We start from the raw sequence: 208,284 nt of genomic DNA, 5'->3' as shown, positions 1-208,284 counted from the left end.
TTTATTGGTTATTTTGTCACAACAAGAAGAAAATTAACTACAAGGAGCCAAGCATGATGGGGCACACCCGTAATCCCAGCACTCAGGAATCCTTCCAGGATAGCCTGCACCACATAGTTAAATGCTGCTGCCGAAAAGAAAAGAAAAATAAAAAGGAAGGAGGGCCAGCAGATGGCCCAGCAGGTTAGTGCACTTGCAACCAAGCCCGACAACTTGAGTTCCATCTTTGGGCCCCAGGTGGTGTAAGGAGAGGTCCAGCTCCCATGAGTTGTCCTCTGACCTCCACATACATACGCATTCACACAAACAAGTAATGGGATAATTCTGAAAGAAAGGAGGGAAGGACAGAGGAAGAACATCTTTGTGCAAACACCATCCAGTAGGTTTATACAAGCCTAGACAGGCCAGCCTAGAGCACGCCGAGGCTGAACGGTGAGCCCATGGCTCCTGGGCTGCTACAGACAACTGTAGCACAGTGCCCTCTGCGTATCTAAGAGTAGAAAAGGTAGAGGGGGTCTTGCTTTACTCTTAATTTGTTTTACTGTGTTTGTTTGTCATGTGTGAGAGGTGCCCACACACCACGGCACATATATGGAGGTCAGAGGGCAGCTTTCAGGAGTTGGTCCTCTCTTTCCACCCTGTAGGTCGTGGGGATCGAACTCGGGGGGTCAGGCTTGGAGGCAAGCACCTCAACCCACTGAGCCCTCTCAACAGCCCCACTGTGAATCACTTAGCACCTACTCACCAAAGGCATTAGCCAATGCATGTAAGATGTGTTTGGGTTGAGGCGAGGGTGACAAAAAGGACTGAAGTGTGACTCTGAGGGAACATGAAGGCTCACCAACCTCGGAGTGTCTGTAGGCCTCGGGGTTTTGCTGGAAAAGCTTTGCTATCTGGTTCCCTGTAAAGCGCTGTGGGGAGAAAAAAGACCACAGATTCTTAGACACTCAGATCCTACACAGAACAATCTTAAAGCGAGGTTAGCATAGAATGACCTGGACATGGCATAGAACACCAATAGCTTTGAGAAACCCCCACATCTAGAAATGCTTGTTACCAGCTCAACATGGGAGACCGTGTATTTTGGCTTTGAGTCCTGAAAATGTTCTTGGTAATGAGCTCTTAGGTAGCTAGCAATCCCTATGCACCCACAGATAGGGCAGTAACCTCGGCTTACCGGGGGTGGGGGGCCTGGGGAGGTGTCTCACTCGTTAACTAGCTCTGTGACTAGTCCTTATTATAACTGTCCTTAAAATATATTTACTCGTGTAGTTAGTGTGTGTGTCTGAGTGTGTGTCTGTGCACCATGTGCAGGAACCTACAGAGATCAGGAGAGGGAATAAGATCGCCTTGGAGCCACAGGTAGCTATGAGCCATCATGTAGGGGCTGGGAACCGAACCCAGGTCCTCTGCAAGAGCAGCCTGTGCTGTTAACCACAGAGCCCCCTTCCCAGTTCCATGAGACCAGAAGCAGGGGCTCAGGTATTCTCCTTGTGGAAACCGTAGTCCTAGTTGTTCTAACTGGATTTTAAAATGTTTTGCCTTAGCTGGGTAGTGCACGCCTTTAATCCCAGCACTCTGGAGGCAGAGGGAGGCGGATCTCTGTGAGTTGAAGGCCAGCCTGGCCTACTGAGCAAAATCCAGGACAGGAAAAAAAAATTTTTTTGCCTTTATTTTTACTTTATTTATGAGGGAATTATATATGTGCCTTCCTCATGTAAATAAAATGTGTGTGTGTGTGTGTGTGTGTGTGTGTGTGTGTGTGTGTGTCCATGTAGATGCCTAAGGAGGCCAAAATGGGTGTCCAATACCCTGGAGCTGGGGTTACATGCAGGTGCTGGTCACCTGATGTCCTGGGAACTGAACCTCTGCAAGTGCAGTATGAACTCTGACCTGCTGAGCAATCTCTAGACCTCCATCCCCTGCTTAAGCCACAGTCACGTGACCCAAAATAGCCAATCACAACGAACTCTGGGACAGTGGCTAAGCCTTGGGGCCCCTTGATTTAAGTCTGCTGGACTCTATCTCCTTTCAGCTTCACTGCTATCATGAGGTTACAGACCACGAGTCTGAGGCAGCACACCCTCCCCCATGCAGTAGATCCAGTGAGGGATGCAGCCATGCCCATACCCCAGCCCTGGCCTGGGACCACACACAAGGGCCTCGCCATTGCCTGCTAAATGAGACAGGACAGCCTGGACCAGAACCCAGGGCCAACATGTTCCAAGCCGGCTTCAGGGAACGACACTAGCATCACTTCAGGTGATCCCTGCACACACACACACACACACACACACACACACACACACACACACACACACGCTGGCTGCCCACTACATCCTCCCAGAGTCTTACCCCCCATCGTGAGTGACATGCATGTTACCTACCTCATAGGCCCGGGACCCTGTGAGGCAGCTGAGAGCCCGGGCCCCACCCACAGCAGCCTCCAGCTGGCGGCACTGGGCTGTGGTACTGGAGTCCATCCATATGGGAGAGTCGCTGACGGAGAAGCAGTCCTGGAAAGAACAGCAGAGTTCAGGCTCTCCTTCTACCACTGACTACAGGCAACCCTGGCGCTGCAGTCACACGGGCCATCTTATCAGGAAGACCCCGTGGACAGGCCCTCTGCGGGACCAGTGAGGCCTCTCCAGAAAGCCTGAGGCCGGGTGACCTCTGTTAAAGACACCTGGGCACATCAGGCTACAGGAGACAAGGCAACAGGCAACAGCGGCACCACAGTGCAGGTCTGGAGCTTTGGAGACAGGAGGAAAGGGAAACTGGAGACCCCACCTCCCAGCATCACCAAGGGGCCACAGCCGTTCCATGAAGGAAGGGACTCATTAATGAGGGCGTCATCGGCACCCCTGGGCAACCCCAAGGGGGCTTCAGCCTGAGGGCTGAACAGACCACATTCCACCTTCTCACACTCATGACAATGCGGAGAGGCCTCAGACTGCAGGGTTCCCTGCACACGGGGTCCCTCTGCAGGGTCTGCAGAAGTTCATTAGATTCACAAGCATCTTCACCTGCAACTGCTGATGTAACGGGAGAGCTGGCGACAGGCCCGACAGTGCCAGGCTGGCTCCGGTCTTCCAGTACACGCTTCCATGTTGCTGTTGAGGGGAATTCAAGCACATGTTCATCCACCACGCCTGGAGTCACAGCCTCCTGCAGACGCAGAGCCAGACCTCAAGCCAAAAAAAAAAACAAAAAACCCAAAACAACAACAAAAACGTCTCCAAGACTCTACCACCTCTCTGTCACATAACTCAGTGCCTTTACGATGCGTGGTTTTCACTTTTGTAAAATGAGAAGGAACTCCTTCCTATCACTTCAAAACTCGTAAGGAGGGTTCTGGAACCATCAGTCTGTATTGTGTGTCTTTTGTCAAACTGTACTAATTTCTCAAATATCACCCACAGTAGTGCCTGAGGTTGTCTCACGCCATTTTTTCACTTAACAAACATATTGGGCAGCAAGATCATGCCAGACACGAGTTAATAGGTTATTACTGACCCTGATGTCCAGGACCATGAACGTGAGTGAGGGAAAGACACAAAAACGCAATTACAAAAGCCTCAGGCGATGCTCAGTTGTTAAAGTGCATTTCCTGCAAGCATGAGGCCCTGAGTTCCGTCCTGTATTTAAAAAATAACCTGTGGGGCAGGAGAGGTGACTCAGTGGTGGAGAGCATGGCTGCTCTTCTAGAGGGCCTAGCTTCAACTCCCAGCACCTACATGGTGGTTCCCAAACACCTGCAACTCCAATCCCAGAGGATCTGATATTCTCATCTGGCCTCTGCAGGCGCCAGGTGTGCATGTGGTACACAGACAGCCATGCCTGTAGACAAAACACTCATACACAGAAAATAAACAATAAATAAATAAACTTTAAAAAAAACTAGAGGGCTGGAAAGATGGCTAACAAAATAACAAAAATAATAATAATCAAAATAACAAAAATCTGGCATGGTGGTGTGTGCTTATAATCCAGCACTGGGGAGGTGGGGACAGACAGGTTCCTGGGGCTCACTGGCCAGTCAGTCAGCCTAGCCTACTTGTTAAGCTCTAGAACAGTGAGAGACCCTGTCTCAAAACATAAGGATGACACCCAAGGTTGTCCCCTGACCAGCCATATGTACAGACAGACATGGACATATGCACCCTCACACACACACCTGTGGAGCCGCAGTGATGAGAAAACAGAGAGACCAGCCGGGGGGTGTACAGACTGGGGCATGGACGAGATGGTAGGACAGAGCTCCAGGAAGAGGAAAAGCTGCAGAGAGCTGGGAACCTGCTGCCACGCCTGACGACCTGAGTTTGATCTCCAGCGTCCACATGGTAGAAGAACCAACTCCCAGAAGCTGTCTTGAGACCTCCACACACTTGCCCCCGCACAGTGTCACAAACACACACATACACAAAATATTTTTTTGTATTTTAAAAAAGAGTAGCTAAAGTTTAAGAGAGAGTATTATGTTCCAGGCACTGTCCTATGTATTTAACAGTCTCAGTGACCCTGCGTGAGATAGGGGTGTGGAGGCCCCAGGAGTCTGGGGGATGTGACTTGGGTCAGGCTTCTACGTGGCAGAGGGGGGCATGCCCAGAGCACCTCTTCTGGTTGGCAGCACTGCCACCAGCTCAGAATCACCAAGGGACCAGAGACCTTGAGGACCTCAGCACAGTGGCTGGCACACACTGGCTCAGTCAATACTCTGGACAGCAGGAATACTACAGCTTCCTACTGAAAATACTCTCAGGGCTGGAGAGGTGGCTCAGTGGTTAAGGGAGCTTGCACTCTCAAGGCTGGAGAGGTGGCTCAGTGGTTAAGGGAGCTTGCGGCTTTGGCAAAGGACCCAAGTTTGGTTCTCAACACCCACATCAGGGGGCTCACAACTGTCTGTAACTCCAGCTCCAGGGGAACCAACATCTTCTTCTGGCCTCCTAAGGGCACCTGCACTTACGTCTACACACACACACACACACACACACACACACACTCAAGTAAAAAGAAACACATAAAACTGCTCTCATTGTTAGTATCACTCCTTATTTTTCCTTCCAAGAACTAGAAAGCAATTTTAGTGCCACCAAACAGCCACGATAAATCCACATTTAATGTTCTCTCCGTCCCTTTATGGGACCTGTGCATAGTTCCCTATCAACGGTCTTACTTTACTATTGTTTATTCACTGAGTACTGAGGAGTCAACGCCAGGCCTCACGCATGCTAGGAAAGTGCTCTACAACTGAGTTATATCCTAGCCTTCTAATTTATTTTGAGACAGGGTCTCATTAACTTGCCCAGGCTAGCTTCAAACTCACCCTGTACAGCCCAGGTAGGCCTTGAACTTGCAATCCTCTTGCCTTAGCCTTGCAATTAGCTGGGATTACAGGCCTACACCACCAAGCCCACCTAAATGTCCTATTTATACAACGCCTTATCGTAGAAGCATCTCAGATCCTTTTGCAAGATCAGCCATACTGCCCCTAAGGTGAACGAGCTGGAGGTACTATCACTACCAAAGAAATGTGTACTCACTTTTGAGGCTAGCCTGGTCTACAGAGCCAAGTTCCAGGACAGTCAGGGCTACACAGAGAAACCCTGTCTGGAAAAATCTAAAAAGAAAAAGAAGAAGGGAGGGAGGGAGGAAAGAAGGAAGGAAAGAAAAAGAAAAGAAAGAAAGAAATGCGTACTCCACAGGATGCCATCAGCTCAGCACCCACCCATCGCGGAGACAGCCAAGTTCCCAGGGCAGATGGGCTGCTGTTGACAAACCTGGCCTGCCCCGGATAAGGCTAGAACTTGAGAGAAGTCAAAGCCAGAAGCCTTCATCTTCTCCAGGATCAGGTCCAGAGCCTGGGAAGAAGAACAGAATCCACCATGACCCAACAGAACCACTGAGTCCTCTATGAACCTAGCTTAGAAATGTCAAACGCGCCGCAGAGAGGAGGGTTATCAAGACAGGATCTGTAAGTGTCAGGACAGCTAATTAAAGAGGCTGGCCTCAGCCACATAAAAGGCTCAACTTGGCTAAACACATTTTTTTTGTTTGTTTGTTTTAAATATTCATTTTTTTTTTTTTTGCCAGACATGGTGGCTCATCCCTTTAATCCCAGCACTTAGGAGTAAGTGGATCTCTGTGAGTTTGAGGGCAGCCTGGTCTACAAAGCAAGCTCCAGGATCACCAGGGCTGTTACACAGAGATCCCTGTCTTGAAAAATCCAACAAAACAAAACAACATTTATTTGTATTGCTGTGTATGTGAGTGTGTGTGAGTGTGTGTATGTGAGTGTGTGTGTGTGAGTGTGTGTCCCATGGGTGCAGGAGCCTGAGGAGGCCAGAAGAGGTCACCTGATCCTCTGAAGCTGGAGTTGGATGACTGTGAACAATCTGGCATGGGTGCTGGAAACTAAGCTCAGGTCCTCTGGAAGAGCAGCAAACCCTCTTAACCACTGAGCCATCTCTCCAGTCCTATTTTTGTTTTTATGAGAGAGTAGTCCAGGCTGGCCCCCAACTCATTATGTAGCTAAGTGAGGGAGTCCTTGCAGGTATCCAGGAAGGGAAGCAAATTGCTCGAAAAGATAAGTATGAAAACCTGAGCTGGGCGGTGGTGGCGTATGCCTTTAATTCCAGTGCTTGGGAGGTGGAGGCAGGTGGATCTCCGAGTTCTAGGCCAGCCTGGTCTACAGAGTGACAGCCAGAGCTATAGAGAAACCCTGTTTCAAAAAACAAAAAAAAAAAAAAAAAGAAGAAGAAAGAAAAGGAAAACCTGGTGCAGATTGGCTTCATCAACCTGGATCAGACTATGGGGAGTCTAATAACAGGCAGCTTATTCCCAATATATTTAAGCCCAGTATAATTTGGAAAGAAGTTTCCTGGTACAGTACAACCCCTGGTGCACAAGGAAGCATAATTACATTGAGACTCAACTCAGGGCACAGGTCACTTCTTCCAAGAAGATGGGTTCTAGAGATAGGCTACCTGTGCTACCTTAATAGAGGTCATTGGCTGTTAGCCACTGCCTGTCCTAGTTGGAGGAGCTTGATATGGCCTGGCCCAACAGATAACACCAGGCTGTTAACCACTTCCAATGCTCAGCTTTCTGGATGGAAGAACAGGTTTTACATCTTCCCCATTGGAAAGACAATCCAGTGTGCTTAGCATTCCTGGTTTCTCTGGAGATCTGTGGACACAAGGACCTTCATGCTATGCTCCCAACAGCTAAGGTGACCTTGAACTCCTGATCTTTCTGCCTCCACCTCTGAAATGCTGGGATTCCAGATATGCACCACCGCACCTACTCTGCCTAAACAAATGTTGAATAAACGAAATCATAAACCATTAATCCTCAGGATTTCCGTCTCTACTTGGCATCCTCCAAGCACTAAGGGAGAACCAGAGCACACAGCTTAAAGTTTTGTTTTTCTTTTACTTGTATTTCTACTTCACCATCTGAACGACCCGAGTATGACAGAGAAGAGCAAGGCAGGCAGGTGTTGCCGTCAGAGGAGGGTGCCCGGTCCAGACTGTCTGTCCACAGGAGCCTGAGGCAGAAGGAGTGAGGCGAGCTGGTGGTGGTGCTGCCAAGTGCCGTTTAACACGCTCGTCCAGCCGGACTCTCTTCCCAGGAGTGGGTGGGACGGGTGGTGGTGTCAGGCAGAGTATGACCTCATGGTCACCTGCTAAGACCTCATGGCCAGATGGGCGGGGCCGCAGCTAAGTCGATCAAACACTTGCCCACCATATATAAAGCCCTGGGTTCCATCCCCAGTCACACACAACCAAGCATGGGGGCACATGATTATTATCTTAGCACTCAGGAGAAGGCTGGGGGACCAGAAGTTCAAGGTCACCCTCAGGTACACAGAGTTTGAGGCCAATCTGGAATACATGAAGACCTGTCTCAATATGTGTATATTTTATGGAAGATGACAGACAGACAGACAGATATATGAACATTTCACAGCAGGAATCTGAGACTCATCCCAGCTCATATCTTCTGATGGCAGAGAAATTCATTCCAGCTTTTGTCTAACCCTGGCATCCCCACTCCATGCTGAGATCATTCCTGGCCCTGACAACACGCTTGTCAAACCTCAGACAGGAGGGCAGGGACCGGCAAAGTTCGAAACAAGTCCAGCTCCAGAGGCTGCCACAGCTCAGCCACCTCTCTGGCTCCGAGGCAACCCGGGATCTCCTCCCACCTACCCGACACAGCCCTTCATGTCCGGGACCTCTTGGCCCTTGCCTCTGACTTCCCACTACCAACTTTGGTCTGGCGCAGTCTTCTGGAGTGCCTTTCAGCCAACCTGTCTGGGTGGAACCCATCCTTAACTCCACTCTTCCGGTGTTTGACCCATGATCGGGCAGACAAAACAGAACTCACTCTAGTTCAGTTTTTAAAAAGGAATAATGTAGGCGATGGTTCAACAGGAATGGGAGGCTGGAGAAGGACTTCTGGCAGATACACACAGTGCTGCCTTTGACTCTCAAGCTGAAGGACTTTGGTGCCACCAGCACATGAGGCAATCCAAGCCCTATCATGTCCATGTTGAACAAATCCTTGCACAGGTCACCAGATCTGGCCAGAGGCGGACCAGGGCGGATGGTCCAACGCAGGCGGGTTTAGCTTGGGGTTGATCTCAGCCTGACTAGTTGATTATAAGGCACTGTTCTGAGTGACCATGCCGTGGGGACAAACACTAAGACACCAGGGGCCATGCTTGGCCTGACATCAGGGACTGGGAAAGCCTGTCTCTATGTCCCTTTAGAAGTGGCATGGACTGGGAATACAGCTCAGTTGGTAGAAGCTCCAGGACTGCATATTGGGCATGACGCTACACACCTATAACCCCACTTAAGGGGTAAAGACAGGAGGATCAGAAGTTCAAGGTCATCCTTGGCCACATAGTGAGTTTGAGACCACACTGAGCTATAAGACCCTGCCTTTAAAAATAAATAAATCTTCAAAGACAGGGCCTGCCAACCTTTGTGGCTCTGGTACTTGGAAGTGCCCTGTGAGTCCTCACAGACAAGGACAGGCATCAGCTAAGGCCGGTCTGCCCCAGGAACCACTCAACTTACATTAACTCTGGTTAAAGGGTTAAACAGTCTCCAAATGCCCCATGAGCTTGCCACCTTGGGACCACCAGTGACAGGCCAGATACAGGAGAAGGAAGGGAGCCTCCCTATGCTTACCTGGACCCACATCAGGACTGGAGAGGTGACCGTCAGCCTGTCCTTGTGTACATGGACACCGCCCTGAGTTCTGCAGGGAGAACAGGTATGTGGAATGGAGCTCCAGGGCAGGCTGAGCTCTGAGGAGCTGCCCCATGGTGGTAAGAGACCTCCAGGAAGAGGACAATATCCCTGAGTGCCAAGCAGAAATTAGGTACTGACCAGGGGAAGATGTAAAGAAAAGACGTGGGATCTTTTTTCATATGAAACTGGATAGGTCATTTTTTTTTTCCAGTTTTCATTTTATCTATATGCATGTGTTGGCCTATATGTATGTCTGTGTACCAGATGTGTGCCTGGTGCCCTGGGAGGTCAGAATAGGCTATAAGATCTGCTAGAACTGGAGTCATAGATGGTTGTGAGCCACTGTGTGGGTGCTGGGAACTGAACTCAGGTCCTCTGGAAGAGCAGTTGGTGCTCTTAACTGCTGAGCCATCTCTCCAGCCCTGGGGAAGCATTTCCTAGAAGACGCCTCAGAAGAGAAAACCTTGCCTAGAAGGCAGGGTTGGGCCTCACGACTGAAAACTGGTGGTTGTTTTTTTTTCCCCTCAGAGTCTTACATCGTAGCTCAGGCTGCCCTGATGTGACCACTGGACTCTAGCCAGAAGCATGAGCTGATGGGAACTTTTTTGTTTTGTTTGTTTGTTTGTTTGTTTGTTTGTTTGTTTGTTTGTTTTTGAGATAGGGTTTCTCTGGCTAGAACTCATTCTGTAGACCGGGCTGGCCTGGAACTCACAGAGATCTACCTGCCTCTGTCTCCCGAGTGCTGGGATCAAAGGTGTGCACCACCACCTCCCGGCTTTGTGAACATTTCTTTATAACTTCAGTCTGTGGTACTCTTTCATTAGCAACAGAAGATAGCCAAGTACAACCATCAAACTTCAGCACAGTGCCTGGTAAAAAACAGATCTCAAATGTATGCGTGAATGGATGGATTGAATTAGGAAAGAATAGGGAAGAAATCACTCTCTGTATGGAAAGAGAAGATTCTCAGGGGCGGAGAGATAACTCAGAGGTTCGATTCCCAGCACCCTGTGGTGGTTCACAACCATCTGTAACTCCAGTTACAGGGGATCTGATGTTGTCTTTTGTCCTATGTGGGCCTCAGGCATGAATGTGGTACACATACATGCAAACACCCATAAATAATAATAATAATAATAATAATAATAATAATAATAATAATAATAATGGAAGGTGCTCAAGTTCTACATAGAGCACCTCTCTGGCAGCTGGGTTAACTTAAGTCAGAACAGTGTAGCTGATAAATGCAAATGGTTTAGGGAAGATCTCAAACCGCCCACCCGCTCACCCATGCACACGAGGTACATACCCAAATTCGGGAAGGTCTCTGTCAAAATGCACACTATCCTCGTAGAAGACCTTCAACTCTACATCAACAGCAACAATTTTAACCTGGAAGACATTTATGAAAATGGTATTTAGGGTTTTCTCAGCCTCTGCTTATGGCCCAAGGGACTTCCAACCTCAGTCATGGTTCACAGAGAGGGTAGCACTGTAACCACAGCAGCAGAAGTTTCATGGGGCACATGTTCAAAGATTTAGGGGAGAGAGAGAGAGAGAGAGAGAATGGGAAAGCCAGGTGAAACTCCCACTGTCTATAAGACTCTGCTCCCCAAAGAGTGGAGACCAGGATTCTATCCCTGACAAGGAGGCATGTCTCCAGGGGTTGTCCCCAGATCCATGACCACAGTCAAGCCATACATGACATCCCAGTGAAGCCATTCCAAGCTCAGGGAAGATGAGGACTCTCTGAGTCCTATGGGATGTTCCCCTCAGAGACCCGAAAAGTTCTGCCTCTCTTCATCCATCTGAGGAGAGGGGTTCCACAGCCACTGTGTGTATTCCTCAAGGATGCATATTGAACCCCTCCCTCCCTGGGATCCCATGCCTGCTTGGAAGCCAGGTTATAATTGCACTCAGCTTTCTGCTGGAAACACCAACCTCTGACCAGCAGTCCTGGAAGCCCGGACCCTGGCGGGCTGCTGCCAGCCAAGAGAGGTCACTGGGGTGAGGGGGGTGGGGGCAGTGGACGGGCAAAATCCGTTTACACACTAAGCCAGTTCACATTTAAAAACAAAAGGGGCCTGCCATGGTGGCGCCCTCCTTTAAACCCTGCACTCGGTAGGAAAAGGCAGGAGGATCTCTATGAGTTCAAGGCCAGCCTGGTCTACACAGTGAGTAGAGGCCAGCCAGAGCTACATAGTGAGGCCTTGTCTCAAAATATAAAATGAAATAATAAATAAAAATAAAAATAGTAAAGGCTGTGATCCGGATCTAGGTTTTGCAAGCGCGCACACCTCTGCCAGCCTGTGGGCTCTTCTGTTTTCGCTGGGTGTCCTGGGTCCCTGCCATCCGCAACCCTGACTCCGCGTGGACCCCTCGAGTCACTTCTCCCCGATGCACGTCCACGGTGTTCCGCGGGGAGGCACCCGCGGTTTCCGGGAGATTGTGTTTGGCTGGCAGGGCATCGCCAGGCTCCCCCTGGGCGCACCGCGACCCGCACGTACCTGCTGCGTGCTGAAGTCCCAGCCCAGGCAACAGCGGCGGCCCGCGTGCTCCGTCATGGCCCTGGAGGTTCCCGCTGCCGGTCTGTGAGTCCGTCGGTCCGTGTGTCCCGCGGCGGCGAGATTGTCGGCCAGATGGTCGCCGCGCTCCGACACCCGGAGACGCCAGGACCCGCCCCTCGCCACGCCCCGCAGGACTCTGGACTGGAGTCACGAGGCGGTCTACACTCTGGCGCCGCCTGCAGGAGGACGTTAGTGGGACTGCGTCTAGCTGGGGCACTTGATGGTCCCTAGCATTGCGGGTCCCCACCCTGCAGCGCAGCGGCTTCCCTCCACCCCTGCCTTAAGAAGGCTTGGCTTTCCTTGGAGACACGTGGGACACTGGTGGGAACTCTGGGGTGACCAGTTCTTGCAGGTCCCTCAGGTGGTTCTGGGCCAGGGAATCTTTTGGAATTTCCTCCTGGGTAGTGGAGTAGCTGTCCACCTCATAGTGGTGACTTAAAAGTCACAAAGAAATGGGTCCTGAGGTTGGAGAACCTGGGCTTTGACCGGCCTTGTCCGTACCTAGCACATCTCACCTCTGGATTTAAAATCAGTGTTCTTGGGTCTGTGAAATGGTTCAGAGAATTAAAGGCACTTGCCACCAAACATGAGTACCTTACAGAATCCACGTGATAGAAAGATCCTACACATCTTACAAGTTATCCTCTGACCTCCACACACACAGCATGGCACATGTGCCAACACACACACACACCATAAACAAACAAACAAACAAACATGTGCCAATAAATAAATAAATGGCAACATTTGAGAAAAATCAGAGGTTGCGATGCCCCCATGGATGACTCATTTATCTCGGCTGTCGGGTAATGTATTGGTGGTTTAATGCAGGCAAAGCCAGACAAGAACCCAAAACGTGTTCATAGAGCTGAAAGCACCTTCTTTTCCCGTGGGGACATCTTTCTAGAAATCCCCAGGACATCCACCTGCCTACAGCAGCTTGGAGCTCAGCCTGAACAAGAAGGCACTTAAACTAAGTCCCTGTCCTCCAGGACATTTACTGCCCGTTGGGGACACAGGCCCTCAGCAGTTTCCACTCAGGATGCCATGGTCAGACACTGGGACTGCTCAGAAGCAAGTGTGTGACCTGCTGAGCACACTTAGTCCTCAGAGTGGTTTGACCAACTCTGTAGCACGAAATCCTAATTGGTCTCGTTAATAAAAACCCAGAGTCAGATTCAGGGTGAAAGCTGAAAGTCCAGAGAAGCAGAGCAGCCAGCCACCAGACTTCTTACCAAATCCTCAGCCTGAAAGAGTGCCAGCTCCTGTCTCCTCCTGCCTTACATTCCTCTCACTTCCTGACTCCACCTCCCTAGTGCTGGGATTAAAGGTATGTGCCACCACTGCCTGGCCTCTATGGCTAACTAGTGGCTTAGCTCCATACCCTGATCTTCAGGCAAGCTTTATTTGTTAGATCACAAACAAGATATCACCACATAACTCCATTCTATCTTTTGTTTGTCTGGGGCTTGTATTTTATTTATACTAACTCCATTTGGAAGGAAGGAAGGAAAAGGGAAGGAAGGAAGGAAGGAAGGAAGGAAGGAAGGAAGGAAGGAAGGAAGGAAGGAAGGAAGGAAGAGAGGGAGGGAGAGAGGGAGGGAGGGAGGGAGAGAGGGAGGGAGGGAGGGAAAGAGGGAGGGAGGGAGGGAATGTTCCCCTAGTCATGGTTGCATATACCTGTAATCCCAGCACTTGGGAGGCCGAAACAAGAGGCTCTCAAGTTCAAGACCACTCTGGATAAATTATTGAAACCCTGTCTCAAAATAAAATTAAAAGAGGGCTGAAAAAGCCAGTTGTGGTGGCCATGCCTTCAACCCCAGCACTCAAAAGGCAGAGACAGGTGGAGCTCTAAATTCAAGGTCAGCCTGGTCTACAGAGAGAGTTCCAGGACAGCCAGGGCTACACAAGAAAGAGACCTTCTCAAAATAAAAGGTGGGGTGGGGGTGCTGAAAGCCAAGCTGGGTGTGTTGTTGCATCGCATTTAATTCCAGCACTAGGGAGGCTGGGCAGATGGAACTTTATGAGTTTGAGGCCAACCTGATCTACATAGCAAATTCCAGGTCAGCCAAGGCTACACCGAGAGACCACCCCCCACCCCAAAAAACAAAAAAATGAAAGAAAAGAAGAAAAGTAAGTGGGGACTGAAGGTAGAGACTTTGCCTGACCTGTGCCCTAGAGTCAACCTTTGTAACTACAAAACTCAAAATCTTAATTAAACTTGGGGTAGTAATTTACATCATAATCCAGTACTTGGAAGGGTGAGACAAGAGGACCATGAGTCTGTGGCCAGCCTGGGATACATAGCAAGATCTGGATCTGTCTCAGAAATAATAATCCTCTCTCTCTCTCTCTCTCTCTCTCTCTCTCTCTCTCTCTCTCTCTCTCTCTCCTCTTATTTTTTTGTCTGTTTTCACAGTCTTGCTCTATGTCCCAGGTTGGACATATAAAATGTCTGGGCTCAATGACCCTTCTGCCCAGCACCCTTGGGTTTACAACCCGCCTGCTGGATACTCCCCGGTGGCCGAGATTACAGGCCTGTGACACCAGGTCTGGTGTGACAAAATCTGTTTTATTGTATTTTAAGACAAGATCTCATGTGCCCCAGGTTAGCCTGGAATTCACTGTGTAGCTGAGACTGGCCTTGAATTCCTGATCCTCCTGCCTCACCTTCCCAAGCGCTGTAATTGCAGGTCTACGCCACCATACCACTTTGAAATTATGTTTTGTTGTTGTCCACAGGTCAGCAGATTACCTGGGGGTGAGCACATCTAAGCCTCGCTCAGCTGGGATGGCTCTGCTCCACATGACTCTTGCCCTCACCCTGAGCTCGGTATGCTGACGGTACACCTCTCTGAGAACACCAGAAAAGAGCTTGGGCAGCCATTTGAGAAGTATGTCCTGGGCTAGCCCAAAGTCAAGTGGTGGATGAGGCCAGGAAAAGGTATGGATGCACACTGGGGCTGGAGAGATGGTTAAGAGCATTGGCTGCTCTTCCAGAGGTCCCAAGTTCAATTCCCAGCAACCACATGGTAGCTCACAACCATGTGTAATGAGATCTGGTGCCCTCTTCTGGTGTGCATGCATACATGTAGGCAGAACACTGCATACATAATAAACAAATAAATCTTAAAAGAAACAAAACAAAAAGGCTCAGGCCTTTGCGTTCTGGAGGCAGAGATCTGGTGCCCTCTTCTGGTTTGCAGACATACATGTAGGCAGAACACTGCATACATAATAAACAAATAAATCTTAAAAGAAAAAAACAAAAAAGGCTCAGGCCTCCACAAGAGGCCACTACTACCAGGACTGCACAGTGAGATTCAGGCTCATAAATAAATAAATAAATAAATAAGGGAGGGAGGGAGGAAGGAAAGAAAGAAAAGAAAGAGAGAGAGAGAGAGAGAGAGAGAGAGAGAGAGAGAGAGAGAAAGAAAGAAAGAAAGAAAGAAAGAAAGAAAGAAAGAAAGAAAGAAAGAAAGAAAGAAAGAAAGAAAGAAAGAAAGAAAGAAAGCCAATGATGAAATCCACAAGAGGCCACTACCACCAGGACTACACAGTGAGACTCAGGCTCAGGGCAGATGGAGGTTGCTCAGAGAGAATTATGAAGAACGCATCAAACAACCCAGAAATCATGACGGGCAGAAGGCAGAAGCCATCAGAAGAGCCTTCCCGGAATGTGGGGCCTTTGGCAGTTACACACGCCACCAGGAGTGGTAGGTTGAACAGCAGAGAGATGGATCTTAAGAATTCAGCCAGAAAAGAATCCGTGAGACCCCAAGGACCGTACCGTGTGTCGTGGCCGATGTCATGGCCTAAACAGCAAGCACCTGTTTCTCTAAGGCTACAGTGCTGACTCCTGGTGAGGCTTTCTCAGCTTTGCAAATGGCCTCCTCTGTGTGCACGTCGCTAGAGAAAGGGGGCAACTCATGCTGTCGAGGGGTACAGGGAAGAAGACAGAACTCCACCCTGACACACACAGGAGCTTGAGGAGTTCCCCTAATTTTTTAGTTACCTCAGCTCAGGCCAAACTGAGATGCTTGGCTTCAACACAGAAGATAATTTCAGGACTAGCCGCACACCGCAGAAGGTTTCAGGGTTTTTTGTTTTTGCATTTATTATTTAGTGTGAGTGATGGTGTGTGTGTAGCAGTCAGAGAACAGTGTGCAGAAACAGGTTCTCTTCTTCTACCCTGAAGATTCTGGGCTCAATCTCAGGTCATAAGGCTTGCCAGCCAGAGCCCTTACCCACTGAGCCATCTCGATAGCTCAAGATATTTTAATGTAGACTCTAAGCACAAAAGAGAGAGATGGGCTGGAGAGATGGCTCCATGATTAAGAGCACGTACTGCTTTTGCAGAGGAGATGAGTCCAGTACCCACATCTATCTAGCCTGGGCTACAGAGTAGGTTCAAGATCAGCCTGAGAAATTTAGTGATCTCTGTCTGAAAATTGAAATGAGTGCTATGCGGGGTGGTGGTGGTGGTGGCGGCGGCGGCGGCGGCAGTGGCGGGCTGCGCACGCCTTTAATCCCAGCACTCGGGAGGCAGAGGCAGGCGTGTCTCTGAATTGGAGTCCAGCCTGGGCTACAGTAGAGTGAGTTTCAGGACAGCCAAGACTGTTAAACAGAGAAACCCTGTCTCGAAAAACACAAAAACAAACACAAAACGAGGGCTGGAGTGTAGATCAGCAGTAGAGTACTTGCCTATCAGGTGCAAGGCCACAGATTCATTCCTCGGTATTGTGAGACAAAAATCAATAACAAACCACCAGAAATTAGGGACTGAATTAGATGAGCCAATTATAATTCAGATTCAATCATTTATTTTATGTATCTGTAATTTTATATTTCTATGCAGAAGACTTCATTTTGGGGTATATTAGAACTTAAATCTATCTTCAGTGTATTGTGACTCAGAAGAAATAAAATTAGTCTTTGAATCAGTGGGAGGCTGTTATGAGAGAAGATAGTATTTTGACCAACTATCCTCAGCAGGGCAAGCATTGCATAAGTCCTGGTCCAAGTTGGAGGGGGTGTTGGACCTGCCTTCTGTTAAATGAGTAACTTGTGCAGCTGACACTAAGATTTTTAAAAAGCTGAGTTAGTGTTTACAGCTGGACAAACGCTCAATGGACTTTGATGTTTAAGCAAACAGAGCTCTGAAGGGAAAGGAGCCTAACATTCCCCAAACAAGGATGTGCCTGCTGTTTGTGTTTGGACTCTGTTTAAAACAAATTTGGTTTAGGAAAATTAAATGTTAATCTTCTTTCTGATTTTACGGTGTTTATCCCCTGGGGTATGCCTGCCTAGTTTCCTTTCACTCTGTGAGCATTCGAAGCTAGTACATCCACACACATGAAAGAAAAGTCTGGAAAGACATTCCCCTGTGTTATCCATGAAAATGATCTGTGAGAATGAGATTCAGAAACTGGTAGTTAGAGGTCACTTTCACATTGTCATTTTCTTTATATAGTTTATAATTTTTTAATTTCCGAACTGAAATGATACAGAAAAGGAAAACATTCAGAAAAAATAAAATAGCGCGTTCTCATCCACTGAGCTGTCTCTCCCATCCTACCCACATCCTTTGGAGGGACACAATGTCTCATGCACCAAACCATGCTGGCCTAGAATTATACAGACCTCAAACTCACAGTGATCTTCCTGCCTCAGCCTCCCCAGTGTTGAGATTATAATCTGGTTGACTGGAACTTTTAAAGTATCATTTGGTTTTTAAATTATTTAAAAATTATGTGTAGGTGCATCCATGCATGGGCAGAGTGCAGATGCCCTGGGATCCACAGAGGCTGGAGTTACAGGCAGTGGTGAGCCATCTGATATGAGTGAACTCAGGTCTTCTAAGTCATTCTCTTTATGAGACAGGATCTATTTTTCTTTTTTTCCTTTTTATTAAAAATATACTTTTTTTCTCACATAGTATTATCTTGATTATAGTGCTCCCTCCCTCTCTTCCTCCCAGTTCCTCCTCCCCTCCCCTCCCACCTGGATCTCTCATTAGAAAACAAACAGGCTGCTAAGGAATAATAAAAAAAAAAAATAATAAAATACAATAAGATAAAACAAAAATTAACACATCAGAACAGGACAAAACAAACAAACAGAAGGAAAAGAGCCAAGAAAAGGCACAAGAATCATATAGACACAGAGACCCACCCATTAGCACACTCAGGAATCCCATCTAAACACAAAACTAGGAGCCATAATATATATGCAAAGAGCCTGTAGGGTGAGAAATATATATATGTACATATGTGTGTGTGTTTACACACACACACACACACACACAACACACACACACACACACACACACACACACACACACACACGCACGCACACACGCACACACACACACATCTTTAAAGCTCTAACATGACATTATGAGACAAGGAACCTCCAAAGATGCTGTTGAGTTCATTTTCTGTTGGCTGTCTACTGCTGGGCATGCAGCCTATCCTTAAGAGTAGTTTGCTGGGCTGGCTGGTGGTGGCACACGCCTTTAAGCCCAGCACTCGGGAGGCAGAGGCAGGTGGATTTCTGAATTTGAACTCTACAGAGAGAGTTCCAGGACAGCCTGGGCTACGCAGAGAAACCTTGTCTAGAAAAAAAAAAAAAAAGTAGTTTGTTTCCCTAGTGAGACTCCCTTGGAGAAAACTAAATTTTCATTTGCAAGTGGTTATCAATTGAAGATACCTCCTGGGTTAGGGATGGGGCATGTGCCCAATTCTCCTTTCAGCTCTAGGACCCCACCTGGGAGGTCTGTGCAGGCACTGTGCATGTTGCCTCGGTCTGTGAGTTCATGTGAGTTCGAGCATATGGTGTCCTCTATCCCCAAAGACAGGGTTTCTTGTAGCTCACTCAGGCTTGCCCCAAACTCCTAGGTCATTGAAAACAACCCTCAGTGACCTCCTGACTCTCCAGCCTCCACCTCACTTTGCAAGTGCTGGGTTCACAGGCACGCACCACTCTGCTTGGCTGGGGAGGTGGCTCAGAGGTTAAGAGCACTGGCTGCTCTTCCCGAGTCCCGAGGTCAATTTCCAGCAACCACATGGTGGCTCACAACCATCTGCAATGAGATCTGGCACCCTCTTCTGGCCTGTAGGCAAACATGCAAAACATATATATACTCTTTCCTCTTAATAATGAGTGGTTTCAGCCAGGTGTGGAGGCACAAGCCCGTAATCCCAGCACTTGAGAGGAAAATGCAGGAGAATCTGCAGTTCAATGTCAGCTTTGGCCTATGTCTTACCCTGTTTGGTCCTCTGTTCTCAGTCTACTCATGTTCCACAGCCCAACTCCTCACAGCGGCCAGAGGCTCTGTGGAAGGAAAAACTGCTTGGATATCCTAGCAGGCCCCTCATGTCCTCAGGATAAAAGCACTCCGCTCGGCCCAGATCACTGACTCAGCCAGGAAGGACAGTCTCCTTACTCTCTGTCCCCTCAGCCCTCTCCTCAGGGAAGGCTGTCCTTGCTGCACAGAGCAGGCATGTGGGGACCAAATGCACCAGGTGGGGGCACTGCTGAGCTGTGTGCTGGGCAGCTGGGCCAATCCAGTTGGAGAGACTGCCCCGTGGAGGGATCAAACAGGAAACCCCCGGACCTGCGGTAGCCACACGTGGAAAAGCAGGAGACAGCTTCAGACGGAGCAGTCCATTTCAACAACCTGGGGTGACGCTGCGCCCCATCTACTGTCCTACAGAAGCTCCAGGCTTACCAGATCCTCCCAGAGTGGACATTTGCAGAGTGAGAGATGGTGTTCGCTCAGGGGTCTGCTCCTGGGGTGTGCCAGCCAAACCACTCAGGCAAAGTGGATTTCTCCTTGCCCCCCGCCCCGCCCCCTGGGGAGGAGGACAGTACCTGTTCCCAGGCCTGCCTTGCCCCAAGAGTGAGGGGCTGGAGGGTGGGAAGTCAACCACTCTCCCCTGAGGAGACTAAAGATGCAGCCTGTCTAGTATATTAAAGCTAGCCACTCGGGCAGATCCAGAGGATGGCCTGATGGGTGGGGACAGTGAGCTCCCCACTCACTGTCTGCCCCAGGCCTATGGAGCTCCAGGGCGAGCTTCATTGGCAGGAAGGTCACAGGTCAGTGTGGCGCTGAGTTAGTTGGAGTGCCTGGTTGGGGTACAGGTAGTGTTGAAGGACAGATCCAGGGAAATGCCAGAGACCAGAGGCAGAGACAGAGCACACTGGCAAGACCCTGCAGGTCTGGGCAGCAGCTGAAGCCAAGGGGAGGACCTTAACCATGGTGATGCCTGAGGGTGCCTTGGGGACTGCTGGGGTGCCTGAGACTGAAGAAACTCCCGTGTGGTCCAGCGCCTAAGGAGCCAAGGGCTAAGCCCGGAGCACCTGCTGTGGACCCCATCTTCCAGGCTGTTGGCCTCCTGATCTTGAGGATATGAAAGGGTTAACCATTCTAGGGAGGGGAGATGGACATTTTCTTCAGTGGTGTGACCAGCCACAAGCTGCCCATCCTCCTGTAAGGAAGCCCTGATAAAACTCTGGTTCATTAGGCTGGACTTGGGTTCAATCAACTTTGACCTGTGGTTGGCTGTCTGGAGGAGGGGATTTTTGTTCTGGTCTGTGTGGAAGTTCACATGACAGCCCCACGGGAGGGCGAAGCCAGAGGGTGACGTCAGATGGCTGACTGACCTGCCCACCTAGGATCAGAGCACTGAGCTCCACCAGAGCCGGACAGCAGGTGCCCTCTGACCCACTCCTCTGCAGAATCCCACCTGCTCCTCTGGCTTTGGTGGCAATGTCAACTCCCTGCCATCTGCCGTCCCTGGCTCTGCTCAGAAGCATCAGTCCTTAGGGTCCCAGGGACACGCAGCGTACAACTCCACCCTGTAAGGATGCTTCATCCCTGAGTCATAGGCTTGGGCTCCAGGAGTGGCTTTTGCGTCTGTGTTACTGTGGTAATGCTCCACCAGCTGGATGGACTTCAGAGCCCGCCTTGTGACCCAGCAGCACCCCTGGGAGCTCTACCTGACCAAGGGCAGTGGCAGCTGGAGCAACTGGACCATGTGGGTGGCGATGTAATGCCTTCTCACCTGCTCATTGCTCCTTGGAGGGACAGGACAAGGCACCTAAGAAGCCTGCTGGGTCCTGTCCATGCAGACAGGCTTCTCAAGATCGACAGTACCTGGCATTCCTGGAGTCCACCAGTCCTCCAGTCCCTGGCAGCCTTGCTCTGTGTTGCTGGCAAGACCACAGGTGACATCTGTGAGGCAGGACTGGTCTGAGGGGGACAACACATGGAGAACTGTGCCCATGAGTGTCCTTTTTTCTCGGTGCAGGACAAGGAAGCCAAGGCCTTGGAGTACCCAGGAGTTCTCCAGTCTTTAGAGGTGTTCTTTGTTGGCAGGTGACAGCTGCCCCTGGCTTCTGGGACACTGCCCCCAGGGCCTGGGCACCGACCGAGGTTTCCTAACCTCACTGTCTCCACTACCTATTCCCAGGAGCAGCGGGCTATCCAGAGTCCAGGTGTTGGAGGTCTGCTGGCTGCCGCTGTAGAGCGGAGGATCTTGGGATGAGATGCCTCCTTCCTATACATGGTGCCTTAGCATCTCTAAGGCATTCAGCCCCAGCCTTGGCCCCAGCTGAAGAATGAACATGGCCAAGACTGGAGAGCAGGACAGTGGCTGAGGGCTGGATGAGGGAGCCTCTGCCAGGGCAATGGTGTCAGCTGGGGTCCTGCAATAACAGGTCTCCAAAGCTGGCATACAGCTACATCACTAGGGGGACCATGGCTCTTAATCACTATGCAGATCACACAGAATGAGCCCTGGAGGAAATGACAGCCACCAAAATGAAACAACATACATTTATTACATCCATCCCACCGTCAGGGAGGCACCATCCCTCACAGGTCCACAATGACTTTGCAACCTGGGTGTCCCATGCTCACTTCAGCATAACTTGAGGCACTTGATGGGGCATCCCCACCTCTTTCTGCCACCAACGATCACATCTTCTAAATTAAAGTGCTGTGATACCCCCTCCAGTGCTGAGTGCCCCATGCAGGTGGCTTCTGCAGAGTCCGCCCCTCTCTGGCCACCACTGTCGGACTCTCTGGGCAGTGCCTGCAGCCAGGGTTTCAGTTCCCAGGATATTCAAAGACAGCAGCGGCTCCCATCCCCGTCCCGATGCACATGGACACCACTCCATAAGCCCTGGGGAAGAGAACCCGCATTGGCTGGCAGAGCTTGACCCCAGCCCATGCCCCCACCAGACACATGAGCAGAACAGATCTGTGGAACTGAGCCCTAGACAGACACACACCCAGACAGACACCGTCCATAGGTTATGCTGCCTTTTAAGCAAGCCATCGGGAAGACAAGTCTCACCACTCCACCCCTAGTTCAAAACGCCTGTGTGCTCACCTCCCCAAGACACCCCAGCTACCTGACACCCCGGCTCGAGCATCCCCACAACACTCCACAAGCAGCAGCCTTACCGTTTCCCACGGCGCTTCAGTTCATTGAGCAGCGTGACCACCTGCCTTGCCCCAGTGCAGCCCAGGGGATGGCCCAGGGCTATTGCACCCCCCAGGGGGTTCACCTTCTCTGCAGGAATCCCCAGCTTCTCCACACAGTAGAGGGCCTGGAAGGAGCCAGAGCAGTAGCTGAAGCCTCCATCTGCTCTGAACCACGGGCCCAATCGACCCCACCATGACACCCAGGCTCACCTGACTTGCAAAGGCCTCATTGATCTCAAAGATGTCTATGTCCTTCACAGTCAGCCCTGCAGGCAAGATACAGACCAGCGCTGACAGTCACAGGCAAGACTCTGGATTTCCCCTGGGTTCCACCCCCAGTGCGGCTCTAGTGGTCTATTGTGTGCCAGGTGAGGGGGTTCCAACGGCAGGTTAGGGAGGCCTTGGATATGGGGTGCTAGCCTGACCCACCTTCATTCCAGAGCACCCACAGGGTCAAACCCAGCCCACCCCAGTCCCAGATACGGGGAATGAGGGGTCCAGGATGAGAAGGAGCCACCTCACCTGCTTTCTGCAAAGCTGCAGGGATGGCATAGGCGGGACCGATGCCCATGACGTCAGGAGGGACACCGACCACGGCGTAGGACCGCAGGACCCCAAGGATGGGGAGGCCCAACTCTTCAGCCTTGGCCCTCCGGGCCAGCAGGACGGCGGCTGCTCCGTCACTCACCTGGCTGGAGTTTCCTAGGGGAGGAAGGGTGGACGAGGAGGCATCAGCGGAGGAGAGCCAGCCCTCCACCACCACTTTGCCAGGGGGCCTGGTCAGCTCCGGTTCTCAGAATCGAACAGGCCACCTCCATCAACCCTATTCCTGGCCCACGCTCACCAGCTGTGGTAGAGCCTCCATCCTTGAAGGCAGGCTTCAGCTTGGCCAGGCCCTCCATGGTGGTGCTGGGGCGGACACCCTCGTCCTGGGACACAGTGATGGTTTTCTTGTTGCCCTTGTCGTCAAGGACTGTGGTTGTCACAGGCACGATCTCAGCTCGGAAACAGCCCCTGCTCTGGGCTCTGGCTGCCCTGCCAGCACCATGGACAGTGAGACACAGGCCTGTGAGCGCTCCCTTCCTGCCTGTCCCTAGCTTTGGCCAACTCAAGAGAACATGTACTTTAGGCTTTGAAGTCTGGAAATATACTTGGCCCTTGGGTCGCTCTGGTTGGAAAGAATTTCTCAGGACCCTCACCCACCTTTTGGTAGAGACAGCATGCCTAAGGCCATGCAGGGCCTCTTCATCTGCCCCACAGCTCTAGAACATGTCTAATTCCTACCTCAAAGGGGAGGAGGGAGTTAACACTAAATTTGTGTGCATGCATGCACACATACCCATCCCGTAGCATGCATGTGGTGGTCAGAGGTCAGCTCTGGGGAGTCAGTTTCCTCCTTTCACCTTGTTAGAGGAAGTGTCTCATTTCTGTTACGCCGAGTTCAAGTAGCTGGACCACAAAACTCGAGCGGCTTTTCTTGTCTCTGCTAAGACCCCTGCTTGAGGAGGCCACCTGGCCCGGATACCAAGTATTTCTTTGCTGTCTCTTTGTACAGCTGGGCTGGTCAACCTAGCCTGCCCAGAGATCTAAGGCTTCGCATTTCTCCGATGGCAGCTCAGCTTTGCCTGAGGTCACCTCCCCACACTCAGGCCTATTCCACAATTTGGGAAGGCAGTGCCCTAGCACAATTCATCACGATGCCGGGCACTGAAAGCTCCCAGCTGGAGAGATACGAGCTTTGTCCCTTAGCAAAGCTCTACCTAAACTACCAGGTTGGCCCCGCGATCCACTCTCCAGCCCTATCAATATCCCATCCCTGCTGTACTCACTTCTGCTGGGAGGCCAGAGCGAAGGCATCCTGCTTCTGCCGTGAAATGCCAAACCGCTCAGCCACGTTCTCTGAGGTTATCCTAGACATGAACAGTAAAGCAGGAGGCTGTGGGTCTGCTGGCCTGAGAGCCAGGGCCATACTGAAGGCCTGTGCCTGCACTTCTGGGCATCCAGGTCAGAGACAGGGTTTCCAGGCCATGCTCCAGGGACTCCTGGCTCATCGTGGATGTTGAGCACCCATATCAACAGATGCTCCAAGATTCAAAGACACCTTAAAGGGTAGAGCAGCCTGAATGTGGGCCTACAAAAGGAACTGTCCCCTGGGTAAGTTGCCTCAGCCCATAAGACAAGGGCAGGAGGGATGCTGGGGGTAATATCTGGCCTCAGTTTCTCCTATGGCTTCCAGGCTACTCTTGGAAACAGCCAGGTCAGTCTGGAGTCCTCACATGGCCAGCCTCCCCGGAACCCCTTGCCCGTGGACACACACTGTGGAGAGCTCAGAGACATGGCTGCAGTACGAAAGCACTGGAGAAAGAGAACAGATTTCCCACACTGCATCTCACAGGCCCTCCCTGCATGTAAGGGAATCCAAGCTTCCCATGTTCTCAACTCTTGAGGCCTCCAAGGCTTTGGGCACTGCTACCACTGCTTTCCCTGAGACATAGCACCTCAGACAGGGTGACGCAGGATGAGCTACATTTGGAAACTTGTAGACTCAGAAAGGACTCGTGTGTGTGTGTGTGTGTGTGTGTGTGTGTGTGTGTGTGTGTGTGTGTGTGTGTGTGTTGAGTGGGAGGAGGTAGGTCTCAGGAAAGGAAGCCAAGTGCAGCCTCAATCCCATACCCAGTTCCTATGGAGCATGTGACACCCAGAGGAAGAAGACAGGACAGGCAGAACAGTGACGGAGCACACACATAAACACTCACAGAGCCTCCTGTGGACACTCACCCCATAGGAATCAGGCAGTCTCTGGCCTTCTCTTTCTCCATCAGGCGTGAAGAAATATTCCCAGGGTTCCCTCTCTCAGACAGGGACATGGACTCCACCCTAAGGAGGAGGAGTGATTTCAGCTGTAGTAGGAAGTCCTAGGGATGGCCAGCTGAATGGCAATTTCTGGCAGCCCTCGGGAAATGTGGTAAGCTGTCTAGGAAGCCTGAGAAAGGCAGATGGCCCTTGAGGCAGGTGGAAGTTATGGGGCAGCCGAGCCTTCTCTCTCTCAAGTCTAGTCACTGTATCAGACACACTCCCAGAGCCCAGACCCCACTGTCCAGTGCTGAGGCAGGGGATTGGCAGCATCCCCGGGGCAGCCTTCTGGTACCCACTCCTCAGCACAAGGCATATGCCCCGAGTTAGGCCAAGCTCTCCGTAACTTCAAAGTCAAAAGGAGATGGGAGAAATTCCTTCCAAACAAGCACAAGGTTAATGTCAATCAAAGGGACCTGACTGGAGTGGACAGGGAGGATGGACAGGGAGTAGGTGTAGAGGACTCAGAAAGGGTGTGGGGGGCAGGTAAAGGGTCAGGATGATAGCAGATGACCTTAACTGAGTGTTTTTTCTTCCTCTAACACTAGCTCGACCTCTTTTCAAGGAGGTCCTTTGCTCAGGGCCCCTCATGACACAGACCCCACGGTGCCGGATGTCCCTCTGCAACATTCCCAGAGCTGACGTACGCGTCCCCTTATAAAGATGAGGACAGTGAGGGCTGAGTGGTGAGGAACCCGCCCACAGCTGTCCAGCCTGGCCCACAGCTGTCCAGCCTGGCCCACAGCTGTCCAGCCTGGACCACAGCTGTCCAGCCTGGACCACAGCTGTCCAGCCTGGCCCCCGTGGAAGCCCTCAGCCAGGAGGCCGTGCCCAAGCTGCACTCTCAAAGGCTAGGGGACGGTCAGGATGTGATGTGGGCATGCTCCAGACTCGCCTGCTTTGTCGCCAATACTGGGGTCCTCGAACTGATTGGACTAGACTCCCCTGAGGAACTCATGGAGCCCCGGCCCTTCCCCCCAAGTCACCCATCTGTTGTCCTCATTACGACAAGCATGAAGAACAGCAACAGGCAGGCTGGCCGTGACCCTTGCCTAGCAGTCTCCGTGTGTGTGGACTATGGCTGTCACCCTACTGACACACAGGCTAGGACGACCCAGTGAAGGGCGGCTAAGACCTGACCACGGGCAGCAATGCCTCCTGACGAGGCACACTGCACAGAGGGTAAGAAAGGCTGCTGGCCCCGGACCCTGCCAAGGCCTCCCTTAGATGTCTTTCCAGCTTCAGACACCCCAAGTCCACACCCTAGGGCCTGCCCTCCCTCGGAGCCACTTCCAAGCTAATTTCTACAGGCAGAAGTAAAACTGTAGTCTAAGTGGTGACAGCGAACAGATACCCGACAATCTGTCCCTCAGAACACAGCTACCACTCAAACGCCAATGTGGTGAGAGGAGAAAGGACAGACCAGCAAACGGTGGTACAATAAAAGCTGTCCCTCGCTTTAGGCTGGCTTCCAACCTAAGGTCCTCTCGTCTGAGTCTTCTCAACAGCTGGGACGGACAGGCCTGAGCCACCATGCTCTGCTCTATGTGTCCTGGGTCTAGGGGACCAACACTGGTGTTCGGCTCTCGACAGGCACAGGGAACATAGAAGTGCCCTGGAAGGAATTCTCCAGTGGAGTACTTCCTCAGCATGCTTGTCCACATGTTCTACTCTGGCAGACTCCCAAGCTCCCTCAGAAACCAACTCCCTCTACTGCAGGTGCTAAGTTGGAACCATTCCTGAGCAGCCCAGAGCGTGGGCCACTCCTGGACACATTTCTGGGAGCCCAGTCTAGTCAGCTGCCATGGTGGGCAGGGAGAATTATGCCCCTTCAGAATTGAGGAGAGGAAAATTAGTTTGATCATTGCATTGGTTAAGAAGGTCCGGCAGGAAGACAATCTTACCCACAGGCCATGCCAATGTCATAAGACCCATTTCTGATGCCACCTGCAACAAAAGCACTTCATAACCATCCTTGGCCAGAGTGGGCCTGGCCTGGACCAGCACAGCCCGTTCCCTCCCTGCTCTCGAGGGACATTCCCCAAAGCCTCACAGAAGACCCAGGAGCACCCAAAAAGGCTTGGAGTGTGACAATGGGTGCTCCTCCACTCCTCTCTGCCTAAAGTCCCTAGGGTCAAGAACCAAGGTCAGAGCCAATGGTGGTGGCGCACCTTTAATCCCAGCACTCAGGCAGAGGCAGGTGGATCTCTGAGTTCCAGGACAGCCTGGTCTACAGAGCGAGTTCCAGGACAGCCAGGGCTACACAGAGAAACCCTGTCTCGAAAAAACCCCAAAACAAAACAAACAAAAAAGGAACCAAGGTCAGGGCATGCTCATGGGCACCCGGCAGTCACAACTCACCCGCGATGTTGGCCACTGCCTGCAGCCCCGATGAACACTGTCTGTTGACGGTAGACAAAGGCACAGTCTCCGGAATGTCACTGAAACAGAAGGGGAGGTGGCAGTCAGCCCTGGATGGGCCACAGCCTCCTAGAGGCTCCAGGGCCCCATTATGGCCCAGAGCAGTGTGTATAGACCAGAGGGATAACAGCTGGCCTTGTCCTCACCAGAGTAGATATATCTAAAGGAGGGGTCAACGACTGGGCAGACCAGGGTCGTTGACCCCTCCTTTATATATATCTACTACTGGGTAGCCACTTGCCACCAGGGTCCCCAAGCACATGCCCTGCTACTGTGGCAGGGGAAGCTTGTTTGGGCCACAGGCATTCTTCTTCAGCTTCTGAAGACTCGACAGAGAAAAGCAGACATCTTTTTTGCCCACACAAAGACTGGCCACCAGCCGAAGAGCTAGGTCTCACAGACAAGGCCTCCATTCATCTCCGCCACCTGGCCTCACCAGTACACACCTGTGTATCCTGTCTGCCTTCTCTGAGCATCTGCTCTTGCCCGGGTGAAGAGGGCGTCCGGCCTGTTTGTTCTTGTGTTCTTAGTGTGATACTGGGCTCAGCTCTGGGAGCTACCTGGGCTGTCCCTCCAGGTAGATGACCCATCTTGTCCAACACAAAGAAAGCCTCAGCCGGGCAGTGGTGGCGGCGCACGCCTTTAATCCCAGCACTCAGGAGGCAAAGCCAAGTGGATCTCTGTGAGTTTGAGGCCAGCCTGGTCTACAGAGTGAGATCCAGGACAGGAACCAAAACTACACAGAGAAACCCTATCTCAAATAAATAAATAAATAAATAAATAAATAAATAAATAAATAAATAAATAAATAAATAAAGCAAGCCTCATTTCTAGTGCCTCCTTAGACAAATTTAGGAAGTCCCTTGAGAATCTTGCTAATTCTGCTGTACAGTCAGGCTTGGAAACTCTGAGGCTGGGCTCTCAGTGACGGCTTTTCAGGCTTGATACACTCTTAGTGCCAAACTACCCATCCATCAAGCCCCTTCCTCCAAGTCACCAAGTTCTCATCCAACAAGTACTGAGCACAAGGTACTGTGTTAAGGAGACTAAGACACCAACAGTACTCTACCCCAGAGGATGCTCAACCAACATGCAGAAAATTAATCCACTGTCAGAGATGGAAGAACAGGGTCAGCTGGCAAAGCGGCAGCACAGGGGGGCACACAGCCACCCACTGGACAGGAAGGCCAGTCTTCTGACACTCGAGAGCCAGGGACTGGCTAGAGCAAGGAGAGTGGCGAGAGAGCACTCCATGGGGACAGACAGATGGACAGAGGCAGACAAGACAGACAGAGGAAAAGTCAAAGTGGGGAGGAAGCAGGGAAGAGATGAGAATGGAAAGTTACAATGGGGGGGACCTTCGACCCCAGGCTAAGTGTGACCCCCTCTTAGACCCTACAGATTTTTTTCCCTGTTCTGACACTGGCCAGTATTGCTATTATGTCTCATCTAACTGAGGGAGGGAGGTCTTCAATCTACACGTGGAAGTAATTGAACTACTGCTTTTCAAACTGGAAGATGACCAGGGCTCCGCTTGGCTCCTTCCTCCTGGCTTCCCCCCACCCCCACCCCTCCCCTCAAGCTTCTCATCATGGACTGAGCCTGGAGTTCTCGGGCAGCTGAAGGAAGCAGAAGCTAAGTCATGGACCAACATGACTGTATGATTATTTACCTGACATGAGAGGACAGGGTGCATGTGTCCAAAGGGTAAGCAACAAGCTGGCCTTAGAAAAAAATCAGGCCACCTTTGCTCCACTCCCAAAGCTCTGGGTGTTCTGGCTTTGGGCCAGGTAACACACCCTTCAAGGTAGGAGAAAAGTTGGGTCCAAGGATTCTGGTTGATTTGATACCGAGTGTCCAACCTGATAACCTGTCACCTACAGACTGGTCAATGGTGCTGGAGTCCCCACCAGAGGTTGAAGGATTACCTCAGAAATTGGGCGATGCGTGCCATGATGGCCCCAGCTCCGGGCTGAAGCACATTGCCTGTGGATAGAGACCTTGTTCAGTACCAAGCTTTGCACACTAACGTTCAGCTGTGACTCCCAAAGAGGAGATATTCCAGAGATTTCTCAGGATTTTCCCAGGCTCATTTGTAACTGCAGAAGTTCAGAGTCTGAGAAAAGAGAAGCCAGCTACCAACCTCCTGTCATCCACCAGCCCCGTGCTGGAGGGCCACCAGCCCGCCTGCCAAGGCGTGCGCCTCTAAATCAGCACAGCTGGGCCGGAGGCCTGCTTGCCTGGCAACAGGAGAGCCTCTAGGGTAAGAGGCGCACGGTGCAAAGCCTGAACGCTGAGGGAAGTAGGGCTGTGGGTGAGGGGAGAGAGTATGTAAGTGCTCGCCTGCCTCCTCAAGTGTCCTCCTCCAAGCCCTGTGCCACTGCGGGAGGAGGAACAGGCTGGCACCCCCCCCCCAGGGAAACCCTGTCCTACCCTGTGTTGTTCTAGTTCAGGGAAGAGCAGGGGTTAGGGCAGGGTGAACCCCGTCTACACCTGTAACCTAACCAGATGGTTCTGATAGACAGGATGACAGTGTAGGTGGAGAACCGTGGCCTCCCACCTCCTGGAGTCTCCAGGAACATCTGGGCTTTAGAGCAGTGGTTCTCAACCTTCCTAAGGCTGTGACCCTTTAACACAGTTGCTCATGCCGTGGTGACCCCCAACTATAAAATCATTTCCTTGCTACTTAATAACTGTAATTTTGCTATTGTTATGAATCGTAATGTAAATATCTGTGTTTTCCGATGGTCTTGAGACCACTGTGAAAAAGCCGTTTGACCCTCCGAAAGGTCATAACCCACAAGTTGAGAACCAATGCTGTGCCACATCCCTGCTTTCCACCTCCACTCCGCTGGCTGATGCGCCTAGGTGGAGCACAGGCCATCAAGGAATCATCCCACTGAAATCAGTGGACCCTGTCAAGTCTTGCTCTGTGAAACCCAAGTTCGCGGTGAGAAGGGGAGACCTTGGGAAGGAGAGGAGGGGAGGGAGGGCCCAGAGCAGGCCCGGCAGGTGAGCTCACCCACGGAGATGTCGCCCAGCTGCTCAGGCTTTAGTTTCACATCCTGGAGAACCGCGGTCATCACGGCAGACAGAAGCTCGTCCGGGGTGGTGTCCTGCAGGGCGAAGCGCAGCGGCGGTGAGCTCCACTCACCAGGGGACTGTGCGGTCACCTCACCCAGAGGGCAGGATCCCACCCGCACTGGCCGCCTTCTGCGCCCCTCGCCCGCCGGAGGGGCCTCACCTTGAAGCCGCCGCGGCCCCCGCGGCCGATGGGGGTGCGTCGTCCGTGCACCACCACCACGTCGGAGGCCGAGGCCTGCGGGAAGCCAGCGGAGCAGGGAGCGGCTTGCAGCGCGGAGCTGGATTCGGGCCGGCCGGCCAGGTGGCCCAGCACTACCTGCAGCCGATGCATCGTGAAGGCGGGTCCGGAGGATTTGCCTGGGCGCTGGGTGCAGAGATCTACGACTTAAAACAATCCCCTGGCGCAAGCACAGGACAGTCTCTGTCCCGAGAGGCCTAAAAGTTGATCACAACCCGGGTTGAAAAATATCGCGAGTGGGGGGTGGGGTTCCTAAGGGACCCGCCCACTCCTAGACACAACCAACTAGGTTAAGGGGCGTCTGCTCGAGGGCACGCCCCCAGATACCCACCCCTCTCCCCAGAGCCCCGCCCAAGGCTCGTTCCGAGACGATCTTTCCACTAAAAGCCCCGCCCTCCAATCCTACGGAGACCAATCAGAATGTGCACCCTTAAGCCTCGCCCAGAAACGCGGACTGGAAGCTTAAGTTTGCGCAACCTTTTGCAGACACACGGAAAGAGGCACCCCAAACTTTGCGTTTCCTAAGATGAACTCAGCCTCAAGGGAGCCCCTCCTCCAAAGTCTTGAGCTCAGCGCGCAGCAGCACGAAAGGCCGGAAGGCGGAGCCGGGCTCCCGGCTTCTTCCTTTACTGGGCAAGCTAGGAAAAACACTCCGGTCTCCCATCAAAATTTGCTCTGCTGGGTCCCAGGTCCCCAAACTCAGGACCGAGGACCTAGATAACGTTGCGGCGCCTAGTTCGGCCCAAACGGGGTTGGACTGTCACAGAAGCTCTCTCAGAAAAGAAAGCAATTTTTGTTTCCTGGTTGGTGTGGAAAACTGATTTTATAAATGTGCTGAATGACAGCCAGGTTCTAACTGTAGCGTGTGCCACACGTCTTAAGCCTGTTTTACGTCTGTTTGGGATGATGTCATTAGTGTCCACAATCTCCTAGGAATTCTACTAAGGCGGGGAGGGATGAAGACCCTGCGTCGGAGATTGACACCTAAGTAGATTAACTAAACGAATTAACGAAAACAAGTTTCCCTGGGTCTAGACTGTAAGTAAGGTGGTAGGTCCGCCTGTTTGTTTTTTGTTTTTTGTTTTTGTTTTTGTTTTTGTTTTTGCAGACCCCCAGAGGGTAGAACTGAGTTTGCCTCAGATACCAAAGGACAGGATGCCCTCAATGCCAACTTGCGGGTAGAGTTGTGGCCTTCCCCTTTAAAAGGCAGTCATTACTTGCGCCAGATGGCTGAGGGCAAATTGAGGCTTCACTTTGCCACTTCCGAAGCCACAGTCTGTCTTTTCCCTCCCCATTACCAGAATACAGGTTACTGTGCATAAGGGCTGTAACTCCTTCATGTCCAAAACAAAGCTGATTCACTTCACCATGCACCACTACCAGATCTCCCAGGACAGGTCAGTGGATCAAGACAGATGCCAGAGGCCTTTTTCTAGGTTCTCGAAACTTCAAGGGGAGACGAGCAAAGACGAGAAACATAAGTGGGGTGAAGTTCAGGCCCTGTGTTCAGGTGTACGTACAAACACTCCGAGGGTAGTGGCGGGACACCCCAGCTGCGCTCTGGTACTCGGGACTCCAGATTCTAGCAAAGGGCGGAGCTTCTCGGAAAAAGAGAGAAGGCGGGGCTGGCAGGAGCCCTAGGGGAAGTAGGAAGGAAGCTCGCCTGTCGAGCGGACCTCACGGAAGCTCAGGGTGGCTCGCCATGTCTGCCGAAGGCCCCCGAGTGGGATCCATGTCCCTGGACCCCTCCAAATCCTCCCTACCTTTGGCCGCGCTCAACATGAAGGTGCGGCGCCGTCTCTCGCTGTTTTTGAACGTGCAGACGCCGGTGGCAGCCGACTGGACCTTGCTGGCAGAGGAGATGGGCTTCGAGTACTTGGAGATCCGACAGCTGGAGATGCGCCCAGACCCCACCGGCAGTTTGTTGGATGCTTGGCAGGGGCGCTCTGGCGCGACGGTCGGCAAGCTGTTAGAGATGCTGGCCATGCTGGACCGTGAGGATATACTGCGGGACCTGTGGTCCAGCATCGGTGAGGACGCCTGCTTTCTGGCTTTGTGCCAATGGTCGTCGAGGAGGCTGGCCTTGGCATATCAATCTTGTTTCATTTTAATGGGGTGTGCTGGGAAGGGAGGGAGGGAGAGACGGTCGAATTTTCGATCAATATGCAGGACAGCATAGGGTTGGGGAGAGGGCTTAAAAACCCTGAGATAGGGAAAGGATGTGGAATGAGTCTAGGCAACCTTGAGTTGGACTAAGAATCAGGATGTGCTTCTCTGGGAGTATCTCAGTTGTGTCAGGAGCAACAGAACGGGTGAAGACTAAAGCCCCTTCTGGCATTCAACACAATGCCCCTGCCCACAGTTAGGTATACCATGCTAGGCGGGGGCCACCACCCTCACTGAACACTAACCCGGTTTCGGAGCCCTTCTGGCATTCAAGCCCCTGCTCCCACTACCCTGCTCCCTGCAAGATGCCCAATTTGGAGCCATTCTCAAGAGCCTTAGAAAGGGCATGCAGGATGGAGTGTGAGAGGCAGATGCCAGCCAGACTTTGGTGGCCTTCCAGGTGCCCACTCTGGGAGGGTCAGAAAGGGAGTGCCAGTTTGTCGGAGCTGTCCATGGCACCAGTGGCTAGAGAAGGCCCAGAGCCCAAGTAGGCCAATGGAACAGATACAGGGGCAGCTGGGGAGCCTTCTACACCCTGTCTCTTCTCCACAGTTGATGACTGCGAGAAATACATGGAGAGGCAGCAGATGCAGGAGTCTGAGAAGCCCTTACAGGTGGCCAGAGTGGAAAGCAGTGTCCCACAAACAAAGGAGCTGGAGGGCATCACCACTCTGGACGACCCCCTGGGTAAGGATAGGTGGGCCACAGCCCCAGGATGTGTGGTGTGCAGAGCATGAACATTGGAACACAGATGGATAGACCTGGGACCTTGAGCAAGTCACTCATTCTTTCTGAGTCTTGGTTTCCCCATCCAAGAAATGGGGATAATAGCAGTCCTGTCTCTGAGCACTTCTGAGACTGTAACGGCACTCCTCCAACACGGTTAACTCAGATTTCATCTGGGAGTTATCTTTTCTGGTGGGAAGGGCATATGTAAGACATCACTTCGGGATGGGTGCAGGCTCAGGTTCCCTTGATGGAAGACTCCAGGCTGGGCTCCTCCCAGCCCTCCTTCAGAAAGCTGACCATTACCCTTGTCCCCTGTCCTCAGGACAAACACCAGAACGGTTTGATGCCTTCATCTGCTACTGCCCCAGTGATATTGAGTTTGTGCAGGAGATGATCAGGCAGCTAGAACAGACAGACTATCGGCTGAAGCTGTGTGTGTCCGACCGTGATGTCCTGCCAGGCACCTGTGTCTGGTCCATTGCCAGTGAGCTCATTGAGAAAAGGTTGGTTAGTCATCCGAAGGGGCAGGTGGGCGAGTGCATAAAACTCAGCTCTGCACTGGGCAGCCCGGTACCGTGGGCCTCCCTGAGGCTCTCCTCTAGAGGTGAGCTGAAGGACATCACCCCAAAGCCTGCACTCTGCACTCTCCCTTAGGTGTCGCCGGATGGTGGTGGTTGTTTCTGACGATTACCTACAGAGCAGAGAGTGTGACTTCCAGACCAAGTTTGCTCTCAGCCTCTCCCCAGGTAAGCTTAGACCTGCTTTGGTTAGAGAGGGGAGGGGAGGGACAGCCTTAAGATTTCCAGACCAAGAATGGAGGACCAAAGCATGCCAGGTCTCTGAGGGGGTGTACCTGTGAGTTTCTTTATGCAGTGGATAAGTACCATGGATACCTAGCTGGTGGAGAGCTGGTGTTGTCCCTTGCTTTGGAGACTGGGTCTGGCCCACCATAGGGCAGGGGCCTGGTCCCAATACCACACCCGTTGGCTTCCAGGTGTCCAACAGAAGCGGCTGATTCCCATCAAATACAAGGCGATGAAGAAGGACTTCCCCAGTATCCTGCGATTCATCACTATCTGCGACTATACCAACCCATGCACCAAGTCCTGGTTCTGGACCCGCCTTGCCAAGGCTTTGTCCCTGCCCTGAAGATGGCCCTGGGAGCCCTAGGTCTGTCAGTCTGTCCTTGCTCTTTTGCTTGCCTCCTCTCACATTGTAGGAGGGAATTTGTGGTCCACTCATCCTTGGAGGTTCTAGCTCTACAGCAGCCAAAACCCATCTGGACACCGCCCCTGGAGTCCTGGATGGAACGAGTGACTGCAAGTGACTTTGTTACCTGCTGGGTTGTCAGCCAGTACAGCGAATACCAGGGACCAGCTGAGCTACAGCCGAGCCATCTTTGGCCTCAGTTTCTCCACCTGAGAAACAGGATATGGAGCTGAGGCAGGAACATGGCGAGGCATTGCTCTGGCTGAAGGAGAGCTGGCTATGGGACCGGAGCCTTGCCAGGATGACTGCTTCCCCTGTCTGCCTCTCATTCCTGTTCCTCCTTTCACAGGGCAATGGGGAGCTGAGCTGACTTTGACCTGATTCTCTGAAACTATCCTCTCTGCATCTTTGACCCCCTCAGCCTCAATCCCACGTTTGGTGGTCACTAGTCTGGGTAACTGGGACTGCTTTTCCCTTTTCCCTCCCATGTAGCCATGCCTGTGTAGTGTACACATCTTCACTTTGCTTGAAGTGGGATCCTGCCCTCTCCCGTGCCTACCATTTATAGTGGCCCCAGCAGGGCTCCCAGGACTGTCATCAGGGAACCTCCCTGGCTCACCAACACAGACTTTCTCCAGCTTTCTGCACTTGGATCACCTACTTTGTTAACAAGCAGCAAACATACAAAAACATCCTTTCTCCAGTACTTGGAGGTGTGTGGCCCCATGGAGTCCTATTCATTAGATAAATGTAAATGTTCACGTGCTCCTCACACAGACACTCCTTCCCACACACAGGCATCTGCATACCTGTGTTTACTTTGGGACAGCTCCTGAGAATGGCTGAGTAGAAGAGTTCTGCCATCAAGGGGACCTGGCCATCTCCCTGGATAAAAACAGGGTGCCCTTACTACAGGTAGTGGCACATGCCTATAATCCAGCATTTGTGAGGTAGAGGCAGGAGAATCAGGATTTCAGGGCTCTCCTTGGATACACACCAAGTTTAAGGCCAGGCTGGACTACCTGAGAGCCTATCACGTCTCCCACCCACCCATTCCCCCCTCCCCCGACAAAAAAAGAAGAAAAAGATGGGGGCAATGTTGATTTCTTCTCTCTCTTCTCTGATCACTGAAAGCAAAGTCTAGAAAGGCCCCAAACCTGAGAGCATGCGTGCCTTCAGCAAAATGAAGATGAAAAAGGAGAAGCCGCCTCTCACCACAACTCGGCAGGCTCAGCTGGTTCCTCCCCAGCAAGATGGTTTCCATATTCCTCCCAAGCTCTCTATCATGGAGGCAATGTCACGGTCTCTGGTCTCAGAGCTCAGGGCCACCCCAGGGTCTGAATCCAACAGAAAATGTGCCTTCCTTCAGTGTCTGGGGCAGGAATGGAGGCCCCTTTGCATGACCTCATGAAACACTTCTGTGGGCATTTTAAAGCAGTCTGGAGAAAGTATCTTCTGTGCCTGTTATATAGGTTTATGAGAACTTCAGTGAGATAGATGGGATAAAGGCTCATGTTTGTCATTTGTACTTCTGTAGTGGAAATTTATAATAAAAATATTCTGTTTGAGAAAGCATACTTGTGACTCTGTGTGTGTGTGTGTGTGTGTGTGTGTGTGTGTGTGTGTGTGTGTGTGTGAGGGTGTTTGGAAGTAGACAGCTAGGCCATGACTTTCTCATGTAAGAGAAGCTGCCCTGTAATGTGGTGTCCCCTCAGGCTTCCAGATGGCTAAGCTTCGGCCTCATAGGCTCAGGCTTCAGCAGGGACCAAGTGGAGACAAGGGTATCCATCAGCTCCAGAAAACTGCTTCCTCCACCAGCCTGAGCCTTTCCTAGGTTATACCATGTTCTAGGTCCTGGTCCTGCTGGTTGTATGTAGTGCCAGGGATTGAACTTAGGGTCCATGTTAAGCAAACTTTGTATCATCTAAACTGTCTCTCAGACCACTGTCTAGACCTTGATTATGGTGTTACACACATTCATGTATGTGATTGGATGGCTAAGTGCTATACACACAATACAGATGTTACATCTGAGGTCTTCAGATTGCCCTACAGTTATATCCCTTGGTGCACTGGGTTATATCCCATGGTGCACTGGGGAGACCTTGTGAAGAGTGTAAGAACTCCGATTATCTTTCCAACTTGCTGAAGATCTATAATTATCTCAGGATAGAAAGTCTTAGAACTAGTTGAGATGGAATGCCCCTAGTCTCGACTAGGAAACATGACGAGACTGTCAAAAAAAGGTTTTAAAAATTAACTTTTTTTTTCTTTTCCCTGAGGATCTGTTTTGTTTGTTCCTTAGGACCAGGCCAAGACAGAATACACAAGCTAGTCATGCTCTGTTGTAAAGGAAATTAGACCCCAGTAGAAGAATCAAGATGCAAATGCAGGAATACCAGAACCACTCAGAACCCAGATGGTAGAGCTCTGGACAGCGGGGATACTGGCTGGATCAAGGGCAGCATATCCCACATATCCTACAGAAGACAGAATTCTCAAAGGTGGTTGTGGGTGGGGGCGGACAGGGAAAACCCTAACATGGGAGAAGCAGTATGGGAAAGATCTCAGTGGATGCTGCAAATGAGAGGCACATGTAGGATGGAGAATGGGATGGTCAGATAAGACCTTTGGGGCTCAGCAGAGATGACTGGGGCCATGGATCTCAGTCTGGGGCAGGGCCCTAACTCAGGTCTGGGCGGGAAGGCGTGCTAGACTGAAGTATGGTAGGAGGAGCTGGGCAGTGACTACCTGTAAGGTGGATTAGGCAGGTGGAAAAGCAGGGTTGTAATGCCTGCTTCAGGAATCTGCTTGAAGAAAGATGAGAAAGGAAGTGGTGGTGAGCTGGCAAGGAGTGACTCTGGTCTCCACACTTCCTCTTTCCTCGGATCAAACCCCACTGGGCTCACTCTAGTATATTCTATGTCACAGCACATCTCAGTTTTGAGCAGCCACATTTCAAAGTGCTCAATTGACTTTTTGACTTTATTTTTTTTAGATTTTTATTGTATGTATGTAAGTGTTTTGTCTGCATGTATGTATGTGTACCACATGCATGCCTGATGTACACAGAGGCCAGAAGAGGACATTGAAACCCTTGGAACTGGAGTTATAAATGGTTATGAGCCACCATGTGGGTGCTGGGAACTGAACTTGGGTCCTTTCCAAGAGCAACAAGTGCTCTTAACCACTGGGCCAATTTTCCAGCCCAGAATCCCAGTACCTGGGAGTCCTTAAGTATATACCCAAGAGTGATAGAGCTGGGCAGGACTCTTCATATAAATTTCCACTGTGGCTGCACCAGTTTACATGCTCATTAGCAATAAATAAGGGTTCTCTTTCTTCACAGAAATTTTTGGTGTGTGTGTGTGTGTGTGTGTGTGTGTGTGTGTGTGTGTGTTTGCCTGCATGTATCTTTGTGTACCATATAATGCATTTCTCATGGAGGTGAGAAGAGGTCATCAGATTTTCTGGAAGTGGAGTTACAGGTGAACCACCATGTGGGTGTCTGAGTCCTCTGGAAGAGCAACCCACACTCTTAACTGCTGAGCTGTCTCTCCAGCCCCGATTCTTTTTATTCAGTGCAGAAATATGAAATGGTGCCGTCCGTACTCGGGGTAGGTCTTCCAACCTCTGTTAGACTTCTTTGGAAACTCCCTCACAGACATACCCAGAGGGTTTCTTCTAGGTGAGTCTTAAGTCCCACCAAAGTTGACTAAAGATTAACCACCACACCTGCTGAAGAGCAAGGCCCGGTGGGTTAGTTCTAGAGGGGGACCTGAGAAGTCTTAGGTCTTTGGACTTTATTTTAGTGTGTGATATATGTGTGATGGTGTGAATGAGAATGACGCCCACAGACTCATGTATTTGAATGCATGGTCCCCAGTTGGTGGAACTGTTTGGGAAGGGTTAACGCATGGGGCCTTGGTGGAGGAAGTGTGTCACTGGGGGGCAGACTTTGAGGTTTCAAAAGCCCATGCCATTCCCAGTCAGCTCTCTTTCTGCCTCAGGCTTGCAGATAAGGATGCAATCTCTCAGCTACTGCTCCAGCCCCATGTCCGCCTTCCCGCTGCCATGTTTGCTGCCATGAAGCAGTAAGCTTCTCGTGGATTCACGCTGTGAAACTGTAAGCCAGGCCCCAATAAACTCTTTCTCCTCCTTGCTTTGGTCATGGTGTTTCTTCACAGCAATAGAAAGGCTACTAAGACAGTCTGTGCCTGTTTGTGTGTTCATGTATGTACACATTTGTGCACAGGAGCATGTGCATGTGGAGGTCAGAGGTCAATGTCAGGTGTCTCCTTCAGTAGAACCTGGAGATTACCAATCTGGCTAGACTGGCTAGCAAGTCCCAGGATTTCTTTTCATCTTAAAAAAAAAAATGGCAGGGAATTGGAGAGGGATGGTTCAGCATTACCCATATGGTGGCTCACAACTATCTACAATTCCAGTTTCAGGGGATCTAATACTTATTTCTGGCCTGTGTGGATACTAGAAACACATGTAGTGCACAGAAATAGTATGCACCAAAACACTCACACACACACACACACACACACACAATAAAAAATAATTTTAAAATTATTTAAAAAAATAGAAAACCAGTGACTTCATATGTCTTTGCTTCCTGACTGTGGACATAATATTACCGGTTGCTGTTGAAATCTAACTTTAAGGCATGGTGGTCCGATAAAATACAGGAGGTTATTCAAATGTTTTTGTATCTGTTGAGATTTGCTTTGTTACTGAGCATGTGTCAATTTTTAAGAAGTTTCCATGGGTGCTGAGAAGAAGGCATATTCTTTTGTGTTAGGGTGAAATTTTCCGTAGATATCTATTAAGTCCATTTGAGTCATAACGTCCGTGTTGCTCCTCGCCAACCCATCCCCTTTCTATGTGAATCAAATAGGAGCCTCCATTTTTTTTAATTTTTTTTTTTTAAGCAGTTTATTTTCTTTCTTTTTTTTAAAGACAGGGTTTCTCTGTGTAGTTTTGGTGCCTGTCTTGGATCTCTCTCTGTAGATCAGGCTGGCCTCGAACTCACAGAGATACGCCTGCCTCTGCCTCCCAAGTGCCGGGACTAAAGGTGTGCACTCTGGACACCCTTTTTAAAAAGATCCTATTACCAGTGGCTTCCCTTTACTGTTACTCTTTCCCCGACACAGGACTGTACCTTTAAGGAATGGGCCCAACCAGCCCTTCCTTCTGGGGACATAGCTCAGTGGCAGAGCTTGATTGAACAGCATGCATGAGCTCCTCTGTTCACTCTCCAGTGTCAGTATGGGGCTGAACAGAGAGGGGATTTCCTTTTTCAGGTTGCCGTTTTCAGGAATTTTATCACAGCACTGAGAAAAAGCAGCAGTAGACTTCTCAGTGATGCAAGGTTGAGAAGCTCTGACCCATACATCAGAATCAACACTCTTCTTCAGGCTGTGTGCTAAAATTTCCCTCAATATTAGTTCCTGCCTTCTGAGGACATGACTCAGCCAAGTCACATCCCTAACCCGAGTCAGGCAAGCCTTTGGGGGATCCCAGTGTGCGGCGTGAAAAGGGCTGAGTTCTGGGGCCATGGTGGAGCATGGGCCTGTGAAACGGAAGCAAGCTGATGGCGGTGTGTGGGATCCTGCGGCAAGTCTTGCTGCTAGAGTTTTCAGACATACAAGCCAGCAGAGCTCTGCTTGTTTAAACTAGGCTGTGTGCAAACCATCTTGCATTTTCTCTGTATCTCTTCCCCAGTCATCCACCAGGCTCTGTGTCTCAAGATACCGACCTTGGAGGATTGCTTCAGACAGCTGCCCTGGTTTTCTGGTTTGCTGATGGCCAGCACCCACAGATTCAAAAGAGGAGAATGCAGGGGTATTCACATAGCCCGTGGCTCTCCTATCCAGGGGCTAGTGAGGCCTGGTCTTTACCTTCAGGTAGCCTTTCCTGCACCTGCCCTTCTACTTCTGCTGGTCTTCATCCCATGACCATTCGGGCATTCTCCAGAGTAGCTAGCTTGGAAAGACTACGCTAGTCCCTTGGCTTCCTTCATTCAGCCTGTGCCCCAGCCAACAGCTCCCTCGCCAAACTATTTTCAAGTTGTCCACTTGGACGGTTGTACCAGGCTGTTTCTTTTAGGCCACCAACCAGCTCCCAAATCATGACAGAGACTTATTAGTCATGAATGCTCGACCTAACTCTCATACTTAACCTGTTTTCTCTTCGTCTACATTTTGCTTCGGGGTTTTCTACCTTTCTTTCCTTCTGAATATCCATTGCTTCTCCATGACTGGCTGGCAGCTGCCTGGCTTCTGGCCCTGGGCATGTCTCTCTCTTTCTCTCTCATTCTCTTCTCCTTCTCTCAAGCCTAGATTTCTCCCCCTACTTAGTCTCTCTGCCTGCCAGCCCTGCCAGCCCTGCCATCCCTTGACTGCCTAGCTATTGGCCAGTCAGCTTTTTATTAGACCAGTCAGGTGTCTTAGGCAGGTAAGGTGAAACAGATGCAGCCATCTTTACATAATTAAACAAATGCAGCATAAACAAATGTAACCCACCTTCACACAGTTAAAATGATACTCCACAGCATAAACAAATGTAACCCACCTTCACACAGTTAAAATGATACTCCACAGCATAAACAAATGTAACCCACCTTCACACAGTTAAATAATACTCCACAGCTTAAACAAATGTAACCCACCTTCACACAGTTAAAGTAATACTCCACAACAGATGGTGTGGGTGTCATTTATTCTCATTGGTATCTGACTCAGTAATTGGTATTGGGAATGGCCTTAAGACGGGATTCCAGAATTGATGATATATGTTCCCCTGGGAAGCAACACCTGGCAATCCACAGCAAGCAGTGTCATCGAAGAAACAGAAGATCATGCTAGAGATACAGATGGTGGGCAAGTCACCCAGGATGGTGAGCCCAGTCCTGGGTGTCACCTGGTGCACTGATCCATCAAGTTGGACTGGCACCTCAAGCTTCCACTGTGCAATGGACATGTTATATGCTGAGCTTATTCAAAGGCGTGACGAACCCTTCTAACCCCAAATCCTGCTGCCTATGTCTCCACCTATGCCTTTAAAGGAACACACTTCATCAGTTAATGGAGGAAAAGAAAGCACAAGTTTCATTCAAACTGTCTAGTGCCCAAAATGACAGCGGTTGTACCTAGCCTACTATGGAGTGGCTTCAGAAGCTAATGGTGGAGGGGTGACTCCAATGGACAACATTGCTGTAGGTCTGTTGGAGGTCCAGACCTGACTTGACTCATGGGTAGTGATTAATGGGTATGTCAGCCAGCTGATCAGGACTTTGGAAAGGACAGACTTAAAGACTGACAACAAGGAGGGCAAGGGGAAAAGATCTGTAGATGGGTTGTTCATAGTGTCCTTGCAGAAATGCTCATCTGATGGCATTTCTCGTGGAAGACTCAGTCATCAGGAAAGTAAGATGGATGATGCTTCCTGGAGACATCAGTTGGCCTCATCCTCAGATGCACTAGTATTTGCTGATAGGTCTATTTTCAAAGAGGTCATAATGCCAGGGAAAGGGACTGTGGTGGCATCACACCATAGATTTCTCTCTGGTCAAAGAGGTAGACATTAAGTAGTCAGAAGCAATGGAAAAAGGGGGTTGGAGAAAAGACTCAGTGGTTTAGAGCACTTATTGTTCTTGAAGAGGATACAGGTTTGATTTCCAGCACTCACATGGTGACCCAACCATCCACGACTCCAGTTCCAGGGGATTTGATGCCCTCTTATGGCCTTCGTGGGCATCAGGCATGCACATGGTGCACACACATATATGCAGGCTCTAAGACAATTCATATAAAATAAGTCTTTAAAAAGAAAAGGAATGAGGCCGGGCGGTGGCGGCGGCGGCGCACGCCTTTAATCCCAGCACTCGGGAGGCAAAGGCAGGCAGATCTCTGTGAGTTCGAGGCCAGCCTGGGCTACAGAGTGAGTTCCAGGAAAGGTGCAAAGCTACACTGTCACTTTGGACATGTGTGCTCTGGACTCACCGAGATGGCAGTTTCTCACTGGGCTCCAGATTCCTAGCTTAAGGACATTCCTCTACAATCACAGTTCATGTAGTTAATCAAACACTCTGACCCTACCTGTGCCTCTGCAGGGTATTATGACAAACACAAAGCAGAAAACACACCTATGTGTGGTATGGTTGTTGGGAACAGGCAAAAGCATGTGTTCTAAGTACTGTCATTTGGACTCAGACTCTATTTTACCTGTAGGGTAAAGCAAAGTTCAAGTTCCCAGGCCCTGGGGGAGATGGGGACTTCCCAATAGCTGACCAACCTCCTCCCCTTAAACAATAGAAACTGTCCATTATGCATCTTTAGTTCTCTAAAACATATAGCTGTTCCTAATAACAGAAAGAACAAATAAATCTATTTGGATAGACTGAAAAGCTTACATTTAGTGTCGATTGACAAAGATGTAATGCATAGGGAAAGCCCCTAATCTTTAAATCTTGATTGGTGGAAAATGTAACTAACTTGGCACAGGTGTTTGTGAGTTTTGTGCTTAAATACTTGCTGACATGAACATCTGGGGATGCAGTCAGCTCCCGAGTCTATACCGTTGTCCTTGACTGGTCAGTTTCTGCCATGCTGCCCAGTGATAAGTCTTGCTTTGTGTGACCGCTTGTGTCTGCTTGGGTTGTTTTGGAGCCTCAGACCCACAATATGGTGATTTTCCCTTCTTGTAGGAAAGAATGACATTAAATTTCATGTGACATGTAATAAGGACTCCATGAAAGGGATAGATTCTAGCAGTCTGTAATTGGCCCTGATCCTGATAGGAAATTGAGAAAAATAGCTCATGATTGAGACATAAAATTGTGCTTTTAAAAATATATTCAGGCTGGGTAGTGGTGGTGTACGCCTTTAATCCCAGCACTCGGGAGGCAGAGGCAGGCAGATCTCTGTGAGTTCGAGGCCAGTCTAGGCTACAGAGTGAGTTCCAGGAAAGGCGCAAAGCTACACAGAGAAACCCTGTCTTGAAAAACCATAAAAAAAAAAAAGAATTAATAAAATAGAATTTGGTAGGTTGTAGGAAGGAAATGAGTAAGATGTTCTGGTAAGGAGTAATTTGGAAGAGTTAGGGTGGTTTTAGGGACAATGTTTTTATGAGATGAAGTTGTGGGAGATGAGCCCTGAAGTGAGTCTGAAGAGTCTAGGAAAGATGCTCCCACCACTCTGCTTCAGAGGGATGTGAAAATGTGAAGGCTCTGAGGAGAGAAAGAGCTGGATAAGGACCAGAAGGAAGTCTCCCGAGGAACTCAGAGACCGTTGCTTTTCGAGACAGGGTTTCTCTGTGTAGCCCTGGCTGTCCTGGAATTTGCTTTGTAGACCAGGCTGGCCTTGAACAGAGATCCATCTACCCCTGCCTCCTGAGTTCTGGGACAAAAGGTGTGTGCAACCATGCATGGCTGCATTTTGTTCAAGACAGATTGTCTTGAACTTGATCGTCCCTGCTCTACCTCCCCAGTTCAGGGATAAGAGGGCTGTGCCACCATGCCTAGGTTCCTCTGTTTGCTTGTTTATTTTGTGGTACTGGGAGTTGTAAGCATTCTTGTTCCACTACTGAAAGTCATCCCAATCCTGCTACTTTGTTTCTGCCTTCATTGAGAGTCCTTTAAGCTATTTTTATATGGCTGTAGTATATAGTACCTACTATCTTAATATTTTCACATTTTACTTCTGTGGTTTCCTTTACTTCCCCATTCTTTAAAATGCTGCTGTGGTATGTTGCTTAAAATATATGCACAAGAGTTTATCTTGGATGTAGACTATACAGTGGAGTTTGGGGGTTTTAGCAGAAGCATATTTTTTACTTTTCCAGGTCATATCAAACTATTTTCCAAAGATCTTCCATCAATTCATATTCCAATTTGCTGAGGATAAGAGTTTCTGTTGTCCTTCATTTTGGCCAGCATTTAGTAGTCTCTCATTTAAAACTGTTTATTTGGAGAAAGGTGAAATTCTATCTATCTATCTATCTATCTATCTATCTATCTATCTATCTATCTATCTATCTATCTATCTATCTCTATATGTATATAGATATAGATATTTAAAGTCAGTGTCTCATGTAGCCCAGGCTGTCCTGGAACTTGCTATATGCTGCTGTGATTAAAAAATAGACAGAAAGCAACTTGGGGAGGAGATGGTTTATTTGGCTTATAGAGTACAGTCTATTATGCAGGGAAGCCAAGGCAGGAACTCAAGACAGGAATCTCGGGGGCAGGAAGAGAAGCAGAGGCTATGGGAATGAAGCTACAGTGAGCATCGTCATGAAGGTTGTTTTATTATCTATCTATTGAAATGGTCTCATGTAGCCAGGGTTGAGCAGGAATTCACTTATATAGTGGAGGGTGGCCTTACACTCTTGCCCCCATTTCCAAGTTCTGGGATTACAAGAATCTGTCACCATGCCCAAGTTTGAAGTAGATTTTTATATTTATTTGTTTTCGAGCAGAATGAATATAGGTTAAGGAACAGTGAGGTGAATTTCTGAAAGTGGGAGTGGCCCCAAGGAGGAATAAGCTAAGTCGGCTTCAAGACGCGATGAATCTGTACCAGATTCTGTTTGAAATGTTGACACCCAGCCACCTGCACTCGACCAGGTAGTCCCCATTTTGTGCTCAATTAGCCTGAACTCATTAAGCTGATACTGTGCAAGCTTGGAAGAACCTGGCCCTCCTCTCTAGCTCAGAGCCCAGTTTGATGCTGAGACTCCACTTTGGGCATGGATTATTTCTCTCCTATAATCACCTTTACACCTACCTTGTACGCCCTAAGTGTCTGTCACTTTGGACTTGTGTGCTCTGGACTCACCGATGGCAGTTTCTCACTGGGCTCCAGATTCCTAGCTTAAGAACATTCCTCTACAATCACAGTTCATGTAGTTAATCAAACACTCTGACCCTACCTGTGCCTCTGCAGGGTATTATGACAAACACAAAGCAGAAAACACACCTATGTGTGGTATGGTTGTTGGGAACAGGCAAAAGCATGTGTTCTAAGTACTGTCATTTGGACTCAGACTCTATTTTACCTGTAGGGTAAAGCAAAGTTCAAGTTCCCAGGCCCTGGGGGAGATGGGGACTTCCCAATAGCTGACCAACCTCCTCCCCTTAAACAATAGAAACTGTCCATTATGCATCTTTAGTTCTCTAAAACATATAGCTGTTCCTAATAACAGAAAGAACAAATAAATCTATTTGGATAGACTGAAAAGCTTACATTTAGTGTCGATTGACAAAGATGTAATGCATAGGGAAAGCCCCTAATCTTTAAATCTTGATTGGTGGAAAATGTAACTAACTTGGCACAGGTGTTTGTGAGTTTTGTGCTTAAATACTTGCTGACATGAACATCTGGGGATGCAGTCAGCTCCCGAGTCTATACCGTTGTCCTTGACTGGTCAGTTTCTGCCATGCTGCCCAGTGATAAGTCTTGCTTTGTGTGACCGCTTGTGTCTGCTTGGGTTGTTTTGGAGCCTCAGACCCACAATATGGTGATTTTCCCTTCTTGTAGGAAAGAATGACATTAAATTTCATGTGACATGTAATAAGGACTCCATGAAAGGGATAGATTCTAGCAGTCTGTAATTGGCCCTGATCCTGATAGGAAATTGAAAAAAAAATAGCTCATGATTGAGACATAAAATTGTGTTTTTAAAAATATATTCAGGCTGGGTAGTGGTGGTGTACACCTTTAATCCCAGCACTCGGGAGGCAGAGGCAGGCAGATCTCTGTGAGTTCGAGGCCAGTCTAGGCTACAGAGTGAGTTCCAGGAAAGGCGCAAAGCTACACAGGGAAACCCTGTCTCGAAAAACCAAAAAAAAAAAAAAATTTTTTTCCAGAGGGGTGGGGCTATATAACAGGCTTTTTTGGACCACCCCCCTCCCAAATCATGACATGGAGACTTATTAAGTTTGAATGCTTGGCCTTAGTTTAGACTTGTTCCTAACTAGTACTTATTAAAATTTTTTACGTATGTGAGTGCTCTGTCTGCATGTGCAATTTCATGCCAGGAGAGGGCATCAATCCGACTAGACATGGTTGTGAGCCACCATGTGGTTGCTGGGAATTAAATTCAGGACCTCTGGAAGAGCAGCCAGTGCTTTTAACTGCTGAGCCATCTCTCCAGCCCCTTAACTAGTTCTTAAAACTTAAATTAACCCATATTTTTAAAGCTATGCTCTTTTATGTGGCTCAGTTACCTTTACCCTGTACTGCCCATCTTGCTTCCTGTTTGCCTGGCGACTCCCTCTTTCTTCTTCCCAGAGTGCTCTCTGCTCAGCAGTCCTGTCTATACCTCCTGCCTAGCTATTGGCCATTTAGTTTTTATTAAACCAATCACAGTGACACATCTTCACACAGTATAAAGGAATATTCCACAACAGGGTGTAGCTCAGTGGTTCAGCCCTTGCTTAGGATGTGTGAAGGCCTAGGTTCAATCTTTCATATGGCCAAGGAAGAAGGAAAAAAAAATTCAGGTTCCTCACAGCAGGTACCCACTAATTTCTAAACTTCAAAAGCAGTGTCTTTTATTTAAAAAGCCTATAAAACTTGAATTACTGTAACTACATAATTACCTGCTAATGATTACCCAAGACATCACTAGTCTTGAAATGTCTTTTCCTCTCTATCCTAAAGGTACTAATGGCAAAACTCAAATCAGGCAGCTGCTTGAGTGAGACGGCATGACTATGCTTTCACATCTGGTTTCTCAGTCCAGTGACACTGGGGGGAGAGGCTTTGCACACACTGGTCATAGTGTTTGGGCCTGAGAGTCGGCACATGAAGCACATCTGTGACTGTCTGTGTGCTCTCTCTGATCCTACAAGCATGCTCTGCCAGGCACTGAGCTGGGGAGGGGTACAGGAGGTAACACTGTAGGGACTAAGATGCTCCTGGTTAACAGCTCACCTTTCTTTTCACCTCCTCCCTATGCTCCTGTGGATTGGCCTTCGTGAATGCTAGGCTAGTGAGAACTCTCCCAATGAGCCACTTCCTTGTCTTTGCTCGCCCGCTCCCCCCCCCCCCCTCTCTCTCTGATCTTTGGCTGTCCTGGAACTCACTCTGTAGACCAGGCTGGCCTCTAAGTGCTGGGATTAAAGGCGTGCACCCCCACTACCTGGCTGTGTTCTGTAGTCTCTACGGCTGTACTCAGCAGAATTAAGCCCATCACCACACACTATCCCCTCCCCTTTTCTCAGCTCTTCCATTCTTGAGTGCCTCTCGAGGTCACCCCTAAATAAACTCAAATTCTGTCTCAGAGCCTGATTTGGGAGGAAGGGATCTAAAGTAACAGAGGCATGGTTTTGAGAACGTGGGAAAAACAAGGTTCTCCTCCCAAGGAAAATATGCCATAGTCTTGAGAAACCAGGGTGGGCTGTGGGGAATTTGTGATAGAAGGGTCAAGGTTCCAGATCATTCTACATTTCCTTCCTTCTCTTCCCCAAATTGAGGGCCATAAGCGTAAGTGGAGTAAAACCATAATTTGATTAATAGTCTCAGAAATACTTAAAACTACCTTATTTAAAGCACACTTTATATAGTTGGGCTAACTATTTGCTATCACAGTTCACCTTTCCTGTATTGTATTTTATGATTTATAATTGCTTATCTATTAATTTACTTAAGCTATCTACTGTTCACTACAAAAACTGCATACTCCACCAAAAAAGAAAGAAAAGGAAAAGGAACTAAGCACACTCTGGTCACCGTTAAGACAGTACTCACATGGAAGATAACTCTAGAGGCTGAAGTGTGGCCTTGTGGCCTCAAGTCCTCAATTCCTTGCTTCCTTCCTCATTAAAATCATGCTACTGTAACCTCTATCAGGCCACAGAGAGAAAGTCAGGGACCAGGGAAATAAAATGACCAGATCTATAGACTAATCCACTAAGGCGCATGTATGAGGAGGAAAACAAGAAAACATTAATGAATGTACAGTGAAGACAGCTAACAATAACTTAGACCCAGTATCTTGAAATTTCATCACGAGATTGGTAGTTAGTTCCTTTTCTTTGTGGAACGGGAAAAAGAAGAGGCAGCCCTGAATTAACTATCTTTAATTTCAAGGTGATGAAAAGAAAAATGTCAAGTCAGTCCTTGGTCCACACAGTCCAACAGTTTCAGATTGTTTTGGTTTACTGATCTTTCTATAGTTACAACCTTGAGAATCCTAACCCTCCCCACTTCCTCGTTTTATGTTTCTTTCACTCTCCTTCGAGTAAGAGTTATCACATGCAGTAAATGTGCCACCGGTAATGCCGGAAACCAATTCTACAGCCAGACCTTGAACTCTGTTGGGCTGGGGTATTCTGTCATCCCATTTTCTGTTTGCTGAAGTCACTTTAGTCCTGCACGGGCCACTCACTCTTCCTGTGACGTTCCGTAAGTCCTATCAGCCCGATGGTGTGCTCAGTGGGCCTCCTGGAGAGCTCGGCAGTGTTTCCCGCATTGAGAGGTGTTCGGCTGAGACCCCGTCGGCATCGCCTCTCTCCAGGTTTATGCTTTTATGGGTTTTTTTCCTCCCATTTTACCAAAAAGCGATCTTCTAAGGCGGAGAAAACTGAACTGTGAGGATGGCAAAAGACAGGGCCCTTGAAATGACCCCAAGGCGCGTGACAGAAACCTCCCTAGCAGTCAAGGCGGTGTCTGGGCCGAGTCAACTAACCAGGGTCCCCGAGGCAGGTGCCCATTGGCTCTTCAGCCACGGAGCTGAGAAAAGGCACAGCTCGCTCCCGCCCGGATCCTGGAGGCGGCGCTGAGAACTTCCGCCTTAGGAAGAAAAAAAAATGTCCTCACGGGCCGAGCTTCCGGTTCCACACCGGAGCCCGCAAGACCTTTTATCCTAGTTGGCTGCGGTCCGCGAGCCACACCCAGCCGCTCCCCGGGGCTTCTCCACACCCCGGGGAGCGGCTGCACGTTGCGACGGTGTGACGGTGACGCCGTGACGTCACGCAGAGGCCAGCGTCCCGAAAGGTCTCGGCTCCCCGGCGGAACGGCGAGTCAGGCGCCTGGGGGCGGGACTAACGTATGACTGATGTCCACTCCCACCAGTTGCCCTTCTCGTGCTTCCTCAAACCGACCAATAAGTGAGGAGCGAAGCCCGCAACGCTCTTCAGCCGCTACAGGAAGCTCCGCTCCCTCCGCTTGGCACGCCGCGGCCGCCATGCTTAGTGTGGCTCCTCGTGCTGAGGCAGTTTGCTCGCTCTTGGCTTTCAGACGCCCTCAGTGGACCCTTCCCGAGCACTTCCTCCCCCTGACCATCAACTTCCACTTCTCCGCCTCCTCCCTCGCTCGCCGCCGGCCCGGCCACACCTAAGATGGCGGCTGGAGGCAGCGGGGCGGGGCGGGGCTCCCCCGGCGCGGTGACGTCAGCGCGCAACGTGCCGGCAGGTGGAGGGAGAAGGGAAAGTTTGGCCCGTGCTCGGGGTTCGGGTGGAGGGCGGGACGGAGGGGCAGGGCCGGGGAGAAGCTGGTGTCGCGGTGCCGCGGAGGCCGAGGCCGGCTCGTGGGCCGGGCTAGGGACTGCGGGACGCGGAGCCGCGGGAGGCGAGGTCGGCCGCAGCCGCGCGTCCCCGCCGCGGGGCCGCGCTTGACCCGCGCGCCCCGGCGTCGTGCGCTCCAAGGCTGGGCCAGGCGGCTGGTGGGGGGCGGCGGCTGGGCGTGGGGAGGCGTGCGGCGAGTTGACCCGAGAGCTCGGTGCGTGGGGGAGCGCCGTGCCCGCCGCTGCAGCCGTCATGTCTGAGGACTCGAGCGCCCTGCCCTGGTCCATCAACAGGGACGACTACGAGCTGCAGGAGGTGATCGGTGAGAGCCGAGGGGCGACGCGCGGGGACTCGGTGGGCCCAAGCCTTGCAGGGCACTGGTGCGCGGCGTGCGCCCGGGGTGGGGCTCCCTCCGCAGGGAGAGGCGTACCTGGGACAGATGTGTCCTGTGCAGAAAGGCATGCGGATGGGTGGCAGGCCTGGTCGAGGCGGCACTGGGGGTCGTGGGATCGTGGGCTACAGGCACGTAGGTCCATTCCTGCACCCGCGCGACGACTGCTTCAAGTGTGGACGAAGTGCTGGTTTGCAGGGGTGCGGCTGAGGTACCCGGTGTTGAGCAGGACAGACCCCGCTCGGCTCTGTACAACTGACTTCTCTGGTCGAGGAGGCGGACGTTGACTAGGAAGAATGAAAACTGTAGCGGCTCTTGGGAGGTGTCAGGAAGGCAAGGAGCGAGATTAGTTATAATAAGGAATGATTTGGACGAGTCAGGTGATTTCAAGGAAGACTGTTTTTCTGAGGTGAAGACCTGTTTTAAGTTGAGCCCCGAAGTGAGTTGTGAGTTGAGGGAAGATCGCCCTCCTTCCCCCGTTGGGGAAGACTCTGAGGAGAGAGAAAGTGCTCGATGAGTTTTAGGACCAGAAAGAGGGCATACATGGATCTCGGGGACCTTGGAAGGATTTTGGAGTTTTAAGTGTCCTTGGAGGGTTCAACCAGGAACCATGGCGTGATCCCTAAGCCTGGGTACCGTGTGTTGAGTGTACCTGAATAGGATCTGAGAATACCAGTTAGCTGACACCAGACATGGATTTTCCTTCTCAGAGGTGCATAGTGCTGGAGGAGCTGTTTAGGGGCAGGGATTGGGGAGAGTCGGTGGCGCAGCAGGAGCGCAGTGGCCGTAGACATCAAAAGGGTTGGCTTCAACCTGAGACTCCTGAGTGTGGGAAGATTGTCTACACTGCCAGCATCCTGCCTTAAAAGTAATTTTACAAGAGACCGGCTTAAGATCCCATAACTTCCTTAAAGGTGCCAGGGTTTATTGCACTGCTTGTGTTTAAAAAAAAAAGGAACCCCAGCCTGGTGCAGGCCTTTAATCCCAGCACTCGGGAGGCAGAGGCAGGCGGATCTCTTGAGTTCGAGGCCAACCTGGTCTACAGAGTGAGTTCCAGGACAGGCACCAAAACTACACAGAGAAAACCTGTCTCGAAAAACAAAACAAAACAAAACAAAAATAAAATAAAAAGCAGCCCACTAGATTTCATTTTAGGGGGTGCTTGCTCGCAGTGGAGGATAGACTCCCTTGCTTACTTCCCACCTTCTGTTCAATCAGTCTCATTAGTTGGCCTGGAACTCACCATTTGGCTGACTGGTTAGTAGGAAGACTCCAGAGTCCTGTCTCTGCCTCCAGCACGGGATTACAAGCTCTACAGGATTACTGGGCCTGAAGCTTTACATGGGATCCACACTCAGCTTGTCAGGCAGTGCAGCCTGGCAGCAGATTTGCTGTGTAGCTGAGGCTGGTCTTGACCTCTTTGCCCTCCTGCCTCCGTTTCTCTAAATTTCATTTTTATACTTCATTGGCTTCCTGTTTTCCAGCAACATGGGCTAAGTTTTCTCTAAAAGACATCAGCTGGCCAGTAAGATGGCTCCGTGGGTAGAGGAGACTGCTGCCAAGCCTGGTCATTGGCACCCCTGACCCCTCATGGAAGTGTAACAGTGCATAAAGGATGTCTGGTCTTAGTCACTCCGTAGGTCTGTCCTTACATATAAATGTAACAGTGCATAAGGATGTCTGGTCTTAGTCACTCCGTAGGTCTGTCCTTGCTGTGTGTCGGCTCTTTAACGCGTACTGGTTAAACTAGCTACATCTCTCTTGTTTGGGACCTTAAATTTCATGTTGAAGGAAGGGTTTAAATGGGAGATTCCAGAATGATGTCAGAAAAATAAAAAGAGTCCCTAGTATTGTTCTGGAAGAATAACACTGCGTTTCTTTCTGGTCGGGTGTACATCCTTCCTAGTTCTCCACAGCCTAACAGTAGGAGTGGTTGGAGTCATTCTTGATGCTTCTGTTGTTCAGCTACAAACTTTGAGACTTGCAAGGGCTATGGAGATTTAGTGACATTAATTTTGTATAGTCAGAACTTTAGAACAGGATGTCTGAGTGGGCAGTAAGAAGGGAGTCTGTTAGTTTTCCAAGAGTGGATTCTCACTCTGGTCACAAAGTGATCTCAGGTTCATCAAAGGTTAAGAATACCAGTGTGATTTGGTCATCTCTGGGGAGACAGATGGCTTAGTGGTTAGGAGCCTTACTGCTCTCCAGAGGACCTGAGTTTGGGTCCTGCACCTGTATCAGGTGCTCACAGCTGCTGAAATAGAAACTCCAGGAGATCTGATGACCTCTTCTGGCCTCAGGCACCGGCATATACATGACATTTGAAAACACAGATACGAACATATACACATAGATAAAAAATTAAAATAAAGCTTAAAATAAACTGTATTAAGTATGATTTAATACCATGAATTTCAGTCATTTTATTTAGTGATTTCTTTTTTGGGGGTGAGTTTTCTAAGTTTCCTTTAAAACATCACATCATCCAGTTTAGACTATTCCCATCATCCCTGTGAGATTCCTTTGTACGTCCTGCTCCCAGTCCATGCAGCCACAAGTTTATTTTTGTCTATAGGTTTGTCTTTTATGGATCATATAATAATATAATAATGTGACCTTTGCTGCCTGGCTTCTGTCACACAGCACACTGTTTTTACTTTCCTAAAAATGTTGGTGCAGGTATAATTTACATCCCATGAAATAAACTTGGTTAAAGTGTCCAGTTAGTAATATTCTAGTGGATTTGCGGAGTTGTTCAGTCATCACCACAATCCGGTTTTAGAACATTTCTCTCATTCCAGAATGATGCCTCACGTCCATTCGCAGTACCTCCCCGTTCCACCCCAGCCCCAGGCAACCCAAACTTTCTTTTCTGTCTGGACATTTCATATGAGAGTAGTCATATAATGTGTATTCCTTGGTGTTTGCTGAGGTTCACCCATGTCCCATAGCACGAAGTAACGGTTATACGTAGTTCCTTTTTATCGGACACCAGTGATGGGCATTGGCTTGTTTCTGTCCCGTGGCTGTTCAGAATAAAGCCATTAGTATTCACATCCAGTCTTCTTGGAAAATGGTTTTTTTTTTTTGTACCACCAGCTCAGTAGAATCGCAAGGTCATAATAGTAACTTTCTGTCTGTAAACTGCCAAAATGGTTTGTCAGAGTACTCATACCATTTTACATTCTACTGGATTGTGTGAGAATTCCCATTTCTATACAACTTAGCAATTTGCAGTTGGTCTTTTTTGTATGTGTGAATGCATATGTGTGTTTAAGGGTGCGAGCCCAGGGCCTCTCACATGCTAAACATATGCTTGCTGCTGAACTACATGGCTAGTCCTGTCTCTTTGGTTATTGCCATTCTAGTAGATTTGCAGTGGTGTCTTACTGCATTTCTCCAAGGCCTAATGATGGTGAAGATCTTTTTATGTGCTTGCTTATTAGGCTTTCACACACATATCTTTAATTCTCTTACTTGGGTTGTGCTTTGGAACTTTTTTGAGAAAAGGCTCTCCTTGGGAGCCCAGGCTGGTCTTGGATTGATGGCAATTTTCTCTGTCTGTCTGTCTGCCTGCCTGCCTGCCTGCCTGCCTGCCTGCCTCTCTCCCTCCCTCCCTCCCTCCCTGCCTCCCTCCCTCCCTCCCTCCCTTCCTCCCTTTCTTTCTCTTTTTTCCTGAGATAGGATATCACCATGTAGCTCTAGGTGTCGTGGAACTCCCTGTGTAGACTAGGCTGGCCTCAAACTCAGAGATCTTCATGCGTCTGCTGGGATTAAAGATGTGCCACCACCTGGCTCTAAGAGAAATTTTGATTAAATTTTTTTATTAATTTATTTTAAGACATGGTCTAGCTATGTAGTTCTAGCTGGCTTGGGACTTGAAGTAATTCTGCTTCTGCCTCCTGAGGGCTGCGATTATAGGCTTGAGCCACCACACTTGGCTAAAAGTTTTACACCCAAGACATCTTTACCCAACATCATAGAGATTTTTTGTTATATTTTTGGTTTTTTTTCAAGACAGAGTTTCTCTGTGTAGCTTTGGATCCTGTCCTGGAACTCACTCTGTAGACCAGGCTGGCCCCAAACTCACAGAGATCCTCCTGCATCTGCTTCCCAAATGGTGGGGGCTTGCTATTTTCTTTAAGTATGGTTACATCTAACTCTGTGATACATTTTGAGGTTTTGTATTATGACAGATAAGGGAAACTACCTTGTTTTGTTTAAAGACATTGAGACAGAAGATGAGAGAGCAGCTTTTAGGAGTCTTCTCTCCCCTCTACCATGTTGGTTCTGGGGACTGGACTTAGGCTGTCAGGTTCCTTACCCTTTGGGCTGTTTTGTTTCATTGGCCCCTTGTTCTCCTTTATGGTAAAATAACAAAAAACTGCCTTGGGGACATGTTCACCATACAGGTTGGAAATCAAAAGACTTAAGGAATTTTATCATCTTAAATATGTTTTGGCAGGCTTTAACAATTTTCTATATGATTATTTGTAGGAGTTAGTACTCGCTCAGTTAATCATTCATTTTAGTAACTTTGAGCTCATCTCTAGTCTAGTCTTACATTAGAAATTTTCAGCATATTGTGGCTGGAGAGATGGCTCAGCAGTTCAGAGCACCTACTATTATTCCAGGCGACCTAGGTTCAATTCCCAGAACCCATGTTTCGTAGCTCACAACTGCCTGTAACTCCACCTACAGGGGATCTGATACCTTATTTTGGTCTCTGTGTGTGTGCACACAAATAAAAATAGAATGTTTAAAAAAAGAGTCTCAGCATGGTTATACTATATTTGATATGAGTGGAGAGAGTTTTAAAAATAAGAAATTTGGGATTAGACTGACTAATTTTGTCTTTACTACTTAATAAATTTACCATTGTGGACACATTCTGTGCAGTTGGGTTTTGTTCTGTTTTTTAATGTGTATTGGTGTTTTGTCTGCATGTATGTCTGTGTGAGGATGTCGGATCCCCTGGAACTGGAGTTACAGACAGTTGTGAGCTGCCTTGTGGGTGCTGGGAATTGAACCCAGGTCCTCTTGAAGAGAGAGCAGCCAGTGCTCCTAACCACTGAGCAATCTCTCCTGCCCCTGTCCCAGCTTGTATTAAGTTCTCCCTAAAGTAGTTGTTATTGTCTATTTTCTTTCCTTCTGTTTGTCTGTCTGTCTTTTCTTTTTCTTTTTTTTTTTTTTTAAAGATTTTTATTTATTATGTATGCAGTGTTCTGCCTGCAGGCCAGAAGAGGGCACCAGATCTCATTACAGATGGTTGGGAGCCACCATGTGGTTGCTGGGAATTGAACTCAGGACCTCTGGAAGAGCAGCCAGTGCTCTTAACCGCTGAGCCATCTCTCTAGCCCCTGTCTTTCTTTTTTTGTAACAGAGTCTCTACATAGCCTTGGCTATCCTGGAACTCACTGTGTAGACCAGGGTAGACTCAAACACAGAGATCCACCTGTGTCTGCCTTTCAGTCCTGTGTTAAAAGGCTTGCACCGCTATGCCTGGCACTTTGTCTTATATTTCTCAGATTCTGATTTTGTTATGAAACATGAAATTCTATGTGATTTAAAATCTTTAAAAAAAATTTGTGTGTGGGAGGGTTCTTGGTGGTCTGTGTACATCTGTGTGTATGGTTGTGTGCACCCCTTGTGTGGAGGCCAGAGGTGGACATGGGGTATCTTCTGTGGCTCCCCATTTTGTTATGTCTCTGCATCCCCACACTCCACCCTGTACGGGGGTTACAGACACATCCCCAGCGTTTACCCAGGGGCTAGTAACTGAACAACTCAGGTCTTCTTCACGTTTGCATCAGTCACTCTGCCCACGGGGCCATTTATCGAGGCCCGTGATTTGAATTTTGAATCTGTTTATAAGCTTATTGGAACATCTCTGCATGCCCCTTCTCCCTTTGAGGTCTCATTCAAGACTTGGTAGATGAGGCCTTGCCACTATGGTGTTGTTAACACTACATTATGGTGATAGGGACAAAAGCTAGCCTGGCAGAAACCACCTTGGCAAAGAAGGACTGTGCCACCTGGCTTTTATTGTCATCGAAAAGTCTCAGTAATGACCAGTTACTTCAGACTAAGTTTAAAAACTGGAAAACTTTAGACTAGTTTTGAGACTTGATTTCCAAATGTAGATTCTAAAGCACCCCTCCATAATTGTGAAAGACTAATGTTCTGTCTATAGTGCTGTGCTTTCTGTTTACTTAGGAGAGCAGGGTGACATTTTCAGTGAGGTCATCATGAGATCCTCAACTTCATAGGGTTAAACCAGAAGTTGCATTTGTCTGCACGTAACAGTAGTTGAATACAGTCCTTCCCCTCCTGTATAGGAAAGACTGAGGCGGCTAGCGTGCAGACGTTGTATCTGAGGTCCTTGGTTTCCATGCCATCACAACTTAGCCGTGACTCACTCATGAGGGCGTGGTGTTTATTCCCCCTCCAGCTTCATGCTCACATCTAGTCAGGAAGAATGGGGCAGAAAGACAGACATGGCAGCTGAGGTAGCACCCCTTCAAGGAGCTTTTCTGTCCTGGATGTCTTATCATTGACTTCTTCTATTTCATTGTTTTGAACTATGTAATTTGGTCATTGCAAGGGGGACTGGGGAATGAAGCTTTTTTTTTAACTGGGTAGTACATTATTACTTCAGTAAAATAGAGAAAGTTGTGAATAAAGCTACTGTTTTGTTTTTGTCAAAACTAGGTGAATCATACGCAAGATTCTCTTGATAAAGAATTAAATAGTTAATTACATTTTGAAAAAATTAGTTATTTTATGTGCATTGGTGTTTTGCCTGCATGTATGTCTATGTGAGGGTGTCACATCTTGGAGTTACAAACAGTTGTGAGCTGCCATGTCGGTGTTGGGAATTGAACCTGGGTCCTCTGGATGAGTAATCAGTGCTCTTAACTGCTGGGCCATCTGTCCAGTCCATAGTTAATTAAATTTAATTAAACAGTGAAAATTAAAATAGTTAAACAAGACATTACAAGTAAATAATTTAACCTGATGCATAGTGAGCAATTAATAAATGTTAGTGTTAATTTTAAGAGCTAATTACCTACCAGTTAAGAGCATAGTATTGAACACCATGTAGGTCCAGTCTCTTAAGTCCTGCTTTGCTTTGCACAAATTGGATATCCTAAGTGTTTATTTATTTTTTTATTAAAATTTTTTTTTTAAATTTTTTCATTTTTATTTATTTATTTTCTCTACTGTCAGCTTGATACAGTACAAATTCTTTTTTTTTTTTTTTTTTTTTAGATTTATTTATTTATTATGTATCCAGTATTCTGTCTGCATGTATCCCTGCAGGCCAGAAGAGGGAGCTAGATCTCATTACAGATGGTTGTGAGCCACCATGTGGGTGCTGGGAATTGAACTCAGGACCTTTGGAAGAACAGCCAGTGTTCTTAACCTCTGAGCCATCTCTCCAGCCCCTAAAATTTTTTTTATTGCTGAGCGGTGGTGGCGCACGCCTTTAATCCCAGCACTCAGGAGGCAGAGGCAGGCGGATCTTTGTGAGTTCGAGGCCAGCCTAGTCTACAGAGCGAGATCCAGGAAAGGTGCAAAGTTACACAGAGAAACTGTCTCAAAAAACCAAAAAGAAAAAAAGTTATTGTTATTATTTTATATGTATATAAAATAATATTAATATAATATAAATGTATATTATTTTATATGTATATGTATTTTGTGTGTATATCTGTGCACCATGTGTGTGCCTGGTGACCAAGGAGGCCATGAGAGTTTGTCAGATCTCTTGGAACTGGAGTTCTAGATGGTGTGTGCTCTTAACCACTGAGTCATCTCTCTAGTCTATAACCTGAGTCTTAACTTTGCTTACACTCTTTTATTTGCATTATTTTGTGAGACCAGTAATAGCTAACTGATGAGATTATTGTCATGATTAGATGAAAAAAAAGATATTTAAGAAATTGCTCAGCATACTAAGTTGTCAGTTAATGTCTGCATTCATGATAATGACAGTGAAGTGATGCCATAAAGACTGGGTTATTTTTGTGTTCTCTCTTAAGCAGGGACTTTTCCCAGAAGAATATTCTACTGTTTGATTAATTTCTTTAAGCATTTATTGCACACCTGTTATATACCAGGCACTGGTCTGGGTTCAGAGATAAAGCAGGAGAGCAAACTCAGACACCTTCCTCTCTGGAGTTAGTGACTCTGCTGTGGGGCAAAGCGGAAAGACTGTAGGTACTAGAAGTAGAAGCAGGGGTGCGATTTTAAATAGACTAGGGAAAGCTTCACCTGGGCGGCATTGGAGGAGAGACCTGAAGGAGGTGTGTGCTTATGACAGAGAGTTTGTTCCAGGAGGACGGAGCAGGACTCTGGAGTACAAGTGTAGGTAGGGGTGGCAAGAGCAGAGCCTGACAGTGTGAACTAACACACTGGGGAGAGGTTCAGAAGAGAGTGTGGTAGGGAGGAGGCGAGGCCTTGGCCGTCAGAATCAAGTCACTGTAGGAACTTAGCTTTGGCTTTTGTGTGTACATGTGTATGGGCACGCATGTAGAGGTCAGAGGACAGGTTGTGTAAATTAGTTCTCTTATTCCACTGTGGTGGTTTGAATGAAAATGGTCCCTATAAGCTCATGTATTTTAATACTTGATCCTAGTTAGTGGACCTGTTTGGGAAGGATTAGGTATGATGGCCTTGCTGGAGGACTTGTGTCACTGGGAATGGGCTTTGAGGTTCCCAGTTCTCTATCTTTGCCTCTTGGCTGTGGATCAAGATGTGAGCTCACAGCTGTTCTTCACTCTGACATTATGGACTCTATCTAACCCTTTGCAACCGCAAACCAAATAAATGCTGGTATGTATGTATGTATATATATATATATATATATATATATATATATTATTGTACAATACCATTCAGTTCTACATATCAGCCATGGGTTCCCCTATTCTCCCCCCTCCCACCCCCTCCCCTTACCCCCAGCCACCCCCCATTCCCACCTCCTCCAGAAATGCTGGTTTTGTTTTATAAGTTGCCTTGGTTGTGGTGTTTTATCACAGCAACAGAAAAGTAACTGAGAAATCCACTTTGTATGTTCTGGAAATTGAACTGAAGTTGTCAGACTTAGTGGCAAGGTACTCTACCCATTGAGCTGTCTTGTAAGCCTGACCTTGGCTTTGAGAAAGATCAAAAGTTATCTCAAGGTTCTGAACATTGGTTTAACTTGAACTGCCTTGCATTTTTAAACTTGGGCTGCTGTATGAAGTTTTTGTTGTTTGTTTGTTTGTGTGTGTGTGTGTGTGTGTGTGTGTGTGTGTGTGTGTGTGTGTGTGTGTGTTTAAAGACAGGGCTTCTCTGTGTAACAGCCCTGGCTGCCAGGCTGTCCTAGAACTCACTCTGTAGATCAGGGTGGCCTCGAACTCTCAGAGACCCTCATGCCCCTGCTTCCCAAATGGTGGGATTAAAGGCGTGCGTCATCACGGACGGCCCAATGGACCATATATCTCTTAATAGTGATAGCTGGACAAATTTTGTTAGAGAAATACATTTATTTCTCTTTCTTTGCATGCGTGTGTGTGTGTGTGTGTGTGTGTGTGTGTGTGTGTGCGTGTGCGTGTGTATGTGTGTGTGTTGGAGGTCAGAGAACAACTTTCAGGAGGTGCTTCTCTTGTTCTCTCATGTGATCCCTAGCGATTGAACTCAGGTGTGGTCAAAAGTACCTTTGCCCACTGCCCAGCTTCTATTTTTAAACTAATTTTTAAATTAGCACTTAAAGTGATGAGGTTTATTATGGCATTTTTCATACATAGAAAATTATACTTTATTCTTATTCATCATTTTCTACTTCTGTCTTACTTTTCTGTTGCTGTGACAAAAGACCATGACCAAGGTGACTTATAAAAGAAAGCATTTAAGCTTGGCGGTAGTGGCACATGCCTTTAATCCTAGCACTTGGGAGGCAGAGATAGGCAAATTTCTGTGAGTTTGAGACCATCCTGGTCTATAGAGCAAGTTCCAGGACAGCCAGGGCTACACAGAGAAACCCTGACTTGAAAAACACAAACAAACAAACAAACAAAAAAGGCATTTAATTTGGGGGCTCTCGGTTCCAGAGGATTAGAGTCCATAACCATCCTGGCAGGGAGTTTGGCAGCAGGCAGCAGGCATGGTGCTGAATCAGTAGCTGTGAGTTTACATCTTGAGATGACAACCACCAAACTGAGATGCTGTGGGTGTTGAAACCTAAAGCCCACACCCAGTGACACCTCCTCTAACAAGGCCACACCTCCTAACCCTTCCAAAACAGTTCCAGCAACTGGGCACCGAGTATTCAAATATGTGAATATGGGGCCGTTCTCATTACACCACCACTTACGCTCCTCAGCCTCATCTGCCCCTTCCTCTTTGCTGGTGCTGGTCCTCCTTTCATACATCTTCTCTGCTTTTGCAAGACTTCCACTGTCCTCTCCCCTTCCCTTCCTCACCGTGTGTCTTCAATTGATTTTTTTATTTTGAAAAGTTTTTTGAGACAGCTCGTCTTCGCTTTGTAAATTAATGTTTGATGTGTGATGTATATACTAACACTGAAGTTGCAGAAGTAAACCAGGGCAGATGGTGGAGGAGATAAGGATAAAAGTCTGGGCCGGAGGATGCACACAGGGAAATCTGTGAACAGTGACTAGTAAGGCAGTTGCTTCCATACTTGGAAAGCACTTGTGAGGGTGCTTCTTATCCGATGCCTGTGTGTTTACACTGGCTAGTTGTTTCAGCTGTTACACTAAGTAAGTAATGGCAGTCTTGCCCTGTGTCGTGCACTTATTTTGTTTATGCTAAGACAACACCGTGGTGAATCCTGTGAATAAACTTGTGGTTTAAAGGAACACTCATGCATTAAGGTTCTGCTTCAAAGAGACCTTTACAGTTTGTCTCTAATCCCCCTGTTGCTATGTTCTTGCAAAATATTAGAGACAAGTTAATAATTATGAATGGTTTTTGGATATCCTTTCCTATTATATTTGTTATTAATTGCTGTTTTCTATGTCGTAATTGTTTTTCTAACGAAGGAACATTGTCAGCTAGTCTGAATTAGTAGTATTGAATGTTTGTTTACTGTATTACCATAGTGCTTTGTGTTAGAACTTAGAGATGTTTGAACTTTTGTTTTGGGGAAATCCTATAAATATGGATTGTTAGAAGTGCTTGTTAGAAGAACTGAAGCTGCAGGTCTCTTACCATCAAATGGTAAAATTCCAGCCATTTGTCTTTGGCTGTTTATTGAATCATACCAGAGCTTAATTGATAAATTGTTTATAGAAACTTATTCATTGAATTAAACTTGGAGTGACAAAAACATTTTAAGGCCAGTGAAATGGATCAATGGGTAAAGGAGCTTGCTGCCAAGCCTGACAACTGTTGACACAAAACCCACAACCTCTCATCTTAAAGGGAATCAGAGAGTTTATTCTGGAGCCATTTTGAGTAACTGTTGCCTGGGAACACATATTTAGGTTACTCCAAAATCTATGTTTCAATGTGGAAGTACTTTCATGGTTTTACAGAAGAAAGTTGTAAATCAAGGCAAGTTTAAAACATCTTGGTAGGTATATCAGAGAGGCAGGTACAGAAGAAGATGGGGGGAGCTTTCCTATAGGCCCAGGACTGTTTGATCACATTCTTAACTTTTGGATTGGTGGATTGGTCTGCTAAATTAATAGATTACTCAAGTAATCTTGTCTCAAGATGTTAGTTCAGACTGAGGTAGGCAAAGAATTGGCTGTTCTAGAGGGCCAGAACTGCTCAGGATAAGGAAATTAGCTTCTGGGTCTGCAATATTCCAGTCTCTCTACAGTCCTGAAATACACACCACACACACACACACACACACACACACACACACACACACACAATGAATGTAATAAAAAGATAATTCTAGATCAACAGCTATAGCTGATGTATTTCGTTGTTAGTTCATTTTTAGCTAATAAACTCGTGTGTTAAGGAAATAAGAACTAAGTTAAAACCATTTTATTGTCTGTATAGTAGTCCCCTATCTATGCCTTTTATTTCTCAGGTTTAGTTACCTATTGTCACCTGAGATCTGAAATAAAAAAATTAATTATTCACTCACTGACTCTGTTTGTTTGTTTGTTTGTTTGTTTGTTTGAGACAGGGTTTCTCTCTGTAGCCCTGGCTGTCCTGGAACTCACTCTGTGGAACAGATTGGCCTCCAACTCACAGAGATCCACCTGCCTCTGCCTCCTGAGTGCTGTGATTGAGTGCCACCATGCCTGGCTGAGATCTGAAATTTTTTTTTTTTTATTTTTCGAGACAGGGTTTCTCTGTGTAGTTTTGCGCCTTTCCTGGGACTCACTTGGTAGCCCAGGCTGGCCTCGAACTCACAGAGATCCGCCTGGCTCTGCCTCCCAAGTGCTGGGATTAAAGGCGTGCACCACCACCACCCGGCGAGATCTGAAATTTTTTATTGGAAAATTCCAGAAATAACTCACGAGCTTCAAATTGTGCGCTCTTGTGAGTAGCACCGTGAGACTGGCTGCAGTCCTCACTGCAGGATGTGGTTGTCCAGGATGTCCATGCTGCCTTCTCTGTCAGCAGGCGTTCCTGACTACACCATTGGTATTATACTCCGCCTGTGTTAGCTAGCCCTTAGTGACGGTCCCCGTGCAAGAGATATTGGTGCTGGCAGTTCTCACAGACATGCCAGAGAGAAACCATAGAGGATTTCCCTGACAGCAGAACACACAGGCTGCATCTGCGGCATTTGTTTCTTGTTTTTATTTTATTTTTGCATTCGTGTGTGTGTGTGTGTGTGTGTGTGTGTGTGTGTGTGTGTGACAGGCTGACCTTGAATTCAAGATTCTTCTGCCTCTTAAAGGCTGTATTTAGAGGTAATAGTGTACCCACACAGCTCCAAGGTGAAAGGTCTTAATAATAAAAGAAAAAAAAAAAATCAGAGCTGAGCATGGTGACTCCTGTCTATAATCATATAGTATTGAAGAGGTAGAGGCAGGAGGATTAGGAGTTCATGTTCATCCTCTGTTACAGAGAGTTCAAAGCCAGCCTAGGCTGTAAGAAAGTGTCTCAAACAAAACAGCAGTAATAAAATCATAATGGTAATTGGGATTGCTAAGGTATATGGTGAGAATGGACATTGCATCTCTAAAATTGTAAATCAGGAAATTTTATATTGTTATAATTACTGTTTGAATTTGTTATTTTTTTGCATTTTATTGTGCCTAATTGAGATTAAACTTGACCATAATTATATGTAAGAGAAAAATATCATTGTAGGGTTCAGTATTATTCCCTGGTTGCAGACATCCTCTCAGATGTCCTATGAGTGGCATATGTAGACATAATGTTAATATAGTTCAGGGTAGCATTTCAGGTTTTGTTTATGGTTAATCAGTTTAAATTATACAGTGATAGATTAGAATACCACTCGAGAACACACTTGGAGAATTAACTTGATCACTAGGAGCACACAATATAGATGTGAGATTGTTTAATTAAACAAAGTGATGATATAAAAGAGTCATTGTGTCTTCTGTGACTTGAACATTTCTGGACAGTCAGCCTCCTTTAGTGACCTGTTCCCAAGCATCACACAGTGGTTTCTCTGATAGCAAGAGTGGGGAGTCTTCTGTATGGTTTTGTTCATAGAAGTGAGTGTAAATCACTGCACCTAACTTGTTGTACTCAATGGCCTCATAAAAGATGTTCAGCCTTTTAAAAAGCTAATTGCAGAGCACTCCAGTGGTAGTCTGTTGGGATAGTTTTATTTCATTTTATATTTTATTAGACAGATGCTTAGATAAACCACTAAAGAGAAGGTAACACAAAGGCATCTGATAATCTCTTCTTGTAAGTTAAACACACAAAAAAGCATCTGCAGTTTCTTCTGAGGAAGGTATGGAAATCAGGTGTGTCCTGTTGGCTTCAGGTAGTTGAAGAAAGCAGCTGAGTCTTCTGAGTTGTAAAGTAAGTCTTGTTTGTTGGAATGGGAGATCAGATGGAAACTAACATTTTGAGGAGATCGGCAGACTTTCCTAAGTGTCTGTGCCATTTTGTAATTCTACTAACAATGCAGGAGCATTACAATATTTTCTTCATATTTTCCTATTGACACCTTATATTTTATTTTCTGAGGTAGGATCATTTGATGTATCCCAGGCTATCCTTGAACTCATGGTTTTTCTATCTCAGCCTTCCTAGCAACTACTCTCAGCTCTTGTTTGTGTTGTGCTGAGGATTGAACCTAGGGCCATATTTATCCTAGACAGGCATTCTGCCAAAATGTGTCCGCAAATCTCCCCTCCCCCAAACCAGGGCCTTGTACTTGCTAGGCAAGTACTTTACCTACAAGTGATTTAATCCCTCCCTTTCTCCCTCCTCCCTCTTTCTCTCCCTCTCTCTTTTTCCTTTTGATTTAGCTATCTTATAGGTACTGACGTTGTATCTTACCGATTTTTGTCATTCTTTTCCTATACCTTAGCCCTTTACACAAGTGCCCTGTCACTGAGCTCTGAACTGTAGTCTTGGGCCTCCTATACTGTTGGGAAGGACTTCGTTTGTTTGTTTTTGAGGTTGGGTCTCATGTACCCCAGACTGGCTGTGAATTCTAGGGAATCTCCTGCCTGTGCCTCCCAAGTAGAATTCACATGTGTGAACCATCATGCTTGGCTTGTGAAGGAATTTTTAAATTGAGAACATACTTAGACACTATTTTATGCTGTATATTATATTTTAACTTTTATTCTTTAAATATTTGAATAGATAATGACTGATAAAAATGACAAAAGTTATAATCTGAGAGTAAAATAGTATGTCTGAGCCCAAGTTATTTTTGTTAGGTTATATACAACACACACTTAAGATAATCTTTAAAAAAAAGATACATTCTTTGTCATATTGTTTTTGTTCTCTCTCTCTCTCTCTCTGCAGAGTCTCACCATATAGCTCTGGAACTGGCTATGTAGATCAGGCTGGTCTAGAACCCACAGAGATCCACCTGCCTCTGCCTCCTGAATGCTGGGAGTAAAGGCTGTGTGTAAGACAAATTGCTGAATGGTCTTATTAATAAAAAACCCAGAGCCAGATATTGGTGTTAAAACTGAGAGATCAGAGGAATAGGACAAGCCATAGACAACCTCACCTCACCACAGCCCTCAGCCTCCAGAGAGACCTCCTTCCTTGTCTACCCACGCCTATATGCCTTTCTGTTCTGCCATCTCACTTCCGCTCTCCACCCAACTACACCACTTCCTGTCTGTCTGTACAGAGCTCCAGACTACTGTGGTTAATGCTGGGATTAAAGGCGTGTGTCACCACACCTGGCTCTTGTTTCCAATGTGGCCTTGAACTCAGAGATCTGGATGGATCTCTGCCTCCCGAATGCTAGGATTAAAGGCATGTGCTACCACTGCCCAACTTCTATGTTTAATATAGTGGCTGGCTTTTTCCTCTGATCCTTAGATAAGCTTTATTGGGGTACACAGATAAAATATCACATTTCCTCTTTTTTTGTCTCATAAAAAATTCTAACTAATATAAGAAGAACTATATACAATAAGTACAATAACTATATACAATATATACAGGCAATAAATACATCAACAGTGTCAAATCCATTTGCATTTGACAAATTCAGTGAAAATATTCCATTATCTATCTTTGGTGAGTCCAAAATGTACCTAATTCACTTTCTATCCTAACTTGTATTACTAACTGAAAACTATCTTTTGATGTCTTTCAAACATATACATTTTACATCTCTTAGTAAGTTTCTTTTCTGAATTTCTTAACAAGGAAAACTGTAACTATAACTAATCTTCAACTCCCTCAGAGACTCGAGAAGGAAGTAATATTACCTAGTCAAACAGGAAGTGCAAACAAGCGACTTCCAAAAATGTGAGTTATGACAAAAACAGCTGGCTGCCTGGACAGTCACTTGAGGTTTCTCTGCAATGTTGGGGCATCCATTCTTCGGCCTACAGGCTTAGCATATCTGATAGATTCATCTGTGAAGCAGGATTTTCTAAAGAGCTTTCCTACCTTGTCTTGGCAAGGATAGGCAGTCCTTTGTTTTGTGTCCTGCTTGTCCATTTTGGACAGCATACTGTCAGTAGTTGTTCCGAGGGCACTTTCTTGCCCAGCGACTAACTTTTGCCACAATGAAAGTAAACTCCATATTGAGTTTCTTCAGTGCCCATCATCTTTTCTGAAGTAGATTGGTGCTTCCAGGAGCAGACATGTCTCATAGTATTTAAAAACAAGAACAAAATCTATGTTATTAAAACATCTTAAACGCGGTGGTGGCGCACGCCTTTAATTCCAGCACTTGGGAGGCAGAGCCAGGCGGATCTCAGTGAGTTCGAGGCCAGCCTGGGCTACCAAGTGAGCTCCAGGAAAGGCGCAAAGCTACACAGAGAAACCCTGTCTCGAAAAACAAAAAACAAAACAAAACAAAAAAACAAAAAAACAAAACAAAAAAAAAATCTTAAATGCTATATTCTGTAGATCTCTGAGATGTTTGAAGATGACCTGTCTATCTAAAATATATTTCTGCTTGACCTTAAAAACATACCTAATATGACTACAAGTTTGATTGTAATGAGTACTACAATTCTTTATATACTAATTAATTGGTAATAATAACTTATAAGGATTAGCAAATTGCATTACATTATTAAATGAACTGTATAGGTACAATACCTTGTACAAGATTAGAAATATGTACAATATTTTCTAACAGAATCAATCTCCAATTTGTATCAACATAATTTGTATACAATATACAAAAATCCAATCTAATGTAAAATATTTAAAACTAGTAGTTACCTTCTAAAAGTCGATTCAATAATCTACCTTTTTATCTTATATCTATATCCTCTCCTTTTTTTCTTTTCAGAGTAGATTCAATAATCTACCCTTTAGTCTATCATTTCTATATCTTTTTTTTCCAGAGTAATTTCAATAATCTACCTCTTATCTATATCCTTTTTTTCCTTTTTCTTTTTTCCAAACAAGAACCTTTAATCTCTTTTGTTTGGCCCTTTTCCTAACCATTAGCAATGACAACTTGTAACCAACCAGTCTAAACAATGACAATTACCCATAACCCATTGAAAGAACAAAAACCACTCACTCCACCTCTTGGGAATGTGGGTGTCATGTTCTTAAAATTACTTCCTGCTGTCGGGGGGCAGGGGGCAAAGGAATCTTTAGGGGTCCTGAGAAAAAAAATTTTGGGTTAATTGTCAAGTTCCAGGAGAGGTAGTTGTATCATTTGTTGTCCAGTCTCTCTATAATGGGAAAGTTCAGGGCTTATCTCAAGTCCTCGCTTGAATAGTTTGTGAGGCTGGATCATCTCAACTAGCTATCTCAAAATTGTCCTAAGCAGTTTGTAGCCCAAAGCTGATCTTTGGGTGATGTTTGTCAGCTTAGTGGTATTATTATTTATTGTCCATGTGGAATCATCGTTGTGGGGCCCCATCATCCGTTTGGAGACTTCAAAGTTGTTCAGTGTGGTCATGGTTCTCTGCAGAAAACTGATAGAGACTCAAACTCGAAATCCTGTATAGGAAGCTAGATGAAGCCTTCCTTTTTTTTCTAGAATTAGTTAGTATCCTATATGACCATTAATATCATGACAAAAGTTTTTTATATATATATATATAAATCTTATAAATTTTGATATAAAATTCATACCTTAAGAAAAGTTTTAAAGAATCAAAATAGAACCAAGGAATTATGAGATTAGTGGCAATAGAATAGTCCCTTAGTTTTGGTTTTCTCTTGTGCCATATCAGATGACTCTTCTGACATGATACATGACATGATTTTGCATTTTTTTTTAACAAGCATGCTTGGGTTTAGAGAAGGAGAGAGCCATTCTCCAACTCCAAAGCCAGCTTTAATTTTTAATTGAACTGGGACTCCATAAAGACCATTTGTATTTAGTGTCTGGTTAGAAGAGCAGAAACAAACATTTAGGAAGACTTATGAAATTTTATATGTGATATACCAATAGGCCAATTTACTCTTTTTCTTGGGACATTTTTTCTGGATGATTTGTCCTTTTTCTTCAGGTGTCTCATTTGCCCAGTGTTCTTCAGATTCCTTAGCCTTCATTCTCCTGAAAGACAAAAACAAAAACCCTTTCCTAACCCTAACTTTGGGGAAGTTCCCTTTGGGCAAGTTATATCTGATTAAATGAAAAGCATTTGTTACTTGTATAAGTTAATTTAAATTGAATGGTCATGCTGGCTGATGAACTATCACCTCTTCTAATTAAGAGGTCTCTTGTTCAAATAGAACCCTTTATCAATTTTGATGATAACCATAGCTTTTCTTCTCCTGTAGAAACAAAAGCAAAACCTTGTCTCCAACGTAATATAGCTGTGCTACCATGTCAAGCTGTCCTGTTCTTATATTCATAGGTTGACTTGTAATTAAAAAACAATTAACAAAATTATCAGATTTCTTTGTCTACCACAGTTTGTTTTTGTTTTTTAAACACGTGGTGGTTTGCCAAAGGAAGTGGTACTGTTAGAAGGTGTCGCCTTATTGAAGAAAGTGTGTCACTGTGGGGGCAGGTTCAGACAGTTGGCTTCCTGTTGCTTGCAAGATGTAGCATTCTCAGCTCCACCACCACATCTGCCTGCAGGCCACCATGCTCATTGGTGAAATTATTATGGCCACTCCACGTAGTTAAAAGGAAGATTTATTTAGTGGGTAACTTACGAAAAGGAAAGGTAGGTAGTGGGGTCTGGGGAAGGTGTATCGAAGTCCAGCGGTGTTCTCTGGAGCTCTGTTCGGTCAACCTCCACCGTCCAGGGTCCAGGAACCGAGAGAGCTCGCTGGCCCATCCAGATCTCGGGTCTCGTCTCTCGGTGCCTCCCTTGGCCCGGCCTTGTAGGTGTGACAATTGTCGAAGCCTCAATGGGGGTTGGAATTTCCAGATCAAAGCTGGAATGGCTACCCACTACACATGTTCCCCTTTATGATGACAATGGCCTGAATCTCTGAAATTGTAAGTGAGCCACCCCAATTAAATGTTTTCTTTATAAGAGTTTTCGTGGTCATGCTGTCTCTTCAGAGCAATAAAAACCTAAGCTAAGACAACTCAGAAATCTAGAACTGATTTTTCCTTCCAGTAGACTAGAAAAGTTTCCTTCTTATAAAAACATATAAGTTGAAAAAAAGTAGTATACTTCCTCATTAAAGCCTATAGACAACAGTACTTGGGAGGCAGAGGCAGGTGAATTTCTGAGTTGGAGGCCAGCCTGATCTATAGGTCTACAGATTGAGTTCCAGGACAGCCAGGGCTACACAGAGAAACCCTGTGTAAGAGGTCAGCCTGCCTGTTTCCAGTACTGGAATTAAAGGCCTATGCCACCATGCCCACCTTGAGCTCTTCTTTCTTTCTATCTGCCTGCCTGCCTCTCTGTCTGTCTGTGTATCTATCTATTTTTGACAGGGTTTCTCTGTGTAGCCCTGACTGTCCTGGAACTAGCTCTGTAGGCCAGGCTGATCTGGAACTCATAGAGAGCTGCCTGCTTCTACTTCCTGAGTGCTGGGATTAAATGAACCAAAGGCTTGTACCACTGTGCCCAAGTTACTTTATTTTACTTTATTTTTTAAAGGCAGGCACTGAGTATGTAGTCTTGGCTAGCTTGGAGCTCTCTATGTATACCAAGCTGGCTTGGAACTCAAAGATCCCCCTGCTTCTGTTCTAAGTGCTGGGATTAAAGGTGTTGTAGGCAAAGTTTTCCCATCCCAGTAGCCTCTTCCAAATTACCACACTTAGGCTTATATTACTTATAAATGCTCAGTCAATAGCTCAGTCTTACAACTTAAATTAACCCATTTCTATTCATCTGCATTCTGCCACATGGGTTGTGGCTTTACCTGTCTTCCAGCATGTCCTGCTCCCTCTGAGGCAACTCCCCTGACTGCCCTCCATCCCATCATTCTCAGTTTGGCTTTCTCGCCTAACTTCCTGCCTGGCTACCAGCTTGTCAGCTTTTTATTAACCAATGAGAGTAATACATATTCACAGTATACAGAAGGATTATTCCACAGAATTTCCCCTTTTTTGTCTATTTAAAAAGGAAGATTTTAACTTTGTTATAGTAAGATTATATACAACAAAAACAGAATTAGAGTTACAATATCCAGTCCATTTTTATTTGACAAAATTAGAGAAAAATACTCCATTTTCTATCCTGTTTTGGTGAGTTTAAAGTTTCACATTTATTTATAGATATTTATATAATTATATAAATATATAATATATATTTATTTTATATAATTATAGAAATATATAAATATACATATAAATATATATTTATATAATTTATCTTTTACCATAACTAAAAAGAACTATAACTATGACTATCTAGTCTTCAACACTGTAAGAGACTCCAGAAGGGTGAAATGTTATCTAACGTCAGGGATGTCTCGATGCCTGGACAGTCACTCAAAGTTCCTCTGTAATGTTGAGGCATCCAACTCTGACCTACAGGCCTTGCATATCTGACAGACTTTCCTCTGAAGCAGGAGTTTTGAAGAACTGTCCTACCTTGTCTTGGCAAAATTCAGCAGTCACATTTTTTGTGTCCTAAGGGTCCAGTTTGGACAGTAACTGTCAGTAGTTGAGGCAAGGGCAGTTTTTTTTTTTCCCCCACATGGCTAGCTTTTGCCATAAAGAAAACAAACTCCATACGGAGTTTCTTCTATGCCCATTATCTTTGTTGAATGTTAGTACCACGAGGAGCAGACGTATCTCACTGTCATGAAAAGCCTTAGGTTATTAAGCCTTTTAAATGCCATGTTCTGTAGGTCTTTGAAGTGTTTGAAGATTACCTAACTATCTGAAATACATTTCTGTATCATCCAGCTAACATGACTATAAGTTTGATAGTTGTGGGTGACTATTAGCCTGTATTTCTTAATTATACATTACATTTTTAAATGAGTTGTATAAGCACATTTACCTTAAACAAGAGTAGAAATATACATATAGTATAACAAAATAAACTTTAAATTTGTATATAAAATATTTCAAGATTAATGTTGTCTTTTGGATTAAAGTGGTTTCAGTAACCTACCCTTTTCCCCCATCATATCTCCCTTTCTTCTTTTAGAAAGAGAGCTCTGAATTTAACTCTTTTGTTTATCCCCCCCCCCTTTTGGACTATGATCAATAACAATTTTTAACCAACTCCCCTTAAATGAAAACAAACATCTATAACCAATATTTTGAGAATGTGGACCTAGTTTTCTAGACTATGTCTTGTTGACTGAGGGCACTAGTAATCTTTGGGGGACCCTGAGAAAATCAGGATAATTGTTAAATCTTGGCTGTAGTATTCTCTGAAGCTGGATCATCTCAGTAATTAGCTTTAAAGCTGTTTTGCATGTTGGATCACCTGGGCCGTTTTTTATTGGTGTCTGCTCCCCTTGTTCTGAAAATACATAAACTTTTGAAGGTAACATACATATCTGTATTAATACAAATATAGATTGTGCATTGTACATAAGTCAACCAAAGATAATTTTTTTGTTTCATGTTTGAGCAGGTAAAATACATGTCATCTGTCCTGTAGTTATTTTTAGGTTTATTTCTTTATGTCTACAGAGAGGATTTTAGGGGGTCTTCCCCCATCAAACCTGATGTTCTTTAACCTGGAATGAATCCACAGCTTCTCATTTCCCGTGGAAATAAAAACTTTACCTCTCCCCCAATGTAATGTATCTCTTGACTTACATTTTGAAATCAAGTCATCTTTAAAATATATAGGTTGGTTCAATTTAGTAGCTTTTATAATCATTTGTTCATTAACGGTCAAAAAATCTAAAGACAGCACAATAACATAGGATCCAGATTCTGTGTATTTCCCATCTTTATGTGGTTTATATATTTTTTATTACTGTATTCCTTTTAAAGGACTTTATTTTAAACCTATATCTTTTAATCTAAGACTGTATATCTCCCAAGTCTATGCACATTTACAAACACACTGTGACTCGTTTAGAGGCTTTTTTTTTTTTTTTTTGTCTGAATCTGTCTTACTGTGTATCTCTGTCCTTTTTCTGATCGTATGAGCCTTTAAATTGGGAGATGGTTAGGTTGTCTGTACTGCAGCTGGCATGAAAGACTGCAGGAACCTGCCATGCAGCAGCTCAAGCCTGCAGCCAGCGGTCAAGGGATGTGTCTGTACCGTGAGCACAGCCCGCATGAAAGACACGAACTAGGAAGCTGCTCTTGGCTCTGTTTTTGTGTTTCTAGAATTCTCCCCTCCTTTTTTTTAAAGCGTTCTCAGGCTTTATGTGGATGTATGCCCATCACTTTGGAGTGCCATCAGTATGCAGAGTTTTCCTGCCCCAGTAGCTTCTTCCAAATTACCACACTGAGGCTTATATTACTTATAAATGCTCAGTCAATAGCTCGGGCTTATTATAACTAGCTCTTACAACTTAAATTAACCCATTTTTATTCATCTGCATTCTGCCACATGAGTTGTGGCTTTACTTTTCTTCCAGCATGTCCTGCTCCCTCTGAGGCTCCTGGCAACTCCCCTGACTCTGCTCTTCTTCCTATCATTCTCAGTTTGGCTTTCCTGCTTAACTTCCTGCCTGGCTACTGGCATGTTGGCTTTTTATTAACCAATGAGAGTAATGCATATTCACAGTGTACAGAAAGATTATTCCACAGCAAGGTATGGGTCACCATACCAGGGTCTGTGTTAGCTACTTGTTTCTTGTATTTACTTGTAGAATATATTTATCTTTTTATTTAGCATTTTTCTCAATGCTTTTTCCTGACGCCCTTCCCCACTTTAGATATTTAGGATTTCGTTTTGTTTCTGAGATGGGGTTTTACTTTATAACCTTGGCTAACCTTGAACTCCCTGAGGCTGGGTTGGCCTGGACCTCAATCATCTCCTGTCTTACCCTGATGTACACTTGAGGTTGTAGACCTGTAATGAAGTGATCCACTGAGATAGTTATTGACAACCATGCTGATTAAACCACTTAACATTTTGTCCATTAATGGCCAGACCAAGAGTGGGCTTGTGTCTCTAGAAAGTCTCTGGTGACCAAACTTGGGTACAGCATTTTTGTTTGTTTGTTTGTTTTTGTTTTTTGAGACAAGGTTTCTCCATGTAACATCCCTGGCTGTCCTGGAACTCACTTTGTAGACCAGACTGGCCTTCAACTCTTTGAGATCCACCTGCCTCTGCCTCCCAAGTGCTGGGATTAAAGGCGTGTGACACCAACTGCCCAGCTAGGGTACAGCATTATTAAAAGCAAAAACCACAAAGACTGTAATTTATATTTAAGTTAATTTAGGGTAAAATTAGCCTTGAAATGTTTATTCCTGGTAGAGAACAGTAATTATTTCAGCTATGCCATCACAATTTTTTTTTTTTTTTTAAACAGGGTTTCTCTGTGTAGTCTTGGTTGTCCTGGAACTAGCTTTGTAGATCAGGCTGGCCTTGAACTCACGCATAACAATTATTTTTTTACTTAATATCTTTTTTAGTTATTAGTTTACTTTAATTATTTTGGTTAATACATCTGGACTATGGTCAAGGCCATGGGACTCTCGGGTGTATTGCCAAGGTAGATGTGACTGTTGGGGGAAGAGTGTAGGGGCTGAGAACTATCTAAGCAAACACAGAATGGAGTGAGAACAGGAGGGGGTTAGCTTAGTCATTTCAGTATCAGGTACTTGCCTTACATTGTTGCATACTTCTCTTAGGTTTATTATTATTATTTTAGTTTTTGGAAGACTGAAGAAATGGTTCAGTGATTAAGAGCATTAGTGGTTCTTCTAGAGGTCATGGGTTTGATTCCTAGCACCCACATAGCAGCTCACAATCATCTGTAACTCTAGTTCCAAGGAATCCAGTATCTTCTTCTGGCCTCTGTGGGTACCAGATACACGCATGGTACACATGCTGGCAACACATCCACATACACAAATAAATAAAATTTAGAAGTTTCTTTGTGTGGTATGCGTGTGCATGTCCATGTGCAGCACACATGGGAAGGGCAGTTGTCTGTGTAGGGTGACTTCTTCAGTTGTTCTTCTTGTATTTGAGACCCAGTCACTTACTGAACCTGGGCCTCACTGATCCAACAAGACTAGCTGGCCAGTGGGTTCCAAGGACCCTGTCTCTTGTTTCCTCAGCGCTAGGACTCCTGGCATGTGCTGCCACGCCCAGCTTTGACAGGGTTCTGGGTCTCTGAGCTCAGGGCCTCACGCTTGTGTGGTAAGCACTTTATGGATGGAGCCGTCTCCCCAACCATTTTACAGGTTGATTCGGGCTCTTATTCAAGTTAAACTCCACTGAAAGTAAAGACTTGTTATAAGGGAGTCTAGGTAACTTGGCCCCAGAATAGTGGAAGCATTTTGGGTTTTGAGTCCAGCAGTTGACTGAGGACTGTTTTTATTACTGCAGCTACTGTACAATATACATAAAGCATTTTCCCTCTTAACTTGCCAACATTTTCTTGAAATTATTTTATATTTAAGACGAAGATGAGATACTAGAGAAGGAGGGGAGAGAATTTAATGGTCACTTTCCCTGTAGTGTTTAATGTTTTTCCATCTGGGAGCTTATACTGTACAAGAGAACATTTAGTGTATGATCATACAAGTGATTAAAACATTGGGGGTGTATTTCAGTGAAATATATAAAGGATGGAGAGCTGGTAGGGATAATTTGCCCTTCTGTGTTTTGGTAAAGATTCAAGTACTTTTGAACCTTAATAAGCTCAGCCTAGACCAAAAAATACTTGAGACACACATGTGTTTGAACAGTTTAAATAACCAAAACTTATGTAATGAGTAAATAAGTGAGTGATAGCAGTCTTTAATTGAGTCAATTAATTGAGCATTTCTTTGCCAGGCACATGGTTGGGAAATGGAAATTTATTCTCTTACTAGTAGTGGAGCTGTTGAGTGATTTTCAGTCCATTCAACGGTAGTTCTTGAAAATAAGTGCGTTTTGAGTCAGGCTTTGGAAGGAGGACATCGTGTGAGTTAATATATAGTAAGAAAGACGCATTACTTGTTGACAATGGTGCTTAATTACATTCAGGACATGAAGAATGAGTTAATATGTTCAGTTATCAAATACTTGGTGCAGTGTTGAGTAGGTGCTGTGATTTAGAGGTTGGAGGAGTGATTTGCAAATGCACATTTCATTCTTGGTGGAGGGAGGATTCCACCTAGATAAGATTTTAAAATAATCCATGTCAGGAAGGCAAGTGATGGGCCAGAGAGAGAGGAGAAGGAAAGGCTGGATGGGTGAGGAGAAGGTGAATGAGATTAAATTTGTTGCTTAACTTCCATAACCTTAAAGGGCTTGATAATGCCTTGAACCTTGTTTTTGGGAATGGGGGCAGGGAGGAAGGGGAAGCCAACCAACAAAAGCTTTTAGATAACCCATTCACTTTCTGCGTTGGGGCTGAGTTTTGGTTGTTTTTGAAGCATTGCTCCATGCTGTTTTCAAAATTCTTGGATTAGGAGGTGATTGTTGTAGTATTCTTTGTTTGTGTGTTTATTTTGTTTTGCTTTTTGAGACAGGGTTTCTTTGTGTAGCCCTGGCTGTCCTGGAACTTTCTTTGTAGACCTCAAGCTCACAGAGATCTGCCTGCTTCTTTCTACCTCCTGAGTGCTGGGATTAAAGATGTGTACCACCCCCACCCAGCTTATGGTTGCAGTATTTTGAAAAAAATAAGATAAAAGTGACTTCTTTTTTCTTTTTTAGATTTATTTATTATGTACACAGAAGAGGGCTCCAGATCTTATTACAGATGGTTGTGAGCCATCATGTGGGTGCTGGGAATTGAACTCAGGACCTCTGGAAGAGCAGTCGGTGCTCTTAACCTCTGAGCCATCTCTCCAGCCCTTTTTTTTTTTTTTGAGACAGGGTCTCTATGTAGTCCTGGCTGTCCCAGAATGGGCTCTGTAGACCAGGCTGGTCTCACAGAGATTTTCCTACCTCAGCCTCCTGTGTTCTGGGATTAAAGGTGTGTGCCACTACACTTGGCTAAAAGTTACCAGTTAAAATGTCTACTTGATTAAAAAAAATTTTTTAAAGATTTATTTATTTATTATGTATACAGCATATGTGACTGCAGGCCAGAAGAGGGCACCAGCTCTCATTACAGATGGCTGTGAGCCACCATGTGGTTGCTGGGAATTGAACTCATGACCTCTGGAAGAGCAGTCAGTGCTCTTAACCTCTGAGCCATCTCTCCAACCCCGATTAAAATTTTTTGCATTTAGTATATTTTGTAATCACCACTAAGAGAAAGAACAAACCTACCTTATGATGTAGTTACTTCCACTCCTCATTCTCAACTCCTGCCAACCACTATTGTCTCTGAATTTGCATGTTCTGAACATTTTCTATAAAGGAAATCTGACAATATGGGCCTTTGACGCTGGACTTCCCTCACTCAGCCTCTTCTTTAGTGTGTGTCAGTGGTCATTTCTTGACTCGTGGCTCATCACTCCAGCCTTCCCTTCTCTTACCTTGACTGAGGAACTGACGCCTCCCTCTTTCACTTCTGTAGGTCCTTTTCATTACATTGAACGCATCCAGATAATTCAGAACAATCTTCCCATCTTAAGCTTTTTACTTTCCTTTTTTATGTTTTTGGGACTGGTCTCATGTAGTGAGACCTGGGACTGACTCTGGAGCCCAGTGTGACCTTAGACTCTTACTTAGTCTTTTTCTTCTGCTCCTTGAGTGCTGGGGTTACAGTTGTGTACCACCATGTTTAGCTTTAGATTTTTTTTTTTTTTTTTTTTTTGGTTTTTCGAGACAGGGTTTCTCTGTGTAGCTTTGCGCCTTTCCTGGAACTCACTTGGTAGCCCAGGCTGGCCTCGAACTCACAGAGATCCGCCTGCCTCTGCCTCCCGAGTGCTGGGATTAAAGGCGTGCGCCACCACCGCCCGGCTTAGATTTTTAACTTGACAATATCTAACAAGTATTTTTATTTGATGTGTGGATGTTTCGCCTGCATGTATGTCTGTTCACAGTTGGTACCCATGGAGGCCAGAAGAGGGCTTTGGATCCCTTGGAACTGGAGTTAGAGTTGGTTGTGAGCCAATTACCAAATGTGTGCTGGAAACTCCAAGAGTAGCAAGTGCTTTTAACCAAGGAGCCATCTCTCCAGCTCTCAAGTGTAGATTTTGTTCTTTTTGCTACATCAGGTGATATGTTTGTAGGTTTTTGAGATAGAACGTATATGTCTTGGGGATGGGAGCATTATTTTATGTACTGTGTGTAGTATAGATTCTTCACTGTTAACTCCACTGCTCCCTAAGGCTTTTTCCTCAGAGTGTTTTCTTTGTTGTTTAGATAAGTTATTTAGCTTGTCTTTAAGTTCACAGATTTTATCCTGTGTGATCTGTACATCATTGAGTGCCCAGCAAATGCTTTTTCTCAGTCAGTATACATCTTATTTATATAATTCCATTTGGTACTTTAAAAATAACTTCTGGGTATACATTTCGTTGTCTTTTTTTCTTCACATTAAGAAAAAAGATGTTTTTGGTGAGCCAAACAAATCTTTGTAGATAAATTCGTAGTGTGACCAATTTAGCCACTGCTGTTAGTCTCCTTCAGACAAGTACCAGGACTGAAAGAAGCAGAACCTGGTGCTGAGAACAGACTGTGTTGGCAGAGCTTGTCTGTGCTCAGAAGTCACACGGCCTGTGCCCAGTCTCTAGCACAACCCTAACCCTGTGTGCGCACGCTTGTGTGAGTGTATGCACACGCACACTGTACCATAGTGCCGTGTAGAGGTCAGAGGACAGCCTCCAGGAGTCACTTCTCTCCATCATGTGAGTCCTGTGGTTGGAACTCAGGTTTTCAGGCTTGGCAGCAAGCATCTTTACCAGCTGAGCCTGCCTCCCATCCCAGTTTCTTCATTGAGAATGTATTTTATTTTTTGACATTCTCTTGTAACCCAGGATGATCTCCAACTTGTCATGTAGTCACACATGACTTTAAACTGACCCTCTTGCCTCTACTTCCTAAGTGCTGGGATTACAGGTATTCCATACGTCATTTTGATTGCATCCTAGACATTTGGGTTGTTATGTTGGTAGACCTTGTTCTTATTTTCCTCTTGTATTCCAGCAAGCAGTTGCTCTATTTATGTTTAGTGTATAGTTTTCTGTCCTACTTTTGGGAGTTGTAATTTAGCTTTGGTAATTTAGTTTTCAGGGGTCTTGTAATATTGCTCTGGCACCACTGTGCCAGGATCTGTCCAGGCCCTCTGTACTGCTAACGGCTGGTTGGCTTGGCATTGCCATAGATGTGGACAGGGTTAAACTGCCTGCCACCGTTGAAGGTGTGAAGTAGAGGACCGTGTTCATGCTGCTGCCGGAGTCATTTGGGCCAGTCCTGTCCTGGATGAGGACTGCGGAATACTTTGACTTTCTAGATCTGTGCTGAGCTGCCCTTTTCACAGATCTTTAGCCAGAGGGCAGGCTTTTCTAGTTTGTTGGCTTGTCTGTGCATCTATCTATCCTTATTTTCTTGGTGACTCTGAAGTGCAGACCTCCTTGTTGTCCAGCCTGAAACATGGGAGAGAAAAGGGAAATTCATTGAACTCACCACGGGTTTTCCTAGCTCCAGGGTCTCTAGCTGGTACCTCCTTTCTATACCTTCCAAAGCCCTTTTGTGATCATTTTTCAGTTGTTTTTATGGTATTTAGTTGTATTTGGAGAACAGGGAGTATGGACCTATGCTATCATTACTTTAGAACTGGAATCCTAACAATTTTCAATTTTCAATTTTTTTTTGTTTTTGTTTTTTTGGTTTTTCGAGACAGGGTTTCTCTGTGTAGCTTTGCGCCTTTCCTGGATCTTGCTCTGTAGACCAGGCTGGCCTCGAACTCACAAAGATCCTCCAGTCTCTGCCTCCCAAGTGCTGGGATTAAAGGCGTGCGCCACCACCGCCCGGCCAATTTTCAAATTTTTTTTACACTCTTATTTATTAGCTATAGACTTGAAATAGCTGAGGGTGGTTTTTGTTTTTTAATTCTCAATTACATTTTCATTATATTGTGTGCGTGTGTATGTGTGGAGGTCAGAGGACATCTTTTTGGAATCACTTCTTTCCTTCTACCATGCAGGCATTGGGTTTGAACTCAGGCTGTGAGGCTTGCTGTCAGGTGGGAACCTTTACCTGCTGAGCCATCCTGCTGGCCCTGAGGTTCTTAAGGTTGTGTTCGCTAGCTCTCTAGGGCATGTCTCCTCATCTGTTGTCCACTGCGGGCCAAGACAGGCTTAGTCTTCACTGTTTAAATGAAACTGTGGTGATTCAAAATGCCATGCTTTATATGTGTATTATTTATTTATGTATTTGTTTTCAGGGAGTGGAGCAACTGCTGTGGTCCAAGCAGCGTATTGTGCCCCCAAAAAGGAGAAAGTGGCAATCAAACGGATAAACCTTGAGAAGTGTCAGACTAGCATGGATGAACTCCTGGTATGCATAGCTCATATTTCTTTCTTTCTTTTCTTTTTTTTGTTATTTTTATTATTTATTTTTATGTGCATTGGTGTTTGGCCTACATGTATGTCTGTGTGAAGGTGTCAGATTCCCTGGAACTAAAGTTACAGACAATTGTGAGCTGCCATGTGGGTGCTGGGAATTGAACCCGGGTCCTCTGGAAGAGTAGCCAGTGCTCCCCCCCCCCCCCATTCCCTGTGTAGTTTTGGTGCCTGTCCTGAATCTCGCTCTATATACCAGACTGGCCTCGAACTCACAGAGATCTACCTGGCTCTGCCTCCCAAGTGCTGGGATTAAAGGTGTGTGCCACCACCACCCAGCAAGTAACCAGTGCTCTTAACCGCTGAGCCTTCTCTCCAGCCCCATAGTTCATATTTCTTAAGTGGAGAGACATGCTCTTGTAGTTTATGTTAAAGGATGTTTTTAGTTTCTTTTGAAAAGGTGACTTAACTTATTTTCATTAATAAATGATTATTATAAAATTTATAAAATCAAAGTAAGTTGAAAAAATTACAATCTTATTTCTGAGGTTAACATTTGATACGTACTTTTTTTAGACTGAATATTTAACTTGATTAGCATTTTTGTGATTTTTCCTCTCTCTTTGTGTATTTCTGTTTACATTGAATGGCTAGTTGTACCGCTCTGTGTTTGCTCATGTAGGTTTAGTAAATATATGTGTAGTATCCATTTGAATACTGAATATTATTGAATATGTGTTCTAGTTTTATATGGCTGCTGTTTGTTCTTATTGATACAGTGGTAGTTACTTATTTCTCATCTCTATAAGTAACACCATGAATTTGTGATTCCTGGGTCAAGACTCTTTTACAAGATACTGGCCTTAGAGAAACATCAGTTGTATTATGCATACTGATGGAAGATAAGAGACAGAATGGACCCTCTACCTCTTTTTTATTTATTTTAAAACTTTTTTTTTTTTTTTTTTTTTTTGAGACAGGGTCTCACTATGTAGTCCTGGCTGCCCTGAAACACTCTACATAGATCAGGCTGGCCTCAGACTCTCAGACTCAAAGCACCTGAGTGCTGAGATTAAAGACATACACCACCATGCTAGTTTTAAATTTATTTTTAGAGTTTATGTTGGTGTGTGTGTACAGTGTACGTGTTTGTGGGTTTGCTAGTGCATATGTAGGCCGGAGTTGAGTGTTGGGTGTCTTCCTCAATTGCTTTCTACTGTATTTTTTGAGGTGAGCCTGAGTTTGCGAATTTGAGTTGATTGGCTAGCTGTCAAGCCCCAGAGTCCTCCTGCCTCTGTCTTCTATTACTGGGATTACAGGCATGTGTTATGTCAGGCTTTTATGCGTGTTCTGAGGATCGGACTTAGCTAGGAATAGAAGTGATAGAAGATGGTCTATGGGAAAATAAAAAATAAAAAAAGCAACCTCACAGGGATTATTTTGTATTTTTGTTGTATTTTGGATTAGCAGTATAGTTTAAAAATATAGCCTTGTGTTGTAGGCTGTATAGTGAGTTACAGGACAGCTAAGGCTATGTAGAGAAACCTTGTCTCAAAATACATAAATTAATAATAAAAAAAAGCCATGTAGTAAGTGCTTAGCAAGGAAAATTAGACAGCTTTAAAAGTCATATCTTTATTTCCTTGTTTGGTTTTTGAGACAGGGTTTCTCTTTATATAGCTCTGGCTGTCCTGGAACTATATATGTAGTCCAGGCTGGCCTTGAATTTACAGAGATCCACCTGCCTGTACCTCCTCAGTACTGGGATTAAAGGCATATGCCACTATGCCTGGCTCATTTAATATATTTTTTAAAATTTTTGTTATTATTTTGCAGAGTTAGCAATCAAATCTAGAGTTGTATGTATGCTAGGTAAATGCTGCTCTACTGAGTTACATTCTCAGTTCATTTAAAGTTTTAATGTTTTAAATCCTGGTGAGAGTTTTGTTTGTTTGTTTGTTTTTTTTTTTTTACTTAAGGATGAAATATAATAGCCCCTTTAGGGGCCTTTCTAAATAATACAGTATTTGAGAGCTATAATCTACCATGTTAGATGTCTTGATATTTTTATTTTATAATGATTTTTTCCCTAAGATTATTTGTAGTGGAGCGGGAGAGTTTGCTCGATGGTTATGAGCACTCGTTGCTCTTGTAGACAACCCACCCTGCACCCACATGGCAACTTACAACCAGATTTAACTCCAACAACCTCCACTAACACCAAGCATGCACACGGTGCTCATACATACATGTAGGCAAAATATCCATATGCATTAATAAAATAAACCTAAAAAGTATTTTTTTTTAAAGGTATATAGAGCTAGTGATAGAAAAGTCAGGAATGGACTGTAAAGGCATTACTGCTAAGCCTGATGACCTGAGATTAATCCTTAGGACCCACAGGGTGAAAATAAACAACCAGCTCCCAAAAATTGTCCTCCAAGGTGTGTCTGCATGCATACCATGGCAGCATGCATAGATGTATGCATGCATGCACTCACACATTCTCTCTCTCACTCAGTAAGTAAATACAATAAAACGATGATGAGAAAAGGCAGGGGTTAGGACTGAGATTCCCTGCCTGTCTAGAAGTTTTCCCATTGCTCCCCACCCCCACCCCCTGTAGTTATGGTGACAGGGAGTAAACTGCTGAGGTGCATCTGCAAACCTCCACTGTCCAAGAGGAACTGAGTTGCTGGTGGTGTCTGTACTGAATATTGGGGCATAATCGCAGTGAAAGAGAACATGGGAGTCACAGCTGCTAATAGGCAGCTGCTTACTTAGTTCTTTCTTTTCTTTCCTGTTTCCTGTGTTTTCAGAGGTTAAGGAGCCTAAAAACCCCTGTTGGTGACTTTATGGCTTGCAAAATATGTAGAGCAAGGTCTTTTTTATAAATCAATTCGCATTTAAGTAGAAAAGATGAAAAAAATAACATTTAACGAGTACTTCATGTATCATTTTTAAAGAATTTAAAAAACTTTCTATACCAAAGATATAAAGCATGTACATGAATAAATGAAAAGCTGTATAAATCACTGTAGAATTTCTTTCATTCAACAAATGTTTGAGGTGTACATGTGCCAGGCACAATGATAAAGGCAAAGAATCTCTTAGCTTTCATTAAGCTTACAGCTGTGTGTGTGTGTGTGTGTGTGTGTGTGTGTGTGTGTGTGTGTGTGTGTGTGTGTTGGGGTGTGTGCAGAAAATAACTAGGCAAAAAGTTCAGGAGCTAGAGAGGTGGCTCACTGGTTCTGAGCATTTGCTGCCCTTCAGAGGACCTGAGTTAAGTTGTTAGGATCCAAGTCAGGTGGCTCACAACTGCCTGTAACTTTAACAGCTCCAAGTCATCCATTGCCCTCTTCTGACCTTCATGGGTGCACAGGTGCACACTTACCCCAAATAAGAATAATTAAGAAAATAGAGTAAGTTCTATTTTAAGCACATACGTGCACACACACTGGAGATTGAACTAAGGACCTAGCACATGCTAGGCAAGTACTCCATTACTAAGGTTATAGTTCCATGATGACTGGGAAAATAGGATTTAATAACTGCTTTTATGAGGTAGAGTTTTTATGTAGCCCAGAGTGGCCTTATAAACTAGGGTGGGAGGACTGATTCAGTGGTTAAGTGCTCTGGCTGCTCTTTCAGAGGACCCAGGTTCAACTCTTCCCTCGGCCCACATGGTGGCTCACAACCACTCACAACTCCACTTTCAGGGGGTCTGATACCCTCTTCTGACCTCCATAGGCACCAGGCATACATATGGTGTACAGACATACATTCAGGCAAAATACAAAATACACATAAAATAAAATCAATAAGTATAGATTTAAAAACCCTCGATGTAGCCGAATCTGTCCTTAGACTCTTTTATTCCTCTCGCCTTCCCTCCCAGGTGCTAGGATTGCGTGCATGTGCCATCCCATGTGGGAACCTGGTTCTAAGTCCTGGCCTTCATGTAGCCCTCAGTCTAGCAGAGCCAGACAAGTAAGCTCATATGTACTGTGTAGTGTTTACGTGCTGTCACGGGAGAAGGTGCACAAGGTGCTTGGAAAGTTAAGGGGCTCTTGGACTTCCAGTCTAAGGCCTCTCCCATCTGGAAAAATACAGTTGTTAAATACAGGAGGAGGAGCAGCAGCAGCCCCTGACGAACCTGGATGCTTTGGGAAAATATGACAAAAAAATACACTGAAATCGGATTGCTAAGTTAAGATGCTGTGGGAATATATGTGGTGCAGAGGGAACTGTAGGGTTCAAGGTCCAGAGATAGAAGCGTTAAGTTGTTTTGTGTGGCTACATCTTAGGAGTGGGGTCAGAAGGGACAGGGATAAGACCAGAGGGTCCCTGCTTTCACTCAGGGTCTCTCAAACCTTTGAATTGTCCCTTGTTAGTTTACATTTTATAAATCGAGATAGAGTCAGGCTTTGGCACAGGTCTCACTGCTCTGGTTTAGTTGATAACTTTGTACCATTTCAGGTCACTTCTCTCTGATGTGAGAATTGTTAATAATTTCACAAAAATTAGGTGAACTGATATTTTACTAAGACAAAACAACCCCCCACAGACAGACAGACAGACAAAAACATTTACCTTCTGTTTATTAGTAATTATTCTCTGTTGGCCAGATTTCCCAAGATAGTTATTCAAGGATACCTTGAAGTAAAACTGTGTGTCCCAATGGAGGCCTCCGAGGCACTATGCCAGGATGTGCTAAACAGTGCATGTTTTCTGTTTCAGAGATTACTAACACAGTGTCTAGGAGGAGTCCAGTTAGAGTCAGAGTTGACTGACGGAAACTACATGGTTTTCTGGTTGATTTCCCCCCCCCCCCCCTTTAATCTGTGTAGCCCTGACTGTCTGTCCTGGAACTTGCTCTGTAGACCAGGTTGTCCTGGAACTCACAGAGATCCGCCTGCCTCTGCCTCCTGAGTGCTGGGTTTACAGGCCTGGTTTAGTCTTTTTAGATGGGATCTTGCCTGTGTATCCTGATCTCAGCCTTCCTTCCTCTCAAGTGCCAGGATTAGAGGTATATGCAGCCTGGCCTGTAGCCATTCATGAAGAGATTAGTACCTTGGAAATCTCAGAGAAGACTGTAACATAGTCCTGGGATAACTAAATCTGGATTTGCTAATTTATAGGTGTTGCTTTAAGCTGGAATTTAATAAGTGACTATGTATTTTCTTCTTTGTAGAAAGAAATTCAAGCCATGAGTCAATGCCATCATCCTAATATTGTGTCCTACTACACGTCTTTTGTGGTAAAAGATGAGCTGTGGCTAGTCATGAAGCTGCTAAGTGGAGGTGAGTACATATATACTACAGTGGAATGCCAAGTTCTGTGGGTTAAAAATTTAATAAAAATTCCCCAGCACTCAGAGCAAAGGCAGGCAGATCTTTGAGTTCAAGGACAGCCTCGTGTACAGATCAAGTTCCAGGCTGGCCAGAGTTACACAGTGAGATCTTGTCTAAAAATAAATAAATAAAAAAATCTTCTTATCCTGATAGGGTTTTGTTGACATTTTACATTGGAGGATACTGAGAATGTAGTTGAAATAAAACATGCTAGTGTGTCGCTTCGGTAGGTTTCACACATTCTGTTTGACTGTTGTACCTCCAGCACCTCTCTTGATTGCAGTATAGCTTCCTTCCCCTTCCTTCCAGGACATCAGCTGATTGAAAAGTTTTGTCTGTTTATCTAGATTTATTAGATTCTTCCTTTTTGATGTGACGCCGAATCTGTATGTCTGTTTTTAGCATACTGAGCATTAGATTAAAAATTCAGCGTGATGGAATTTAGGCTAAATATTTTTAGGTCTATCACGTTGCACATTCCATATTGTATCACATCAGAAAGGTTTCCTATCTGAACATTCGTTTATTAGTAATGTTTGTTTTGTTTGTTTAAGATTGTGACAACCCAGGTCTCTCTATAAAAAGGATTTTCCCTTGTAGCTAGCAGGTAATCTGTGAGATGAAACTTTGCCACTATTATTCTAGGTCCCCACAGGTCTTATATTTTATATATTTTAGCATTTAGTCCTTGTTTAAATCAGCCAATCCATTAGAAGTTATTTTTTTATTATTGCATTGTTTCTTTTGTTTTTTGTTTATCGAGACGGGATTTCTCTGTGTAGCCCTGGTTGTCACCATTTCTTTTGTAAATATAAACGTGAGTGTGTGTGTGTGTGTATTTTAAGAGGAACCTTGCCTTATTAACTGGGGCTCTTTAATCTGCACTGTCGTTCCCATTAAAAAGGCAGAATAAAAAGATTGAGGGCAGGTGAGATGGCTCATGGCCTGCTTGGCTCTGGGAGCTGCAAAGGTGTGATGGAGGCCTGATCCACAAGGCTGTCTTCTGAGCACGTGTGCACTAGAGTGTTCATGCCTGCCCCAGTTACAAATAAACATTGAATGTATTGAAAGAAGTGGTTGTTGGCCTGGAGAGAGATGACTTAGTAGTTAAGAAAACTTGTTCTTGCAGAGGACTGATTTCCAGTTGCAGCACCCACATGGTGGCTTACAACTATCCATAACTCCATTCCCCAGGATCTGATGCTTTTGGACCTCTGGGGGTACCGGGTACACATGTGGTGGTGGTGCGCGCGCGCGCGTGCGTGTGTGTGATGGATTGTTGAGGTGAATATGTTGGCTCATGCCTGTAATCCCCCAGCACATGGGAGGCTGAGGCAGAAATATTTCAAGTTTGGGGTCAGCGTAGACTATATATAGCTGGTTCCTTGCAATTTTGAGTCTAGATTTTTTTTCCTGTGTGTGTGTGCACGCGCACGTGCTTGTGTGTTCATATGTGCATTCACCTGTGCCCGTGCACAGGCACATTTGTTTTTGTGTGTTTGTGTTCATTTGTGTGCAGTTGTGTGCTTGTGTAGGCAAGAAGACTAATTTTTATTCCTTAGGTGCCCCCCACCCTCCTTGGTTTGAGACAGGGTCTTTCACTGCCCAAGTGGTCTAAGCTGGCTGACCAGCAAACCCTATGGGCTGCCTCTCTTCACCTACCCAGTACTGGGATTATGAGGTCGAGTTACCACTTCCAGCCTTTTTTTCCCAAGTGGGTGCTGGGAATTGACTCAGGCCTGGTGCTTGGTGTTTACTGGCTGAGCTATTTCCCCAGCTGTATTCGGAGTTCCTCAGGCTCACGGTTGCGTTCTTTCTCCCCAGGTCTAGAGTCAGTTGATATCTCACTGGAGACTGGTGTTATAAAGCAGAACTTTGACACTTGAAGTGTCCAGTACCATGGCCTCAGTGATTTTAGAACTTGGAAATACTGTATGTTACAAGTAAATCATAATTTCACATTAGTATTTCCTGTTTGAACAAAATATAAATTTATAAAGCTATTTTAACATTATACTTGAATCTCTTCTCTTGCACAGAAAATTTTTTTTCTTGTAACATTACATGGACATTTGGCATGTGTAGATTGAACATTTTTTTGTTTTTGCTTTTCAAGACAGGGTTTCTCTGTGTGGACCTGCTTGTCCTGGAACTTGCTCTGTAGACCAGGCTGGCTTTGAACTCACAGAGATCCACTTACCTCTGCCTTCTGAGTGCTGGGATTAAAATTGTACACCACCACTGCTCAGCTTATTGAACATTTTTTTAATGGTTATCTGAAGACACTTGCTATAAATAGTGATACATCTTTTTTTTTTTTTAAACCCCTTTTTAGTAAAGCTTCAGTTTGAATGTGTTGCAAGTCTGGTAGGACTTGTGAGTGATGGAGCCTCTTGGTCTCCCCATTCTATGTTGCTTGGTTTCTGTGTGCATTTGTTTTTTGTAAGGGAGTTTGTTTTTTTTTCCATCTTACAGTGTATAGTTACAGAAGCAAGAATCCACATTTTTAGTTTTCAGTTTTGGTATAGTATTTCACTTCATACTTCCTTAGGGAGACATAGGCTTAGAATAAAATCCACCTTTCTCTTCAGCAATTGCTTGTCACTAGAAAAGCTTCAGCTCTGAACCTTTCTACGTGTTTGCTGAGAATGCCATCCTGCATTCCAGGATGAATGGATTGATGAGGTGACACAAGATCACAGAAGTGAAGCACCTGCCACTGTGCTTTCATGCAGAAGTGCACAGGAGAGCTTTTCATGTTTTGAAAAAAATTTCATGGTGAATGGGAATGTCTACTTAATTCTCTCATCCCTCCCTGTGCTCACCCACCCTTTCTGCAGCTTTTCTGCACATTGACTGTCTTGTTAAAGGACTCCTGTTTCTCTGTCCATGATCCTAATCATGGACAGGCAGGACATGAGAAAGGTGGTTTTTTTTTTTTTTTAACTTGCTCTTTTTCTCTCCTGGTCTCAGGTTTCCTGAGTCAGTTTTTGATTTTTCCCTCTTAGCACTAGGATACTTTAAAATATGTCCTAGTCATAATCCTCATGTAATTGTGTATATTTTTATAAGTCAGCATCTTAATATACCTATTTTTAAATTTTTTCTAAATTTATTTATTTTTATGTATATGAGTGCTCTATCTGCACGTATGCCTTTATGCCAGAAGAGGGCATCAGATCCCACTATAGGTGGTTGTGAGCCACCATGTGGTTGCTGGGAATTGAACTCAGGACCTCTGTAAGAACAGCCAGTGCTCTTAACCACTGAGCCATCTCTCCAGCCCCTAAATATCTGTTTTTAAATATTAAAAGTTTGTGTTTTTTAGAAAGGTGAAATCTAAATCTGCTGGGCTGTGGTGGTGCCTTTCATCCCAGTTCGAGGCCAGCCTGGTCTACAGAATGATTTCCAGGACAGGCTCCAGAACTACAGAGAACCCCTGTCTCGGGGGAAAAAAAAGGTGGTAGCAGTGCTGGAGAGATGGCTCAGCAGTTAAGAGAACTGGGTGTTCTTCTACAGGACCCGGGTACCAGAGGACCCAGGTTCAATTCCCAGCACCCACATGATTGCTAACAACCTCTGTAACTGCAGTTCCAGGAGATCTGATGTCCTTTCCTGGTTTCTATGGGCATTTACCTAGTATACAGACATACTTGCAGGCAAAACACCCATATATATATAAAATAAAAATGAGTAAAATAAAAAAGGTGAAATATTCCTTTTCCTATTATAGAATAAACCTTTAAACTAAATAGATATATTAAGCAATATTTAGAAAACAAAACAAATTAGAACTAAATCATCATATGTGTGTGTGTGTGTGTGTGTGTGTGTGTGTGTGTGTGTGTGTGTAAACATATGTATATTTACATTAAAAAATTTTATTCTGGGGTTGGAGAGATGGCTCAATGGTTAAGAGCACTGACTGCTCTTCCAGAGGTCCTGAGTTCAATTCCCAGTAACCACATGGTGGCTCACAACCTGTAATGAGATCTGGTGCCCTCTTATGGCCTGCAGGGATACATGCAGACAGAACACTATATACATAATAAGTCTTTTTTTTAAAAAAATTTTATTCTGATATTTTCAGCAATAAGAATAACACCTTACATTTTGAATTTACTTTTTTTTTTAATTTGTTTTGTGTTTTAGATAGAGTTTTTGTAGTCCTGGCTGTCTTGGAGCTCACGATGTAGACCTGGCTAGCCTTTAACTCACAGTAATTCTCTGACTCTGCGTCCCAAATGCTGGGTTTAAAGGTTGTGTGCTACCACATCTGGGAACTTTAATATTTTTGAGACAAAGTCTCACTATATAAAACCCTGGATGGCCTAGAACATTCTCTGTAGACCAGGTGTGGGATTAAAGGCATGTACCACCACTCTCAGTGAAACTGATGTTCTAAAACCACCATTTCTTGGACATTTTGTTAGAATAAGTTTAATTAATTAGACTGATTTTACAAGCATTTCATAGTACTTTCTTATAATATTTAGTTAATTATAAGAAATTAACCTTGGCAGTGAGCCAGGGAGTGGTGGTATATACCTTTTATCCCAGCAGAGGGAGGCAGAGTCAGGAGGATCTTTTTAGTTTGAGGTCAGCCTGGTCTACCCAGCAAGTTCCAGGACAGCCAGGGCTACACAGAGAAACCCTGTCTTGGGGAAAAAAACAAAAAACCAAACCTTGACAGTGAGTATTGGCAGTTACTACTATTTTCATAAATCTTGAGAAGTGCTTTCTGTCCAAATATCTGTTTCTGCAATTTGTTAGCACCATACTGCAGTGTAAGATCTTCAAAACCAGGTAGTTGGGGCCAGCAGGCTGCCCTCTGACCTCCGTCCACTTGTATGCACCATGTTCATCCATGTGCACACAGATAAGTAAAGAAAACGACTCTGAGTGATTAAGAAAAACCTGAGAGGAAGGAAAGCAAGTACTTCCATCATTAAAGGACTATGTGTAGAATTACAAAAATCTAATGTATTTTCTTAGATAGTAAGGTATTTTGTTATTTAGAAAAATTCTCATCTTTGTCAAATGCTAAGAGAGAAAAATTTGGATAATCTTTTGATTTAAGCAGGGCCCAGCAGAGTATCTAGTTAACAGTGATGAGCTTTGCATGTTTAATCAGTAGCAGTGAATTTTTAGCTTTTTTGACATCTATTGGCTTATAATGCAATACTGGACTAAACAAATTTTGGGCCCCCTGAAACCTCAGTGGCTCAGAGACATCTTAGTAGCGGCAGTAGTCGTTAAAGGTTGGGGACATAACTCAATGGAAGAATGCTTGTCTAGCATGGGCAAGGCCCTGCCTCAGTCCCCCATCCTATAAGAGAAAGAGAGAGAGTAATAGCTAACTTTTTTTTTTGTTTGTTTGTTTTTTTGGTTTTTTTTGTTTTTGTTTTTGTTTTTGTTTTTCAAGACAGGGTTTCCCTGTGTAGCTTTGCGCCTTTCCTGGAACTCACTTGGTAGCCCAGGCTGGCCTCGAACTCACAGAGATCCGCCTGCCTCTGCCTCCCGAGTGCTGGGATTAAAGGCGTGCGCCACCACCGCCCGGCATTAGCTAACTTTTTACATAAGTTTATTTTTTTTTTGGGTTTTTCGAGACAGGGTTTCTCTGTGTAGCTTTGCGCCTTTCATGGGACTCACTTGGTAGCCCAGGCTGGCCTCGAACTCACAGAGATCCGCCTGGCTCTGCCTCCCGAGTGCTGGGATTAAAGGCGTGCGCCACCACCGCCCGGCTATTTTTGTTTTTAAAAAGGATCTTTTCATAAAAGCAAATCGAGGAAAGTAATATGTAGATTAATTCATTTGGTTAAGTGACAGATTTTACAGGAATCTTAAATTAGCAGTTGCTTTATTCTTTGTTCATATTATTATTATTTTTTAAAATGGTTAAAAATTTTAATTTTTATTAGATGTATATTTATGTGTATGTGGTATATCGTGTGTATGCAGTACCCACAGAAGTCAGAAATGGGCATTGGATCACCTGGAACTGGAGTTTCAGACAGTTGTGAACCAGCATGTGGGTGCTGGGAACCGAAGCTAGGTTCTCTGCAAGAGCAACATGTGCTCTTAACTACTGAGCCATCTCTTGTCAATATTGTTTTGATAATTAGCAGTGATTTCCTTGGATGATTAGGGCTTTGTGTTGTATAATATTAGAGGGACCAGTCTTAATATTAGACATCCCAGGGGCTCAGGAGAGAGAACTACTAACGGCGAGGACTATTTTTGGGAAATAGAATCTCAGCACACGGAGCTCTATAGTCCACTTGCTTTAATTCCTCTGGCATAACATCCTTTATACACAGCTTCAGTTCTGTTCTCGTGCCTAGCTCCTATCTTGCCTGATTTCTCTCTGTTTATCTACTGCTCCCTCTTAAGTTCTATCTTAATTCTCTCGTCTTAATTCTGCCTCATCTAGGTCCTTTTCACCTTGTTCTTACCCAGCTAGGACTTTCCCATCTAACTCTTCCTCATCTTCCATCTCTTCCTCTAGTACTCCTTCTAGCCCTTCAATCTAGTTCTTCCCCACCTCAGTTTGTTCCTCTCAAGTTCTTACCCGTCTAGTTCTTCCATTCTCTTTTCTCTTCTCCGTCCTCCATTCTCCACGTCCTACCTAAATCTCCCTGGAATCCAGTTATATCAAGCCCCCTCCTGGAGCATGCTCACCAGGCTTCCTTTAACAATCCAAAATGGGAGTGGTAAAAGAGGAGGTCAACTGAGTGCTAATGACTGGTTAGTATATCACTGTTTGTCCTTGAAAGTGGCTAAGGGAGATAATCTGATTCCAGAGAAAGCATTTCCTGAGGCTGTTCTCCAAATACCTTGAATGTATATGTCCAGAGAATGATCAGTCCATGCTGTTAGCCCTTCTTAGGGAAAAGTCAATTGGGAAATCTATGAAGGCACACATGATTTTCATAACAGAATACAGCTGATATATAACAAGCCAAATAACACAAAAAACTCCTTGAAATTTGGCTTCCTCTGGGGGAATTCCCTGATCTCTCCAGGTAGTGACTTTGCCATAACCAGCTGAGTTCTTAGGATATATTCCTGCGGCCTGCAGCAGTGTTGCTATATTTGATTTTTTTACTCTGCTCTTTGGGGGCCTGCCACCCAGCTCCCAAATAAATACATGGAGACTTACTCTTACTATTTATGAATGCCTGGCCTTAGCTTGGCTTATTTCTAAAATTAAGCTTTTCTGAAATTATCCTGTCTACCTTTTGCCTCTGGGCTTTTACCTTTCTATATACCTTTCTTTACATCTTACTCTGTGGCTGGCTGGGTGGCTGTCCTCTGGCATCCTCCTCTACTTCTCCTTTTTCTCAATCCTTGTCTTCCTCCTCTAGATTTCTCCTATTTAATCTCTCTGCATGTCAGCCCCGCCTCTCCTTTTTCCTGCCTAGCTATTGACCAATCAGGTATTTGAGGCAGGTTAAGTAACATAGCTTTATAGAGTTAAACAAATGCAACATAAAAGAATGCAACATATCTTTGCATCATTAAACAGATATTACACAGCATAAACAAATGTAACACATCTTAAACTAATATTACACAACACATTGCTGTTTGATGTATATCATTCTGTGCTCAAGCTGTAATGGTACATAGATTATTTTAGGGAGTAGAAGAGCTATATTTTTAACTTTTTGCCTTGTTACAAAATTTGTAATAATCTCATTTTTCAGTATTTTATTTGCTTTATTCTAAAAAATTTGAGTTTTATTTATTTTTTTTTGTAAAATTTCTTTTTGAGATAGGTTTTCATATAGTTTAAGGCTGGCCTCTTCTAACTTGCTGTGTATTGAAGGTGATCTTGAACCCTATTAATTTAGTCTGAATGTATCTCCTGAATGCTTGGGTTGCAGAGACCACCGTACTTGGTTTATGCAATGCTAGGATCAAAGCCAGCCTCACACCTGCTAGACTCTGTCAGGTGAGCTGCACCCCACCTTCAGTGCCCAGGGTTTAATGACTTTAAATGTCTTTTGAAATGCGACTTCTTGGGCTCCTGGTTACATCAGGACAGTCTGTGGATTCTGTGGTCCTCTTTTTTTTTTTTTTTTTTTTTTCTTTGATTTTTTACTGGCTTGCATGTTAAAGTTCAAAAACTGTGTTTTCCCTATATAACATTTCTTGCAGATTGTGGTTAAGGACATAATACAGCACACACTCCTACAACTGTCCCCAAATCCCTACTTTTCTTGAGTTAATGGGGTTAATTGAGTTGTCCAGTGATGGTTGTTAGTCTCTTTTTGCTTACTGTGTTTTACCTTCACCTTTGTTTTAGTTGATATGAAAACTTCTGTGTAACCTTAATTGTTGTTTTTTCTTTTACTCAGCTGTTCATTAGACCATTGGGGGGTGGGGAGGGCTAGCCACCCAGCTCCCAAATAAATTCTTCCTTATAAATGTCTGGCCTTTGCTTGTCTTCGTGTCTGCCAGCTTTCCTTAACTTAAATTATCCCGTCTATCTTTTGCCTCTGGGCTTTTTCCGTTCTTCTTACTTCTGTAAATCTTACTCTTACTCTGTGGCTTGCTGTGTAGCTGGGTGACTGGCCCCTGGAATCCTCTTCCTTCTCTGGCTCCTAGATCTCCTCCCAGATTTCTCCTATATATTCTTTCTGCCTGCCAGCCCTGCCTATCCTTTCTCTGGCCTTGCTATTGGCTGTTCAGTTTTTTATTAGACCATCAGGTGTTTTAGACAGTCAAAGGAACACAGCTTCACAGAGTTAAACAAATGCAAGATAAACAAAAGTAACACACTTTAAAATAATATTCTACATTTTCCCCTTTTTGTCTAAATAAAAGAAAGGCTTTAACTTTAACGTAGTAAAACTACATACAACAAAACAATTGTCAAGTAGGAATTACATTTACAATATTCTGTCCATTTGTAGTTAGCATAGTCAAAGAAAATAATGCATTATCTATCCTATCTTAGTGAATCCAGAATTTTACACCTAACTTACTTTATATCATGACTAAGAAAAACTGCAACTATAACTATCTAGTTTTCAATTCCATCAAAGACAAAGAAGGATGTAATGTTATCTAACAACAGAGACATTTGGCTGCCTGGACAGTCACCCAAAGTTCTTCTGCAATGTTATAGCATCCATCTTCAGCCTACAGGTCCATAGTATCTGGCAGACTTTTCAGTGAAGCAGGAATTTTGGACTGTCCTGCCTTGTTTTGGCAAAGTTCAGTGGTCACTCTCCTGTTGGTTCTGCATGTCCAGTCTGCACAGCACATTGTCAGCAGTCAAAGACAAGAACAGTTTCTTTGCCCAGTGGCTAACTCTGCCACAATGAAAGCAAACTCCACAAGGAGTTTCTTCAGTGCCCATCATCTCTGAAGTATATTGGTGCTGCCGGGAGCAGATGTCTCTTTTGAAGACTGTCTATGTGTTTAAAATATATCTCTCTGTGTGTTATATGTAGCCATGGCTGTTGTAGAGCTCATGTAGACCAGGCTGACCCTGAACTCACAAATATCCGACTGCCTCTGCCTCCCAAGTGCTGGGATTAAAGGCGTGTGCCACCATACCTGGCACATGCATGTGTGTGTGTGTGTGTGTGTGTGTGTGTGTATTTATTTTGTACTAAGTTCTAGATAATAATATAATAGGACTTAATTGTTTTTGTTTAATTTTTCTTTTGTTTGGTTTTTTTGAGACAGGATATCATTGGCTAGGCTGAGCTGGAACTCAGTATATAGTGCATTTTGGCCTTGAACTTATAACAATTTTCCCTGAGCCCTTGAGTGCCAGAAATACAGCTTGAGCATAATTTTAAATAAATAAATTCTATTGATTTTAAATTCTATCAGGTTTTTCCCCATTTCTAGTCTTCTAAAATTTTAAAAATTCTTGAAGTTTTAAACATGTAATTTTACTTTCTCACTAAATAGTTCTTGTGGCCTGTTTCAGAAGAAAGAGGGCTCATTGATTCGGTCATTTGCTTTAGGGCTTTGTGTGTGACTGATGAACTCAACAGAACCGAACTTCTCTCTAGGCCTTCTGGATTGCAAGTGTATAAATCCCATTTATCAAAGAAGGGAAAGCTGCCCTGTAATGTGTTAGGAAGTATTGTGTGGAGTTTGGAACCTCCCTGGCTTCTTAACTCTAGAGAGAATAAAATGCCTGTCTCCTGCTGGAAGTCCTGAGTAGTAGTGGGCTGGTTCCCAGAGGGGAGAGTTAAGAGAATAGCCCTCGAAAGGAGTTCTCTTGTCTTCTTCAGTCTTTCTCCCCACTCCTCTCCTCTCCTCGTCAAGGTATTGGTGCTAGAACTCCAGTAGGGCTTTCTTTCTTTTTTCTTTAAAGGCTGGATCACACTGTGTTGCTCTGGCTGACCTGGAACTCAATGAATCACCTGTCTATTCTGCAGGCACTGAAGTTCAGATTTCTGTAGTGTGCTTTCTTTCCAAGAGTATCATTACTCTCTTCTGATCCTCCTGTGTTCTTTCCTTATTCAGGCTTCAGGTGTCTTCTTTAATCAGTTGCCACTGCTGGGCAGTGGAGTCATTTCTATGTATTTTTATGAGTCTGTCAACATTTTTTTGAGTGTAAGTAGTTTTGATTGTCAGTGTTCTGTGGTTTTAACTGATATGTAGAAGTTTGTTCCTCCTGCTCCTTTGTTTAGTAGGAGTAGCATCTTCTGTCCTGAGAGGAATTGGATTGATGAGACATTTGGGCATTACTTAAGGAAGAACTGAAATTGCTGTTATTCCCATGTTTGCCTTTGCCTTATTTGTTTTATTTATATATTTGTTATCCTAGAATTATAGCTTTTAAGCTGACTTGATTACTCTATTAGTCAGGGTTCTCTAGAGCAACAGAATTTATAGAATGAATCTCTTACTATATAGAAAGGAGATTTATTACAGTGGTTTACAGACTGTGGTCCAGGTAATCCAACAGTGGCTACCTGCAAACAGAAGGTCCTAGAAACCACAAAGCTGGATGTCTTAGATGGTGGACTTCAGTAGATTTAGAAGTAGCTCTTCCTACTTCAAATTAAGCAAAAATCCCTCACAGGTGTGCCCTCCATTTTGGGATTTTAGTTAATTCCAGATTAGTTGACAGCCAAAAATAGCCATCACAATTACAAATGTGATTTTTACTTTTCATGTTCATTGATTTGACTTGTATTTCTACAATTTAGTTATAAAATACTGTGCAATTTAGTCTGTGTTGAACACTGCTTTGGTTTGTGATATCTTTTTTTGTTGTTTTGTTTTTCGAGACAGGGTTTCTCTGTGTAGCTTTGGAGCCTATCCTGAAACTCACTTGGTAGCCCAGGCTGGCCTCTAACTCAAGAGATCTGCCTGTCTCTGCCTCCTGAGTGCTGGGATTAAAGGCATGTGCCACCACGTAGGCGGTTTGTGATATCTTATATTAGAGTGTTTTTGATTGATGTGTTTCACCCAGGGCTTCTTCAGAAATGACTAAAATCCTACATTAACCCTTCCAAGGTTAGAATATAGAATAGAGAGCTAATATTTGATACTTTTTCCTTTCTTTCTTACATAATTTGTGTAGATGTTCTAATGCGGTTTGATTCCAAACTAGAGCTGAATAATTGAATGAATTAAAATTTTTATTGGGCTGTGTTTCCTGTTTTCAGGTTCTGTTCTGGATATTATTAAGCATATTGTGGCAAAAGGGGAGCACAAAAGTGGAGTCCTAGATGAGCCGACCATTGCTACAATCCTGCGCGAAGTCCTAGAGGGATTGGAGTACCTGCACAAGAATGGGCAGATCCACAGGTTCGTGAAGGCTTTTGTATTACCAGCTTCAGTTTGTTTTTGCTGATTATAGTTTGAATTATACAACCCATAAATATTAAGAAAGTAATAAATTTTCAAAAAGGAAACAAAAAGTAAGCCTGGTAAATATGGGTATTCAGGAGGCAGAGGCAGGTGAATCTCTGAGTTTGCGGCCAGCCTGGTCTATAGAGTGAGTTTGGGGACAGCCAGGGTCGCATAGTAAGGCTCTGTCTCAAAGAACAAGCAAATGTGGTAAGTGTTTTAGTCCAATTGGAAAATGAAAAAAACAGAACAATTTGATTTTTGCCAAGAAGACAGTCACTGGTAATGTTTGAAAGATTGCTTTCTATTTTCTTTTCTGTTTCCTAAAGTACCTAAGAGAATGGTATTTATATAATTTTGTCTCTCATTTTTGGGGTGCTAGGGATTCTCAGGTTCTTGTGCATGCTAGGCAAGTATTCTACCACAGAGCTATATATTTCTAACCCTTAAAAATCAAAACAACAACATAAACACCAGCTTTTAAAAGTCTTGCTGACTTGCCCAGGCTGGCCTTTAACTCCTGATCCTTTTGCCTTACCCTTCCAAATACTGGGATTACAGGTATATGCCCCCATGTGCACACTGTCTATTGCTCTTCTCATTTTATTTTATATCTTAACTATTTTCTAAATCATTGCAAAGTTCTTCATTAAATACTACTTTTTAATTAGAGCTTTAAAGTTTTCCATTTTCTATAGTCAGCACAACCTGGACCCAGTGCAGCTACCTGAGGACTGATTGGTGGACACTGGATACGTTATGTGTGAGCCCTTTCCAGACTCCTTGTGGGGCCGCCCTCTGGTCCAGTGGAGTTGTTTTTGCCCAAGGAAATGAAGGGCTTTCCCCTGAAGCCGTCTTTTGCTGGTGTATAGGGAGCTGACACACAGGGGCTCTGTGGAGGGTGAGGGTTCTGTAGTAGCACATTGAGGGTTTGTATAAAAGATGCTCCTTGAAGTTTCCTCCTACTTCTCTATCATTTCTGTTTTCCCGAGAGCGAGCAAATAAAAAAATCAATCACAATTCTAATGGAATGTATGTGTGTATCTAAGTAAATGACTTTGTAATCATAAATGCCATCCGTTTCCTGATTCACGTCAGGCAATATCCAACCATCTTGAATTCAGATATCAGAGAAAAGCATCAGAAACAGTCAAAAAGATGTTTCATATTGTCAGATCCATTTGGGAGCAGTTGAGATTATTTGGGAAATTGAGTCTTTAAATTTAATTTATTCTTTGACAGTTCCGTACATGTATGCGATACTGCTTTGATAGTCTTCCTACCCCATTATCCTCTCCCCCTTTCACCCGACTGCTTCCCAACAAGCCCCGCTCCTGCTCCCATGTCAGTTTTGAGTGTGTGATTTCATTAGGCTGGTAGCTTGCTTGAGCATAGTTAGGGGATCATTCACTTCAGGGAGGGCAGTTACCAGTGGCTGTACTACTCAGGAATGTGACTCTCCCTCTCCCTGGAGTCATTAATTGCTTCTAGGCCATCAGGGAGGAGTGAGGCCTTATCAGCCCCTCTGCAATCATGCTGAAATATTGATTGGAGGGGCTTGTCCTGTGCAGATGGCCACTTCTGTTGTGAATTCATGGATACAGCAGCCATGTCTTGTCCAGAGTATAATGTCTGACAGCACTCTGGCTTTGGTAGTCCTTCTACCTCCTCTTCCTGACTCTTCCTGAGTCTTGGAGATGGCGATATGGACATTCCCTTTAGGGTTGAGGATGTACAGTCATTGATTCTCAGCATTTTGACCACTTAGGAGTTTCTGTATTAACAGTAATCCACTGCATCCAGGAGCCTCTCTGACCAAGACTCAGAGCAGCATTAATCTGTGGATATAAGTATAAATATTCATAAGGCAGTTTGATAGTATGTCCATTTAAGAAAGTAAGGTTCCTATTTAGGGCCTGTGACTGGACCATGGGCTGTTGACCAGGTTTATAGTACCAGACATGATTCCTCCTGTGGAGAGGATATCACATCCAGTCAGATAGCGGTTGCTTACTCCACAGCAGTCATGCCATTATTGTACCAGTTGACAGATCTTGCCTGCAAGGGTTCATAGCTGAGCAAGACTGTTGATTCCCCCCCCCTCCCCCGTGTTTTAGTTTGCTTTCTGTTGCTGTGACAAATACCATGACCAAAAGCAGCGTGTAGTGTGGTGGGGTTTATTTGACTTGCAGGCCAATGCAGGAACTTTAAGCAGTAGCCATGGGAGAATGCTGCTACTTGGTATGCTCAGCTGGCTTTCTTACACAGCCCAGGCCACATGCCTAAGGATGGCACTGCCCGCAGGTGACTGTTAGCAAGGAATAAAATCCTCACAGACAATTCTTGGACCGAGGTTCCTTTTTCAGGTGACTTTAGTTTGTGTCAGGTTGACACCCGAAGCTAACCGTGACACTCCCCAGCAGCCTGCATAAGTGTTGTGTCACCGTGAAAGCTATCCAAGAGGGAGGCGGCTTCCCCTCAGTTCCAGTTTGACTTCTTCATGCCCTGCAGCCACAGTGGATGGCATCGTCAACAAGAGGGTGTTTTAATAAATTGATTTTTTATTGTATGTGTATATGTGAGCATCTGCACATAGGTTTGTACACCGTGTGCTTGATGGTATATGAAGAGGGTGTCATAGTCCCTGGAACTGGAGTTCCAGGGACGTGTGGGCCACTTGATTGTGGGTGCTAGTTACTGAACTCGGGCCTTCCGCCGAGAGTAGAAGTAGATAGCTCTTAGCCCCCGAGACGCCTGTCAGCCCTTGGCCTTCATTGTTGATCATTGTTGAAACCAGTTGTGCGCACACAGAATTGTTGCCTCACAAGGTTTGTTCACTCGTTTGCTTTTTGACTGTAGTACTTGCAGTGCGTCTCATTCACTTGAGGCCCCGTGGTGCCAGTGCTAAGGCAGCGTCAGCTCTAAGCCCCCACGCCCTGCACACGGCCTTTTTCTCTTGCTGCTCTCAGCAGATCCCCCTTTGGGCTTGGGTTCTAACAGGTTTACTATATTGCTGTTGGATTTACACATTGTTTTTTGTGTGTGATTCCTTCCTTCCTTCCTTCCTTCCTTCCTTCCTTCCTTCCTTCCTTCCTTCCTTCCTTCCTCCCTCCCTCCCTCCCTCCCTCCCTCCCTCCCTCCCTCCCTCCCTCCCTCCCTCTCTCCCCTCCTTCCCTCCTTCCGTTTTGAATTTGTAGATTAATTTTTCCCTTTTCTGTTTCCTTTTGTTGGCTGTTATTTCATGTTTGTTGACATGTTTGCTTTCCTCTCAGATTTCTGAAGGCACTGCTGATTTTTCTTGTCTATCTGTCTTAAAATTTAAAGATTGTTCTGCCACCGTAAATCCGCTTCTAGTAGAATGAACCCTTCTAGTAGAACAGTCAGTGATCCTTGCACCCTTTCCCCCTTCCCCTCCCTTTGACCTTCACTTGCCTGTTCTCTTACACTCACCCTCACTGCCTTCTTCCCTTCCCCTCTCCAGTGTGTGGTCACTGTCTGCTTCTCTTGGCCTTGGCTTACATTCTTTTTATTTTGCAGTCTGATGAATGGGTAGAGGCCATACTCAAATAGCAGTAACCTCCAGGACCGTGGTGCTTCCTGTGGATGTTAGAATATATCTTTTCAGAAGCCTGGGGTGGTGGTGCAGGACAGCACTTTGTGACCAGGCTCTTGAAGTCTCCTTTGCTCTTTGGGTCCATCCTTTCAGTTGGCAGAGGCGTAGTACAGCAAAGGCCTAGGCTCTGTGTCGATTGAGCAAGCTGTCTCCAGTGTCTTTGTTTCTAGTTGGACTGCAGCCACAGGTGGTCGTCACTGTTTATCCTCTCCTGACGGCCAGCCCTCAGAAGGTGGCCTCTGTTAGTAGTGTCACTGTGTAGGGGCTGCCCACCACTTCTACTCAGATGAGTCTGAAGATCTCTGGCTAGAGATGGATCACTCAGCATGAGGTGGACCACACAAAAATAGTTCTCGTCTCAGAGGGGATAAACTGATTATTTTGGAGCTAACTGAAATATAAGTGCCCATGGCCCGGGAACACAGAATTAGGTTACCCCAAATTCCATGTTCCAAAGAGGTAGCAATTTCATAGACACAAAGAAGGTCATAAATCAAGACCCTTTTTGAATACATTGGTGGAAACATTAGGTAGGTGATTGCAGCTAAGGCAGAAACCTCTTCTCCAGTCCCCAATGCTGTCTGAAGAACTTTTAGGCTGTGGTTGGTGGGAGCTAATGCTCTGCTAAGTCAAAAGGCTCACCTGATAGTCACAAGAATGTTAGCTCAAGCAGAGGTGGATAGGGTGGGGCAGGCTAACAGGGGGGCTGAAGATAGCCCAGGATAAACTTGAGTTGCTTTGGACCTACAACATTCTGACCGCTCCACAGTCTTTGAAGTTGTAATCAGATAATCAGCCTTGTGGAAGGAAACTTGAGTACAAGGTGTAGCTTCTTTCTAGGAACATTCATCCATAGTGGTCTGTGTGCCCTAGTAGAACCGCCACAGACGGAACTGGATCTGAACACCTAGGGTCCCACTTTTCTATCTGGTATGATTCAGTTTTCCAAGCATGTTTCTGAGGTCAGTTTCCAGAGCACTGAAATGCTCATCAAATATGTGCAGCAGTGAGGGTGATTTTTAAGATTTTTCAAATAGACCTCCTCTTAGATTTTGTGTATTTCTTCAATTATTTTAGGATAATCATCCTAAAAACAGGAGCCCCACACTTCAAAGATATTCCTAGGAAAAAATCTCTGAGGGAGAGAATTTTCTCTTTCTCCCTCCCTCCCCCGTCCGTCCCCCCCCCCCCCCCCCCCCCGTTCTGAGAAATTTCACATGACTTTTTAATGAGTAGTAACTTTTTTTTTTTTTTTTTCTGATGCTGACATTGAACCTAGCATTCTGAGGCTGGTACAGGTCACCTGCTGTGACCAACCTGCTCTCAGGTCCCTTTCAGAGGAATGTGGCTGGAACAGCCCCATGTCCAGTCCTGCAGAACAGGGCATTCTAGAGTTCTGTGTGGGCAAGCTCCATGTGGACACTCTTGTTTCTTAATGTAGGCTTGAGCTTCTGGCCTATAGCATTTTTCTCTCTGAAGAACATCTTTTAAAAGTGTGTGTGTGTGTGTGTGTGTGTGTGTTCAGGCACATCTCTTTGGGGTCTGGGGACATCTAGGGTGTCACTCCTTGCCTACTAGCATGTTTTGGATGGGATTTTTTTTTATTCACTGCTGGCTTGTGAGCCTTCTAGGGTTTTCTGGAATACTTTTTTTTTTTTTTTTGGGGGGGGGGTTTCGAGACAGGGTTTCTCTGTGTAGCTTTGCACCTTTCCTGGGACTCACTTGGTAGCCCAGGCTGGCCTCGAACTCACAGAGATCCACCTGGCTCTGCCTCCCGAGTGCTGGGATTAAAGGCGTGCGCCACCACCGCCCGGCTGGAATACTTTTTAACATTTCTCGCAAGAGCTCTACTGACTACAGATTTTCTTAGATTTCTTTTTGAGAAAAATCTTTTTTCCTTCACTTTTGAAGCATAATCTCAACAGATAGAGATTAAATTCATTCAAAAAAATTTCTCTCTGCCTCGGTTTTCTGAGTCTGTTTGTCTTTCTGTGTCTTTCCCTGTGTCTTCCCAAATATACCTGTGTGCCCTAGAGTGTGCTAGGGGAAGGTGTCTGATTCAAGGCCTCTGTTACACTGACACATGCCCCTGCTTTCTATGTATAGCTTTCTGTATTATCTAGAATGATACATTTTTCACATGTGCTACAAATCATGGACTGTTAATTTTTTCTTTTATTTCTTTTTTTTTTAGACCATTATGTTTTTAAAAAATGTTTTAACAGTTATTTTTATTCATGTGTATGAGTGTCTGTCATGTGTATGTGACAGCCAGAAGGAGTATTGGTTCCCCTGGAACTGAAGTCACTGGTGCTGGGAAGATCAGTGAGTGCTCTTAATAGTTGAGCCATTTCTCCAGCCCTGACTCTCAGTTTTTAAGACATAGCAGAATCTCATGGGAAACTCTGGAAAGTATTGCTATCTGGGTCTACTGCCAGAAATTCATTTCATTGGTTTGGGATAAAGCCTGGGCACTGGGATTTCTAAAGGCTCCCCAGGTGATTCTGAGTCAGTGGTTCTCAACCTTCCTACTGCTGTGACCCTTTAATACAGTTCTTCATGTCATGGTGACCCTAACCATACAATTATTTTCAGTGGTACTTCATAACTGTAATTTTGCTACTGTTCCATAATGTAAATGTTATGTAAGGTGAATATTTGTGTTTTACGTTGGTCTTAGGGAGACTTTTGTGAAAGCTTGTTTGACACCCCCCCCCAAGCAGTTGTGACCCAGTGCTCTCAGAGCAGCCAGAAGTCATCGTCCTGAGTAGTGTAGAGTTCTGTAAGTAGTTCTGAAATACACCAGTTTTTAGTCAGTGTAGGAGAAGGTTGAATTGGGAAGCAGAGGTAGATGTTTTGTAGTTGGCTTTTCTCCTGTGTGTCCAGTACAGTTGTTACTGTAGGTCTCTATGTCAGGTTTCCTACCCTGTCTGCCTCACTAGACTTTTCAGGTCTTTTTTTTTTTTTTTTTTGGCATTGAGACAGGGTCTCAGTATGCAGCCCTGATTGGCCTGGAACTTGTTATATAGAGCAGGCTAGTCTTGAACTCACAGAGATCTACCTGCCTCTGCTTCCTGATGACTAAGATCAAAGATTTGCATCCCTGTGCTCAGGCTGACTGAAAGGGTTTTGTAACAAAAGAGTATCTTGGTGATCAGGGACAAGGAATGCCACAAAAATCACACCAGGCAAGAGATTTACCAGGGGAGGGGTGGGCACAAAATGGCTGCCTCTGAGTGGGGATGGAGAACAGAGACAGACCAGGTCATGATGGCGGGCTTTATTCATAAAGGGGTATGGAGCATGCACGTAGGGAAAATACAGACAGTGGCTATGGTGGAAACATATGGCATTGGCCATTAGTTATGACTGGACTGGGTTGTAAGCACTGGGTCACTGTTTCCAGAATGTGGTGGTTCTTAGTTGATGTCTTAGTTAGGGTCTCTATTGCTGTGATGAGACACCATGACCATGACAACTCTAATAAAGGAAAACATTTAACTGCGACTAGCTTACAGTTTCAGAGGTTTAGTCCATTATTATCAGGTGGAAAACATGGGGGCATGCAGGCAGACCTGGTGCTGGAGAAGGAGCTGAGAGTTCTGTATCTTGATCCACAGGCAGCAGAAGTGAAAGTGACACTAGGCCTAGCTTGAGCATCTGAGACCTCAAAGCCCACCCCACAGTAACACACTGCCCCAACAAGGCCACACCTCATCTGCAAGACACCTAATAGTCCACTCCCTATGGGTCAAGCATTCACATGCCTGAGTCTATGGCCTCATTCCTATTTAAACCACCGCAGCTGACTAACACTGACTTCAGAGATTCTGATTTGGGTGGACATGGTGCTTATTTAATCTTTTCTCTTAATATGCCCCAGTATTTTTCCCTGCAAAGAGATTAGCTTAACAGAAGTGCTACATGTCTTTAAGATGTCTATGCTATAGATATCATTCTGTATGTTGAGTGCTATGGATGTCTTTCTGAATGCTGTGAATGAATATATGTTGCTCTGATTGGTTGGTAAATAAAATACTGATTGGCCAGTAGCCAGACAAAAAGTACATGTGGACAAAGGAGAGAGGAGGATTCTGGGAACAGAAAGGCTAAGTCAGCCAGCCAGACACAGAGGAAACAATGTAAAGACAAAACTGAGAAAAGGTACCAAGCCACATAACTAAACATAAATAAGAAATACGGGTTAATTTAAATGTGAGAGCTAGTCAGTAGTTAGCCTAAGCTAATGGCTGAGCAGTTTTAACTAATATAAGCCTCTGTGTGTTTACTTGGGTCCAAGCCGCTGCAGGACCATGGAAGCCAAACAAGACCAGGAAAACTTGAGCTACATGTCTAATGTAGTGTACTTCTAGCCATGGTTGTGATTCATTGCTTCTATTAATCCCTTTTCAAGTTTCCCATAAACTTGTGTTCTTCACTGTGGAGAAAGCCAAGTGTGTCTATTGTATTGCTTTTAGTTTTAGGAGGAACTTGTAACTTTGGGTAACAATGGCATGTGAGAAATGGCAGTGAGCAGGGAAAAACAAATCCAGTATTCCTGCTATGCAAAAGTAAATAAGAGTGTCAGCCCCCAGGGCTGTGGGATTGCTAGGGATAGTTTGAGACAGAGTAATACAAGTTCTTTAGCCCAGTGGTGGCGCATACCTTTAGTGCCAGCACTCAGGAGGCAGAGGCAAACTGATCTCTGAGTTCCAGGCCACCTTAGTCTACAGAGTGAGTTCCAGGATGGCCAGGGCTACGCAGTTCTTGAAAAACAACAACAAACAAGGTCGTGTCCGTCCCCCCCCCCCCCCCCAGAACTGTATTGGTATCTGGATACCTGGTTGCAGATCTCTTCCTTGAGAAGTCCCTTGTCTTGTTGCATGTGAGAAGCCTGGTGTTTTAGAGTGCTCAGTGAGCACGGCATTGGTTTACTTTTAAACCTGAGACTTGTTCTGTGGAAATAGTCGCTTAACATCAGGCTCTGCTGGAAGGTGGATCAGTGCCTTGTGAAACACAGAAGCTTAATGGCGTTACCTAAATAGGTGATACCTGTATATGACTTCTGCATTCAAGCAGCTCAAAATGGTGGACAGAAAAAAATTAATCTTCTCAATTCCATTAGACTAAATTACGTTAACACTGTATATTTACCTTTGGTGTGGTATGATAAGAATGGCTTTTGTATGACTTGAGAAATGTCATATACATTCCATTAGAAGGGTATCATAGAGAACACTTGACCATTATCCCTCAAAACTGGCGAGGTCACCAAAAGCAAGGATAGTCAGAAATTGTCACTGTGGAGAGCCTAAGGAGACCTGGCAGCTAAATGAAATTTGCTTTTCTAGGTGGGCTCCTGAGCTAGAAAGGTCATTTGGTAAAAACTAAGGGAATCTGAATAGGCTCTGTGTATGGGAGGGGTGCAGTAAAGAAACCTTCATGACACTCTATGATTGGGGGCAGGTTATTGTTGGTAAGAGAGAGGACAGCCAGAGGCATCTGGAAGAATCTGGAGCAGAGAGAAAAAGAAACAGCCTGGACCTGGCCAGGGCTGTCTTCAAGAGTGACAGTCATGAGAGTAGCAGGGATCTGGAGCAGCCTGGGGGTGTGTGTGGTGGGGGGGGCTTGCCTTAGTGCAGAAGTCAGGGAGGTGAGAAGGGCCAGGAGGCTGGTGTGGGCCTTTGAGACATCCAACAAGTATGTGTGAAAAGGGACTGAGGGAGTCTGGAGGCCTGCATGGGCTTTGATATGCAACCACAGGTGTATGTCAGTGGAAAGTGACCCGAATCACAAGTTCCTGAGGAATGCTGGCTTTCATCTAGCCACCAGAAATCCTCGTCTAGTCCAGCTTGAGCTCATTTCTGGACATACACAGTGCCTGAGACCTAGCACTGTAGTCTTGAGCTAATGATGTCTTAATCTGGGCTCATTAATTTTAACAAAAGTACCACACTAAAGTAAGGTGTGTGGGAACTTCTGTATTTTCTTTTCAATTTTTTATGCAAAGCATTGAAAAACACCCCCGCCTTCAAATCCTAATGCTCTGGTTCAAAGAATATAACTTCTTGCCATTTTCTTATGATTCCTTTGAGAAGTATTTTATGCCAATATACACATATGTACACACACACACACACACACACACACACACACACACACACACACACACAATCTCTGATTCTGTTTTCTTCTCCCCTTGGTTTTTCTAAGACAGAGTTTCTCTGTGTAGCCCTGGTCTGTCCTGGCATTCACTCTGTAGACCAGGCTGGCCTCAAACTTGAAACCTGCCTCTGCTTCCTGAGTGCTGGGGTTAAAGGCATGTGCCACCACTGCCCAGCACTATTCTTTTTTTTAAGCAAAAAAGTTACATTATATGAAGCTTTTCTCTTCCTTCTTCAGAATATATTTAAAGCATACCTATAATTCCACATATTTGGGTTACTGAGGCAGCAGGATCATGAGATAAAGACTAGCTTGAGTTTTACAGTAAAGCTCTTCAAAACTAAACAGAGACAAGAAGGGCTGGAGAATCAGCTTAGTGGTCAAGAGCACTGGCTATTCTTGTAGAGGATATAGGCTCAGTTCCCAGCACCTACATGGAGGCTCACAACCATCTCTGACTTCAGTTCCATGGGTTCCAGTGCCCTCTTCCAACCTTCTTGAGTACCAGGCAAACACATGGTACACATGCATACATTCAGTCAAAACCCCCATACACATTTTATAAATAAATGAAGAAACAAGATTATATTTGGGTTATTTTCTATAAGCTTGTGTGTTCACTGGCATATACAAATAGATTCTTCACTGGTGACCTACTGTAGTTTTTTATTTTTTTATTTTATTTTTTACTCTTTGCTCTTTGGGGGCCCACCACCCAGCTCCCAAATAAATACACAGAGACTTATTCTTACTTATGAATGCCCGACATTTACTTGGCTTGTTTCTAGCCAGCTTTTCTTAAATTAACCTGTCTACCTTCTGTCTCTGGGCTTTTACCTTTCTCTATTCTATATATCTTTCTTTCCTTTTTACTCTGTGGCTGGCTGTGTGGCTGGGTGGTTGGCCCCTAATGTCCTCCTCTCCTCCTTTTTCTTGTTCCTTCTCTTCCCTTTTTCTCCTATTTATTCTCTCTGCCCACCAGCCCTGCCTATCCTTTTCTCCTGGCTCGCCATTGGCCGCTCAGCTCTTTATTAGACTAATCAGGTGTTTTAGACAAAGTAACACAGCTTCACAGAGTTAACAAATGCAACATAAAAGAATGCAACACATCTTTGCTTCATTAAACACATATTCCACAGCATAAACAAATGTAACACATCTTAAACTAATATTCCATAACAACCTACTGATGAATAATTAGGTCATTCCTATTCTTTGACTGCAGTATATTTAGTTTATAACTCTAACATCTGGAACAGAATGTAGGTGGTAGAAACTGGGGTTGGAGGCAACATTTGCTTAGTATTTTATTTTTAACCCCTCTTGCCATACCCTTCCTCATACTTGTGAGGAAAAAAAAAATACCAGGTAGGTAGTCCTCTGTTGCTGGGTGCTAATGGCTCTTTTGAGGGAGGGGGTGAGAATGTGTGGCATCAATGACACAGACACTGGGAGTCACATGAAAGGCAAAGAGCAGACTCACTTATTCAGTGATGAGGAAAGCCTTTTGTACCCTCCTCCCAGCACCCAGGCTGCGTCCAGATCTGGTGACATTGCATGCTTGCCCCTCATTGGCTAAGCACAATCAGGACCTCAGACAGCGCCTGTGGCTAGGCCCTCAGGCAGACTCCAGGTTGGTTCATAAGGAAGTATGTTATGTGCATGCTTTGGCAACTGATTTGAGCCTTATCTTCCTGCAGTCCTCTGTGTAGTTTATTGAATCTACTTGATGATTGGATGATTGATTACTGCAGATACAAGAGGTAGTGCATTATTATCATATCAGATACAGCTTATGGTGAAATGGGGAGACATAGAAGTACGGCCATCTAGTAAACTGCAAGTACTACAGGACAGGTAGGAAAGAGGGTGGAGGAAGTAGTGGTCGAATTGTGCTCTCCTTCATTGGGTTTGTGAAAAACTTTTCTTAGCAAAGGTAGTTAAGGTTCTTTTCTACCAAAGGTAGTTAGCCTGAAAGGATTCACATTTCCTGAACCATCTTTCCTTTTGCATCAATTAGCCAGTCAAGTTAGATTGTGAAGTGTAGCTCCCACCAGTGGGGGAGACATAGTCATCACTAATGTCAGGGATAAAAGATGGAAGCAATCTTGGCTGAATGTACTTGCTAGCCTGGTTTTGGTTTTGGCGCACTGTTTTTATAAAAAGAATTGCCATGCTGAGTTGCTTTCTCTTTCTTTGTGTGTTCCTTTGTGCAACATCAAAATTTTGTTTTACGGTTTTTGAGACAGGGTCTGGCTGTCCTGCAGTGCTCTATGTAGACCAGGATAGTCTCAAACCTACTGGCCATGTCCAGTCTGTTTCTTTTTCTCTCTGCTCCAGATTCTTCCAGATGCCTCTGGCTGTTCTCTCTCTTACCAACAATAACCTGCCCCCAATCATAGAGTGCCATGAAGGTTTCTTTACTGCACCCCTCCCATACACAGAGCCTATTCAGATTCCCTTAGTTTTTACCCAAACTATGACCAAAAAAAGTGTCATAGAATTTGGAAAATAAAAGACAGGGTTATGTAAAATCTACTACTGTCCAGAGTGCTAGGATTCAAGCTGTGTCCCACTATACTTGGCATTGTTTATTTTTTTTTAGATAACAAACATGTATCCCTGTTTTACTAGAATTGTTACATGTGGTTCACAGTGAAAAAAAATTCTAGTTCTGAGTAATTTTATTTTATTTTGTAAGTGTACAATAGTTTCTGTTTTCAGATATGTACTCATTAATCAGTTAGAAAGTAAGAACTGAGGGTTGAGGGACTTGGAGAGATTGATCCATTGTTTTTTAGCATGTAATTTGTATAGAAAAAAATTTTTATGTTTCAGCAATAAGAAAAGGTGAGGATAGATGAGAGTCACTTTCGTTGGTCATTATCATCCCAGTCAAGAATATTTAATGAGCTGGGCACTGGTGGCACATGCCTTTAATCCCAGCACTCGGGAGGCAGAGCCAGGCAGATCTCTGTGAGTTCGAGACCAGCCTGGTCTACAGAGTGAGTTCCAGGACAGACTCCAAAGCTACATAGAGAAACCCTGCTTCGGAAAAGAAAAAGAAAAAGAAAAAGAAAAAAAAGAAAAAAAAAAAAGGAATATTTAATGAGCTTAAGTTTTCTAGGTAGTATAAAAAGTTATGTTCCTTATTATAGTTTTCTTTTGAATGTTTGGATTATAATATATATAGCTAAAACTTTAAAAATTACTATTGACTTTAATACTCTAATATAAAACAAAATATTTAAATAGTGCTAATATTTTGTAAATAAACAGTTGCTTCTTTTTTTTTTTTTTTTTTTTTTTGGTTTTTCGAGACAGGGTTTCTCTGTGTAGCTTTGCGCCTTTTCCTGGAGCTCACTTGGTAGCCCAGGCTGGCCTCGAACTCACAGAGATCCGCCTGGCTCTGCCTCCCGAGTGCTGGGATTAAAGGCGTGCGCCACCAACGCCCGGCAACAGTTGCTTCTTAAATAGTGCCATTTTAAAGAACAAATGTTGATGGTATTTTTTTTCCTTGAAGAGATGTGAAAGCTGGAAACATTCTCCTAGGAGAAGATGGCTCTGTACAGATCGCAGGTAATGATTACCATGACTTACTTTCCTTTGGTTGGTGTGTGTGTGTATGTGATGCATGAATGCATGCAGGTATGTGGTTTCACATTTGTTGCTACTTTGCCTCTGAGACCTTTTGTGCCTGCATCCTGAGCACTCATAGAAGCAGCTACTCTGCCTGTCTAGCATTTGTATGGGTGCTAGTGATCCAGACTTAGGTCCTCATGCTAGTTTAATGTCTCTCTCATGGTTTTGATTATACTTGCCTAGTGGTTAGCTATGTTGAGCATCTTTTCATGTTGATATTGTCCATTTGCTTTTCTTAGGTGAAGTCCTTTGCCTTTTTTTTTTTAATGTGTTTTTTGTTGTTGCTGAATTGTAGAATTTTTTTCTTTTTTTGGTTTTTTGAGACAGGATTTCTCTGTGTAGTTTTGGTGTCTGTCTTGGATCATACTCTGTAGACCAGGCTGGCCTCAAACTCATAGAGATCCTCCTGGCTCTGCCTCCCGAGTGCTGGGATTAAAGTTATGCACCACCGCTGCTGCCCAGCAAATTGTAAAATTATTATTATTGTTGTTGTTGTTGTTATTATTATTATTATTATTATTATTATTATTATTATTATTGGAGACAAAATCTCTTTTGTAGCCTGTATTGGCTTCTGACTCTTTAGCCTTGGAATGTAGATTTTTTTTTTTTTTTTTTTTTTTTTTGTATATTCTGGATATTAACACTTATACAGTTGTGGTTTCAAGTTTTCAAGTATTTTCTCTGAATCTGTGGGTTCGTGGGTTTCAATCCAGGGCTCATTAGACCCTTTGATTTGGGTCCTAACCTCACCCTGAGGGAGGCAGAATAAGAGCACATCAGAGCAGGGAGCTGTTCGTGACTACCTGGAAGCCGAGAGCGGTAAGAAGGGGTCTTTGCAGAACATTGACCCATTTCCTCCTAGTGGGCTCAACCTTTACACCATCTCCCCAAGAGCTATCATATTCTGACTCTACAGGCATCATCCGTTGATTATAAGGAACTCTCAGAAGCTATCACTTCTCAAAGCCCAATAGTTGGCAATGAGTCCGAATTCAGGAGCCTGTGGGAGCTCCTTCCTCTTCAGACCATAACAAATGCTGTCTGTTCTGTTCCAGACTTCGGTGTTAGTGCTTTTTTAGCGACTGGTGGTGACATTACCAGAAACAAAGTGCGGAAGACGTTTGTTGGCACCCCGTGCTGGATGGCACCCGAAGTTATGGAGCAGGTACTGTGAGTTTCATCTTTTTGAAATGGTTCAGGATTTTGTTAGGAAACCTCAATAGTGTTTATATTTGTTCAGTATACAAGGTTGGCTGCATGAAATGTGTGTTTCCATTGATTGGTTAAGACCTTGGTCTAAGGAAAGATAGTATCCCAGTACAAAACAAACAAAAAAACAAAAAACCAAAAAACAGATCTTTACACAGGACCTCAGAAACTTAAGACTATACCAAAGATAATCAAGTAGTAAGAAAATAAAACAATGAAAACATCTCTTTTAATACAGACTAAATGACCTAGTCGTTTAGCTCATAGTTTTCTTGCTGGGGCTCTTTTCCATTTCGCACTGACCTCAGACCACTCACCGCAGTCTCTTGTCCTTTGTCTCATACTCCAGTGAACACTCGTCAACCCAGTGCTCATTTCTGAGTGCTCCTCTCTTCTCTTCCTCATGGTGCTTGAGATTATTCATGCTTCAGCCTAATTTCCTTCTTCAGTTTTCTCCTGCTCCCCAGGCGTTCCTCTGGCCTGTGGGCCATCTACTCCTTTGTGTTTTGTTTTGTTTTCCAAGACAGGCTTTCTTTGTGCAGCCCTGCTGTCCTGGAACTTGATTTGTGGACCAGTCTGTCCTCAACTCAGAGATCCTCCTGCTCGGATGATGTTGGCCACCAGGCCTGGCTCTGTCTACTCTTGAGTTTTCCAATAGGATGTGTAGAGTACACATGGTATCCAGGCACAGGCTGGAACTGGAGGATGTGAGGTTGAGGCCAGCCTGGGCTAGACCTGGACACTGTCTCAAAGAAAAGAAGACACTGTTTCCTAAGGTCATTTTCTGGGCTCTTTTCTTCTTTAGTGCATATATTCACTTGATGTTCTTTTTTTATTTTATTTTTTAGTTTTTTGAGACAGGGTTTCTCTGTGTAGTTTTGGTGCCTGTCTTGGATCTCACTCTGTAGACCAGGGTGGCCTTGAACTCACGGAGATCCTCCTGGCCCTGCCTCCCTAGTGTTGGGATTAAAGGCGTGCGCCACCATTGCCTGGCTTACTTGACCATTGCCTGGCTTACTTGATGTTCTTTTCAGTACTACCACCTGTAAAAGATTCCTCAATTATATGCAAATCAGCCTTATTTCTCAAGACTCCAGGTATCTTTCAACACCATATGGGCGTTTCCATGAGTGTCTTAGATGTATTATTACACAGGCTGTGGAAGGAGGGCACTCCAGGCCACACGAGGTCCTGAGAGGCTGTGCATAGGAACAGAATGAACAACACAGGCTGTGGAGAAAGGTAGGGTCAGGGGGGTAGGAATGAATATGAGAATTCATTTGTTTTCTGGGATAGAGGACGTTGCAGGGGTTTAGTCTACTTCTCAGTTAAGCAGGGGCTTCCCCTGGTCTGTTTGGTAGAGAAGCATGTTGAAATATTGTTCAGGCAGGGAGCTTGCCTTTGGATCATTAGAGGCCTCCCTGTTTTACCAGAAGGCAGGACAGCACACATATTGACGACTGAATTTAAGCCTTGATGGTGGCAGTATAAATGTGATAAATGTGATAGCTTGTTCATACCAACAACATGAAAAAAATCCACAGTCCCTTTATAACTTTTCTCACTTGTAGGAATAATGATAAAATACCTGGGTATGGTAGCATATTTTTTTAATCCCATCACTCTGGAGACTGAGGCAGGATGGAGAATTCCAGACCAGTCTGGCCTGCCTAATATGATCTTGTCTTAAAGCAAAAACAAAAACCCCAGAAGGAGAGAGACAGGAAAGAAAGGGAAAGAAAGGCAAAGAGGGGAAAGACAAGGAAGAAAAGAAAAAACAGAAGGTGTCCTGGAATTTGGAAAATAAAAGACAGGGCTATGTAAAGTCTTGGTTCCCATTTTGTCTTTTTTGTTTGTTTCTTTAATTTTGTTTTGTTTTGTAAATAGAGCACACCTTTTAATTATATCACACTTAATGATAGTTTCATATTTTTGTTTTATGACTATTTTTCTATATTTTCATGCAGAATTAATAAGCACTGCTAGTAATTGACTATAACATTCTTTTAAGTGATTATAATAGTTAACAGTTTACTGGTTTAAGGTTTATGAACACATTGTGGTAGTACACATTTATAATCCCAGTGCTTAGGCTGAGGCAGGAGAATCAAAAATTCAAGGCTAGCCTGGGCTGTACAGGGAGCCCTCTCAAAACGAAACCCCCCCTTCAAAAAAAAAACTGCCAAAGCTTATGAATACTTTAATTTTTCATGACATCCTAGAAACTTTTGTAAGTGTTTTGGTCTGGTTAAAGTAATTGTGCACATTTCTCTCTCTTTGCCCATCCCCCCAACTCCTTCAGGTTCGAGGTTATGATTTTAAAGCTGATATCTGGAGTTTTGGAATCACAGCGATTGAACTGGCCACAGGCGCAGCTCCTTATCATAAATATCCACCAATGAAGGTGAGGCTCATATTCCAGCTTAAGTCCCAGTTACTTTTCACAGCTTTTTTTTTTTTTTTTTAAATGTGCTTTGGTGGTTTGCCTGCATGTATGTCTTGTGTGAAGGCGTTAGGTCCCCTAGAACCGAAGTTACAGACAGTTGTGAGCCACCATGTAGGTTCTGGAAGTTGAACCCAGGCCCTCTAGAAGAGCAGCCAGTGCTCCTAACTGCCAGCCCATCTCTCCAGCCCCTTTTCCAAGCCTTTGACATTTGCCAGTCATACCCGTAGTTATTTATTTTCCTAGATTTTGTATGTGTGTTGTAGCAAAATATAATCTTTCCAATAAAATGACCAACTTAGCCATTTTTACTTGGTATTATATATGGATCAAACCCGGATAAACCATTCTTGGATGTATAGTCAAGTTACAGACATTCATGACATGTTTTCTTCACCATCTACAAACTTTTTTTCCTTGGGTTCAGAGCCTTTGAACTCTTTATGTAGTTCCTCATAGAATTCCGAGTGAACTGGTGGATTACAGCCATCTTGCTGTGCTGTGAACACAGAACTGCTGCCCCGGTCTCACTGTGGTTTGGTCTGTTACCCAACTGTGGTTTCTCTGCTCATCTGCCTCTTGTAGCCTCTGGTGACAGAATAGCTAAGACGGCCCAGGTTTCAGGGAGGCAGGAACAATGGGAACTAAATGTCTGAATGGGTGATTTCTGTATAGAAGTTTCTGGAAGAAAAGGGTCCACACTATATAAAGTCAAGGGAGGACAGGTCATGTACTGGGCAAGCTAATGGCCACACATATATTTCTTGTGCTGTGGCTTTGATGTTTTGTTTTTATAGTAGGTTGGAAGTAGAAGAATTAGAGCTGGGGATGTGAATAAAGGATTTTAACTAAAGGATATAATAGCAATGTTGACAGTGGGCACTTGTGGGAAGGTTGACTAATAATCCATCCATCTATAGCTCTTAACTAATGTCCAGTACACATGAAAACCTTGGGTTCTAAATAATCACTCTATTTCTTGTGGTGCTTGGTGTTGGGCTCAGGGTCTCACACATGCGAGACAAGTACGTGTATCCCCTGAGCTATCCCCAACCCTTAAAGTCCCTCCTGGACGTTAACGTGTATGTGTGCGTGTATATCTGCGTGTGAGCTTTTGGAGACCACAGGGTATTGTCAGTCAACTCTTCACCTTTTGAGACAGGGTTTCTCCCTGAAACTAGACTGACAGTATGGCTGGACTGGCTGGCCAGTAAACTGCAAGGAGCTCCTCCCGCTCCCCAGCTGGGATGACAGGCGTGGACCACCACACCCATGTTCTTATGTGAATTCTGAAGGTTAAATTCAGGTCCTTCTTCCTGCTTGTGGTACAGCAAGCCCTCTGCCGGCTGAGCCATCTCTCCAGCCCCGAGATGTCAACTTCTGGAATGTTGGGAAGCTTTAATCCATATTAAAAACCCCTTAGAAGTTTATACTGTATTGAAAATTCTTACAGGTTTTAATGCTGACACTCCAGAACGATCCTCCTTCTTTGGAAACCGGTGTTCAAGATAAAGAAATGCTGAAAAAATATGGAAAATCATTTAGAAAAATGATTTCACTGTGCCTTCAAAAGGATCCAGAAAAAAGGTAAACTATTAGATAAATGTGACGTGTCTCTTTTTGATACATAAACAATGTGGGAAACCCTAAATTTTACATGTGTATGTATATGTGGGATTATGTGTGTATTCTTAAAATGAATGAAATACAAACTTTGGAAACATAAAGGTTAATTTACAAGATTGGAAGGGACTGAGTTGATTTCTGTGTTCTTTTAAGTATATCGTATATCTTGATGGTTCAGATCTTGACTAATTTCTTAAAACTATGAAATTATGAGCCGGGTGGTGGTGGTGCACATGTTTAATCCCAGCACTTGGGAGGCAGAAACAAGTGGATCTCTATGAGTTCTAGGCCAGCCTGGCTACAGAGTGAGTTCTAGGACAGCCAAGGATACACAGAGAAACCAAAAAGCAAATTAACTATGAAATTATATATTGTGAATTCTGTATTAGTAAAATGCCATGTTAATGGGAAAGTTTTTCTTTTTCCTTTTTTTTTTTTTTTGAGACAGGGTTTCTCTGCGTAGCTTTGGAGCCTTTCCTGGAACTCGCTCTGTAAACCAAACTGGCCTCAAACTCACAGAGATCTGCCTGCCTTTGCCTCCCAAGTGCTGGGATTAAAGTTACGTGCCACCAGGGCCAGGAAGTTTTTCTTTTTCCAACTTGCACTTAAAATATAATTGCCATTTACAATTTAATAACAAAAGAACTTTAACATAACATATTTATATTTCATGCCAAATAATTGTACTTTCCATGTTGGAAAGATTTTAGTAATCACAATTTAAAATAGTTTCCTTGTCTGCTTTAGGCACAGTCAGTGGTAAGTAGCAGGCTCTTAACTAAGGGTATTTAGTGTGGTGTTGCTTTTGAACTGCATTTGTAGGTGAGATCGCTGAGTGGAGCCTTCTGTTTTAAGGTCACTCAGATCTCTAGTCTCAAAGGTAGAACTTGAATTTAAAGCTCATCATTTGTAACTTGGGGCTGCATCCCCACTGCATCTTAGTTTTTTTGTGTGTGTATACATCAGCTTCCCATATCCATCCCCCCACACATCTGCAGCTTCATCTACCTGTGGATCCAAGTGCTCTGGTCCAGTTATATCAGCACTCAGCATCACCCGCCTCTTCTTTGTCCTCATTCCCTGAGCAACGCAGTGTAACAGCTGTTGGCATAGAATTGGCAGGATGGCGCTGCTCTAGTTAAGCTGGAGGTGGTGTAAAGTGTGGGAGGATTCTGTAGGTTCTACACAGATACTGGTCCGTGTAAATACAAGGGATTGGGCATCAGAGTTCTGGTATTGGCAAAAGAATACAATTTTCTGGAAACAGTTCTCCTGGGATACCACAGGACGACTGTATATTCCACAAAGTTTCTTAGTACTAAAAGTTGTTTAATTTTGTTTTCTCTAAAGGTCGACAAAAATAAAAGACTTTGACATCCTTGATCATGTGTCTAGTATATGTAATGGGGCTTCAGAATTTACTGTTGGAAATATTAGAAAGGGTAAGAAAATCAGCAGAAAAGTTCATGTGTATGTTTTTAGAATTTTTTTCTATTTCTCAGCAGTGGCTAAAATTGATAGGAATACCTTTGTTTCTGCCAAGCTAGCCGACTGAAAGAACAAATTCCTTTGCTACAAATACCTAGAAGTAACAGCTAAAAATCCATCAAACTTAAAAGATTCTTAGGTGCCAGAAATAGTGAAGACTCCATAAATTACAGAGGAGTCCTGAGCTAATCCAGTGGCTCCTTGCAGTGGACACCCCTCACTCCAGTATCCTACTAGGTTGCCTTTCTGAACCCGGTGCTGTGACTTTGGGAATTAGGACCTGGGGTCCACCTGGAGGAGATTTTCAGCAGAGTTCCTGTATAGAGATAGGATCATCAGAAAACATTTTCCTCCTCTCTTTTTATAAACTGTTTGTTTGTAGTTTATACATACGAATGTTTGCCTCTGTGTATATATGTACATCACATACACACAAGAAGCCTCCTTCCCTTCCCAGTGAGATGATAAACAGAATAAAAACTGGTCATTGCCAAGAGGCACCAACATCTCTCCTCGTTGTTTTGACTTTATTTCTATGGGTTGAGTCTGAATTTGTACTCTCCACATTAAATGCATACACTGCACCTCCTAGGGTCTAAACATTGAAGCACTGTTGTCAGGCAGCTTCGTTTTGGGTGCAGGGGTCTCAGAAGTGCATGCAGAACACCAGCAAATCCAGGTCTCCGGCTCCTGGGAACAACAGTCCACTCAAGCTGCTGCCAGCCATTCAAGCTGCGGCACACTTGGTGACACTGCACCATGAACTAGAGTTGGCAGACACAACAGCTTCAGTTCTTCAGGAGTTTCATAATGCAGTGGTAGCTCAAAAGATTATAAATCTTTAAATTTATTAAAACCATAAATCAAAACCATAGGGAGTCTGATTATGACCAAAGAATCAAGCAAGACTTCTAGAATGGGAAGGTTCAGTTAAAATGTAAAACAATGGATTCCCCTTGTATGGGCTGGGCTGTAATTTGCTCCTGATTGAATAAGGTATGAAGAAAGATCCACCAGATGATCAAGGTCACAGCATAAAGAACCTCGGACAATGATGCAGTAAGAAAGGTCATTGCCCGTGAAGCCTTCTTCTCCCATTCCATAATTCCAGTTTATAATGAGAAAGTAGCAAAGTAGCAAAGAGCTCCAAGTTGAGAAATATGCTATAAATATCTGACTGGGATTTATCAGAAGTATCAAGCAAAGAAGAAATTGAAAAAGCTGGCTGGTTAGAAGAGATTGATTGGACATGGAGACTAGATGTGACAGGTATGCCGCAGGGCTTTGACAGAGAAGGGCACCATGGGAAACTGAAGAAATCTGTAGCTTCTAGTTAGAAAGATTGTCCTAGTGTTAATGCTTTAGTTATTTCTTGATAATTACAATTTGATCATGTCAAAGGCTAACTTCATGAAGCTAGAGAAGGATATGAAGGAATAGCACACCATCTTTTCAACTCTTCTGTAAGTCAAAACTGTTTCAAAATAGATATTTTTTTAATCTCTGGGAAGTATAGAAAATGCATTCCAATTTGAGAACTAGAATTAAATGTTATTTAAGATCAAACAACATAAAACTCAACCCTTAGTAAACCCATTAAACAGAAAAATGAAAGAAAACAAAACAACAACAACAAAAAACTCAACTGGTTAAGTCCCAAGCACTGTCATAAATATTTAAAGCACTTACACCATCTCATTTAATTTTCACAGTAATCTTACCAGGACAGTACTTTTCCTTTTTCTATTTTATAAACGAAGAAACAGAAATCAGAGGTTAACTAGCCTCGTGCAAAGTCACACCTGTAGTAAATGGGATGTTCAGTCTGTGTGTACACAGTCACACAATTGCGAGTATGCACATGTGTAGACTTACCAGGGAGAGACTGGTGAGATTGAGGCGAAGTAATATTAAATAACAGCCTGTCGTCCTAACGCTTGGGCAGGACGAGGAGGATAAGAAGTTAGCGGTCAGCCAAGGTTGAGGGCAGCATGGATACACGAGACTTAAAAAAACTCTACTCATGGGAAGACAGAACTGCAGGCTTTGTAGCTGGGAAGCCTTGACTGCTCACATTAGAGATTCCAGCTGGTGTCTCTTCTTCCTGCTGTGCCGCTGCCCCCAGTCACGAGAGTGAGGCCAGACCATAGTTAAGTAGTACTGAGGGAGAGTAACTCCAGTTCTCCAGCTAGTCAAGTTCTAGAGTTGGAGTGAACATGGAGTAAGGTTGTTTTGTTTTGTTTTGTAGTGACTGAGTTTTGTAGTCAGGTCCTTTCATCTCACTCTTCCACAGCTGTACTTTAGAAGAAGGAATAGACCTAGAAGAAAGAAATGGATACTAAGGTGCTATCCTGGGCACAGAAAGCGTTAAACATTGAAATCTTTACCAGATGAAGAATGCCACTGTTTAATTTCAGTTTCCATAGCGTTTGCCATTTGTTTCTAACCTGCATTAATCTTCTGAGGCATTGATTGGTTCTTACGCTTAAAATTTACTTTGGAACTACCTGGGAAGGTTTAAGAACTACTGATACCCCAGTCTCACTCCCAAATATTATTCTTTATTTGGTGAGATAAAGCCTAGTGTAGGGCCAGGTGGTGGTGGTGTATGCTTTTAATCTCAGCACTCGGGAGGCAAAGGCAGGTAGATCTCTGTGAGTTTAAGGCCAGCCTGGTCTACAAAGTGAGTTCCAGGACAGGCTCCAAAGCTACACAAAGAAACTCTGTCTTGAGAAAAAAAAAAAAAAAAAAAGCCTAGTGTAGTGATTTGAAAATACCTTCCAGATGTTCTAGTGCATAGCAGTGTTTAAGAGCCACTGTTGAGACTGAGGTGTGCAGAGGTAAAAGCTTACCAGACTTGTACAAGGTTCCGTACAAACTTCCATCCTCATCAGTGGGATAAAACAAGACAGAACCAACACTGTTCTTAGCACTGGGGTAGATAGCTCTGAGAAAAACATTGAATAGAATTACACAGTAATTATGTGGAGAGTAAATTCTTTATTCTTAGTGATCTTCTTTTAAAAGCTTGTAAAGTTGATAATGAAGAATTTACTCCAAACAAGACCTTGTATAACTGAATACAAATGAATTTGGGTTAAATTTGGAAAATATACTATAAATATTTTTTTCCCTTAAAGGGAAACTGAGCAATCTCTTCTTAGAATCTGTTGTTGCCTTAAATTGAAACCTGTTGGGCAGCTGTATAGCAAGAATCAAAATGTTTGATTTCTCTTTTCTAGTTTAAATGCATTTTTACACTTTGCTAACACTTTTAGGTAGTTATCATCTAACTCCCTGAAAATGATATTGCTAAGTAGCAAACATTGGAAGTCCCTAAGAATCGTCTTCTAGAAACAGTATTTTACTAATGAATTTTTCAAAGATTCTGCAGTTTGTCATTAGCAGATTTCTATCTGAAGTTTTGTTCTACTCAGCGTCCTATACCAAGTTTATCCTGCTTTTTGTTTTTAGCAGGGGAAAGGAAGTGAAATATGCTGAGGAGTGTTTAGTTTGCTGTTCAGGAAATAGTTTCTCATTTTTGAAGATGGAAATTCATTTCGTGCTTGAAAACTAAAAATTCTCCTTTCTGATTTTAGACCAACAGCAGCAGAGCTATTGAGGCACAAGTTTTTCCAGAAAGCAAAGGTGGGCATTCCAGCTTTTGAGTGTGTGCATTCATTTGACACTAGTTGTGTTCACAGTTTGTAAGCTGCATTTCTTAAGACGGTTACATTTGGAGAAATGGTGGTAGATAAAATAACTACTGAAGGTATTTATATATGCAATCTTTGGTAAGTAAGATAACTTGTTTTGGGGAGCTGGAGTGAGATGCTTTCCATATAAGCATGAAGACCTAAATTTGATCCCCAGAACCCATAAAGAAATCGAGGTGTAGAGACTTGGCTTATAATTCCCCTGGAATTGGTAAGTGGAGACAGACGGACCATAGAACTCTTTGGCTAGTAAGACTAGGCTAATTCATGACCCCAAGTCTCAATGGGAAATCTTATCTTAACACACATATGACATACATCTGCCTATACATGAACAGTTTTGTTTTTCTTATTGTAAAAGCAATCTGAACAATTGAGCTCTCTGAACTAATAAATACCCCATATCCCAACCATAAGGCATTAGTATGTTTGGAAATGCAGGGCCAACAAAGCACATACAGTAAAGGGAGCTTTTCATAGAAAATGATTCCTAGTACACGCTAAAGGTTTGTCTCCAGTTGAAAAATGATGGAAGTGCTGTATAAAAGCCTTCAGAGTGAAAAGATAAAACCTTTTCTCTTCTCTTCACAAAACAGTTTATCACATATTAATTGTGATTGACACTTCTGTGTCAGTGTTTGGTTCAATAAAAGGTTCTGATAACTGACTTTTATTTTTTAGAATAAAGAATTTCTTCAAGAAAAAATATTACAGAGAGCACCTACCATTTCTGAAAGATCTAAAAAGGTAAATGGGGGTATCATCAGGGTTTAATTCAGTTTTCTTAGGTTGCTTAGAATAGATTTGTGGGAGTTTTTTGTTGTTTGTTTTGCATTTTTAAAGTGGATGCTATTCTGTTGATAGAAATGTGGATTATTCATTTTCAGCCATTTTAAAACATTTTATAAACCCAGTCAGCAAATACCTGTCAGCTGTACGCTTAGGTGTTACTCTGCTGTCTCCTAGAATAACAAGGTGGGCTGGATGGCAGTTTGTGGTGAGTCATTTCTAACCCCTGCTAGTGACTGTTTCCAGCTGTCTAGAGATGGGGATTTTGCATAGCACTTATAGCTTGGGGTATAAGTCATATTACCTCCTAGCTTTAGACAGTGTTATAACAAAGCACTTTGCTTGGTGTGTGTTGTTTCTAAGAACTTTGGTCATAATTTGAACATAAAGAATACATTAAAGCCCAGTTTGGGCAAAATTGATGTTTGCCATTTCACCACAAAGAACCCCCCCACCCCATTTCATTACTCTTCTTCCCTTAAAGGAGACTTAGCACGTGTGAAGGGAATGTTGTCCCATGGATTTCTGTTGATGATGGACTAGAGGGAGAAGACCAGGGTCCTCTGTTCCATATGATATAGTAGAAGGCTTGTCTGGAAATTAGGGTCATTCTGGTATATGGTATAGTAGGCCTGCCTAGGAAGTTAGGACCATTCTGTACATTTCACTGTTTCTCCCCGTCTCAACATCTCTTAGTTGCTTGTCTAGGGTTGAGGCCTTGTGGGCTTTCCCTTGATGTGTTCATGTTGTCCTTCTCCACATCTAGTAATATCTTGGTGAGATTTCATGGTTGTAACTTCTCTGACATTTCTAGAAGACACAATCTCACAGGAAATTCTCTGCTTTTTTTTTGGGGGGGGGGGGGTGGTTCTTACAGTTTTTCTGTTTCCTCTTCCAAAATGTTGCTTTAGCCTTAGGTGCAGGGGTTGTGTTGTAGATGTATCAGTTGGGACTGGGCTCTGCAGCTTACATTTGAACTGGTTTTCTGTAATGCTCTCCATCTTTGCAAAGAGAAGTTTCCTTGACGGAGATGAAAGCTACACTTATTTATGGGTGTAAGAATAAATATTTAGAATGTAGTTAGGGATTGTAGTAAAAATGACAATTATAGGTTCTCCTCCAAGACCCATGACTTCATTAGCCTTGGGTTTCTAGTACCAGGCATAGTTTCCCTCTTGCTGAGCAGACCTTAAGACCAGTTAGACAGCTGCTGTTGACCTCCATGTACCCTTTGGGTTGTCGGGCCATGCTGCTGGTGGTGGTTGTTGTGCTTCATAGGTGTTATCGCTGGATAGGACTCTGGGTGTTTTCCCTCCTTTAGAAGCTGGCTTGGCACCTTCTGTACCATGAAAACTAGTACGTGGAGGTTTTTCAGGTCAGTTCTAGCTCAGGTTCTCTGGTTGGACCCTTTTCCTAACCATGTCATGAATCGAGTTTGAGGTAGAATTGAATTAAGTGGAAAATGTCTGGCTTTAGGGGCTGTGGAGATGGCTCAGTGGTCAAGAGTACTGTCTGCTCTTTCAAAAGATATAGTTTGATTCCTAGCACCCACATGATGGCTCATGACTGTCTGTAAATCCCAGTTCCAGAGGAATCCAAGACCTTCTTCTGGCCTCAGTGGGCACCAGGCATACAAGTGGTACACAGATATACATGTAGGCAAATGCTCATACACATTAAAAAAATAAAACTTGAAAAAATAGTTAGCGTTAATAAATGTACCATACCAGTACTGGAGGAAGTACACGAGACCAGAAATCATCTGATCCAGGAAGTATTCTTTGGCTCTGTTAAGGCTTCTTTAAGAAGATGGCAGAGGGGGAATCCTTACTGTTTCTGAATGTAGGGAGATTACTAAGAAGACAGTGTACCTTAAGGAAAGAGTAGGACACTGATTATAGTGAAATTTTCATCTTCCATTGTGAAAAAATCCATACATTGACAACTCCTAAAATAGATTAAAAAAAAAAGAAGGGGCAAGGGACAAAAAACACCCATTAGAGATGAGTATAAATTTGCAAAGGAGGCTAATATTAGGAAGAAGATATAAAACTTGTTTTTTTGAGTCAGGACCTCACATAGCACAGGCTGACCTCTTCGCTTACCATATTGCCAAAGGTGGCTTTGAATGCCTGGTCCACCTAAGCACTGAATATGCCCCTTACTGGTCCACAGTGCCCATTAAAGCCTCCTCAGTACCAAGCACTGACCCAGGTTCTTGCGTCCTAGAGCAGCGTCTGACTGCTGAGCTACATCCCTTGCTTAGTGTGTGAAGGTTAAGAGAGTGCTGGTTTTCCTGTCCAAACTTGCCTGGCTCCTGGCTCCTCTCGAATCTCTGCTCTGTGAATATAAGTTATAATTTTTGGATTAAAAAGTTGAAGCTGACCAGGCGATGGTCTTTAATCCCAGTACTTGCAGGCAGAGGCAGGTGGATCTCTGTGAGTTTGAGGCCAACTTGGTCTACAAAGCAAGTTCTAGGAAACCTCCTTTCTTCTCCTTTAAATGTCTTGGGACATTACATGTTGGATTTTCCCCCTGTGCCTTAACATAAAAAATATTATTGGGGTTAAGAGTAAAAGAGCGTTGTGGTAAAGTACTAACTAGATAGAGCAGATTGAGGGGTAGAGGGTGTGAATTTGTATGGCACACTTACCAGGATAATAATGATCTAGTTACTGTTTTATTTAGGTGGAAAAAGAATTGAGGTTCCTGTTCAGTGCATACAAGACACCATAATTCTCATGCCTTCCTTTTGCTCAGGTTCGGAGAGTACCGGGCTCCAGCGGCCGTCTCCATAAGACAGAGGATGGAGGCTGGGAGTGGAGTGATGATGAATTTGATGAGGAAAGTGAGGAAGGGAGAGCAGCCATCTCACAACTCAGGGTAAGTGGTAGTGAACTGGATAGACTCTTCAGCTAGAGTTGTCTGTGAGCTGGAAGAGAAAGAAGACGAGAACTACTGACGGTTTCCTGAGTACTTCTATGTAGCAAAGTAGACGGGCATGCTCTCTGAATGTGATGATATTTAGGACATATGAAAATGACCTGTGTTTAGAGGTGGAAATTGTCTTGATATGGAGAATAACTGGATTGTACTAATGGCTAGACACTGCAGAAGAATTGTGAACTAGAAGACCTTGTAACATACAACCATGTCCTGGAAGCATGTTACCCCTTACATGGAGAGGAACAGTGGAACAGTAGACTTCTTTAATTGGTGTATATTGGATATCTTAGGTTGCCGTGTTTGTGTGTGTGCCTTGGGGTCTTCCTTTTCCTTTGCTTCATCATTCTTACCCCAAATTATGTATGTCTATAGATAGATGCCAAGTATTTAAGGGTACTATACCCTTGCCTGCTCAGTACCCCCCTTTTTTGGTGAGTTTAATAATGGTCATGTTTATATCATTACCTAGTGGGATCTACTCTCATGGGAGTTCTTAGGACTCATTTTGTTACTTTTTTTCAGATGAGATTTCTCTGTAGGTCTGGCTGTCCTGGAGCTCTCTATAAAGAGAAGGCCTTGAACGCATAGAATTTCTCCTGCCTCTGCCTCCCAAATGCTGGGGTTAAAGGTGTGCACCACCATGCCCAGTCCCCTTAGGACTCTTGATGTTCATCATTGAATTTTTACTTACCTGGTAGATTTTTAAGTCTAATTCTTTGGTATAACTAAGTTTTTTAAGGCCTTGCCAATGAAAATTGGCAAATTATTTATTAAGCATCAAGCTTAGAAAAGTCCTGCAAAATGGTAGCTCTTTCCTTTCCGCTCCTTCCTTCTGTCTGTCCTCTCTCTCCCTCTCTCTCTCTCCCCCTCTTCTCTTTCTGCTCTCTCCTTCCGCCTGTCCCCCTCCCCCCTTCTCTCCCAATAAAGCTCTAAAAAGGTTAAAAAAAAGATACAATGGTAAACATTTATTTTGCTTAATTATGGATAGTTTCTGTGCTGTCCTTGAAGCTGACTGTGGTGGTGTGAATAGGCATGGTCCCCATACACTCATGTGTTTGAATGCATGGCCATAGAGAGCAACACTGTTAGGAAATGTGACACTGTGGAGGCAGCTTTGCGGTCTCATAGATGCTTCAGTCCTGCCCACTGGGACAGTTGCTTCTGCTCTCTGTGGATCAAGGTGTAGAATTCTCCGCTCCTTCTCCAGCACCATCTCTACCTGCATACCACTGTGAAGATAGTGGACTAAACCTTTAGAACTGTAATAGAAACCCTCACGGAGACATTTGCCCACCATTTCTTTCTCCGATCTGCTGTACATCCTGTGTGCAGTCTGTCTCATATCGAGCACTGCAATAATGTAGAAGTTTATTCCTTTGTTTTTCATGTCTCCACATCACTGTCTGTGTTGTTTGTTTCTTTTCTTATTTGTTAGTTTTTTTCATGTTGCTACTTAGTTTTTAAAATATAGATAGTATAGCCACAAGACACCATTTATAATGTCTCTTTGGTAACTCTGAGGTCCATGCCGGTTCTGTTTGCTTCAGTGTCTGTTCACACTGGCATTAGGAGGGCTTTCCTGCTTCATCATTAGGTGCTAGACAAGGTGAATTTTACTTACTGCTTACCAATAATTTTGTGATTTTGTAGTTAGAAAAATTTAGTGAGTTTGTAAGGTGATAGGTTTCATTGTGGTGCTTTCATATGTATAAACCGTTCTGTTTTGTTCTTGTCTTCCCCACTATTATCCTCCCGCATCCTCTTGGAAAAGTCTCTCTTCTGTCTTAGTGTTCCCCATTCCATTTCTCTTGATCTGCTTACTTGGCTTGGGTGCCATAGTGTGTATGTCACTTTTCTAGTTCTCTCTCCCTCTACTTCCCCTCCCCCTTTCAACCTAGATTCTTCATATAACAGAAAATGTGATTATATAATATTTGTCTGGGTCTTGCTTATTAACACCATCTGCAGTTTCATCCATTTCTTGAAAATGAAATGGTCCTGTGTCTTGGCTGTTGTAAGTATTGCAGCTTTAAACTTGGAAGCATACGTCTCTCTATGTACTCTGGCCTAAATGCCATCAGGCGTATACACAGGTGTGGTATATCTGGGATATATGGTAGGTTTAGTTTTAGTTTTATTATATTTATTTATTTTGAGAATTTTTAAAATTAATTTAAGAGTTAGTATACACAGTAGTGAGTTTCATTATGGCATTTCTGTTTACACTTTGTTCTTCTTGTTTTGATCACACTCTTGTCCTTCCATTCCCCTTCCTTGTTTCCAGCTCGTGTCCTGCTGCTTTCCTCCCTCCTTTGTTATATCCCCTGTTCAATTTTCATGTCACATACATTCCATTATTTTCTCCCCACTCCCCCTTAAGATATCTTCAACTCTTCTGATTCTCTTTCTGACTCACTGACCATGCAAACACAAATGAAAGTTGAAATCTAGGCACCACATAGGATGCATTGGTCTTTCTAGAGGTGTCTGGTTTCACAATGGTTTCCAGTTTCACTCATTTTCCTACAAAAGCTATGCTTTTTTTCTTCATGAATAAAATTCCATTGTATACTTACCACATTTATTTTATCCAATTTTCTGTTTAGTGGACATGTAGCTGGATAACACAGCTATAAGCATGGATGTGCAAGAACATCTAAAATGGAACTTTGAAAACATGTCAAATAACTAGCTGAAAGACTTACATTTGGCCTATGATCTATCTTAGGTATATAATACGTTTGATTATGTTTATTAACATAATCATTAACAAACATTAATCATGCGTTTATGATTAATGGAAGAAATTTGACTTTTGAGTATGACCTTTGCTACCTGAGAATTCACACAGTATGGTTTGCTTATAAAACTGATTTTGTTAAGTTTTCTTTTTGTTTTGCTCTGTGTATTCTCTTTTGTTTGAGACCAGTGCTAGGTGGGTGTGGGGGGGCTGTGTCTCAACTCTGTGGCCCTGGCTGGCCTGGAACTCAGTTTGTCGACTAGCCTGGCCTCGAACTCACAGAGATCCACCTGCCTCTGCCTCCTGAGTGCTGGGATTATATGCATGAGCCACCATGCCCGGCTGAAACTGTTAACTTACTGTAATACGGTAAGTATATTGATGTGTTCATTATGGACTACTTGAATAACAACTATATTAATATCACAGCTTTCTTTTTTCAGAAAAGTTAGATGAGCTAATCAGAATGGAATGTAATCAGTATGATTTGCAGTGTCTTGGAATTTGCTACTTGAAAATGACTACAAATAATCTTAAGTTTTGAGCTAACAAGTGTCTTTTCCTGTGTCTTTCAGTCTCCCCGAGTGAAAGACTCACTATCAAATTCTGAGGTGAGTAACCAGATTATCAAGTCTGTAGACATTGTCAAGTAGACATTTTATTTTGTATTTTGGCTTTAATGTTAAGTTCATTCAGGCAGTCAGTCTGTCTGTCTTTGTCTCTCTCTGTACTGCTGTGTGATTGAATGTTAATGAGGTATTATACCAGCCAGATCTGAAGTTGGCTTAAAGCTCAGACCATTCCTTGCTTGCTGAACTGTTTTTTAGGCTTGAGCTGCTTAAAGTGGAAAGTAGTTGTTTTGCCTTAATCTGTCTAGGAACTTGTCATCTTGTTGTCCTTGCATTTGATTTTTTTTTTTTTTTTTTTTTTTTTTTTGGTTTTTCGAGGCAGGGTTTCTCTGTGTAGCTTTGCGCCTTTCCTGGAACTCGCTTTGGAGACCAGGCTGGCCTCGAACTCACAGAGATCTGCCTGCCTCTGCCTCCCGAGTGCTGGGATTAAAGGCGTGCGCCACCACCGCCCGGCGATTTTTTTTTTTTTTTTTTTTTTTTTAAGGAAGTAAATCCTTTTTTTTTTTTTTTTTTTTTTTTTTTGGTACTTATTTGTACCAGTGGGATAGGCAATTCCGTCAAATAGCATCCTGTAAAGTGGACTTTTCTTATTTTTACTATCTGAGAGAAGTGATTTCATGGGTCTATTCTATTGTATAGTCTTCCTCCTGGTAGCACCTTCTATTTTGAGTATGGTATGTAATTTAAAAGCATATATTTGCTCTTAATTTGTGTACATAGTATGCAGATTACATGTACTACCAAGTACATGACTCAAGTTCATATTAACTACCAACAGGCTAGTGTCTGACAGTGCATGACAACTGCTGTCTCTTCCTGTCCCTCACTCTCTATGTCTGTCTAGGACATAGATGGAATTGCTCTTCTTCCCAGGCCTGAAATTATGTCCGTCCCTGTCCATTCTTTTGGCCAGTGAGAAGTTATAAGGGGGCTGAGGTTATGGCTTCGTTGGTAGAATGCTTCCCTAGCATACCTGAAGCCTTGGGTCCCATCCCCAGTACTACACAAAACTAGCTGTGGATGCACATGCCTTTAACCCCAGCACTTGGGAGGCAGAGGCGGGTGAGTCTCTGTGAGTTCGAGGCCACCCTGGTCTATAGAGCGAGTTCCAGGACATCTAGGACTGTTACACAGAGAAACTGTCACGAAAATAGCAAAAGACAAAACAAAACAAAACCAAAACAAACAAACAAAATAGTTCAAGATCATTCTTGGCCACTTAATGTATCTAAAGCTAGTCTGGAATACATGAGACCCTGCCCTTCACCCCACCCTCTTAAAAAGTTAGCAGAAGGAAGGGCCACTCTGTGATTCCTTATTTTTTAACCCCTGTCACTCTGAACTGCATTCCTGTGTGACAGTAATACCATGCTTAATAATTCCTGCTGCTAAGGTAGACTTGAACTGTGTAGAAGAAGCTCCTCGAGTGTGTTCACCTACTCTAAGTTTAGAACTATTGCTTCTGATTTAACTTACATTGATTAATTTCTTAAAAATTAAATGAGAAAGTATTTTACAGATTATCCAGAGTTTTTCTTTTTGATCTTTTCAGTCTCTTTCCCTAAAAGCATCTTCATGTGAGTTCTTACATACCCACGTTCTCATGCTATTTACATTGTTTTTGATGTAATAGTGATAGAGTTAATATAACATAGAATTCACAGTTAGAGTCATTTTCAGTTTGGTCACATTGAATACATTCATTCTTCAGTGTAACCATTGCTACATCTATCCCAAGAACTTTCCATGCTAAAACTCGATCCATTGAATTTTCTCTCACCTTTAGCTCCTGACAACTTCCTTTATGTTTTCTATCTCTATAAACTTGATTATTCTATATACTTCATATTAGTGGAGTCATAATATATGTTCTTTTCTCACTGACTTATTTTATCCAGCACAGTGTCCTTATGGTTCATCCATGTTGTAGCATCTCTCAGAATGTCTTCCTAATTTTTAAGACCACATATCTGATATTTCATTATGTATGTAGGCAGGGTATGTTTTCTTTGTCTACCTGCCAGACAACAGCTGAAGTGGAGTTGTAGACAGTGCTGCCCTGAACATGAGTGTCTGATAGCTGCTCTCGGTTCTCAGGGATTGCTGAACAGTGGTCACTCCCTTGTGTTTTCAACTTGTCTGGTTTGAGGCAAGGTACTACTTTGTAGTCTGAGTTGGCTTCAAACTCATAATCCTACTGCCTCAGCATCCTAAGTACTAGGATTACAAGTATGTGCCACTGTGCTTTGATGTTTAAAGTTTTTGAAGAATAGCTGTCTTGTTTCCTGTAGTGCCTATACCATTTTTCATCACTACCAACAGTGTACTGAGATTTCAGTTTTTCCATATTTACTTTCCCTGACCCCTGCTTTGTTTTGGTGACAGGACCTCATGTCTGGCTTCCAACTCACTAAGTAGCCGAGGCTGAACTAGATCCTGAACTTGTGCCTCCACCTCCTCAGGGATGGGGATTATAGGCTTGTACCACCATGCTTGGTTTTATGCAGTGATAGGAATCAACCTAGAACTTTGTGCCTATGAGGCTGGACTACAACTCCATCCCTTCCCATTTTGTTTCTTTGTTTTCTATATCCTTTTGGTCTTTATGGTAGTCATATGTACATATAATGTGGAAGCTGCTATTTTGAAATTCTACTAATAATTGCATGAGCTTACTCAATTAAAATTCAAGTTCTATTTTTCTGTCAAAATCTAAAAACAATGCTAGCTTTTTGCTATGCAATTAATGAATATAAAAGTTTCATTAGGTTTTATTTCTGGCCTCCTTATTTTGTTCTTTAATTCTAAATTTAATTTTAATTTCTATGTATGTATGTATGTATGTATGTATGTATGTATGTATGTATCTGTGTGTGTGTAGGAGCACATGCATGTGGGTGCTGACAGAAACCAGAAGATAGCATCAGATCCCTGGGGCTGGAGTTACAAGCAATTGTTATCTGTTCGATGTGGATGCTGAGAACTGAACTCTGGTCCCCTGCAAGAACAGCAAGCCCTCTTAAACACTGAGTCTTTTCTCCAGCCTATCTCCTTGATTTTACTTATGTACAATGTTAGAGAGGGAGTGTGTGTGTGTGCGCCTGTCTGTCTACCTGTTTATCAATTATTTTCTATCAAAAATAGGCCTCTGTTATTGTCCATTGACTTTTCTTTTAGTACTAAAATTGTCTGTTACATTGATATTTTTCCCAGTAGCTAATTTAAAATATTTGGCTTACTTTTATAATCAAGATCTGTTTTTCCTGAAGATTATCTAATTAAAATGTACTAAACATTTGTAGCGTACAAAGTGTAATGTCTGTTAGCTACCAAGCTTCCCATTCTCCTCTGCCCCTCATACAAACTCTCACTATGTAGCCTGTCTGGCTTTGTACTCCTGTCTGTCTTCCTGCCTAGGCCTCCTTCCTTTGATCTGTGTTGTGTATATTAGGTAAATATACAATAATAGGACTCCTTGAGGCTTTGTCGAACAGCCTGGGTGTTATTTGTCCCTTGTCCATCCTTCTACTTCTGTATTGCTCTTCCTTTTGCCCTCCCCAGGTGAAAGCCCCTCCCCATTACTTCCTTTCCTACCTGTTATCACCTCTTTCCTGCTTTTCCTCTCCCCATCCCCGCTCTGTGGTCTTTTCTTAGTTTCTCATGTTGTATACTTATATCTTAGGATTTGGAGCTAGGAACCCCAGACAAGAGAACAAGAAGCATTTGTTTTTCTGGGTCTGGTTTATTTACCTCAATATAATCTTTTTTAGGTCTCTCCATTTACCTGCAAAGTTCATGATTTCATTTTTCTTTACAGTTGAATAGTACCCTTTTGTGTATATGAACCACATTTTCCTTGTCCATTCATCTCTTGAAGGGCATTTAAATTGTTTTCATTTCCTGGCTATTGCGAAGAGAGTAGCCATGACCATTGCTGAGCAGGCGTCTGTGGAATAGGAGATCCAGTCCTTTGGCGTACCCCAGGAGTGGCATAGCTGTAGCATATGGTAGATTTGCTTGTAGTTTTCCTGCCAGCTCTTTTCCCATGACTTGGCCAGCATTTGTTGTCAGATGTTTTGATGATCTAAGTCATTCTGACTGGGATGAAGAAATCTCAAAGTTGTTTTAATTTGTGTTTCTCTGATTGCTTAGGATGGTGAACACATTTTGAGGTGTTTCTAGGCCATTTTTATTTCTTCTGTTGAGAATTCTCTGTTTAGACCCTTGACTACTACTTATTGGGTCATGTGTTTCCTTGATTCTTTGTTTTTTGAGTTCTTTGTATATTGTGGTTATTAATCCTCTGTCAGATATGTAGCTGACAGGTTCTCTCCCATTCTTTGGGCAGCTTCTTCACTTGGCTGATTATTTCCTTAGCTCTTCTGTAGTTTTATGAGGTCTTAGCTGTCAATTGTTGGCCTTGCCTCCTGGGCAAATGGAGTTTCGTTCAGAAAGTCCTTACTTATATCTTAGAGGGTACAGCCTGTATTTTCTTATAGAAATTTTAGTGTTCCCGGTTTCAAATTGAGGACTTTGATCCACTTCCATCTAATTTTTGTGTAAAGTATGATAGATGTGGGTCTAATTTCATTCTTCACATGGCAATCCAGTTTTCCCAGTACCATTTCTTAAAGATATTGTCTTTTCTTCCTTTTTTTTTTTTTTTCTTTTCTTCTCTCGGGTCACAGTTTGGGAAGCCATCATTCTCAGGTGTGATGGCTCCCTCTGGTTGGCCTCTTGTGAGGCTGTGAGTGCACCATGACCTGACAGGTTGGTTGCCTGACATGTGTGAGCACATGCAAAAGAGCCGGCATAGCTGGAAGAGAGTCTCGGCTGCCTGTTAGAGCAGCCCACTCTCACAAGTACTGATCTGCTTACCCTCTTCCAGAGGTCAGGCAACAGCAACCCATTCACCTCCCACTGGGTTCATCTTTTAAAGATTTTATAATCCTATCTCAGAACGTTGCTAGACCAGGTATGACAGCACACATCTATAATCCCAATTTTTGGGAAGCTGAGGGACCAGCCTTGACTACCTAGCAAGCTCCAGTCCAGCCTGTTTAATAAAGCAAAAACACCCTCCTCTACAAAACCAAAACCAGAGTCTAAAAGGTTTTAGAATGCTTAGAAATACTGACTGTGTGTAGTATAGACAGATGCAGAGAGTGGTACTGATTCAGTAGCAGGACAAGACACGTGAGAGGGTTGCCCTGTGAGCCCGCTCAGATGCCGTGGACCTCTCTCCTACTTACACAGCACTGCATGTGTTTGCTGCAGCTCTTCTCAGCAGCTGATCCCATGGGTACTTTGCTCCAAGTTCCAGAACAGATTTCTGCTCATCTACCTCAGCCATCTGGCCAGATGCCTACACAGCCTGCCCAAGTCTCTCTCCTGCCCCCTGCAGAGCAAGCGAAAACGGCACAGGTACGGTGGGATGTGCTTTCATGGTCCCTCATCTTGTGGCAGATGAGAAAATTAATGCAGCTGTGACCTCCCCAGTTGATCCTTTGGTTTGGAACAAGTGAGAAATTCTGTCTTCATAGTTTTACAAGTACAGATAAAAGCATTCAATAAGGATCACACAGGTTTTTAAGCAACAAAATAAGTTAATTATGAAAACATACCAAGTACAATTTGGCTAATATATTGTCAGCTCTTCATTAGATCTTTATTAAATTTAATGAGACTAAGTCCAGTCAATAGAGTTAATTCTGAGACTGGAAAGTTAGCCGCCTTTCCTTTTTGCTCACTTACACACATTAATACTTCTTTTTCAGGCTCTTATGTTTTCAGAATTACTCTGTTTAAGGTATTTGTCCATTTTGTGAGAGTTGACTTTGTGAAAGCTTGGTAGAATTTAATTAAGCGTGCACACAGTTATCATTGAATTGCAGTGTGGTGGCAGTGTCTGGGGACAACAGCTTCACTGTGGATCCCTGCACGCTGTGTAACTCTGGCTCCGTTTTGGAGACTCTGATGCTCTGTATTGTGGGAAAGACAGGGAAGTTCTGCTGTTTCCTTTTGTACTTTAATATGTCATCATCTCCTGTTCAGTCTCTGGAGACCACTGCTCTGAGAACTTCCAGGTAGTCCTAGTGGGGAATTTGTTTGGCCCTTCCTTCCTCTAGCACAGGGGGAAAAATACAGGTGTCTTAGAAGAATGAACAGAAAGATTGGATTTATTTCATAGACAGTGTGTATGTCCTTCAGCAAGCAAAGGGTGGCTTTGCAGTTTTAGAAAGATTTACTCTAGCCACAAAAAACCCTGGCATTTGGTTGACTAGAGCCCTGGGAGACAGCTAGTTTAGGCCTTTCCTTGGGAATTAACGTTCTGATTGTATTGGACATGGCTGACAGCTGCCTTTTGTTGCTCCTTTGGAGTTGGTATCCTCCCCACAGCAGGGGACATCTTAGGGATTGGAAGGTCTTGGGCTGGAGAGAAAAGAAACTGCTGCCAAGAGTCTTTCACAGATGACCGTCAGTGACTTTATACTGTCAATGCATTTCAGGCTCAGTCCGCAGGAGACCGCTCCCAGGAGACCAAGGTCCCTATCAGTCTAGTGTTGAGATTAAGGTACGTGGGCACTTGCTGCTTTATGAGTACTCTGTAGATGTTGTCATAGTTGGGAGTAAGAGTAACTGCATAGGATTGTGTGTGTGTTTCTAACAGAGATATGTCATGTGTACTGGTAGACATTATGTTCTAATTTCTCTACCTTAACTAGAACTTCCAGGGAGCCTGGGTAGTTTCAAGTCTCAGCACATAGAATATTCAAGCTGTACCTTACCAGTCAGATGTGAGTTTCTGGAGTTATTATATTAACTGCTTCTAGTATGGTCCCCATTCCTTTTCCTGCCCTCTCTGCCTCTTCAAACCCTGGCCATCTTAAGTCCTATTTAAAAACTATCTTTGTGCTGAGCAAAGGTGACGCACGCCTTTAATCCCAGCACTTGGGAGGCAGGAGCAGGTGGATCTCTGTGAGTTCCAGGTCAGCCTGGTCTACAGAGGGAGATCCAGGATAGCCAGGACTGTTACACAGAGAAACCCTGTCCCCCCCAAAACAAAGCAACAATGAAAAAACCAACTATTTTGGGGGGCTGAAAGAGATGGTTCAATGGTTAAGACCACTGGCTGCTTTTGCAGAGGTCCTGGGTTTGGTTCCTAGTACCAGATAAGGCTCACGACCATCTTTAACTCCAGGCCCAAGATATCTGACACCCTCTTCTGGGCTCTGAGGTCACCAGGAATGCACATGGTGGACAGCCATAGATACAGGCAAAACTCATCACATAAAAGACATAAATAAACAAAAACCTCTAAAGCTTTCTTCTCCATCCAAATCTCACGTGTTCTGGATTGTTAGAAATTTGAAGGAATAACGTGCACTTAGTTTTGTGAGTCTGTCCTAGTGACCAGTGGGAATAAGGATGAAAAGGGGCCTCTGTCATTTGAATCGCTCCTTCCTGTGTTCACACAGGTCTTTCTCTTAGGTTTATTTTACTATATGTCCTAGTTCATTTTTTGTTGCCAAAACAGAATTCCAAAGATTGAGTAATTTATAAATAATAGAGGTTTAGGCAAGTGTGACTCACGACTATAATCCCAGCCCTTGGGAAACTGAGGCAGGAGAATTGCTGAGAGTCTGAGTCAACCCTAGCTAGAGAGTAAGATCTTGTTTTAACAGCAACAACAAAATCCAGAGATTGATTTCTTCCAGTGGAGACCAGAAGCCCAGAGCTGTATGTAGATCTGCACCTACACCCGAGGAAGGCCTTCATGTTGCTTTATCCTGTGACAGAGAAGGCAAGAGCTCACAGGGAAAGAGGAGACATGGTTCACATAACAGACCCACTCGCTGAATTAGCCTGTAACCTCTCAGAGCTGCATTAGGAATCACCTTTCCAACACAGTAACTCTGATCATAGCATTATCTTAGTGGGAATCAGGGTGGGAACGGGCATGAGTATCCTCAGATAAAAGATTCTTGTCTTCATCAGTAAGCGGGGCAATAAACTCAAAGGTAATTTGATGACAGTGCTGAAAGTGTTTGCTCAGAGCCCTGTAGCGTGAGCACATCAGGACAGAATGTATGATCTGTGGGAACAGAATAATCTCTTCATATATGCATGTACATTCACATATAAACACATACATCCATACAGATATATGCATGCATATATAGATATACACTGCTAATCCCGCTGGTTGAGAATAAGACCACTACCACAGTTTAGAGTCAAGTTTTGAAGCAAGCTTTAATTAAATACTGGCCAGGTTGATGGACTCTCTGGTTTCTCAGAAAATGGCCCTCAGCCACGTTTTGCAGGGGCTTAAAAAGGCAAAACCCATAATTCACGTGCAAGTATACATCCTAACGTACTTCCTGCCGGCATACCTCCCACTTATATCCAGTTAGGGGCAAGGTTATATCCTGACATATTTCCAGCCCACGTACCTCCTGCCTACATGTGATTAAGCACATCCAGTGGAGATGGGTCAAACTTGTTTAGGGGAGTGAAAACACGTGGCTTGTTATCTCCCATAAACAATAGCCTCCAGCATTTCAGGAACTATCTGTCTTTGGACAAGGGACCTGCAGATCAGAGACATTTTTTGTTTCATGGATCTCTTAGTCATAGTAATTAAAACTTAAAATGTAACTTTGACTCTCACAATACATACACACGCACACACACACACATATATATATAGGCAGACTATAATAAATTCTGCATAAATCCAGAAATTCTTATTTTCTTTATTCTGTTTTCTTTCATAGAAATTCCAAAAAAGAACTAAATGATATTCGATTTGAATTTACTCCTGGGAGAGGTGAGTATTAAAAAGTATGGTCAAAAAAAAAAAAAGGTTAGAAACACAATGTCTAATAACTTGCTACTTAGTTAGGTATAAAGTTTTTGTCATTTAGATAAAGTTTTGCTTTTAAACGATGGTAAACTTTCTGGTTTAGGTTTTGGAAAATATGTATGAAGAAAAACTATGGATTTACTAGTTCTTTCACTTGGAAACCTGACTGTAATAAGATGTATAGTAATGAACACAAGCCCATTAGTAAATGGTCATGCATTTCCCTAAACATTATTCCATTCAATTCTTAAAACAGCCATCCAAGGAAAAATGATTCCCATTTAATAGAGGATGAACTCCAGGGTTAAAGGAAGGCAGAAGAACTTGTTCATAAGCCAGAAAGAAGCTCAGTTCAGTTGACGTTCTTTCAGAGGCCAGAGTCCTCGTTCTCATCACTGCACACACTGCTTCTCTCTGATAGTAAACCAGAGACACGGTCCTGGCTTCCTTTCTCCTCGTGTGGAAGCTGACCCTTGTCACAGTGCTGCTTCTAATTGTGAACTTCACCCTGCAACAAGGCTTCTCTTTCTCGTCTTTGTTAACTCAGGCTTCTGAGTTGAGGAGTGGCCAGCAAATGTCTGTTGCTAGGTTCCAAGCTAATTTTACTTCTTTTAAGGAGAATGAATGCAAATATACAGAGGGGTACGCGTTACTTTTTAGGAATATTTCCAGGAATTTTAATTGCTAGTCTTTTGTACGAATGTGTACACACTACCTCTGCATTGGTTCTCTTGTTCCTTCAATACCTCATCAGTTAAAGATGAAATTGGTTGGTTTGTTTGCTTATTTGAGACAGGGCCTCATTGTGTGGTGTTGACTGGCCCTGAACTCATAGAGGTCTGCCTCCCTCTGCCTCCAGGGTGCTGTGATTAAAGGTTCATGACAGCACGCCCAGCCTAAAGATGACATTAGATTGAGATAGTTTGCTTCATCTTTGGTTTCCGGTTAGATCCATCACTTACATTGTATTGCCTAGCATGAGTAGGTAAGAAAACAAACTGCCAGAATAATGATAATAATTTTAGTAAACTTTTACGATTCTCAGAAAAGATTCTAAAGTATTTTCTTAAGTTTTGAGAATAAATTTCCATATCTCTGGCACTGAATTTCATGTCTCAAAACTCAGAGAGCTCAAGTGCAAAGTTATGTTTAACATAGGAATATCTCATTATCACTGTAGGGACTCTTGTGGTATGGTTGTGAACATTATATAGTTTGGAAACTTATCTCTTATTTCGAGTTGATATTTGCATTATAGTTCATATAGAGTCTGCTCCCTCGCCAGATCTATGAGAATTCTCACTTGAGAGTCTAGGACAACCCCCGCCTGCCTTCACTAAGCTAGCCGATTCTGGCAGTGTGGATACCTGTGCTGACCGGGAGAGCCACAGTGACATGTGCACACAAGAAATTGAGCGCCGTGTTCTTTGTCCTTGCAGATACAGCAGAGGGGGTCTCTCAGGAGCTCATTTCTGCTGGCCTGGTGGATGGAAGGGACTTAGTAATAGGTGAGCATGTCACTTTCTTGTCATCTGGTATACATGGTGCCTAGACACCCAGCTTCCAGTGAGCAGCTGTGTTGCTTCTTGAAGTGGTCTTGGCTTCACTCAAATTACAGTATCAAGACAGTTCTTACTACCAGAGCAAAACAGCAAAACCTGTCCTACCTCAGACCCTTGACAGTGGTAGATGTCTCTCGGACGATGTAGAAGAGATAGGAAAAGGCACAAGTTAGTAAGTTAATGGCTCTACCATTTCTAATCTGTTGGCATAGCTAATCTTTGTAGAACACAGAAGTGAGGAGGACAGAGACTGAATCCTAGAAAAACCAAAGTAAAGACAGGCTAATACAGTTGGGCTGACAATACTTTCCTCTGAAACACTAACTAATGGAGAGTTTAGGCTTTGTGGGCCTTGTATGGTCTGTCTTTTTTCATTGTTTTTTGGAGTACAGTGTCTTGCTGTGTAACCTGGGCAGACCTGGAACTTAGTACCCTTTTCCTGTCTCAGCCTCCACAGTACTAGAGGTATAGGTGTATATCTCACAGTTGGGTTTTGTAGTATGTCATTTGAAAATCCTTCTGGTTTACAGGTAGCACAAAAATAGATCACAGGCTATATACTTGGTTGGCTCCTAGTCACATGCATTCTAGTCTATTAACATAAGGCATATCTTTTAATAAACTGCCTAAAAAAGGGTAGCTAATACATTTTAAAGATTGTTAGTTTAACAATGATTCAGGATTTATTTATTCAGTCTGGAGATCAACAATAGCTTTGATTTGGAAAATGCCTGGCCTGTTTCCTCCATTTTGATTGTACATTAAAGATTTTTAACTACCATTTTAAGATTTTTAAAATATTATTAAAAATGTATTTATGTAGCTGCTCATTAATTTTCTTTGTATGATTACAGTGGCAGCTAATCTGCAGAAAATTGTGGAAGAACCTCAATCAAATCGATCTGTCACTTTCAAACTGGTACTCACCCCTCTTACCCATCTGCAGACTAGCCCTTCTATCCCCGAATGCGAAGACTGTTAAAATATGCTGAGCTCTGTCCATTTACTCTTCCCAAGATCCCTGGCTAAACTCTCAACCTCACTTCCTCTCTCCCTCCCAGAAGCCTACAACCCAGACTTCTGACTTCTCTCAAGGAAAATTATAAAGCTGTTTGACCCTAGTTGTAGGAACAGCCCCCATCATTTCTGGAAGAAACAAAGTAGTCTTCTATTTATATCCCATCGACCTTTCACTTACTACCTTCCTTTCTGCAGTCCTTAATCAATTTTATTGCTACCTAAAAGTTTATTTAAAAATTGCCACACCTTCTCATTTTGTTTGACTCTTAGGCATCTGGTGTTGAAGGTTCGGATATTCCCGATGATGGCAAACTAATAGGATTTGCCCAGCTCAGCATCAGCTAAACCACAGTCCTGGAAGAGTCAGCCTAAGGAGGTGCCACACATGCCTGTCTGTTGCTTCTGTTGGCCTGAACCTACAACTGCCAAAGAACCCGGCAGCAGACTTCCCGGCTTGGAGCTTCAGAGTTCTTTGTTTGTGTTGTTCCTGCCATCTCCCCACCCCTTTTCCCGCAAGGAAAGAAAAGTTGGTTTACCAGTGGCCAGCATCCCTCAGAGAGTTCCGTTCGTAGATATGCTGCTCATGTCCCCTCTCTCCTCCATCTGAGAAGGAGCCAGCGTGCCTCAAGGCCCAGGATGGAAATCTCTTAGCTCATTCTTGCCTTACTACAGCGATGGCCCAAGTGGATAGTAGCAGCTGCATTGGGCATCCTCATCTTGCCGGTTCTCCCACACCTGCCGAGATCTGAGCATCTTGGGATATCTCTTTAACACTGAAGTAGCAATTAAAAATTGATTGTTCAGCTGGAGCCCAGAGAATTTAATTAGTGTTTTTTCTTTGTACCTGATGCTAATTCTAGCAACCTTTGTTAGGAAAAAGCACAGCCTCGGATGGAGGCAGCCTAAACTCTTGTCTGTTCTGTTCCTGGTGTCTCTACATGTTTTGCTGAAGCTGTTCTCAGGCACCCCCTTCATTGCTCCCTCCAGAAAGGGTTGCTAGCCTTAACTTCAGCTGGTGCAAAACATCTGACAGTAGTCAGACTTCAGCCATCTGCTCCTTCGGAGTGGAACCTTGGGTGGTTTTTGCAGAGAACGTCAAGTAATGGCTTATAACTCTGATCTTGCCAGAGGTAGTTTCTGAGCAAGAAAAGGAACTCGTAAGTCATATCATTGGGAAAGCATTTTCAATTTTAAACATTTAAACTGAAGAAAAATTGATCCTCGATCCTCCTGTGAAGATGGACTTGCCTGGCCTCTACGTCATGAGGAAATGGTGTGCCCAGCTGCGACTTTGACAGCAATAAAGGAGACCGGCCTGGGCCCGAGGCTTGCCTTCTGCTCTTCTCCTGCACTGACTCCTTGGAGGGGTCTTCATTCACTGGACCTGACCCAAGATGGAACATGAAACCACATGTGCCGTGACCTTTAGGTTTTATGAGTAGACAGTGTTAATTTGATTTTCTACAGAAATTATGTAAATTATTCTTTAGGTTTAAAAAAGAGCACTCAATGCAATATGTGTATAATCAGTGGGGTTGGTTTTTCTTTTTTCCTACTCTTTAATAGCATTTGTCTGATTGCTAATAAGCCTACCAAGTTACCAAATTTTATATAAGAATGGAATAGTCAGTCTGGCCTTAAAGAGACATACAAAGATGGGCTGTGGGCCCCTAGAAAGGGACTAGTTAGTTGTCTTTTATAGAGTTCCTTGGACCTGCCATTGTTGTTCTGATGAACAAGAATTGGTACCTAATGTGTTCCCACCCTCACCCCGGCCCCTCATAGTTCTGAGGATCAAACCATAGTATTGCTCATGCAGGCAGCTCTGGAGTTTCCTCTTGGGACACACCCAAGAGCCTCCCCATCCTGATTGTGTCACCTCCTGTGTCATTCCGAGCCCGCAGTTTGAGTCATGGACTTTCTTCACCTCTTAGGAGTGCAAAGGCATGTTGGGAAAGGGATGCTGGAAAGGAAGAGAAGATGGGCTTGAGAAGGGAGTTCAGAGGCAAGTAGATTAGATACCAGAGTCCAAGGTCCCAGCAGGATTGGTCAAAGGAGGAACCTGCTGAGCCAGAAGGGAGAACAAAGATTGACCAGCTAGCTAGAAAAACATTCATCCTCCCTCCCTCCCTCCCTCCCTCCCTCCCTCCCTCCCTCCCTCCCTCCCTCCCTCCCTCCCTCCCTGTCTTTCTTAATCCTTAATAGAGAGGTAGGGCTATGACAAGCAGGGCGGGGAGGTGGGACTGAGGCACAGAAAACAGGCGTGTCATCTTGGCATAAGACTAGTGGCTTGTTGTAGAATCTGTTTTGCTTTCGACAGCCTGTCTTAATTCACTTAGGAGCTCAAGAAGGAATATGTAACATCACTCTGTTACAGTTTTTGACTTGAGGTGGTCCAGTGCCAGGCTGGAAATATGCAACAGCTCCTTTCCTGTTCACGTTCTCCAGACCATCTTCACCTTTGCCCTGGTGTGGGGGACAGGCATGACAGTAAAAGTGGCCTGGGCTTTCTTTTTCAGTTCATCATTTGCTTTTCTGGGAATTAGAAGGTAGGCACCAAGACCCAGGACAGTGTTACTTGTTCTGCATGATGTGTGGTGAATCCCTCTGCTGGCTTACACAGTGATGTGAGATACCAGTCAATGGAAACTGCCCAGGCAGGACAGCGTGGAACCCGGGCCCGTTTCTCTCCTTCCCGGGAGCAGTGCTTCAGGGTGGACCTCTGTCACTAGGTCCTCAAGATACTCTTGTCCCTGGAGGAGGGACTAACTATAGCACAAGATAATATGTGCCAATGCTATTTGTGAAATGTGTGGTCTTTCTAAACGATTAAAGGGATTGTTTTTGGTTTTTTGGTTTTTTATTTTCTTTTTTTGAACCAAATCTTAGAGCCAGCTGAGACTGTTAAATAATCTGGAGGATGGGATAATGATGTACCAGTAAATGTAAGTTCCTCCTTACGACATATGCTAGATGATGGGAGATGTAAAATATTACCTTCCCCCTCTTCTCTTGACTTTGTATTTTACTGCATGTTTTCTTCTTCATTTTTAATCAATAAAGAATAAATGGTCTATAGTGATGTATGGGTGCTTTTTTTTAATGGCTGTTGATAAAGCGCTCTGGGGAGTAGGACATGAAATCACTACTTTTAATTTTCATGTGACCAGCGTGAAGAAGTGATGTGTATAAATAGTAAAATGAGCTTACTGACATACAAATTTCTTAGTAGAACAGCTTCACACTGCTGTGCTCAAGTTGGGGAAACACATACCTCACTGGGAAGAATGAAGAGCACCCGAGGAACTGGACATGAGACGTTATGAACCATCTCCATATGTCTTGATTTTGTTCTGAATCTTTGATTCTGCTTATGGTTTTAGACAGGGAAGTGCTGTGGGATGTTCTGTATGGCAAATGTGTTGCTCTGATTGGTCAATAAAACACTGATTGACCAGTGGCTAGGCAGGAAGTATAGGCGGGACTAACAGAGGAGAAAAGAAAGAACAGGAAGGCAGAAGGAGACACTGCCAGCCACCGCCAGGACAAGCCGCATGTGAAGATGCCAGTAAGCCACGAGCCACATGGCAAGGTATAGATTTATGGAAATGGATTAATTTAAGCTATAAGAACAGTTAGCAAGAAGCCTGCCACGGCCATACAGTTTGTAAGCAATATAAGTCTCTGTGTTTACTTGGTTGGGTCTGAGCGGCTGTGGGACTGGCGGGTGAAAGAGATTTGTCCTGACTATGGGCCAGGCAGGAAAACTAGCTACAGGGAAGGATACTGGATTCTAGCCATTGTGATTCCTTTCAGAAAGTGTAGAGCAGTGCTGAACTGGTCCCTACGGTGCTTAGCTACTGAAATGGTGTGGCTTTGTGATCATAATCTACCTTTCTGATTAGAATCCTTCCTGATGGAAGTAGCCAGAATCTATGCCAGGACTGGTGTTGCTTTGAGAGTGCTGTGGAGCTGGAAGCTGATGAAAGCTCACTTTCAAGATGAGCAAATTAAAGAAGCAGACTGTGCGTGTTGTACTCAGAGTCTGGGCCAGGTTCTCAAATGTGACCATGCTGCATGCAAGGGGTTAGGTCAGGACCTGTTCTAACAGATGAGAGTGTCCCGGCTTGGGCACTTAATTTTACTTTGTCCTTTGGGTCAGGTCATTATTCCATGTTAGTTTTTAAAGTAGACTTCAATTTTTTTTTTTTTTTTGGTTTTTCGAGACAGGGTTTCTCTGTGTAGTTTTGCGCCTTTCCTGGAGCTCACTTGGTAGCCCAGGCTGGCCTCGAACTCACAGCGATCCACCTGGCTCTGCCTCCCGAGTGCTGGGATTAAAGGCGTGCGCCACCACTGCCCGGCCGTAGACTTCAATTTTTAGGATAGAGTTTCACAGCAAAATCAATTAGAACGTATTCCCTACACTTAAACAGCCTTTCTCTGCCTCTTAGGCTCCACATTGGCATAATGCTTTTGATAGAGTTAATAAACTCCATCTGTGCATTATCACCCTAAACCCATTATTTACAGTAAGATATATTCTTACTGTTGTGTGGTCTATACGTGTGGACATGTATAGCGATATAGCCACCTTTATATATAATCTCTTGGCCCTATAAATACTCAGTTCTGCCTGCCCTGTTCATCTCTTTCCCCACTGACCCTTGGAAAGGAATGTTTTTTGTTGTTGGTGGATTATTTTTGTTCTTTTCCTGCCACTAATGAAGGGGTTGAACCTAGGACCTCATGCATGTTGGACAAGCACTCTTCCATTGATTTGCATCCCACACGACCCATTGGTCTTCGAATAGTTAGCATCCCACAGTATGTAGTCTGTTCAGATCAGCTTCTTTGGTGTTCATCTAAAATTCTTTCATGTCTTTTCATAATTAATAACTTCTGTTATTTTAGCACTTAATTCCAGTGTCTACCACAGCTTATCACCCACACACTGAAGGACATCATTGGTGCTTCCAAGTTTGGACAGTTAAGAACAAGGCTCCTGAAATCATCTTTGTGCAGGGTTTTGTGTGGTCATGTGCTTTCAACTCATTAGACAAATGGGCAATGAGCATAATTGCTGGTCTTAAGGTAAGAGTATGTTTAACTTTGTAAGTAAATTGCTCAACCATGTTCAAAATAGCTGTACTGTTGCGTTCCTGTTGCTCTATACTCTTGGCATGTTCTGGTGATGTTAGTATTTTGAATGGGGCTGTTCTGTTAGGTGTACAGTAGTTCCTTAATTTGAGTTTCCTAATGAATGTGCTGTTGAACATCCTCATGTATGTCAACTTGCTTTGTGTATGTCCCGGAGACATGGCTATTCAGGTATTATTTTGAAGTAAGCTCAGACTTACAGACATATTTGCAAATAAACAGTACCAAAGATTCACCTGTATTTGCTTTGTGGCTTTTCTAAATGTAAATATCTCACATAATTATATACATCTATCAAAATCAGGACATTAGCCTTGATAGAATACTGTTGACTAATCTAATATCAAGCTAATGTCCAGCTCTTCTCACTGTGAGACCCTGGAGAACATAATGTAAATACATCTCTGCTGGTTATGTTCAAAAGTGCCCATTACAGTTCTCCACTGTAAAGTTACTGCTTTTCTCTTTGTAGTTAATATTTGTGGGGAGATAAAGTTTGTGACGTTATGAATACTTTATACTCTGTCCAACTTTCCTGGTTGATTCTTTCCTAACAAATGTTACCACAGTGTTTTCCAAATGGTTGTTTCCTATCACTGTTGGCTTCACTTTTTTCCCCCTTTTTGAGACAAGGTTTCTCAGTGTAACAGCCCGGTTGCTCTAGAACTCGCTCTGTAGACCAGTCTGGCCTTGAACTCACAGAGATCTGCCTCTGCCTCCTGGGGGAGGCGTGTGCCACCACCGCTGATTGACTCCACATTTTTAAACTGGGATTCTACTGTGAGGAAGGGCTTTTCCTTCTCACTGTGTGTTGAATCCACTTATTTACATAAATGTTCAGAATAAGAATATTCCAACTCGTTGGTGGGGGAGGGTACAACTTGGGCAGTAGTGAGAAGGCATAAAAGTGCTCTTTATGCACCATGTTTGACTTTGCCACTTACTGGAACTGGTCAGAGACGAGGGCAGTCACATCACTGAAGAATGCTTATGTACATGTGCAGGAGGAATTGTAGAGGGAGACTTTGTCCTGTGTTCTTGTTATCATTGATTGCTTTGGGAGGTCGGGATATACTGGGAGAGCTTGTATTTGTTTTTAATCTAGTAAAAGCACTATCAGTTTCTTCCTTAATTAGAAAATGCAACACACACCTTTCCTATATTCACTCTTACGATCTTGATTTGTCTTTGGTCCTAAAAAGAAAGCGTCTTTTTGTGTGTCTCCTGACCTTCATGCTGCTCTGGGATTAGCTAGTATTACACAGCAACAGAGAAAATAAGATCAGAAGACTTACACAGCAGACTATCAAGGTCATAGCCAAGAATGGGCTCTTGGCAGAATTAATGCAGGCTGGGTTGTATTTTTCTTTGAAAATTTCATACCTGTTTATCTTAGTCATGTCCACCTTCTATTCCCTATTTCATACATGTATATCTTAATCACACCCATCTTCTCCCTGTTTCATATGTGTACGTCTTAGTCACACCCACCTTCCGCTCCCTACACATATGTTTTAGTCACACCCATCTTCTACTCCCTGTTTCATATGTGTATATCTTAGTCATATCCACCTCTACTCCCTATTTCCCAGTTTTCCCTAACACATCTTCTATTGTGGAATAATCTTTATGTACACAGTGAGGATGTACCATTCTGATTGGTTTAATAAAAAGCTGAATGGCCAATTGCTAGGTAGGATTTTCAGGCACACGGGACACTGGGAAGAAGAAGAGGGGCGTCACAGCCAGCCCGAGAGGAAGCAGCATGGGCAGTGCAGAGTAAAGGTAATAAAGCCACAAGATAAAAAGTAGATTGATAAAAATTGGTTAAGTTGTAAGAGCTAGTTAGTTACAAGTCTAAGCTATCAGCCAAGCTTTTATAATAAGTCTCTGTGCCATTGTTGGGTAGCTGGCTGTCTTGACAAAAAGAATTGACTACATCCTTCCCAACTTCATATCTTCATTTTGTTGTTTTTATAGTTTTAAAAGATGTGTTTATGTTTATGTGCATGAGTCTTTTGCCTGCATGTATGTATTATGTGCATCATGTGCATGCCTGATGCCCATGGAGATCAGAGAGGACATTTGATACCCTGAAATTGCAGTTACAGATGGGTGTAAGCTGCCATGTAGGTGCTGGGAACCAAATCTAAGTCCTCTGCAAGAATAAGAAGTGCTCTTAACCACTGAGCCATCTCTCTGGCCTCTTGTTTAAAAACCAGTGAATAAACCACTGAATACAATTATCAGACATAGGAGTTCATAAGTGCATGGATCCAAAGGAGCATGGTCAACCTGTCAGTGGCCTTTCCTTCAAAGGGTGACTCTTCCTTGAGCAGCAGCCATCAACTGCTGTCAGCACCTCAGCTGAGGTGAAGGAGGAGTGTGGGGAAAGGCAGGAGCATACCAGAACTTTGCCTACTTACTAGGCATTGACCAACCTTTTCTCACCCCTTCCCTCCCTGTGCCCCCAGGGACTCTGGTAACCACGCTACTCTTATCTTGTGTGAGATAAAGATTTTAAAGATTTCATGTTTGAGATCATGTGGTGTTGGTCTTTGTATGCTTGGCTGTGTTCAGTGACTGTAATGATCTCCAGTTTGAAGTATGTTATCACAAAGAACAGAGTTTCATTTTTTTATGGTGAATAATATTCTGTTGTATATATGTGCCATATTTCCTTTATGGACACTTTGGTAGTTTCCATTTCTTTTTTTTTTTTAATTTTATTTTACAACACCATTGAGTTCCACATAACAGCCACAGATTCCCCTCCTCTCCCCCCTCCTGCCCCCCTCCTCTCCCCCCCAGCCCACCCCCCATTCCATTTATTAAATGCTAGCATTTCTAACTGGCTTGATCTTGCATAGGTCCTGTGCAGGTAACTAAAGACAGCTGAAGGAGTTGATGTGTGCAACAGCCCTGTCATATCTGATGGTCTGCATCCCACACCACTCCACCCCAGCCTGCAGCTCAGAGATTCTCCCCACCCTCTCTTCTGTATTGTCCCGTGAGCCTCATGGGGAGGTAGACACACAGATGTTCCCTCTGGTTGAGCACTCACAGTGACTGGTTAAGAAGTCTCAAAATTAACCACTACCCTCTACAACAAGAAGCTTCTTTGACCAAGATTGAGAGCATCACACATACATGACTATAAAAACAAAAGTATTTAGGAGGCAGTTTTACATTATAGCTATTTAACAAAACAAAACTCATAGATCATTTCCCAGGGCTTAAGACTTTAGTAGCCAGGGGTTTCGATCATGTTCACAGCCCCAAGCATAAATTTCCTTGTATAGAGCAGGTCTCAAGTCCAGCTGAGGACAGTTGGGTTAGCCTATGACAGTCTTGCCACAATTGTACCAAGAGGCACATTTTGCCTGGCATTGTAGCATGTGGGGGATGAATGCTGGGTAAAACCATTGTAAAGGACTTTTACCATGTACCTGTCATATCCCCACTTCTGGTGAGGTTGCAGACACGCTCAGAATCTGAGTTTTTAGTGGTGGGAGGCATTAGAGCTGACTGGGAACTGTTAAGATGTTATAGTTGGAGCCAGTGAGGATGACAACTACATCTTGTTGGAGATTTTGGCCTGGAAAGGTATTCTTCCGTACTGTTGTGATGCTGTATCTGTCACAGCCAATAAAGCATTCTCAGATGAGTGTGGTTTTGTTTTTGTTTTTGTTTCTCTCAGGTTCATTCTTGTCGGTCTAAGGAGATAAGGTATAAGCTGACAGGTGTAGCTGCTCCAAGCTGGTTAAACATTAACTCAGCTGTCACCACAGCCCAGAGCAGCAAGCGCCCCAAAGCCAAGTTTCAGACCTGCCTGGTGTTCCTAGACTAAGGAGTGAGCAGCAGACATGGCTCCCTTTGCACAGGTCATGGCTGAAGTGGGCGACTTTGGTCGCTTCCAGGTGCAGGTGACCATCCTGATGGGCATCCCCAACTTCCTGTCTGCATTCTTCGTGTTTAGTCAGATCTTCATGGTCCTTGATGAGGCTCACCACTGTTCAGTGTCCTGGGTCAAGAACCACACTTTCAACCTAAGTGCCGCTGAGCAGCTGGCAGTCAGCATCCCCAACGACACGGCGGGCAGACCTGAGTCCTGCCTCATGTTCCGGCCCCCTCCAGACAACGCCAGCCTGCAAGACATCCTCAGCCACCGCTTCAATGAGACCCAGGCCTGTGACTCAGGCTGGGACTATCCTGAGAACAGGCCCCAGTCCCTGAAGAATGAGGTAGGACTTCCTGCCTGTTCTCAGGCTTTCACAGGCCTGTCTATTCCTCTGGCCCTGTGCCTTTGGTTGATACTTGCTGTTTTGTATCTGTCCTGATGCCTGTCTGGGTTTATGCTTATTTTCTCCTTTGCCAGTCATCCTGGTCCACTGCCCCTGGTGGGCATCACAGGCCAGCCTACATCCTGTGCCCAACCTTGAGCTCTGTATGCCAGTTGATTGCATGTGCCACTTACTTTCTCTGTGTGCTCGGCTGCCTGAATATCTGTTCATTTTTGCATGTCCTCTTGTCTCTATCTTTTGACTTGTCTCTTTGTCCGTCCATCTGCCTGCCTTTATTCTTCTCCCTACCTGCTGTTCTCTCTGTCCACTTTATAAGATCTGCCTGATGGCCTCCCTTCCTGTCCTGACTTACCCTGTCTCCGTCCACGTTTATTGACCTGCCTCATTGCTTGCCCATGGTGCTTTCCTGCTTTACAACTTCTGGCTAGTTCTATGCATGCCTGCCTGCCTATGGAAAACAGTTGTATGATGTCAGTAAGAAGTCAACGATTATATGATATTCCATAAGATTTTAAATACTCTGTGCTCAATATCTCACTATGGTGCCGAGGGTAGCCTTGGCTCACAATGTAGGAACCATGGAGTTTAGATGACCAAGTGGATCCTGGCTGCTATGCCAAGTCTTACATACCCTGTTTCCATTTCAGTTTGACCTGGTGTGTGATCGGAAGAACCTGAAGAGGACATCACAGTCAGTGTTCATGGCTGGACTCCTCGTTGGGGCCCTCGTCTTTGGGCCCATCTGCGATTGGTATGTGCCGCTGACCCAGCATGCTTTAGGCTCCTGCTGTTGACTAAGTTATTCCCTGGAGTTTTGTTAGTCATCAAGATAAGTCCTCATGCCTGCCTTCAAATGGGGCTCCGTGGAAGACCCTGTCTCCTCACTCTGACAGAGAGCCGAGGACAGGCCTGCCTGGGAAGGCCTCCTGGCTTCACAGTGTGTCCCTCTGTTAACGCAGGATTGGCCGTAGAGCCAGCATTCTGCTGCAGCTGTTTCTGTCAGGCCTCATAGGCGTGGCCACAGCCTTCGTGCCCAGCTTTGAGCTCTACATGGCTCTGTGCTTTATCTCGGCTACTGCTGTCGCTGGGTATATGATGAGCACCATGATCTTTGGTGAGTATCTGGGCCCCGGAGCTTTCAGGTACAGTCTGAAATCTGAGCTCTTGAGCGCTCCTGACCAGCCTGTGGGGGTAGTTTCAGTCATCTGCACCCTAGGAGGTCACAGCAGAGCTTCCTCTGCTGGGGACATACACAGTGCCCGGCATGATACCATCTGGATATCAGGGAGAGTGAGCGGGCAGGTCCCGCCCCAGTCTCAGCCTTGTCTTCACAGTTTCAGAATGGGTGGGGCCGTCCTGGAGAACCAAAGCCATGGTCCTGGCCCAGAGCAGCTTTGCCATTGGACTGATGGTGTTAGCAGGCCTGGCCTATGGTGTCCGCAACTGGAGACTCCTTCAGCTAATAGGCACCACACCAGTCTTCTTGCTGGTCTTCTACTTCTGGTAGGGAGACCCTTGGCAGTGACAGGCCACCCTCTGTTGGGAGCGCTGTGGCAGGGTGCAGAGGAGGGACCTGTGGAGCTTGGGGGGGAGACTCAGTGTGCCCTGGAATTCTGGGCGGCTACACAGGGATCAACCTCAGGATCAGAGCCACGTGTGGTTGACAGGGTTTTGCCAGAATCTCCACGGTGGCTCCTCTCCCAAGGAAAGATAGAGGAGGCCAAACAGCTGGTCCAGAAGGCAGCTTCAGTGAACAGGCGGCCACTTTCTCCAGAGCTCCTGAGCCAGGTACCTGTTAGCAGGCCCAGGCTCACCCTGCCTCAAGCCAGTCTCTGTGCCTGTGTCCCGGCCCTCACTCTGCCCTTCTTCTAGCTGGTCCCTGAGAAGACAGGCCCCTCGGGGAACGCCTTGGATCTTTTCAGACACCCCCGTCTCAGGAAGGTGACCCTGATTCTCATTGCAGTCTGGTAAGTGCCCAGGGCCTTGTCCTCCAGTGAGGTCAGAGCCAGAGGACTGCTCCTGCTCTACAGTGTGTCACTGGAGGGATGGATGGAGGCTCTTTGAGCGTCGTGGTCTCCCCTGGTGTGATGTACACCCAGCAGTGACAGGGATACTTGTTACTTTGTAGGTTTGTGGACAGTCTGGTGTACTATGGCCTCGGTTTCCAAGTGGGTGACTTTGGCCTTGACATCTACCTGACACAGCTAATATTTGGGGCAGTGGAGTTGCCTGCCCGCTATTCCAGCATCTTCCTGATGGAGAAGCTGGGTCGCAAGTGGAGCCAGTTAGGTTCTCTGACTCTGGCGGGCATCATGTGCATCGTCATCATCTTCATCCCAGCAGGTACGAGGCTGTCTTCCTCCCGCCAGGGCCACACTGCCCTTCAGGACCAAGGCTTTCCCAGGGTTTGGGCACAGAGGGGGAGGTGCTTGAGTAGCCAGGGAGGTGTGTGGCCTTAGGTGATGGTGTCCTTCCCTCTGTGTGGCTGACCCACGTTCTCCTCCAGGGCTCCCCACGGTGGTCACTGTGCTGGCTGTGGTGGGGAAGTTTGCCTCATCGGCTGCCTTCACCATATCCTATGTGTACACCACTGAGCTCTTTCCCACCATCATCAGGTAAGAACTGTTGGGGTGACTTTGGTTCTCTGCCCTGGGGATCTAATATCACCCACCCTTCTGGCTCTTTGCCACCAGCCACAGGCAGCCAGTGAGCTGCCTAAGTCTAGGCCACTGGAGGACAGATAGACATGGCGTGCCGTGGCCTTCTCGGGTCTGGAGTGTGGGACCGAAGTGAGAGCAAAGGCTTGTACTGCTCCCCAGGCAGACAGGCATGGGGTTGGTGAGCATCTTCTCCAGGATTGGCGGCATCATCTCACCGCTTGTGATGCTGCTGGAGCAGTACCACGGGGCCCTCCCCATGCTCATCTTCGGCAGCCTCCCGGTCGGGGCAGGCCTCCTGTGTGCTCTGCTGCCTGAGACCCGGGGCCAGACACTGAAGGACACCATCCAGGACCTGGAGCAGGGCTGCCCACCACGGTGAGCACTGGCTTCTGACCTCACATCAGGAGCCCTCTCCCTAGGCCCAGGCCTCCCCAGCACCATTATTCTTACTTGGCAACATAGCGCCCCTTCATGCCCCAGATTCATGTTGTAGGTCATTTTCTTCCTGCAGATGACGATAGGAACTCATCCGAGGATCCCATACTGGCTGCTGCTGACGTCTCTCTTCCCTTGCAGATCTTCAGTGGCACAATCTCCTGAGAAAGAAATGGTGGTTAAAGGAAGAAGTTCTATCCTCAGGGTTCCCATCGGCCAACCTTCTCCTTCCAGCTGTGGTTGTTAAGGGCTTGCTCATTACAGCAGCAGCTCACACAGTGGGTACAGCTGGGCTTGTTTTGAGGGAGGGACAAGACCAGCTTGTTGGTCAGAACCAGTCTCTCTCTCTCTCTTTCTCTCTCTCTCTCTCTCTCTCTCTCTCTCTCTCTCTCTCTCTCTCTCTCTCTCTCAAGTATCACCCAGTACCATGTTTGAATTGGGATCCTGGGTGTGTCTTTGTCTTTGCCTCTTGGATTGTGTCTGTGCCATGTCTTGGTGAGCAGGATCCCAGAGGAAGGAGTGTATGCATATGTAAGATACCACAGCACAAGCCAGAGCTTGGGGAAGCACCAGCAACAGTCTTCTCCTTGTTCCCACCCCTTAAACCTCCCACTGGGATTCACATTGCATACCTGGGCCCAATGGCAATGCAAACCCTTGGAGAACACTGTGAAACTATTTCCAGAGCATCACGGATTCTTTGAGAAACTTCCTCCTTCACACTTGGTCACCTTCTCTTGTCAGGGTGGATGTGAGCAGGGCTGTACCTGTACTCTGTGCATCCAGTCATGCTATTTCGTACTGTTCTCTTTTGAAATCATGGACAAACATGTTCTTCAGCTTCCTACCAGTACCATACTGTGTCCCTCTAATAAAAAGAGTACATACAGAAATGGGAAAGTGCATTTCAGAGCCGAAGCCATTTACTTCTCTGAGTGATGTGATGATGTATGTGCTCCCTCCTTGGCAGTGATTATCTATCCTGGGAAAAGACTTAGAGGGATCCTTTATTGACAGCCATATTGCGAGTGTTTTCCTGTTGCTTTTGGTTTTGTTGTTTGTTTTGTGGCATGAGCTGTATTCCCAGACCTGCCTTTGGGGTCTTTGTAGACATTATCTTTTCTGTTTCTTAGGTATTGGATGTCTGGGGATAAGTATTTTCATTGTGTAATGTTTAATTTTCATTGTCAACCTGACTGGATTTGAATCATCATGGAAGAACTAACTGGGTGTGTCTGTGAAGATGTTTTTAGAAGTCTAACTGAGGAGGAAAAAACCCTTCCTGAATGAGGGCAACATTATCCCATTGGCTAAGGCCCTGGGTGAATAAATGAAAATATGGAAGGGAGCTGAGCAGCTGAGTTCAAGTCTCTACTTCCTGCCACCATGACTTCCCTGCATTGGTTTCATGACTCCCTGAATGGAACTGTACCCTCAAACTGTGAGCCAGAGTAAATTCTTCCCTCACTTTCTTTGCTGAGTATTTTGTCACAGCAGTGAGAAGCGTAGCACAGGAAATTGGTACCGAGGTTAGGGGCTTTCTGTGATAGACCTGATCTTGCAATTCTTAGGCCTTCAGAAATGGTTCGCAAGAGGAATACAAGAGTTTGAAACTTTAGGCCAAAGGATCCCTAAAATGCTGTAAGCAGAGCTTAATGGACCATTCTAGTAGGAGCTTGTAAGACAAAAACATTAAGAGAAATGCAGGTAGTGTCACTCCACTTCCCAAAGGGAAACACGCACTCCACTGGGAATTGGACTTGATGCCTTTGGTGACACATTCTGTCAAAGAGTTTGGCTGCATTTTATTCCACGAGAACTTGAGTGAAGTGGAATTCAAAACACTTAGAGATTCCAGCCAGTACACTATCAGGCTCTGATGTGACTATTGCTTATGTATTCAGATCTGCAGTATGAGAGAGCAGAAAGATAAGAAAAATGTGAACTTTGTTGGGAATGTACTGTGAGCAATTTGAAGTTGCAGATAAAGAAAATGCAGGCAAAGCACTATACTTAATTTTTAGAGGAATTAGCACCATTAAAGAGAATCCCACTCTCTTCATTGAGACAGTAGAAAAGGTATCTAAAGATAAGTCTCCACCTATGAAAGACTGGTATTTGTGAAAATACAGGTTTATTCAAAGGAAGAGCCTGAACTGAGTGAGAATGGTGCGGAAGGAGTTCCCCTGTTCATAAACAGGGTGACCATACAGAGGCCACTGCAAACTGTTAACTGTCATCCGAGGGTGCTAGGCAACATCTCAAGCTGGCAATAGGACTTGTCAGCATCATATACATGGTACTCATTCTGTAAGCACAAAAGATACAGAAGTGAAGGGTCAGGGATGCTTGCAGCAAGGTTCCAGAAAGCTGCTGAGGCCAAGCAGCATGTGATGGTTTTAGAGTCCCTCCAAGGAGACTTTTAGGGACTGTTACAAATACCTGTTAAGGTGAAGAAAGCAGACACAAGACAAGAGGCAGCCCAGTGAGCAGTTTGGGGTGGATAGCTGCGGCTGCAGCAGGCTATCACTGGAGCCCATCGGAGTGTATTTACAAGTGTCCTGGTCCTTTATCTGCTGTCAGGTCAAGGTCTGTCTTTATCAGTAGCTAACTGAAGGTCATACCTGCCTGTGTTGTGAATCATGTCCTCTAGGTATGACATGGCCACATCAGAGCAGCTGTGATTCCCAGTATGAGACTGTGACAGGATCGGAGGGTCACTAGACCTTGGCCTGAGATTACAGTCTCTACATGCCTCTTTCCTCCACACTGATTTTATGTTATCTGTTACTGATACATGTAGCCTTGGGAGGTGCTAGAGTCTGGAGAAAGGTGAAAGTTCACACCGTTTATTCAGCTTTTAGGAGGTTATCACTCATCTAGGATTGGATTTTCAGTATACAACTGTTGAAGGTTATCCACACCTCTGTAACACCTCATGCATACTTAGTAACCCAGTGAACTTACTAGTTTACTAAGGTGGACTTGGGTGGATCATCTCTGTTCTAGACATGGTGGTCTGTAGTGTGAATAAATGCTTGTTCACATCTCCCTAGGGAAGTAATGCTGTCATGTGTTCTTGTCTGTATCTTGACAAGCTCAACAGAAGGGTCTTGATAGGGAAAGACAGGCTAGCATGTGGTGTGCCATCCCTGTCTTCAGCAGGGTGCTGTTGAACAGAAAATAGCCTTTACTCTGGGAACATGGTAGCAGTGGGACTACTGCTCAGCTCTATGGTTGTCATTGTCGAAGCTAGTACAGGATCCAGATCTCAAACATAGAGGGGAGGAGTCTTCCCAATCTAGACCACAGATTTACTATTTTATAGTGGACAATTTCACCTAGTATTGTGGTTTAGATAAGAAAGGCTCCCATAGGCTTATATATTTGAATGCTTAGTCACCAGGGAATGGAACTGTTTGAGAAGGATTATGGAGGTGTGGCCTTGTTGGATGAAATATGTCGCTGGGGTGGGCTTTGAGTTTTCAAAAGTCCATGTCAAGTCCAGTGTCTATCTTTATCCTCCCCCATTCCCTAACTCCCTCACCTGTAGATCAGGATATAAACACTCAGCCTCATGCCTGGTTGTCTGCTGCCATGCTTCCTGTCATGATAATGGCCTAATCTTCTGAAATTGTAAGCAAGACCCCAATTAAATGCTTTCTTTTGTAAGAGTTGCCTTGGTCATGGTGTCTCCTCATAGCAACAGAACAGTAACTTAGACAGCTAGTATGCACAAGGTCCTGGGTACTATTTCTAGCAATAAAAACACAGTAATGGGTGATTTTGTAGGTCACTTTACACTAATCCTCTCAGGTTCTATTCTTGGATGCCCCAACTAGAGATTAAAAGCAAAAGGGTCTAGCAATCTGACCCCCTGAGATTAAGACCACTACCCTGCTGTTCTGTGAATCTTGAGTTCTCTCAAGATGAACAACAAAATAAACATAAAATTCTGTAGCTTTTCTACATATCAGTAGGAAACATGCTGAGAAAATGAGAAAATCAAGGAAACACATACACATAATCTTGGCAATGGGAATGAAAGACTGCTACAGTAAAAAGTTTAAGGCACTGAAGAAATTGAAGAAAAAGGTAGAAAATGGAAAGATGCCTCATGCTCATGGATCTGCAGAATTAATATTTTGAACATGGATATATTACTAAAATCAATCTATAGTTCAATGTCATTTTTCACAGAATTTTTAAAAAGTCTAAAATTCATATGGAAGCACAAAAGATCCTGATTAGCAGAAAGCAAAAATGAAGTATTGTGTGTAAACCAATGTAATAGAGCAGAGAACCCAGAAATAAACCCATGCAGCCATAGTCATATGATTCTTGACTTTAATACCAATAATATGCATTAGAGAAAAGAAAGTCTCTTTAACTGATGGTGCTGGAAAAGCTGGGTTTGACATACAGAATAATAAACCAAATACTTATTTCTCACTCTGATGTGGAATAATCCTTTTGTGCATTGTGAAAATGTGTTGCTTATTCTCATTGTTAATAAAAAGCTGATAGGCTGATAGCTAAGCAGGATTTTTTCAAAGCAGAGAGCATGCTGGAAAAAAGAAGGGCAAAGTCAGAGGAGTCACAGGAGAGACACACAGGAAGCAGGCGATGAACATGCTGTGCTGAAAGAAGGCACCGCTATGTGGCAGAGGGTAGATAAGAAATATGGAGTCAGGCAGTGATGGAGCTCAGCACTCGGGAGGCAGAGCCAGGCAGATCTCTGTGAGTTCAAAGCCAGCTTGATCTACAGTGCAAGATCCAGGACAGGCACCAAAACTATACAGAGAAACCCTGTCTTGAAAAACAAAAATAAATAAATAAATAAATAAATAAATAAATAAATAAATAAATAAATAAATAAATGTTAATTTAAAAATGTAAGCGCTAGTAACAAGCCTGAGCTATTGACTGAGCATTTATAATTAATATTAAGCCTCTTTGTGGTTATTTGGGAGCAGCTGCTGAGACACAGAGAACTCTGCCTCCATCATTCTGGACGAAAATTAATTCAAAGTGAATCAAAGACCTTGTAAGACCTGAAGACCTGTTAAGACAAGAGGAAAATGTAGAGAAAGCACTTCAAGATATAAGTATAAGCAAGGAATTTCCAAAAAGGACTCCACCAGTACAAGAAATGATTACAAGATTTGACAAATGGAATTGTTTGACCTTAAAATGCCCCTGCATAACAAAGGAAATGATCAACAGAATGAGAGACATCTGTGCTGTATGTACATTGGACAGGATGATTATTCACAATATATAAAGAACTAAAATCACTCCCTTTCCCCAAAAGAGCAAACAATGGATGTGCAAATAAATGTAAAGACATTTCTCAAAAAACAAAAATGATTAATAAATACATGAAGAAATGTCCAATATCATTAGTCATAAGGAAGTTACATTGAGCTTATGCTTCACCCAGTTGAAACAACTATTATTAAGAAAGCAAATCACAACAAATGCTAGTGATCACGTGGAAAAGGAGCCTTATACAGGACCCGTGGGTTCGCATGTTCAGTGTGTGGGGCACATGGTGGTATGATGTGAGCACCAGAGGATTTGGACAGCTTCCCCCTTACAGTCTTGCTGTCTGCATCCCACATGACCACTACTCTAGACTGTATCTGCTCAATTTGTGTGGTTTTCCTTAATATTTCATGTTCCAGCCATCTTTAAATTCCTGGGGTCTCCATTACAGCCTTGTATCATCCTCATGGCTTAAGTTATTGCTTATTCAACAGCTTCCTGAACAGACTTCAACCCCAAAACACATAGTGGACTAAATGCATTTTGCATTATGTTATGGTTACAGGCCCATGGGAGCCAGGGATGGAATGTGGAGGTTTGAAGGAGTATGACCTCCAGAGACTCATGTGCTTGGATTCTTGGCCCATAGGGAGAGGCACTATTAGGAGGTGTGGCCTTGTTGGAGTAGATGTGTCACTGTTAGGCAAGATTTGTAGTTTCATATGCTCAAGGCCCAGTGTGGGAGACAGTTCATTTCCTGTTGCCTGCAGATCAAGATGTAGAACTCTCAGCTACCTCTCCAGCATCATGTCTGCCTCCATGCTGCCTTGCTTCTTGCCATGACAATAATAGACTAAACCTCTGAAACTGTAATCCATTCCTAATTATTTTTCTTTAAAATAGTTGCTGTGGTCATGGTGCCTCTTCACAGCAATAGAAACCCAAACCAAGACACATAGTTTGGCCTCACAGACTTTCCTTGACCCCCATGATTTGGTAACTTTCAAATTCTGTACAACTACAAAGCCAGGACTGTAGCTTGAGTTTCCCTGCCTTGTCCACAGTCAGGACAAATCTTTGTCACCCGCCAGTCCCACAGCCGCTCAGACCCAACCAAGTAAACACAGAGACTTATATTGCTTACAAACTGTATGGCCGTGGCAGGCTTCTTGCTAACTCTTCTTATAACTTAAATTAGTCCATTTCCATAAATCTATACCTTGCCACGTGGCTGGTGGCTTACCGGCATCTTCACATGCTGCTGGTCATGGCGGCGGCTGCAGTCAGTCCTTCTGCCTTCATGTCCTTTTATTTCTCCTCTCTGTTAGTCCCGCCTATCCTTCCTGCCTAGCCACAGCCGATCAGGTTTTATTTATTGATCAATCAGAACAACTTGACATACAAACCATCCCCCAGCACAGCCAAGTGCAGACCATCTCAGACACCTGCACTCAGGCCCATGGTCCTAATCATCCTCTATGCGGACCTGCTGGGTAACGCCACAAAGAACCCAAGAAGGGCTCCCACAGGACATACAGAACATCCCACAGCACAGGACCATATAGATTATTCCAAGGTCTGCCGCCCGTTGTAGAGGTCATTGGTCCTCCTTTGACCGTGGCTGACATAACCATTCAGGTCTTGAGTGTCTGAGCACAACAAATGTTTCCTTAGGTTGCTCTGTGTGTGGAAGGCACCCTAGCACTGTCTTCTCAAAGCAAAGCCCTTCAAGTGAGTTTACAACTTTACTCTGGAGTGGGAGGGGCCAATTCTTAAGCTGCTCTTAAGGCATCTTTCTTATTGTCCCAATGAAAAGAGCTTGGCTTTTTAAAGTGTGGCCCAACATTAATTGCTCTTTGCTGGTCAAAGTTTTTCAAATCTTTATACCTCAGTTTTTATTCCTAATTCTCACAGTAACCGACCCGAAAGCAGCCAGCAGTACATACCTATGCTGTTGCCTGAATATGTACTGCCATGACATTTCTTCTACTGGATTCATCATCCCATTGTCTTTGAACTCAGCATCACAACGTCACAGAACAGATTAAATGTAGACAAGTCTGTACTTGTTTTCCAGAATGTGACATGGATGGATTCTAGTCTGGTTCCTTAAACTTCTCTTCCATCAGGAACCTCATGAGCGCAGCCATTACTCTGCATTCCTATCCGCATTCTGGTCTTTGGTACTCTTGCCAGAATGATCCACAAAGCTCTGTTTACAAGAAGACTGCTTATTTGTGCCCCTGAACCTTCCCACCATCCTCAGCAAACCCTTTCCAAAGACTCTAAACCACTTGATGAGATGCTATCACAGCCACTATCCTAGTTCTCAGTGCCAGTTTTTGGTGCTCCTTGACTTTCTGTGCTGTGACAACAGACTGGACAGCAGTAACTTAAAGGATGGCAAATTATTCCGGTTCATGTTTTCAGAGACTTCCTGTTCACCAGGCTCTGGTTTCTGTGGTGAAGCCTGATAGTATGACAGAAGGGTGTGCTGGAACAAGGCTGCCAGCCTCATGGTAATCTGGAAGCAGAGGGATAGAGAAAGATTGAGGCTGCAATATCTCCTCCAAAGGCATGCCTTAAACCACTTACTTCCTTCAAGTAGGCCCCACCTCCTAAAGGCTGCACTTCCTCTCAGTACCACCACCAGGTGGACACTAAGTCTTCAACAGATGAGACCTTTGAGGGGATGCATTTAAACATCAATCCATAACACCTTCTTAGACTACAGCTAGTAGAAGAGGTGTGAGAGAGAGGCAGAGCTCAGCAAGACTGGATTAAGCATTAACTCAGCTGTCACCACAGCCCAGAACAGCAAGTGCCCCAAAGCCAAGTTTCAGACCTGCCTGGTGTTCCTAGACTAAGGAGTGAGCAGCAGACATGGCTCACTTTGCCCAGGTCATGGCTGAAGTGGGCGAATTTGGTCGCTTCCAGCTACAGTTGACCATCCTGATGGGCATCCCCAACTTCCTGTCTGCATTCTTCGTGTTTAGTCAGATCTTCATGGTCCTTGATGAGGCTCACCACTGTTCAGTGTCCTGGGTCAAGAACCACACTTTCAACCTAAGTGCTGCTGAGCAGCTGGCAGTCAGCATCCCCAACGACACGGCGGGCAGACCTGAGTCCTGCCTCATGTTCCGGCCCCCTCCAGACAACGCCAGCCTGCAAGACATCCTCAGCCACCGCTTCAATGAGACCCAGGCCTGTGACTCAGGCTGGGACTATCCTGAGAACAAGCCTCAGTCCCTGAAGAATGAGGTGGGACAGCTTGTTGTCTGTGTGTCCACTTGTGTGGGTCTGTCAGTTTTTCTGTTTGACCTTGTGCCTTTAGTCACCCTCTCGCTCTGTTTCTGTGTCTATGTGTGTATGTAGCCATCTGTTGCCTGTTCCCCCTTTTCTAGTCATCCCATGTTTCTCTTTATCCTCTGTTGGCCCATCTCTCCCTCTCTGATTTTCTCTGTCTGCTTGGCTTGTTGTCCATCAGGGTTTCGTGTTTGCCTGTTCTTTTGTGAACCTGGTGGCACCAAGGTACCCATAAACTGTTGACGAGAAGAGGAGATATTTTATGGAGAAGAAAAACAAGAGGAAGCCTGGTTGCAGACAAGGGATGGCATGTCTGGGAGCTGAATCCAACTCTAGTGCATTAAGGAAGGAGGCCTGGGCCACAGAGACCAGATGGGAAGTTTGCTGTGCTTCATAACCTCTTTTAGTTGTTGTCTAATTGTTGAGTGCCCTTGAAACTAACACATGCATAAAAACTGGCAAGAGGTTGGGAGATGGCTCATGGGTAAAGTCCTTGCTGAGTTTGGATCCATACCACCCATGTAAATGTTGATGGCATACGCCCAGCCACTTGCCTTTATTTCTGTCCCCATTTATCTGTATCCACTGCCCCCTTTGTCTTTCGGAGTACCCCTCTGCAAGTCTGCCTGGCTATAAGTTACCGTATTCCAAAGACTTCTAATGCCAGATATCTGATGCCCTCTTCCTGTCTAATGTCCTTTCCTTCCACATCCATCCCTCTACCGTCCTGTCCTGTTTACCCAGCATGGCTTCCTACTTTTCAGCTTCTTTCTAGGTCTCTTCCTGTCTGCTTCTAGGATTCTGGAGAACACTTCAGAACCTATGACTGTTGTGTAAATAACCAAACATTTGCTTCTACTAGCTCTATTCTCTTAGAAATCCAAGCAGATAAACCAGTTTCTCCTCCAGCTACCCCAGAGTCCCAGGGGCCCTTGGAAAGCACTCTGTGTCAGACTGTTGCCATGTCCAGAATGGAAGGACTGAGGCACAGTTGGAGGAGATGACTTAGCTCAGGCAGTGTAGGAAGCTGACCATGGAGCCAGGCTGCTCTGCTGGATCCCCACTGTCCAGCTCTGCCTTTCTTTTCATCAGGGAGCACACATGGAGAGTCCAGAAGCCCAAGGGTGTGGACTCTTGAGGAGCATCTCTGCATTCTCATCATGTTTATGGCTGTGGATCTCAATCCCATGGATTAAACATTCACTCCCCCAACACACACACATTTGTAAAAAATTTCATTTTTAGAAGCCTCTGGAGACAATGTTTTAACCAAAGTGAAACATTCACTTTTTTGGATGGGACAGTAATCCTTCTATGTCTGGGTATGTCCTTCCTGGGATTCTTCTCACTGTCACCCTGCCCCCTCACCCAAAGTAGGTAGGTGGCTTAAGGACGCTCCTAATTACTTGATCTCGCTCAGCCTAGCATGGACGAGTCCAGGGCTCTCCATCACCTTGTAGTAGGTTCTGACCTTGATTATCCCTCAAAAGTTTGGGGTACCCTTATAATTGCATAGAATTGCTCTGCACACCTGGCCAAACACCAGCATCTTTAAGGCCCAGTGAACCTTCCAGATTGCTCTGAGTCTACTCTAAACCTTGTCCACAGCATGTGCTGAACTCTTATGTAATTTCACCCAACCACAGCCTGGCAGCAGGCCTGACTCCTCATGGCCTGGAAGCACATAAGAGTCTCCTATAGACCCTTCATCTAGCACCATTCCTCAGTTTCCTCTATCCCCAACCTTCAGATGGGTCTCTCACTGTCAGGCTCCAAGTCTACACTAAACACATAAAACAAATAACTGAAAGGAAACACTCACTGAAATCATGGGCTCAATCCATTTGGTGTATCTTTGTTTTTAAGTTATTCTATGTGTTATAGGTGTTTTGCCTACGCGCGTGCGTGCGTGCGTGCGTGCGTGTGTGTGTGTGTGTGTGTGTGTGTGTGTGTGTGTGTGTAGCTGGAGTTACAGGTGGTTTTGAACTGCCATGTAGGTGTTGGGAATCATGAGTAACCAGTGGTCTTCACTGCCAAGCCATCTCCAGCCCCTAATGCATTTGTTTTAAAATTACATTTATTTACTTTGTGTGTGTGTGTGTGTGTGTGTGTGTGTGTGTGTGTGTGTGTGTGTGTGCGTGCGCGTGCGCATGCTCTTTAGTGCATGTTGGGAGGTGGTTGCAGATCTATCCTTCTACTATGTGGGTCCTGGGGATTGAACTCAGGTCTTCAAGTTGAGCAGCAAGTGTCTACTCCATGAGCCATCTTCAGCCTATATTTGCTGTTTGAAAAAGTTTAATCCTTTTCTTCATGTATCAGTGAAAGAAGTTAGAAGTTAATGTCTCTCTCCAACAGCAAGCAGCCAACAGCTTTCATTTGAAAGGTAGCCGTACAGAACCTCTTGGGAAGGAGGAGGGGCAGGACGGGAGCCATCCACTTTATGAGTCCATCAAACACTGTATCTGCTCTGCTCATGGGTGACAGAAAAGGCACACTCAAATGACCGTGCCTGCCAGAAGAAGCTCTTTTACCCTGGATGCTCCAGGGTATTGACACTTGCTTACAATAGATGCATGCACTGGGTCTTCCCATGGGCCTCAGAATAGTCTCTGTGTGCTCAACACTATTCTGGCAAAGGCCAGCTTTTGAGGAATCACTAATGTGATGGTCTTCTATGTCTTCTTGACAAGCTTGTCAATCAGAGGGGGTCATCCCTAAGATCAATCTGGGTCCTTGCAATCAAGAAAATAACTGGACAATAGCAGACCCCCATTTCTTTCCTTCTTCCTTTTTTTTTTTTTTTTTGGTTTTTCGAGACAGGGTTTCTCTGTGTAGCTTTGCACCTTTCCTGGAACTTTTGGAGACCAGGCTGGCCTCGAACTCACAGAGATCCGCCTGCCTCTGCCTCCCGAGTGCTGGGATTAAAGGCGTGCGCCACCACTGCCCGGCCAGACCCCCATTTCTTTTACAGTTTTGAATGAGCACAAGGAGAGCATTGAAATACACTTGTCTGCAGGTACTCAGCTACCACAATCCCTCATAGCCTTGTCCTGGAGTATCAAAAACTGCAAGATTCTATGACCGTCCACCAATCCTGGGCTTCACAGACATTAAAAACAGCCAGCACAGGGTCAGCAAGGTGGCTCAGCAGGAAAAGATGTTGTCACCAAGCCTGGTGACTCGGCTCCTATGACTTGTCCTCTGACCTCCATATACATGCTGTGGCATGCACATGTGCACAATGCACAATAAGTGAGAAGAAAAAACAGCATGTCCTCACATGGAGACTGGTATGTTGTATTGGATGTCAGGAGACAATGATTCCATTGCTCAAAACAGTTTATTTGATGGTCTGTGTCCTGGTCACCTGGAAGTAGTGACCCCTTTACTGAGCAGTTGTCTAGATCAGATCAGCTTGTGGGCATATCCCTGAGGCGTTTTCTTGATTACTCATTTTGGTGAGAGGGCCCAGCCCACTGTGGGAAGAACCATTCCTAGGCAGATTGGCCTCAGCTGTGTAGGAAAGGTAGCCTGACAGCAAGCCCAGTAAGCAGCATTTCCCATGTTCTCTGCTTCAGCTCTTGCCTTTAGGTTCCTGCCTTGGCTTCTCTTGACTATGAACTGTAACCTTTATACCAAGGAAGCCGTTTCCACCACAAGTTATTTCTTGTCACAGAAAAGCAAAGTTGGTACCAGGGTAGGATTGTTACTTTGCCTGACCCGTGTTGTTATGAGACTTGTTGAAGATTTTGGAACTTTAAGTGGGAAACCCATCAAGTACCCAGAGCTTAATGGGCTGTTCTGTGGGAGCTTGGAAGATGAGAATGTTGAGAGAAACACAGGTAGTGGATGCATGGTTTCAGAGGGAAGCGGAGACTCTATTATGGTTGTGTCAGGTTAGGTTAAGGATGTATGAAAATGAAACCTTTTTTTACTGGGACAATGGGTGCTGGTTAGCTGGGATGAAAAATCAACTATGATTAATAGAGGCCATCATCTTTAAGATGAAATCTTTGGAAAGTATTTCCTCAGAGTCAGCATACAGAAGTTATGGTCTGGAGTGGGGCTAGGGAGGCTTCATCTCAAGCTGGTAAATGAACTTGGCAATATATAAGAATCGCCCAGGTAGTTCTGATTTTGAAGGAATGAGAGATGCAAGATTGGGGGGTTCCTGAGGAGCAGCTCAAGCCTGGAACCATGTGGCAGTATTGGAGTCCCTAAAGAGAATTCAGGATAGGACATTAGTATAGGTTAGCCTGAGTTGCCATGGAGACCCCAGGATTGAAGGATCACAGAAGGAAGCTCACATTTGGCACCGTGAGGTACAGTTGGAGTTCTAGCGGAAAAGCCAAGAGAAGCCCTTGGTGAGGGACAACCTCAGTTGCAGAGGAGACCTCAGAATACTGACAATAGCAGGAGCATGGGAAAGCCACCGAGGACAGCAGTGTGCATGGAGTGGAGCCAGCCTGAGCCTACAAAACCAGCAGTGTGTGTTTTGGTGGTAGAGCCAGAGAACCGGGACTTCCCAAGTCACTTGGAGCCCAGAAGTTCAGAAGTGAGTCCCAGATGTTGGAGAGCCAGTTCTTTACACCATTGGGACTGAAAACAGTGGGTTTAGGCTTTGCTTTGTTGAATCATTTCTATGCCCTGGTTCTTCTTTTTGGAAGGAAGGAAGTATATAACTTTTTTATTTTATAGGAGTCCACAGTTGAGAGAATTTAGATTTTTAAAGAGACATTGAACTTTTAAAACCCTGGAATTTTTTTAAAGACAGAGTTTTAAAGTTGTCCTGTATTTTATGTTATGATATTGATGTAAGATCCTGGGGACAAACAAGAAAGGAAAGCTATAGTTTAACAGGTGGCATGTTTTTGCATTAGATTGAAAGGGTGGAGTGTCCTGGCTAGTTTTATTGTCAACTTGACACAAATGAAATTCACCTGGAAATAGGGAACCTCAACTGAAGAACTGCCCAGGCCAGAGTGGCCCGTGGACACGTCTGTGGGGGCATTTTTAAAATGCTAGTTGATGTAGGAGGTCCAGCCCACTGCGGGTGGCACCACCCCTAGGAGGCAGTCCTGAGCGGCAGAAGGAAGGTAGCGGAGAGCCTGGAGCTGGCCGGTGAGCAGTGCTGCCCGCCCCTCTGTGCTTGGAGGTCTGCCAGAGCTCCTGACTTGGTCTTCCTCAGTGACAGACTGTGACCTGTAAGCTGAAACAAACCCTGTACTCCCTTGAGTTGTGTTTGGTCATAATGATTATCACAGCAACAGCACACGAGGGCTGTCTGCTTCCCTGGAATTGTTTGTATCCAGTTTACATATCTCAGATTTGACATTCACCTGAGCTTCTTCACCATGGATTGGCCACTCAGGGGGCCCCTTCTCCCCCCCCCATTTTTGTTTTTTGTTTTTTGAAACAAGGTTTCTCTGTGTAGCCCTGACTGTCCTGGAATTTAGAGATCCATCTGCTTCTGCCTCCTGAACGCTGGGATTAAAGGCGTGCACCACCAACACCCAGCTTCAGAGGCCTCTCTTTATCCTTAGTTATTAACCTAGCCTGTGGTGGGTAGGTTAGGCCTTGGGTAGCCTAACTATCCCACAGGCTACCTCCTACCTCAGATTTTCCAGGGAAAATCTTTACCACCTTTGGAAATGTGTGTACTGTTCCAATGATAATCCCAAACTCTATTCCAGAGCAGCACTCAGTGTGAACTCCCATATACAAGGAAGGGCTCTGCAGACCAACCCAAGGGACTCCTTTTGAGCAGACACTGTGCTGTAAAGAGTGGCTTCATTTTCAAATGGAAACAAAACGACACTAATTTGAAGAGAGCATGTTTTATGATAGACCGTGTGCCCTTGAAGATGTTTCCCCTTCTCAGTGTATCTTTGCAACATTACCTGGATATCTAACCTCAGTAAAATGAAAACATGCCTAACTGCCCTGTCTACCTAGGCTGGTGAATAGAAATGGATGCACTGTCAATGAGCCACAGCAGTGTGATTTGTCCAGGGACCGAAGGCATCTGAATGGGAGGGAAGGGAATGCAGAAAAAAAATGGCTTTTTTTTTTTTTTTTTAAGAATCTGGAGGCATGAAATGCCCAGCACACTTGAGGGGTCATGGCATAAAAGTATCTGGGAGATAGGTACAAGCTAGCTTTTGAAAGGTCTTAGGGGCAGTGTTGGAACTTTCCCTTAGAAACCAGAGAGAGCCACTGAAGTTTAGGGAATGGAGAGGGAGATAAGATGGGATGTGCGTTAAAAAACGAGAGTGGAAGTCTGTAGGCCACCACCATGGGCCTTGAACAGAACCACTCGCTGTATGTATTAAAACCCAAAGAGGGTGATGACTGGCATGCCAGGTTGGAACCTTGTAGGCAGAAGTTTTTCTGTGTCCCACCCAGTCCCACAGCTGCTCCGTCCCAAGTAAACACAAAGAGGCTTATATTAATTACAAACTGTATGGCCTATGGCTCAGGATTCTTGCTAGCTAGCTGTTATAACTTAACTTAACCCGTTCCTATTAATCTGTGCTTTGCCCCGTAGCTTTACAGCATTACCTGCTCTCTCACATCTTGCTTCTCCTGGCGGTGGCTCACAGAATCTGCCTGACTCCACCCTTCTTCATCTCCATCTTCAATCTGAATGTACGCCTAACCTTATTCTGCCTCACCATTGGCAAACAGCTTTATTTATCAGCCAATGAGAGCAAACCATATTCACAGCTAGAGAAAGGCATCCCACAGAAGAACCCTTCATTCCTTGTTGTCTGCCACATGATCCCTCTACCTGAGACTGGGCTCACAGCGGGAAGGGGGGCCTGCAAGTCTTAGGTGCTGCTCCTGAACGGTGCAGTGTTAAGCTTTCCCAAGGACTTAAGCTGCAAGGGACATAAACTAAGGGGGGGGGGGCAGATGGTGCCAGACTTGGAAGCCTCTGTGGCTTCACATTTGTATCTGCAATGCACTGCACCCTCATCAGCTTTGTGGCCACAGGCACAGCTCGTAGTCATCCTAGTCAACCCTGCCTGGGAGTTTCCGATGCAACAGCCACTAGTCTAGAAGTGCTACAGATGACCTGATCATGTCGGGTGACATCACAGGGTCGACTTTATCCCCATTTTTGCATGGATGGAGAACAGGCTCGAGGTCACACAAAGCCATTTAGCTCCAGCTGTGGAGCCTGGTGGCAGCAGGACCCCATCTACTTTCACTCATTTTCAGTGAATTCTTACTGTGATACAACCTCTAGGCACTAGATAGAATCAGGCTGTGTGGAACTGGAAAGAACAACAGTTGAGTTCCCTGTCTGGTCTGGTTTCACTCAGAAGCAGTTAGGTCGCCATCCCACACATCCTGTAAGTCCTTCAGAAGGAACTGTTGTCCTTGAGAAGTGTGAGTGCACCAACTCCTGGATTGGTTAATTTCTTGCTAAGTTACTTAATTGATGATCAGCTAGCTAGGTGTAAGCTTTAGTCCAGCTATTCATTAATCCATTCCCAGCAAATATTCTCTCAGGCTTCACTTCGTTTCTTTCTATGTGCACAGCAACAGGTACATACCACCTCCATATGCTGCCGTCCGACTTTGGAAAAAGTGTTTCTAACCAGCCAGGCTCTTTTGGTTTAATTTGGGATAGCAATTATGAAAAGGCAAGAGACAGCTCTTTTCAGTCTTATGGATGGTTAATTTTGGTCGACAACTTGGTTGACTTAAGAAACTCCTACCAGGCATGTCCAACCTTTTGACATTGTGATGCAACATTGTCTACAAAGTTCACACTTGTGCAATCTAATTACAGTGGGAAATAAAGCTAGGCATGAGTGGTGCGTGCCTTTATCCTGGTCCCGTGTGAATGTTTTAGTAGGAGCCCACTCTTTGCTGGCACACAGTGCACAGCTGTGACACTGGAAGAGCCTTCACAGGATGGCTTCCCACCTAAGCATTCATGCAAGGGGCTGATCCATACAGGGACACAGAACTCCCACTCGGGGCCACAGCCTGGAAGGGTTGGGATCAGTGTGTTTGTAGTAGATATGCAGGGATGTGTGGATCCATATACTTTCTCTATTCGGTCTTCCTGGTGTGGTCAGCTTATCTCTGGATGTGTTGACATTTTCCCCAGGCGATTTGTATCCCTCTTCCGACTCCTTGTGTTCATATATATCTGTCTTGACCAAAAGGCATGTGCCAGTACTCTTCAGAATTCTGATCAAACTGTGGGCATTTGAAGGTAACTGGACAGCCACATATGAAACTTGGGAGGGCCCGAGTGGCTTACACAGGAGACAGGTTCTGTTTGTCAGGAAGCACCTAGTAGAGGTCTGTCAGAAGTTTCCAGATTTTACATTCTTTTTGTGTCGATGATTTTACATGGTACTCTCCGTGCCAGAAGAAGTACTTACCAGTTCTATGGATTAAGTAATTAAGTCCAAATAGTTTAATGGTATTTTTACCCTAACAAGTAGTTGTTTTAAAAATTAATGCACAAAGCTGTCATTGTGACACATGCCTATGATCCTGAGCTCAGGAGGCAGAAGATGAGGAGTTCAAGGTTGTCCTCCCTACAAAGTGAGTTTGAGTACAGCCTGGGCTACATGACACCCTGCCTCAAAATACACAAATGAAAATGTGAGCTCACACTGTGCTGGCTAGCTTATTGTCACCTTGACATAGCCTAGAGTCACCAGGGAAGAGGGCTTTCCCAGGTCAGACTAACTGGTGGCCATGTCCATAAGCTTGTCTTGACTGATGATTGATGTGGGAGGTCCTATTCCTGGGCAGGTGGCCTTGGGCTGAGCATTAGCCAGTGAGTAGCCAGTAATCAGCCTTCCTCCATGATTCCTGCCTCTGTTTCTGCCTTGAGCAGCTGCCCTGACTTCCCTCAGCAATGGATTATGACCTCAGAGTGTTAACCAAATAAACCCTTTTGCTTTTTAGTCATGGTTTTTTTTTTGTTTGTTTTGTTTTGTTTTGTTTTGTTTTGTTTTGTTTTGCTTTGTTTTTAACCATAGCAACAGAAAGAAAAGAAATAAGAAATACTCTGCTTAGTTCTTTAGAAGACTGGAACATGAAACATACTAATAGGATGTCTGTCATGCAGCCGGCGCACAGTTTCTTGGTCTTCCAACACTGCCACCCTCAGTTTTAGTTTCATGTAGAATTGCACAAGTTATTTGCTTTTATAAAAGCAACTGTCAAACAAGATATTGTGTAAATTTAATGTCATTGGAAGGGGAAAAACTGTACCCAATGTTGACTTATGAATTCTTAGGCAAGTTGTGATATTGGACAGAATTCAAAGATTGCTATGATATTTCCGTACAGATTTTAACTGTCCTGTGCCCACAGTGTTGACTATGGGGTAACTTGTTACACAACATGGAAAATGTGGGGCCCTAGAAAGTGAAGTTGGACCTGGATGCTGCACTTGACCTTACATGAATATTTTTCTGCCTCAGTTTGACCTGGTGTGTGATCGGAAGAACCTGAAGAGCACTTCACAGTCAGTGTTCATGGCTGGACTCCTCGTTGGGGCCCTCATCTTTGGGCCCATCTGCGATTGGTATGTGCCGCTCACCCAGCATGCTTTAGGCTCCTGCTGCTGGCCCATCAGGGTTAGGGTTAGGTTATTCCCTGGAGTTTTGTTAGTCATCAAGATAAGTCCTCATGCCTGCCTTCAAATGGGGCTCCGTGGAAGACCCTGTCTCCTCACTCTGACAGAGAGCCGAGGACAGGCCTGCCTGGGAAGGCCTCCTGGCTTCACAGTGTGTCCCTCTGCTAACGCAGGATTGGCCGTAGACCCTCCCTCCTGGTGCAGCTGCTCCTGTCTGCCGGGACGAGCATCGCCACGGCCTTCGTGTCCAGCTTTGCGCTCTACATGGCCCTACGCTTTGCTACGGCCACTGCTGTCGCTGGGTATTTACTGAGCACCAACGTCCTGCGTGAGTACCTGGGCCCTGGAGCCTTCTTCCCCAGAGTCAGAGGGAGAGCCCCGAAACTGCCTCTGGGGATGGTGTCAGCCAACTGCACCTAAGGAGGTCTCGTCACAGTTTTCTGTGCTGGGGCTGGGTCACATCTCCAACAGTCTGGCATTTGGGAATCACCAGGGGTGGGTGAGCGGGCAGGTCCCGCCCCTGTCTCAGCCTTGTCTTCACAGTTTCAGAATGGGTGGGGCCGTCCTGGAGAACCAAAGCCATGGTCCTGGCCCAGAGCAACATTGCCATTGGACTGATGGTGTTAGCAGGCCTGGCCTATGGTGTTCGCAACTGGAGACTCCTTCAGCTAATAGGCACCACACCAGTCTTCTTGCTGGTCTTCTACTTCTGGTAGGGAGACCCTTGGCAGTGACAGGCGACCATCTGTTGGGAGTGCTGTGGCAGGGCGCAGAGGAGGGACCTGTGGAGCTTGGGGGGGGGGGCGACTCAGTGTGCCCTGGAATTCTGGGCGGCTACACAGGGGTCAACCTCAGGATCAGAGCCACGTGTGGTTGACAGGGTTTTGCCAGAATCTCCACGGTGGCTCCTCTCCCAAGGAAAGATAGAGGAGGCCAAACAGCTGGTCCAGAAGGCAGCTTCAGTGAACAGGCGGCCACTTTCTCCAGAGCTCCTGAGCCAGGTACCTGTTAGCAGGCCCAGGCTCACCCTGTCTCAAGCCAGTCTCTATGCCTGTGTCCCGGCCCCTCACTCTGCCCTTCTTCTAGCTGGTCCCTGAGAAGACAGGCCCCTCGGGGAACGCCCTGGATCTTTTCAGACACCCCCATCTCAGGAAGGTGACCCTGATTCTCATTGCGGTCTGGTGAGTGCCCAGGGCCTTGTCCTCCAGTGAGGACAGAGCCAGAGGACTGCTCCTGCCTTACAGTGTGTCACTGGAGGGATGGATGGAGGCTCTGTGAGTGTCGTGGTCTCTCCCCTGGTGTGAGCTCCTATACCCAGCAGTGACAGGGATACTTGTTACTTTGTAGGTTTGTGGACAGTCTGGTGTACTATGGATTCAGCCTCCAAGTGGGGGACTTTGGCCTTGACATCTACCTGACACAGCTAATATTTGGGGCAGTGGAGTTGCCTGCCCGCTATTCCAGCATCTTCCTGATGGAGAAGCTGGGTCGCAAGTGGAGCCAGTTAGGTTCTCTGACTCTGGCGGGCATCATGTGCATCGTCATCATCTTCATCCCAGCAGGTACGAGGCTGTCTTCCTCCCGCCAGGGCCACACTGCCCTTCAGGACCAAGGCTTTCCCAGGGTTTGGGCACAGAGGGGGAGGTGCTTGAGTAGCCAGGGAGGTGTGTGGGCTTAGGTGATGGTGTCCTTCCCTCTGTGTGGCTGACCCACGTTCTCCTCCAGGGCTCCCCACGGTGGTCACTGTGCTGGCCGTGGTGGGGAAGTTTGCCTCATCGGCTGCCTTCACCACATCCTATGTGTACACCGCTGAGCTCTTTCCCACCATCATCAGGTAAGAACTGTTGGGGTGACTTTGGTTCTCTGCCCTGGGGATCTAATATCACCCATCCTCCTGGCCCTTTGCCACCAGCCACAGGCAGCCAGTGAGCTGCCTAGGCCTAGGCCACTGGAGGACAGATAGACATGGCGTGCCGTGGCCTTCTCGGGACCGGAGTGTGGGGCCGAAGTGAGAGCAAAGGCTTGTGCTGCTCCCCAGGCAGACAGGCATGGGGTTGGTGAGCATCTTCTCCAGGATTGGCGGCATCATCTCACCGCTTGTGATGCTGCTGGAGCAGTACCACGGGGCCCTCCCCATGCTCATCTTCGGCAGCCTCCCGGTCGGGGCAGGCCTCCTGTGTGCTCTGCTGCCTGAGACCCGGGGCCAGACACTGAAGGACACCATCCAGGACCTGGAGCAGGGCTGCCCACCACGGTGAGCACTGGCTTCTGACCTCACGTCAGGAGCCCTCTCCCTAGGCCAGGCCTCCCCAGCACCATGACTCCATCATTGCTTACTCATGGCTTCCTGGGCACCATGGTGCCCCCTGGTACCACTGATACCTGACTGGTTTAGAGCACGTTCCCCCTACCTGAGCACGTTATGTGCAGGCACTGACTGCACACTTCTCCTTGTAGGGCCCACAACGCAGCAGCCCCGAGGAAAGAAGCGGAGGCCCCAGGCAGGACTTCCGATAGGAGCCTGGCTGTTGTGAAGAGCTCATACTTCTGATGATGGTCGCTAGAGTCAGCCCATCAAGAACAGAGGACTGCCCACACCATCTTCTGAATTTTGTCAGGATCCACACGACACAGGGACCAGGCAGCCTTCTTCATGTAGGCAACACACCATGACCTGTTCACGCCCCGGCTCCATGCTGTGAACCCAATGGAAGTATCATGGACTGTACCCCTTTCTCCTCACGTCTCACACACACCACACCCCAGTACCATGACTGAGGTGGGGCTTGGGTCTCTCTTAGTCTTCCTTGACAGTCTCTGGAGTTATGGTCTCACTGTGCCTTTAGTCTGGAATACTCCGCCCTCAGAAAACAAACAGAAGGGAACAGTTCCCTCCGAAATAAAAGCAGCTCAAACCCAGAACAGGGCACCGGTGGGGCCAACTGTGGGAGCAGGCTAACAAAGAAAAATGTTTTTGCCGGATTTACTTTGAAGATCCCTTCTCTCTGGCCAGTGGCCAGCTTGTGCCTTGCATGTGTGAGGCTGCCAAGGAGAGGAGACTGGGCAGCCCCTCCCCCACCCACGGTGCCTTGATGCCCAGTAGGTAGGGAAGAGGGCAGAGCTCCTTCTGCTTAGCTGATGTTGGTTGTTATTTCCCAGCATGCCCTGGCTTATCAGCAGTCTGCATTTGATGGCTGCTAAGAGCTGCCTCTGCTACCACGGCATACTCATGGGTCATTTAGAGGTTCTCTGTGTGGTTTGCTAGTGGAAACACCATTGTCTCACCCTTGTTTAGAGATGGGGTAGTTGGGGACAGGCTGCTGTGTGTATTTACAGATGTCCTATGGCTGATCCTGTTAAGCAGGTTATCTTTAGTGTTTGCTCATGGGCTGTTCAGAAGCTAAGATATCTGGGAGCCAAGAGGAGATTCTGCCCAGGCCAGATCTCAAGGAATCTTATTACATATACAGTGTTCTGCCTACATATATGTCTGCACACCAGAAGAGGGCACAAGATCAAATTATAGATGGCTGTGAGCCACCATGTGGTTGCTGGGAATTGAACTCAGGACCTCTGAAAGGACCTCGGAGCCACCTCTCCATCCCCAGATCTCAAGGGAATCTTAAGGAGAACATGGTAGCTAGCGTATGCCAATCCACACACATCCTCTAGGGGGTGCTGTTGAACAGATAAAAGCTGATACACAGCTTTTAGTGCTGTGGTTGTCTTTGTTGGGGCTGGTGCAGCATTCAGATCTCGAGTGTTAGGGGGCAGGGGTCCTCCAAAGCTGGACCCCAGCCTTCCCATTTTACAGTGAGAGATTTTGTTCATCATGTGGGAGACACTGAGTTTAATTCTCAACACTCACCTACCCACACACTTGCACCAAACGGGTGATTTCATAGGTTACTTCATGTTAAACTGTGAACTCTGCCTGAGCGTGAAAAGCAAAGAGGTCTGGCAGTCTGCTCTCCACAGGTGACTTCTGAGATTGAGACCACTATACTAGACATCTTGAAGTCTTGGCTTCTCTGTGTCCAAGCTCTGAGATGCTGCCATACTCCTCTGGGTAACTGTATCTCTGCTTTGACACGGTCCCCAGAGGCCTGGCCCTTGTGTCATCCAGTTCCTCCCACAGGTGCAAACCTTGTCCTTGGAACTGTGGACCAATGTCAGTAGATAACCCATGTCCTCAGCCCTTCTCGAAAGGGCTCTGCCCCCTGCCTCTGCAGATGGTTGTGAAAGCCCCCACAGCAGGGGCGCTGGGGGAAGGACCCCTTTCTCCTCAGTGTGGTTTCACTTGCCAAACTCAGTCTGTGGGAACCCTCCCCCAAGTCTGGTCTTGTGTCTGCACCTCCAGATCACATGCCCCATTCTTCTGTAACTATTCTATCTGGCTCATGGCCGCCCTGTCTATTCCAGTTACTGTCATCTTTGGAGAAAGTCATTTCCTACCAAAATCTCATATAAATGAGTAGACGAGTGCTGTGGGATGGTCAATAAATAAAACATTGATTGGCCAGTGTCCAGGCAGGAAGTAGGTAGGACAAGGAGAGAGGAGAGTTCTGGGAAGCAGAAGGCTGAGGCAGAGAAACTGCCAGCCGCCACCATGACAAGCTGCATGTGAAGACACCGGTAAGCCACAAGCCACGTGGCAAGGTATAGATTTATGGAAATGGATTAATTTAAGCTATAAGAACAGTTAGCAAGAAGCCTGCCATGGCCATACAGTTTATAAGCAATATAAGTCTCTGTGTTTACTTGGTTGGGTCTGAGCAGCTGTGGGACTGGCGGGTGACAGAGATTTGTCCTGACTGTGGGCAAGGCAGAAAACTCTAGCTACAGACGAGTCTCATTCAGACACCTCATTTTCTTACTACAACATCTGCTCTAGTTCCTTCTGGGTGACTGTGACCTACATGAGAGAGAACAAGTTCAAGGTTTATTTTTTTATTCATGTGTGTTTACCAGCCTGCCATGTGAATGCTGTACCTGAATAGGCCAGAAGAGGGCATCAGATCCCCTGGAGCTAGAGTAACAGGTGTCTGTAAGCAGCCCAAGGTAGGTACCAGAATAGAATGGAACTCAGCAAGATCGCCTAACTGTTGAGCCATCTCTCCAGCCCTAACAGAACAACTTTCAAGGAGGAAGGATTTCTGCTCAGGGTTTCAAAGGTTTTCATCCATAGCTGCTGAGCCTCTTGTGCGTCAGCAGACCATCCTGGGGGTGGGAATGTGTGGTGGGGAAAGTTCTCCGATGGTTAGGGAAGAGGGTGAGGAATGGACTGAGGACCATGCACAGCTTTCAAAGGTGTGCTTCCGGGGACCTGCTTTCTCTAACTAGGCCCCGCCCCCTAAAGTTTCTCAAATAGTATCAAATAGTCACACGAAGCTCTTGGGGTCATTTCATATTCAAACTCTAATGGCATGCTAATACTTCGGTTGGTTTGCGACATTCTTTCCACCTGACTTGCTCTGCCTGGGGTACCACTACAGCAGACAGGTAGTCTGAGGTGAGGGTGCCAGTGTGGCCAGGTTCTGGTGAAGAGCCTTTCCATACACCTATGTGCATCCCTCTTCACCCTCCTCTAGACCTCTGGGTTGGAAGCCACTCCTCTTGGTTGTCACATGGCCTTCCTTGGTGTGTGTGCATGGAGAGACATTTCTCCTTCCCCCTTCCTGTAAGGTCACTAATTCCATCTGGAAGGTCCCACTCTGATGACCATATCTAGGTATGATCTAATTATAGTCATGCCCTCGCCTCCACATACCATGACCTGGGGTAAGGGGTATCATGTACGAATTGGAGGGAATGCAAGCATTGTACAGCAACACTCTGAGCTCCACTGGGACCCTGTGCTCTGCTGCTCTTCTAGTCTCTCTCTCACCTCAGATCACAGGATGAATGTAGCAGGAATCTTAGAAGGTCTTATTAATTAAAACAAACCTGAGCCAGGTATTGGGGTGAATGCTGGAAGATCAGAGAAGCAGAACAAGCCACAGCTTCCTCACCTTGCCAGTTCCTCAGGTGATCCTGTTTCCTCAGACTGGATGCCTCTCAGGTGAACTGTGCTGCTCAAAGCCTAAAAGCTTAACCGACTAAAAGCTTCTAGTTTCTGGTCCTCACACCTTATATACCTTTCTGCTTTCTGCCATCACTCCCTGGGATTAAAGGCTCACTTTCTGGGATTAAAGGCGTGAGTCACCATGCTTGGCTGTATCCTTGAACACACAGAGATCCAGGTAGATCTCTGCCTCTGGAATGCTGGGATTAAAGGCGTGTGCTACCACTGCCTATCCTGTATGTTTACTATTGTGGCTGCTCTGTTCTCTGACCCCAGATAAGTTTATTAGGGTGCACAATATTCCGGGGAACACATTACCACCACAGATGAAGCCGTCCTCCAACTGCTGTTGAGAGAGATCGGTCCTTGTCACCAGCACCTCACACTTGAATTCTTGTGCTGTTTGGTTGTGACAACTAGAAAAGCCCCAGCATCCCGAGTACCTGTGCTGTCTCTGTACCCCAGACAATAAGAGAGCCATGCACTGTACACTTGCAGTTTTCTGTGACTTCAGTGGCCAGCCTCCGCTGGACACATAACAGTCCTGCATCTAATGGACATCTTTTCTGTCTCCACTAATGGTCATTTTCCTTCTCCACTCTGCATGTCTCCTGTCCTGCATTTCCCAACCAGGAACTCCTCCACTTGCTTCACAAACAGGGGCCACCATGTGTCAACTCTCCAGGCTGCCTACTAGCAAACCTATTGACCTAGCGGTGATGCCATGACCTTTGCCCCAAACCTGGTTGCTGCTGAATGTTACCCCTCTTTCCTTGTCAACCTCTGTCCCCCGTTTCCGTGGGTCAAGGATCCTGGGCATCAGGCAGGTCAGGGAAGGCTCTCAGTTGCATTTGCCTCCATGTATCCATGGCAGTGAGAGACTTCCGGTCCTTCTGGAGTGTCTGCTACTCAGCTCTCTAGTGGGCCAATGACTGTCCGCTGTGCCAGGTGGCCAGCCCAGGTCACTTGTCTGGGACAAGACTTGACCACCATCATATTGGCAAGAAGAAGGTCTCAGGGCCTCCCTGTGGGACTGGCCCTTGCTGCATTGCTCCCTGGTTGCCATCTCCTGGCTTTTGTTCCTCAGAAACTAGGGCCAAAGTGACCGTCAGTTCTGCACTCAGCTCACATGAGTTAAAGACCCTTATCTTTACTAGTTTCTTCATACAGCAAGGGAGACAAATGGTATTCCAGGGTTTTGTATGTAAGTGACATGACTATACATGTGGATGGATGCTGTGTATATGTGTGGCATGTGGGCGTCAGAGGGTTTTATAGTTAGGGTCTCTATTGCTATGAAGACACACCATGACCACAGCAACTCCTATAAAGAAAACATTTCATTGACTTGACGGCTTGCAGTTTCAGAATCTATTATCATCATGGTGGAACATGGCACTAAGCAGGCAGACATGGTTCTGGAGAATTAGCTAGGAGCCCTACATCTTGCCGGCAACAGGAAGTGATCTCAGTATCACACTGAGCAGAGCTTGAGCATAATATGAGACCTCAAAGCCCACCTCCACAGTGACACACTTCCTCTAACAAGGCCACACCTCCCAACAGCGACTCCCTTTGGGGGCCATTTTCTTTTAAATCACCACAGAAGGTGACCTTGCATTGTTCTTGGCCTTCTGTCTCACCTGGGACAGTCTCTTTGCTGTGTATCCCAGAGTACCTTGCTGTGGGATGTTCTGTATGGCAAATGTGTTGCTCTGATTGGTCAATAAATAAAATACTGATTGGCCAGTGGCTAGGCAGGAAGTATAGGCAGGACTAACAGAGAGGAGAAATAAAAGAACAGGAAGGCAGAAGGAGTCACTGCCAGCCGCCGCCAGGACAAGCACCATGTGAAGATGCCCGGTAAGCCATGAGCCAAGTGGCAGGGTATAGATTTATGGAAATGGATTAATTTAAGCTATAAGAACAGTTAGCAAGAAGCCTGCCACGGCCATACAGTTTGTAAGCAATATAAGTCTCTGTGTTTACTTGGTTGGGTCTGAGCGGCTGTGGGACTGGCGGGTGACAAAGATTTGTCCTGACTGTGGGCCAGGCAGGAAAACTCTAGCTACAGTACCTTCTGGGGATTCCCTGTCATTGCTTCCCATCTCACTACAGTGATGCTGGTGATGCTGGTTATAGATGTATGCTGCCACTCCTGCTTTACATAAGTTCTGGGGAATTCAAACATAGGCCCTCGTGCTTGTGTGGCAAACACGGTACTCACTAAACCACCTCCTCAGCCCCATCGTGTGTGTGTGTGTGTGTGTGTGTGTGTGTGTGTGTGTGTGTGTGTGTGTGTGTTTAATTAAAAACAAAGCTAAAAACATAAAATAAATAAATAAATAAATAAATAAATAAATAAATAAATAAATAAATAAATAAATAAATAAAAAGGCTGAGGGGCCCCCAACTGGATCAGGCCCTCTGAATAGGTGAGACAGTTGATTGGCTTGATCAGTTTGGGAGGCAACTAGGCAGTGGGACTGAGTCCTGTGCTCATTGCATGAGTTGGCTGTTTGAAACCTGGGACTTATGCAGGGACACTTGGCTCAGTCTGGGAGGAAGGGACTGGACCTGCCTAGACTGAGTCTACCAGGTTGATCTCAGTCCTCAGGGGAAGCTTTGCCCTGGAGGAGGTGGGAATGAGGGGTGGGCTGGGGGGAAGGGAAGTGGGGCAGGAAGGGGGAGAACAAGGGAATCGTGGCTGATATGTAGAACTGAATGGCACTGTAAAATAAAATAAAAGGAAAAAAATAAAAACAAAGGTAATTCACATGTATAGCTGGCATGAATGTTAGCTTTTAAGCTCATGTGTAAAGAAACAATGTTTCTTTCCCTTAAGCATCTCTCTATCACATGGAGCGTCGGTCTCAGGTGGCCTCAGTGCTCTCCAGTGCCTAGAGATGAGGCCATAGGCAGGACTCACAGAACCAGGTGGCTCCGCATCCTGATTATTGTCCTTACCAACTGCTGAGTTCCCACTGTGCCACTTTCTCAGGCCTCAGCTTTTAAGATTGGGGAACTCAAAGGAGCCCCAGGGCCTTGGACCAGATGCTCAGGTGACCCATAAACATCCGGGAGGCCTGATGAAGAAAAGAGGTTCTATGTCCCAGACACCAAGAAAATTTCTGTGTCTTCCCAGGTAAGTGGAGACTTGAAGATCCATGAACTGACAAGTGGCGGTAAGGAGGGTTCTCTGTGATGGTGGCTTCTATCTAATAGCAAATTCAGAGCGGGAAGGGGGGTAAGGAGGGAGAGAGAGTGCACATGTGTGCACATGTGTGCATATGTACATATGTGGAAGCCAGAGGTTAACCTTGGGTGCCATTGTTTGGGAGCCTTGCACCTTCTCACTCTATCTCTCTGTCTCTGTTTCTCTCTCTCTCTCTCTCTCTCTCTCTCTCTCTCTCTCTCTCTCTCTCTCTCTCTCCCTCTCCCTCTCTCTCTCTCTCTCTCTCTCTCCCCTCTCTCTCGTGTGTGTGTGTGTGTGTGTGTGTGTGTGTGTGTGTGTGTGTACATGTGGAAGCCAGAGGTCAACACCAGGTGTCTTTTTCAATCATTCTCCCCCTTATTTTTTGAGATTTGGTCTCACTGAACCTGAAGATCTTTGATTTAGATAGTGTGGTTGACTAATGAGCTCCAGGGGTCTACCTGTCCCCCTCCCATCCCCCTCCCACCACCTGTCTTCCCCCATCCCCCCCCCCCCTGCAGTGCAATGCAGGTGTATGGACAGGGCTATGCTTAGCTTTTACCTGGCTGCTTGGAGATTTGAATTCAGGGCTTTGTGCTTATGTGGCAAGCTCTTTACCAGCTGCTGAGCCTTCTCCCCAGTCCCTCCACCTTGTTGGATGAGATGGGATCTGTGGCTGGTACCTGAGATGTGCCAATCAGGCTAGGCTGGCTGTCCAGCTGGCCTCAGGGGTCCCCTCGTCTCTGCCTCTGCAGTGCTGGGATCACCACACAAGTCACCGCTCCCAGCTTCCACATGGGTCCTCTACACTTGTGTGGCGAGCCCTCGGCCTGCTGAGATGCCTCCTAAGTCCCATGTCCTGTTTTTCTCAGCCAGTTTTCCCAGTGTCCTGAGCAATGCTGTGTGCTGGAGACATCTGGCCAGTCTGGTCCCCGGCCTCCTTTGCCCTCATCCCTGCTTCTTACCAGGTGTCTCTGAGCCCTGTCCTAGGGCCAGAGTCGGGGTCCCTCAGGTCCTCTGCTTCCCCACAACCAGTTCAGGCTGGCTCCTGGTCCTGTATTGATTCCCTACCTCTACTCCAAGCGAAAAGACTGGAGTCCCACTTCCACTGGCGGAGAAGGGCTCTGGCTCCTGGGGAGGTGGGTCAGACTCGGGCGGTTCTGTCAAGCTGGCTGATGGAGCGGTGACCTTGAGGCAGAACAGAGGTGTAGTGTAGGGATAGACCCTTCCAGGTGTGGGAGCAGGAAGGCTTGAAGGGCAGCTGACAAAGGGGTTTCATGTGGAGGGGACGGGCTTTCAGTATAGAGGACAATTTGCGTAAAGGCACAAGGTTGCCTCACAGGCAGTTTGTATACTTGCCTTAACCAATTCTGGCCCCAAGACTGTGGCCAGTTGTGTGTCTGGAGTAGAATATGGCCCTCAACATTCCCAGCCCACTCTCTCCATCTCATTATGACACCATCTCTCCAGCCACCAATGGAACCCCGGGTTCTGCTGCCAAGGACACAGTTGGGTCTGGACAGCAGTCAGGTGGGCCCTGGCTTGGACGCGTGGTCTGTCTCCAGGGAGCAGGGACTGGGGGTGTGTGTAGAAGGTGGCAATTATGATGGTACCTGGTGAGTGTGGAGCCACGTTCTCAACACAGATGTGGACAGGAATGTGCCTGGGCCTGTTCAGCTGTGGGAACTCTGTGGAAAGAGCAGGCTGTCCTCAAGGGACGCGTGAGTTTTCAGGTGTGGCACCTGGCCATTTTCTGTGTGCAGGTGGAGTGCTGGACTGTCTGTTCTTCTAGCAGGACCTTTGGGATCGGGAGGGCGGTGTGGTCAGGGGCCTTGCAGATTGCCAGTCCCCATGGGTATTCCGTGGACGGAGGAGTGCTCAGGGGAGGGAAGGGTGGCCAGGAGCCTTGCAGACTACCAGTCCCTGTGGGTATCTGAGTAATGCTAAGTTAACCAGGCTGGCCTCGACATCACTTGTACCCTAGGCAGCCCTCAACCTTGGGATCCTCCTGCCTCAGCTTCACAAGCGGCTGGAATTACAGGTCTATAGTGCCAGACCCAGCTTCCTTTTTTTACTTTGGCCTGAATTTTTATTATCTTCTTTGAATTTATTCTTTACTTTTTCTTTTACTTTTTATAATGAAACTTAATGATCGATATTCAGCCTTTAATTTTCTATTAAAAAGCAGCCAAAGCCCTACATCCCCACAAATTACCACTTTTAAAGCACCCGTACATTTGATTCTTTATTGTTATCACTTATACTTTAATTTTCTATGATTTCTTTAATGTTTGAGGTACTCACAAGTTTTTTTTTCTTAAAGTATTAAGCAGTGAGAAGACTCACGCCAAAGTTAAGTTAATCCTTCTCTGTTGATGTTCAGATGACTGAGTGTGGCCACCATGACCACGAGGAAGTAGATTGAATTGTGGGGATGTATGCGTTTCGGCATTTGCATCAAAATACCAAGACTTCCAGTAAAAGTAGCACCGTTGAGATAGACTGGTGTTGACACAAGGGTATGCACACAGTTCCATGAAACAGAGCAGAGCTCGGCACCAGGTTCGCATAGATGCAGCCAGCTGGTCAGAACGTAGTGGAGAAAACGTAGTCTTCTCAATGAGTGTACGATAATAATTGTCTATCTATAGGGAAAGTATTAATCTAGATACATCCACCTTTTACAAAAATTAACTCACATCAGACCATAGACTTAAATGTGAAACAATACAATAAAACTTCTAGAAGAAAAACAGCAGAAAACCTTAGAGATCTTGGGTTCGGCAATGAGATTTTTAGCTATAATGTCAAAGTAACACCTCAGAAAGAAAAAGAATAAGTACATTGGGGCTTGTTTAAAACTGAGACTGTGTGCTCTACAGAGAACCCCACGAGAAGGGTGAAAAGTCAGAGGCCAAACGAGCATGGGAGCCAGGCGTTGGTGGCGCACACCTTTAATCCCAGCACTTGGGAGGCAGAGCCAGGTGGATCTCTGTGAGTTCGAGGCCAGCCTGGTCTACAGAGTGAGATCCAGGAAAGGCACAAAGCTGCACAAAGAAACCCTGTCTTGGAAACAAACAAACAAAAAACGAGCATTGGACAAGGGCTTATATCTAAGCTACAGGTTTTGAAATAGGCAGCAGTGGCTTGGATGTGTGTGATGTGACTCAGCTGTTAAACGCAGGTGCCACTCTTGAAGCCCAGTTTGACTCCCAGCACCCAGCATAACTCCAGCTCCATGGGCAGTCTGACTCCCTCTTCTGGACACCGTAGGCACCTGCACTCATGAATACACTGATAAAAATAAGTCTCTAAAACTAGGCAGATATGGCTGGTGTTTTTAGCCCAGTAGTTGAATATATATATATATATATATATATATATATATATATATATATATATATATATATATATATATATATATATATATATATAGAGAGAGAGAGAGAGAGAGAGAGAGAGAGAGAGATAGACAGACAGACAGATATAGAAATTAAGACATAGGCACAAGAAGAGTAAATCTTCTAAGGAGAAATCTAGACAGAAAATGAGAAGATACAAAGATGTCATTAGCAATTGCACTCCACAACGATCACCCCACTGCTATACCCTACCCAGAATGGCTGAAATAAAGTGAACTGATCATAGCAGTTCCTGGCAAGGACGTGGAACAAACAGAATTCTCATCCATCACTGGTGGAATTGCAGAGTCATGCCGACCATTTGAAAGACAGTTGATAGTTGTTTACAAAGCAAGTCATACTCTTGCCGAGTGACCCAGCATCCCAGCACTGGTCCCTTAATCCCTGGGCCTCAGGTGTGGGATCTGTGGTGTAGATGGATGAGTTGGGACTGGGCCACCTATTGTCGCTGGTCCCTCTGCATTTTGATCAGTTGTGGTTTTCTGTTAAGGACACTGATAGATACGCTGAGAGAAGTCTCGTGGGGCTGACAAAGAACGACAGGCAATGAAGGAATGGGGAGACGGTAGAAATAGATAAGTCTTCCCCAAGGAAGAACCCCCGAACTGAACATCCAGTACCAAGTGGTCAGCCCTGGAATTATGTACATACACATACAAGCAACGCTCTATTGACTGAGTAGGTTGTATTACTGCGTTTAGGGGTGTGTGTGTGTGTGTGTGTGTGTGTGTGTGTGTAACAACTAAAACAGAGACCATGAATATGAGAGAGATCAAGGGGGTGGCGTACATGGGAAGGATTGGAAGGAGGAAAGAGATGGGTAAAATGACATAATTTAATTAAAATATATTTTAATTAAAATGCTATTAAGCCAAGAGAGACAGGATGACCATTAAAAATGAACATTACTAAAAGTGGAAAAAAGCCTAAAAGAGCAGAATTCTGTGTGAGTTCAGCTTGGCACATTCTGGGAAAAGCAAAATCCCTACAGCAAACTGATTCGTGGTTCAGGGGCTTATGAAGAGGAAGGAGAGCTGGACACAGAACAGGTCCTTAGGAAGTAGTGGTTACCCTCAGTGCTTGCTAAAGTCCAGAGAATTGTACACACAGGGAGTGAACCAGACAAACCCCAAGACCAAACAGGGTACTAAGGGAGCCTGGGGTAGAAGGTGACAAATGAATTTAACTATTATAAATGCATAAATACACATTTGACTTTTAAATTTAAATTAAATCAAATGCTATTAAATTGTTCTTAATTTCAAATTTATTTGCACTGATTAGAATTTATATATTGCATGTTTTATTTTGAGTGTGGACTGTGTGTGTATGTGTGTGTGCATGTGTGTAATGTATGTGTGCATGTGTGTGTATATGTGTGTGAGTGTATGTGTGTATGTGTATGTATGTATGTGTGCATGTGTATGTGTGAGTGTGTGTGTGTATGTGTGTGTATGTATGTATGTGTGCATGTGTATGTGAGTGTGTGTGTGTGTGTGTGTGTGTGTGTGTTTAGGTATATGCATATGAAGGCAGAAAATGATGTCAGTCTCCTCAGTGCCCCTCACCTTTTTTTTTTTTGAGTCAGAGTCTCTGGGGCGCTCTCTCTCTCTCTCTCTCTCTCTCTCTCTCTCTCTCTCTCTCTCTCCCTCCCTCCCTCCCTCCCTCCCTCCCTCTCTCTCTCTCTTTTCAGCTAGACTGGAAACCAGATAATCCCAGCAATCCTCCTGTCTCCACCCATCTTGTAGCTGGGGTGCAAGCATGCATGCTCAGCCTGTCACATGGGTGCTAGGCTCAGAACTTCCTTGGGACTGTGCATCGAAAGCTCTAGACCATGCAATTTTCCCAGCATGCCCTCCCCACCCCCATCTTCTGAGGAGAATCTTGTTCCATAGCCAAGGCTAGCCTTAAACTTGGAATCCTCCCACTACCGAATTTTGGGATGACGGGTGTGTGCCCCACAGGTGGCTAGATAGTTTCTAAGTGGCGTTGGTCTGTATCATTGCTGAATATATTTGACTTCTTAGAGGAGTTGCATTGGGACCTGCAGAGGTAGGAATGTGCTCCTGCCAGAGGGGCCAAGCTCTGTTTCCCGTACCCACCCTGAGGGGCTCACAGTCCAGTTTCAGGGCATCCCACACCCACTCTGGCCTCTGAGGGCACCTGCACTCATATAAGCACACCCACACACAGACACATGCCTCCACACAGATGCACATATACACACACAATTAAAAAAAAAATCAACCTGGAGCTGGGCGGCGGTGACGCACGCCTTTAATCCCAGCACTCGGGAGGCAGAGCCAGGCGGATCTCTGTGAGTTCAAGGCCAGCCTGGTCTACAGAGTGAGATCCAGGAAAGGCACCAAAACTACACAGAGACACCCTGTCTCAAAAAACCAAAAGAGAGAGAGAGAGAGAGAGAGAGAGAGAGAGAGAGAGAGAGAGAGAGAGAGAGAGAGAGATTTCATCAGTATGTTGGAGTGATTGCTTCTCTCTGCCCACCTGTTAGTGTCTGAAGTATTTGAAGAGGTTTATTAGGTTCAGATATTTTAAGAATTTCCATTTTTTTATATTCTGAAACTCTGTAGACTGACTTCAAACTCACAGAGATCTGCCTGTCTCTGCCTCCCAAGTACTGGGATTAGACATGCACCACCACTGCCTGGCTTATATTCTGGAGCTTTTATCTTTAGATAATAAACTTCTCTATTCCTAGTGATGCCAAATATTGATATTTGTCTTTTTGTCGAAGATTTTCATATTATGTAAATGAGTGTTTTACCTGCAGGTATGGCTGCTTACCGTCTCTGTGTGTACAGTGCCCACAGAGGCTAAACACGGGCATCAGATCTCCTGGGACTGCAGCTACAGATGGTTACAAGCTGCCATGTGGATGTTGGGAACCAAACCATGGTCCTCTGCAAGAGCAGCCAGTGCTCTGAACTGCTGAGCAGTCTCTCTGGTCCCCTTAGCGATTATCTTTGTTTGTTAGTAATTTGGCTTACCGACTTTCTTTTGATTACCAAATACAACTTTCCCATCCTTTTACTCTCTGCTTTTTCTAGTCCTTGTGTCTTAAGTGTGTCTTCTTACAGGGTGACCAAATTGTCATCCACTTCAAGATACTTTCGATAAAAGGAAAGGACCAAGGTGAGTTCTTACACCAGCTTAGAAGATAAAAATAAGGTATGCTCCAAGTACATTGACAAGCCTTTTAAAACATAACATGAATTTGATATTTTTCTTATTTTTAACTTATTTATTAACATTTTAATTAATACATAGTAATTATATTAGAGTACAGTGTAGCACTTTAAAACATTTATGTAATATGTAATGATCAGGTCAGTGTTAACATAGCCACTATCTCAGATAAAGCATCCTTTCTTAGCATTGGGAATGTTCAAAATGCTATTAGCTACTTTGAAATATTCAATTAGCTGTTGTCCACCAAGAGTTATTCTGCTGTGCTACAGAGCATTAGATGGTATTATTCTCCGATCCAACTGTACCATCCCTATTAACTGTCATCTCTCCACCCTAGCTCCGCTCCTCCAAGGCTCTGGTAGCCACTACTTCATTTATTTCTCTGAGGTCAATTTTGTCTTCCACACAGATGAAAACACAGGATTCCAGCCATGTTTCTACAAATGACAAAATGTTGGTTTTTAATGTCTGAATGATATTCTGTTGTATATATATAGATAGAAGAGAGATAGGTGATAAAGTATTGATAGATGATAGAAGGTAGATATATAAATTAAAGATAGATAATAGATAGACAGATAAATTATAGATTATAGATAAATGATAGAAGGTAGATAGATGATAGATATATAGATTGTGATAGATGAATAGATGATTGATAGATTATAGATATAGATGATAGGTAGATAGATAGATAGATAGATAGATAGATAGATAGATAGATAGATAGATAGGCAGATCACTTGTGTCACAGTGGTCAGATAGCTGACAGAAACAATTTAAAGGAAGAAAAGTTTATTTTGGTTCAGGGTTGGAGACCTTCTAGTCCACTGCAGTAGAAAGGCTTGGTGGAATTCACAGTGGCAGGAACATGTGGCCTAGACTAACCACGTTGCTATAGACCAGTGGCAGGGAGCAGTTAGAACCAGGGGCCAGGCTTCAACCTTCAGATAGCCGACCCTTGTGGCCTCTTTGCACCAGCTGGGCCTCAACTCTTGAAGGCTCCACAGTCCCCAGAAACAGCACAGCTTTTTAACTTTTGATGATGTATTTTAACTCATTTTTCCGGTTGTAGTTACAGAATTCACTTTGTCTGCATGTCTTTTTTCTTTACCTTTTCTGAATTGAAATTTTTTCCCCTTTGGTTTACATTTTTTTCTACCTATTGAAGTGACTCTTAAATTTGTATGTATATTTACATACTCTTAAAAGTGTATGTATATTTGTATATGCAAGTGTAGCTTCAAAACCCTCAGTCTGAATCCTTTTTCAACCACAGAAAGCACTGAAAAATATATGACCCTTCCCATCCCAACTTACATATGTACACACACACACACACACACACACACACAAAACCTCAGAGGCCAGAAGAGGTCATTGGGTCCCTTGGAGCTGGAATTCCAGATGGTTGTGAGTCACTTGATACGGTGCTGGGAACTGAACACTAGTCCTCCACAAAAGCAGCATGTGCTCTTAACATTGAGCCATGTCTGCAACCCCACTGTCTTCTTGCTCTCTCCCCCTGTTACTTAAAACAATCTGTATTTGAAATTCCTTTGCAGCCTTGCTTTCTGATAGCCTGTGTTTGCATCGCAGGCTGCCTCCCGAGATCTTGTGTAAAGTCCACCCGATTTGGCATCTTGCTTCTGCGCCCTCTTAGTTGCCAACTGGCAATGTGCATCTTTATTCTACCCCGATTCTTCGCATACCATGTCTAGGCTGGCTGTACTCTTCATTCTCCTCTGGCCCTGCTCCAGCATCTTTCCTTGCCCCTGAGGTCCTAGGCTTAATGACAGTATGTCTAGCCACGAGACCTGCCATTGTGCTTGTGAGAAGCGTTGAGTTTCCTGAATGTATTGACTTACGGTTTTTGAGTTTGAGAAAAGATGTTTTTATTTATTGCCTTTTCTGTTTCTCTTTAGAGTTTCTGTTTAGACCCATGCTACCATCGACCTACCAAATCTTTTCCCCTCTCCACATGTTAGCTACACATTCTAGTTCACTAACTCTCTGTATTGAATCTGTTTGTTTAACTTTCCTGCTAGTATTTTTATGTCAAACAACCTTTTACCCCAGCTTAGAGGCCCACCAGCCTGTGAGCTGTCTGGTCATATAGTGGCTTGCCTTCTCAGACCACAATCTTGGTTTGCCAAGATACACATACACCTGCATGCAAGTGTTACCAATGTAATAGGTACATAGTATTAAAAATATTATAATACCAAGAGGTTTGTAGTGACAAGTTCTCAGTCTTTGAGAATCCTGCGGCCTCAGCTTGCAGAACATTTCCACAGAAGAAGTAGCTGGAGCGTTGCCAACTCACAGCCATTTTAGTACTGCCAAGGGGCTTTGGCCCCAAACACAGGGTTAGGATTAGTTTTCGCTCCTTACTCTGTCCCAAGGTAGGGTCCTGAGTACTGCCTATACCCCTCACTGCCCTTACCTGCTGCATCACTTTGCCCCATGTCACCGGCTGTCTCCCCTCCTCTTCCAGTGTTCCACAGTCCAGCCTGGCTTCCAAGCTGTCTGGTTAAGGCTTCAAGCCATGCCTTTGGCCCCCAGGCCTTTGCCACTCGCTCCTGATTCAGCTGTTTATTTTACTTCATTATTTATTTACTTATTTTGAAGGAGGGCGGGAATCCCTGGAGTTCCCTGCTACCTTTGAAATTCCAGTGATGCCTCAGATGTGTGAATAATTTGTTGAGAAAGCTGCCAGAGAGCTCCTGGCATTCATGAGGAGATCGTTCTCTAACTCATTCAAAATGTCCATTGCACTAAAAATTGGATGGTTGAGCCTGGAGGAACGAATTATACAGACTAAGAGACTTTGGAAAGGATAGAAGGGACTTTGTACTCATTGATCCAAAGCAGAGGGTGTTTTCTGTCCCTTGGCTCCTGTACTGGGATCTGATATTGGGAAATGGTGACAGAGGACTGAACTGCATCCTTTCTTGAACAGATGGAAGAAAAACAGAATTCCAAGCCAGCATCTGGACCCCAGAGTCCCAGGAGCACACAACAGCATGAGATCTCCTTCCCTTCCCATTCCTGGTCCTTGGAGATGTTGTTACGCAGATTGAAGGCCCTAGATGGCAGGAGAGAGGACAAGCTGACCAGTGTCATAGATACCTTGGGGGAGTTTGGCACATTCCAGTGGAGGCTGGTGGCCCTCACCTTCATCCCCAGCATGCTGTCCTCCTTCTTCATGCTTTCTGACAACTTCATGCTCACAGCCCAGAGGCCCTACTGTAACACCAGCTGGATCCTGGCAGTGGGCCCCAACCTCTCAGTGGCTGAGCAGCTGAACCTGACCCTGCCCCGAGCACCCAATGGCAGTTTCCTGACATGCCTCATGTATATACCTGTGTCATGGGATCTAGATTCTATCATCCATTTTGGCCTCAATTATACAGAAACCTGCAAATACGGGTGGATCTATCCTTATGCTGACAAGCGCTCTCTGATCAATGAGGTACGCTTTTGTCTTGTGTTGTGTTGACCGTGGCTACCCAGGAAAAGTGGCAGAGATGGGTGGCAATTGGCCTGAGCATACTCTGCAGAGGTGTACCAGAGAAGGAAATCGGGGCTCTTGTTCCCCAGCCCTGGGCTCCACCTTTCTTAGCCAGGAAACTAGAACGCATTATGGCTTAGAGACGGGCTTGCCATCCGTCCAGAGAATTCAGGACAGGTTGTGGCTCTTGTCTTCTGGTCAAGGGAAGCCCCTGCAGCTGAGAACACTTAGGGATGGGGCATAGGTAGCTATGTGTAGGGAGTCTTTACTCTGTTACCTCTGTATCCCCTCCGGAGTCTGGCAGACCTTGGATCTAAGCCTGGGTTGAGATAGTAGAGGCACTTGGCAAGGGAGATGGGTCAGGAGGCAACCAAGCAGGATGCACAGATGCTAGAGGTGGGAAAGAACGCGCTTGTGTTGGGCGTTTCTCACGGGGCTTCGTACCTTGAGTTGAGGCCTGGGCCTTTTTCCATGGGAAGCTCCACGTTGCAGTCCAGGACCGGTATGTGTGCTCATGCTCAATAAGCCCCACTAATCCCCCTTCTCGCCTCAGGTCTTCACTTCCTCTCTCCAGGGTTAGCTACAGGGTCTACCAGGTGTCAGACAGACAGGGTCCAGGTGTAACAGAGAGAAGACGCTTTACATAGAACGACTGTCCCTTTGCCTGGGTGTTGTCTGCCCAAGGCAGTGCTTTTCGGCCTGTGGGTTGCACCCCCCTTGGAGGTCAAAGAACCCTTCCACAGGGCTCTCCTATCAGATGTCCTGCATATCAGATATTTGCACTACAATTCATAATAGTAGCAAAATCACAGTTACGAAGTGGTAACAGAACAATTTTATGGTTGGGGGGGCGGTCACCACAACATGAGGAACTGTATTAAAGGGTCTCAGCCTTAGGAGGGCTGAGAGCCACTGGCCTAAGGGTTCTGCTCTGGGCCAGGCTCAGCCTGGGCCCCCCAAAGGCTCGGCCTGTGTGGAAGCTGCCATCTGTGCCTTGTCTCCCCTGCAGTTTGACCTGGTGTGTGGTAACGAACCGAAGAAGGAAAGCATGCAGACTGTGCTCCTGGCGGGAATCCTGACAGGCTCTCTCCTCTTCGGATTCTTAAGTGACAAGTGAGTCTCCTGGCATTCCCGCTGACCCCTGGGATGCTCTGCCTCCTTCTCAGGAGATGGCATAGCCCATGGACTCTGAATGAGTCTCAAGCTGGGGAAGGCAAATGCAGGGCTGCTCCAAAGCCCCGGGGCCGCACAGAGCCTGGCCCAGGTGCACGACCATGGCTGGCCCCAGAAGTATGGCACTTGGTGGCATCTCCTCCTCACACCTACAGGATGGGCCGCTATCCAGCCATCCTGATGTCGCTGCTGGGGCTCCTCATCTTCGGCTTTGGAACAGCCTTTGTGAACACATTTTACCAGTTTCTGCTCTTCCGTTTCGCTGTGGCACTGGCAGCTGTGGGCTACGCCATTAGCAGCGTGTCTTTAGGTGACTGACTCTCAAGGGACAAGGCGGGATGGAGATGGACACAGTTCAAGAGGGAGCAGGAGGCAGATCTTCTACCTGGGGTGCACAGGCTAACACTAACTTTTGGGGAGGCAGCAGGCCACAGAGCCCAAAGGGGAAGGAGTAAGAGGCTCCACTCTTGGCTGCCCGAAGGTGTGAGGGAGTCCAAAGGGAGTGCCCTGACCCTCACCCCCCATAGTATTCTCCTGTATCTCGAATGTTCCTCTCATGCTTCTTGTATATCCCGCACCTTGAGAATCAGGGGAGCTGCTAAGTCCTACATGTGCTTTGCTTATTCCCTCCTGAGCCTCAGGGAGTTGGCCAGTTTGTTCAGGGCACACAGCAGGAAGAAGCAGGGTTTCCACCCAGGCCTGTGCAATGCTAACACCTCCAATGCATGTACACCCTTACCTAGACTCAAATGCCTGCGGTCCCTCCTTTTCTTGGGGCTCCCTGGCACCTCTTCTCACTGAGAACCTGCCAGAGCATAGCAGAAGGAACTAACCCTCTATAGAGCCTTAGGCCAGGAGAGCAAAGCACGAATACACTCCAAGACAAGTAGTTCCGTGTCTCAGCACACGTCAGACCATGCGAGATGCCCTGAACGAGGGAGTAGCTGGGGGCAGAAGAAATGGAAGTGTGCATGTGGCGGCGGGGGGTGGTGTGGTGGTGGTGCTCTGAGGAGGTTCATCAAGGCATAGGGTGTGCCCGGGGGGACACAGAGACAGTCTAGCTCTGAGAGGTGTCTGAAGATCTGTAACAGGCAGAAGAAACTTTGTCTACTCTGAACTTTCCAGGGCAGGGTGGGCATGTCAGCCAGCTACCTGGAAGGCCAGCCTGGGGACTGTGAACTGACCACAGCTCTGTCCTCACGTTCTCTGCACAGTCATGGAGTGGCTGGTGGGTGAGCATCGGGCCTACGCCATCGTCCTGGAGCACTGCTTCATGGCTGTAGGGGTCCTTTTCCTGTCGGGGTCTGCCTACAAAATCTCCCACTGGAGGCTGCTCTTCCTGCTGGGCGGCATGCCCATGTTTCCCGTCATCTCCAATATCTGGTGAGCGAGCAGTGCAGGGCGGCATACACAGGGCAGGTCTCACGGGTGGGGAGGGAGGGGGCATGGAAGTGGGGGGAGATGCATGCCCGAGAAGGAGCCAGAGGCGTTCCCCACCCTCAGAGAAGAACCTGAAAGAAATGTCAGAGAGGCAGCCAGAGGGACAGTGGGGGTGACAGCGGTCCCAAGACAGGCAAGGTCAGGCTTGAAGAGGCAGGACTGAAACACTCGGGACAGCCTTGGTCACCCTCCCCTCTTGAGGTGACGTCGTCACTGGAGGAGAGCCAGAGGCATGACCCCTGAGTTGAAGCTGAGTAAATGGAGTCCCCTTTACTCCAGTGACCTTCAGGGGAAAAGGAAAAGTGGCTTTTGTGCTTGGCTGAGGCATGTTGGAGCTATTTGCTGTTTTCAAATGTAGGGGCCACAGACAGGAATCTAAGGGGTGGGAGCTGTGAAGGTGCCACTCATGTAGCAAAGCTCGGAGGAACAAGGAGGGCAACGGTGTGCTGGCTCTGCCTGAGCAGAGGGCAGTCAAGACTGAGAAGGGGCTATGAGACAGAAAAAGAACGAAAAATCTCAACAACTCTGATGGGCATCAGAAAGTAGAATCGAGGCTTCGGGGGGTGGAGATAATGGGTAAGAAGCTGGGGACCTGAGACGTGACCGCAGCCTGCCTGGCTTCAGAGCTCCTGACCGGAACTGCCTGCACCATACATAGGATAAATATAAAAGATGAGGCGATGAGTTACAACAGGGGACATGTGAGTGGCTTGGGGCATTTCCAGTTCTGCAGAAGTGAGGAACCAGCCTAGGCAGTCCTCCAGAGATCAGTGAGTGTGGGTGGCAGATCCCAGGTGTGTGTGTGTCTGTCATGTATCTGGGACACCTTGATCTTAAGGGTCAGAGGGTTTAAAAACCTTCAGGATTTTTGAAAATGTTATTAACACAGGGCTGGGAAGATAGACCCCGTGGGCACAGTACCTGCCATGCAGATGTGCCTGCCATGCAGATGTGAGGATCTGGCTTTGGGCCCCAGCATCCATGTAACGGCCGAACGGGTACCACATGCTGTCAATCCCAGCAGCCGAGGGACAAGGACGGGAGATCCCTGGGGCTCGCTGCCCAGCCAGTCTAGCATAGTCAGTTAGTCCCAGACGCAGGTGGGACTCTGCTTCAAAAATAAACGGGTTGGTTCCTGAGAAATGACACCTAATGTTGACTTCTGGCTTCCACACAAATGCACACACACACACACATACACATTGCCACACACACACCCTGTGTACACGTATGTCTGCACACACATAAACATGTACACACACACCCCCACATACAACCTCTATACAAGTGTTACTAATGTAATAGGTACATATTATTAAAAATATTATAATGTCAGGAGGTTTGTAGTGACAAGTTCCCAGTTTCTCCTCTCTCAGCCTCTGGTTCCTTCCCCAGAATTCTTCACTGAGTTTTTTCAGTCTTCTCCTGGCTGTTGTGCTTGCTTAGAGCCGATATCACCTTCAGTGGCTGAACTCACTGGGGCACAGTTTTCTTCAGCCACTGCCTTCAGACATGCCCTTTCAGCTAATTCTCCCCAATACCTGCAATATCCTGGAAAGGTCCCATCTCTTTCCAGCCACTCTTACTGGTAAGAATAAGTGTCATTTTGATAACTAAGAATAGGGACTGAGGATGTAGAACATCTGTAGAGAGTTTGCCTAGCTTATGCAAGATGCTCAGACTCCATTACTGCACTGAAAACAACAGCTGGACCCCACCCCCAGTGTCCAACCAACAGCTGGACCCCACTCCCAGTGTCTGACCAACAGCTGGACCCCACCCTCAGTGTCCGACCAACATCTGGATCCCACCCCCAGTGTCCGACCAACATCTGGACCCCACCTCCAGTGTCTGACCAACAGCTGGATCCTGCCCCCAGTAACTGGCAGCTGAATCTTACGCAGTGTCTGTAACAGCAGGCCTCAATGGAGTCCAGGAATCTACACTCCTAACTTTCCAATGGTGATTCGGCTCACTGGCCACACTTCGGGACCCACTCTGTTTGGTGGTTTTCCTCCAAGGATCCCATGGCCTGATTCTGCCCTTTACACTCTCCAGGGAGTCTGGAAGCAGGGATTCTTGCCTTTTTAAAACTGCTTTTCTTGAGATTATAATATAATTACATTATTTCCCCTTCCCTTCGCCTTCTTGTCACTGAAGAACTTCCTCTCAGTTCCCAGGTACTTTCCTTCCCCAGCCTTCTCTATTCTTTTAGCACAGACCCTCAAGGGAATGGAGCAGCCCCGCCCATGAAAACTCGTGTCTAGGGCCCTCCGGAACTAGGACGGTCTCCCGTATTTCTCTAAATATGCTGTGCAGCATCGGCTTTGTGGGCTGCTGTGTGATGAGATTGTAAACGATGAGATGGAGTCATCTGGGAGACGTGCCTCTGAGGGATTATCTTGATTAATCATGATGGAAAGACCAGCCCGCTATGGGTGGCATCGTTCTCTGGGCTGGGATCCTGGATTGTATAAAATGGAAAAAGGGCAAGCATCCATTGCTCCACTTCTGACTTGAGATGTAACATGACCAGTTGCCCCAAGTTCCTGCCACTGTGGCTTCCCCATCATGGTAGACCCTGAACTGTGAGACCTTCTTCCTTAACTTGCTTTGCTGGACATTTTATCAGAGCAACGAGAAAAGTAATGTAGCTGCCTTTGGGGCAGAGGTCCTAAGACTGAATCACACTGTGTAATCTGAGGGTGGGTCTTGTAACTTTCTAAGCTTCCCAAGGAATCTCTTCCTCCTTCCAGGAGAGAGTGTTTCAGTTTGGAGGCCATGGCTACAACAGTGAGGATAAGTTAACTACAATTCACATTCCTGTGACAAAATCCCAGGCAAAAGCAACCTAAGGAAGGGAGGGGGTCATTTTGATTGACAGTTATAGGGTCCAATTCCTCACAGCAGGAGCTAAGGCAGTTGGCAGACTGCATCCAAGTCAGGTAGAGGGCGGAGGAGGGTGGGAAGAGGGAGGCAGAGGGAGAGGGAGGAGAAGAAGGGAGACATGCTGATCTTCAGCTCACTTTCTCTTTTTTATTCAGTCCAGGAACCAGACCATGGAATGCTGCCCACGTTTAGGGTGGGTATTGCCAGCTCAATTAATGGAATGTAGAAATTCCTTTACAGACAAACCCGGAGATTTATCTCCTAGGTGACTGTGCGATATTAACTACCATAGAGGATGCAAGCATTTAGATCATAGCACCTACTGAGTTAGAAGTACTCCATCTATGTTCCCCCTTGTAGAGAACTTGTTTTTTATTTTTCAAATTTTATTTTATGCATCCGAGTGTTTTATCTGCATGTCTGTGTACCACTTGCATGCCTGGTACACATGGGAGGCCAGAAGAGGGAGGTGGACCCCTGGACTTTGGAGTTACAGAGAGTCATGAGGCAGTGTGTGGGTGCTGAGAATCAAACCCAGGGCCTCTGGAGCAGCAGCCAGTGCTCTTACCCTCAGAACCATCTTGCCATCCATGTGCTTCTGAGTGCACCTGGTGTAGCCCTTCAACCATGCCTTTTCCCCAGGTAGTTTGTCCCTGAGAGCTCATAACGTTTTTAGAAGTTCTGGGTTTTAGTGGACACATGCCTAATATCCTGTCTTTCAGAAGAAGTTCCGGTTTGAGTCCCTCAACCTCAGCGTGGAAAGCTGTGGTTTATCACAGCTAGACCATGGGGAAGAAGGAAGGAGCAGAGAAAATAGGACGGTGAATTAGTCTCTGGTGTCCCAAATGAATGCCTGCAGCAGCCAGCCAGGGGCCAGAGTGATGCAAGAAATTGGCACTTTGTAGAGAGCATCTTAGGAGGGACCCAGCTTCCACTGGCTCTGCCTCTGTGACTTTGGTCACATCCTCATTTCCCGAGTCTAAGAATAAGATGTCATACTAGGTCCGGGGCAAGGCGTAGAGTAAACACGATGTTTTATACAAGTACACTATGTTCAATACCAAGTGGTTTTTTTCCTTATGTTTTTTGAACCTACCTTCTTGTGCTTTGGTGCTTCAGTTGGTCATCTGTGTGGGGTCTGACAGCCTGGAGGGATTGGGAAAATGGAAAAGAAACATTAGTTTTTGATATCTGCATTAGTTACTTTTCTATTTCTTTGATATGACACCATGACCAAGGCAATGTATAAAAGAGAGTTTATTGGAGGCTTAGTTTCTGAGAGTTAGAGTCTGTGACCATCATGGCAGGGAACATGGCAGCAGGCAGGCATGGCAATGGAGCCGTAGCTGAGAGATTATATCTTGATCCACAAGTATGAGGCAGAGAGAAGGGAGGGGTTAATTTGGAACAGCATGGGCTTTTGAACAAAGTCTACCCCCAGTGACACACCTCTTCTAACAAGGACATACCTCTAATTAGGACATACCTCCTAATCCTTCCCAAACAGTTCTACCAACTGAGGACCAAGTATTCAAACATGAGCTTGTGGAGCTGTTCTCATCCTGACTGCCACATTATCCAAGAAAAATATGGTAGCAGAGAAAGCAGGACAGAGGAAAGCATCACTCATCCTTGTTTTCACAGGGCAGAGCGCTGCAACCTGGGATGAGACTCAGGCCCCCTCCATGATGTTGAAGAGACAGAGGGAGCAGGCCAAACATCAATATAAGGATTAGGAGGAGTCTTGTGGCTTGACTTTCCTGGAGAATTATGAAAGAAACATCTATTTGTAGCTTTAGTTTTCCTGCCTTGCCCACAGTCAGGACAAATCTTTGTCACCTGCCAGTCCCACAGCTGCTCAGACCCAAAACCAATTAAACACAGAGACCTACATTGCTTTCAAACTGTATGGCCATGGCAGGCTAACTGATCTTATAGCTTAAATTAATCCATTTCCATAAATCTATACCTTGCCACATGGCTTGTGGCTTACTGGCATCTTCACATGCTGCTTGTCATGGTGGCGGCTGGCAGTGACTCTTTCTGCCTTCCTGTTCTTTCTTTTCTCCTCTCTGTTAGTCCCACTTATACTTCCTGCCTAGCCACTGGCCAATTAGTGTTTTATTTATTGATCAATCAGAGCAATTTGACATACAGAGCATCTATTCACTCCAAATAGGGAAAGAGCCAGCAGATCACAGAAAGATGAAGTCTACCTTGGTGAACGAACAAGTTCATTGATGTCACTTAGCAGCATATGGGAAACTCACAGGCAGTTGCACCACCAAGAAGTCCCTCTACAAGTCATTGCTGACACATTACACATTTTAATATCCCAGGATTATATAGCAGAGGCAGGAGGGAGCAGTGGTTATAGTCTCAGGAGGGGGTTAGGGGATGATACTATGACCCTCCCACCCTTTCTCTAAGAGATGATATTAGCAGACCCATGACCATAAACCTAGTTATCTGCCATGTATTCTATTGACTTTGTTGCCATGAATATGGGCCAAGGTCTGCTGTAGGTCACTACAGCCACTCTGCTTCGTGGTAGTGATGGTCATGTCAAGCCCAAAGACAATAGCTGTAGAGCACTATGTGTTCTTCTGCAGTGTTCCCAGAGCTTGGAGAGGCTGTTGGATGTCTGTTCCTTCACGAGGCCTGAGGATTGGCCCACATATGCTATAGCAACAGACGCTTGTTCTCAGCAGTTTGACTGCTTGTTAGTCTCTGCAGTAATGACCACCTAATGGAGAAAGAAATTTCCTTCAGTTGGCATCCAGTAGCAGTAGAGTCATAAATGCCTACAGAACAAGCTGACAGGCATGTTGTATTGGCTTACCAAAACAGCAATAGTGACTCCCCCCTGGAGCTTACCATTTCCCAAGCCACAAGGTTTTGTCTGATCACTGTACCAAACATGGGTTCCCTCTCACGGAGTGAGCATTGAGTCCAATGTGGAGGTAGTTGGTTGCATCTGTAACTGCTGTGCCACTATTGTTACCCCAGAGCCATGCTGATAAACTGGGCCCAGAACTGAGCAAGAGTATTGGTGATGACAGTTCTCTCCTAGTAGCCTGTATAACACCTTCAAAAATCATCACTCACAAGTAAGGAGAAAGCTTACACTAAGATTTAGCTCCATTTGTTTGCTGAAACCAGAGTGTGTGGTATCTTTAGCATTAGGGACCACCCATCCTATTTTGGCATGCAGCCATGGCAGTGGTAATAGCCTGAATGGTTTACGAGACTTCAGAGACCTCCTTAGACAGAGCAGTGGCCTACTCCTCTGTATTTACGGTTGGAACTATCTTACAGAGATCTCATCTGTCACTTCTACCTGTGTGCTCTCTCCTCGTTATCCAGCCCTTCCCTGGAGTTTCAAGGCTTTGGATCCCAGCAGGGGCTTTTCTGCAAAGATCTCTTTTATAATCTTTCCCTTATGCCACCTCAAGACATAAAACGATGACAACCAAATGCCAAGCCAGCATTTCCATCCGTCTTCCTCTTGTTTAGTTTACCTGCCAATCATGGTCTTTACAGAGGACACCACAGCTTCTCCCTTGGCGACTTCTCCGTTTGTCATGGGCAAGTTCCCTTGGGGCCGGCAGCTTAGCTTCAGTTCATGTTTGTGACCCATAGCAACAGCCATGCAACACAGCAATGCAACCTCTATGTGTTATGACAGCGCTGGTGCATGTGTGCCACTGCCAGGGGTCACAACATAGTGTCTAGTTCACCAGCTTTTGGGGAGACACCCCTGTGTGCATGTGGTAAACCACATTCATCAAGGAAGGAATTCCAGCACATACTGCACAAAGCAAGATGGGCAACCCAGGATTTCTTCCATGGGTGTTCCACCCTGAGTCACCTTTGCTGGTTTTTTTTTTTTTTTCTTTTTTTGGTTTTTCGAGACAGGGTTTCTCTGTGTAGCTTTGCGCCTTTCCTGGAACTCACTCTGTAGTCCAGGCTGGCCTCGAACTCACAGAGATCCGCCTGCCTCTGCCTCCTGAGTGCTGGGATTAAAGGCGTGCGCCACCACCGCCTGGCTTGTTTGTTTTTTTTAATTGTATGCAGTTATGTGTCTGTGTGTGAGTATGTGCACATGTGTGCACATATCTGCAGAAGACAGACAGAAGGCGTCAGTTCCCCTGGAGTTGGAGTTACAGGTGATTGGGAGCCACCAGACCTGGGTGCTGGAAACTGAACTTAAGTCCTCTGCAAAGTCAGTGTGCACTTCTAACCACTGGACCATCTCTGTAACCCTCCACTCTTTGTGTTGTTTGTTTTTTCCTTTTATTGAAAATTGATTTCTTTCTCACATAATCTGTGAGGAATATATCTGGTTGTTTTTTTTTTTAACCGAGTCTTGTTCGTAGTCTTTGCTAGCCTACTACTCTTACGGAATCCAGGCTGACCCCAAATTGACAACAATCCCCCATCTCAGTCTCCCTAATCCTGGTTTATAGGTATGCCACCATGCCTACCTCTCATCATTGTTTCTATCAAGTCCCTGTTGTACAAGAACCAATTATTGTATACGTATCCTGGAGAGATGTAAAAGACACATTTATTCACCCCTAGTAATGAAAAGGCCAACAGACCAAGGAAAGATATCAAGTCCGGTTTGGCAAATACATGAACTTATTCACGTTCCTTGCATGCACACAGGCAGCTCACAGACAGGTGCATCACCAGGCACCCCATCCCTTAGTCAGGTTTTTACCTTTTATGTACTTCAGCATTTCTAAGATCCTGCTACTACACAGCAGTGGGTAGAAGGGAATGGAATGTTCAGCAGCCTTATCACCACCTTCAGAGTTCGCCATTGTAGACTTAGTCCTTTTCATTTTGTTGCCACAACCATGGGCCAAGGAATGTTTGCCGTAGTCACCACAGCCATTCCACTTCATGGTGGTGATGGTCACGTCAAGCCTGAAGGAAATAGCTACATTATAGTTTTCACAGACTGGGCAGGGAGGATGATGCTCAGGCATGTCCTCGAACCTGGAAAGAAGAGCTGAGAGGTGACTGGGGAAGGGCAAAGGGATCAGGAGGCTGAGTATTACCACCGAGCGGCAGTGGGGATGTAGAGCCTTACAAAAGAAGGCCTGGCTGCCATATGGGTGCAGAAGGCATCTTGAGGTCGGTGGTGGCTTTCAAGACTGCTTGGTCACATGCTGATACAGATGGCCACAGCAGAGGTGTCTCTGCTGGAGAGCCACTAGTCTTTGGGCATCCCGAAATTCTGAAGTAAGAGAGAGGTGGGCCATACAGGGTTCTCCGAGAGTCCCCACGATGGCTGATGGTGAAAGGGAAAGTGGAGGAGACCGTAAAGGTGCTGTGCTACGCGGCTGAGGTGAACAAGACGACCATTCCTTTAAATCTACTAAACGAGGTAAGAGGCCTCGGGCCAGGAGGGAGGCCAGGGCTGGAGACCGTGGGAAGGCCTCTCCCCTCATCCTTCCACGGGACCTCAGTCTACTGTTTCAGAATGATCATGACAAAACCAAGCCCAGCCTGCACAAGGCCAGAAAGTGGCTAGCACTGGGGGAGGGGCCGGCCTTGCTGGTGTGTGTGGGCAGAGAGCAAGCCGGGGTCTCCGCTGCCTTTGCCTGATCTTGCTGTCTTATAGCTGCAGCAGCAGAAAAAGAAGGTGACTAAGGCCTCCATCGTGGACTTCTACACCAACCAGCACCTCTTCAAGGTGATCCTGTCCATGGCCTGTGTGTGGTGAGTGTCCAGGGCTGGCTGCAAACTCGGGCAGGACATGGAGGTTGCTCAGGCCTGGGGTCAGGTCTCAGTTTGTGTCATTCCTACCGCACACCTCTTCTCTTTGCCTCTGCCCTGTTCCTCCTGAGACTCAACCCTCCCTCCCCTTCTCCCTCCTCCCTTCCCCCTCCTCTCCCCGGCTTCCCCTTGCTCCTCCCTCCTCTTCCTCCCATGCCATTCCTCCTTCCGTCTCCATCCTCCTCCTCCTCCTTTCTCTCTCCCTTGCTCTCTTATTGTTTTTTTCCAGGTTTACCATCAGTTACATCTATTTTACGCTGAGCCTCAAGATGAAGGATTTCGGGGTAGACATCTACTTCCAACAAGCGATCCCAGGCATTCTGGAGGTGCCAGCCCGGCTGTGCTGTCTGGTTCTCCTGGAACACTTGGGCAGGAAATGTAGCCTATTCCTGAGTCTCATCCTAGCTGCCATCATGTGTTTGTTTCTCCTTTTCCTCCCTCAAGGTACAACATGCAAGAGGCCGCCTCCAGACCTCTCACTTCTTCAAGGTCTTCCTAGTGTCTCTTATCTGGGCTGGCCAGCTTAGCACAGGAGTTGGCTTCCCGTGTCTATTGTTTGCCCCTCCTGAGGAAGCCCCAGCCCCCAAGACAGCGTGTCCCCATGTTCAGAGACCTGAGAAAGGAACTCAGGCTGTCTGAAAAAGAGCTGTCCTTGTGTGTGAGGGCAGGCAACTGCTACAGGCAACCTCTATGGCCCATTCCAGCCCACACCAGAAGCAGATCTAGTGGGTAAATGAGAGTAGATGGTAGCAAGTGTTACCTACGATGTCCAGGATAATCTACTCATTGAAAATTGGTACAGTGGTGACCTGGACCCATGGCAAAAGTCTTGCTCAGAGGCCTTTCTCAGTGTCTCACTGCCTGGCTCCTGGTGCTCAGTATTATTTCCAACATTTCAAGATCCCTGGGCAGTGAACATGGGTCAGTCTGGGGGGCTGGAGTGAACAGAGCTGTGGTGCCCCATCAATGGCCAGTGCCTACTAGGGGGGCTGCAATGCATGTTTTCCTAAGGAGCCCCTTCTTTCTCTCAGAGCACCTCTCAGGGTCCTCCCAGATGTGAGCAAACATTGGTTAGTTACCGCAAAATGAAACATTTTTAGGTTTCTACAGCCTGGTGTTTATTGTTATTGACGTTATTGTTGTTGAGCAGAGCACTGAATCCAGGTGACAGATTTACAGATCTCATGTGGGCAAGAAACTAGGAATAGAATTCTGGGGATGAAAGTCTGAGGGTTGGAGACACAGCTCAATTGGTGAAACACTTGCTGCAGAGACGTAAAGAACTGACTTTGGATACCCCGCACTCACGTGGAAATCTCAGCAGGACAGCATGGGCCATAGTCTGGGTCTTGGGGAGAAAGAGACAGGAGGATCTCAGGTTTGCTGCCCAGCCAATCTTATTGAATCAGCAAGTAAGTGCCAGGTTCAGTGAGAAACCCTACCCCACAAAACGGGGTTTGGCCGCCAAAGCCCTGTCCAACTCTCCTACTATGGTAACTTCAGGACTGGCTGGGCCTGTGCAGATCTTCCTCTGGCTGAGTGTCTAAGTCCGCTGGCTAGGTGACTAAGTGGTAGGGGTGGGCCATTCAGCTGCCTTTGGTAAGGGACTGAGAGAAGGCTGGAGGGCCCTAAAGGTAGGGTGGCCCAAGACTCAGGGCCATGCTGTCTTCACTCAGAGCTGAAGTCGACGATAGTCTTGGTGCTTGTGCTCGGAGAGTTCATCCTGGCTGCCACTGTCGCTGTATTCTTGGTTTACACTGCAGAGCTCCTCCCCACCATCCTCAGGTATGGAGTCTGGTGGGCTGGGGGGGTGGGGGGATGGGACAGCGCCAAGACGGAGCGTTGGCCAGGAAACAATCACTGTGTTCAACATGGTTTGCGTGGATTGGCTCACCCAGCTCTCATCAGAAAACAAAACCCAAATGCCTTCATTGACCCTCTTTGAGTTGACAAAATCAAAGACATGAAAGGCCCTGGTCTAGGTCACACGTGGCAAGTCAGAGCCGGAGTTTGTGCTAAGGGATGTCTTGGTTTCTTTTTCTGTCACTGTGATAACATACCATGACATAATTAACTTAGAGAAAAGGAAGTACACTCTGGCTGTCAGTTCAGGGGACAGCTCATTATGGTGGGACAGTCCAGGCACAGGAGCTTGAAGCAGCTGACTACATCACACCACCGTCAGGAAGCAGCGATGCATGCATGCATGCCACTGTTTACTCCCTCTCTGCACTTGCACAGTCCAGGATCCCAGCCAAGGGAATGGTGCCACCCATAGTAGGTGGGTCTTCCCATCTCAGTTAACCTGACCCCTGCCATCATGCTCAGGGGCCAGTCTCCCAGATGTTTCTGGATTTTGTGGGATTGACAAAGCATGATAACCATCACAAGGGGTCTGAATCCAGTCCCTGCCTGGCACCTTGTCCTCATTTGCTTTCTATTGTGTGACAGATACCAAGACCAAAAGCAGCTTGGGGAGGGAAGGCTTTTAACTGCACAGCGCACCTTCATAAAGGGAAATCAGAGGAGGAACCTGGGGACAGGAACTAAAGCAGAAGCCATGCTGGAACGCTGCCTACTGGCTTGTTCCCTATGAACTGTTCAGTTTGCTTTCTTAGACAACCCCGGACCACCTTCCCAGGGGTGGCACTGCTCACAGTGAGCTGGGCCCTCCCACACCAATCATCAATCAAGGAAATGCCCCCCACCAGACTTGCTCATTGGCCAATCTGATGGGGGCATTTTCTCAACTGAGGTTCTGTCTTCCCAGATGACTCTAGGTGTGTCAAGTTGACACAACTAGCCAGCCCACACCAGATGCCTGGAATGTGTTTGGGTTGCCCTGAGGTCCCTCCTCTTCTTCCACAGAGCTCCTGGTAATAGCAACCCTGTCTTTCTGACCCCTGGCCTCATATGACCATATGCCATTACGATGTGTACATGATTAATAACTCACTCGCAATATCCAAGATGGAGGCCAGGAGAAATAACTACCTCTCTTAAATAGATGAAGAACTGGATTCTCCAAGGTCTCACACACTGGGCTGGAATTGGGTGAAATTCAGAGTATGTGGTTTTAGGTAGTGTCTCCCTTTCACTATACCCAGCCTCTGAACATACGAAGTCGTCTAAACCAGTTCTCAACTCCACTTCCAGGTCTACAGGTCTGGGAATGGTGTGTCTAGCTTGGACAGGTGGAGCCATCACCGCCCTGGCCATCTTCAACCAGATCAAAACACAGCTGCCCATCTTCTTCTGCTGTCTCTCTTGCGTCGTGGCCTTGTGCTTCTCCTCCTTGGTGCCAGAAACAGGAAACAAGCCTCTCCATGATGGCATAGAGTACAATACAAGGTAGATGAGCAGACCTCCTTGTCTAAAGCCCTGGGCATTGAAAGTATGCCAGTCATTGTCCATCCCAATGACAAGAGGGCCCGTGACATGAAGATCACCCTGTTCAAAGCAATCTCCCCAGATCTTCTGGATGTGGTCACTTGCCTGGGTCCAGCTCAGGCTCTGCCAATTCTCTCCCTCTGTTTGGCTTTCCTTGCCCATAGATCCTCTCTTTGCCCTGTCCCATCTGCCTACCTGGACTGGGGCATTGTCCTTGGAGATAAGGAAGCTAAGGTGACATAAATTCATTCAATGTTAGGGTTTTTGAGAAAATCAAGCCCACATTGTAAACGGTCCAGCATGTGGCAGGTACTCAGTGAAAGCTAGTGACAGAGATGATGAGACACAGTCCAAAGTTACAGGGAAGAGGGGGTCTAGTGGGTCAGGGAATGGAGTCAGCCTGATCCTGAAGACGGGGCTCCTCTTGGACCCATGACCAAGCTTGGCTGGGGACCTAGATGACTGAGAATGCCCCATCTCTCTCAGAAGAGGTCATGATTGAAGATGTCTCATGATCTTTTTTCATCATCCAAAGAGAGTCTATTGACTTCAAGAGGAGAAGCCAGGACATTGCTGCAATGATTATAGCTGGGGAGTCAATGTCTGATGTTGTGATTGATGAAGTGACAAAGAATACCATTCTCAATGCCATGCCTCTCCAATCAGAAGTAGACATGTTCTTCAGCACGGCCTCGGAGAAGCCCAGCACCAGTGAAGTACCCAGTCCAGCTCCCTGAGGACCAGCTTCCCCAGAACATTTTGGATTGGAGTTTAATGGCTGGGTGTGGGGGGGGGGCATGGATTCAAGGCCTCAAACTCTAGTTCCAGTCTGGCATGTGGGCAAAGTATGTCCTTCTCAAAGGCCAGCCCCCAGGATCCAAAAATAGCCCCTTCTGAAGGAGGAGCTAAGTTGTGATTCATTCCAATAAAATATCATGTTGGTCTTGCAATGGTTAGGTCAAGGTTGGCTGTGTCCTGACAACCCAGAGGCGTGGCCTAGACAGGTATGGGGTGGTAGTTAGATGGGCAACCAAGGCTTTTCAGGACCTTTGGCTAAATCTTCAGGGACAACAAATAGTTCTCTGGATAGAGTGGGTGTGGGATGGGCAATATATCTGAAGTTCAGAGACAGAACAAGGGCACCAATAATACCTTCTATCCCAGCCATCAGCTCAAGCCCAGACCAAGGCCAGAATTCATGAAGGTGTGGATGGAATGTGAATGATTAATGAGAACATCTCTCATTGCTTAGGGTATTCTCACTCTTCCCCTTGATATTCCAAATAAGCATGACTTTAAAGCTGACCTATCTCAACTCAAGCTTTATCCTGAGAGATGCCCTCCTGATGGCTCCAGTGAAGCTGGACTCTGACTTCCACCACCCCAAGAAAAAGCCCCTGGGACATTTCATGTTAATTGTCAACTTGACATGATCTACAATCACCTGGGGATCATGCCTACAGGTGATTATCTTGATCAGGTTAGTTGAGGTGGGAAGACCTGCCTGCTGTCTATGGTGCCATTCCTTGAGTTGGGTCCTGAACTGCATAAGAGGAAAGTTAGCTGAGAAGCAGCCAGTGTGTATTCATCCCTTTCTGCTTCTTGACTGCGGATGTAATGGGATCACTTAATTTCAAGGTCTCCACCCTGATAAACTGTAACCTCAAACTATAAAACTATGAGCTGAAATAAACCCTGTCTCCCTTAAGTTGCTTTTGCCATGGTATTTTATCACAGTGATGGAGAGTAACTATCCTAGTTAGTCATCTGACACAGTTGTCTAGGAGGAAAACCTCCCTCAAGGAATTGTTTAGATCAGATTGGCCTGTGGGCATGTTTGTGAGGATTGTCTTGATTATTACTTGATGCAGGAGGGCTTGGTCTGCTACAGGCAGTATCACCCCAGGTCCTGGGCTGTGTAAAGCTAAGCTTGAGCAGTGAGGAAGCCAGGGAAGTGTTCCTGCCTCCAGATTCCTGTCTTGAGTTTCTGTCTAGACTTTGTTCAATGATGAATTGTGTAGGTAAATTCCAGGTTTTGCAACTCTGTGGGTTTGGTGTCCTGGGTTTCGGCACCAAAAATGGAGCTAAATGGGTTGCAACAACTCTGGGAAAGGTCTCCTGACTACCTGGGGAGTCAGGCAACACCTTGAGCTGCTTAGGACAGCTCTGATGGCTGAACTGCAAGAAGACAGTTCAGCCCTGGAGTGCGAGGTATCCTGGACACCTTGAGCTGCTCAGAACAACAGCTCTGCCCTGGAGGTGTCCTGGACACCTAGAGCTATTTAGAACAGCTCTGATAACTGGAACTGCAAAGAAGCAGCCCAAACCTGGAAGGGAAATTTTTCTGACTTCTTGGGAGAGTCAGGCCTGGAACTGCTTCAGCAGAGAATGGTATCCTGACTCTTTGGGAAAGTCAAGGTATACCTGGTGTGATGGAGGATGGTCTCCCTGCAGGATATAGCAATCCTGCTCCTCTCCTGGAGAGCCTCAACGGCTGAGCTTTGCTCAGTCCCCTCTTAAGGGAGCTTCCTAGCAGAGCTCTGCTTCTCCAGCCTAAGATGTTGCTTCTTTTGCTTTACTCTGCAAAAGGGGAAACCCTCCCCTCTCTCTCCACTGAGGGATGTCTCAGCAAAGATCTTCTGTTTAGCTCTTCCTTGCTCTGCTGTTTCAGCTCTCCCTTGTTTTGTTCACTGGGGGACGTCTCAGCAAGGATCTTCTCTACACCAGTGAATGAAGATCTTCACACCCAAAACTCTTTTGAGAAAGAGATTTATTTGGGAGGAGGAGTCCAGGAGAGTAGCTGCCTTTACCAGGGTGGAAAGAACACCCTTTTTCTCTAACTGACAAGGCAGGGTGGTTTACACAGGAAGTCTTGAGGGTGGAGTCAACCTCCAAGGGTTCTATTATCCTGCTCTGTGATTGGTTGGTTTCACAAGTCAGTTGGCCAGGGGCAGAGATGGCTCTGGTCTTACTGAGCCAAACTGTGTTTCTTTCTGCCCTGATCTGAGCCATCTTTCCCTAGTTCTGGGCTCCAGGGTCAGGGTGGGTTTCTTTAGTCAGCCCCTTTCCCTACAGATTGTGACCTGGAAGTGTCAGCCAAATAAACCCTTTCCTTCACAAATCGCTTTTGGTTCAAAACTTAAAGCACCAGAGAGGAAGCTAGAGGAGCAACTAGTACGGCACCCATCCCGCAGTCTTCAGGGCCCACTGTCCCCAGGGAAAGCCCACCCTTGTCAGCTAATATATGACTCCTCCAAGTAGGCTGGGAAGTCCTGGGAGTCAGGCCCAGACACCACTTCCTCCCTCCCTCCGCAGGCTGTCCTCCAAGTCAAAGC

At 45.4% G+C, this 208,284-nt stretch overlaps 7 protein-coding genes and 3 long non-coding RNA genes across 21 annotated transcripts in view; 5 read left to right on the top strand and 5 right to left on the bottom strand.

Moving 5' to 3' along the window:
• Xylb (xylulokinase) overlaps nucleotides 1-11,962 on the bottom strand; it is a 35,756-nt gene extending 23,794 nt beyond the window's left edge. The window contains exons 1-7 of one of the 2 annotated variants that reach the window (XM_042282030.2): nucleotides 11,774-11,962; nucleotides 10,576-10,658; nucleotides 9,204-9,273; nucleotides 5,781-5,861; nucleotides 3,027-3,113; nucleotides 2,388-2,516; nucleotides 846-911 (exon numbers count right to left, since the gene is read on the bottom strand). In XM_042282030.2, coding sequence (XP_042137964.2) covers nucleotides 846-911; nucleotides 2,388-2,516; nucleotides 3,027-3,113; nucleotides 5,781-5,861; nucleotides 9,204-9,273; nucleotides 10,576-10,658; nucleotides 11,774-11,830 — 573 coding nt within the window. In that variant the 5' untranslated portion in view covers nucleotides 11,831-11,962. The remainder of the gene's footprint in view (nucleotides 1-845; nucleotides 912-2,387; nucleotides 2,517-3,026; nucleotides 3,114-5,780; nucleotides 5,862-9,203; nucleotides 9,274-10,575; nucleotides 10,659-11,773) is intronic. The other variant, XM_042282032.2, reaches the window with a different exon arrangement.
• Nucleotides 11,963-21,660: 9,698 nt separating this feature from the next.
• LOC102920646 (3-ketoacyl-CoA thiolase B, peroxisomal) lies at nucleotides 21,661-31,162 on the bottom strand. The gene is made up of 12 exons (XM_006986731.4): nucleotides 30,847-31,162; nucleotides 30,625-30,718; nucleotides 29,531-29,588; nucleotides 27,543-27,622; nucleotides 27,086-27,128; nucleotides 25,107-25,205; nucleotides 24,158-24,238; nucleotides 23,173-23,363; nucleotides 22,851-23,030; nucleotides 22,539-22,594; nucleotides 22,308-22,453; nucleotides 21,661-22,023 (listed from the first exon to the last, which is right to left on the bottom strand). The coding sequence occupies exons 1-12, from the start codon at nucleotides 31,015-31,017 to the stop codon at nucleotides 21,948-21,950; spliced, it is 1,275 nt and encodes a 424-aa protein (XP_006986793.3). The 5' UTR covers nucleotides 31,018-31,162; the 3' UTR covers nucleotides 21,661-21,947.
• A 1,379-nt stretch (nucleotides 31,163-32,541) lies between these two features.
• Myd88 (MYD88 innate immune signal transduction adaptor) lies at nucleotides 32,542-36,603 on the top strand. The gene is made up of 5 exons (XM_006986732.4): nucleotides 32,542-32,954; nucleotides 33,643-33,777; nucleotides 34,142-34,322; nucleotides 34,474-34,565; nucleotides 34,814-36,603. Exons 1-5 carry the CDS (start codon nucleotides 32,627-32,629, stop codon nucleotides 34,966-34,968), a joined length of 891 nt encoding a protein of 296 aa, XP_006986794.1. The 5' UTR covers nucleotides 32,542-32,626; the 3' UTR covers nucleotides 34,969-36,603.
• A 13,901-nt stretch (nucleotides 36,604-50,504) lies between these two features.
• Nucleotides 50,505-143,200, top strand: Oxsr1 (oxidative stress responsive kinase 1). Of its 3 annotated transcripts, none has more exons than XM_042282034.2 (18): nucleotides 50,506-50,870; nucleotides 80,355-80,467; nucleotides 85,667-85,775; nucleotides 97,475-97,616; nucleotides 110,960-111,015; nucleotides 112,137-112,246; nucleotides 114,593-114,694; nucleotides 116,187-116,320; nucleotides 121,447-121,495; nucleotides 122,245-122,310; nucleotides 125,113-125,235; nucleotides 128,614-128,649; nucleotides 133,945-134,091; nucleotides 135,177-135,241; nucleotides 137,448-137,500; nucleotides 138,976-139,044; nucleotides 139,953-140,017; nucleotides 140,389-143,200. In XM_042282034.2, exons 1-18 carry the CDS (start codon nucleotides 50,801-50,803, stop codon nucleotides 140,461-140,463), a joined length of 1,584 nt encoding a protein of 527 aa, XP_042137968.1. In that variant the 5' UTR covers nucleotides 50,506-50,800; the 3' UTR covers nucleotides 140,464-143,200. The 3 variants fall into 3 exon arrangements, with proteins under 3 accessions (XP_076433447.1, XP_042137968.1, XP_042137969.1); XM_042282035.2 differs by lacking the exon at nucleotides 50,506-50,870 and adding an exon at nucleotides 84,371-84,462; XM_076577332.1 differs by lacking the exon at nucleotides 80,355-80,467 and having other exon boundaries at nucleotides 50,505-50,870.
• On the bottom strand, nucleotides 118,356-122,855 carry LOC121831029 (uncharacterized). Its single transcript, XR_013052998.1, has 3 exons — nucleotides 120,700-122,855; nucleotides 119,723-120,165; nucleotides 118,356-118,669 (listed from the first exon to the last, which is right to left on the bottom strand). It is a non-coding gene; the product is annotated as an uncharacterized LOC121831029 (long non-coding RNA).
• LOC143274369 (uncharacterized) lies at nucleotides 124,808-140,392 on the bottom strand. The gene is made up of 3 exons (XR_013052997.1): nucleotides 138,904-140,392; nucleotides 125,006-125,284; nucleotides 124,808-124,893 (listed from the first exon to the last, which is right to left on the bottom strand). It is a non-coding gene; the product is annotated as an uncharacterized LOC143274369 (long non-coding RNA).
• A 5,796-nt stretch (nucleotides 143,201-148,996) lies between the features above and the next one.
• LOC102926233 (solute carrier family 22 member 13) lies at nucleotides 148,997-156,346 on the top strand. Of its 2 annotated transcripts, XM_006986750.4 has the most exons (10): nucleotides 148,997-149,519; nucleotides 150,227-150,330; nucleotides 150,539-150,693; nucleotides 150,914-151,082; nucleotides 151,247-151,367; nucleotides 151,452-151,546; nucleotides 151,708-151,922; nucleotides 152,086-152,194; nucleotides 152,399-152,614; nucleotides 152,816-156,346. In XM_006986750.4, the coding sequence occupies exons 1-10, from the start codon at nucleotides 149,142-149,144 to the stop codon at nucleotides 152,919-152,921; spliced, it is 1,668 nt and encodes a 555-aa protein (XP_006986812.2). In that variant the 5' UTR covers nucleotides 148,997-149,141; the 3' UTR covers nucleotides 152,922-156,346. The 2 variants fall into 2 exon arrangements, with proteins under 2 accessions (XP_006986812.2, XP_076433441.1); XM_076577326.1 differs by having other exon boundaries at nucleotides 150,539-151,367; nucleotides 152,816-154,027.
• Nucleotides 156,347-159,144: 2,798 nt separating this feature from the next.
• Nucleotides 159,145-173,833, top strand: LOC102921559 (solute carrier family 22 member 13). The gene is made up of 10 exons (XM_006986734.4): nucleotides 159,145-161,203; nucleotides 170,710-170,813; nucleotides 171,038-171,192; nucleotides 171,408-171,576; nucleotides 171,745-171,865; nucleotides 171,951-172,045; nucleotides 172,212-172,426; nucleotides 172,590-172,698; nucleotides 172,903-173,118; nucleotides 173,322-173,833. The coding sequence occupies exons 1-10, from the start codon at nucleotides 160,826-160,828 to the stop codon at nucleotides 173,413-173,415; spliced, it is 1,656 nt and encodes a 551-aa protein (XP_006986796.3). The 5' UTR covers nucleotides 159,145-160,825; the 3' UTR covers nucleotides 173,416-173,833.
• A 1,590-nt stretch (nucleotides 173,834-175,423) lies between these two features.
• On the top strand, nucleotides 175,424-205,899 carry Slc22a14 (solute carrier family 22 member 14). 8 transcript variants are annotated; one of them, XM_076577329.1, is made up of 13 exons: nucleotides 175,424-175,499; nucleotides 179,930-180,073; nucleotides 186,642-186,696; nucleotides 189,716-190,228; nucleotides 191,277-191,380; nucleotides 191,596-191,750; nucleotides 192,655-192,823; nucleotides 201,047-201,167; nucleotides 201,405-201,502; nucleotides 201,789-202,003; nucleotides 203,236-203,344; nucleotides 204,716-204,910; nucleotides 205,485-205,899. In XM_076577329.1, exons 4-13 carry the CDS (start codon nucleotides 189,716-189,718, stop codon nucleotides 205,684-205,686), a joined length of 1,881 nt encoding a protein of 626 aa, XP_076433444.1. In that variant the 5' UTR covers nucleotides 175,424-175,499; nucleotides 179,930-180,073; nucleotides 186,642-186,696; the 3' UTR covers nucleotides 205,687-205,899. The 8 variants fall into 8 exon arrangements, with proteins under 8 accessions (XP_076433444.1, XP_076433445.1, XP_042137973.1 ...); XM_076577330.1 differs by lacking the exons at nucleotides 175,424-175,499; nucleotides 179,930-180,073 and adding an exon at nucleotides 175,901-175,925; XM_042282039.2 differs by lacking the exons at nucleotides 175,424-175,499; nucleotides 179,930-180,073 and adding an exon at nucleotides 181,594-181,651.
• Nucleotides 178,285-181,657, bottom strand: LOC143274368 (uncharacterized). Its single transcript, XR_013052996.1, has 2 exons — nucleotides 180,684-181,657; nucleotides 178,285-180,146 (listed from the first exon to the last, which is right to left on the bottom strand). It is a non-coding gene; the product is annotated as an uncharacterized LOC143274368 (long non-coding RNA).
• Nucleotides 205,900-208,284: the final 2,385 nt, after the last annotated feature.

Source organism: Peromyscus maniculatus, chromosome 7 (assembly GCF_049852395.1).
Source record: "Peromyscus maniculatus bairdii isolate BWxNUB_F1_BW_parent chromosome 7, HU_Pman_BW_mat_3.1, whole genome shotgun sequence".
Taxonomy (NCBI): domain Eukaryota; kingdom Metazoa; phylum Chordata; class Mammalia; order Rodentia; family Cricetidae; genus Peromyscus; species Peromyscus maniculatus.
This window is presented reverse-complemented; position numbering and strand designations above follow the sequence as displayed.

Excerpts from the sequence above, each read along its gene's own strand:
- LOC102921559 (XM_006986734.4), top strand. The coding sequence starts at position 160,826 with ATGGCTCACTTTGCCCAGGTCATGGCTGAAGTGGGCGAATTTGGTCGC. Across the intron at positions 161,204-170,709 it reads CTCAGTCCCTGAAGAATGAG|TTTGACCTGGTGTGTGATCG; the intron begins GTGGGACAGCTT and ends TTTCTGCCTCAG. Across the intron at positions 171,577-171,744 it reads TTGCTGGTCTTCTACTTCTG|GGTTTTGCCAGAATCTCCAC; the intron begins GTAGGGAGACCC and ends TGTGGTTGACAG.
- Slc22a14 (XM_076577329.1), top strand. The coding sequence starts at position 189,716 with ATGGAAGAAAAACAGAATTCCAAGCCAGCATCTGGACCCCAGAGTCCC. Across the intron at positions 201,503-201,788 it reads CTGTCCATGGCCTGTGTGTG|GTTTACCATCAGTTACATCT; the intron begins GTGAGTGTCCAG and ends GTTTTTTTCCAG. Across the intron at positions 203,345-204,715 it reads CTCCTCCCCACCATCCTCAG|GTCTACAGGTCTGGGAATGG; the intron begins GTATGGAGTCTG and ends CTCCACTTCCAG.
- Myd88 (XM_006986732.4), top strand. The coding sequence starts at position 32,627 with ATGTCTGCCGAAGGCCCCCGAGTGGGATCCATGTCCCTGGACCCCTCC. Across the intron at positions 32,955-33,642 it reads GGACCTGTGGTCCAGCATCG|TTGATGACTGCGAGAAATAC; the intron begins GTGAGGACGCCT and ends TCTTCTCCACAG. Across the intron at positions 34,566-34,813 it reads TGCTCTCAGCCTCTCCCCAG|GTGTCCAACAGAAGCGGCTG; the intron begins GTAAGCTTAGAC and ends GTTGGCTTCCAG.
- LOC102920646 (XM_006986731.4), bottom strand. The coding sequence starts at position 31,017 with ATGCATCGGCTGCAGGTAGTGCTGGGCCACCTGGCCGGCCGGCCCGAA. Across the intron at positions 27,129-27,542 it reads GGCAGTGGCCAACATCGCGG|GTGGCATCAGAAATGGGTCT; the intron begins GTGAGTTGTGAC and ends CTTTTGTTGCAG. Across the intron at positions 22,595-22,850 it reads TGCAGCTTTGCAGAAAGCAG|GGCTGACTGTGAAGGACATA; the intron begins GTGAGGTGGCTC and ends TCTTGCCTGCAG.
- Oxsr1 (XM_042282034.2), top strand. The coding sequence starts at position 50,801 with ATGTCTGAGGACTCGAGCGCCCTGCCCTGGTCCATCAACAGGGACGAC. Across the intron at positions 135,242-137,447 it reads AGTCTAGTGTTGAGATTAAG|AAATTCCAAAAAAGAACTAA; the intron begins GTACGTGGGCAC and ends TTTCTTTCATAG. Across the intron at positions 137,501-138,975 it reads TGAATTTACTCCTGGGAGAG|ATACAGCAGAGGGGGTCTCT; the intron begins GTGAGTATTAAA and ends TTGTCCTTGCAG.
- LOC102926233 (XM_076577326.1), top strand. The coding sequence starts at position 149,142 with ATGGCTCCCTTTGCACAGGTCATGGCTGAAGTGGGCGACTTTGGTCGC. Across the intron at positions 151,368-151,451 it reads CTCCAGAGCTCCTGAGCCAG|CTGGTCCCTGAGAAGACAGG; the intron begins GTACCTGTTAGC and ends CCCTTCTTCTAG. Across the intron at positions 152,195-152,398 it reads CTCTTTCCCACCATCATCAG|GCAGACAGGCATGGGGTTGG; the intron begins GTAAGAACTGTT and ends ACTGCTCCCCAG.